This window comes from Melospiza melodia, chromosome 5 (genome assembly GCF_035770615.1).
Source record: "Melospiza melodia melodia isolate bMelMel2 chromosome 5, bMelMel2.pri, whole genome shotgun sequence".
Lineage (NCBI taxonomy): Eukaryota > Metazoa > Chordata > Aves > Passeriformes > Passerellidae > Melospiza > Melospiza melodia.
Window position 1 is genome coordinate 32,985,031 of NC_086198.1, and position 282,844 is coordinate 33,267,874.

General features: G+C 47.6%; 12 protein-coding genes and 1 long non-coding RNA gene across 30 annotated transcripts in view; 7 read left to right on the forward strand and 6 right to left on the reverse strand.

Moving 5' to 3' along the window:
* Positions 1–2,882: 2,882 nt before the first annotated feature.
* Positions 2,883–5,091, forward strand: NPFFR2 (neuropeptide FF receptor 2). The gene is given in 3 exon segments (XM_063156918.1): positions 2,883–3,255; positions 3,516–3,615; positions 3,973–5,091. Coding segments are annotated over 3 exon segments (1,245 nt in total). The 3' UTR covers positions 4,745–5,091.
* A 701-nt stretch (positions 5,092–5,792) lies between these two features.
* LOC134419124 (ras association domain-containing protein 6-like) lies at positions 5,793–9,455 on the forward strand. The gene is made up of 6 exons (XM_063158087.1): positions 5,793–5,862; positions 7,120–7,304; positions 7,408–7,509; positions 8,563–8,614; positions 9,127–9,245; positions 9,332–9,455. Exons 1-6 carry the CDS (start codon positions 5,793–5,795, stop codon positions 9,431–9,433), a joined length of 630 nt encoding a protein of 209 aa, XP_063014157.1. The 3' UTR covers positions 9,434–9,455.
* A 1,338-nt stretch (positions 9,456–10,793) lies between these two features.
* On the forward strand, positions 10,794–20,625 carry LOC134419126 (uncharacterized). Its single transcript, XM_063158088.1, has 7 exons — positions 10,794–10,899; positions 12,192–12,367; positions 15,535–15,657; positions 16,927–17,043; positions 17,649–17,915; positions 18,256–18,409; positions 19,499–20,625. The coding sequence occupies exons 1-6, from the start codon at positions 10,794–10,796 to the stop codon at positions 18,292–18,294; spliced, it is 828 nt and encodes a 275-aa protein (XP_063014158.1). The 3' UTR covers positions 18,295–18,409; positions 19,499–20,625.
* Positions 20,626–23,735: 3,110 nt separating this feature from the next.
* On the reverse strand, positions 23,736–171,494 carry SLC4A4 (solute carrier family 4 member 4). 7 transcript variants are annotated; one of them, XM_063156924.1, is made up of 27 exons: positions 171,084–171,494; positions 164,956–165,082; positions 122,177–122,250; positions 109,753–109,932; positions 77,415–77,550; positions 73,562–73,722; positions 70,922–71,101; positions 64,115–64,191; positions 58,430–58,587; positions 53,928–54,015; positions 52,637–52,791; positions 52,255–52,368; positions 50,699–50,873; positions 48,831–48,964; positions 45,554–45,825; positions 43,366–43,436; positions 42,849–43,037; positions 41,729–41,842; positions 41,205–41,366; positions 39,262–39,440; positions 38,574–38,646; positions 35,135–35,203; positions 33,721–33,894; positions 31,671–31,832; positions 29,127–29,223; positions 27,211–27,290; positions 23,736–26,476 (listed from the first exon to the last, which is right to left on the reverse strand). In XM_063156924.1, the coding sequence occupies exons 2-26, from the start codon at positions 164,964–164,966 to the stop codon at positions 27,247–27,249; spliced, it is 3,249 nt and encodes a 1,082-aa protein (XP_063012994.1). In that variant the 5' UTR covers positions 164,967–165,082; positions 171,084–171,494; the 3' UTR covers positions 23,736–26,476; positions 27,211–27,246. The 7 variants fall into 7 exon arrangements, with proteins under 7 accessions (XP_063012994.1, XP_063012993.1, XP_063012989.1 ...); XM_063156923.1 differs by lacking the exon at positions 171,084–171,494 and adding an exon at positions 169,281–169,401; XM_063156919.1 differs by lacking the exons at positions 164,956–165,082; positions 171,084–171,494 and adding an exon at positions 150,801–150,961.
* A 4,579-nt stretch (positions 171,495–176,073) lies between these two features.
* DCK (deoxycytidine kinase) lies at positions 176,074–183,004 on the reverse strand. The gene is made up of 7 exons (XM_063158017.1): positions 182,935–183,004; positions 182,134–182,252; positions 181,533–181,726; positions 180,753–180,900; positions 179,760–179,875; positions 179,197–179,296; positions 176,074–177,548 (listed from the first exon to the last, which is right to left on the reverse strand). Exons 1-7 carry the CDS (start codon positions 183,002–183,004, stop codon positions 177,522–177,524), a joined length of 774 nt encoding a protein of 257 aa, XP_063014087.1. The 3' UTR covers positions 176,074–177,521.
* Positions 183,005–187,997: 4,993 nt separating this feature from the next.
* Positions 187,998–207,667, reverse strand: MOB1B (MOB kinase activator 1B). Its single transcript, XM_063156927.1, has 6 exons — positions 207,583–207,667; positions 193,407–193,573; positions 190,861–190,954; positions 189,693–189,826; positions 188,429–188,592; positions 187,998–188,153 (listed from the first exon to the last, which is right to left on the reverse strand). The coding sequence occupies exons 1-6, from the start codon at positions 207,594–207,596 to the stop codon at positions 188,076–188,078; spliced, it is 651 nt and encodes a 216-aa protein (XP_063012997.1). The 5' UTR covers positions 207,597–207,667; the 3' UTR covers positions 187,998–188,075.
* Positions 207,668–211,924: 4,257 nt separating this feature from the next.
* GRSF1 (G-rich RNA sequence binding factor 1) lies at positions 211,925–218,291 on the forward strand. Of its 2 annotated transcripts, none has more exons than XM_063156939.1 (10): positions 211,925–212,089; positions 212,182–212,326; positions 212,981–213,136; positions 213,438–213,578; positions 214,150–214,279; positions 215,983–216,143; positions 216,269–216,396; positions 216,954–217,089; positions 217,304–217,381; positions 218,059–218,291. In XM_063156939.1, exons 1-9 carry the CDS (start codon positions 211,925–211,927, stop codon positions 217,360–217,362), a joined length of 1,221 nt encoding a protein of 406 aa, XP_063013009.1. In that variant the 3' UTR covers positions 217,363–217,381; positions 218,059–218,291. The 2 variants fall into 2 exon arrangements, with proteins under 2 accessions (XP_063013009.1, XP_063013010.1); XM_063156940.1 differs by having other exon boundaries at positions 217,304–217,376.
* Positions 218,292–218,412: 121 nt separating this feature from the next.
* RUFY3 (RUN and FYVE domain containing 3) lies at positions 218,413–249,121 on the reverse strand. 10 transcript variants are annotated; one of them, XM_063156937.1, is made up of 19 exons: positions 248,879–249,121; positions 236,136–236,189; positions 232,556–232,729; positions 231,736–231,853; positions 230,150–230,251; positions 229,920–230,043; positions 229,656–229,717; positions 229,505–229,570; positions 229,332–229,401; positions 228,323–228,415; positions 227,806–227,886; positions 227,243–227,410; positions 226,423–226,520; positions 223,715–223,834; positions 222,561–222,663; positions 221,812–221,888; positions 220,874–220,901; positions 220,539–220,613; positions 218,413–220,232 (listed from the first exon to the last, which is right to left on the reverse strand). In XM_063156937.1, exons 1-19 carry the CDS (start codon positions 249,090–249,092, stop codon positions 220,089–220,091), a joined length of 1,971 nt encoding a protein of 656 aa, XP_063013007.1. In that variant the 5' UTR covers positions 249,093–249,121; the 3' UTR covers positions 218,413–220,088. The 10 variants fall into 10 exon arrangements, 9 of the variants coding, with proteins under 9 accessions (XP_063013007.1, XP_063012999.1, XP_063013000.1 ...); XM_063156929.1 differs by having other exon boundaries at positions 220,496–220,613; XM_063156930.1 differs by lacking the exon at positions 248,879–249,121 and adding an exon at positions 243,162–243,950 and having other exon boundaries at positions 220,496–220,613.
* Positions 249,122–250,321: 1,200 nt separating this feature from the next.
* LOC134418523 (uncharacterized) lies at positions 250,322–256,324 on the reverse strand. The gene is made up of 3 exons (XR_010027798.1): positions 256,211–256,324; positions 255,296–255,489; positions 250,322–250,391 (listed from the first exon to the last, which is right to left on the reverse strand). It is a non-coding gene; the product is annotated as an uncharacterized LOC134418523 (long non-coding RNA).
* Positions 252,590–254,278, reverse strand: UTP3 (UTP3 small subunit processome component). Its single transcript, XM_063156928.1, has one exon. It carries the CDS (start codon positions 254,276–254,278, stop codon positions 252,653–252,655), a length of 1,626 nt encoding a protein of 541 aa, XP_063012998.1. The 3' UTR covers positions 252,590–252,652.
* A 1,778-nt stretch (positions 256,325–258,102) lies between the features above and the next one.
* Positions 258,103–263,389, forward strand: JCHAIN (joining chain of multimeric IgA and IgM). Its single transcript, XM_063158018.1, has 4 exons — positions 258,103–258,254; positions 260,676–260,811; positions 261,994–262,074; positions 262,287–263,389. The coding sequence occupies exons 1-4, from the start codon at positions 258,191–258,193 to the stop codon at positions 262,486–262,488; spliced, it is 483 nt and encodes a 160-aa protein (XP_063014088.1). The 5' UTR covers positions 258,103–258,190; the 3' UTR covers positions 262,489–263,389.
* Positions 263,390–267,221: 3,832 nt separating this feature from the next.
* On the forward strand, positions 267,222–279,857 carry SDAD1 (SDA1 domain containing 1). Its single transcript, XM_063156942.1, has 22 exons — positions 267,222–267,380; positions 267,471–267,575; positions 267,726–267,824; positions 267,934–268,044; positions 268,565–268,636; positions 268,726–268,826; positions 269,097–269,154; positions 270,018–270,092; positions 270,465–270,566; positions 270,798–270,867; positions 271,263–271,366; positions 272,022–272,079; positions 272,610–272,668; positions 272,980–273,056; positions 273,371–273,468; positions 273,867–273,943; positions 274,302–274,434; positions 275,317–275,414; positions 275,880–276,076; positions 276,579–276,663; positions 277,075–277,236; positions 278,756–279,857. Exons 1-22 carry the CDS (start codon positions 267,291–267,293, stop codon positions 278,804–278,806), a joined length of 2,082 nt encoding a protein of 693 aa, XP_063013012.1. The 5' UTR covers positions 267,222–267,290; the 3' UTR covers positions 278,807–279,857.
* A 770-nt stretch (positions 279,858–280,627) lies between these two features.
* Positions 280,628–282,844, forward strand: part of NAAA (N-acylethanolamine acid amidase) — an 8,888-nt gene continuing 6,671 nt past the window's right edge. For both annotated transcript variants that reach the window (XR_010027799.1, XM_063156946.1), the window contains exons 1-3: positions 280,628–280,829; positions 280,964–281,128; positions 282,570–282,696. Coding sequence is in view for 1 of the 2 variants with exons in the window: in XM_063156946.1 (XP_063013016.1) it covers positions 280,660–280,829; positions 280,964–281,128; positions 282,570–282,696 (462 nt within the window). In the remaining variant the exon portion in view is untranslated. The remainder of the gene's footprint in view (positions 280,830–280,963; positions 281,129–282,569; positions 282,697–282,844) is intronic.

Here is a 282,844-nt window from a genome sequence, read left to right on the forward strand (position 1 = left end):
GAAGCCAAGAGGAGCCCAGAATCCCATGGGCTGTGCACAGGGTCCCTGTGGAACAGCATTTCAGGTTTTTAGTCAGTGGCCCCCTTCCTGGTTCCCTATGGCAGAGGATGATCCATGAATTTCTCAGACACTCACAGACCAATGTCCTGTTCTTTTTGCCATCCTTCAGGGGCTGTGTTTTGCCCCTGGGAATTTCTCACTTTTCAGCAGACCAGGGATCATTTTCCAAAGTGGGAAACCTTGGGAACTGGGAGCCCTGGGAAGTCTCTGTTCTTGTGCCATTACTAAGCTCAGGACAAGGGAAGAACAGATTTTTTAGCACTTACCACACTGAATGTTCTTCATGGACAGCTACACACTCCTGCTGTTCCTCCCATCTCTGAAGTGTCCTAATTTTTGTTTCAGCCTCAGAGGATCCTGTGAGGGTATTTCACACATAAAAATGAAGACATCAGGATGACAAACCCAGCAGGTTGTGCACAGGGGTGAGGCAGTGGTGGCTGCTCCAGGGGATTTCTTCCACGTGCCCAACATGAAAATAATGGCATCACTTCATAATGGCTTGGAACTGCTGCTCTAACGAGGGAAAACTGAATTTCTCTACTCAGAGGTACACAGTTGTCCTGGTCAGGCTGTAAGATGTTACATTGTGGATTTGTCCATGGAGGCTGTGTCTGAGATTCCAGCAGGGAATGAGCCTCCTGTGCTTGGGAACCCACTGTGGGTTGGGGCAGTTTTCACTCTGGGAGCCTCCCTCCCACTTTATTCCTTTGCAGATTATCTCTGGTGTATTAAATGAAGGAGGGAGGCCTTGCTCTTATCAAGTTACCACGTGGAAGCAGATTACTGTTATTCATCCTCTTATACCAATTAGGTATTGCATAATTTTTTCTCTTTCCTTAGATGATTTATATTTCTGTCCTCTGTGCCTCTCTCGATTATTTATCACTGCTTGTTTTAGCAGGCAAGGCCCCTGTGAAAACACAAGTCACTGTCTTAATTTCTCCTTCCAGCCAATCCTTCTCCCCCTCAGCTTCAGGATAATAGAAATCCATGGAGCTTTTCCATTTCCTGTCATCTGCAGTGTTTGCAGAGCCACTTCCCTATGCCTGCACAGCCAAAATTTCATTAGTGCAACTGGGATGAGACTCAGATCCAGTTTTGCCTCGAGGCTGTTTACAACTTCTTGTTTACCAGCTATGGACAGAAACTATTCCAGAGATCATTACTGAAGTGATTAGAAGCTGCTGCCTCACAGCACAGTGTCAGAAACCGAGAGAAAACACAAAATATGTATCCAAAATAACCATTATTCCTCCTGCTTTTAGTGTGATAAGGGACAGCCCTGTCATGGAGTGACCAAGAACTTCTGCCTCAGATCATCAGAGACCCCTGGAAAAGCCAAACTCCCGCAGGTAAGGAAGGAAAGGCACCTCTGGGGACAGCCCAGGGACAGCTGGGCATGGGGACTGGGAATGTGGTGGGAGCCAAAAGCCACCTTCTCCTGGCCGCAGTGTCTCCCTAAAGCAGCTCCTCTGGGAAGCAAAAGATTATGGCAGAAAATTAGTGGGTAATAGTAATAATAATAGTAATGTGGTGAAGAGCAGCAAAGGGAGCAACAGGAATGCTGCTTTTTAATGGAGAGACCATCTCCTGGGATTTATAAAGCCCATCTCCAAGTCTGGGATTAAAGGAGCAGTGTAAACTCATGTTGTCAAACATCTGTGTTGGCATTCTGTCAGAGTTCCCCACCTTGAACCCAGGTTGGGGTGCAAGAGCACCAGTGCTGCTTCCTTGAGGGATCAGGAAAATGGGCATTAAAGCTCTTCTCACAAGGCTGACTCTGAGCTCTGTCTGGGGAAAGCATTTGGCACATCAGACGTCTCAATAAGATCACCTCCAATGATTTTGAAAGCATGTTGAGTAAAAACTAATCAAGATAAATAAGCCTTGGTCTGTAAGGACAGCCCCACAGAATGTACAACTATCCCTACACTTGTTCAAACCAACAAGCAGGTGGTTTTTGGTGAGGGACTCCAGATTTTTGTCTTCCTGCCTGGCTGTGCAGGCATTTAATAAGTCTGTAAAATACAGACCCATTAAGACACTGCACTGCTGCTGATTTCTGAACAGACATAAGAGAGCAGAACATGATGGGTTTTCACTGCTCTGCTTGTTCCAAACCTGAGGCACAGCAGAATAAATACTTTTTTTTTACTGCACTTAATTCTTGAGAGTAAAGCACTTGCAGAGGCTTTGCTGAGCTTTCATACAAGCTCATCAGGATTCAGATAACTTGTGCCTAAATTTAAATCCCATTTCTATTAAGAAATTTGGAGCATCTTGAAAGCACCTGCGCTCACACTTTAATTTCATTCCTGCTGCCACCAATTAATTTTGCCCCCTGCTTCTTTAGGCATCCTCATCTGGGAGACAAAATATATGTGGAAAAGAGTTTGGAATGCTGCCTCCAAGTCAAGTTAGCTGCTTGGAAATGAACCCAGCTCTCTTGTAGCTCAGCATGTTTCAGACACAATGTGGTCCTTCTTGATTGCAGCCTTGGAGTTAGGTAGCTTGACTAGCAGGGAGCAGGGAATTAAATCACCCAGCTGCACACAAAACCATGTCCATGACATGGGGCTGGATTTGAATACTTGCAGTCAGAAGGCTTGTGCCACTTGAGAAAGCTTTAATCCCTGTTTTTCAGTGCTGGAGTTAGTGACTTTTTAGTGATTATTGCTCAGCCACCTCACTGCTGCCAGGGTGCAAGTGAATTTCATGCTTATTTCAGCACACAGTGGACCCAAAACAGAAAACAATGCGATAATAATACTGATAATAATATTATCACATTGCTTCAGATCAATTGCAAGCAGACTAAAATGGCCTCTTTACAAATATCTTTTAGGGCACATTAGAACACAAGGAGGAGAATGGACTCAAACTCCTCGTTGGATTGGCCTCACTTGGATTTGCTGAATTACAACAAGATGTACAAGTACCTTTACCTGGAAGGAAATGTCTCCTACGTGGACTTCTACCTCCACCAGCCTTGGGTGGCTGCTGTCTTCATCACCTCCTACCTGCTCATCCTCCTCCTGTGCATGGTGGGCAACGAGGGGGTTTGTTTCATCGTGCTGTGGAGCAGGCACATGCGCACGGTCACCAACTTGTTCATCCTGAACCTGGCTGTCAGTGACTTGCTGGTGGGGTTCTTCTGCATGCCCACCACCCTCCTGGACAACATCATTGCAGGTGGGCTGGCTGCCCATGGGGTGGGGAGAGCTAGGGGCGTGTGTCTAGGGAGCTCTGTGGGCATTCTGAGTCAGTGGAAGGTGTCCCTGCCCATGGCACGATGTTCCTGGCCATGGCTGGAACTCCATGATCTTGCCTTCCATCCAAACCACCCCAGGAGTCTACAGTTCTACTCAGGAAATGGAAGATGAGAGCGAATGATTTTAAGCAGAGTCCTGCAGTGAGATGTCAGCAATTCCAAAATGCCTGTTTCCTTGCAGGGTGGCCCTTTGGGAGCCTGGTGTGCAAGATGAGCAGGATGGTCCAAGGCATCTCTGTTTCTGCCTCTGTCTTCACTCTGGTTGCTATTGCCATGGACAGGTAAGATGCTGCAGAGTCTGTAACCACCAGTGTCGTCTCCCCTGGCCCCCTGACCACTCTGAGCCCAGTCACTAACCCTCCCAACACCACAACAAATCTGATGCATTTTGCTCCTTAGCAAAATAAAATCTGTGCAGGTCTAAAGAGTAATCTACTCCTCCACCGGTGTCCCTTAAAGAGAGTGGAACTGGGCTATCCCAGCCTGCCTGCAATTGGTTTGTTTCTCAGCCATGTAGCTGGATTGCACAGGCAGCAACTGCCAGGGAGGATGAAAGACAGGCAGTTCAAAATGTGTGTGCATCCCTGCCCGGGATAGGAGGCGTTCCTCACACGGCTTCTCCGGTGCCTGTGCTGCAGGTTCCGGAGCATCGTGCACCCCTTCAAGCCGAAGCTGACCGTCCCCGCCGCCACCATCGCGGTGATCTGGGCACTGGCCGTGGCCATCATGTGTCCCTCGGCGGCAGGAGAAGCGCTTCCAGCTGCTCCTGGGCATGGGCAACGCCACCCACCCGTGTTCTGGTGCCGGGAGGAGTGGCCCGAGCCGGCCATGAGGAAGGCCTACACCACGGTGCTCTTTGCCAACACCTACCTGGCTCCGGTGGTGCTCATTGCGCTCGTGTACGCCAGGATCGGCGTTTCCCTGTGCCACGCCGCCATGCCTGGGCCGGGGAAGCACGGCCGGGAGCAGCGGCGCGGAGCGTGGAGGAGGAAGCGGAAAGCCATCCACATGCTCGTCCTTGTCACCCTGCTTTTCGCCCTGTCCTGGCTTCCCCTGTGGAGCCTGATGCTGCTGTCGGACTACGGCAGCCTGTCGGACGTGCAGCTGCGGCTGATCAATGTGTACTTCTATCCCCTGGCTCACTGGCTGGCCTTCTCCAACAGCAGTGTCAACCCCATCATCTACGGCTTCCGCAATCGGAGTTTCCGCCGCGGCTTCCAGGCCGTGCTCCAGCTCCAGCTCTGCTCCAGGCCCGCCTCGGCCCAGCCAGCCCCAGGCCAGGCCGCCCTGCCCGCTGCCCCCTGCCCGCCGGCCCAGGATCCCCCTCCCCACACAACCAAGGGAGGAAACCGGGTCAATAAGCAGCAGGCTTTGCTCATGGAGGAGCTTGAAGAGAATGGGATGGAGTGAAAGGCACTGTGCTTCTGGAAATCTCTCTGTTCCCCATGGAACAGGGCTGCTTGAACCCTGATTTTGGTCATATTTCATTCCTGTGAGAAATCCCTCATCCTGTGACTCTCATGGACTGAAATACTGCAGACCCAGTCTGGCACTCAGCCACCCCTGGATTATCTCATAGTTGTGCTTCTTCCTGGACATTGTGAATGCTGGGTCCTGCTCAAATGACAAAATTTAGCATTTTCCATCACATTCCATTTATTCCCCTTGGTTGCTGTTATTTCTATCACGTCCATTATTATTGCAGCTAGTGACACAAGTGGAAATGGAAATTTGAGAAATAAAGGATAAAAACTTGGTTTGGTGGTGTGTTTTTTGGGGAACTCGATTTGATGTTGCAGGGGGATAGAAGTCACCAAAATAGACTGAAATTTAAATACGAGCAGGAGAGAAAACACTTGAGAGCCCAGGACAAACCTCAGCAGGGACAAGAGTGATACTGGAAGAATAGTGAGGAATGGCATTTGTGCAAGGAGCAGCACAGGATCACAGAGCACCAAGGCTTATTCTGTAAGGCCCTACAGGAGCCAAACCCCAGGTAAAGCCATTCCCTAGGGCAGTCCTCCCTCAGATAAATAGGAGTGACTTTCACATTATGACATTCCCTGCTGCTCACTGTCTCAAAATGATCATTCTCTTCCCTACACATTACCTAAATTTTATCCTCAAACCTTTACCTGGCCGTGCCTCAGTTTACCTCTAAATGTTCATTTTGTGCACTACAGCCTACCTCAGATTTGCTCCAAAAATTTTTCCCTGTCTGTCCCCTGCTTGTTAACTCATTTTCTCCTCACAATGTTCATTTGCCCTTGAGAACAACTCAGATTTATGGAGGAGCATTTCTCCCTCATTTTAGGAGGAACATTTCTCCCACAAGCACACAATTTCTTTCACTCCATATCCAGTTGAGGAAACACCAAATCAGTGCTTGGCTCTGACATAAAAGATTGGAAAAGGACATTTTGCTGGGATTTGGGACAGAGGGTCTTTCCCCCCTCACATGATCCCCGAGTTTGGCCACAGGAGGCGGGAACGGGAGAGGATGAGGCAAGAGCGAGGTTATGGCAAGGGTGAGAATCTCTGATCTCTGAGTTCGCCTTGGCATCCCAGAGCCTCTCTCCGTGCAGATTATGAGGGGAACATTTTCTGAATTGGTTGGTACTGATCTTTTTCATGTTGAATTAATGCATTTTGATCATTTTGTGTCATTTAAGCTTTAGGTGGCATTTTTTAGGTGGCATTTCCTGTGGGGTTGCTGGTGTGCTGAAGGTGGCTGTTGATGCTGGGAAAGGCAATTTCCCTGCAAAGCTTTTCTATAAAACATAACTATATGAAATAATGGAGTTTCTATGATAAGAACAGGACTTAGGCTCCCAACAGAGAACTGGGGTGTGCTGGGCAGGCACTGGGAAGCATGCAATTATTTCTGTGATAATTTCTCCAAACATTGATTTCTGTCTGTTTGCTTCAAAACTTCAAAACTTGTTTGTAACTTCAAAAACTAGAGCTGCATCACAGACGATATCTAAGCTCTTCTTTAGGACAGAGAGCAGAACCCGGGTTCAAGTATATTGAAACAATGCCAGGAAAACATAAATCTCTCAGAAAATAGCAGAAAATAATGCATTATAAATGTCTTTATTTCAGCCAAGTGCCTGCCACTAGAGTGGGTGAATATTCAGCTGTACTTACTGAGATAACACACAGGTGATGCACTGGCTCTCCTGGATTAATGTGAATTGCTGCCAGCTGTTTTCCAGTAGGTTCAGTTGCAGTGCTGGAGCTGTACTGACAAGCTGGAGCCCTGAAGCACAAGAATCTGTGCTGTCCATAGTGAGTGTTGTCTAGTGCGTGTCCTGAGGTCCCTGAGCTAGTGCTGTTCTGTCACTGAGTCAGCTCATTCTCGTTTAAACTCTCTTGAAAAGTGCTTGAAGTGCACATGGGAGTACAAAAAACATGTGGGAAAGCTTTAGGGGTGTGCAGCTTCCCTGCCAGCAAAGGGAAATCTCTTTACTGTGTGTCACATGCCCTGCAAGCTGGGGAAACACCCACCTAGGGCTGCTTAGGGCTGTGCAGGTGACTTGGTGAACAGCCAGTGGCAATGAGCTGTGCTTTCATCCAAGAAATCATTCCCAAGGGAGCAAATCCGCAAACTGCAACCCTTGCAAGCAGCCTGTTCTTCATCGTATGCCTCTGCCTTGTTCCTTTCCTGCTCCACCCCCCCAAAAACAATAAATAGTAAACAGTAAATGAAGCCCTTCATTGAGAGCCTCCCTCCTCTGGGGGTGCTGGCAGCTGCACAGGACGCGTGGTTCTCTTCTGTCCAGGTTATCCATGCTATGAAAGTCACACTCTCAGGTCCAGGAGGGAGCAGGAGCTCGACTGTGCCACCCTGCCCCGCACCAGCAGCGATGCCACGGCCGTGCGCAGGAGGACCAAGCTCCCCACCATCACCAGGACAGAAGTAGAAACTCACAGGTTCTCTATCAATGGCCACTTCTACAACCACGAGGTAGGAAATTTTAGGCTTGGCTTTGTCACCTGAGGGACAGGGAGCCCTGCCCAGTGAGGTGTGCCTCAGGCTCAGGCCGTGGTGTGGCTGCTTTTGTTCCCAGACATCCGTTTTCACTCCGGCTTTTGGGTCAGAAACCAAAATAAGAATCAACAGCCAGATGAGAACCAGACAAGTGATAGAGCAGTTGCTTCGGAAGTTTAAGGTAAGTCTGCTGGCAGGAGGAAGCGTGGCCGTGTTCTGGAAGCGTTCATTCCCATGTGCACTCCCTCCAGCACTGCGGGAAAGATGTGGAATAGCTGGGCGAGGACAGTGCATGGAGCGGAGTGTAAAAAAACCCAGATGGACAATTTGAACCCTGGCGGGGCTGCCCTCCCGCGGACAGCCCCGGAACTGCGGCTCGCCTGAAACAGCAGCGATTATCCCAGCGCCGGTCTGGGACGGGCTTTCCCTGGGAGCCGGGCTTGCGGGAAGATGGGAAGGTTACAGCTGCAAATACTGCTCGAGGCCAGTGCCATGCTGCCTGAAACTACTTTTTTTTTTTTTTTAAATTTCCTTGGAACCATCTCCCACCAACAATGTCGTATGTGGTCAGAAGTAGCTTTGCCCTTACTGCTGCATATTTCTCAAATATCTTGATTTTCCATGGCTGCTTAGTGTTTAATTTATACTTTAATGGTCTTAAGCTTCCCATTTAACTTGTCTGGAGACTTCACTATTGCAGAATTACTTTGTGTGGTTAGTAAGACTTGTGAGTGTCTTGGAAGGAAAACAACTTCTAGGAGTAGCAAGGAAGGGAATTACAGAGCAGGGAGTAGAGTTGTAGGGAATACATTGCAAAGAAAGTGTTCAAAAGCTGTGCTTTTCTCTGAATGTGGCTGTCAGGCACGAGGGTAGGTCACAGAGGTTTACCTTGATGGCAGCACAAACAGCAGATCTACGTGTGAGGGGAGAATAAGCTCTAGGAAGCAGTTAAGGATGCTGCAAGGAAAGCAGGCAGGACAGATCTGGGTTTGCAGTGTGTTTCTGGTTTGGGCACATGGGAACACGAGGGTTAGGGCTGGCCCAGGGACAGTGAACGTGGTAGCACAGCTTTCTGCCTTATGCAGATCCACTATCTTTAGCTCTTGTACAGACAGGATCCCTGTCTCAGGCTTTGATCCAAATCTCTGAGCTGAGACACACAGGGAAAATGTGCTGAGAGGGAAGTGCTGGGAAGGTCTGTGAGTCTGAAAGGAATTTCTTTTTTTTTTCACAGATAGAAAACAGCCCCCATGAATTTGCACTTTACGTTATCCATGCATCTGGAGGTAAGCCAGCCACTGAGCCTGAGCACTTCAGCTCTGATCATTCTGTGTGTGTGTGGAATGTGTCCCTTGGAGTAACAGGACTTGTGCCAGGCCTCTGTCCTTGTTTGTGCACTCTGTGTGTGCTGTGGCATTTTGCCTTCTCGGGGACCCTTCAGAGATGTCTCCTCTGGAGAGGAAAAGCTGAATAATTGTGTGTATTTCAGCTGACAGTTTGCATTGCATATGCTGAGTTCAAAGTATTCACTGGTCAGTGGAAAAATACTTCCATAGCAGTTTACTTTTCCGGGAAAAGGGAGATTTGATCTTTATTAAAGGGAACACCTGAGAGAATAGGAGGGAACTGGGGGAGAAGGTATTTTAAATGGCACAACATCAGGGACCTGTTGGGTATCTGGTCATTGCACTCGAGTCAGCATGGGATCCTCGTCAGGTAAAAAGGCTCGTGACTGCAGGTGGTAGATGGAGCCCCTGTGGTTGGTTCTGTGTTTTGTGACACTGCTTATACATTCCAGAAAAGAAGCAGCTGAGGAGTAGAGATGTTCCCTTGCTGCACAGGCTGCTGCAGGGGCCCTCTGAGAAGGTTGCCAAGTTCTTTCTCATGGATAGGGACGTGGAAGAGATCAGCAGTGATGTATGTATATCCTCACTTCTCATAGCTCGTGGAGTTTTCCTCGGTGACCACAGTCAGCAGTGCCTTTCTTGTCTTCTCCTTGGTAGGTGGCTCAGTACATTTCATTCCATCTTCCCTTCTTGGAATCCATTCTGCCCAGAATAAATGAAGAGGAGAAGCAGGAAATTCAACAGACAACTGCTAGGTAAACAGACACAGAATGAGGTGTCACAGAGTCCAGGGCAATCTGTACAATTGGCTCATGAGGAGAAGATATGAATGTAGCAGAGTGCAGGTGGAACACTGTGTTGGGAAGGCTGAAGGGATTGGGAGGGTTTGTAATCCTTTCCCTATCCTGCTGCTCTTAAAGATTCCATAATTAACATTGACTACACACAGAGTAGGGTCTTCAGAAAATTTGGACCCTCAGGTAACTTCTCTTTATTTTGATTGCTGTTTGCTTTCTGGGCTTTCGACTGTCTCGGTCGGTACTTGCTGCTGTTCCCTTGGAAAGGGTAAATGCAGTACCACACGTGGTACCATTTTGGGAGAAGTGTCCCCTCACCATTAACCCCTGCAGCGCTGGGGTGCGGGCTGCAAGCACCCACGGAGATGCACATTGCCCAAATTGCAGATGCTGGCTCTGACTTGGAACTTGGGCAAAAACTCCCCTGAAAAGCCCAAGGCTTTAAATCCTGCTGACGTGTGACCTGGCGCCAAGAGGCTGGCATAGAAAATTGCTGCAATAACCAATGTGCTGATAGAAAATGTGCAAATTAGGAATATGGTATGGTTATCCCTCTGTTAAAGAAATGTTGTGTTATATCAGCAGAAAGCTTTTCAGTAGAGCCAAGTGGCAGAAGATATTTATGTATTTAAGACTGCAGGTAGGATTTCCATTTAAGTTATAACACATCCATGCAAGATGCCTGAAATCCACGGGCTTCAGGCTGGTGGATGCTGAAACTGCTTAAGCTTTGAGCTGCTGTTAGAAAAACATAACTGGAAACCCTCCCACTGAGGAGCTGCTGAGCTCTTAGCAATGACAGGGAATTTATTGCTGAAATACCTCGTGCACTGCAAAGTAAGAACTGACTGAACACTGTGGGGTCCTGAAAGGCACCTCAGTGGTTTCTGTAGTTGGAATTGCTGATTGTGTTCCTTCCTGAGTGTTCTGTTTGACAGGGAATGGAGATGCTCAGTGAGAGGCCGCGTGTCACAGCCAGGGAGGGCTGGGCCCACAGCTGCCCCAGGGATGCAGTTTGGCTCCAGCCCAGCCCCACGCAGGGCACTGCAGCCCCTGCCAGGTCCTTCCTGGCTGAGCTGTGCTCCATCTTAGAGCTCCAGTTACAGAGATGTAAATAAAATAAAGCTGTGCACAGCTCCTTGTCCTCCTGCACTACCTGGTTGTCTTTACCTGGTGTCTGTGCCTTACCTCACTGCCTTTGTCTCGTGCAGGTAGCAAATGCTTGTGAGGGAGGAAAGGGATGTGCAGAATATGTGGCCTCAAAATTGTATGGAGTAAATCAAATTGTAAAACTTTACACTGCCCAAAATCCTGTTACTGCGATGGGAATTCAGAAAGTGAAGGTCAAGGTGCTGATATTGAAGCTCCTCAGGTTGCAGCAAGTGTGTTATTTCAAAGTACAGTTTATAATCCTGCCCAGGAGAATGGGTAGGGACAAGGGAGCACAAAGGGCAGAAATAACAATAACTCATGGTTAAGAGGTAGGAATTAAATAGGTCGTTTTTGTCACCATCTGATGTTCAAGACTTGAATCCTTTTCAATTCTCTTGTCTTGCTGAATTGGGACTGAAAACTTTGGGCAGACAGAAGTGTGGGGATAGGACACAGAGCTGGTGCTGTTGGCCAGGATTTCAGGGTGAGGGCAATGGTGCTGTGACTCCTGCGGGGCTGGTTCTTTGTGAGTGCTGTGCTGTCTAAATGAACCATTTCTGACAAAAGCAGGCAGGAGCAGGGGAAGAATCTCTTCCAAGGTATTCTGGGACACTCAAGGAAACACAGCAAGGACACTCAGGTGACAGAGGAGAGGGAGGTCACTCAGGTTCGAACATGAGCCATTAACCACAGAAACAGTGATTACAGTCCATATCTTACCTGAATTTGTGCATTTGATCTCATTTGCACTTACACTTCATAAGCTTAGGATTTAAAATGCCTCTCTTTATCTTGTTCTGTGACTATTTGGGATAAGATGATAACATTTCATACCACAGCCAAATCCTGAATTTCCATCACTTAGCTTATTGTTTCAGTGGATTTCCTTATGGGGATTCAGCCTCTCTCTGACCTAAAGGTGGCTTTTTGTCACTTGGTTTGCTTTAAATGCTCCCTGTGCCCTTGTGTCACTTGTCCAGCGAGGACCTTCCCAATAACTGTGCAGCTCCTTATGCTGACAGCATTTTCTCACTCCTTTGGGTGAGTTCTGGACCCTGGAAAAAGGAAAATCCCTGGGAGCATCAGTGTCAGGAGGGTGGCTGGTGTGTCTGTGACACGTTCAGTGCTCATTAGGCTGAGGCTGCACTCGCGCTAATTAATGGGCACGAGAGCAGCAGGCCGGGTTCGGTCGAGCTCGGCTCGGTTCGGCTGAACTCGGAGCCGCTCGCTGCATTCGGAGCTCAGCTCGGTTCGGTTCGACCGACCCCGTAATGTTCAGGTTGGTTCGGCTGATCTCGCCTTGGTTCGGCTTATCTAGTTCGGTTCGGCTTATCTAGCTCGGTTCGGCTGAACGCGGTTCCGTCCCGTTCCGTCCAGTTCACCTCAGCTAAACTGGGATCGATTCGGCAAATCGCGGCCAGAGTCGGCCCTTCGGCTCCGCTCGGCTCTTCTCGGCCGCACTCGGCTGTTGTCGGCTCCACTCGGCCGCGCTCGGCTCTTCGGCCGTCCCTGACTCTGCTCCGCGGTGCAATGGCGGCCCGTGGCGGGGCGCCGCTCCCCGGCCTGAGCCCGTGAGGGGACAGAGCGCTGGCACAGCCGCCTCAGCCCGGGTCACCCTGGCCCTGCCCGGGCCCGCGTCCCCCGGAGCGCGCCCTGCAGCGCAGAACGCGGCCTCGGAGCCAGGAGCGGGGCCAATGCCCTCGGCTCGGCAGCGGCGCCGGGAGGCGGCGGGCGGTGCCCTCAGGTGAGCGGCCGGAGCGGAGGGAGCGGGGCCGGGGGCACCGGGGCCGGGCACCCACAGCGGGACGGGGCTGCTTCGGGCGCTGCTGCTGCGGGGGACCCGCTGTGGGTGGGACGGGGCTGTCCCGGCCCTGCGGCTCTCTGGGATCGCGTTCCGTGGAATAAAGCTGGGGCTCGTCCCGGCTGCGGGGGCAGCGCTTTGTTGTGTGAGAAACAAAGTTCACTCTTTAGAATTTTTACACGTTTGTTAAGGGATAAAAGGCAGCGCTGGGGTGCTGGGCTGTTTGCCAGGAGCACCCGGTCACCTTAAACCGTGTTCTCTAGGTTCTGTTCCATTGCAGTGGTGTGTGCATATTCATTAGAGTTTATACAAGTTCAAACAGTCCTTGGAGTTTAGATGTTCTTTTGCTTGGTTTTAACCTCCGTGCCATCTTGTGGATTAAACCAATATACTTTATTTCTTCCTGTGGTGCCATCCTGTTTTATTTTCACTCCCTCGTTATTTGATAACGAGGATCAATAATATTTTCCTTTTTTCTCGGTGCTCTGGTTTCTGTTTCTGTTATCTTGTGTTTCAGATAAGATTGTCCCCAAATGTGGGAAATCACCTAATTACCTTACACCATTTTCTGAGTTCTTTACATGTAAAAGCATTTTAACATTTCACAGTCTCTATTATGCTACAGTCTAAAATAGTATCTCTTACACTGCTATTTACAAAAGCTCTGCAGTGCATACACGAACTGACAGATGATACTTTATCAGGAGCAGTAGTTACAGATTGTATTCTCTCAGGAGTTCTGTGGTCAATAACACTGTGCCACAGCTAATACAGGAATGGCAGAGGCAATAACTGCATTTGTTATGTTTCATTGTGGGCTGGGCTGGGCTCTGTGTCCCGGGAAGCAGTGGGATGGGGGTCCCTGTGCCCACCCTGGGTCCCAGAGAGAAGCTGCTCCTGTGGCTGCAGCTGAGGGGCAGTGGGAACCCTGAGCAGTCCTGGTGGAAACCGATGGCAAACCAGGTTTTGTTGGGTTTGGGACTTGCCATTTCCCCTGCTCCGTGTGTTTTGCCTTAGGAAACAGGAGCTGGGCACCGAGACATTTTGTTACCCTAGAAGGGACGAGTTTATTTGTATTTATTTCCTGAGGCACTGGAACGATTTGGGTCTCAGCTGGCGCCTGAGAGCCTCCTCCTGTGTCCTGGGTGGGGTGGTGGCGATCAAAGGGGTGAAAGCTGGGGCAGGAGGGTGGGCAGAGAGGAGAGCAGTGGCTCTTTGAGTATTGCATCTGGAAAGGGCCCTCAGGTTCCTGCTGGGAGTCCTGGGAACAGAGCTGAGAGTGGCTGAGCAGCGAGGATGGTGCAGCCGGAGTGCTGAGAGTGCAGAGGCTGCAGTGGGTGTTGTCTGCTGCTCTCCTGGTGTCCCATAACCAGTGCTGGGCTGGCACCCTCGGGGCAGGGGTGGCTTTTAAATGTTTAAATGCTGCAGCACTCCCTCAGATTGGATGGGTGTGAGGATATCCAGCTCTTCCTTAGGGCTGGGAGCGTGGCAAGGGTGTAGAGCTCATGGTCAGTCTTGTTTAAACACTTGGAATAGCAAAATACATTAAAACAGAGACTTTGAGGAAATAACATAGGCGAGTCTGTTGCAAGGATAGGTACAAGCTGTCTTTGTTACAGATCCACACTGCTGGATGTTTTGTCAAACCCCTCTGGGGACAGACGTGTCCCCAAAGGTTCCTGAACCCCTTGTTCCCTGCTGCAGGGCAGGGTGTGAGCCCGGTCTCGGGGCTGCGTGGCTCCTCCTGCCTGGAGCAGGGACAGCCTGAGCTGGGCACAGAGGTTCAGTTGTTGGAGCAGCTGGGGACCTCTCTGTGCCTGGGAATTGTTGTTGCTGCGTTGCTGTCACAGCTGCAGGGCTCCCTCAGAGCCTGGGCCTGCAGCAGCACTTGGAGCTGCTGTGCTGGGCAGGGAGAAGCAGCTCTGGGCTGGGGCTCTCAGTGCCATCAGTGCCCATGGAAATGCAGCGTTGGTTTCACTTCCAGCAGCCTCTGTGCTGTGCCACCCTGGGTGCCAGGGCACAGAGCTGTGGGAAGGCTCCGTCCCATCTGTGCCAGGGGCTGCCAGCGCTTCCAGCAGCAGTGCTGGGGCACCAGGGGCTGCCTTTGGAGCCTGGCTTTCACACAGGGTCACACACTCTGCCCTGCAGCATCCAGCTGGATCCTACAGCTGCACAGTTCAGCCAGCAGGGATTGGAGTCAGCTCTGGGGCCCAGAGCAGGTTTGTCCCACAGAGAGGGACTGAGCTCCCTGGGACAGCTCAGAGATGGGCACTGCCTTTGGGGCTGATGGTGAGTGCTGCCAGGTGATTGTGGTAAGGGGGAACTGAAGCTTTCTTAGAAAAGCCATCAGCTGTGAGGAGAATCTGTGGAAAACAGGTGCTTGGTGCACTGGCTGGTAGCAGGTCCTGGGCTTTTCTTCTTCTTTCCTTTAACCTGTTCTTAAGAGGACCCCAAAACTGCAAAATCTAAAGGAAGGGGGATGTGGGGTGAAAGTTGCTTTTCATTTTTTAAGTGTTGCTGTGGATTTTGGTGTGTCAAGTGGCACTACCAAAACAGCACTGGAATAACCAAACTTCAGGACTCTGCACTTCATTCCTTTAATGTGTTTGTGTGGGTGCAGGAAATGCCAAATCCCAGAGCAATTCCATGTCTGTAACTTCAAGTGCAACATCTTTAAAACCAAGTGCTCAGTGTGGGCTTTGCACGTGGATGCAAATGGTCAAAGGCCTTTCTTGTGTCCCAAAAGCAAAAACCCTTTCTCTGTGAGGTTTTGGAGGGGATTCTCTTTGGGATTTCTTGTGATGCAGCATCCCAGGTGTCCCTGCCTTTGTGCCAAGTCCAGTGGTAAAGGATGGAATGGCTGACACGTGGGGTCTGGGATAAAAATGGTTCTGTTCAAATTAGGCAGAGAATGCAATATGGAAAATGAGCATCCTTTTATTGTCTGAAATAGTCAGGAATAAAAATGCTGGGAAAGGACACGTTGATGTTTGAATTGGTGTCACCTCTCATGATAAAACCCCATAGGGAGCAATCAGAGCAGAAGTCTGAGAGCTGGGATCCTTTGACTTCCACAGTGGACTTAATTTTCTTTTTCTCCTCTCTTTCAGGGCAGGAAAAATCATCAAACTCCTCCCATCTTTGCCAAAAGCTTTGGTGTTTGGGCAGCCAAAGGCAAGAGGCCTCAGCACCAGGGCTCTGCTGGAGGGCTCTGGTCCTGCCCACGCTGTGGGGTAAGTCAGAGGGACACAGGGCTCCTCTTTTCCTCTCTGCTGGGACTGACTGCCATGGGAATGCCATTCCTGCCAGCCCAGCCCCAGCTGTGTCTGCTGGACAAGGGCAGAGGTGAAGGGACAAATGCCAGAGTTCCCTGGGGCTGAGGGAGCAGTGGTGTTGGCTGTGCCCTGAGGGGCAGCTTGGGCACTGCCTGTGCCCCCAGGACTGCTCTGGGGTCAGGAGCTCTCGGTGCATTCCCAGCCCTGCCAGGGGGGGCAGCTGCTGCAGGGCTGGGTGACAGCCTCTGCTGGGGCTGGGGCAGGGCCTGGCACAGGGGCAGGGCTGGGAGGGTTTGGGAGCACTGGGAGGAGAATGAGGGATGGTGTGGGCACAGAGCTCAGCCTGTGCTCTGTCAGCACAGCCCTGCAGGGCACTGGGATCTGGGAACAGCTCCAGCTCTCCTGGTGCCAGGGATGGGCTCTGAGGGACTGGGCTCACCTGTGGCCTCCCAGGTCAGCAGGGACAAGGGGAATGTGGTGCCAGAGCTGGGCCCATCAGGCTCTGTTTCCCTCTGGGAAAGCACAACAGTCTCTGGGCTCAGGTGAGTTTCCTGCAAGTGCTTAGAAGAGCAATCCAGGGAAAAGGGAGTTCAGGAATTGCATCTGCTGCTGGGAACAATGCCTCAGGCTTGTTAGTTTGTGTCTGTGAGAAGTGGGCTTTGGGCTGGAGACTGAGTGGGAGGGAAGGGGAGTATTTAGAAATGATATCAGCATTTCTCCCAGAACTGGGGTGCAGCAGTGATGGGGGTGGTTGGGTTTGCTCTGGGCCTTGTTATTCCTTGTGCAGTTTTTCAGTTCTGTTGCATGATTTACTGTCCAGTATCTTTCTACCAAAAACTGACAGGAATTTAGGTTCAGGGTTAGAACTTAGCTCCATTCACTGCAAATCTTGCCAAGGCTGGGGGACTGGGGTGATGGCTGCTCTCAGCAAAGGTTATTTATAATGCTGTGTCAGATTTCCCTCAGTGCTGGGCAGGAAAGGTGAGGGTTTGGAGCAGGAATTCTGCAAACAGGGCCTGGGTGATGGTTGATTTGTTTTGTTTTTCAGTGAGCCAGGGCTGGCACAGGGAATGGTGCAGGTGCTGGTGTGGCAGTGGAGCTGCTGCCCTTTGGAGCCATTTTAAAGGTGTGATCATGGAACATTTTGGGGGCTGTTTTCAGCAATCTGGGTTTAGAGCTCCTGTCCCCAGCCCATTGCTAACCCTGACACATCTGCTCTGGTTTCAGGCTGTCCTTGCTGGAGCACCCTGGTCCCTGCCATCCCCTGGGACACAGAGGGAGCCCTGTCCCAAGTGGCTTTGGCACCTTGGCAGGAATGTGGCAGCAGTCCCAGAGCAGCTGGAGGTGAGAGCTGGGTGTGTGAAACCGAGCAGGGCTTACCTGGGGCTGGGGGAAGGGGAGGAGTTTCCATCCCCCCTGGAGCTTTCCTGCTGGGATGGGGCAGCACAGGGAGCAGAATTCATTGTGCCCCTCCCTGGGCACTGCTGCCCTTGGTGTCTCTGCTGTGCCATCAGACCGTGGCACTTTGCTGCTGTCACTGCCACTGCCACCCCACCGGGGCTGTGCCCTCCTGCCAGCCCCACCCAGGAGCTCCAGGGGGGCTCTGTGCTCTGTTGGGAGCGTTGGCTGGGAATGTGCCTCATCCCTGGCAGGGTCCCTTTGTCCCTGGGCTGCCAGCCAGAGCTTTGGGCTGCTCGGGCTCAGGGCTGGATTGCCCAGGGCACTGAGAGGGAGCAGCACAGGGAGGGTGACAGAGAGGGGCTGGCAGAGCCCAGCTGGCAGCCTGTGCTGGTGCTGCAGGTGGGCTGGGGGCACTGCAGGGAGTGAATGTCCCTTCCCTAAGCAGCCCTGCAGATCCCAAGGGCTCCTGGAGCAGGATTTTATTCCTTACTTCCCTTTGTGCAGATTGAGTCTCCAAAGTGCCATGAGCAATTCTTTGATTTCTCTAGGAGAAAACCTCCCAGCAGAGACAGATTGCAACGGAGGCCAGAGTTGTGTTTGGAGCAGGGAGTGCTGAGAGCTGCATCTGCCTGTGCTGCCACAGCCTGAGCACAGCCTGGGAACAGCCTGGGAACGGGACTGGGGCAATTTCTGATGCCCCAGTGAGAAGAACACAAACTCAGCCATTCAGCCTGACAGGCCCCTCCACCCAGAGCTCAGCACACATCCTCAGAGCTAAGTCCAGCATCCAAAGGGAAAAAACCCAGAAGAAAAAGGTGATTTATTTTGATTTAAAGTTATTTCAAGTTCTTAAAGCCCAATCAACATTTGCTCTTGATTTTGGTTGGGTGAATAACGAGCAGTGGGCACAGATGATGCCATTCATGTAGCTGAAAACCTGGTGTAACCTAGAGGGGATACAAGAACTGTTTGTGTAGGAAAATGCAATGTGAGGGGATGTCAGGGGGAGTGAGGTGGCATTTGTGAGGGAATTGCTGAGGTCATTGAAGGGAGCCCAGCAGACAATTCCCCTGGGAAATCCGAGGGCCCACAGCCAGGACTCTCCAGGGCTGAGGGGGCAGCCCTGGGACTCACTGTGTCCTCCTTCCTTGGCAGCACCAGCAGGGAAGGGACAAGAGGATCCCTGTGGGATGAGGCTGGAGAGAGCGAGCAGAGGAGCAGCCTCGGGCTGGAGAAGGGCAAAGGGACCAACATGGTGTCACCAGGGCACCTGTGAGGAGCAGAATGGACACCTGGAGGCCACATGGAAGTGAGGAGTTGATGGTTTGGGGCAAAGTCTGAGTTAATCTACAGGGAAATAAGTAGGGGATATTTAGGAGGGAAAAGCTGAGGTGAGGAGTTCACCCACCCTGGCACAAGGTGTGTTTGCACAGGCTGGGGCCAGAAGTGAAGGTCAATCCAAAGCGAGCCCTGCTCAACCTCTAAATCCCAGGATAACTTGTACAGGCTGCCCACTGAGGGATTAAAACTACATAAAAATGAAACCAAGAGCATTAATGAGGTTCCTGGGAATCCCATTAGCTTGCTGTCAGAACTCCTACCACAGTTTTGAGCTTTGATGACAAGAATGCATTTCTTTATTTGGATTATCACTGTGTGGGATATGGGGTTTATTTGGATTTTAAAGCCCTCATGGTGGCCCTGACACTGCTCAGGAGCTGGTAGGAAAAGCAGTCAGAGCTCCTGGCAGGCACAGGGTGTTTTCCCCCATAGTGGATTGTGGAGGAATTGTCTAGGACCTGGATTGTCCCTCTGGGTGATGCCACTTGCTGTGATTTGTATAATTCCATACATTTAATTCCCAAAACTTCCCAGCCCAGGGGGTTGAGCTGACAGGGCAGGACAAAGATTGTTCTCTGTGTGGTGCCCAGATTTGGGGTTCCCTGTCAGCTGTGCTGGTTCTGATGAATTATACCCAGAGCCCCAAATTCCCTGCTCCATTCCCACTGCAGTAACCTCCCAGTGCCCCATGGAGTGTGGGCATTCCCATGCAGAGCTGCTGCCTTGGACAGCAGCTGTGTCAGGAGCCAGCAGAGCTTCCAAGGAAGCTCAGCAGCAGCACAGGGACAAGGACAGGGTTACATTCCATAGAACTGGCTGTTTATAACCCTCACCCCAATGGTGTCCCTGGGGTCACTGGACAGAGCTGCCTGGAACTGAGCTGGTTTCAGCCCCTGAGCTCCAGGATGGAGAACATCCAGTTGGTGTTTAAAGCAGGAGAAGGCAGTGGCCAGATGTGCTCCCAGCCTGTGCTGGGGCAGCCCCTGCATCTCTCCCTGCAGAAGCTCAGCTCCTTTCAGAGCCTCAGCAGTGGCCTCTACAGATTCTTTTCCCTCAGGAAAGGGATGCACATCTCTGTCTTCAGCACACCTCCAGTGGGACCTACCTGTGAAAGCTTTCCACCACTTGTGCACTTGCAGCTGGATCCTGAAAAACCCTAAACTCCATCCCACTGATTTTCAGCTATCTCTGAGGGCTACTGCCTGGGATTTAATGTCTGTGGGGGAAGATTGCCTTGGCTTCAGTGCTGCTGATGGATGGTGGCCTCAGGCTGGGCAGGAGGGAAGGGATTAGGGGTGGCTGGGACATAGCTGGCAGCTGTGGGGGAGCTCTGAACCGGGAATTGCTGCGTGAGCCCCTGTGCAAACGGGCCGTGCCTCCATTCCCAGGTAATGCCAGCTGCTCCTTGGGCTCCTCCTGGGCTCTTGGTGCTCTGTGTGGGCTGGAGCATTTCCACGTGCCTGCTCAGAGCAGCCCCTGGCCCAGGAGCCACGGTGCAGGCACAGCTCCTCCTGCAGATCCCACGGACACGAGGGGCTGCGGCCTTCAGGAGCTTCTGGCTCCTCCTGCCCTGCGCTCCCAGCCCGCTGGGACACCCTGAGGGAACACCAAGGAGCACGGCTGGCAGCGAGCAGGAGACACCGAGGCCTCTGGGCCCAGAAACAGCCCCGGCCCCAGCAGCCACCGTCACTTTGAGCTGGCAACGCTCACCTGCAGGAAACGCCCCCTGCCACTCTCCAGAGGAACTTCCCCACGGAGCAGGGTAACCCTCAGGACTTGTCTTGTTCGCTTCTTCCTGGGGAAACAACGGGACATTGTGTGAGCACATTTACAGCTGCTGGGTAAGTCCTGGAAAGGGCAGAAGAATCAGGGTCATGGGGAAGAGTTTGGTGCTGACAGGTGAGTGCCAGCCAGTTCTGCCCTACAGCCATTGCAGGGGCTGGTGTGTAAAGCAGCATTAGCAGAAGGGAAGGAGCTGCATTTGTAGAGGAGGTCTCTTACTGGCAGCAGTCATTCCCATCCCACACAGGACCTTTGGAACAACCCTGGGATTGGCTCAGGTGATTGGAGCAGGGTGCTGAGAAGACCAAAATTCTGTGTTCGATGTGCAGCTGGGCTGGTCACTTCTCAGCATTTGACTCGGTGATCCTCACGGCTCTGGAAATAAAGAACAAACAATTGGCACTGGTTTTTTAACACTGGGGTTTTTTTCCCTCGCGTTTCCCTGGGGCTCCAGTCCCACACCAGGCACAACGGGAGTGGGAGCAGCAACGCCCCGGCCCCAGCGGCCGTCCCAGAGCGGCTGCTCCCGGCCGGGGCGCTGCAGCCCCGGGGGTGCGGGCACGGAGAAGGGGCTGCGGGCGCTGTGGCTCGCAGGGGAGCGCGGTGCTCGTGGGGTTACCGGGCCGGGGGGGGCTCGGTGTCCCCCGGGGTTACCGGGCCGGGGGCGCTGCGGGGCGGCGCCGTGTCCGCCAGGGGGCGCCCCGCGGGGCGGGCGGCGATACCGATGGGGTCCCGGGGCCGGTACGGGCGGTGTCCGCGTCCTTCCCGCTTCCAGCCGCGATCCAGAGGCTGCTCCCAGCAAGCGTCGTCCTCCTGGCGGGCATGGCACTGGCACAGCACCGGTTCCTTGCTGCCGCAGCCGGAGCATGCCTGGAGCCCCGGCGGGACCCAGCCCTGCGCCGGCCGCAGCCGGAGCGGCAGCGCCTGTCCCGGAGTGGCTTTTGCCGCCCGCGGCGATGCCGGCCCCGATCCCAGCCCCAAGCCCACCTTGATCCTCCAGCCCCAGCACCTGCACCCTGCCCGCCGAGGAAGAAGTGGCTCGGCCCAGCTCCCACAGGAAATACCGGCAGGATCAGGACCTGAGTCCCCGGGCCCAGATCCTGGTCCTACCCGAGCACTTTGGACCCCGCACAGCAGCAGCAGCACCAGCCCCGGATCCGGCTCTCTGCACAGCGCTCCGACCGACGCTCCCGCCGCATCCCAAGCTGAGCATCCCCCGCAGAAAGTTGGATAGGCGCGGATGTGAGGGACCGGGGGGAGGGAGGGGGGGCGCGTGGGGGCGGTGCCAAGGCCCGAGGGGACGCTCGTGTGTCTGGCAATTTTTTTTTTAATGTGTGTTCACGCTGCAGAGTGACGGGCCCCGCCTCAGCTTCGCCACCACCCCACCCGCTCCCCTCCCTCTCCCCGGGCCCGGTACGGAGGAGGGGGTCCCCAGGAGGGGGCCGGGGCGGGACCCCGTCCGGAGGAGGGGTCCGGGTGAGGGGACGGAGTCTGGAGGGGAGCTCCGCCTTCAGGCCCTGCCCCCCCCCCCCCCCCCGGGACCCCCTCCTAACGAGGGGGCCCCTATAACTCGGACCCCCCAGTGTGATGTAGGGACAGCCGGAGCCCCGGCGCTGTGGGGCGCTGTGTTGCACTGCAATGGGGGGACCCCAGCGAGGGCGGGGGCGCCGGGCTCCGGCCCTGAGGGCTTTATTATTGCCCGGCACCCCGAGCCCCGCGGCTGCGAGGGAAGGGGGAGAGGGGAGGACGGGGAGACAGGAGAGATGGGTGTGGTGAGTGAGGACGGGGAGGGAGAGGGGTCGGAGTGAGGAGGGAAGCGGGAGAGGAAGGGAAAGGCCGAGGGGGGCAGAAGAGCGACGGTGGAGAGAGGAGGAATAGGAGGGAGTAGCGGGGAAGGGACAGGACGGGAAGGAGTGGGGGGGTCGGGTTTGGGAGGAGAGGAAAGGAGCGTTTCAGGGGGAGAGGGAAGGGGGAGAAAGAAAGGGAATACGCGGAGAAGGAAGCAGGGGTAGAGAGGGACAGAAGGGGAGGCCGAAGCCTCGGCGCCTTACCTGCGGAGCCCGCACAGGGAGCTCCCGTCCGCACCGCATTCTGAGTGAGCAAATGGCGGCCGAGGTGATTTCCGGGGTCTAAATCACCTCGGCCCCGCCCCGCGCAGCCGCCCTGGGGCCCCGCGCACCTGAGCTGGGCCCGCCCTGCACACCTGAGCTGGGCCCGCCCCGGTATTGCCAGGCCCCGCCCCCTGCACCACCCGCCCCCGCCCCTGGCCCCGCCCTCTTCCCATCACACCTGTGTCGGCCCCGCCCCCCGCACCGCTGTCCCCCGGCCACGCGGGGGCGCCGCGCTCGCACCGCGCTCCGTGTCCGCCAGAGGGCGCCCTGCGGGGTCCCGGCCCCACACGGCGGCTCCGCGCCCGCACCGGGGAACGGCCGCGATCCCGCAGCCGGCAGCGCCCCGTGCCCGCGGCCATCCCGGGCCCGAAACCGATTCCCGGCCCGGTGCCGCTTGGATCCGCCCGACGGGGGAGAGGCGGCATCGCCCGGGACCCCCCGGCAGACCCCAGCAGTGCTCTGCCGTCGCGGCCCCGCCGCAGCATCCCGTGCACGGTGGGGTCCCCTCGGTAAGGCCCCGATAGGGCAGCCCCCTCCCCCCCAAGAGAGCACCGGGCCGCCGGGGCAGAGCGTCGCCCGGCTCTCCCTCCCTTCCCCGGGGCCGCAGCCCCGTGGGGCTCTCGCCCGTCGCGCGCGCCCCTGTGGAACCAGCGGGGCTGGATGGCCGTGAGCGACCGGGACCTTCCTCTCCTCGGTGCCCAGCTGCTGCATTTTGCCCATGCCCATTGCCTGCTTCTTCAAATAGGTGAGACCTGTCCTACCGCTGGGCTCATCTACGTACCCGGTACCCAGGGAGCTGCCCACTCTGCCCAGTACTTGCTCCAAAGCTTCCAGAGGCACCAGAACTGACCAAGGAGCTGAGTGGCAAGGAGGTGGCTCTCCCTGCCACCAGGCGAGTGGTACTGCCTTTGGGCAGGTTACAATCCCAAAATAAAACCATTTGGATTGGAAAAGACCCCTGAGATTGATCCCGGTCAGTTCCTGACCCTTCCTTCTCCCCTTGGTTTGGTGATTGAGGAGATGGTCCCTCAGTTCCCTCTGGGGTGCAATCCCAGGGAATCCCAAATTTCACCACAGCCCAGCCCTTCCACGAGGTGCCTTCACCTCCAAGTGCTGCCCTGTGTGCCGGCCCCGTCTGAGCTCAGAGCTGGGGGAGCCCCGGGGGCAAGCAGGGATCCAGGGGCCCGGAGGGCAGTGCCCAGTGGGGGCCCAGCAGACCCAGACCTTCTGGCAACTCTCCACATCCAACCGCTCCCCCAGGTATCCCAAAATATGCTTCAGTGGGTCCAGCACTAGGGTGTCAGGGAGCCCCTTTTATCATCACCAAACTGATTCTGGGATCTTGGTTCCATCAGACAAGACTTGGCACATAATGAGGGAAAACAGACATGAACTCTCCTATGAATGCATAAAGTTACTTTATTTTCAGTATACATTTATTTAATTTTGAAAAATATAAATGCTAAAATATCTCATCATCTTCATCTTTTGATTCCATAAAAGTCACAATAGAAAGCTTCATAAAACTGTAAAATACTATAACGTTATAAGGAATTTCATTTTTTATATTACTGGAAAAAAATCACTTTAATATGTTTGAAATGTTTTCTGCTTTTTTTCCTTTTAGTTCCACCATCTGATCCACTTCATTTCATCCTAAGTCCTTGTTCCCTCCTCCAAAGAAAGCACGGACTTAGGAGAATTAAGAACAAGAATAAAAGTATCTCAAAGTGCGACTCGATTCCAACAGAGATACAAGGGTGCGGCAGCCCCGGGAGGGGGCAGCGCAGGCCGGCTCCCCGCGGGCTGGGGGCTGGCATTTGCTGGGGGAAGGTCATCTGATCTTGGAGGGCTTTGGGTCAGTCTCCACACTTACTCCCTGAAGCGCCCACCCAGGCTTTTCCAACAAAACACCTAATTTGGATCGAAAGGACGTTCTGGTTACTCTCCAAGGCCTGCAGAAAACCTTTGCTGCCAGAGGGCGGCGCTTCTCATGCAGAGCCTTTGTCCTGTCGGCAGCGCTGCCCTCAGCGCAACACAAAAAAACACAACACAGAGAGAGAGAAAGACCTAGAACAGCAGTCAGGACACACGGTTCAGAAGAGAAGACCTCATTTTTGGGGAGACAGGTCACCAGGCAGCAGCAGCTGGAAGCTGTGCCCATGGAACCGAGCGGGACAGCCCCTGTGACCCAGCTGATGGCACCTCTCCTGTGGGATTGCTGCACATGCACGGTCTGGGCAGGATGTGCAGCGATCCCCACGCAGCTCCTGTGCTCCACAGGCTGTGCTCCAGCCTGTGTCCCCACCGGGTGCCAGCACTGGTGTCCACCAAGGGATGGAGAGCATTGGCTAAGCTGGCATCACAGTTCTCAAGTCACCTGTCCTCCAGCAGCAGGAGGGATCCCAGAGCTGCTCCTCTTCAGGCCTTTCCCAAGTTTCCCCAGCATTTTCAGAGCAGGTGTCAGCTGGGTTCCTAAGATACCCAATACAGATTTCATGGAAACTGAAGGGGAGACCCCTCAAGGGCGAGCAGGGGCTATACAGAGGTGGTGGCTCCTGTGTGGGAGCAGATGCTAAAATTTGGCATTTAAGGTCTCAGCACCATCAGAAATTCCTCTTGACTTCACCAACCCAGACTTTGGTTTCACAAGGACCAAGTGGCAGCATGTGCCCATCCTCTGTGATGGGATTGTCTCCATCAGGAAATTCACCTCGAGAGCTGGGGTACTTTTGCTTCTTGTTCTGTTTCTTATTTTTGGACGAAGCTTTTTGTGTGTTCCCCATGTCCTGGTGAAGCCCAGTTTCCCAAAGATGCCTTTAGATGCACATACCAGTATGAACATGCTGCAGAGAGGAAAACCTCTCTCCTGATGTGATGTCCACTTGCTTGGTTGCACCCCAAAATCCTGGGATGCCCATGCCTGGCCTGCTGAGTCCTGCTGCATTGCTGGTGTGGGGCAGAGCAGCCAAGGTGTGGGGTCAATTCTGCAGATGGTGGAACACAGGGCTGGGATGCAGGAGGATCTTTGTGAATCTGAGTGTCAGGATGAACATCCCAGCAGGCCACCTTCATCTTCCTCCTCGCGCACACCTTGGCTCTTCTCACTGCACATACAGACACACTGGTGTTCCAAGAAAACCAAGAGCCATCCCAGGTCAGAAATCAACAACAGGGATAGAACCAGCAGCTGTCCATTCAGGCTCTTCTAAGATCACAAGAGATTTAAGTCTCTTTCACAGCAGGGATCGCTCATTACAAAAAACTCCAAGAACCAACTTAACCCTAAGAAAAACAGATGCTTCGGAGCACAAGGTGTTAATTGAACTGATCCAGCCCTATGCCACATCCTGGAGATTGCAGTGTGATGTCGTGGGTTTGTTTCTTGTAAAAATCACATTATATATGGTACAATACATTTTTTACAGAAAGCCTGGCATCTAGAAATAAGAGGTAGAACTACTCATAACTATATGTTTCCTGCTGCAGGAAAAAAATTCATTTTTCTTTACAGTAATTAAAAAAAGGTTAAAAAAATTGTCAAAAAAAAAGAAGTCATAGGTTAGGCCCCCATAATTTAAACAAAATAATCTAGGAAAATAACACTCTTCCATGTACCTGACGGATTAAGTCCATTAAAGTGTTTCTTTAAAAAAAATTGCATAGGAAAGGGACGTTTCCAAACATGCTACAGCGATGGCAATGGTCTGTCTGTGCTGGGAGTGAAGTACCTTCTCTTTTACCTACACGAGGGTTAGCAGCACGTTCCAGCAGTGGGAGCAGACACGGAATGAGCCTGGAGGTCAGCTGGGCTCTGCAGACAGACAGACAGCGGCTCCCGGCGTTCCCGCGGGGCTCAGGCGGGCCCGGAGCGCTGCTGCCCCCGCAGCCAGGCAGGAGGAGTCCGGGAAACACCGAGGACGTGGGCAGGGAGGGGCAGGCCGGGCTCCGTTACCTTCGCCGCTGGGAGCAGGGAGCTTCTCAACATTTGGCTAGTGACAAAATGAATTGGTAAAAGATCGGACAGACAGACAAATTACAAAGTAGTTTCTGTTCCCTTGCTCCTCCAGAAATAACCATTGTCTTCAGGATCAAGTTCTATTCTAATTTGAGGCACAACTTTTACTGGAGTTCGTGGAGGGCTGCAAAGAAGAAGACAGACAAAGTCAGAGCAGCACAAATGCTGGGCTTTGGGAACGAACAGCCAGATTTCAGGTAAGGCCTACACACAGATAACGTGAATGAGCTGCTCTGAACACTGCTTGGACGCTTCCAGGGATGGGGCATCTTGATGCTCCACCCCAGGCTGTGACAACATCCCTCAGCTGCCACTGAAATAATCCAGGCATCGCTGCTGGGATGAATTTCAGTGCCTGTCTAACAGCTGTAAGCACAGACACATCTTTGGCATTTCAGAGGAATAAACTTGCCTTGCTCCACATCACAGTCCTGCTGCTGGGAGGCCCAAGCTGGCCACAAGGGACTGGACTCTGAGCAATTATTACTTGCTGCAGTTTAAGGTTATTCTTTACTCTGTTTTCTACCACAATATGGAAAAATGGATTATTTCCCCTTGGCTACAGCTCTCTGGGTTACCCCAGTAGCTCCACATCTTTCTCCTGGTCTGATTCCCAAACCTGTTCTCAGTGCAGCAGCCAGGAGGCCAGGGAAGCTGCCAGGTCTCTCCCAGGTTCTCCACTCCCCATCCCCAGCCCTGCCAGGAGCTGGAGTAACTATGGAATCAACTTGTTCGTGATCACCTTGGGAGGCAGCAACCCAGTGCAGGGAATGTTCTCCAAGTGTTTTATTTTAAGAGTCCCCTGGAGGAAATCTGCTGTGTTCTGAGGGGGGCAGAGGTGCATTTTGGGGTGCTTACCTTGGCATGGCATGTGATTGAAGGAAGGGAATTGTATCAGCACGATGTGTGGCGTTCAAGGAATGTTGGTGATTTTTCTCCTGGGGGAAGAAAGCCTGGGTGTCACTGCTGCACACCCACTGTGCAGTGCCTCCAGCCCTGCCTCAGCTCCCCCAAATCTATGGGCCAAGCTCTTTTCCTGCTAGCTGCCAGATGGATTTACAGCTTGGTGAGGAAGCTCTGCATTCCCTTCTCTCCTCTGAGGTAACACCCCTGCGGTGCCAGCAGCCCCATCCCCAGGAGTTCCCCCTGTTTGGGGCCTGACACTTACCTGGGACCTGTCCCCCTGGGCTACCCCCCTCTGTCACACCCACGTCCTTGGGGGACACAGGGTGGCTTCCCTCTGCTGACCCTGTGGGAGCCACGTTCTCTGGGAATGACAGTCCTGTTCCTGCTCTTGCTGCAGGAAAGCTGCTGTCAGTGGTACTGCCAGGAATATGCCCTGGATCACAGTTACACTCAAGCACAATCCCACAGTGGTGCTGCATTCCAGTTGGTTTTTTTTGGTATTCCAGTGGCCTGATATGTTTTAATTTTTATTTTACATTGCTTTTAATTAGAAAGCAGCAAATAAAATACTGGACTATAAAAATGTATAAATACACAAACCAACTACAGTTCAGCCCATGGCTGATTTTATCTGTTCCATCTCCAAGGGCATCCCAAGAACTAGGCTGATGCCACAACTAACTTTTCCTAACTATTTTAGCCCTTAAGATGTTGGAAAAAAGGCATCTAATCCTGAAATCCTGAGTAACAATATTTAGGATGCAGTTTGTTTTTAGTATCAGGAATGCACTAAATAGATGGAATGAGGAGGATATGAGGTTGCCTGTGGCTGATTTTGGATGATGTGCTGACATCAGCAAAACATTGAGGATATCCAAATAGCCAAGAAAATGCTTCCTTTCCAATGCTTTTATTTTATATCCCAAACTCTGAGTGTCTCTGTATATAAAAGCCACAGGGTAAGGCTTACCATTCCCTGAGGGCTCTATATGCTACCAAAAGGAAAGGAACCTGGCTCCCAGTTCCTAAGATCCATGGATAATTTAAGGATCTAAAGATCAGAGGGGTTAGATCCTGCTCCTAGGAAGCACTAGCCAGGCAGTAGCACTAATTTATTTAGTTTGTACTTCTCCCCTCCCACCTCAGAGGAAAAGGGCGTTTGACACCCTTAGTATGTTACAAAGTCATCCCAAAGGCAAAACCACCAAGGTCAGCTGTGATTCCTCACTTAAAAGAGGAAAATGTAAAGTGGGAATGACTGAAAATAAAGATTAAATTCAACAATTAGAGCTATTAACATCAGAAATGAAATCCTAAAAGAAGAGCACAAACCACCTAAGAAGGGAAATATGTTAATGGCCAACTGATCTCTGCCTGTGCAGCTTAATGACACAAATAAATAATTACTCTGTTAAATGTTGATTTTTGCAACTGCTTGGCACCTAGGGGAACAAACAGTGACAGGACAGCGCTGCAAATCCAGAACACAAAGCTCAGTGGAAAAAAAAAAATAAATCCCACCATCAGCAGGTTAACACCAAGGGGGAGAGGGAGAGGAGAGGAAGAGAGAGTGGGGTGGCCAGGAGACCTGTCAGGAGCTGGAGAAAAGCACTTAAACTGGAGGCACCAGAAGGAATAACATTGATTTTGTAACCAGCAAAGAAAATAAAAGCTCACAAAAGCAAAATCTGTCATAAAGCAGGGGCCTGGAAATTAAAAACGAGAGGGAAAAAAAAAAAGAACAAGAGAATACTTCTGAAGTAAAAGGAAAGATTAAAAATTATTTTAAAATCACTAAATAGACACAGATATAGTTTTGTAGTGCAAGTGAGAGTCAAGCAGGCATGCAAGAGCTTAGTTCTACTCACTGTCAGCAGGTTTGCTATCACTTAGGAAAGGTTCCTGCTCCATGATGTCCATTGGTATTTTAATACTTGGGACTTTTTCTGAGTAGGGGCAGTCAGACTGTGAAAGAAACGTGTAAAAGGTCTTAGAATATTCCCACTGCTCTCTCCCTCATCGTCTCCCACACATTAAAATTATCCTTCACACAGATCTGTAGGAACAGGTAAAAGAAAAGAAGGGAAAAGAGAAAAGCATCCTCCAGCATAGCTGCCTGATGGATTCCACTGGTTCCCCACTGCATCCCACTTCCCTTGATTACCCTCATACTCCAAAAATAAAACAGAAAAGAATCATCCTGTGGGATTGTAAATTGTAATACATCTCCTTTCCCACCCCACCGTCATAAAAGACACCATCCCCTTCTGCCTGGAGTCAGCTGCAGGAAATAGAGATGGAAAATGCATTTGTGGGCAGACACAGCAGGCTGCTGGAAAAGCTCCTCCAAACCCTTCATCCTGCTGGGATTCTTGTAAAAGCCCTTGCTTGTTCCCAATTGCTCCACAGGGCCCAGATATGACAGAGGCTCCTTACATCAGACTGGCTCAGCTCCCTCTTTAATGCAAGTGGAGTCAACCCCAGTCTCAGTTACACCTCTGGTTCACCAATTCCAGAGCCCTCGGAAGAATTTTGCAACCCTGGCCCAGCCAGAGAAACAGCAACCAGCTCAGGATGGGGCACAGGGAAAAGCTGGAGTCCCCCAGAGTTGGGGCACCAGCAGGATTTCACCCCCGCTGCCTTCTATCACCACCTGCTTCTGCTCAACAGGAGTGATTGGAATAGTTTGGCTTTTTTAAAAATAAAGGGAACTCCTCAAAGCCAAGGAAAGGCTGTTACTGCCTAAGTTGGCAAAGGCAGGAAGGTGGGATTTGCCAGAAATGTTGGGACATCTTTGTTTCTGAAAAGAACCAGACCCACAACACCAGGGTAGAGGGAGGAGACCTTCCAGTCAGGGCAGGAAAACACTACGGAGGCCAGAGACTGGCTCTCCCTGGATTATTATTCTTATTTTTAATTTATTTTTTAACATAACTGATATCCAGTGCCTTATTTCATACTCCAACATCAAGATGTTTCCTCAGGACTATTTTTATGAGGTTGAGGGACAAGCAGAACTCAAAGAAAGCACAACTGACACCCAGCAACTTCCCTGGCTGAACTCAGATCCATGCATTGCTCCCCAGATCCCACAGGATTGACTGGATTGACTCTGGGGGTAGATATTTCTGGAAGGGAAAGGGTGAAAATAATCCAACCAGTAAGTGCCCAGTGCTGTATGTTCAGGAAGCTAGGAAAAGCAAGTGCTGAAAAAAACCAGCAAGAGTTAAGGACCAATATTTTGCATAAAATATCTTACCCATTAGATTAATTACTGTACCTGGAATTCAGGGAAAGCCTGGGAAGAGAGGAAATACCTTAAAACAGACAGGAGAGAGGGAAGCCATGGCTGGGCATACACTGCCGGATTCACACCAGTCAGGAGGAGGGGATGGAGCCAAACCATTGCTGATTCCTCAGCAGAGCCCCTTTTACTCTCATCTGGGTTTGCTCAAGGGTGCTAAAGAAAACCCTGGGAGCTGGAGCAATGATGGGACAGGGCAGCTTGCTGTCTCAACTAAAAGCCAGTCCTCCCAGCTGTTTTTCCTGCTGTGCTAAAAGGGGATTCTTTCCCAGCTTCAGGTGACCTTACCTCTCCCTACCGCCCAGGAAAGGCCCTTCTTCATGGACATGAGCAGAAGAAGTGACACCATGCTTAGAACTCACCACGGAGTGTGTTTAGCACTTCAACATAAATTTAAAGCATTTGAGTTAGACCTGAGCAGGAGAACATTTAAAGGCACCAAGACCACATTTCTTCTTCTAACATATACAGGAGGAAAGAGAACAGTCAAAGGCACATGAGTGTGGCCTAGCCAGGTCACTTTTCACTATTTAGGGCATGCTGCCACCTGAGGTAGGACCAGAGTGCACTGCAGAGGGCACAGATGCTCAGGAAACATGGAGGTGATGAGTTTTACCAACACCAAGCAGCTTTTCCTGCAATATGACAAATCACACCTATTTTGTGCTTTCCAAAAGAGCCATTACAAAAATACTTGAAAAATAAAAAAGAAAACCAGTAGGACCAGAGCTGCTGGTGAAAAGCATTCTCCTCCTAAAATGTAAGAGACAACAAAGGGGAGAAAGGTGTAGGAGGGAAGCTGGAGGAGGCAGGGTGATGAGAGGCATTCTAGCAAGGGGCATGAAACCTCAGCAGGTACCTGGTGCTCTTGGAAAGTGTAACCTCACCCCTAGCAATGCACAAATCACCCACCACAGGCTGGAAAAGGGAAGGCTGTGTAGGAATTAAGTTTTCTTTAGGACTCATTAGCTGCAGCAGTGGCAGACCGAGCTGTCAGCTCCACAAGTGGCTGGCAAATGTCCAGCCTCAGCACTGGGCAGGGCATGGAATGTGCAGGGGGTTAGCTACCTAGGGAGGAGCAATGTGACAAGAGCAGGAAGCTCCTTACATCATCATTGTCACTGTCCATACTGCCCTTCTTCTTTTTCTTCTTCTTCTCATCCTCTTTCTTCTTCTTGTCCTTTTCTGGAATGACGTCGTCAAGAAAGCTTAAGTCATGCTGGGAAAAGAGGTAGTCCATGGCTTTTCTGACTGCCACCAGGGCCAAGATCTGCAAAGGCAGAGAGGGATTCCCAGTCACATTTTACCTTTCACTTGGCACACTGCATTCCTCTCAGTTCTGCTTCTAAGCCCACACTCTTGAATTCTGGCTGTAAATGAACATACAAAGAAGGTGGTGAACACCCGGGACATCTCTGTCAGCTTAAGAGGTTGTGCTGTCACTGCCTCATGTCAGAAAAAATCAGAAGCAGTGGAATACTCCTGTATTTAACACTCTTGTATTAGGAAATAAAGAGCAAACAAACGAGCATTTTCATTTACTTTTGGAGGCAGGTTCACAGGACAGCCTGAGTAATAAAACCTTGACTTATTTCTCACCACTTGCCCAGCTGAACTTTTAAGAAATCAGACAAGGGCCAATTCACGCTCCCAGAGATTGCAGAATAAAGTTTACTGGGATTGAGGCAGCAGGAAACTGGAGTAAAAGCTTGTTCTGTGCAAGACTGCAACAAAAGCACTGGGAAAGAAGGAAGGGACTGAAATGGGTGCTTACATGGACACTGGGCCTGACAGCCCCAGCAGAGGCCACTGAGATCCCACACAGGCTTTGCAGAGGGTACAGCAATGGGCTGGGAGCTGTAACCTATTCCCAAGAAGCTGCCTTTAAGGACAGCTTTGTGCCAGGCCATCCTGATGCACAGCACAAACAATTCCCAGGAGAAGATCTCAGGCTCTGACTTGCATAACCTGAGGGGCGATTACGGATGTGAGGAATTACTCAGGGGAGAAAGATAGCACACAGACACTGTGGCCATCCCACTGTGGATTACTGTGCTGAAAATGCCTTTCCTCCAAATAAACAGGGACTTGGCCACTGGCTGAATCCTCACAAACTGAAGTTTGTGCTTTTTTGCTCGTGAGTGCAGAAAATGGAGCTTTTTGCCATATCCAGCTCCATCGAAGCTGTGGCTGTGCCTTCCCTGAGTCTGCACCATTCTAACAAACTTGGTCAGTCTTGGGTTGCAATCAGATTCTAGCATGGGCAAAGAAATTTTACATTCAGCTTCCAACATCAGTGCAACACAGCCATGGAGTTGCGATGGAATGCCACATCAGTGGGAATTACTGATTTTTTACATCTTTCACAGGAGCATGTGTCTCAGCAGGAATATTTGGAGGATTTTTTTAACTGGCATAATCTTCTCATTTCACCATCTTGTTCTTCTCCTGGCTTTTGCCCTCCCTCCCTCTCTCCCTTACATAAGCACTGCAGCTCCTACCAGCCCCCACAACTCAGATTTTACATGTCCATGAACCTGAAATTAGCTGACTTGGGACCAAGAGTTATTCAGGACTTTCATAAAACTTTGCCTTTTGCACAAGTCAGACCCATCTCCAAGCCAGAGTGCCTAGCTGTGTCTATAATTCCAGTAATAATATGAATAGTCACCCACAGAGGGTAAACAACATTAGTGTCTTTTTACTGGAGTCCAAGGAAAAGAGACATTCCCTTTCCCTCCCTGTGACACCTCTCTTAGCACTGAGTCTCCTTCTTGGTTCTGTCAATTTGTGCTATTTAAAAGCCAGGGAGACATTTTGCATATGGTAGCTAGTGTGGGCTAAGCCAGAAACTCTGCACCTCTCCTCGGTTCATGCAGCTCAAGGAGAAACCACAGCAAATCTAACCTTGGCAGTCAGGACTGGTCAACACTAACTACACCTTCCTGGGAAAAAATTAACTTTCCAGGCTCATTTTCCTCCAGAGGATTAATGGAAAGGCAGCCACAGTCACACTGAGCCCCCTGAGTGCCACGAGTGGAGCTGTGAGGCACAGACTCGCTAGGGAGAGGCTGGATTTACACATGTACAGGAGTGTCCAAGGGGGAAAGGAGCAGGCTGTGAGGAAAGGGAGGGTTGGAAAGGACAGCAACACCTACCATGACAGGGAATATGATGGCAGCCACGGTGGATTTGAGGATCCAGAGGAGGGCCAGGCACACCACCTGCAGGAAGGTGAAGAGGTGCACCCTGCGCAGCGGGACGTGGCGCAGGTAGATGAAGTCAGGCTGGTGTTTTAGAGGCATCAAGAGCAGCTTCAGCCGATCCATGAACTGGAAATGAAAAGGAGGAGATGTTGAAATGAAACACAGGATGCACAAAAAAAAAGAGAGAAAACAAAATGAATGCCCAAACCAGGGTCAGCATCACACTCTGGGGATTTTTTGCTGTCCTCCCTTTCCCTGCTCCTGCCAAGGAAAGATATTCAGCCTTTAGAAGCTGTGCTTTTGTTATCCCCAAATAAATCAGGAGCAGAGGTCAACAGAGGCGAGGGCAGACATTGCCTTGCCAGAAAACAGAACAGCACCTCACCAAAGAGCGAGGAAGATGGGCAGCTTTCCCAGCAGTGTCCCTGTGCCCTGTGCTGGACCGGATGGACTTGGAGCTAAACCAAAATGGGGATTTCTCAGTGAGTACAAAACACTGTTGATCCCAGCCCCCCCACCACCTGGGTCGGGAGCAGGGGAAATCCCCTGCAGGAGAGCCGGCCCCGGGGCAGCGGGACAATCCCCTCGTTGTCCCCTGCCGGAGCGCGGGCTCACTGCCCACTGCCGGGACCAGACGGAACCGCGGCACTGAATGGAAGCTGGAGCTGTTTTATAGAACGCCTGAGGGAATTCTGGGGCTCACAGGACAGGCAGTCCCTTCCCCTCAGGGCACAACCCGGCACGAAAAAGAAAGGCCTCAATTAACAGGGTGCCAGAAAGCAACAAAACCACTTCCAGCCTCCTTGGGCCAGCTACAGGCGCTGGGCATGAGAGTGGTTCCTTATGTAAGATTTCCATAACGACAAAGAGAGGGGAATGGCTTCCCCTCCCTGGAGAACAATGTCCCTGCTCCTCAGCATTGAGGAACAACCCCACTGCCATAAATCATCCTCCTTCCTTGCCTTCAGTCTGTGGCACAGGACCCAAACTACCCTGGGAGTGAGCCTGAGCTGGGGCAGAAGCCTGTAGAATCCTGGAATGGTTTGTGTTGGAGGGGATCCTAAGGGGATCCTCTTGTTCCACCCCTCTGCCATAGGCAAGGACACCTTCCACCAGACCAGGCTACCCCAAGCCCCATCCTGGTTGCCAAAGATGGACCCAGGTCTTCACAAAGCACCCCTGGCACTGCCAGTGCCCACTTGGCCACTGGCCCTTGGTCTGCCATTTCAGGACACCCGGGCTTGTGGCTAAGTTTGCCAGCAGCTGCCACCCTTCATGGGCTTCTTGGGAAGGAGGAGGAGGCAGTGAAGGAGAAGGGTGAAGCTGGAGGGCTGTGGGAGAAGCCCTGTGCTGGCTAATGACTCACCTGCACGCCATTGAGGGATGCAACTCCCATGTAGAGGAAGACACCATAGAGCACGGGCATGGGAATGAACTGTGGGACAAGAAGAGCAGGAGAGCCCAGGTGAGAACCTCCCTGTACACCACACACCATTAACACGTGGTGGGACAACATTCCCAGCCTGTCAGCCATCCAAACTGCACCCATGGGGGGATGACAGAGAGGAATGAAGCCATGGAAGTAATAAAGCTGAAGAAACAATATGTAAATATGTAATTCATAAAATGAAGCTGAATAAACAATAAATCCTCCTGCTGTGTTCTGAGAGACACAAGGACATTTGTGCAATCACACTCTCCCAGTTCACCAGGACTTGGACATCTTGTCCAGAGGGCACGATTCCAGTCACTCAGCAAGTCAAGGAACAGGTGGGCAGATGTGTTCCAGTGAGCTTCAAACTGCCTTTCACCTCTGATTTGTGGTGTGACTAGAAACAGAAGGCAGAGAAGAAGGAAAGGCAGAACAATCCTGTAGTTTGTGGTACACCGTGTTTTCCCAGGTAACTCAAGTTGTGCCAGGGGAGGTTTAGGTAGGATATTAGGAAAACACATTCACAGAAAGGGTTGTCAAGCCCTGGCACAGGGTTTCCAGGGCAGTGCTGGAGTTGCCATCTCTGGAGGAATTTAAAGGCAGCTCCTGGGGACATGGTTTAGTGGTGACTTTGGCAGTGCTGGTGGAACTGGGTGATCTTAGAGAGCTTTTCCAATTAAAACAATCCTGTGATTCCATGTCCAGTCCAGCTCAGTAAACCATGCAAATCCATGCAGAAAGGATGTTCTTTGGAGTCCCACCTGAGCAACAACAGTCGTGCCAACCTAATCTCTTCCTGCTCTGTCTCTCACACACATTAATCCAGAATTACTCCCAAATACAGGACTGACTTCCTTTCTTTGTTGCCAGGATATGTTCTTTCAAACATCACTTTCTGCTCCCTCAAAGTGCCAAGTGCTGCCCATACCTCCACATGGGGCACACCTCCCTTTGGGAGTGAGGAAGGTGCAGGGGAGCAGCAGACAGGCTGCCTGGAATGAGTCTCTATCCCTCACCAGAGGAGTGGGCAGCCTGCCTGGCATGACAGGAACAGGGATGCCTGGAACAAACCACAGGCAGGAGCTGAGTACCAGCCTCTGTGGGATTTACTGGTGCCCAGGGAGGATGGAATGAACTCCAAAGGACAGTCCCTAGTGCAGTGCCAGGGGACTACCACTGAATGGCAGCCACAGCCAGGCCATGGCACCCACTGCTCCAAGCAGTCCTGTGCTGGGAATCCTCCCCTTCCAACCCCTGCACTGAGCTCATCAGAGAGGCAAACAACACTGCAGCTATGCAGTGTTTTAGCATATTCCCCACCACCTTGCTCATTGCTTCCAGCAGGCATTTCCCTGGGGCCACATGAGCACCAAAGTCACCCAGCCCTATGCTGTCCAGAGCCTCCCTGCCTGCATTTCTCCTTCCTTCCTGAGTCTCACTGCCTGTCCCCTCCTGCGAGCTTCTGAACTGCTACCTCATCCTTCTCTTGGGTTTATTTGCTCCCTCGAGTGAGCCACACTGCTGTTTCCCATCTGAAGGTAAAGGTTTTTTCTGCAGCTTTTTCTGGGCTCTGTCAACAGCTCTGCTGTGAGAGGGACAGGGACCTGGCAGGGGCTTCACAAAGCTGTGGGTGATCATGGGATTCAAAGCATTCACTGGATCTCAGGGATGACACACAACACAATACAGTAAGCAAGAGCTGAGCTTGCCAGCTCATTTTCACTGCTCTCCTCTCCTGCCCTTCTATTTATTTCCATGGGTTTTTTTAAAAGTAAGAACAATTTCAGCATTCCATCACGATTAATCCTGTACATTATCCTGAGGTGAAACCTCAGTACCTGAGCCTGCAGAGCGGCAAGTGGTGCTGTCATTTTGGAAGACTTTCTCTTGGCAAAGCATTCCCTAACGATGGGGGTGCTGGCTTTGGCCCCCAAACAAAGCTGCTGCAGGCCAACAGGACTAAAACTGTATTTATAGGAAAGTGCCTGTCACCCTCCCAGCAGGGCCAAGGATCTGCCTGGGCTGAGCAGAAACACCAGCACCATCCAAAACCAGCACAACCACCGCAAAGACCTCAGCAAACAAAGCTGGGATTATTCCGTGGATTGCCTGGTTTATTAAATTTGGGATTGTCAACGTTCAATTTGCCGCTGGCAGGAGAAGACTGAAATGTTCTGCAATGCATTTAGCAGTGCAGCTCTCTCCAGCAGGACCCTGCCACTGGAATTTGCTAAAGGTCCTGAAATCCTGCCATGTCCTTCCCTCTGGCACATGGGCCAGCAGCATGCTGACTTATCCTCAGGCGTCCTCCAGCGAGGATCTTCCTCACACATTGTCTTAGGGAAAGCACAGACAAAGAATGAATGACTGAAGCAATAACAGGGGAAGTAACAGACCCCAGTGGGATAGAGGAAGAGGGATCTTGCAGGGAAAGGTCACATAAACTAACAAGCAGGATTATCACAATCAGGCATTAAATTAAAGGCATGGAAATGCCTGATCATGTGGAGGTGGAAACTGTTGCCTGAGACACCAAAATTCGAGCTGTACAAACAGCCTTAGAAATTAAGAACAGGAACACACTGGCATGGAAAGCTACTGTCTCCACTCCCTCCACAGGCAGAGTCACTGCTCCCTGCCTGCCTCTTCCCCTCAGGCTCACATCACACTGTGCCTCTCTGGCCCTGCAGCCTCCAAAATCTTCTGTGCAGCCTCCACAAATGCTCTCCCAGACACCCATCTGCTCGGTGCTGTGGCTACAATGCACAGTGCTGCTGCTCTGACATCTTCTGCTCCTACCATAGGCCTATGGATCCATGGATAAGGGCTCCTGCAGCTGACACCTCCTGCTGGACAGTATGTCCATGCTTGGCACCACTTCCATCACTATCCCCAGAGAAGGCAGCATCCTCCACAAGACAGGTTCTCCAGTTTCCTTCTACAATCTGATGATCCACTAAGGATGCATTTCTCCATGGCTACATGCACCAAATCTCTGGTCTTGGAAAACAACAACCTACCTAAATGCAATGGTCCATCAGCAGCACATCTATCCAGAGCTTTGGCTAAACTTACAGGAAAAAACCGGTTCAAAGACTAAGAAATGCCATTTAATTGGACTGCTTCCTCCAGAAACATGTTTTCCATAGTCTGAGCTTTATCCAGAATATGTTTTCCATAAAACAAAGAGTGGAGGTATAAAAGAAAAGGGAGCTTAATTTCATGCAAACATGGAGAAATAACCTTAAAATGAAAAAGACCACAGTGCCCAAGAACCCCAGCCCTGAATTTGGTGACTGTTCTACAACCATGTTGGTGTTTCCTTCCAAAAGGTTTGGATTCAAGCCTTCAAAGAACTGTGAACAGTCCTTACCTTCAGGATGGGAGCCATGAAGACAGACACCCCGGTCAGGATGAAAACAATCACACCAGTGACTCTCTGCTCCCTGAAACAACATCACTGAGTCAGGACCCCAAGTACTGAACACCAACAGGAATCCCCAAAACTCATTTCTGCAGCCACATTTTTCATCCAACAGCCTCAGGCAGGTGGCTGGATCCTGAGCCAGACCTCTGTTTTAAACCTCAGACAGTTTTGTTCCACCATTGGCCCTCCACACCCAAAAACACCTCAGCCAGTAATATTTCAGAATGCTGAAAGACATGCCATAAAATTTCCATCTAGTTACCTAAATAAGCTGCCTGATTTCCAGGAGTAATCCCACTGGAAGCACTTCAGACCACTTAATTAAAGCACCCAAACACATGAAAAAGATGCTTCATTAAGTAAAGCTGCTTGTACTAGGTATGATAGGTTTGTATGTTTGACCATTACGTTTGCTAAGGAATTTGCTTCATTTCCCTGGATAGAGAAGCCTGCAGGAAATTTATTTCCTTTAACACAGGAACACTGCACCTGATGTGGCCAAGTAAACTTCCGAGGAGCCACAGGGGGGCTCGCCCAAGGACCTGGCTTTGGAAATAGGGAAAAGGCAGCACAAAATTCTTTGTGCAAAAGGATTTTGCAAACAAGGTAATTGAGACTTCCTGGTGGGACATACCTCACTCCCAAAAACTTGGGCTGCTCTCCAGGGGCTGAAGTCTCCGTCTCCATCTTCAGGCTGTCGATGTGAGCGATGGAGATGACGGTAGCAGCCACGTACCAGGGCAGCCCCATAAAGGAGCAGACAATCATCAGAATGGCCACCCAGAACAAATCCAGATGATATCCAGCACCTTTCTGTAGAGGGAGACAAACAACCTTCAGCTTAATTATTCCAAATGCCTCTGGAGCAGGGCAGAGGAATGCTGGACAGGCAGCATTTCCTTCTTCAGCATCCTGGCCAACAGAGCCAAACACCAGAAATACATTGGATCCTGTGAGCAGCATAAGGAAGCATCTCCCTCACGACACAATGCTATGCTCCTTCAGGAGTGCAACAGGAACAGCTGAAGCCTCATTCCCTACCCAGAGGAGAAAGCTGCCCTTGTTCTTGACTCCTTTTCAAACACCTCTGATCCTCTATTTTCAAAATTCTGTAATGAAATAAAACAGGAATTCCAGCAGTCACAAATGCCAAGAGAAGAAACAAAAGAGCCACCAAGAAAAGGGATCTTCAGAAAAACAGTGGACAAACCTCTAAGGTTTGCTATTTTAAAACAGATTAACCTTTTTAAAATCCCATTCAGCTTGATTTTATTGGAAAAAACAAAATGATCCAGGCCTAGGATGACCCAGGAGGGAGGGCAATCCAGCTTCTCTTGAATAGTCCTCACTGTTTTCCTGACACGTGCACTGCTTACCTTGGCTGGCTGGTGGCACCGGGATGAGCACCCAGCAGTACCGTGCCAACACTTCAGCAAGGGATGAGCAGAAAAAACCATCTTTTTCCTACAGCAGATCTTGTGTATAGAAGTGTTATTTGGTGTGGAACAACAAGATGGGGCTTGTGAACCCTCAATTCCACAAAATACCATATTCACACCATAAACAAAGGAAGCAGGGAATACATTTTTTACATCAAACAGTACTTTGGAGTACTGGAGTGTTTATAACTTCGTTGCTAAAAAAGTACAGCCAGTGCTGACAGCAAAACCACATTCAGCGGTTCATAAGCTGCAGAGATGAGGGGCCTCTTCCTCATGAGGGAAGAACAGTGAGTATTTTCTTACAGTGTTGAAGAAAATGCTATGTCTGCTTGGTTAGGTGCAAGAGACAGACCTAAAACTGCTTAGCCATCTCTGAGGAACATGAGGGCCCAATATTGAGTTTATCTGCTCAGATCCAGGTAGCAAACAAGGATGTTCTGAGGGGTTTTTTAAATCATCAGCCAGCAGTCATCACTGTGCATAAGAAGCCATTCCCATTCCCTGGTACTTCAACTCTCTCCTCCAGGTTGGGCTCAGGATGGTCTTAAATTACACATTACTTGTCTAACATTTACAGTGACCACATGAATTGAAACATCCTCCTCTTTTCCAAGCAGAAGCTTCCTTCCCATTTCCAACAGCTCTCCTGATAACTGATAAAGCAGGTATCTAAATAATGACCCACCCCTGCCTGTGTTTTGAGGGAGCCATTACTCCTACAGGTCAGACCACTTGAAACATGCCCTGTGAGCAGGAAGAGACAATCTTCTTTCACAGGAATTTAATATTTTCCAATAGAACTGACCATGCAGGAGAACAGAAAAAAACCCTTCAGGCATGAAAAACTGCATACCACTGGTCTGGAAAGTTTGTTTTAAAAACATGACTACATTTTAGGCTGTTACATATCAGTTCTTCTTTAAATAACATCCAGCTGAGGCTATGCCCTTGATATGTCCCAAATCTCTCCAGCTTATTGCTGGTATTTGACAGCACCGTGCAGCTTTGGCCACAAAGCCACTTTTCCTGCTTAGAAACAGCAGCCAGTGTGCCAGGGAATAGGCTCGTGTCCATGGGGAGGAAGGTGGCAGGGGGAAAAGCCCCTGCCCATGCTCCAGGCACAAGGCACACCCACCTTGAGCTTGTGCTCCTTCCTGTTGACGATGACGGCGGTGATCTGCTGGTCCATGAAGATGAGGATGGTCACCAGCAGGGCAGGGATGGCTGCTGCCAGGTACACCCACCACGGGTTCCCTCCAAAAGGTGGGATAAACCAACCCCTCTCGGGACTGGTTGGCTTTGAAGGGCAAGGAAAAGAAAGCTTGTGTTAGAGGCACAGTACAGGGGTGATGAAATCCCAAAGCCAGGTCTGCTTCCAGCAATGGAGCTCCAGGGAGACACTTCAGGTTTGTGGCAATTTCATCCCATCCATTAACACCAGTCAAAGGCTCCAAGTATGGAGGCAGAATTTAGGAGATAAACCAGCCAATTAAAATGATGCTAACAAAAAGCCTCCTAACCCTAAGCCTCTGAGTAAACAGGCCCTTTCCAGACTGCTGACTACATTCCCATTCTGAGGGCAAGTCGCTCCACACAGGGCAGGTGCAAGGGAAAAGGAACCTCTTCCAAAAGCCAGCAAACAAGCTGACAACAACATACCTTGAATTCACTTGGCACAATTAGTTTTGGTGTGTCCACACCAACCAGGGCATCAATTCCACAGAAGATCAAAATGGACAGGATAATGGCAAAGTCACTAATGAGCTTCCGGGCCTGAAAGAGACGTGGTACCATAACCACAAGAGTTAGCACCACAGAACAGCATTTCACCCATACTTTAGTGCCCACATGGCAAACACTGGCAGGACAAGCTCATAATTTCTTCCCCCACAAATATGGCCACTATCATGTCCAGTGTCATTTGCCACACATGCCTTGGTACTTTACTGTGCTCTCTGAAAGCCTAAATGGAGGCATAGAAACAGCACAAACTTCCACAAATGAGATACTCTGAAGGACTGGCAGAGATTACACTCTTTGCTGTTCAAGTAATAAGTCAAACTAAGCAGACAAGAAAACAAACCAGGCTTCCCAGCTAAATCCCTAAGACTGCAGCTCTCCTGAAGTCACTGGAATACAACAACTTAGAGCTGCCAGTGATCAGACCCTAGAATTTAACCACACAGGAGGCACTGTGCTAGCCTGGAACTATGTGAGCTCTCCAGAGCTGCTGTTCCTTCCAGGTGTCTTGGGTTTGCATGGTTACAGATAAATTGAGCTGCATTCCAGCCTGGATGGAATTTGTTTCCTTTGTATTAAAAATAAGAGAGGTTCAATTGTAACACAGTGGAACAGTAAACATCCATGCAGGATAAATCCCTGTGTGTCAGGATGCCAGAAAAGGGGCAGTCTCAGAGAGAAATGGCTTTGGTTCACACGCCTGTAGCCTGGGAGCCTCACCAAGGGACAAAACAGGCAGATGCACCTGAGACGTGCCTGAAAGCTTGGAAGGGTTGCCTTCAGCACCTTTAAGACCCCTGCCACATTACCCAAGCAGGTTACAGCTCCTCTTGGCTCTTCTGTTGCCTTACCTGTGTTCTCCAGATGCACTGGGAGCAATCCCAGACATCCCTCTGATAACCAGATCCAGCAACCAGCTGCACTTTTATCCCGACTGCTTCCCTGCAGAGCATCCCTCCCTGTGTGCAGGACAGCAGCTCCAAAAGGAAGGCTGAGCTGTGCCCTCACAAAGACTGATAGAGTGACAGGAGATACTTACAGTGGTGGGAAAGTAGCGACTGGTCTTGAATTTCTTCAGGGCCATGGAGCAGGTGTAAGTGCCAAAGAAGAGGATGAAAGACATGAGGGTGATGTCAGGGACATAGTCACAGTTGTTGCCCACAAGCTGACCCCCATACTTCAAGCAGTCCTTGGCTGTCAGAGCTGCCCAGTCAATGGTGCTGTTGGCCTGCAGGAAAAAAGGGAATGTTTCCATAAGGATGTGGATACTTGGCCCATGGTGGGACAGGAATGGTGACAGAGTATCTGAGAGGAACAGGGAGGCAGCATGCAGAAGTTAAAATCACTGAAGCACAGAACGGTTTGGGTGAGACTATTTTCCTGCTGGTGTTTGACTAAAAGAGGTTGTTATTCTGTGCCTCAACTTCCTTCCCCCACACAGGGATGTGATCCAGCAAGCTCCACTTCTTTCTCCTTGCTATCCAGAGCTTGCCAGCAGAGTGGCACCACAAGACTCTGCAGGCCATGTGATCCCTGCCTTCCCAAGGGGAACTCACCAGCTCAGAGGAGGGAGAGACCAGCTCATAGTCTGACAGCACCACGGTCCTGTTAAGTAATGAGCTATTAACTGCAAGAGAAAAGAAAACAGGCAATAAGGTGAGCAGGATGCAGGAAACCGTTGGGAAGGAGAGACAATTCCAATTATTAAATAATTTCTCTGTCAAGCTGTTTGCCACCTCTTTGCTCCAGAAAAGTTAGGCACAAGTGTTTCAGAGAGACTCAAAAGCCTCAATCATCAATCACTCACAAAACAGAAAAAAAAAAGGTTAATTGAAACATAACCCAAAACCAACGGGGATTATATTTTGAGTTGATGGTAAAAAAAAAAAACCACAAAAAACCAGACAGACAATATAATATCCCATAGCTTTCCAATATTTTCCTAATGATTTCTGGATTAAATTAAATACCCACAGAGTATTCCTAATGATTGATTTCAAATGCAAGCACAACGCCAAAGATACCCAGAAAAGCAAAATGTGATTCAGTGTCCAGCATAAACACAGTTTTGAATTAAAAGAAAGAAAAAAGAGAGCAAGAAATTGAAATCAACAGGATGGAGATAATTTCTTTGAAAGAAGGAGCAGCATTCCCTGTGGCTTCTGAAGCATTAGGAATCATGAATTTGAAATTTCATTTAGAAATGCAATCCTTCCTGTAAATGGGCTCATGGCTGATTGAGGTTTTGCATAAATAAACTTTTTTCACTTGGATGTCTGGAGAGCCACAAATGCTTCAATGGGAAGTGGAGACTTCCAATTTGGCATTGACCATTCCCATCGTCCTAGTTTCAAGAAGGAATTCACTCTGCCATTCCAGCAGAGGCAGAACCAGATTGTGCTCACCAAGGTCCTGTGTTAATAGGGAAGGCAGGCACCCAGCCCCAGGGAACGGGCTCTCAACACCTGCAAGGAGCAGCCAGCAGCTTTTCCTGTTGGACAGGTGTGCCAACATAACCTGCAGTTTGCTCTGGGCACAGATCAAGTTTCTTACTCACTCCCCATTGTTTGTGGGATTCTAGGAGTGGTCCTACTTCCCCAATGGTACAGCCAGCCTCTCTCAATTTGGATTTGGGTTTTGTAACCCTTTGTTCCCAGAGCCATAGGTACACTGGCTCTATCTGCCATGCAGCCCACACTCCAGAGATAGGCTGCCCTGGGGATACACTTCCCTTCTTGGAAGGGAGGGAATTGTTTGTGCTTTCCCTCTCATCCGCCAGGAGCCAGGAGGTGGGAACCACCCACGTTTGGGTAACGCCTTGAATAAATCCAGCTCCTGAAACAGGAGTGGCCTGAGCTCCATGGCAGTGACCCCAGCTGCACAGCAGTGACCTGGCCACCACTGCTGCCCCTTCATGGCATTTGGAATACCATTTGGAATGGGGATGCAAGGAGACAGGGGTGCAGAAACAGCTTCTCCACTGGTCATGATGCTCTCTGGAGGAGTTCCAGCAAGGCCAGCTGTAATGTGACATGTAGGTGTAGAAGAAGGGATTACAGGTGACTGTGCCCCTGTCACAGTTGCACTAATTACCAAAGAAGAGGAACAGTCTTATGACCCTCAATGGGTCATAGTAACTAATAAAGATAAGTGTGACAAAAGGGATGGGTTGGCTGCTCAGGGGTGGACCTTGAAGAGGAGGACCTGGGTGACCCCTGAGGAAGAAGGAACAACCAGGAAAAACTAGAGGATGGACAAAATAAGGCAGAGAGTTGCTGCTGAACAAGATCTGTGGTGAGGTTTGCAAGGGGCCTGCTGCTGGAGCCTGCAGTCATATTCCAGCAGGAACAGCCCGCAGACTCTGCAAACTAACACATGCAGTCACAGTCAAGCAGGAATTAGCTGCAGTCAGTCCACCAGGGAAGCCAATAGTAGGAGCTTGCTGTAGTCACAATCAGGATGGCTCAGTTGTAGAGAAGAATAAACTGGGAGCCTTTACACATCGTTGAACAAGAGTCCGTGTCGTGGCTCACTTCTACCCGCAATGAGAGGTCTGCTGCAACACTGACATTCCACTTGGGATGAAATGTACCTCTCAGCTTCTAAGAGACTAAAACAGGATATCTGAAAGCAACTGATAAAGAAGGAATAATCTACCTATTATCTGGGCTGCAGCACAAGGGAAAAGGAGAGCAAAGGCCACCTCCTGTCTACAAACTGGAGAGGTAATGAACACTCCCTTACCTGGATCTAGTGGTTTACAGGCACAAGAGTAATGAGTGATATAGTCCACCTTGAACTGGGAGTTGATGGGATAATGATCTGCCAGCTTGATCATCTTCTTGAAAGCATCATAAATGAAGATGAAGCTGATGAGGGAGGAAAACCCTTCCTCGGTGAAGCGGGTGAAGTACTTGACCAGGAAGCTGGCGTCGGTGGCCACGAGAATGAGACACTGGAAGGCTGACCAGAGGCCGATCCAGAGGCGGAACTCCAGGTAGTCAAAGTCATTGTCCCTGCAACAAGACAAGGGGGGCAAAAAAGGAAAACGTTGGGTTAGATAAGATCAGGAAGTAGAAAGCAGATGTTACATGGAACAAAGCTGAGTCAGGGGATGTTGAATCACAGAATGACCAGGTTGTAAGAGACCTTCAAGATCATTGAGTCCAACCCAGCCCCAACACCTCAGCTAGACCATGGCACCCAGTGCCACATCCAGTCTTGTTTTAAACACATCCAGGGATGGTGACTCCACCAGCTTCCTGGACAGACCATTCCAATACTTTATCATCCTTTCCGTAAAAAACTTTTTCCTAATATCCAGCCTATACTTCCCTTGGTGCAGCTTGAGACTGTGTCCTTTGGTTCTGTCAGTGCTGTCTGGAGAAAGAGACCAACCCCACCTGACTGCAGCCACCTTTCAGGGAGTTGTAGAGAGTGATAAGGTCACCTCTGAGTCTCCTTTTCTCCAGGCTAGACAACTCCAGCTCCCTCAGTTGTTTCTCACAGGGTTTGTGTTCCCAGCCCCTCTCCACCCTACTGCCCTCTCTGGATGGGCTGAAGGGTCTCAAGGTCCTTCCCAAACTGAGGGGCCCAGAACTGGACACAGTGCTCAAGGTGGGACCTCACCAGGGCGGAGTACAAGGGAGATTGACCTCCCTGCTCCTGCTGGCCACACTGTTCCTGATCCAGGCCAGGAGCCATTGGCCTTCTTGGCCACCAGAGCACACTGCTGGCTCATGTTCAGACAGCTTTTGACCAGTACCCCCAGGTCCCTTTCTGCCTGGGCACTGTCCAGCCACACCATCCTCAGCCCATAGCATTGCAGGGGGTATTGTGGCCAAAATGCAGGACTGGGCACTTGGATTTATTCAACTTGATCTTACTGGAGTCTGCCCATCCATCCAACCACTCCGTGTCTCTCTGCAGAGCTCTCCTACCTTCCTAGAGATTGACTGAGACTGGACATAGAGTAAATACCTTCTCCCAGAGGGTGGCTGGACACTGGAACAGTGTTGCCAGGAAGCAGTCATGGCACCTAACCTGATGGAGTTCAAGGAGCATCTGGACAGTGTTCTTGGTCATATGGTTTAGTTTTAGGTAGTCTTGCCAGGTGCACAGAGTTGGACTTGCTCATCCTTATGGGTCCTTTCCAACCTGGGATATTCTATGACAAACCCTGGTGGTGGGAATGGCAGGGGATGGAGAGCCATGCACCCAGCTGCATCATTCCTTTCTGGGGACAATGCCCCGCATTGTTTGCTGCTTGAGGCTGAGGTGCTGTGCCAGCACAGAGTCCAAAGGTGGGCTTTTAGGAATGAAGAAGTGCCTCAAGGGAACACTGGAGCAGATGAGGACCTGCCAGGAAGGCCACAGCCTGTTCTGGAGAAGGAAGCAAGAGCGTGTGGGACTGGCAGGCTCAGGCAGCTGCAATTCTCTGGAAGCCAGAAGCCCTGACTGGGAAGAGGGTAAGGAGCAAGTAAGAAGCAAAATTATTTAGAAAAAGAGAAAGGAAAAAATAAAAATACAAGACCCAAGTGACAACTCTGAAGTATCCAGAGTCAGTGCCTGAGGGGGCAGGAGATCCCATCCATCTGAAGGCAGCTGGCAGAAACCCAGCTACACTGACTCCACACCATTCAAGAACTTCAAAAATGTTAAACTATATTATTTTAGCATTTACTTCTCAAATTCCTGCAGCACTTCTGAGGCTGACAGAGCAGGTGGAAAAGCACTGTGTCCTGCAGGATTGCTCCTAGCAGGGAACAGCGTGTTGTGAAAATGAACAACCATAAATGCATTACTGAAAAATCAAAGCACTCAGTTCCAATTTCCTTGTAAGAAAGGCCTCCTTTGAAACGGCCTTCCTTTCTGCTCTGGCAGGTTGTTAGGACAATGGCTTTTACAGCTGCCACCTCCTCCTCAGGTTAACAGTAACCACCTTCTTCCTTCCAAAACAGTACAAAGTGCTTTTCCATCTCGCTTTTTTCCTGCTGCCTGCTGCACCTGGGCTTTGTCATGCTTGTCAGGTGCCAACAGGTGCAGTGTGTCCATTCCTGACTCTATTCATTGATTCCAGATGAGGGAAGAAAAGAAAGGTGCCCACCTCTTGCTCCACTGTGCAACTCACCCTTTGGTAGTTTCCAGTTTCCCTCCCTAGGATAATCTAACTTTCCAGCCATTTTTTCTAGCCCCCATCCCTCCCTACATGTAGGAACACAAGTCCTGCACAACCTGCCATGCTGAGAACACAGACTACAAGGGATTTGGGGTGTATTCTGTGTAACCTAAAATGATCTCCTTGCAAAACACCACCCAAAGGGTCATCAGCCCCATGGGTGAAATCATCCATGACACTGCTGATTCCTTTGGGGATTCCAGTGTATCTTCCTGATATTGCAGATGTGGGAATGGTAAATGATCACCCCTAACAAAATGGGCTCCCTTTAGCTCTGGGTGTCAGCTGTCAACAAAGTGGAGAAAGCAGAACTTCTTTATACCAGTTAAATGGAAAAAATGCAGGAAATTTCCTTTAAAAGCAGAAAAGCTCCCCCATGGAATTCTGGGGGCTGTTTCTACCAGAGACACTTTTGCTTTCATAAATAATAGTAACTATTTCAAATGGCCACTGGACAAATTCTTGGCAACCTTGAGACCCACGGGATTTTGTTAGTGAAGAGCAGGATTCATTTCCCTGTTCCTATGGGAGACAGAGAAGCAGTGATGGGGAGAAGCAGCACACTGCACCGAGAGCAAATTCCTCACCAAGGACTGAAGTGGCCAAGGCTGTTTTTGTTTCAGGAGGCCCCACAGAGACAGGCAGGCACACACTGGGCAGCGCCCTGGGACATGCATGCCGGGACAATCCCTGATGTGATTGCACTGGGTCTCAGCAAGGAACAAGACCTTTCATTCTGTGCACTAAATCCCCTCCTTCCCCAGCAGCAAGCAGCTCATTCCCTGGCTGGATTTCCTTCATGTGGGACATTCCTGTCCCCACCCTCTGCCACCACATACTCACTTGCTGAAATTGAAGAGGAGCCTCTCAAAGACCAGGACAGGTCCTGTGCTGCTCAGAATGGTGAGGGGCTGGCCAGCCAGGAGGCAGAACACGGCACCGGTGACAGCGGTGCCCAGGAAGCTCTCCAACACGCCCTGCAGGGACACAGCACAGGAGTCACCCTCTCTGAAGGAGCACTTCTGTTGTGGCTGCATGTCCCTGTGCCTGTGACCAAGGGGACAGCATCCTCTGCCCCCCCCTGCAGCTGTCACCAAGATGTTGGTGCCACACAAGCCACAGTTACTCGGGACAACCCACATTAATGTGCTGAGCAGCCATTAACAGCACAGGCCAATCCCTCCCTTCCGCCCAGGCAGCAGGGATGTGGCTGCAAGCTCTCCTGACTTGTCAAGGGTACTGCAAGAATTGCAATCCAGTTTTGTGTCTCTCTTCCTTTAGAAGACATGAGTTAGTGTTTTCACTGAGGAAAGCAACAGGCTAGCTGCCTTTGGGGGACTTGTAAGGCTGAGCCCAGTAATCCCAGGGCAAGGAGCAGCCTTCACACAGCTGATCCCCTCCACTCCTCTTGTATTATTCATGGAGTGGGCCCTTGCGGCCAGAGCATCTGGAATCTCTTTTCCCTGCGTTCTTCCACTTGTCTGTAGCTAAGAATAGCATGTTTTCTCAGAAACAGAAAACTCAAGAGCAAGCTGTGAGGACAGTGCTGGCTGGGGCAGCTCCCAGGACAGGGAGCAGGGATGGGCCACACTCAGTGCCTGCCCCAGCAACAGTCACATCACTGTTTACAACAGACAAGACACAGACACACAAACTGTGATGTAGTCACCCCAAAAATACTGCTCGCTGAGGGTTTTTTTTGCTACTTGATAGTAAGCTTGAGACTTCTGGACACAATGAAGTGTTTCTCAATTTGAACTAGATTTGGAATCAGGTAACATTTCCCCTTCCTCCTGTAATTTAAAGACTGCACCTTGTGCAGAGCAGACAGGCTTTGCTATGCTACCCCATGACAGTCCAGTGTTGCTCACTGGTGGGACCTGGAGACCTCTCCATTCCTGACTTCCCTGGAAAAGGCAAACTGTTTGTACAGAAGAGAGGGGAGCTGGGCACTGCACAGGCTGCTGGATCTTACTCTAGCCTGTAATTCATCACAGGGAAGTGCAGGGTTCCAGATATGTGCCCTCATTTCCTATGTTTGACTTAATTAAACCTGCATAAATTAATAATTCAGTCATTATCATTATGAGCTTGATTATTGCTAGGAGATTTGAACTGGACTGGCTAAACCGAATATATCTAAATATAACCTCCTACTTTTCCTATTATTCCACTAACACACAGGACCTCCAGCACTGTTAACAGAGAATCCCTTCTCTTTAGCCTGAGCTAAGCCATTGATCCAGCCTGTCCATGGATATGTGCCTGGTTCTCAGCTTGTGTCCTCCCACTACTACAAAATTCATCTTTCTAAAGACCTGACATTTCTCTCCTGTGTTACTCATTTTCCTAATAATTTTGGCATTTGCTTTTCACCAGAGAGGCCAAAGCCCAGGTACTGTAGGAATCAGGCAGAGGATTCAGAGTTAGCAAATTGAATTGGACTAAAATGGTACAACTGAGAGCAGATCAGAGGAGCTTCTCGGTACAGAAGGAGCAAAGACCTCCTCTGTTTCTTGGGCCTGCTTTTATTCACCATTTAAGGAACTGCTGTACAAGCTGTCAAAGAACAGCACAGCAGCAGAGAAAGCAGTGAAAGCACAGAACACCTCCATTATTGTACCAAGAATTCCAGCTTTGCCAGTGCCCAAGCACTGCTCTGACTGGACAGCAAAAGGCTGGATTTGCTGGTTCTGAAAGCTGTTGCCCACCTGCATGTTCTCCGTAGCATCCCCAAGCAATCCCCCAAAAGTGATGGCATTGGTGACAGTGGCCAGGTAGATGAAGAGGATGGCTGAGAGGGCCTGGATGTTCAAAGCGTCGTAGAAGTCACTGGCGAAGAACGGTGCTTTCCTCTTGATGTCTTTGATCAAGCCCCCGCAGAATCTGCAGGGACAAGCAAGAGGAGACTCAGGCAAGATGTCTCACAGTGAAACTCAACACCCTAACCCTGCAGAGACACTGCCAGCAATGAAGTATGATCTCTAAGGAGTGAGATCAGCACGATGCAAACAGCCTTATCATAGCTGTGGTGGTCCAGGGATCTCAGAGAGAATCCTGTAAGGAGAGATAATATCTCAAACTTGTGATGCAGCTGGAAAGGGACAAATTGCAGGACTACAAGCCACGCTTCTGCTGAAACAGACCACTACCGTTTGTATTTCAGGAAGCTCATCTGTTGGTTTTTTTCCCCCAAATATATTAGTTGATGTAATAAAACAGATTAACTCTGGTCTAAGTCCCTGCCTGAATTTCTCCACATAGCAGACACCATGGCTGGGTGAGCCAAACAATGTGCTACATGGAAAAATGATTCAAATTAATAACCAGCAAAAGAACTAGAAGCAAAAACATAAGGGAAACACTCTCGGATGACAAAAGAACTTTCTTGCAGATATCCCTTTTTGTATGATCACAGACAAGACAGTACTTAAGTCTTACAAACTCCACATGGCACTGACACTGCCGGCATGAAAAATGTTTGTTTAGCCTCTTGTTCCCCTGCTCACAGCTCCCCACCTCTGCCAGGACTGCACAGACACTGTGGCAGACAGGTACACACCACCTTCTGACCCCAAATCAGGACACTCCACTGCCTTGTACAAACCAAGGCAGTGTGAAGACTTTCAGACTTTCCCTCTAGAATTTAGACTAGAACTAGAACTGAAAAAGACGATTCAGAGTGGGAAGGAAGGCACAAAGCCACCATGAAGCCCTGTGCACTGATCTTGAAATGCTGAACCCGCTGTTTCATGACCACCTGAGCTGTATTCCCACTCCAGTGGACTTTAACATGGCACAAAGCAGAGTAATAAAGCAGAGAGTAGGGCCTGGGGCACTGTTACCCTCTCTCTTTCTATCCAATAAAAGCCTTTAGCTGTGCAATCCAATTGCAAGACTAATGTCCAGAAAAGGGAACATGTCTGCTTTTGGCTAAGGCACCCCTTCATCAATCCAAATGGATTAACTGAGGTTTGGACCAGCCATGTTTATGTTCCCTACAGCTCATCTGACTTCCCAGGCTCCCAACAGGCAGCACCTACCTGGGCCTTCTGTCCTTTTTAATGGCTCTTTATCATTTACTGAGCATCTGATCCATGACTTTCTGCCATCTGCTGAAGCCAGATGTTCTGAACCCTTCACACAGCCTCACTCTGGGCAGGAAAGGCCCCCAGGACACATTCTGGGGTCACACCTGAGCCTGTACAGACAGCCCACTGGGCTGGGGATGCTTTGGCAAGGGAGGCATTGCAGGGGTGTCACCGACCTGCCCGTGCGCTGCAGCTCCTCGCAGTCGCCGTGGCCGCCGCCGCCGTGGCCGCCATCATGGGGCGTGTCGCCGTTCATCTGCACGTTCTCCCCACCCGAGTACATGTTCTTCCTAGGCCAGGACACAGCATGTCAGAGCACCAAGAGGAACCTCAAAGAGCCCAGCAAACTACCAGCTGTGTTACTGTGTGCCTACATCATCATCTCAAAAGGTACAGACTTCCAGGAACATCCTCCCTCCCTGAAAATATCTCCAGGCCTTTCTAAATAGTGACAGCCAGGTGCAGGTCACTCCATACACCTGGCACAACCAGAACACTGCCTCTTCCCATCCCCTCATGCCCACTGTCCCTGGCCAGCAGCCCCTCTCCTGCTATTACCTCTTATCTGAAGAAGGGAGAGACTTGGGGGGCTCTATCCTAATGGCTGGATCCCATTCCCCAGGGGGGAGCACAATGACTTCATCCAGAAATTCATCGATGCCTGCAATCAGGTCCTGACGGTCCTTGGCTTTATAGGCAATGTCATGGAATACCTGCAAGGAAAAGAGACTCCCCGTGGGAAAGGTTTGCATTTCTGTGGCCCTGGCTCCTTTGCTGAGTTCTACAAAATCAACTTAACTCCTTCTCAGAAACCTCTGAGAAAGTATCAGGACATGCGCCACAAGGAGGTGTGACCCTCAGAAAGCCTCTTCCTTTGGCTGGATAACCACAGAGATTCTTTCCTTTTAGGCATATATCTAATTTTAAGAAAACCATTTATTTCTAACCTTTGAAAATGTTAGTAAAGCAATTATCTATATCATTAGTGCAAAAAAGTTTTCTTCTACATAAGGACTTTCAATTACACTTGCAGAAGACACTTTGACAAAGTCACCTACTTCAGTCTATCAAACCCAGATTCATCTTCACCCCTGTGACACAGAACTGATAACAATATTTACTCAAAAACAATATCATAAGCTGGTTTTAGTGAAAGGCCTGGTATTAATAATGAAGAACAAATGAGAAAAGGTGGGGGAAGGAAAGCATTAATGCTGAATTTTATAGGAATCTTCTGGACTGTGTGGAGAGGAGGTGGATCAGTGCATGTGACAGACGAGTTGGTGGCAGGAAGGGACTCTGTGAGAAGCAGCCCAGTGAGTGACAGACAGCTGGAGAGCTGGGAGCAACTGAGCTGTGATGAAGAAGCTGTAGGGAAGAAAGGAGCTGTAAATGAATCCTGAAAGGCTGTCCATGGCAGCAAGGAGGGGCCAGCTGCTCCTGGCTACACATGAACACTGCCAGTGCTTGGGACACAGTGCCACACGCAGCACCACATGGGGGAAACGGTGCTGTGGGCATCACCTGCATATCCCTGGCTGTGGGATTCTGGGATGGCAGAATAGGACACAAGGTGCAGACCACAACAGAATAAATTCAACAATTAATTCACAGTTGATATGAAAGAGTGATCACTAGCAGGACAATACACATGGCACACAAACCTCTCCTAGAGTCCCACTTTTAACAAACACAAAGTCAGAGGCAGTAATTTTGTCAACAGATGGAATTAGGAGGTAACATGGGTATTTCAGCTGTATGTGAATGCTCCTTCCTGTTGACCAGGCTGGAGGGAAGGACACTGTTACTTGGGAAAACCATTTCCCACTGGAGATGCCAAGATACCTACCTCATCTGACATCAGCGTGGCAATGGCTCGGCCGATCTCATGATAGGACTTGGCTTTGCCCTTTGGTCCCAGCAGAATGAAGAGAAATCTGACAAAACCAAGAGATTGTTCCCACTTAGGATGGCAAAATCAACTGCTTATTACCTATACAATACCTAGACAGAAATCTGGCCTGAAATTTGTGGTCCTTGTTAGAGATCTGGAGGCTGCCAGTGGCCTCAAGCTATCTTTGGACCAGAGGTTACTCCTTGTGGCCCACCATGATCTGTGCACTATGAAAGCCTGTCCACCTCCATGGGGATTTGTTTCATGGAATCACAGAACAGTGTGTGTTGGAAAGGATCCTAAAGGCTATCTACCCCCTCTACTAGCCAGGTTCCTCCAAACCCTGTCCAACCTTGGACACTTCATTTTCCACATGATCTCTTTGGGCAGCAACTACATCCAAGTCAGAGCTGAAGAGTTTAAAAAACACCATGGTATGAAATCTTTGGAAGTGCAAACATACAGATGAAATAACCTCACCAGAAGCACCTATCCCCTTCCAACAGCTGGATTAAATATTATTTTATCTCCTAACTCATATATGATGAGGTACTAAGTTGAATGGCTTATGAGGAGTAATATATCCAAACAAGCACTTTCTGTTCAAGAGAATCTAGAGTCCTAAAAGAAAAAAGGCAGCAAGTTAGTAGGACACGATCCATAAATACCTACTGATTGGCATTACTACACAACACCTCTTAACTGAGTCCTTCATGAGGTGTTTGAGTGTTTTACTGGAGGTTCACAGGGAGGTGAGTAAGCCACACACACCCAGGTCATGTCCTCTGCTCTCCTCCCACCTCCTGGAACTTTCCCTGCTTTACCAGTTCTTACAAAATAACACTCAAGAAAAACTGTTCCTCAGCCAACTCTTTCCAAACTCCAGGATGCAAATTAGCCAAACATATTAATATACTAAAAAAAGGAGGTTCATAACTTCAGGAGCTGCTGCTTGGCATTCTCCTGGTTTTCCAGGAGAACCAGGCACTTCCATAACCCTCTTGGGCAATAACCCCAACCAGCTGGCTCTTTTCCAGCACAGTGCAGCAGCACCTGAATGCTCCTGCACTAATAAAACACTCCCGAAAACAAGGAGACTGTGGCATTTTCCAAATTCTTTGTCCTAATTCAGCTCAGATCTGCCTTCAGTGGGTAGAACAAGATCCTTTCACGGGCCAGACATTACAAACACAAAAACACTAATGCATTTTAGTGGCTGTAGCATTAATAGGCAGACAGGACTGTTTCTTCATGCAGAAAACAGCAATCTTAATTGTATAGGCTATACTGTATAGGATTACCAGAAGACACTGTGTCAGATTTTATTGGTGGACAATACATTCACACTTAGTTTATTGGTTAGTACATGGTATTTTGCATGTCTATCAAACTTCTGTATTTATGGTTAGTTTACATATTTTTTCTACTGATTTCCATGAGACAGATCTTATTGTTTATGCAGGTGCTAGTTGTTTTTCACCTAAGAATAAGTTGTGTTAACAAACCTTTCATACCTAAGATTGTTTTTGGATGGGAACTTGCAAATTACTCAGCTGCACTTAGAAGAAATGACAGGCTAGCTATAAATTTAACAGAGCAGGCCTGATTTGATGAGGCCTTTCTTCTATAATTCTTTTACCTGTCTACAACAAGTGGCCTGAACTACAGTATGTGTGCATAGATTTATTATCATTTAGTTATGAACATTTCCAGCCACAAAAGCCCTCACTCCATGCTGTGCCATACTCCTCCTCTTCCTCTGCTGAAGGCCACTCAAGAATTCCTCCCTGCTTCACACAATACATGCTGAGTTATCCAATGCCCATTTCTGACACCTAACATTGCTAATAATGCTGCAAGGCAGGGAATGGGAGGTTCCACTAAGCTCAAAGCCTCTCAGAAGTATTAATAAAATGCAATGTTTTTCTCAATGCACTGCTAGAACAGCAACTCCATGAGGGCTGAAGGCACCTATCAAAAGAATCTCAGCCAAGTCCTGGAGGAAAAGTGCCTTTGCAGTGAAAAGCCTCCACTGGGAGGACCAGATCTGCCCCTCGCTCTCCAAATACCTTGGACAAGTTACCTCACTTCATTTGAGACCTGCAGACACCAGCCTTTCCCAACTCTGCACACCAGACTGTGCAAGTCTGTGCAGCTTATCTCCAAAAAACATCATCTCCTGGTTCATTCCTCATCTTTCTTGCCATCTTCACCGCATTAAACAGCAGCCTTGAACACACGATTGTGCGTTGCTCTGATGAAAATACAAAGCCATTCCCAAGCCATGTTGCCAGCTCAGGGCTTCCCCAAATGAGGAGTTCCCCAAATGAGGAATCCCAAGCACTGTGGGATTAAATTTGACACAAGAAAACCAAAGGCCTTAAAGGTTTTTTCAATGTGACCAGTAAAAAGAAAACTCAGGAAAGGCTGGGATATCTCTGTTCCAACTGCATATCCCTGATGTTTCTATTCTAGCCCCTGTGCTCTGGAACCAGGCTGGGAGAGCTGGGGGTGATCAGCCTGGAGAAGAGAAGGCCCCAGTGAAACCTCAGAGCTCCTTCCAATGCCTAAAAGGGCTACAGGAGAGCTGGAGAGGGACTTGGGACAAGGACCTGGAGTGACAGGACAAGGGGGAATGGCTTCCCACTGACACAGAGCAGGGTTAGATGGGATATTGGGAAGAAATTCTTTATGCGAGGGTGGTGAGGCCCCAGCATAGACTGACCAGAGAAGCAGTGGCTGCCCCTGGATCCCTGGAAGTGTCCAAGGCCTGGTTGGACAGGGCCTGGAGTAACCTGGGCTGGTGGAAGGTGTCCCTGCTCGTGGCAGTGAGTTGAAACAAGATGGGCTTTGAGTACCCTTCCCTTCCAACCCAAACCATTCCCTGCTTCTCTATCTGCAGTTGCTGAAGAGCAGGAAATGTTCACCTAACACAGCACCCCAGACAGAGGGACTGGAGACAAAACCTGAGTGTTTAGCCCCCTCCTGCCCTACATAAAACCAAGGAGAGAAGCACACAGGTCACACTGGCAGTACTGAGAGAGCCGGTCCAGTTCCAGAGGCTGAGCAGCATCCAGCTGGCACCCGCACTTTTACCAGGGAATCAACAGCTGAACCAAATAAAAGGAGAGGCCCCACAGGACAGAAGGCTGGGTATGCCAGAGGCTCCAGCATCCTGCAGTCTGCAGGCTGTAAGTGCAGGCCCACGGCAGGAATACCGCGGCACTGGCACCGGAGATGTTCCATCACAGCTCCTCCTGGCCCTGAGGGGATTTCCTTGATTGAATTTCCTAGGATGCAGCCATGGCAAATGGCTCTTCATCACTCATGAAAGCCACCTAATGAGCCTTACTGCTTTGATTAGGGCCAGTATTTGCTTTGGAGAACACCAAATGGATAATACTATTTCCTGGGAAAAGTGCTGGCAGGGAAGGACATACTGCCTTTATTATTGCTACGGAGTAATGAGGCTGCCCAGCAATCCTGGATCTAACTTCCTGGCTCCCACCACCACAGCAAGCAATACCTCATCTTACAACTGCTGAAAAGAATTTGGAGATATGTTTAAAAAATAGTCAGTGGGATTAGAGTGGGAAGTTGAAACACTGAAGCACACAGAGGCCAGGAACACTGGGGAATGAATAACCTGCTACAGAATGAAGCCACATCTGGGTCCCCACACTTCTACCTGAATACCCAGAGTGTACAGACAGCTGTGGATGTGGCTGTAAGAAACCACTTGATGAAACTGCAAGAAATACAACACTGCTACTACCACTAAAGAGCAAAGCTAGATGCTCTTTTCCCTTTGTTTGGTACACAGAAAGAGGCTAGGATTCCAGCAGCCATCTAACTTCCAGGGCAGCTTAGACAGGCAGGCATACTCAAGCAGTGACTTCAAATATTTAAGAACACAAGATATATTGCTATTTGTGAGACTGAGATTAATTTGCAACATGAGTCATAATAAATAAAATATTTCTCTGACATTTTTCCTTGAGCCATTATGTATTATAAAGCAACAAGCCCCAGTAGAATTGTATGTCCAAGTTCACCTGACTTTTTTTTGCCCCAGGAGGGCCAGAATTGAATTTTCCATCTCTTCTGAGCTGAAGAGGAATAATACGTACAGCAAAAATGCGCAGAGGGAATCTGGGATCCGTACAGAAGGGGCAGGAAAAAAGCCTCAGGACTTCAATTCAACACTGACAGCTCTTAACAACGGCTGAGTTGTTAAGGCAGTGTGTTTGTGTAATGGTTTACTCATAACCAAACTCAGGAGCTGAAAATGATGAAGCAGCTTCAGTGAGTTTTGTTACTTTGCACCACCAATGCTGATAGTTCTGCATGTCACAGCATGGAAGGCATGGAGAACACCTCCTGGCCTGCTGTTTTACCTTGGCCAGGTGGAAATGCAGGTGCCTGGGTGGTGCCTGCCCGGGGCTGGCTGTCCTTACCGTGTGGGGACAGGGACCTCGGTGAGCGCTCCCAGCATGACCGCCTGCTGCAGCCGCACGAAGGCAATGAAGGGGCTCTCCAGGAAATCCACCTCCCCCACCAGCACGTTGGAGGCCTCAGCGTCACGAGGCAGCTTCTTCATGAATTTGTTCTTCAGCTGCAGCAGTGCAAGAGGAGGGAAAAGAAAATTAAGTTGTGCTGGGCATGTTCTTCTCATCTCTGCGCCTCTGTGCAGTAACTGTGCACACTCATGGACCCTGCAGTGCACCCTTGGTCTGGATCCAGCCACGGAGAAATGTCCAGGCTCCAGGGAGACCTCAGCTCAAAGTCTCCAGGGAAGGGGAAAACACCACAGCAGCAGCAGGAGCCCCTGGGTTCTAAAACTCAGCCTTTGTTTGAATTTCAGCAACGACAGAATTAATTTGAATGGAAGGCTTTTTGAAAAGCCTGCCCTCAGCTGGTTCCCAATCTGCCCCCTCTCCCTGGGTGATCTCTGGAGATGTTCTGTGTGTGCCTGGCAAAGGGTGAATGGAGAGGGAGGATGTACTGCCAGGAGCACCAGCAAGAGGGGGGCACTGAACTGGGCTATGAATCCCTAATGAGTTGCATGAGGTGACTCAGGAAGGAGGAAAATGGAAAAAGTCTCCAGAAAATACATGAATTGACTGAACAGGAAGAAAACTGCTGGAACTATCCTACCCCTGCACACTTCAGTCAGGATTACCACCAGAAGAAACAGTAAATAAGCATCAAGGAGCATCGTGGAGGAAGTCTGGAAAAGCCCTACCAGTTTTTCCACAGACAGTGTTTGGAAACACAGTGGTGGTAAAAGAATAATGGGAAGATGGCAAATCCACAACAAACATTTTATTTACCTCACCAGGCTGGCTGTGTGGCTGAACAAAGACCATTCAGCAACACCAGGGCTGGTTTGGACACCTGACCCAAACCCAGGTGATTCTCTGAGGCAGAACTGATCTGCAGCATCTCCTGTGCCCGCTCAGCTCCTGAGGCCAAAGGCTCCAGCCCTTTCCTCTTGCCCAGCACAGCAAACCACTGTCACTAATTTTGAAGAGCTGCCATTATAGTGGGGTTTTTAATCTCCAAATGAGTTTTGCAGCACCACTCACCACTTTCTTAAATCATTTATGAGACAGGTAATGAGTGCAATCAGCACTTAAAATCCATTCTGAACCATTCCCCAAAGAAGCTTTGGAAAGATCTGACTCCTCAGCAGCATCCAGGAACATGGGAGGGATGAGGAAACTTCACTTTCCCCTGCCAAACTGAAGATCATTCCACCCCAACCACTAATGTTATGTTAAAAGCCACAGGTCTCCAGCACTGTACTTGCAAAAAGGCACATCAGCCTCAGAATCCCAATTTCCTTAAATGTACTGGAGCACTGGGATCATCAACACCACTCTGGATTGACTGGTAATGAAAGCAGCTCCTGAGTACACACTCCAAAGTAGCACTTAGGGAAGGTTAATTCCCCTGGAGCTTGAACCTGTCTCTGTCTCTCTGTTTTTCTGTATCTGCTCACACAGAGGTTTAAGATCACCTGATCACCTTCCCACAACTTATCCCTTGAACACGTGCCTCCAGGGTCACCTTCCAGGTTCCAGGCTGCTCTGTCACGCAAGGATGCTTTAGAGGGCCACTGTGGATATGGGGAGAAACCAGGCAGGCAAAACTGCCCTCTGCATCAAGAAAAACAGCCAAAGTAAAGGAAATTCCAGTTAACTAAACTTTCTAGAAGCTTCTCCTTTCCTCCAGAAGGGTGGCATTGATTGTACTGGAAGACAATCATTTTCACAGGAGCTTTGTGGAGTGAAAGTACATCACCCAGGCTGACAGACCTCAAAATTGGGAATGTCTGCTTGCAAGTGTGGAGATGAGAAGATGTTCCAGCAGGAAAAGCAGCAATCACTCCCACAATCAATCCCAATGCATTCCCAAGAATGGGATCCAGCCAGTGCTTTCCTGTCCACAGGTCCCCAGGAAAGGCAGGAGGGCTTCTCTAAACAAGGCCAATTTATTTTTTAACTCCAGCACTGGCTTTGGCACAGATGCCCTGTTGACATGGAAACACTGGGTTGAATACACAGTGTCTACACCACAACAAATAAGAAGGGTTTTGTGCCTCCCTCTGACTGACCACATTCATTCAGAGCCAGGCTCGTCCCACATCCAAGCCCTCTGGAAACACAGATAACACCAGGTCAGGAAACTCCCCTTATATCAACATACATTCCCTTGCTTTATGCTGTTGCATCAGCTCAGGAATAGCAGGTCCCTGGGAAAACAGATTTCCTTTCGTGTCCCCTTTATTCTACATGTTGAGCCCTGAAGGAGTCCTGGTGGTGCAGCCACTTGGAGCTGCCAAGGACATTCTAATAGAGCACAGCCAAGGGCTTCTTGCAGGGGGGGGGGACTGGAGTGGGAAGAGCAGTAGGAACTTCTCCAGCTTCCTGTGCTCTGCTGGCACTGCAGCACCAGAGGGGCTAAGAAAGCACCTACTTGACTTTTTTCAGTCACTCTCCTTCACACATAAGCTGGAAAAAAGAGTTTACAACGTTTTTTAGATATTAAGATGTGGCTGCCCCATCCCTGGAAGTGTCCAAGGCCAGGCTGGACAGGGGTTGGAGCAGCCTGGTCTAGTGGAAGGTGGCCCTGCCCATGGCAGGGGGTGGAATAGGATGATATTTAAGATCCCAATCCATTCTGAGATTATGGGATTCTATGAATACGTTGCTAGTGAAAAATTTGATCCAACAACTTGATATTCAGGAGCTGGAGGAATTCTCCAGCTGTGAGAGGCCCTGGGTTTATGGACATAGCTCCAGCATCACTGGTGTATCTAGCAACAGAGAGCTGGGAGCCCAGGAGGGGGTAGGAAGTCTAGATGCTCATTTATTAACTGCTATATAGAAAAGAAGAATAAATTGTCCCAAAATGCCACTGCTTGTCTCTCCAGCTGCAAATGCCCAGGGCATTAACTGCAGCCAACAACTCCTAAAATACGACAAATGAAGGCAAGTCCCTTCTCTGTGCTGCCACCTCAGGAGCAGTGCTCTGCCAAAGCAAACACAATGAAAGGGAATACAACTCCTCTTCCCTAATTACCTTGCTAAAATGCCAAGCAAGCTCACAGCACAGAACATGACAAAAGAGCAAACCCCCAGTCTGCGGGCCCTTACTGAAGCTGTTTCTCATCAAAGTGGTTTGGGTCAGGGCTTCTGCAGGATCCTGAGCCAGCCTCTTTGCCATCCCAGTGGATCCAGCCACCACTCCCATGGTAGAGAGAGCTGGCTGGTGCAAACTGCCTGATTCAGCAGGCATAAGGAGCATCCTGAGCCAGGCGGAGCTGTCTGGGTCCTGGCAGCAGGGATGAATGCGGGAGGATTCTCTGACAGATCACATCTCTGACATGCACGTGAAACCTGAACCTTTCAACATCCAGAGAAAAGGAGCAGGAATGCTGCAGATTAGAGGAGTATGCTGGCTATGAGCTCCCTAGATTATTAGTTGCACCATTCCAAATTGCACTAAAGGTTGCAGAACAGAATATTAAAGATGTAGGAAGACAGGAAAATCACTGAAGGTACAAAGAAGTTTGGTCAAAGCCTTTTTTCCTCTGAAACATGGGCATGCAATCCTCTACCTGTGTAAAACCAGAGATTGATTAAGGATGCAGGAAGGATGCAGGAAGGCAGTCCTGCTCCACACAGCTGCTATAGACTGACCTCACCCCTCACATTTCTTACAGGCACACAAATAAATAAAAACTGGGATGTTCTGTGTCTCCAGCACTCCCCTCTGCCTGTATGGCCTCACTGACTGTCCAGCTTCCAGATGGGATGCCCAAATAACAACAGCCAGTCTCCCTGCTGCCAAGGCAAGTGAACCTGCTTCCTTTGCAGCTCCTGCTGTGCTAACATGATGGATTATTGCTGTGCCTGTGTATGGCACACTGAGTCCTGCTCAAGGAAGCTGCCAGGCACCACCACAATGCCACAAATTCAATCAAGGCAGGACTTTGAGTCGATCAGCCATGAAAACTGAGCTCTAAGGTGATGTCTCAAGGTGCAGGAGGACAAGGCTCCCACTTTGCACAGAGTTCATCAGCAGGACATGGGCTAATTAACTAAGAGGATTTTTGGAACTCTACACTTAGCAAGAAATAGTTCTCACCATCAAGAGCCAGGCATTATGTACACTGGAAGTTAAGAACTTTGGAGCCTGCTCCCAGCTGCATCTATTAACAGATTTCCCTATCAGTGCTACCAAAACCATCTATTTTTATACCTATTCTTCACAAAAGTCCATTATCTGAATTTCCTGAGAGAGAAGGGGCAGTGGAGACTGTCTGCACTGCTGAGAGCTGCAAAGCTGCAGCAATGCTCAGCCCCAGCTTTAGGCTGGTCTAGCATTAAAACCACAAGTACAATGGGATTAAAAATGTCACACAGCAGTCCAATGCTGTTTTTTGTCCAATGACAAAAAACTATTTAACAATCCTCCTTCTTCCCCAGGTGTGGCTGTGTGTACTAAAGGAAACAGGTATTTTGGAAACACAACCAGTACAGGTGATACTAGAACATACTATGACATTGCATGACTCTGAGATCAGTGCAAAACACACTGCTCCCCTTCTCTTTCCATGGAAAGTGTATTTCTTTAGGCAAATATCAATTTCTTTTTAAAATGTTTAATTAGCCTGAACTCACTATTGTACCTCAATTATGTTGTTGTGTCCCTTTCAGGATTTACAGAATACTGTGACCAGCCATTGTTGAAGGATGGGAGCCATCCCCAACTGGCCAGCAAGGCTGTGCTACCCAAACAGGTTTCCAAAGTGACTCTCATTTGCATTCAGAATCACCATGAGACTAGGGAATGCTGGAAGATGCAGACCAAAAAAGAGATTCTCCGAAAGAAACAGCCAGGCTTTGAGAGTAACCCACTTTTTGAACCCAGACAAAGGTTTTTTGAAACTTGCACAGAGACCTCATTCAGACACCAGTTTTTCTAAGAGTGGGAATAAACTCACTCTCACCCCTCAGAGGCAGCAGCCTGGGGGAAGGATGGAAGCACACACAAAGGCAGCCCGTATGCCATACCACAAACATTTCCCTGGGCTAGCAAAGAGGTCAAGGCATGGACATTTGTCACTGGAGGCCAATTTTAACTCTATTACTGACTGCATTTTGGAGCTGCTCTCCCACATCACCTGTGAGCACAGCCACCTTCCCACTAGGATGTGCAAGGGGAGGTGGCACCTTTGTTCCACCAGTTGCTGCAGCTGGGATACATTGCCCTGAGTACTCCTGCTCTACCCCATACTTCCTGTGAACATTCAGCCCAGGGTGCTCCTCTGCAGACCCTTGTAATCCCTCAGCAGGGAGAGGATCCAAAATCCATCACTCCCAGAGTATTTTACCTCCTTTCTCATGGGGATCAGCAAGATGCCATCTACGTGGTGTCACTTGATTCGGACCTTGTAAGAGATGAACCTGCTGTTTGCACGAGTTGGTGCTAAAAGAGTCCAGGAACTAATCACAGGACTCAAAAATACTCACTCCTCTTGTTTCCGGGGCTAAGGTACAGAGGAGCCTTTTGCCCAACATCCAGCTCCTCTCCAAACTCATCCCCAAGAAAAGGCTGGGCCCGGAGCTTACCTGGTCCTTCTCAGGCTTGTCTGAGATGTCGTTGAGGCTGGTGGAGGTCAGGTTTCGGTGAGCCATGGCTGGGCTGCCTGGAGGAACAACACCAACAGCAGTTAAAGCACCTGCTTGGATCCAGTCAGAACACAGAGGCTCAGGCTACAGCATCACCTTTCCTTGGGAGGCTGATGTGGGGAATTCCAGACCCTGACAAGCTGCTTTCTGTCACTTCATGTGGCACAGGGGGGGTTTAAGACACTAACACTTTGTTACCTCTGACCCTCCTAGCAGTCCAGTGACTCCAAGGACAGCAAAAGAGTCCAAGAATTTCCATAATTCCTGCCTGTGGGAGATAAGCAACACAGCACCACGCTGCTGGCCAGCTCACCCAGGACCCCACCACAAACTCATCCCTCCACAGAGCTGGGACCTTCCACAGTGTACAGCCCTGGCCTCAGCCCCTCTCAGCATCCCACGCACTGCACACAGCACAGGCAGAGAGGGGGAGCAGCTCCTGCTCCTTTGAGACAGCCCCTAATGAATGCCTCCCTCGGTCTAAGCAAGCTCATTAACTGAGCTCAGGAGCATCTCACTGATTAAAACAACGTGTGTGCCACACCGACGGGCCAGGAGTCAACAATTCCTGACACCATATTCTCCAGAGAGGTGAAGAAACTCTCCAGAGACACAGCACAATAATTACATTTAAACCAACCCAAACAAACAACAAACTAATAGTAAACAAAGGCTTCTGGGACGGATACAGGATCAGAAATCACAGTGGTCATTATGAACAGTAAAAATTATCCTGAAATGTTCCCATCCCTTCTCATCACATTTGCAGGAACCTGAAACACAGCACCAGGAGCTTTTATCCCAGAGCTTCTGACCACGAACTTCATTGGAAAGGGAGGAAATATAAAGGAAGAAAAAATGGCAAGGAAGCATCTCCCAATTGAGGCTGTGTTTTGAGACCAAATTTATTTTATATTATTATAAGGAATGTCCAAGTTCTCAGTGTTCATCAGCTCCCAGCACAAACAATCTCAATAATAAATCAGCATCAGGAGCTGGGAATAAAAAGGACCAGGAATAAAAAACTCTGGACTCTCCAGAGCTGGGTTTTCTTTACAACATATGTGGGTATAGATTCAAAGTAGCTGTATCTGCTGTGTGTTACTACCACGTCCAGCAACACCAGCACAGCCAAAGCTGTTTGGACAAATTAGACAAATCACATGCCACAAAGGGAGATCCCCAGCTCCAATTCTTCCTGCTGTTATTTAAGACCCCATTTAACTGCTATTTTTTCCAGATTACATCACTTGTTTGCTTTGTTTATTGGATTCCAAGCTGACTGTTCCCTGGGATATAATGACCCTTCTCCCCAGAGGAGGAGGCTTTGTGCCTTTCTCTCCCCTTGCCAGCAGCCTCTCCTTCTCCTGGAGAGGTCAACATAGCCACACAAACTCAGAGCAGCTCCAAACAAATCTTCTCCTAATGGTCTCCACATAGCCGCACAAACACAGAGCAGCTCCAAATAAACATGCGGAGTACAAAGTTTTGGCTGCTGAGACCCCTGTGGAGGACTTCTGGCCCATGACATTCACCCTTATGGTGCTTGCTAACAAAGGATCATTTCCTGATCCAGGCCCAATTCCCATTCCTGTCTCTCTGGCAAAGGTGACCTGAGCCTGTCCATGGCTGTGCTCAGCCAAGGACTCATGAGGGAAGTACAGCAGGCAGTCCAAACCCCTCCATGCCATTACCTATGAATCAGCTCCACAGTCATCTGGCAAGGGGAATACCCTGGAATTCAGACTTCAGTCACTTGTCATGGTCACCACAGAACACTTCCATAAGCTGCCAACACTGCCATAAGCTGTGCCCTCCTGGAAGGAGCAGTGCACTCCTCTGGGATCAGCAAGGCTCCCTGACACAGGGAATCAGACAGGAGCAGTGCCAGAGACCTGTCCAGCTCACCCCAGAGAGATCAAGCTGGCAGACTATTTCTGAGGATAATTTATACAAAAATTACAATATTTAAGGCCCTTTAACAGGCAAAGGATACTTCAAGAGACAAAAAAAAAGTGCCAGCAGTCATCCTAGACTGCCCTTGGAAGGGGAGAATGGCCTGACCTACCTGCTTCATCCCAGATGAAGGAAAGAAGGCAAACAGAATGAAACAGAGCGATAACAGGAACAGCCAGAGCAGCACACTCCCCACAGAAGGCACCCACGCTCTCCCCACTGTTAGGTTAACGCACCAGCAAGCATTAGAGCCTGGCTGTGGCACTGCCTGTCCCCCCTGCCCTGCTGGCCCAGCCCCCCTGGCACTGCCCACACTTACTGAGCCATCCCACGCTGGGGCTGCGCGGCACTCCCAGCTCATCGTCCAGCGTGCGCGTGGCCAGGCAGGGCACCGAGCTCTCCAGCGGGCTGCGCGCTGGTGCCGGCCACGCGGGACACGGCAGCGGCAGCAAGGAGCAGCAAGAGAGCAAAGGGGAAAAGTTAAAAGAAAAAGAAAAGAAAAGAAAATTATGGCAGAAAGAAAGGCTCAAGCAGTGGTACAGCGAAGCCAGGCAGGACAGAAGGTTGGAGCTGCACAGTGCGGTCACCGAAGCCCACTCATTTAGATCCTGACTTCTCCTCCGCAGCTCCACCTCGCAGCCTTCACTCGGCAGGGCTGGACACAGATTTCCATCCCTGGTGTCTCAAATTCAGGCATCTTTGAAGCAGATCTCATGGAGGTGAGTGGGCAGCTGCAGTGCTGGTGGCACTGAGCAGTTTCAGGCTGCAGCACCATCAGTAACAATAGGTTTTTGAAAATAAAGATCAGGTCGTGTCCCAGGAGCCAACTTTGAGCATCCTGCTCCCATCTGTACACACTCAGGCACACCAACCCAGACTTGGAAATGCTCACCTTAGTCTGCCATGCTTCCAATGATGCCAGCATACACATTGATAGGGATTTTCCAAGCATTCTCAGACACCACCTCATTTCTGGTATTGTTCAGCTGATGCCACTGTTCAGCTACAAAGGCACTGAGGTCCCAGTTCATGTGAAAAGCACTGAACTGATTAATACTGAACCAGAGGAGCCATGGCTGCCTCATCCCTGAAAGTGTCCAAGTGACAGGGCTTGGAGTAACCTGGGCAAGTGGAAGGTGTCCCTTCCAGTGGCAGGGGGCTGGAACAAGATGGTCTTTCAGCTCCCTTCCAACCCAGAGTCCTCTAGGATTCTAAAGTGGGATAAAACCTCTCTCCCTGCCCCAGCCAGGTATCCTCCAGTCTGTGCCTCAGCTGACAGCCTGCTATTCCCACTCAACTGTTTCCAAACCATGCTGCCAGCACAGTGTGAACAAACAGTGCTCAGGAGGTGTTTAAGCAGCACCCACGCAGTGATGGGACCATGCCATTATTTATGGTGGTTAAACACACACACTTAAACACATCACAGTTTTCTACAGTCTCTGCCAGCTTGGGTTTAGCAGCATTTCATCATTTCTCACTTGCCAAAGGCTCCCACAGGTGTTAAATTATACAAAACGCTGGCAGGCACAAAGCTCTGAAAGAAAAATCTCAAAATGGAAAGCAAATGTCATCACAGAAGGCTGGTAAATATATTGCTCAGTCCTCCAGTCAGGCACCTGCAGAAGGGATGGGCACCACAGATCCCATGTTATAGCATGGCAAAGCTCAAGGTGTGCCAGCTGGAGAGCTGCTAGCCCAGGTATCATGTACTGCTCCAGGGGTGTAGGACAAGGGCTGTGCCAGGAAGGAATACAAACAACTCTTCAAAAGCCACTCAACAAAATGAGACACACACAAAAGCCTGGCAAAAACCCCTGCAGGAGTCTCATCAATATGTAACATGGAAATATCCTTGCTGAACACTTCATACAGTTCACCCTTCTACCAATGGAAGCAAGCAAAAGGGCTGTGTCTTCACAAGGTAACATGGAGGAATTGCTTAGTCCAGCTTTGTACACCCAGAATTTTGGCAATCATCTTTTTCCCAGACAACAGACAGCAATGGAGTGCTGTGATTTATCCTCTTCCATCCATGGCACACAGGGAACTACCCTCTTTGCCCAATTCCTTTCCCAGAGCAAAGGGATTCCTGATAAAACATCCTGCCAGAGCAGGTGTCAGAGCACACCTTGGCCATGTCTCTGCCCATTTGATCACTACCTTGCCTTCAAACAGAGCAGTGACATCAAAGATGGGGGCTGAGGATGACCCACCCAGGTACCACAGAGCCACCCCCATCCCTAGGGAGGGTTGGGAAAGGATAGAGATGCTCCAGGATCAGTTATGGCAAGGAGATGGGCAGAGACATCTCTCTTTCTTAGGTTCCTGAATTTCTAGAGGCATCTGGGATAACTGCATGGGGCTCATTCATCTCAGAAGTCAAAAGTAAGAATATTTTGGAGGCCCTAAGACTTCCGTTAATTAAGCACTCTGAACCAAATGAGATAGAGGCACCACAGGATTTTTTTGAGCCATGGCCCAGGGTGTATTTCCAAATTTCTAGATCTAACAAACAGATCCCACCCCTGGAAATGTTCAAGGGCAGGTTGGCTGGCTGCAGAGGGTGTTCCTGCTGAGCCAGTGAAGCAGGGGGCAGCTGCACCAGGCTGTAAAGCTGTTGTGCAGAAGGCAGGCGGATGCTCAGACCTATTGGATGGAAGTGTCACTGACACTGAGATGAAAACAAACACCTACCTGGAAAGAAACTCAAGGGGAATTTAGGAGTGCCTGGGGCTGGTGGCACAGTCATTAGGGTGATTAGCTATGCTAAGAGACAGCTGCATTCCTGTTGGCCTCATAAAATTTTTATCTGTCTAAAGGACACATGAGACACTCACTGAATCCAAGGTATAACCTGATCAAATACATTCTGTAGTTACTTCTCCATTAAAGTGTAAATAATAAATAACAGTAACGACTACACATCAGGTTTTTCCCCCATATGTCAGTCTTGCCCTCCTGAAGTCTCAATGCATTTGTACTGTCACGGAACAGAGTGTGTTACACATCCTCAGAGCACATCAATATCCCAGGAGGAAGAACAGAGACAGAACACCATAACACGAGTGCCTGAAGACCAGACCAGAAAAGAATTCCTGGAGAATCAGTCCAACTGAGCCAGGACCTGCACAGCCCATTCAAACAAGAACAAGAAATGAATGATATTGAAATCACTTAAAATCCAAGCAAAGAAGGCCTTTAGCCATGAAAAATGAGCAGGGGCTGAGTGAGACTGTGAGGAATGTCCTTTGTCAGCATCACTCTTCCTGGGATAAGCTCTGCCTATGTGCAGGAAAAGGGGTTTGCAGCCGAGAACTGAGGGCATCCCCTACAAGAGGTGACTGAAACACTTGAGCACCAAGGCATGTCTGTCTGGGGTTCAGCCTCCCACACACTGTGGCCACAGGCCAGGGTTCTGCTCCCCACAGCAAAGCCGACCATCACAGGCCCAGAAAGGACTTGGGTCATGGAGGTGGTACCAGAAAGCAGCTGCCTTCCATCCAAACCATGGGGAGCATACCATGGGAAGGCATCCAGAAGGCCAGGCTGGCTGGGGCTTGTAGCAATGTGCTCCAGCAGAAGGAGTCCCTGCCCATGGCTCCTCCAGCTGTAGCACTCATCTGGCCATGCTGTCCCTAAAGCTGTCATTTCCTCCCAGTGCTCTCCCCAGAGCCCAGTCCCTCTCTGTTCCATTGGCCTCCTGCAGGGATGCTCACTGTGAAAACTCCTTTGGTTCACGTTACTGCACCTTGCCTTACTCCCTCACTCACCACCTTATCAAGGCACAGACATGACAGGAGGTATCACCCAGAGCAAGGAACAGTCTCCACACACATACACACTCCTGCTGCAAAACCAAAGGATGATCCAAGGTAGGAAATATTAATGAAGTGTGAGAATAGGTTAGGGAGGAATGTTAGGGTGAGTTTTAGAAGCCAAACACAGCAAGCTAAGAGGCCTTTGGTAGTGCAAGAAGAAAATAATTTTCTTCATTTGCTCTTATTTCTGGGTATTTTAAAATGGCAACTTTTAACCCAATTTCCAGACTGTCACAGGAGACAGTCGAGAGAACTCCAAGGCATGACAAGAGGCATAAAACTCCTCTTTTCTTTATTACCATGAGCAAGAAGATCCCAAATCTCCACCCAGGGGCAAGCACTGAGTCAGTGTCCAGGCCTCCATAGCTGTCTGCATACACACACACACACACATTTAGGGACACCACTACCAACATGGCACTACCTATTACACCTTTTTTAGAGAGAACAGGACACATATTCACAACACACACCACAAAATTATTTTAGGAGGAATAAAGCAGGATGGAAATCAGCTTTACCCCACTGGACAATGATTTTATTGCAATAAAATGCAAGCTAGGTGTTACTGCCAGGTCATTTTTGATTCACAGTGCTACTGACACTGTTACAGACACAGAATGTGCGTGGAAGCTTTGTCTCTGCCCAAATAATTCAGATGACCAGCCTTTTAGGGTTCAGGCCCCACCAAAGTTTTTGGCAAATCTCTCTTTCCTATCGCTGCTCCTAAACCACCTCCTAGACGCCAGCTGTGAGAGCACCCCCTGCCTTCCAGCCTGCCCCTGGATCCCTGCCAGTCCAGTGAAGGTGTGCTTAGAGTGCTGTGCCAGGGCCAAGCAGCTGCAGAGCCCCCACTGATGCGCCATCAGCACGGCCTTGCTGCTCCTGGGGTTAGGAAGCGGGGTCAGGGCCACGCAGTTAGTTCTGGGCGGGTGGGCTGCTGTGACAGAGAAGGCAGCCTCTGCATTACCATTATCGGGGTTGGAAAACATCCTACTTGCACTGGAGACGGTCTTTCCAATGTCAGCCAGCGAGCGCAGGTTGGATTTCTTGGTCTGGTGCCGGTGCTTCCTGAGCAGCGTGTAGGTAACCTTGTCCTTCAGGTCGGGTTTCAGCAGCCCCGTCTCGATCTGATTGTCAACGATCATCTCTGTGGCCACACGGGAAGGGGGAGGGAGGGGAGAGCAAAATTAACCACAGAGCTCAAAACCACTTCCAGGGAGAGCAGAGAGAGAGGGCTTGGAGGCATTTTCACCCTGCCTTTTTGAAGACTTTCTCACCATCTCAAAGCCAGCTTTTGTTTCTATGAAAATCTCTTTTAGACATTCCTCTTGAAACAGGACATAAGCACTTCCATCCAGCATGAGCCACTAACACACAGCTATTGCACTGAGATTCCCTTCTGCTATTTCCTACATGCCATGGAGCCTATTTCAAAGACCAGGGTAAGCCAATTCTTAGCTCAGAAATGGAATCCCCTCTCAGCCTGGACTTTCTTAGAGATACTACTACTCTATGGCAAGTTCCATGATGCCCCCATAAAGCACACAGAAAATCTTCTATCAGCTTCAACAAGGCCTGAGTTCACCTTGCAGGCCCCCAGTAAAACTTAATCTAAAGATAGGAAGAAATCCTGGAGATGAGCCACTAATTAAATCATTCACTTGCAGGACTGAAGTGATGGCAACTACAAGCGGCAGAACTTGCTCCAGTTACCACGGGATGTATTATATGGCTTTACTTTTCATGGAGTCACCAGGAGAAAAGGCCCCCAGCACCCTCAATCCCTGCTCACTTCCCATCAATTCCCTCCTTTCTCCTCCCTTATCCCAGAGGAAAAAGGCAGAAAGGTGGCCAGACTTATGAAGAATGTCCCCTGTGAAGTAAGTCTGGCATGAAGTTGTTCCCTTGGTAACTTGAGTTCACATGCTGTCCCCTGAGGGCAAGTGGCAGCTCATATTTGTCTGCTGGTAACTTTTATTTGTGCTAATAATAAAAGTTATGGCAAGGGGGAGGCAGGACATGCATCACATTTGCTAACTCAGTGAGTCAGAAAGTCATCCTCTACGTGCTGCTCAGAATTAAAGCCTCTTCAATTCCCCAAGGAAGCACCTAGCTCTTCCTCTCAAATTAAGACAGGGTGGGCAGAAGCACGTAGGTACCCTTACACAACATGCCTGGCAAAAGGCTGACCTTTGCTAAGTGTTACTTTAATACAAGCTTTTCTGGCTCGTGGTTTTGGTTAGTGAATTTTGGAGTATTTCCTTCAGAACCTACATTCAAGTTTTATCCTTCTCTATCTGGCACTTCCCTTCCCTGTTGCAGACAAAACACAAACAACAGAGAGTTTTTCTTTGGAGTTTTCCTTTCCTGTGTGTCACTACCAGACACAAGCCAAGTGATCATGATTAAATCATCCTGGAAATCCAGTCCTGTATATCCCTACCTGTCTGATTAAGGGTCTGGACCAGCAAAAACACCCCGCTCAGGACAGTGTCACAGTGTCACAGCAACAGCAACCACCAATGTGTAATTTAATCTCCTAGGAATTAGATTTAATTTGGGGGTTGAAGAAGGAGATTGAAGGTGACATCTCGAAGGGACTTCAAAAGAAAATTTAATGTTTGAGGGTTTAAGGTTTTGGACCATGAACACCAGCTTCTGAACCAGGTTAACATTCAGCAGAAAACTTGAGAACTTCTTGGGAGGTTTATTTTGTTAAAACTTTGCAAAGCTGTGCATTTGGATACACAGACACAAAAGCAAAGGAAGATACATGTCACCATAAGCACATGCAAAACTAAGTTCAAAACTCTGTATTTAACACCAGAAACACCAGTAATTCCAAGTCTGAAGATCCAGTGTATGGGAGAATTCAATGCCATGATAATTTTGACCTTACTTCCTGAGATGATCATTCAAAGCACTGAGTTTTGGCAGAGAAAGTACTTAATTTTTCTCTTTTAGATCCCCTCATGTAATGGCTCTTAAACTCAGCATTTTGGTTAAATGTCCCTCCACTGGATGGCTCACTTGGAAAATTTATTTTCCCTAAGTTCTCACACACCATGGGCAACATGATCTGGCTCTCAGCATGTCACCAAGCGTCACCCTGGGCCACAGCTGATTTGACCATACAAAACCTGCCCTCCCACTCTGCAGAGCAGAGCACCAGCTGGTGCTGGGGTGCTCTCCCCTCTCCCTTGTTTGGGATGGGGAATATCCCATCCTAAACACAGCCCCATATGCCCTTAGTGGGCATCTGAACACCTCAGCCAAGAGCAGCTCCTAGCCCAAGTTGTTCTGCATAAACAGTACCTGATGGGTGTCTCTGCTCCAGACACATGGCCCTTCCATGTTCACCTTTTCCATAGTGGACATAAATTAAATGGATGTCTTTTTCCTGCACTGAGAAGGACTCTTTTAATCTATCTGTTATCTCTTTCCAGGTACTTTCTAGTTATTCCCTCTTATTCCTTTTTCTTTCATTTTTTCCTCTTTTATGGGAAAAGCAGCGCTTTTTCATTAAAACCACCCATAAAGCCAGACCAGAGTTAATAAAAATTTGTGGGGAAGTGGTGAGAGAAAGAACCAAGGCAGGTGTACTTACCCACCACCTGTGGGAGGGAAGAAGCCTCCATATCCAGCATGATGGAGCCCTTCTCTATGCACGTCCTCAGCTCGAACAAGCTGTGCAGGGACAAGGTGGCCACGTGCGGTTTGCTCCATCGCTCCCCACCTTGCTCTACCTTCTCCTCAAACTTGATCCACCTGCAACAGGGCAGAGCAATGACATGGGGTTAAGGCTGTTGCTTCCTTGCAGGGAAATAAATCAGCATTTCTGGAAATAAGGCAACTTGTCCTTCATTATCTGGGCAGTTCTGGTTTAATGGTTGGACTCTATCGTCCTGGAGGGCTGTCCAAATGGAATGATTCTGTGATTCAATTTCAGGCAATAAAATATGGAATCAGCCACTGCCAAGATGGAGGCAGCGTGGAATACTGCTGTCCCATGCCCACAGGCTGACAAAGATGGGAAGAGAGGAGCACAAGCTAGTCATGTCTGAAGGTGCTTTTAGAGGACAAATGAGCCACCAAAGGAGAAGGCACAAATTAAGGAGCTCATTCTTTCCCTCCAGCTGCTGTTTAATGATTTAACCAAGCAGGTTTGAAAAACCCAGAAAACTTATCTCTAATGGAAGGTGAGAGCAAAGGGTGAATCCTGGTTGTGCAAAACATTCTTTATACCCCTAAAACTACATCCCAAGAGCAGAGAAGCAGGAGGCTCCCTGTCCCTGGCAGGCAGCCCATTCCCAGTTCCTCCTGTAGCCTTGACCCTGCCCTTGGCCCTGCTGTGCCCAGCCCAACAGCGTGCAGGGATGGGCAGTGGGGATGGAGTACAGGGCTCCTGTGGGCCTGGGGGATCTCAGCTGGCCCATACCTTCTTCCTCACCACAGCATCCAGCAACAGTTCTGCTGTAAACTGGGGGTGCAGGAAAACGTGGTCCAGTATGCCCTAATGGCAAAGCAGAAATGCTTTTTAATCCCCTCTTGAGACACCATTTTAATATATGTGGAAAATGAAAATTCCAGTGACTAATATAAAGACATTATTAAGAAAAAGGTAAGGAATAAGGTAAGGAAGCTCATAAATTTGTTCAAAAGAATATTATTAACAGCAAGGGAAATTATCTTTAATCCTGAAAAATGTATTACTTGAGGATTAATCAATTACGCTTCACAACTGCAATAATCTCTTTCTGAGACTTTGTTTTTTTAAAGCTGCTTTTTAACTCAAGATAAAAGACTGATTTTCATCTCCAATTAATAAGGTCCTTTTAGTTCACAAAAAATAAGTGTTTCCTAGGACACCTGAGGGATCTGGGTGGATGCAAGTCTGTGCACTTGAGGGGCTTTGTGTGGAGCCACATTTACCCTGTAACAGCAGGAAGGCTGCAAATTACCAGTGTTTGTCCTTCCAGGGAAAGTGATTACTCACAACTATCAATATTTGGTTTCTGTTTACTTTTCTCACTGCAACCCACAGTCCCAACACAATACACCAAACATTAACTTGCAAACCTGGGTGAACAAATGCCTGCTGGATTCACACCACCAGAGAGTGGTGTGGGTTGGGAGGGACCTCACAGCTCCCCTAGTTCCAAACTGCTGCCATGGGCAGGGGCACCTTCACTAAGCAGGGAATGCCTGCATTCCAGAGGTGCTCACAGGATGCCGAGTGAGGCACAAAAAGGAGAAGACCTGCAGCAGCTGGAGAGCCCCAGCCTGTTGTGAGGAGCACTGAAGTATCTTTGGGGACCAAGACATGCCCAGCATAGCGTGGGGATATTCTCTCTAAAAGGCAGAGAGATGGCAGGAAGGTGATGGGATTACAGAGAAAAGGAATGACAGTGCTAGACTGTTGGATGGTGGATATGGGTTTTTTGAACTTCTGTTATAATCATTTTTGTTCTATAAGCTGTGCCAGGAATTACATTTCTATCCTTCACAATTTTACACCTGATAATACCACCACAGCTTTCACGGGCTGCTGGGAGCGAGGTGCAGCAGACAGAAGGAATGTGTAGGTGTCAGAACAGAGCAGGAAGGAGATGAGGAAGGTAATTTGATTGTTTGCTCTCTCAAATATGAGTGCAGCCTTTAGCCCTGCAACAGCCTGAAGACAGCATTGCTTTCCCCAGCTGGGAGCTGTGCAGTTCTACACTGGGCCAGGGGAAGCATAGACCCTACAAGGTCTCTTCTGTCCTCTCCTCTCTCCTCCACCCACACAGCCCTGCACTTGCTCCTGTGATCAGTAGCTGCTCCTGCAACTTCCCAGCTGTGGGAGCTGTTCTGTACCAGCAGATGTGAAACAACCCCAAAACAGCTGGCAGACCCTGTGCCCACTGAAGCACAGCACCAGCCAGCTCTGGATGCACTGGGAGATGCTCAGGTGCTCTCAGGAGGATCTATGGTACAAGATTAAGTAATTTCAGCAATGTACTGAAAAATCCCGAGCAATCAGACACTTTGTAAGATCACTATCCACAAAGGCAGGAGGTTGGGTGAATTTAGAAACTTAACAGCACTTCAACAGGGTGCTTTGTTACATTCTGTGTCATTTATACAAAGAATCATGGATCCATTCAGGTTGGCAAAGTCCTCTACGATCATCCAATCCAAACATTAATCCAGCAAAGCCAAGGCCACCACCAACCCATGTGCCTAAGCATCACATCCACACATTTGTTAAACCCCACAGGAGATGAGGACTCCACCACTATCCTGCACAGACAACCCTATGGGTGAAGAAAGTTTTCCTAATATCCAACCTAAACCTCCCCTGGCACACCTTGAGGCTGTTTCCTCTTGTCCTGTGGTTTGCTGCTTGGGAGAAGAACCCTGCAGAGAACCACCCACACAGCTCCATGCTGCACTCCTACCAAAGATGTGTAACAACAGCTACATCAGGAAGTGCTGAATTCATGGTAAGAGGAAAGGAGAGCAATAAAAGGAGAAAAAGGATGAGCAACAAGTCAGAAGTTAGAGAGTAAAAGGTGAAAAGTCATTAAGTAAGTTTCCCAAGCAACTGAGAAGCAAAAATAAATTAAGATAAGAGGTAAAGGGGTAGGTGGTGGAGCAGCTCATTAAATCACAGGTAAAGAAGATTAGGGTGACCAAACGGGGGCTAACTTTAAACAGACAGTGCCCTTAAGAGGGGAAGGTGGGGAAAGAGCTTAGCCCAGCCACCATAAAGAAAAGGAAAAAAAACCCCAGGCTCAGTGAGGGCAATTGGGAATAGGCCAGTGGTGTTCAGATATAAACTACATGTAACTTGTAGCAGCCAGACCCCAAAAACATCCCAGCTTTTTTCTCATGGCTTTTTGACCAAACTAACAGCAGCACCGAAGAACCCAACCAAGGAACTCAAAGCAAAGTAACCCCATGCAGCACTTAACATGCACCTTGAATAATTTCTTCACAAGAAAACAACTTTAAGCTTTTTTTCCTATTTAAAATTAATTCCATCAGTAATTCAGGAGGACAGGGACAGCCTGTCCCTGTGAGGTGGGACCAGGCTCAAAAGCCACTTTGGGGCAATAGTACTGAAGCGCTTTTGACTCAGCCAAATTAGAATTGGCAACTTCTGCCAATTCCGGCTGAGATGTGTCCCCCTTTGCAAAGCACTACTGAGCCCATACTTTTCTCTCCACAGGCAAACTATTGCAATCCATCTGGCACTCTCTTGTTCCCCTGGCTTTTCTTTTGGAATACCTAAACAAACCCTAAAATTCTCTCATTTACCAAAGAATGGCAATTTGAACTTCGCAGGCTCCTTTCTGCAGCTTCCCCATGCGATCCTGCAGCACAGCTATTCCCCAGTGGAATGCTAAACCAGGAATCTCCCGTGGAAAGCACTGCTGGCTGCCCTTCCCTTTGGGGATAAAGGAAAACCAACCCACCTTGCAGTCTCCTTCCACTCCATCTCCTGTCCATCGACAGCCAGAAGCTCGTCCAGCTCGGTGAAGAGCTGCGGGGGCGCGGGGCTGTCATCTTCCTCTCCGAGGATGAAGCGGATGCGCTCGGCGGCGGGGGAGACTGCAGAGGTGAAAATACTGCGGTTAACGGCCTGTGAGATGACCAGGGATGTGCGGCTCCTCTCCTTGCCCTGCTCCCCAAGGCCGTTCAGCTGCTTCTCCAGGCTGCCTCTGCCATCTGACATCCTCGGCGCTGCGGACACGGGCCGGGAGCGAGGTTGCCTCTATCTCCCTCTCTCCCCTTCCTTGCCTCTCACTGAACTTCTTACAAGTTCAAGCTGGGAGTAAAGTTCAGGAAAACTTGTCTCTTCCTACAGACCTTGACTATGTTACAGCAATTTGCAGTCCTTGTGAAAAAAAAAGCACTATGGTGCTCTGTGGCGCTGCCCGAGGACCGGCCGCTCTCTGAGCAGCCTGGATCCTTCACCCCCTTTTTTATATGACCTAAAACCAGTTCCAGCCAAACCAATTGGGGGCTTGCTGGCACAGCATCCCACTGCTGGCTTTCCCCTCCCTCCCTGCCAGCCAGGTTTGGGCTGCCATTGGCTTGCAAGGGAGGCTGGAACCTCCCCAGCCCACCATTGGAAAACACAGGAATACTTAACAGAAGGATTGTCCTCCTCTATACATGAAGAATGCAACCCCATGCATTTAGTCAGGCACCAATGCACTGAAAAAAACCAACTGGTCTGGGTTGGAAAAGGCTGCCTGTTTAGGCAAAAGAGCTACTATGTTCAAACACACAGCACAAGCAAAGCCTGTTTGTTTTATAAGCTCAAGAAAAAGGACAGAAACCCTTTCTTGGCTAAGGGTTCAAAATTCAAACCTGAGAACATCACTGTACCCATCATCCCAAGGCCCAAGGGCATCTCCTAAAGGTAAGTGGAGCCCACACCACCAGAGTCACCTTGCTGGAGGCCTCCTTGGGGTCTACAGCCTTTTTCTCAGCATATCACCTTAAAATAAAGGTGTGACCATGTGAAATTTTAAGACAGACATCCTTTCTGCTGGATGTTTATCAGCATTAGAGATACACAGCAGACTATGAACTTTGAACAGTTCCACTAAAAACTCCTTTCTTTTCAAAAGATCAGCTGGCTCTCTCTTGCAAAATAATTAATTACATCAGGTGTCCAACCACATTGATTTTTCCAGGGAAAACAGACTCTCAATTTGCAATTGGGAAAAAAGAAACCAGTAAAAATCATGCCCTTTATTCCTTTTTCTTTTCCTTAAATAAACTTTGATAGCTTTCTTCCTAAGTTACTCAGAGTGATGATGCTTCAGTGATATAGATTTCCTTTTGACTGAAAGTATATCGGTAATCATAAATGCCCTTGGAATCTCCTGGGAGCCAAGGACCTTGCCCTGCTGCTACAGCAGCCTCCCCAGCATGAGGCATTCAGCTTCCTGCAGGCTTCAGGAGAGCTGGGGAGAGACTTCTGACAAGGGCCTGGAGTTACAGAAAAAGGGGGAAGGGCTTCCCACTGACACAGGACAGGCTTAGATGGGATATTGGGAAGAAATTCTTGCCTGCGAGGGTGGTGAGGCCCTGGCTCATGTTGCCCAGAGAAGCTGTGGCTGCCCCATCCCTGGAAGTGTCCAAGACCAGGTTGAACGGGGCTCGGGGCAACCTGGGGTAGTGGAAGGTGTCCCTGCCCATGGCAGGGGGCTGGAGATGCCACACACATGCGTGTTCAATCGTCCTCTCCCTTCACCTACACTAATGAATCTCAATAGCCTTTCATATTTAAATGGAATTCAAATATCACAGCTAGAAAACAAATAAAATACATGCCCATCTTATTGCTTCAAAAAGCAAGATGGACCACAGAAGTGGCTGCTGCTTGGAAGAGGCTGTAAGAGAAGGGACTGCAAAGCTCCTTGAGCTGTTGAAGGCATCCACTGGAGCCAATGGGAAAAGTCTCTCTTGAGTCACTCTGAAGTGGCTTCACTATATGAAGTGTTACTCTAATACTGCCAGCCATAACTCGATCACTTCACAATATTTTGCACACTGAACCTGGGTGCACATCGTCAGTCACCCCCTCTCTCTTGGCTGCCTCCTCTCTGTGTTGCTGATTACCCATTACCTGCACTTAGGGCTGATGATAAGGTTCACAGCCCCATTAGGGCCCTTGCTGGGTCACAGGTCCCGATGCTGGCCTGACCACATGTTCCTGATTGCCATTCTGTGGGTTAATGGGCCGTTTATGGGCTGTTTATGTGCTCTCTTGAGCAAGGAGAACATATTTCCATTCTCATCTCCAGGCGAACACCGTGTGCTCGGCGTGGGCAGCTGGCTGAGCCCCGGACTTAGGGGCTGGGGAGTCATTAACCCGGGGGTGACCCCTCAGCCCCCTGCCTGCCCGACCTCTGAGCACCACCGGGCCAGCCTGGCCCGGCCTTGGCCACCACCTTTGCTCCCAGCCCGGCCATCCAGCTCGGGAGCTGCTCAAACCAGCATCCCTGACGCCAGGAGCAGCTCAATGCTGCTTTCCTTACTGTCTTCAAGAGAACAGCCTGATGGTCAGCAGACATTTGCAGCAGAAAAAAGGCTCATCCACAAATTTAGATGGCTGAGGTTATATATTAATTGCAGAGGGTTGAATGTTCCTACACAACATGGATACAGAGGCAATGCCATCCATGGGGGATGTCTCTCACTTGCCTCTCTTCCCTTTCCTGTTCCATTCAGTCTGTGAGGTAGCTTATAAAATGATAACTTGCACAAGAGCAAACACATCAGCAGTTTCTCCAAGTTCAGCTCAGGCCAGTTCTGAGCACAATACATACCCTTGGGTTCCCAAAGGCAAAAATCAATCTCCATCAAGAGAGAGGAATCTCAGGGAATTCGGAAATAGGGAGAGACACGTTCTGGCACAACGTCAAATGGGACATGCCTGAGCTTCCCAGCCCTGCTCCAGCAATGGCTTTGGTGGCAGCCATCGCTCACTGCCTGGTGCAATGGCACAGCCACACACAGAAATGCCAGAGGGCTTGGTGGCACTGGCCCCCTATCCTAAAGTCACCTCCTGCTTTGGCGCTGAGGGCCTGGCTGGTGGTGGGTGGAAGGCAGCTACAGCCTGGGCTCTCCGGGTGTATAGGGCTGCCTCAGGATGGAGAACAGGGGGTACCTGTGTTGATGCACAAGTTAAACAGCCTGTTCTCCACTCAGCCAACATGCTTTCCCTCCTGCTTTTCCAGCTGGCTGCTATCAGGGACACTTCTGAAGACATGAAAAACTTAGTTCCTTATCAGGAAAATGTTGTTGAACAGGTTTGTCTTTGAAATCAGGATTTCTTTGTTTGTGCTTGCTTCAAGAATCAGAACTATTCAATCAGAACTCTTCTTGTGTTTCTACTTTGGTACAGATTTTCAAAGGTATTTTAAAGCCTTAAAAGATAACATTAACTAAATTTAAGATAAACCAAAATTACCCTCTTCACACAGCTATAAAGGACTGAAAATTCACACAGATGAAGTAAGTCACTGGAGAAAGATGGAAGAAAACCTTTTATTGTTTTAAATGGACAGAAGACAGCCACATTTCCTTCAGCAGGGTTTCCCTTTACAAGGAGAAGTTATGTTGTTATGTTTTGAACATGTTAACGGCATGGCTAGCTGCATAACAAACCCATCCTATCTCCTCCCTGCAATCCTGTAGCAGTCTGACATTGACTCCAGTGAGAACAGGATTAAGCTGCAATACATTTTTCAAAGAGAGAGCCTTCTGAGATATTTTGTTGCCAGAACCACTGCTGATTTTCCTATCTGGCTGAAAATAAATGTAAAATAATTGCAGAGAGTTTTGCTGAGTGACTAGTTAGTAAAAACTTACTCCTATCTTGCCCTTCAATTCAACCCACACTTCTTGAAAAGACTATTCTCTCTGCCTGTTCCCACTTGCTTATGTCTTCAGTACTTTATTACACTGAGGACCTGCACCTCAGTCAACTGCTTCCTCAATCTGAGGCCTATCTGAGGGGCCTATCTGCCTCAATCTGAGGGACCATCAGATACAAAGGTGTCTGTTACTTCTAAGTGAGTTGGCAGCTACAGAAATCCCTGAGAGACCTGGTGCAAATCCCTCCCCAGAGCCTGTGGAACCAGTACCAAGGAAAGTGGTTTGTCAAATGTGCATTCCAGGCAGGCTTATTAAAATAGGACATGATCACACTCCCCTTCCTTTCTGGGGCTGCCCTCCCTCTGCCAAAGCCCAGGTCAAACCCATCCACAGTCAGAGCAGTGACACACTTGTGCGGACACCTGTTACAGACTTAAACTTGTTTCCTTTCCAGTTAAGCTAAGTTCCCTTCCAAAATTCTCTGTTACCAAAACCAATTTTAATTGTGTGTCACTGTCAACACAAGACACCAGCTAAAGGCATGTGGGGAGGCTTTGGTGGCCCACAGTCCCACCAGCTTCCTTTAAAGACAAACCTGAATAGAATTCCACTTAAAACCAGGAGATGAGAAAACAATCACCTGGGACACCTACTTCTGGAAAGACTGCTCTGAGTTTTTGGGAGCACTGCTCCGAGGCTGCACCCTGGCCTTTCCCAGGGTCCCACAGAAGCAGCCCTGGGTGATCTGCTCCCCAGCTAATCACTCTAAGCAAGCGTGAGAATTTCTCCTTGCTTGTTTTGCGTCTCTGCTTGTGAAAGATCACTTTTTGACCCCATGCCGGGGCAGGCTGGCTGTGAGGCAGATTAGACTTTCCACAGGCAACACTTGGCAGCTGGGAACGCTCTCCACAGTACCTGAATCCCTCCCCAGGCCACTTCTTGCACGATTGTGGGGTGCAGAGAATGCTATTTGAGGTGCTTGCTCTATTTTGGAGCAAATCTACCCTATATTTTCAGTGTCCCTTACCAGACATAATGAACAGCACTGACTGTCTCTGGAATAATCAATTTTTTGCTGGACTTTTGGACTGCATGATAGTACATGTTTTGCTGTAAATTCCTCTGCAGCACGTGGCATATATTAAATGTCTGATCTGCAAAAAATCTTCAGTGTTGAACAAATTCTTACTAATAGTGTGTTCTGTCAAGTGCCAGAAGAATGGCAGTATTTACATAATCCCTTGCTGGGCATTCCCAGCTCCCTTGGTCTTTGGTGCTGTGCCTACAGACACTTTGTTAAAACATTCCTTGGAGATGCAGGGAGAGAAAAAGAACCCTTCTTCCAAAAATGTTTCACATCAACTCGTCATTGGATGCAATATGGACAATCAGTCTGGGAACCTTCTAAATAAACCCAGCACCATCTCATGAAAATGTTGTGAGCCTTATCCTAAAAGGCAGTTCCTATAAAAGAAGGCAGCCTGCCAATCCCATCCACATGGCTGTGATGGAGAGACCACCACATGCTATATCCCAAGTCCCATGATGAGCTTTTTCCAGCACTGCTCCACTCTAGGGAGACTCTGCCTTCAAAGACTGTTTTTCCCAGCTGCAGCCAAACCCAGTAATGTCTACACAACCTGCCAGAAGCACAGGCAGCTGCAGAATCCCAAGGAAATGGGACACACAGACACACAATGAGCCATTTGAGCCAAACTAAGCATTTTACCTATTATCAATGTGAGGCTCTGCCTGCTCACATCAATGCCAGGCTCCCCTGATTCCAAGGGTGCTGAATTGGGCATACATGGACCATGCAATTCTCCATGGGTATGCCACAGCTAGATGCTAATCAACCGTGACTGGCTCCCAAATGGATAGAAAAACAGGAAATTTGTCTTTTTACACCACATTTAAAATTTTTTCAGAGTGCCATTCTTAATTGCATTAAAGGCAGCAATGCCTATGACACTTCCTTTTACAAACCAGCTACTCCACAGTGACAAACCATACTGGTTATAAATCCTGATATAAAACATACCACAAGCAATTCACTGCAAAATATGGATAACAAAGGTATTTTTGGACCAGTCCTGGAGGTCAGCCATTGTACCTCCAGTTGTGTCAGACTGCTACAGCAGCACATTTTAAAGGAGCAATTCCCAAGCAGTTGCCAAGAAGACTTTAATAAAGAAAGAGCAGCACCTAGGGAAAGCCTGGCTTTCTCCAGAGCTCTGGAACATTTCCTGTTGTCACACAGACACAGGATGCTGTCTGGCATCACACCTCCATTGGATCTGAGCAACAGTCAAGTCCCCAGTGAAACAGCAGAGCAGTGGCTGCCACACAGAACTGAGTTCAAAAATCACTCCCTCCTTCTCATTATTTTCCTTCTTTGGCTTTTCTTGGTTTCCCTTTTCAAAGCAGTGTGGCTTTCACAGTCTCCTTCCTGGTGCTGTCCACCTCTCTGGGATTCTGCTGGGTCCTGCTCTGGTACCTTAAACACTGTAAGCACACTATGATCACACACAGCCCTTCCACACCTCCATCAGTATCACTGCACTATGTGCCCACAAAGCAACTGCTCATCATAAGCACAAGGGAAAACTCCTGCTCCTCTGGTGAACCAAAAAAAAAAAAAAAATCCTTTTCTTCTTCAGCACTGAAATGTTGCTCCCCAAAGATGGTTTTAAAGAAGTTCTGAGGAGCTGCAGTCCCTGTAAGCAGCATTGTTTCCTTGCACCAGCCACAAGCCCTCCTGCCAAACTCTAACTCAGTCTATCACTGCTCATTTACCTCGTTTAGGTAACAGGGAGGGTACAGGGACACTTCTAACGACACAGCCATAACAACTCTGGGCTCTCCTCTTGGGTTTAAGCTTCCACACAATGACAAGAGGAAACTTTCTCTCTGCCTCCCAACCAGCCCTCCAGCTGCAATAGCCAATTTTCTGCCTATTAAGCTCTTCTCACAAGCAGGGTTTCATCACTGTCTATTTGTCTCGTTCAATCAATCTCCACAGCTGACTGTTTCAGCACTTCTGGAAGCCTCCTTCAGCAGGGGCTCAGCAGGACAGAGCTCACTCACAGAGGGAGGAAACTGCACACGTGTGGGTGAGGATTTTCCATAGTTATTCCCACAGTTTCCGAGCACACCGAGCCCTTTGCCCCGTGTCTCCGGCTGCAGCAGAGCCCACCTCTGTTGCCAGGCAGTTTTTCAAGGAGTACTGAATGTTTCTGGCATCCACACTTTTTGCTTTCAGCTCTTTTCATTCTGTCCCCTCTGTTTTCCATGTTGCCAAACACCTCATCCATTCTGGGCACAGAGGGAGCCGTGCTTTATTATTCCTCACCATCCCTGGAGAGACCAACTGGTGCATGAGAGCTAAAGGCACAGGCTGGGGGGTTCTGCAGGTTGTTATTCCTTCCTCATCACCTGTCCTGCTCCAAACTCCACATAGGAGAGGGAAGCCACGGTGTAAATATGTATTTTATGGAATCCCACACTGGTTTAGGTTGGAAGGGACTTAAAGATCATCTTATTCCAACCTGCTGCCACAGGCAGGGACACCTTCCACTTAGCCCAGGTTGCCCCAAGCCCCATTCAACCTGGTCTTGGACACTTCCAGGGATGGGGCAGTCACAGCTTCTCTGGGCAACCTGAGCCAGGGCCTCACTGCCCTAACAGACAAGAATTTCTTCCTGATATCCCATCTAAACCTGTCCTGTGTCAATGGGGAGGCATCCCCCCTTGTCCTACACATACTCCACACTAAAAGCACTATCACAGAATTACAGAACTGTAGGACACCTGGTTGGAGAGACCTCAAGGATCATCTGCTCCAACTAGCTCAGAAGCCAGAGCTCAGGAGGCCACTTCACCTTGACTCACAGCAAGGTGAGGAAGGTGGCACCCTCCTCTGAGATGCTTTGGAAAAGGCTTCTTTATTTTCCCACCAGCTTCTGAACAGCTCTGCTCAGTGACAAACTGCCCTTTTGGCTCACAACAGTTCACAGCCGCTTATATAAAAAGCTGCAAAGCCAGCCTGAAAATCCAGAGGATGCTTCCATTGACCAGGAGAGCACCAGGATTTGGCCTGACAGGGTGCTTACAAAACCAGCTGGTTTCACATCTGGGTGCTGGTTTTCCTCACATTTCCCTGCTGCTGCAAAGAAGCTCCATCGGGTGGATCCACGCCTACAGACCTGCCTCTTTGGGTGCCTGCATTTACTCTGTATGTTAAATCCTGACCAACACCACTTTCCTCCCTTGGCATCCCTGGAGATGGTAGCACCATCCTGATGAAACTGTCCCACCAGTTAGCAGCGTGGCTAAGCAAAGCTCTGGGTAAATCACCTCTCTGAAGGCATTTTCTTTTTCTCTCTGGGTCGAGTCAAGGGAACTCGGAAAAGGGCTCTTGCAATGGCATTTGGGAGCAGAAAGACCCTATTGAGACAAAGCCACAATGAGCAGTTTCGGGCCTGCCTTTAAAAATTAACCACCATTAACTCCGGGCTTGGCAGGGCTCCAGGCTGCCAGCAGCACACTCCTTCCAAGCAGCTTCCCAGAAACTCCCAATTCAGCTCCTTCTCAAAAGCCTGCTGACATTTGGGCAGCTCTTGCTCTGCACTGGTTTCCCCTTGCAACAGCAAGTGAAGTTCAAGCTTCTGCCTCCTTTTAACCCTGAGCTTCACAGACTCACCCCCACCTCCTACACAAGCTCCAAATCTGCAGGGAACACGACTATGGTGGAAAAAAACAGTGGATTTGCTGGGGTCTCATCCATGCTGAAAGGTAGCTTTACAGCTTTAAGCAAATTTCTGTAATTCAATCAAGGAAACATAAGTATAAAATATTTCCATTTTCAGGAAAGGAACATGACCAGGATCTACACTAGTAAAACTGTGTACAAGAAAAATAAAAGACCATTATCCAATGGATTTATCCAGGAAAATTAAGCATGGGTTGGCTTTCAGTAAGTGAATGCACTGTAACGAAGATCAATGCACTCCAGAAAAGGCTACTGCCAAAACTGAAGAAGGAGGAAAGCAAGGTCAAACAAACCCAACTTGTTTTTTCACTGAAAAACGAGAAATCTGGTATCTAGAGACACATTTGGTGACTCCTTATGGAATGCAACACGAGCCACGCAGAGAGATACTTTTACCAAAACAACAAAGAGGCTCTAAAGCAGCAGTGAAGCACAAATACACAGAATAAGGAAGCAAAGCCAAACTTCACTGCACCATTTAGGAACATCTGGGTCTGACACAAGCCCAGGTGAAAGGAAAACTACCAGAAATGAAAGATTCCACTAAACACTGGAGGATAAGTGCGTGAGGCATACAAGGAAAATGAATTATTTAAGACCATTAGCAGCAGGAGCTTGAGAAGCAGTGGGTGACCTGGACCACCTTGGAGTGAGACACCAATTAAAGGGATTAAAATGTGCAGGAAAGCAAAGCAGCCTCTTCGTGTGAAACCCCAGCACACAGGTGGGTGCACAGGCACTCAGCCTTTCCCAAAGGGTAATGTGGGACGACGCAGGTGTCTGCAGAACAAAGAGGAGAGGATGGAAGTAAACCCAAGGAGGTCACAATGAGTGGCCAGGCCCTCTGTGCTCCCATCTCACCAGACCCGTCCAGAGCCAAGGTTTTAGTCAGGTCCGAAATGTTTCACACAGCCTGAATCTGAAGAAAACAATCATCAATCCCCAGAATTACCTGGCACTTCTATCCAACAGGATACCATCTACCATATTTTTACAATTTCTTTCTAGACTCCAGGCTGGGCCCTTTGGAGATTTTCCTTGCAGTTTCCAAAGGTGCACAAGGTGACTATGCCTTTATTTTTCTTACCCAACTAAAACCACATGGGATCTAAACTGCCCCAGCCTGCTGGGACTTACCCAGACCTGAGGGCTGCAGTTAAAAACAAATCCATTAGCAGAGTTCTCCAAAGTGCTCCTTAAGCAGTTTTTTTTTTCTTTCTTTTAAGCTCCTAAATGCAACTTTAGCAATTATTGGTTTATGTAATTGCCTAACATCTAATGTTTACAGCAACATTTTACAACTAATTTACATGCAGTTCACTAAATGCTTTAGGGTTAATTGGTCTTTTGCTGTGCATTAAGCAGCTTGCTAATGATTAGACAGTTGGGAAGAAAACATAGTAGGAGGTCAGTTTGGGGATGGCTTGGACCAGGGGAATGGCTGGGGGGCATTTTTGCAGAAGTATTGACCTTCCTAATGGTCAGGTCCCAGCCTCACCCCCAAGTGGCAGAGATAGTGTCTTTTATAGGGTCACATCGTTCCCTTTGTGCTACCTGTGAGGAGGAGGAGGATACCACAGCAAAGGAGAGAGAGAAGATGCAATTCCTTGCACTTGGCAAGAATAATGTTGTACTGGCTGTTCTTAATGGGAGCCCCAGGAGACCCAAGTATTCCCTGTCCTGAGCATCCAAAGGTATGAGGATGCTTCCAGGAGTAGGAAAAGTTACAGTGTGCCTCCCTGGGGCCCTGTGTCACTGCACTGCCATCTAAGGACAGAGTGCTCCAGACATGATACCACAACTGAGAAAGCCAAGTTAATAACTTAATTACCAAGCTGGCCCTGCTTTGAGCAGAGGTTGAGACCCGCTGATGGCACCTTCCAGCCTCATTGATTCCATTTTATTAGCAACCTTCCCAGATAGATGATCTCCACTCCAGCTACCTCATCTGCTGCCCAAACATGAACACTTTTGCCACGGCTTCAGGGAAAGTTCAGTAATGAAGAGAGACTGGAAACCCCACGCTGGGTTTAATGATCTGCTTGGCATCCTGGCCTGGAGAACGGGAATAGAAAGGAAAGTAACAAAACACCAACTCTGCATCAGAAGATACTGGCAGACTCTTTGGAAACAGCAAGGGCTGCACCAGCCCAACCAAGACCAAACAGGAAAACAGCAAAACAAAGTTGAACTGCTTCCTTTGCATTCAGGGAATCAACTGTGACCAACCCAACAGGTAGTCAAACTCTACTTTTTAAATCCTTCCCCAAGCACAAAAAACTGGCAGTGGGATCAAAAGCACTGAGCAGCCAGCTGGTCTTAAACATTGTCCAGGACTTAGGAAAAAAAATTAAGAAAAAAATAAGAGGGGAACAAATCAGCCAGGTACTACTGGTAATCTTTTAAACAACTTATAATGGAAAGAGCAAAGCAGAATTGAGCAGTTCACCTCCAATGTGAATCTCTTCACAAGCACAGATCTCCTTAAAGTCATTAATTGCCATCTTTATTTCTTTTTAACTGGTCCCACTGCATTTTAAATTGCCTTTTAAAAGTACAGCTGGAGCATATAAACATGATGTGTTGAAACATAGAACTGTTAAAATACAGGAAATAAATTTGAAAAGTTTGTGGTTTTACTGGTACTCAAATTTCATTACCCAGAAATAAGGAATGTACTAATTTTAAAACAAAAAATATTTGACTATTAAGAAAATCTCAGTGTCTGGCAAGTTCTGGCAGATGATTAATTATTGCAACTCAGCAAGGGGTGCTGCTGCTTTCCTTCTGACCCTGCACACTCTCCAGGTGGGTTGAAGAATAGCAACAGCACACATCACCTTTCCCCACTTTTATTGTCTTCCTGCTCCCACCCCTTCACAGCCTCCTGTTCCCCCTTCCCTGCTGGGATCAGGACTCTGGGGTTGCACTATAGCAAAATCTGTTTTGCTGATTCAGCTTAGTGCACGGCCACAAAATCAGCTAGATGGCCCTTAAACCTGTCAGATGGACATGATTTTTTTTACAAAGAGGGTGGAAAATCATTGGCACACAGCAGTGAGGGATGCCCCATCCCTGGAAACATTCAGGGCAGGTTGGATGGAGCTCTGAGCAATGCAGTCTAGAGGATGGTATCCCTGTCCATGGCAGGGGCTGGAACAAGATGACTCTGAAAGTTCCTTCCAACCCAAGCCATTCTATGACCATTTTTATGATTCCATGAGATGGAATCATGAGATGGCTACAAAACCAGTTAGGTGGCCACAACAGCAAGAGGAGGGAGGAACAAAGGAGCTGGGGTGAGGTGGGAACCTCACCCAGGAGATCTGCCCTGACAAAAAGCTGAAGTTAGGGATAACCCCTCCATGGAGCTGCCCAGATTCCCAGCCCAGCAGCTGGGCCAGGCTCAGCTAACGCCGAGGATATTCAAAGGGCCCTGTCACCGTGCCAAGCACGCAGCTCCTGTGACAAGGGTCGCTTTGTGTTGTGTCCCCTCCGCCTCCCAGCACATGGGAAACTTCAGAAATTCCCTTGCTGAGGAGAACAACTAAGCTGAGTAACTTGGAATTACAGGCTTTTAAGGTTAGTTTGCTGCTGGAGCCAAGACATATTTCCAGAGCTTCTCAGGACTGAAAACAACCTCCTACTTTTAATGACTTGCCTTTTATCTTTAATAAGGGATTAGGAGCTATTTTTCCAGCTAAGACCTTAAAATCCAGATAATCATAAAAGCAATCAGTAATACCCAATATATGTTAATTACTCATTTTCTTCTCGTCTTTGGTTGCCCTGCTGTCACTCAGGGCCATTAATGTGTCTATAACAAGGCTGCAAATCAAAACCAACAAAAGGCTTCAGGTCCTGTGGGGAGTCACAGGTTCGGACTTGGGGGATTAACCACAGATTATATCTGCAACAACAGCAAGGAAAACAATATTATGGCCAAAGAGGTGCTGAACTATCCCACCAGCCATTTACCTACGCCTGGACCTGCTTATTCCCACAGCAGTCAAGCAAAGCAAAAAACTGATTTAAAATCAGTTAACAAGCCACTGAACAAACTTGACAGCACTAAGGGGAGCCAAAGCTGCACTCACCAAGTCATTCCCAGTGAAATGTGACTAAAATAATTTTACTTTCTCCACACGAAGCTACACTGGCCTTTCCAAAGGGAATTTAAAGGAATAGCAGGTGTAGAAGCTTTACATTCAAGATCTGGTGCTGGAATAATGCTGCTGATCAGCACATTGCTCAGACAGGTAATACCTATGACTGCTCACAGAAGAGGGATTCACAGTTCCTCGAATGCCATGAATTTGAAGGATGCCTTGGATTTACCAGAATATTATTAAGGTGATACGGAAAAACTGAAGCAGGAGCAAAAATGGATGTACCTACTTGGAATTCCATCCAGCATTTATGCTCTGCCCTCCCTGCACAGCCATTTCTCCCATTTCTGAGTCCTGAAGAGCTCTGCAGGGCCCTGAAAGGAGTTTAATCCCTCGTGCCTCAAATCCAAACTCTCCATCACATCCATTACTGCACCTCTGGGTTTCAGGACGATCTATTGGCAGTCCCAGCCCCCTTGCAAACACGCACGTCCCACACAGGTGATTCCTGACACCCCAAACACCTTCCCCTAATCTCCAAAGCCACAGTCACGTAACACCAGCCATTAGCTGCTTCTCAGCTCTATTAATAGAGCCCAGGCTGCAGCCAGCCTGGTGGCCAGGGCTGCTCCTGGCTCACGTAACACAGTCTGTGGCTCCTCTGTCCCAGGAGCACACACGAGATGTCAGCACCCACCAGTGCCCCACAGCCAGCGACCAAGGCTCTCACTGGAATACAGCTTTCCATCCCTGCTTCCCATCCCTGCAAGTGTCCTAAGCCAGGCTGCACCAGCTCAGAGCTGCCTTCTCTAGAGGAGGGTGTCCCTGTCCATGGCAGGATGGAACTGGATGGGCTCTAAGTTCCCTTCCTGCCCAGGCCATTCTGTGATGATTCTATGAACAGAGAGCACAAAGTATGTGTTTGATTCTGAAGACCTGAGCAGATCAAATTGCTTCATCCAAACGAGAATCAAAAGCTAGTAATTTCAGCCAAGACTACACAAATGTGCTAATCCAGTTTTTCCCAGTGGCATCTTCTACAGAGCAGAGGGAATACTACTGTCAGTTTACATTAATTAAATTATTCAGTTCATTAAAGAAATTAATTAATTCAGTTCATTAAAGAAATTAATTAAATATCATGTGACAACAGGAGAGGTTGTTCATTTTTTCAGAATTCTCAGCTACAAGAAGGGGTGGGAAGATGAGATCTAAGGAGAAGAGGGAATTTGGCTGGCTCATTAGTTCAGATAATGCTCCCTTAATCCCTAAAAGGACTTCAACTGGGGAAAAAACCCAAACACCAAGTAACTGCACCATTACCAAAAAAGACAGCCTTCCCCTTGGATATTTTTAATGGAATTTCAATCTCCATCCACATGGAATTTGAAAAAGATGATCCAAAAGGAAGTCCTCCCCATCTCCAGGTGGATACCAGCATGAACATCTGGTCATCCAATGTACAAAACTCAGGATGCTGGACGCCTGCACATCACAATGTCAATTTACACCAGGTATTATAGAGTGTGACTTGGTTACCAAAAGGGAACAGCAGATTCAGGGTGAAAGAAATCCTAACAGCAAATGAAGGAAATAATGACAATGATATCACCAGATTAAATCCATTATTTAAAATAAAGTTCCTCACTTGCTGATTCAAATGAAGCATGATGTCTTGTACACTATTTTTTTTTAAGGCAAACATGAAGAGCTGATGAAGTGTCCCATGCATTACTTCACCCACTGAACTAAACTCTCCATAGTGAGGTGCACATTTTCATGGCTCCAGGGAAAGGAGAACCATGACCCCAGTGAAGAAGGTACACAGCAATCTGGAAGTGCAAGGCAGCACTGAATCACAGAATCCCCTAGGCTGGAAAAGACCTTTAAGAACTGGAAGCTGCAGTGAAGCTGCATTATGGAAAGAAATTCCCCAAGAATGTGTAAAGCACAAGCCAAGGCACACATGGATCCTGCTCAGCCATTCTGATTGCTGAATTGTAACTGATTTATTTGTGTACACATACCAAGAAGGGATTTTTGTATTTCTTCTCAAAGACCTGGCTTAAAGCCTCCTGAAACTGGGGAAAAAAGTGACAGGAATACCATGTTAAGAAATACACAGGTGATTTTCAGGGAAATTAAATTCCTCAACTTCTGCCTCCCTGTTCCAAGTATTCTTTTAAAGCCCTAAGTTAAACCAAGGTGCTGAACAGAGAGATCCATCTCCTCCTTCCCCAGTCCTCCACCACAGAGCACTAGGTACACTTTGGTGGGATGCAGTTGTGAGCAACAGGAACACACGCTCCGAGAATCCCTTTTCCAGCAGCCATCGATCGTGCCCTGCTCTGTCACTACAGTGAGCAAGTTCTGAACAAGGAAAATGAACTTGTCAGGGGGCTCCATCTATTTCAGAGTAAGAAACTCCATCATGTGGAATAGTAACCCCAGAAGAACCAGGCAATGACTGTTTGCTATATACTTCCATTAAATGCATGAAAGAAAAGAAGATGTAGAAACAAAGATTGGTTTTCCAGGTGTTCCTCAACTTTGTGGCACTGGAGAAGCTACGGAATAGAGAACAGCTCTTTCATATACAGCTGATCCCTCAACTACCACCAAAGGTCTTCTGCTTAATTTTGAGATGAAGTCAAACCTCTGCCTACAAAATCACATTGCAGATGAGAACAGTACAATGCACTGATTTAGATAAAATAGCTTTCCTTCAAAACACTTTTGTTTTTATCCCCCAAAGAAACAGGAAATTGTGAGCAATAAACCTCAAGGATGTCTTTTCCAAGATTTGAAAGCTGTTCTCCAGTGGAGATTCCCATTTTAAGCACATGCTTTGCATAACTGAAAGAAAATACATGACCTTGATAGTAAGCAAAATATTCCTTGCAAAACATTTACTCTTTTTCTTGCTGTGCGAAATCTGTCTGCTCTTCCCAAATGAAGGACACCAAACCCACATTTCTCAGAAAAACATCACACCAGATTTAACTGGAGGAAGGTGTTTTTACAAGTTCAGCACTGACCTTATGTTTCTGAAGCTGTTAGCTTCCAAGCAAAGAGCATTTTCCCTTCTGCAACATGTACTGCCTCGGCTGTGAGGGCTTTTCCAGAGCCACAAGGATGTTCTTCACCTCCACATCAAGTGCATCTGATGGAGCCCCAAATACCACCTGACATTGTCCCCATCCCTAATAACATCTCAAAAACTCAAAAAGTATATCCAGGGTCTGTCCTCTTACTACCTTAAGCTACAGGAAGAGCAGTGTCCCCATCATAGAAGCCCAAAATGGTTTGGGTTGGAAAGAACCGCAAAATTTATCTCATTCCAATCCTTGGCCATGTGCAGGGACAGCTTCCACTATCCCAGGCTGCTCCAAGCCCTGTCCAACCTGGCCTTGGACAGTTCCAGGGATGGGGCAGACACAGCTTCTCTGGGTAACCTGTACCAGGGCCTCACTGCCCTGCCAGGGAAGGGGCTTTTCCTGCTGCACCATCCAAGCCTGCCCTGTCAGTCTGAAGCCATGATGAGCCACCGTGCAGGAACGACTCACCAGTGGCAGTGGCTCCTACACACTCTGTGTCCATGTAGAACTGACCTGGCAAAATCCTGCCTGCCTCTGCATTTCCCACAGGCACTGAGTTCAAACACCTGGGAACACCTCACAGCAGCAGTGCTGCTTCCAGACACGTCAGACAAGCAGAGGCAGCAAGAGGAACTGTTCACAATGAATCCTAGGTGCCTGACCCACAGAGATCAAAAAGATGTAAAATTCCAGCAGATTTCCCAGGCCAGATCACAGATGCCACAGCCTTAGACAGTTGCCACTTCCAAAACTTTCCCGTTGCAACCCCTTTTCCAGACAAAACCTCAGAGGAAATCCAAATCCTTATTTCCAAAAGGTGCTAAACACCAGCAGGCTGCAGCCAAACAGGAGATCAACTTTTCAAGTCTCCAAAACTCAGAGTAAATACTGTACTTCTTCATTTCAAGAAAATGAGTGAAAAGAAATACAAATGCTTTTCTAGTCAGTCAGCCCCACAATGCCAAAGTTATTGTAACACAGTCGTTCCCAAGGGGCTGAAAATAAAGAGCCACTATCAGCGTGTATCAATGGAAGTACCACACTGCATTCCTGCCATCCATGAACACGTAACCTCTCTTCCCTCCCAGCCAGCAATCTTCCCTGTAGCTCCTTACATCTGCATATTAATATTATTCTGCCTTTTCTGTCTATCTTCAAAGGCTTCCAAAGCAGCCACAATCCCTTTTGACAACAGGAATTAACAGGTTCTCCCCCAGAGCATCACACCTTCCATTTCTTTGCCCTGCTCACGCCTGTCCCAAATTCCTTGGCAAAAACAGCTATAAACATGGGAACTTTGATCAATAGTGTTTTTTAGCACACTTATTAGAAGTGTGCAATAACCACTGTGGAGGAATGAGGCAAATGTCCTGGTATCTTTCCATTTTTAGAAAAGCCCATAATTACATTAACAAACAACAAAACTATGAGATTAGTCACAGCACTGCAGCAAAAAGAGCCAAGTCACCAACCCTGCATTATCTGGAGATGTAATGAAGGCAAACTAAATATTTTCCCAACCCCAAAATAATGTTCAATTAAACTTGAAGGTGATCTGTGGTCTTCCAAAGCATTTGGAATCCTCCACAGAGAGAGAATTAATTGCCTAAAAAAGGTCTGCTTTTAGCACAGAACAGCAGGTTTGGGAAATCTAAGGAAAGGATGCACCAGACAATTTCTGACTGCAAACAATCTATCTCCTCTTGTGCAGAAGGGCAAAGAAAAGTCCCTTTTGTTGTTCACAGGTATTATATCCACTTTGGGAAAGAAAGGAAAGAAGACATCCCCAGCCTCCTAAATGCTACCAAGTCTCAGTTACTTGCCTACAGCTCCACTGCTGTGAAATATGGGATGTCCTGAAAGCCAACCCTTTCCAAGGCTGGTACCAGCTGAGAGCTGTAACAGGATGCAAGTCATCTGCAGGGCTTAGTTTATCCATAAAGAATTCACAAGGATAAGGTTTGCTAAAACCTATTCTGCTCTAATGACTGAGGAAGGGCATCAGGCAGAAGCTGGGGAACAAGATCTTCATTCACAAACCTTACACAGCTGCCATGTTTTTCAGCTTCTTAATATTGAACTGTCCTATAATTAAGAAGCACCATAAGCATGAAAAACACTGTATTCCACAGGCACAGGTTTTTGGACAAAAATCCACATGTGTTACCACTCTCACACAGAAAAGTAAGGTATTTTAAGACTGGAAATGAAACCTGAATGCAAAGAAAATGTTTCCTGGAGCAGGACAGACACAGCTGTCCAAGGCAGCTCCAGGAAAAAAAAGGTGAGCAGGTTGCTGTGACCACCAGCAGCAGCTCTTGACTGACATTTTCCACAGAGGATACATGTCAGTGCCTGACCTCCCACAACAGGTGGGAAGTCTGTCTCAGTTGTAACTCAAGGAGAAGGTCTGCAACTGAATCACTGCCAAAGGGGGAGTAGCTCCAAGGGGAAAACCAAAGGGAGCTGCTCATCTCCCTAACTCTGACTAAAGAAAGATCCCAACCCAAGAGAATGATCCCTTTTTTATGAGCCCATTTTTACAACAGTTGAGAGAAACTACAAACACACCTGGCAATTCATTTAGTGACAGCTGAGCTGGCATTAAGGCAAGTAAAAATAATTGGGAAAATGACAATGTTCCTCCTAAGTACTGCTGGGGGAAGAAAGCTTTTTTATGTTACTCCACTTCCAAAGGGACAGCAGGACAAGCCATAGAGAGCATGCTGGCTGCTTTCCCAAGAAGACTCATCCTCCTGGGATCAGTTTACAGTAAAGCTCAGCAAGGGGACAGCTCTGAGCAGAGCCACACTTTGGGAAAGCCGCACAACCCCCGGCTCAGCCCGGAGAGTGGGCAAGGAACTGCCAGTCCAGCTCTAGTCCCCTGTGCTCCGATTCTCCCACTGGTGACAAAGAGAACAGATACCAGGGATGGTCATCCCAGCCCAGCAAGCAGCTGAGAGCACTCCCTGAATCCTTGCCCACTGCCAGGTTTCCCCACGTAGCCAGAGCAGCTCCAGAGCGGGTAACTATTTATATCAGCAATCCGCCCGGCACTTCAGCAGATGCTCAGCCTTAAATATGGCTTTAAATCTTCTTGCAAGCAGCCAGGCTAAATATATGCCTTGGGTTAAATTTGTTCCTGGTGCTGTCCTGGGTCACAGCTCTCGCTCTGCCTGCACTGTTCCTATAGATAGGGGCTGGCACAAGGTGTCCTGGCAGCCTGTCCCTGTCCCACCGAGGTCCCTCCCAGCCTTATGCCAAAGCAGGACCAAACCTGCGGACAAGGTGATGCTGGAACATCCAACCATCAAAAATTGCTCACACTTAACCCCAAATGTGGTTTTGTCTGCAGCTGGAAGCTTCTTATTTATTGCCAAAGCCCTAAAGGAACCCACAAGACAAAGAGCACTCTCATTCCAAAGGCAAACAATTCATTACAAAATACTGCCTGTTTTGCATATACACGCATATGTATTTTAAGCAGACGAGGCAAAAGATTTGGAAATCTTCCCTCTTCACCACCGAATTAAAGTCACATTGACACAGCTGGAACAAAAACCAGACTGAGCTCAGTACAAAGCCCCCAGCACCATTTTTCTGGGCAGATCCCAAGGCATGCTGCCCATCCCTAGACCTTCATCAGTTTCCTGTTTCCCCTTCCCATACCCACACATGATATGCATCATTGGGAACTGCAACATGCTGTGAAACCCTTAGGCCAGGCCAAAGGAAAATCTAAATGACTCCAGGATTAGTCTAAATTGGGAATTTAGAGTGCAAGTTTGATATCTGAACTGCACAACAGATGAAATTTAACTCTAAAATAGCCCATGTGAGTAACTGTAATCACCATGGTCTGTGGTTCCTGAGCTGCTTCCTTTGCTTCCAACCAGCAAATAGGATTCTAGAAGCTGTGACAGTCACTTTATCTAAAACAGTCCATCCTCAAATAATCCCCATTTCTTGCAGTAGACATGAAACAACTGGATGACACTATTTTCCTGTCACTAGGAATGCAGAGCATGTTTCAAGCCCAGTTTTAATGTTAAGCCTAGACTAATCCACCCCAAGAGCTTTAGGTAGGCTTTGCCAAAGGAGCAATTGCTGCCACTAAATGCATTTATACTGTTTGATGGTGAGCAGTTTATTCTGTACAGTGAGCTTCCATTCCCATGATGAAACCCATGCTGGAATGAAATCACTTGAGTGAACTATTTTTGCTATAGACTCATCCTTCTGAAGTTTCCCATCCTTGGCAATTTACCTTGGAACAGGCTAGGACAAGAAAACCATGATATACAAAGTAGGCAGAACAAGTCCCACCCAGATAAAGGGAAACCCAAATAAGAGCAAGTCCAACAAAATGGGGTCAGGCATGTTCTCTAGGAATACCCAAAGCACAAGGAAGAGCCTGTGCTCAGCTGAGCAGCCAAGTCAGTACTCTGCCTGGGAGCAAGGAGCAGGCAGCAGCCTTCTCTTCAGGAGGCTGACAGCTTTGCAAGATGGCCCAGAAAGCTTTGTGAGGCCCAGGACAAAACATCACACACTGAAATTCTCCCACATCATGCAACTCTTTTCTAGCCTCAAAGCTTCTATTGCTTTCATGGACTTGAAACCAAGCAGTTTCAGGTGACTTCTGTAAGCACATTTCTTCAGGAGCCCCTTTATCTACCCCATCCCACCAAAATGCCCCCAAATAACTCCAAAACTTTGTGGATCCATCACTTGCCATGTCCCCAGTTTGCTGTTTCCACACAGCCTGCTCCACAGGCAGCATGGAGTGTTTGACTCTGAAATACAAGCCACAGGACATGGTTACCACCCTCCTACTGGGACGGTACTGGCACACCACAATCCAGCCCAGGGAGTGTGAATGAAGGTGCAACGTCTCCACAAGGGGTTTCAGTATGGCCAATCTGGAGCTCTCAGAGAAGGAATACACAGGACCTAGTCTATCTTGCAGAGAGACTCACTCATCTGGACCCCAGCCCATGGAATACTTTCCTTTACCTCCTCCCAGTCTGAGTGACACCCATCTCTGCCCAGATTTGGTGCAGGACACTTGCTAAGAGCCTTGATATCTAAATCTTATGGTTATCTAACTGTTATGGTTTCAGAAAAACTTCCCTGCCCTCTCTGCACTGAGCACATCAAGTTTCACCACCTCCAGCTAGCTCTTTCTGCTGCTTTTGCCTGTGAGTGGTGCTCTTCAGTCGTGTCCTTTTCTCCTGACTCACATCCTAGGAGCTCCTTACGTGTCTGAAAGCCACCCCCAGTAGTCCCCCAGTGCCATCAGCACTCCCTGGCCAAGAACCTGTGGTCACAGCCCTGCCAGCTGCTGTCCCCACTCCCTGTACCGTGCACACAAAGCTGATCCATCCTCAGTGCCATCCATCCCCTGTCAAATCCCACGTGCTGGCTCCCAGGGGCAGGCACTGTGAGCAGACTCTTGTGAGTGGGTTTCCAAGGAGGAATGTCCAGGTGGCCCAGGGGGAGCCAGCAGGGGTCAAATCAATCGAAAGGGATTTGACACCTAGGCTGTCTGCCTCCTTCAGCCTCCCAGCTCCCCTCCACTCAGTGCTGCTTGCAAGCAGGAAAATTTGGTTCCAAGGAAGGAAAGCATGGATTTGATCTCCTGCATCACTTCAACACAGAGGAGCTGGGTTATTAATGACAGCCTGAAGGCCAAGCCTGTTGCAGAACTGCCCTCAGAGCAGGAATACAGAGGGGAACTGCTGGAGGTCTCCACAAGTCAGGATGCTCAGAACACCCCTCCTTTCCTGCCAGCCATGCAATTCCCAGGGTATTACACACCCTCAGCTCAGAGCTCAACCAAACACCCCTGCTCCATCAGATGAACTCAGTTCCCATTACTGTATTTAAATATCAAGGTCTCCACTTGGAAGCAAGACTTGAACACATCCCAGTACCACATTCAGGCTGGGACTAGTCCATTCCTAGGCTTCCTTACAAAGAGCAGGAAAGGCTCTGCTGATTTATGCATACTTTTATTTCCATGTAACTGCTGAGGCCTACAATGCCCTTCCAGGGGTATCCAAAGAGAAGGAAAAGGCGCCACAAGGGCTCTGCCTTTTCTGAGACATAAATCCATCCATGCAAGTACAAACACATCTATGCAAACCACTTACATCTCAGCTAACATCTGCTTTCCTCTTTAGCTTGCAGATGACCAAGTTCTTCCTACACGTAATTCTGATGTGCTTAATACCATTAAAGTTCACTCAGTGGGTAAGAAATCAGCAAATAAATCCAAGCAAAGACTCTCCCCTGCTTGAACAGATGTCAGATCAGGATTCAAAGCTGAGCAGAACAGCCCACAGCTCTCAAGGATTTTGTTTCAGATATCACACAGATTTGTTTTAACAAACACACAATTTTTCTAGGAAATGGCTGACACTAACAAAGAGAAAAGCAAATTATTTTAAATGATCAGGTACTAGAGCTGAGGCTTCTCTGCCCTATCTTGTTTACTCTTCAGGTTTTTGACATGGAAATCTCAATTTCCATTTCCTTTCACGGTGGCCCTTTGGCTGCCAGTCCTTCACTCACAGCTAAAAGAGCCAATTTTGGCTCATCAGGAAGTCAAAGAGATAGAAGTCAGAAGAGATAGAAGGGCACCTCATGCCTCTCCATAAGTTGCTGTTTCTTCAAGGCATAAACACATCCACAACACAGCATCTGCTCCAAACTTCAAAGCAAGATTACTACCATCATTTCCCCAGAAAGAGAAACCCCAGAGTGGGTCCCTGGAAGGAACAGCCTGAACACAGGCCTTGCCTCAAGAGCATTTGCAAGGGCACACTGAGGTTTAGTGTTCCTGAACCATGACAAATGTATTTATTTCAGGGTTCACTCTTACACAAAATCCATGCTGGAGCCATGTCCATAGGGGAGCAGGGAGAGCCCTTTGCTATCAGCTCAGTAATCTGTATGAACTGATTGATTTTTCTTTTTGAACACTCCCTTGTGGTCATTCTAGCCTGCTGGCACTAGAGTACAGCAGGTTTTTGGCCTCAAGATCTCTGGTTCCCCCTCCAAATGTTTCTTAATCATCTAATTCCCCAACAGCTTCCCTGTGCAATCAAAGTCATCCGCATTGTCATTGTGCCAGCTCGAACTGGAGAAGAAGATAAACTGGGGGAGCCAAGTGAAAAGGGGAAGGGCTCAGAAAGTCATTGTGTCTGGGAGAAGGGAGCAGCCCTACACTCCCACAGACACCCTGCACTGCTCTCCACCAATCTGCTGAAACCTCAGTGGCTCCACTCATTAGATCAGCATCTGCTGCCATCCCAGCACTGCCATCTGTGCACTCATTTCCCAAAGCCACAATCCCAACTGGAGGTTAGTAGGTCATGGACATAATTCTCTGTCCCTCCTGGGATGAGAGGAGACTTGGTTCCAAGCTGCAGGAAGCACTGAGAGCCCCCCTGTTACCCATCCTGACCCTCTGAGGCCTCTCCTGCCCCTTTCTGAGGGCGGAAGCAAGAAGTGACCAGCACACCTACCCCAGCTCTGCTGATGGGTGACTTACTGGTGAAAGAATAATAATAAAAAATAGACACCACCTTCAAGAACAGCTAGACCAAGGATCAGCATCTGAAATGGTACCAACAGGAGAAATTCAATGAGGTTCACAAGAGGCAACTGAAAACATAAAGAAAGGAGGGTTCAGAGACAAAAATCCAGGTATTGGTTATACTGGCAGTAAAAGATAAACCCCTGTTCACATATTCAGAGAAATGCAGAGCTTTAGGATGGCTTGTTCCCATACTATCCAACAGATTTGCATGGAGTGTAATCCAAAAAGGGCAGCTTTGCAGGGCCAACCATCACATCCCCAACTCAGCCCTTCTCAGCTGGAGAAACAGCTCTGGCTTCAAATCAAAATGTTTCTAAAGGAGATTTTTTTTCCCACATGGTAAATTCCTTGGACTTTTCTGCCCCTTAGCAGTTTCACGTGAACACAGGGAACAGAATTAGGGAAAGCATTAAGGTGGCTTAAGTAATTATAGTGGCACATGCTATCATCAGTTCAAGACACAAGATTAACACAGCAAGCTCCAGTTAAAGCAGGTCTTCCCCACACTAGGAAAAGAACCAGCCTCTCTTTTGCTCTAAAACATAAACAGCCTATCCTGATAAAGTGGGAATAAAGACCCCATAAAATCTTCCCAAAGGCATCTCTCCTGGTATCTGTGCTGAAACACAGAGGAAGTTTCAAGCTGAAGCTGAAGAGCCACTTTCAATCCACCAAGTAGTTACACACCCTGTGGCTTAAAATACCATGTCAAGGTTATATTGAATTATTTTCTTCTACATCTACATGACTAATTGTGTCCCCTTGGGCCAAGGGAGATTTCTAAGAGAATTTCCTGGTCAGGAAAAAAAACAGTGAAGACCATTCTCAATTAAGGAAGGCTTAGTCATAGATCTAAGAAAACATGCAGTTAATTGAGGCAGAAGTGACCAGTAAATTAAAATACTGTGTCACATAGACCTACCCCAAAACCAAAGGATTCTGAGACTAAAGCTGCCTTAGAGGACAATTCCTCTGTTTTGCCCAGACCCAATTTTTCATATAACTCTTGCTATTTTACCTCAAACTTTGCCACGATTAATTTAGTATTAACTAGCTGGGGTTTAGGAATTTAACTCCTCTCCCAAGAACAGGTTACAGCTATAGAAGAATCTTAACTTTGACTCACCCCAAAATTATTTCTATCAGTTCTTGAAATTGTAGAGGAGACTTAGATGTGTGGCAAGAGGGCGGCAGCATTCGGGTGTGAGATCCAAAAGGGCAGCAAGAAGTGTTTGTACTTCTTATTCAAATTCATTTTTTCACTTCAGAGCTGTGGATCTTGATCACTTCAAGTTGACAACAACCTAAGTGGAATTGCTCAACAGCCCTGCTGTCTGCATTGGTGTCACTGTCACGGCAACTGATGTGGCTGTTTTTTAAAGATGGAAGGAGTGGAGGCAGGTTTTAAAAGCTCTCTGAAGAGCTGGCACTGTGCCTTTAAACGCATTGCCCCCAGGAATAATCCTTACCAAAAGCCCATTATCATTTTATCATTTCTCCATTTCATTCCCCCTTCCTCCCCCAGGGGCTGCTCCTTTCAGACACATCCAGACATCCCTGAAGAATTCAGACCTGAACAATTTCATCCTGCTCTCTGCACAGGTGGAAAAATACTCCCCTCTACAGCCACAATATTCCATGTCCAGGCTCTTGGGACAGTTTCACATGGCACATGACAGCAGACTCCTTTTCACTCCCCAGCACCACTCTGACATCATCACAGCCCAGGAACACTGAAATCCTAGGAATACAAGACTCCTGATAGATCTCCATGACACCTGAGGCACCCAGCAGCCTGGTTGCAGCTGGAGGGGACTGACAAACACTGAGTGACCCAAGCACTACTGGAGACACAGTGCACAAGGAACAAGTCAAGCTGGAATTCCAGGGAATTTCAGCCTGCACTACTGATTTCTTTTGAGGAACCATGCACAATGGCAAACATAGGCCTGGGCTGGTATATGTGGCTGAACAGTCCCTTCCAAAGGGCATCTGGTGGCACTTCAGAGCCTGGGGAAGGACAGAAAGACAGAGAGCGCGGGGAACAGTGCTGCATTAGGGTGAGATGCATTTTCACCGCCACGAGGCCCCTGACATAGCTGTCCCTCTGAAGACCTCCAAGAGCAGGTCCCAGGAGCAGCCAAAGGGCAGCTGGTGGCAGGGGAAGCGCAGATGCCACATGCCACCTCCGAGCACATCCGCACATGAGGGCTTCTGTCACAGCATACGTCACAGCTGAGACTACCACAATACGGAGTGCCACCACCCCTTAACAGAGCTTCAGCCCATACAGAGCAACACCTCACCACATCAGAGGGCTGCAAGCATCGGTCCATCTTGTTCTTTAGCCCAACCTTATACATCCCTCATGGTTCATGCACTGCACCGGTGTGCCCTCTGCTCCCTGTGGTGATTGGTCAGTGCCCCTGGACACTCCATGGCTGTTACCTTCAACAAGGTTCACCTGCTGCTCACAGCTGGAGCCCATTGGGGATGAGGCTCAGCAGCCCCACTCCCAATTCCACAAACCGTGTGCCTACAGGCTTTCTACAGGTACCTGAGCCATGCCCATGGGTTTAGTGATTTAATCAGTAAGTGCACATAACTCATCCAGGGACAACTGCTTCTGCTCTCCTACCTCACTCTGAAAAACAACTTCAAAAAAATCCCAACTCCCAGACTTTTCTGGGCTGGAAAAGAATAAATCCCTGTACCTGAGACACTCAGCATTTGTCTTAACAACAAGATTACTTGCTGGTTTTGTGTTGGGAGCCTCAGGACACACCTAAGGCAGGAGGAAGTTTAGCTCTACCTTTTAGGACGCCCACCAGAAATCTGGAATTTGCAAGCAAATAAAAAAATCCAAACTTGACCTCCTTTCCAAGCTGTCATGAGCAAGGAATGAAAGCTCCATGCTCTATGTTCTGCATTTACCTAAAGGAGATGGACAGTCAGTGTAAGGGAAGTGCAAAGGGTTTTACACAAACAGAAGTGCTTGTAACAAGTCCTGATATGACTGGCACATGCACAAATCAAAGTAAAAAAGAAAAAAAACTCACAAGTTTAGGCAAGGGTTGTTGCAAAAAGAGCATTTTTTTAAAATTAGCTGTCCGAGTGAAAGCCTGTACTCTTGCCAAGAAGAAAAGGAAAGCCTTTGCCTAGGGTGATGGATCACATCTAGACCAAACCTCATATCAGCATGTCCCTTCATCCTGCCCAAGTGCCTCAGTGGGAGGTGGGGCTTTGCAGTGAGGCCACAGGAACAAGAAAAATGCCATCCTGACCCTCCCCCAGAAAAAGAGCTGGAGTAAGCAAGTGGTGAAGGTAACCAGGTTTAGCTGCTGCTGAAGCACCCCCTCCAGCATGAGCCTCTTCTCTGTCACTCCCACACCTCAACAAGTCCTAACTGCCACCACCGGCACCCTCAGGGCTTCACACCGCCACAGGGCAGGGTTAGATTAGATACCAGGGAGAAACTCTTGCCTGTGAGGGTGGGGAGGCCCTGGCACAGGGTGCCCAGGGACACTGCAGACACCCAATCCCTGGAAGTGGTCCAAGGCCAGGTGGGACAGGGCTTGGAGCAACCTGGCTAGTGGAAGGTGTCCCTGCTCACGGCAGGGGCTCGCAGGAGGTGGGTTTGAGGTCTCTTCCTGGCCAAACCCCTCTGAGCATGTGGCTCTCAGGTCCCTGCCCACCATGGAAGCAGGATGGGCAGGCAGCAATCCCACCAGTGCGAGGATCAGCGTCGCTGTGTGTTACGCAAGCCCTCCTCGGCAGGGTGGGAATGGCTGCACCGAGGGCTGTGTCAGCACCTCCTCAGCTGCCCTGCCCCAGCCTGCCTGCCCCAAGCACCTTCCCATGGCCTTTCCCATGGACACTGCCAGCTGCACCCTGCCAGTGCCCCAGCGGGCCCCAGCTACACAGAGGGCAGTCTGCAAGGCAAGCAGTAATTAGCTCTGTGCTTAACTCACCTCTGCACTTGCACTACAGTGGACCCAAGCACTACTGGAGGGGCAGAACAAGGCCTGTTCCAACTGACCCCAGCACCTGGGACCAGTCCAGAGCCTGTCGTGCAGTTCTCAAAGACCAAACCAGCAAAATTCCTTCCTACTCACAGCAAATTTCCCTCCTACTCACAGCAAATTCTCCCTGACCACTTTCCCTATGCAAAATGCCAATACAAAAACAATGAAGCTTTGGCCATCCTACCTGGTTTTTGTCAGCTACTGTCAGTGCTCTCACTGAGGTGAGCTGAGGCTAAAAGCTTTTGGAAAATCCTACCCCATGTCTTGAAAAGTCAGGAAAGAAATTGGATGGCTGAAAAATCCAGTAACACGAACAGAAAGAGAACTCTTGGCACAGTCCTGACTGTGCTGCATCTGCTCTGCTAAGTAGGTTCATTTATTTCCATCCTGTAGCTCTCTCCTGCTATTTATAGCATCTGCCTTAATGAACTTTCAAAGTAGACACCCAACTTGAGCATTCCTAAAGAGATGTCTAAATATCCTTGTTGAATTAATTTGATCTTTTTATGAATGGACCCTTCCAGTCAGACTGGCATTCCTCACTGGGAATCACAGAATGGTTAAGGAACCTTAAAGATCTGCTCATTCAACCCCGTGCCATGGGCAGGGACACCCTCTACTACCCCAAGTTGCTCCAAGCCCTGTCCAGCCTGGCCCTGAACACTTCCAGGGATGAGGAATCCATCACTTCTTTGGGCCACCTATGAAATGGGACATTGTCCACAATAAACTCTTCCAGCAAAGCAGGCACTCCAAGATGGGAAGCAGGACCAGGAATTTACCTGCTTCCAGTGCAAATCTGATCCATCCAGCCAAAACCTCACCTTCACTGGGAGAGATGCACTCCATGTGGAATGGCAGCACAAGCCTCCAACAGCACCTTCTCCCTGCAAACAGGAGAAGTGCTCCTCCAAACCCACATCTGAGGGCTCGAGAGGATTTTTACTAAAACCTTTAAGAACTATTGCTGCTGGGTGCAAGAGGAATTCTCTGAGCCAACTAGAAACCTTTAAAAAGCTCTCATATTCATCCTTCCACTCTCTCTTTATATGGGTCCTCTTACTTCTGATTTTAGGTATTCCAAAATTTAGATTCTGCAGTTATATTTATCAACATGGCAACATTCTGACACCTGACAAAAATCAGGTTTTGCTCTCTTCAGGGCTGCAAGCACTAAGAGAATTCTACTCCTTGGAAGTAAGAATTTCTCAGAACCACAAGGGGTTTTAAAAAGTCAGTAAAGTATTGCAGCACCTGGGTTTGGGCCAGGGAGGTGAGCCAAAGGGACTTGGAGGGCAACCAGACAATGAGAAAAAACTCCTTCCCAGATCAAGTGGAGATGCATTTCCTCATGGGAAAATCTCTGCACACCAGTAGTACAGAACGAGGAAGAGGGAAATGGACTCAGAGAAACTTCATCTGCCCTCCTTGTTCCTCCCTTGTGTCATCCCTTGCAAGTAGCAGCAAACTGCACCATCCTCTTTGTGCTGACACAAGCACCAGCTGATCCATGAGGCAGAGCCTAAAAAGCCTTTGCTCCTGACTGGCCCTAAATGGAAACCAAAGCTAGGGGGTTAAAGGAGGTGCTTTTAGACCAGAGGTGCTGGGATGTTTCACCTGGAAGAGGATTTGTCATCGTCTGCAGTCCTGCCTGAGAAGCAGGGCGTGAATGCCAAAGTTCCCTGAGAGCAGAGACAGCCCCGCAGGCCTGGAATGTCCTGAAAGGGCTCTGCAGAGGGAACATTGCCTTCCTGCCTCCTCCTCAGTCTGTCAGAATATCCCTGTCTGGATTTGTGAAGGAGGCATGGTTCCCAAGCACTCATTTCCCTAGGATAAAACGGATCTATACATGTTCCACCTGCCCAGCTCTCTCCAGATGGGAGAGCTGAAGGTTGTCTAGAACTACCAGAGTTTGGCTCAGATGGACACAGGTTAAAAAAAATATAAAGGGCTGACATTTCCAGACTGCACCAATTCCCAAACACAGAGGCACAGATAGACTGGTTTGGGACTGGAACAAAACTTTCCTAGGGAAGATTTACATTTCTGGACCTGTTTATTCTCTTGCTGGTACCAATGGACATGTTCTGTCAGGTTCAGCTGCTGCGAGCAGCTTGACCCAGTGAGTCAAACCCAGACTTGGTCTAAGTCTAATTGCAGAGTTTTCATCCAAGAAGCTGAGAAATCATTTTCAGGTAAGATATTGAAGCTTAGGCTCATGGTCCTTAGGGAGAGATCAAGAATTCCAAGTGATGTACCAAATCACAACTGGCTTAAGCTTTCTACTCAGGAAAAACAAAGGTCTCAATATATAGGACAATAAAGTTGTTCCCTGAACTTCTACAGATTATTTTAACAACTACATTAATAAAGATTTTGTAAATCAAGCTCTATATACTTGTCCTTGTATTAGAAGAGACACTAAATCACCAGTTGTATACCCAAGCTGAACTGACAAGTGTCTAATACTGGCCAAGGTGATAACTGCAAAATCAACAAAGAGAAGGAGCTCTTTGTATAAATTAAGGATTTCTTAAAATGAGATATGTTGGACCAAAACTCACAGTGCTTGAGATTTCTTCATGTCAGACCAGATTTTGCTTGTTTTAAACCACACAGCCCTCACACCTATTTCAGCATCTGATAGTCCACACTCTCTACTGACTGCCTTACATATACGTAGTACAGCTCATATCAGCTTTCTTCCAATTCCATTAAAATTGCTCTGCAATATTCCCCAGCTCTTAGTTTCTAAAATTCTTTTGAAACTGAATTTGAGCCACCCATCCCTCAATCAATGCCTATTATGGGATGAAGATTAAAACCCCAGGGTTGTAACTGAGGTTTCTTGCCAGGACTGCCAGCACTGGACACCAGCCTGAACTGGTACATGCTGCCCAGAGAGAAATGGGCTTCTGTCAGACACACTTGTGTGACACAGCTGGTGGGGAGAAAAGAAAGGCATCTCAGAAAGCAAAAGAAAGGGTGTGAAACACAAAATTCAGGTCAGCTCTGAAGACAGGAGTTTCAGAGGAGGAAAAAGCCCAGGGATATGAGGTAACTTGTAATTCAAGACAGTAATCTGAACTACTCCTCTCCTTTACAGAGCTCCAAGATAACTGAGCCAGCTCGTAAAAAGATCTGGCCACCAGCATGAAACAGCAGGTCCCTGCAAGGACCTGGAAAAGTATCCAGATACCTGAGCTGCTGAACAACGGAGAAAAGGGCACAGGGATGGGGTATGAATGCTACTGCATGGGACACCTGGAATATTTATGCAATTCCACTCCAAAAATCTGCAGTGCAAAGAGGTCAGGGTGGAAGAGCCTATGGGAGAACTGCAGATGGAAAGTGATGGGAAGACTGCATTTTCTTACTTGCAGTAATATGTTCTTATCTGCACTTACACCTGCATAGAAAAAACAGAAGAGAAAAAACACCACAAACCCCTCCTCAAATGTCACAGACACAATGATGGGCAAAATGAAAACCTGATGGGACATGAAAATCTGATGGAAGAAATAGGTTTTCAAACACAGGCACACTTAGCCCATGGAAACAATTCCCCTAGGATATGATACATTCAGAAGCAAAAAAGAAATTTCTACAGGCCTGGTAACCTGCATGCTAAAGAACAGAGGTGTAAAAATAAACATTTTATGTTTAAAGTTTAAAACATTTGAGTTCTTGAAGTAATTATGTCTTTTGGTGTTAAACCAACTCCTGGTATCTGAGCACTGACAAAAAACTTTCTTTGGGACAACCAGGGAACAAGAGCTGGGAAGAGCAAATGGAATCTGTGACTTGCCTTCCTTTCTAGATGCTGTTCTCTGAAGATGGTAACCAGGCTAAAGACATGACTGATCTGCCTGCCCCATGTTACTGTCTCTATCTACAGCAACTACCTAGCAACGTGACTTCAAAATGAGAAATGAATGTATTTCTTCAATCCAAGATGCAGTTGTATGGATCTCTCACACAGGAAGCATTTTTCCACTTAGAAATGAAGCTCCAGCCATCTGGAATTAGCCTGAATATTCTAAGCTATATCACATCCTGGCCCGGCCTGCTATACACAACCCCATCAGCCTTCCCATCTCCCCCCTGCTCCTACCAAAGCAGCCATCTCCCAGATTTCAGGACAAGTTTGTGGCCAACAGAGAATACAGCAAGGGGAATGCAACCCTGTGACTCTGCACAATGATGGCACCAGCTAAAGGTCACTGTCCTCTGCATAACAATTCTGGTGGGAATAGAGGCACAGGGGATCCAAAACAGATCTCACCTGCCTGTCAATATTTAGACATTCAATCTCTAAAGATATTCAAACATACAGCAAAGCTCCACTTGAGTCTCCATTTTGTTTTCAAAACCTAAAACTGGTTAATTACCAAAGGGAAAGAAGCTGTTAGCACTGCAAGTTAGTGATACACGAGGCTGAAACCATGGGGGGGTGCTGGAATTCCAGAGCATGTGCACGTCCCAGAGCCAGGGCAGAAGCTGCAATAGATCCACCTAGGCACTGCTCAGTCTTTGCCCTTGCTTGCTATCTCTTTACACACAGTGTCAAATTGCTTTTCAAACATTCAGCCTGTTCCTGCCTGGCATCCCTCAGGGGCCAACTCAGGTGATACAGAGGGATGAAATGTCTGCTCTGGGCTGTGCCTTTTCCAAGCACAGCAGCTGGGTAAGACCACTCCAACCCTGCAACGTGAGATCATTGTTTTTGTGGCTCGAGTTCCATCCTCCGTGAGCAGACCCCCTAGAGAACAGAACATTGTAAGGACTGACAAGTGGAAGCAGTACTCACTGAGTGGTTTAAGGATGCTGCTGCTTGTCTCGTCAGTGTTTTCTACGTCTGATTTGTCCGAGTAGTTCTCCGAGATTTTCTCCTTTTCTTTCTTTTCTTTGTGCCCAGCTCTTCTTCTGTGACGCCTCCTCCGCCGGTAGCTCTTCGGCACATGGACCCCGATGTAAATGGTGTGGTGACCTGGGGAACACAAGCACACCAACATTAACTTCAGCTCTGTGCAGTCTGGGCACCACGGGCCAGCACAGTTCACACTGCATTTCTGTCAATCCCACAATGGTTTGGGTTGGAAGGGACCTTGAAGCTCACCTCATTCCAAAACCCTGCCATGGGCAGGGACACCTTCCACTAGCCCAGGTTGCCCCAGGCCTCATCCAACCTGGCCTTGGACACTTTTAGGGATGGGGCAGCCACAGTTTCTCTGGGCAGCCTGTGCCAGGGCCTCACCACCCTCACAGGAAGGATTTCTTCCATATGTCTAACCTAAACTTCCCCTCTTTTGGTCTAAACTCATTACTCTTTGTCCTATCCCTGTTTCACTCCAGAAGGCAAGTGAGATATCTCTGTTAGCTGGCCTAACGTTAATTAGTCCTGTTTTTCTTGTCTCCAGATGTGAGCTTGGAGCTCTGTAGCTACCGTTTGGAGAAGTATTTTTATCCTATCATTTCTGAGAGCACATGCCAGTGCAGACTCTGATAACTGTTGTCCTTGTGACTCATTTAAATACAAAAATAAACCCCACAGAAGGCCATCATACTCATTCTGTAATATTGAACAGAGTGCTTTTCAAACACATTCTACACTAATTTTTCCATTTGTTTTACCAAATACACTGGCTGAACTTAACAACTACCTCATGCCAAGTGATTCAGTTTAATTGAAGAGCTTAGACCAACAAAATCTACATCACTTGACTGTGCAGTCCACTGTATAACAAGTGCTAAAGTACCATTAGGTACCTTACACAGGTGCCACTATAGAGGTCCATGCTCTAAGTACCATTAGGGTGTTGTTATAACACAGCAGAGGAGGAAGGACTACTTACACAAGCTCCTATAAACTCCTACTTGACACTTTCTAAAATAAAAATTAACAAGTAACAGAAGAAGTGCCAAATCTCATATGTTGGCTGTAAATCCCAAGGATGCCCTTGCACTGAGACTGGGATTTCAAACCAAAGCACTTCAACTACATTTGCTAATGGTTGTGTCTATTTGTGTCTGATAGAAATGTTTTCTTTTCAGGGCTTTCTGCACTTCTGCCAGCTCGGGATGAATATCCTGTGCTTACAGAAAGCACTCAGATGTTGTCTTCTCTGCCCAGATCATTGAGACATCTCACTGCAAGCTGTAAAAGCAGCTCTTACAAAAGTAACTCCTGAGAAATGAGAGCTGGATTCTGTACTTGGGACCAAGTTTGATTTCCCCATTTCAATCCCAGAGTGGCCGAATGGAGAGTTTCAGATGAACAGACTGAGTAAACAAATTCATCTGAATCAATGACCCACAAACTGAACATGTGTCTCTAATTCCTCTTTATGATAAATCCAGTCTTGGCAACTGAACAACTGAAAATTCAGGCACAAAATACTCAATTTCTGTAACTAACTGATTTGCCAATGAAAAACAACCCTGATTTGCCATTTCAAATTCCACACACTCCTGAGACCAGCTGTGAGGCCTTTATTTTGCATGTTTGCTCATCTTGTTCCAGCCCCTGCCATGCGCAGGGACACCTTCCACTACACCAGCTTGCTCCAAGCCCCATCCAGCCTGGCCTTGGACACTTCCAGAGATGAGAGAGAGAGGATTCTGGAGCTGAGCAGGGTTCAAACTCAGGCAGTGAAATAGTGACATAACAGGGTCCTGTGTCTGCTGCCTCTTGTCAGAATGGCCATCTCCAAGGAATGGGATCACAGTGCAGAGGGAAAGGGCAGAGCCACAGAGACATCTGCAGCAAGACCTCCCAGACAGACACGTGAAGATCCAGTTTAGCTCTTGCGTGCCAAAGGAAACCCAGAAAGCTCTTCCAGCAACTGGAAACATCAGCTTTAACGTGGCAGATGGTCTGAGTACAGGGACAGGGAAGGGGAGATCTTATCTGAGCACAAGCAGGAGTTGGAGGGTGGGGGTGACCCCAGACAGACAGGGCAGTGGTAGCCCTTCCCAAGGGATTCTCACACCCAAAACTCCATCCAAAAGCCTGATGCAAAAGGCATCTGTATTAAACAACATTCCCCTTTGAATCACTTGAATTCTGTGGTCAGCTCGATAATAGAAACACATCATAGTGAGCCTGCAGTCTTAATACTTTAATATGCTGCCAACAGAACTGGACAATCTCTTTAATCTTTGGACCACGTGTGCACAGCACAGATTTTGGTAATATGAAACTCACTTGTATATACGCAGGCAAACATCTGCATTACTTTGCTGCTTTCCTCTAGTCTGAAGGCAGACACTTATTTAATGTTCCTTGCTGTGCCCCCACCCCCCAACCGTTCAGGGTGGCCAACCAAAACATTTTCCTTCTCCATGTACTTGAAGTGTTTGGCATCTGTTTATATTGTTCCAAATGCTGAGATAATCTCCAAGGCTCCCTTCTCAAAGCGCCTGGGAGGAAACAATTGACACATACTCTCAATGCTCTGGGCTCCTGGGAGATTTCCGACTCACCGGGGGAAGCCAGCCTTTCCCATGAGAACCAGTGCCTGAAAACACAACGTGACACACAGGCACTGCAAGGATCCTGCAGCTGGGGAGGACGGGAAGCACGGAGTGCTAAACTTCAGGTAACCCAACCCTGCCCTCTTGCACACCCAGCACAGCTCCTCCTGGCCCTCCCCAGGACACCCACACCCTCTGTGTGCACTGCTGTGTTACACCAGTGTCTGTGTCACAACACTCACACCCCACCTGTACCAGGCACATGCAGAGCTGCAGGTCCCAGCGGCACCTGCTCTCTTCTCAGTGACAGTGGGCTGGGTCTCTTTGGACTTACACGGACTGTAGCTGAAGTCTTTGACTTTTGTGACCACAGAGAATGTTTACTGTGCCCCAAGCTCACAACAAAATCATTTCATCTGATTATTAACAAAACAAAAAGCAGTCATCATCAGGGAGGTTCCCCTGGAAAAACTCAGTTAAAACAGCATCTTTTGCTTTACTAAGAGCTACTGAATAAGTTCACGACTGAGCATCCAGATGGAGTTTGGGCATGGGAGACTCCCTGAATCAGCTCTACTGATGAAAACCCCCTTGTGTATCACCCGGCTGAGGTTCTGTGAAATGCAGTACTCCCTCCCTGCCTGCAGGAATATCTGCTCATCATCATCATCAAGGCCAGCTTGGATGGGGCTTGGAGCACTCCGGTCTAATGGGAAGTGTCCCTGCCCATGGCAGAGGGGTGGAAGGCCCCTTCCAACCACAACCATTCTGAGACACCACTTGATTATGATCCTCTCCATTTTTAAGCACTAGCTCTTTTTTTAAAAGGGTACTAGGGAATGGTTTTTGCTCAGCAAAACCAAAACTCAGTCACTTGGAGACAGGAGCTGAAAGTTATGGAATCAAAGGACAAAGTCTGCCTGCTGCATCTCAGAAGGAATCCTTTCCACATGACTGGATTCTTGAGACTCAGAGCGTGGTAAGACCAGCCCATAAAGAATCTCACACTGGCACCTTAGAAGAAAACAAGATCAAAATCTAATATTAAAAGAAGTATAAAGGACTGAAAATAAGCTGAGCGTTAGCAGTTTTCTCCCAGCACTCGTTTATCCCTTTAAAGACTCCTTTGCAAAGAACAGGGAGAGTCACATTAAACCTGATCAGACTGCAACAGGCCCATGTGGTTACTGATGGCCACAAAGCCAAAATCTTCCCCACCAACTCTGGCCAGATATTTTGGGCCACCTGAAAAATGGACTCTGCTCAGGATGCCCCAGCCATGTCACTTAGAGGCTTATGGCATGGGGTTGGAATGAGATGACCTTGAAGGTCTCTTCCAACCCAAACCACTCTGTGATTCCATGAAAGGTGGGACCTTTTCAGCCCATTTTCACAGCCCAGCCATCAGTCTTATTCCCAGATGGAATGGAAAGCCCGAGGTGCCGCCCCCCCCCACATGTAACATCTAGAGATCTGCTCTGCAGTCACACCAGAGGGGCCACATGCTTCGTCAGCAGAAGATGGCACAGTTTTGTGCCCAAGGAGGTGCCAGCACACAGCCAAGCCCACAGAGAGAGCTGGCACCAGCCAGGACATGGCCAGGATCACAGCCAGGTCAGTGTGCTTTAGAGCAGCTGCTTTTCCAACCTGGGGTTCGTGCAAAAGGTGCTTCTCATTTTGTGTGAGAATCAAAGAAAATTAACAATACAAAAAAAAGCCCACAGCTCAGAAGGACAAATAAATCAGGGGGATGATCCATTTTAAAGGGGAGATACTAAAAGTAGCGCTAACGAGGTCCCAAACTAAGCCCTGCTTAGTTTCAAATCAGCTCAAGAAATAAGAACAAAAGGCCAGGCCGTCACGTGCTGGGTGCCCTTAGCTCTACCTGGCTGTAGAGGGCTTTATAGGTGCTGGCAGCAGCAGAGGGGCAGCACCTGCACCCCACCCAGCTGCACCTTCCAGGCCACAAGCTGCTCTGCGCTCCCAGGATGGGATGCACAGCCAGCAGGACACCCCACGCTGGAGAGCTGTTCACACCTTGGCAGAAACAGGGAACACAAGGACCTCCCCCAGCACTGTGCAAGAGCCATGTCCTATTCCCATTCATGCACATGGACAGAGACACTGAGTCTCCAGGGAAAACCAAACCTCTAGACAGGCTGCCCAAGCACAGTTCCCCCAGGCTCACCCACCAGTCCCCACAGGGTTTTCAAAACATGCTGGTATTCCAGTGACCAATTTTCCATGCAAGAAAAATCCACCAGTCAGGGAAAATGCAGAAGGATTCACTGAGCACTTTGTGGAAATCTGAACAAAACTGAATGCACTAGTTGGAGACAGATCAAATCCAAATCCCATCTCCTATAAAGAACAGTAGTATGCAATTAACCAATTCTTCTGTGTTGTGGCAGTTTGCCAAGGAGAAGGGTCAGCATGAATCCATCAAGCGATGGGAACAACAACCATAAGGCTGAGCTGCAGGTTCACAGACCTGTGATAAATGTCTCCTGATAAATGCCATCAGGAGATGAGCCTGCCATGAGGGAGAGACAGAAAAGGGCAAAACATAAAACAGAGGCTTCATGAGAGACAATCCTGAGCTACTATGCCACAGAAAAAGGAAAGAAGACATAACAAGATTAGAAACATCAGGGATCTCTTCCAGTCTACCAGCTCCAACAGAAGAACCCCAAATTCATGGCTTAGATTCAAGCGAGGATCACCATCAGCAAGGAACAGGCAGTTCCTTAACCAAAGAGGGAACTTGTGCAAAGATCATTTCATATATTTGCATTACTGCCCTTTCATCTCTTAACCAGTAGTCCTTGACTGAAATGCCTATGAGGGGAGGGAATGAGCTGTGCAGGGGAACACAGCGGGGAAAATTGGAGACCTTTTTCTCTTTTTCTGTAACACCAGGCTTCTAGCACTTCAGTATCTTCAAAAAGGATTTAAAGCATTAGCATGTAACAAAGCTATAGTTAGACAGAAGGGAAGTCTACCTAGCCATTTGCCTAAAGCTTGCACTTCTCTGTTCCAAACAGATGATCCATGACCCAGACTGGACCTGCCAGATTCCTAACAAGATTCAGACGCCACTCCAGCAAAGATGAGTTAGATCTGAGCAACAGGATGGCTCTAAAAGATAAAGCTCACATAAATTCAAGTAAAAAATATCTAAACAGGAAAATAAAATAAAATTAGGTCTTCCATTTTCTTCCTGAAGATCCTGGAAACCCTGCTTGTGCAGATGGAACAAAGTCATTCGGGGGGGGGGGGGGGGGGGTGGCGATGAACAAAGGGGTGGGCATTGTTCAGCCAGAACAAAGAACATGTGGTGGGGGTATTCTCCCTGAGCTTTACATAAGCCACTGCGAGACTCTTACCCACAGCCCTGTAAGCTGCTTTTCTTTCTCTCTTCTTTGGAGCTGTGAGAGGTTATAAAAGCCACTGAACCTGTCCTGCTGTGATCTGATCTAATCTGGCCAGAACTACTTGACTTCAATGGAAAGAAGAGTTGAAGAAAACTTGAAGAACAGAGGGCTCCGAGGAAAAGGGCAGAGAAGGGGATCTGTGCCGGACTGTCAGATTTAGCTCTTGGGAAGCACAGTACCTTTGGATTTTCTGGAATCCTTTAAAATCATGTTCCCTTCCAAAATGCTCCAAATGACCACTCAAGAGAATTGATCTTGGCTGAAAATCTTTTCCTATTTCCATCTCATTAATTACCAAGACTGAATGAATTGAGTACCAAGCTGTACTCGACACTCTCAGGCTCACAGGTAGAGGCAGGATTCAGACCCCGCTCCAACAGAAGTAAGAGCTGTGGTATGATGACTAAGGCATCCCAAGCTGCCTCCATTCTCTGGCAAAAGCCTCAAACCAGCCCTCTGCAACTGACCCTCGATTCCAAGGCTGCAGTTTAATTGGAACAGGTGTCTGATGGAAGGCCTTGCTGCAAACAGAACAGGGCTCACACAGAGGTGCCCACACAGAGGCACCCCACACCTTCCCAGCAGCACACGTTTCCTTCAGGCACTGCAGGAGCTCCCTGTGCCCCTTCTCAGTCTCTCTTTCAGTCTGGTGTTCTGCTACCAGAGCAGGAACATCACCAGAAGGAAAGGAGAGGACAGGCCTCCAGGAAGGCTGGGAGGATGCTCAAACCAGCAAGCTACAGCCCCAGCACTAGTTTCCAGGTTAAGCCCAGCTTTGGCAGTTCTGGTATGAGAAGCACAGGTGGGAGAGGGAACAACACTCCTGATGTTACCTAGCCCCAGCCCAGGCAACATGACCAACATGTTTTAGGTTACCTTTTCATTTTAAATGTCCTGGAAAAATCGAGAAAGGCTCACAAGCATATCTGAGACTCACATCTGGCAAATGAGCAGAGGCTGTATCTGATTTGCCATCTCCATGCTGAACTGTTATATCCAGTGTTATTGTACCTTAAAAAAGAGCTGTTGGGCAGAGGAAGATGAGAGCAGACAGTCAAACAAGCCTAGACTTGAATCCTGACTGAAATGAGAGCAGTTGCTCCCATCCAAGGCTGCAAGGTGCCATGTGAGGGCCACCTTTCTAGCTGGCATGGGCCCCAACAAAACTAGTTTCACTGCCAGGTCAGAGAACTGATGATAGTTTCCAATCAGTTGGACTTGATGATCTTAAAGCTCTGTTCCAAGTTCAATGATTCTGTGATTCTAAACTGACTGGAGATGGGAAAAACGAGTCACTGCCAGAATAGTATGGAAACCCACTCCTTCACCTCGTGCTCAGCACATGCTGGCACAAAACTTACCACCACTGCAGAGCAACCACCACCTTTCCCTAACCATGGGCAGACCATGCCAGCTATTGACTCAGCTGCTTTTAGAATGCTTTCTCCACTTCTCGTGCTGGCACAGCCAGCTTATTGCTGCCTTACATCAAGTCATTTACCAGCCTCTGAACCCAGACTGCAGCTTTTCTCACTAAGCATGGAGAGGGTGGCCATCAAAAACCTCCTCAGCCTACCCAGCACCCTCAGAGCTAATGCTGATTGCTGACAGCAGAGCAGGGACAGCGACATGACCAGAACAATATTCCATGCAATGACCTGCTGGATGCTGCCAAGAGTAAGCACTCTCCTGAAAAGTGAGATTCCATGGGGAATTAAAGCTGGAAAGGAAAGAATATGAAGACCTGAAATCTTTCATCAGGGTGTTTCAAAGCTGGGAAGATTTAAACCACCTTTCTTGTTTTTACTTAATTGTGTGGAGCAGCCCTGCGTTCCAAACTCCACCTGCCATTCCCAAGTTCATAGAATCACAGAATGGTCAGGGGCAGAAGGGACCTTAAATCTCATCTAGTTCCAGCCCCTGCCATGTGCAAGGACACCTTCCACTATCCCAGGTTGCTCCAGGCCCCATCCAACCTGGCCTTGGACACTTCCAGGGATGGGGCAGCCACAGTTTCTCATGGCAACCTGTGCCAGGGCCTCACCATCCTCACAGGGAAATTGTGCCAGATGCTGGTTGCAAAGAGAGCAGAAAGGCACTGCCTGAGTCCTCTGAGTTTGGCTTTTGCAGGAGTAAAGCCCAGTTCAGTTTTACTGAAGCAAAACACAGCCTGGTTTGCTTCTACATATAAATTAAGGGTACCAAAGAACATTAATGAGCACATTCTGTGATCAGATTTTACCTGATTAATTTTTTAATCACATTTCTTTCAGAAGCAATTAAAGACTTTGATATGAAACAGGTCATCTGGTTACTTCTGAAAAGGAAGGAGGGTCTGCCTACAGTCACGGATCAGAAACAGAGGGCAGGGATGAGAGGAGAAAAAGAAATGCATGTATATGGGCAAATACAGCTCATTTCTCCCACTGTCAGCCTGTTGTTAATACAGGTAAAGATGTTCACAGTTAGCTCTGCCCTTTTAGCCTCTCTCCTCATTGATCCAACCACCAAGGACTAATCTTGGGCTTATGGCATCACACAGCTTTCTACCAGCAAAATGCAATGACACAACCGGGTCGAGAATAGAAAGCAAGGAGGAGGAAAGTGCTAAAATGGAACAAGCAGTTATGGAACATTGTTACAAAATCCCTGGGTTAGCCACTCTGCAGAGCACAACAGTAAATGACACAACCATAACAGGACCCAGGAAAAGTTTCCCCTAACAGCATATTTTCCTGAATTCACTCCCATAGCAGTGCTGAGAGGTGCTATGGAAGCCTTTACTTTGCTATCATTTGAAGGCAGGACAGGTATGCTGCTCCCCATTTCCTAACACGTGGAGCTGGGGTGCTCCTCAGGCTTTGCAGTGGAGTCATCAGACTTCAAATCCAGCATCCTCCACCCCACCACAGAGCCAGGGTGGCAGCAAGCCCAGGGGAAGTTCCACTCAGAGAGCCAAGAATACCTTATCTCGCAGGATAAGGTGGGGCTTTACTTTTCCCCTCTTGCAAAATCAGTTATTAAGTAATGTGTTTATGTCACACATACCAGCACTCCTCACAGGGGCATTACAGCAGCACAGCAGTGTTACCTTCAAGGAAAGGAACGTGCAGTGCTCTAAATGAATGGGAAGGGTCCTCTCTCATGGCTCAGGGCAGTGCCTCTTCCTGATTTCCCCCAGCAAAGCCAACTGGTACTTGCTTTCCTTCATACTCTGCCCTAGACCCAGGCAAATCCCCTGGCTCGCCAGGTCACGTTTCTGGGCACTTCTAGCCAAGCAACTCCTCCTAACATGCACTGAATCCACCTCCAAGCCCTCTCATGGATCCAGGCAGCAGGGAGGAGCTGAAGTGGGAGTAATTTCCAAATGTCAACACCTGATATCACAGCAACACATTCCAGTGTAGGACCAGGGTGAGGTGCCACCTGAGGGACGGACTAAACACTCCCTGGAAGCAGGCCCAAGGGACATAGTTCTGTCAGGTATGAACAGTTTCTGTTAACACTACATTTACTCAGTGAGGGCACAAGGGACAATTTTCTCACCCTGAAAATGTCTCAATGGCTTCCCAAGTAGAAATGCCCTTTTTTATCCCTCCTTAAAAAGCCAAGTCCTTCCCTCTCCCCCGCACCACTACATAATCAAATTGGTGGGTGATGAGGTTGGAGTTGCTATCTCCATCCCACAGACATAACCTGTGGGCATCACTGACAAAGTGAGCCATGCTCCTCTCTTTTCCCAAGGAACACACCAAAGAGGGATGCTCAAAGCGACACCTTCAAAATTCTGTCTTCGCCTCTTTGAACTCAAAGCAACTTAAAAACAGCAAAAGCAGCCTGGTTCCAAGGCATATTTTAATGATCTGCTGGAGAGTCTTTCCATTCTCTCCTGCTAACTCCTGCTGCCCTGTCTCTTCTGATAAAGGTTACAGCTCCCCTTCCCCTCATGGAAGGAAAAGAAACAATCTCCTCTCTGCTCACTTTCAGTGAAATTAAGTCTCTTGACAGACACTCTCCTTCCTTAAAACACCCCACTGTAAGTGCAGGAATCTAACAAGGACTTAAAACATCTGCACCAAGTGCCAGCCAAAGGTCTGCAGTCTGATATCTTCGCCCTTCCACTGGATCTTACACTAACAGAAGGCAGGGTGAGATTAGATTAGATACTGGGAGGAAATTCTTCCCTGTGAGGGTGGGGAGGCCCTGGCACAGGGTGCCTAGAAAAGCTGTGGCTGCCCCATTCCTGGAACTGTTAGACAGGCCTTGGACCAACCAAGTAGAAGGTGTCCCTGCCCATGGCAAGGGGCTGGAATTGGAGATCAGTTCCAACCACAACTACTCTGTGAGTGTCAGCTGATCCCACACATGCAGACCATGACTTCACCCAGGGTGCACATTGGATACACACATGGATCTCTGCAGAGAGACAGATGTAGCCGAGGACACACAGAGAACTGCAGAAACAGTGAGGCTGGAAACATGGAGACAAATAAGATCTCTCCAAAGTGCCAAAGCCTTTAATGCCTACAGGCACTTCTGCAGTGCCCCAGATTGCCAGGCACGCCAAGAATTCCAGGCTGTCCCACTCAGCACAGAGCAGAGCGGCTGAGCAGTGGCTCCCTGGCTGACCCACCCATGCACCACACGTGCCCTGTGACCCTGACAGATGCCTCAGCCTTGCATCCTTGGGAAATTTAGCTAGGCTGCTCCCAGGAGCCTGGCAGGAATCACGGGCTGCCTTCAGCACCCCCGAGGGAATGAGCTGGCTGCACAGCCCCAGGGCTCTGCGGAGGCTCAGCCCAGCAGCTCCAGCTCCCTGTCGAGTACAATTAGAAGCGCTTGTTTCACCTCCGCTCCTCATTCCCCCAGCTGGTCTGTTAGTCCAGCTAAACCAAATGAGGATATCCACATTGCAACAAAGGATATGAACACACCACAGCCACAAATACTACTTCAGGCGGTAACCACATCCCCTGCAGACAGTCAGAAGGACCCTCCTGCGCTCATCACCAACCACCACTTGTATTTTACTCCTGGAACATCACACGTGGCCCTCGCGCCTCAAAACAACACGTAGCAACATTCAAGACAGTAAAACATTAAAAAATATCCTCTCTCTCCCTCCTCAAATGTTTCCGCTGTGCCAAAGTGTCAATTATTCCACAAGCAAAAGGCTAATACAAACCTGACCCTGCAGACAGCAAACAGCCTCATTAAACCCAATACAATGATTTATAGTGGCTGAGCACAGATTACTTCATTCCAGACAGGAAGAAAACACAGGCTTTTTGGTGGAAACAACTGGCTTGGTTTGCTGGAAGTGCTCTAACTCCTCTTTATAGAGACTATTTCCTCTCCTACTGCTGGATCCTTTCCTGTCCATTACTGGTGACAATGACATGGCTGTAACTCTACACCTTTCAACACATTTTCAATTGAAAAGCCACAGGCATTTGTTTGCAAATAAAGAAGTTAGAATAAAAGAAAACCCTGAAATCAGGAGGGGAAGGATAGTTCTGCAAGGTGAAATCCTCTCCTTTCTAGGTTAAGTCCTATCCTATCCTGTTCTCCTCCTTCCCCCTTACTAGTTCATCAAGACAACAGACAATAAATCCTCAGAAAATGAGAAAAAGAGAATTTGCTGCCATTAACTCAGTCCTATCAGCTTCATCATTTTCCAGGAAGAAACTTGAAATAAACTCCTTTAAATTCTTTTTACCTTTGGGATTTCACAACATTTTTAGTTAGAGAAAAAGCAAAAACACGTCCAAGGGAGTCTACTCTTTCCCTATAAAGTGAGGAAATTGTTATCTCTGTTAAAAAGTTCTCCTTCAAGGGAAAATCATTCTCTTTATGCCTCCCAAGCATAAAAAATAACCCAGGCAAATGCTCACTTCCTGCCTTAAGAGCACCCTGACACTTGGTACAAATTCTGCTGGATTTCCCACTTGGCTTCTCCAGCTGCCTCCACATTTCCAAGCTCACAACTGCAGTGCTGATAGGCAAGCACTGCCAAATAGTTCTATTCACAGAGGAAAGCAAAGCAAACAGCTCTGGTGCTTCCCAGCCATTATGCAGGGCACAGCAACCAGTACTTTGGGGGAAGAGGAAGCGTGTGCCAGCAGCACACAGCAATGTTCGCTCCCCAAATGGAACTGAGGATTTCTCTAAAAAGTCACCTCCACCCTGACCAAGCCTACCCGTGTTTCAGTCAATTTTAGGATGAAGTACTGGGCAAACCAAAGGCACCCCGGGTCTCTGCCCTCCTACATACAAACACCAAAGCAAAGGCACCCTTCCTCCCCAGCAGTCCAAGTCTCTTACCTTCCACTTCTTCTTCATCACATACATGTTTAAGGAAGGAAGCCCCTCTATCCAGTACTGCCTCGTCCTCCATCCTATAGTAATAGAAAAGAAAAAAGGAATGCTCAGACTTCTCCTGGAGCGAGCTGTTTGAACCAGCCCAAGTCCTGGGCAGGTTAACTTGCAAGCTGTTGCTCATGTTCCTGTGGGCACTCCAGTCCTCCTTCCAGTGCCTGCTGTTCCTTCATAGAGCTCCTTTCACATGGCGTTCGCTTTAAGCTGGCCTCACGTAGCTCCGATTCTGACCTTGAGAGGACATCAGTGGTGACAGGTGTGAACAAGGTAATCCCAGCTACAAGTCTTTGGGGGCTTTCCTGTTTCTTGTGTCTGGCTTTTGCCCCCCCTCCTCTTTTCTCCAAAAGGTACAGCCGCACAGGCAGGCTTGGGGCTGTCTATGCAAGAGCCAAGAGTTGGTGGGATGGCAGTTTGCCTCTGATGCTGCCCCAGCGGCACAGGGAAGGGAGCAGGCACACCCCCCAGGGCCACACGTTCCAAGCACAGCCCCTAATAGCAGCAGCACAGCACACTTGTCTGCTGGGAGCCCAGCTTGTGTCACATGCTGGCCTTACAGAAATCTGACATATGAGGATTATCCCAAGACCGAGCTACAGTAAGTCAGATCATCACAGCAGTCATTTATGTGTGTCACCCATTCATTCATCCATTTGGGGAAGGGTTTTAGTGGTTGCCCTCCTTCCCCTCCCCTTTTCTCTCCACCTCTGATCTGCCTCTGTGGACAGCAGAGACTCCTAATTCCACGCTTCTGCCATCGCCATGCTTCTGCAGAGCTGCCTACAACTCCTGCTGCTGTGGCTCACCCACAAAACCAAACCCTGCCTGCGTTCCAAGAGTACATCTGCAAATCCACTCTTGACAAGCAAATGCAAAAATAATAAAATAATAATAAACAAAATTGGAACTGTGTTAAATAATCTCCTTAGAGGCTAAGTACACATTTGCTGTTCACTACTGGGCAGTTGCCATGGGAGCTTTCCATCCTAATACAGCTGAGACCAAGCTGGTCACTTGTTTTCATAGCAAAAATCAGCCATAAAACAACACCTTTTTCTTATATTTCCTCAGGGGAATAGAGACAAACTCAGTACAGAGTGAGAGAAGGCCTTCAAAAATTCTTCCCATCCATATGCTTCCATTCAAGATCCTCTGAGAGCTGTAGCAGCAGATTTTCTTAATGGGATATTCAAATTCAGGAGGGTATAAATGCTGAACAGATGAATCCAAGAGTCCAGAATGCCTTAGGGTGTCTACCTTGCATGCGCAATGCCTGGCTACCTAACTAGAAAATAAAAAATAAGACTCAGCCACAAAAGGAAGAACCAGAGTCCCATTTCACGAAAGCAGTACCTCAGTAGCCACTCTCCCACCTCTGTCAAGTTTTCCTTCACCGCTTTAGCCAGCTCCTCCTTCACACAGGCTGTTTCTGACTGAACTCCAGGAGCCAGAGGATTTGAAGCAGAAATTTCCCTGAGCTAGGAAAGGTGCCATTCCCCAAGCAGCTGCTGCTGGGTGCAAAGGGGTGGGACGTGCTCCCTGCCAGCACAGTATACCAAGCCAGCACTCAGGCACACACCAGCCTCCCCTGAAAGCTCCAGCTCTTCATTAAATTATTTAAGGCTGTTTACACATCTTTTCTAATGCAACAAAAGGGAACATATCCCCTGGATACCCTTGCCTGTTTGCAATGATTGTACAGGAACAACCCCGCATTTTTTAAATTATTTTTTTCTACAAAGCAGCACAGTAGCTCCTTGCTAGATACTCAACTGGAAACATCTGGAATAGATGGGACTGGATTTCCAGACCAAACACAAACTACAGGACTAGTTTATTCCTCTGTAAAGTCTGTACTTATCCTGGCATTCAGCTCCATTCCCTGGGCACCCACACACGTGCAGGTGTGTAACACACCTGTGTGTCCCACAGCTCTGCCTAAACCCTGTGTGTCCCAAGGCCAGCTCCTCCAGCCTAGGCAGCATCAGCCCAGCCATGGAGCAACTGAGAAGGAGCAATGTGGTAGAGCAGAGAAAGGCAAAGGAAGGAAGTAATTTCCACTGCAAGGGATACAGGGCTGAGAATTCACCAGTTGCCATCTCCCTGGCAAATGTCTCCTCATCCTTCCCATGACAGCAGAGCATCCTCTCAAGCATCACTATAGCAGTGGGAATGTCCCCCACCTTCCCAGAACATCACTGTGCCAGCCTGGAATGGGTTTATCACATTTAACAGCCATGCTTTTTTAGCTCCAGAGGGCTAGAAAACTGCTCAGCAAGGCTGATGCTTTCCCTGAAACATGTATCCAAAGGAGCTGGGGGGTTTAAAGGGTCAGGAATAGAGCTTGGGTCGCCTTGGCACAGTGCCCCGGCTCTAATCCACAGGAGTTTAGTGATTAGACTCCAAGCACCACCTCCCTTGACTTGGTCTTTTCTGCCCTTCTCAGATTATCACAGGATTTCTGTGGGCCAAAATCTAGCAAGAAAACATCCTTTACTGATTTGCATGGGGAAATTATTTCAGTCTCCTGGAATTTTTCAAATACCGTGAAATGGGAGTTGCAAATGAAGAAAGAGAAAAAAAAATAGTGATGTGGAACAACAAATAAAGGTTCTCTTGAATCTTCAGGGGGAAGTGGCAGGCAGACTCCTGTTCGTGAAGCACTGCAGCAAGACCACTATCCCATGGAAGACACACATGGACTGGAGAGAAGAAAGCATGGAAAAAATTTTAGGGCCTCTGAAAAGAAATGTGCCTTCGGTTAAGCCTGGTTTACCAACTCCTTGTTGGAAGGTAAAGGAGTTTCCAGGCATTTCTTGTCTAGATCCACATCCTCGTGACTGCTGCTGCAACATTTTGGAAACAAACCTAAAAACAAATTTAAAAATATTGGGCTTCTATTTTCAGGGTCTGACAGAATATGCTCCAGTGAAAAAACACGAACTTGAGTAACTGGCCTCTCTGGGCCGATGATTAGATCAGTGCCAAACATTTTTAGAAATGATGTTATGTGTCAATAGCATTTGAACAAGAGTCACACACGGCCAGCAGCAACTCTGCTCTGCCTGAAAAGCGCCGGCAGATCCAGCTCACGGAAATATTCTGCCCAGCTACTCAGCAAGAGCAAGACCAATTTAGTACTAGCAGAGATCCTGGACTTGCTAATGGATGCGCTCATCTGCCAGCATCTGTTCTGCTCATCACAACATGAATTCTTCGCGCGGGTCTCTGGCTGCAGCACCAAACACTCTCACCGCATCTCCCAGGCAGCGCAAAGCAGCGCGTAACCTCGGAGTTAGCGCTCTCCGCGCTACTCCCGGCAGCGGCCGGCCGCCAGCTCCCCCGGGAGATGGAGTGCTGCCACCGCCCGGCTGCTCAGCTCCACAGCTGCCAGACTCGGAAGGCTGAGGGCAGGAGAGAGGGAAAGTGGTGTTTGGCGTAAATAAAAAAGACTGATGTGGCAACACGAAATGTAGCGCGGAGTCACAACTCGCCGGCGTGAATCAATGCCTGACGGAGCTGTGGAGCCAGAGGGGAGAGTTACTGCTCACTGATAAGCTTTTACGATTCTGCCCATTTCCAACGGCTTTTGCAATCAGGAAGAAACCCCAGCAAACTCTGAACTGCACAAGGAAAAAGAAATGGAGCCAGTTCCGTAACTGGAGCAGCGTAACACAGAGCCGTGAGAAAGTCACATTAGAGAGCAGCCCAGCGAGCTGGGGCGTGGAGGGGATCAAGGGGCTGAGGGAGGAGGGAGAGCTCCAGGTCCCAGAGCAACAGCACGGGCAGCAGGGCTCCCGGCGGATCGGTGGGAGCTGCCAGCCCACAGGGGGCCTGCCCAGCACAGCACCCACTGTACCACAGCTCTGCCAGGCAGGTGTGGGGAAGCTCTCCACTCTCCCGGGAAAGGCAAGGGAAGAAAGATCTTCCTGAGCGTGCAGAGTCCACCACCCTGTCTGTTTCACAGAGCACAGCACCAGTGACCTGTCAAGACTGACTGTTTTCCTCAGAAAACTACCACAACCAAAGCGGAGTGGGAAGGCATGGATTGGGATGCTGCGGGAGAAAAGATAAACCCAAGCGGATGGTGCATGGGGCATCGTGGGCTGAGCTGTTTAGCAGGCCCCAAATCCCACAAGGTTTACCCTCAGATCTATCACATACTGCTCCCCCACACCACATACCCCCAAACACAAAAGGAGAGATCTGCTCTGGTAGGAAACATTCACAGCCCCACACTGCTCCCCTCAGGTGTAACCAACACAACTTGTGACAACAAGCATCATCCAACCTTCAACCACAGATGGATCAGCCAGACCTGAAGGCTCCCATGGACAGGACCTGGACCTGAGCAGAGAGAAGAGCCACCAAAGGCTTCCCTGCGAGTGACACCCAGTGCCGTCACCAAGCCACCCGGGTTAGATGCCAAGTGCAGGAATGAGTCAGCAAGCCAAACAGGCTGCTTCTGTCAGCTGGCTGGGGGGAGACAGAGATAACATTATTCCTTCTCTCTGCAACCTGTGAAGCATTCAGACACTGCAATTGTAGTGGCCAAGTAAACAGGAAACCAGGAAGGAGACCGGGTCCCAGCTGATGCTCTCACAGCCCATACGCAAATGTGTGAATAAACAGACCTAATGTGACCGATTCCTTTTAAGGGCCCTGATGTGTTCTGGTTTTCTCACATACCTGCATATGGGCTTTATCACACAGAAAAAAAGAGCTTCTGCCTACACTCAGCACAGCCTGGTGGATGCACTTTTGGAGCATGTTGCCAAATTTATCCTGGATGCATTTTCCCCTGTCAGCTCTAAAGCTGCATTTATTTACAAGCTTTCTCAGCAAAAGGCTGTACTCACCCGGAGCAAAGCAGGACAGAACCCTCTGCTTTGCACATAAAGAACTTGCACCCTAATATTCATAAACCAAATAAATTCCCAATTAAGTCATCTCATTAGGTGAAATGTTTCCCTTTATGGAGGTGTCCTCAGGGATTGAAATTAAGTCCCATGACAGGATTTAAATAGGAGTCTCAGTTCTTGATCAAACCTTGTTTTCAAAAACTCTTACAGACTGGAACGTCAGGAACTCTAAATGTTTTATCTCAACTCACAGGTGAAGTCTGTGAGAGCACCTTCCTGAAACCAAGATAAGAACCATTTTAATTCATGATGGCAAAATAAGTTCCATCATTTGTATTTCAATTTTGATCTCCGACAATTTCAGAAGAACTCCTGAAGCTGGCTATGTTCCAAAAATTAAGTAACTCCTAGGAAAAGCAATTAGGAGTGAATGAAGTTACAGCTTTCTTCTGCACAAGTAATAAAGTAACACTATCAAAACATAGAGGAATACAAGAGGAACTGTCACTGAATGCAGGGCAGGTGTAACAGTTGAAGCCTTTGTTTCATTGTGATTACATGACTTACCATAAAATGACATGACTATTTAAACTGGTGAAGTCAGCTGCCTCTTCAGCTGACTTCTGCAAGAACAAGGCTGCCTTGCACTCCAGCTTCATTTGAGAACTGCAGGATCTCAGTGCAAGCCCCTCTCCAGGACAGGGTGAGCCTCTGCTATCAAGCAACTGGCTCCTGACACATCCATCTGCTGTGTTTCATGGAGCTACAGCCAGGAAAAGGTACAGAGACAGCCTGTAAGGAATTCGAGCTTGCTCTTTGGCAGGAGCTTTGGGAGATGGAATCAAATGAGATGAATCCACAGGAAGAAGTGATTCTGGACTGCAAATATTATGAATGTATCTGTTTGAGGATAACATAAACCATACATTTTTGCAGCTTTGTTTTCTGGAAATAGAAATCACCAAAAAAAGATTTCTCTAGAGGCAGAGAGACATCAGGTTTTAAACCTAAAAGCAGTAGTGGATTTTTCCTAAAAAATATTATTTCAAGCCAGCCTGTGGCATCTGAACTATTTTTGGCTATTTATTACCGTGACAATGTCATGTCCTGCAATATTTTTGTTGCAGTTTTATGCCTGAGAGGCAACTTCTTACTTGACTGTGCATCTATCTGAAACCAGTGCTGGTTTGTACAGTAGCTGCTCCTTGTTCCAGGCTCCTGTAAGAGCTCTTTTTGAGGAATCTGTGACTAAGTGTCCTGTGTCACACACAGGAGCAAGTACCATGGGCTAAGAAGCAGAGCAATGTTTCAAGTGTGTATTTTACATCAGCTCAGCACACAGCTTTCAAAGTATAGGAGGTCTGGATACACCTATAGAGAAACCTGGACAAAGAAACAGCAACTGCAGGAAACTTCCAGCATCTGCTGCATATTGCTCACCTGGAACCTCCAAAAGCAAGGCATGGGAAGCCTGATCCTGAGGCAAATTCCCAGCTATAAATGAGGATGTTAGAGTGGGCAGCCTGGTCCTGTGACTAAAAGCAAAGAGTTATCTGGGCTGGGTGGTGCTGGGTTTAAGTCCATTTCCCACTGAGCAAAGGAACAGGCAGTGTGTACAATGAGGGGTGGGGCAGCACACACTGGCACCACTCACCCAGAGCTGCTTTTCTCCAGGGAAATCAACCCAGCACACTCAATCCTGGCTTCCCGGCAAGCACCTAGCTCCTGCACTTGTCCTCTCCTGTGACTGCTCTGGGGGGGAAAAGTTCTCCATAGCAATCACACCACACAAAAGGTGTGAGACCAGCCCATAGCTTAATCTCTGGAATTACAGTCTGAAGCTTTTCCCTTCCCTCAGGCTTCAGACTGTCAAGTGCACAACTTCTGGAGTTGCATATTGTCCCGCAAACCACTTCCAAGATGATGAAACCCCTCTAAAAGCATCACAAATCTCTGGACCACTGATGGTAACATGGGTACAGAGCATGTGCTGGCTTCCTGCTGCAAGGAGGACAGGCAAGACCTGATCCAGCACAATCCAGACTTGAGCTCTGGCTGGCAGAGGCAGAAAGCCTGGTTGTATAAAACATTTTGGACACATCTGAAGCAGCCAAGGGAGCTAATGCACTCTCAGCACTTCCCAGAGTGCAGGCACAGCGTTTCTGATCCAGTTCTTGGCATTCTGAAGCGATATGTGGATTCACAATATGCTGGTTTCAAAAACATAATTCAGCATCAAGGATATTTTTAACATGGATCATTTTGGGAATCTGCTTAACCACTCGCATGGTGTTACACAAGCAGGAACTCCTCAAAGTGCACTTATCCCAAATTATGCAAACTTTACCTGGTTACTAGATGATGGTCTCTATTAAAACTGCAATTCTTCCACCTTGGAGCAGTTGCTCCAAAGTAAGAAGGGATGTGATACCACTTGAGTTCACCTCCAAAGGAGTGTGGACAGAGCACACAGCTGTAAAATTTAAACAGAAGGGCAAAGCCATCCAAACCAAATGTCAGCACACACACAAGATTCAGGCAGAAGACAGGACTCCAAAAATATTAGACAAGGAAAAAACCGGTGGGCTTTGGACCTCATCCTCACTTGAGAGCCAACTGCTCATCCAGAAGATTTCATAGTGACCATTCCCAGGGGTGATGAGACAAAATCTCTGCTGAGGAAGGTCACTGGCATTGGTCCTGGTGTATGCATCAAATCCTAATTCAATAATAGTCACTCAAAACTAATGCAGACCTGAGAGCCAGAAACACAAACAGCCAGATTTCAAACTAAATGCCCTTCTTGCCTTCACTGGCTGCACTGGGAAGGAAAAAAAAAAAAAAAAAAAAAAAAAAAACACCACACAAAACCAACCTAAACCCAAAGGAAAAAAAGCCAAACCCAACCAAAACACAAAAAAAACCACAAAACCACCCCAAAAAACACAAGCCAATGGAAGCTTACTGAAGATAAAGAAATGTTTCCTGACAGAAAAGGAGAGAGGGAAGTGAACTGCAAAACCAAGTTATTTTATAACTTGAGGCTGAACTGAAAAAAAGAATTTCACCACTTCCACCAATTTAAGGTCCAGTCAGAAGAGAGTCAGTCACAGCCCAGAGCAGCACAGACCCAGGTGGTCATTCTATCTCTCAAGAATGCCAAATGCTCAAGAAAACACTGATTACACCAGCACAAGCCACACAGCCAGGAGGATACAGGTCCTTCACAAGATACCCACAAGGATCACAAGCAGAAACACAACTTCAAGTGACAATTCCCTTCCACATGGCCAGAGATGGTGCTCCTGCTCCCGGGAGAGCATCTGCTGTTGGATCAACAATATGTGTGGCGCCGGGCTATCACTAACCAGTGACATTACATATTTTACCTACATGCAGGAAAACTTCCCCTCCTCCAAATTTCACGTGGTACCAGAGGGGCAGGTTGGTAGGAAACAGCTGTTCCAGAGCACCAGCATCCACTGGGATATGACAAAGTCTAGGGGAACCTCACTGCCATGGCCACTAGCCCACAGAGAGTTCATCCACACAGCCACACACTTGAGACTGCCTGCAGAGACAGCAAAGGGGAATTTTGTACACTTCTAAGGGAACAGGTCACCGGAGCATGGAGCACAGCATCACCTTGGGGTGGCCCTTGGCCCTGGGTGCACGCAGCCCGTGAGAGCAGGGCGTCGTGCTGACCCACCCGGCACCTGAGCTGGGGCGCGTGACGGCAGCGAGGAGCAGCCAGCCTGTGATCCCTACACCCAGCCCTGCAGACAAATTAGCGATTAATAAGAGCCTGGCCCAGAGCAGGCAGGGCACATGATTGCGTTCTCATGGCGTTAGTCAGTAGCGCAGCGACACGGGCTCCTTCAGCAGGACACCGGCTCCAGCAGCACGAACATGATGCAGCATAAAAACACGCTGCTATGAGCAGACAATGCATGATTCTGCATAAGGCAATCCATTTAGCAATGTTCAACCCACCTCACCAGCAAAATGTGTTTGCTTCTGGACCGGCATTTTGCTCCATGGGACAGTCAGGTTCTTAATTTGGTTCTCAGTGCCCTAAAGATGGGTTTACTGTATCCTCCAACCACAGCCAAGAGCGCAGAACCCAACTGCTGAGCAGGCAACTCCCAAGTTTTAACAAGACTGTCCTCTACATGACATCCATTTAAGGGCAGCTCAAAATAGACTTATTCATTTCAGCCTAAAACAAGACTGTGAAGAAAACAACAACCCGAGAGCTGAAAAGTCATCTCCTGCCAGAAAGTACTCACAGCTACTTCTTCTGAACCCCTTCCTTGTGACCCATCAATGTTGTCTGGAAGAAAAACTTGTGGGACAGAACTGGTAGGAGCACAGCAATGCTGATAAGCAGCGCTGCTGCAGGACGTCCTGTGGTTTCCAAAGTAACCTAACCATCAGTATAAAGGCTACTGAGCTTGGACAAAAAACCAAGCAGACTTCTGCAAGGGAAGAGAAAATGAGACTTCAGCATCAGTCTTTCTTTCAGGGTCTGGAAAACTTCATCTGTCCTAAGGATGGATTATGAAAAAAATCCTTCTCTGGACACTTGCAATTAAGAACACTTGCATCTTCCTTTACCAAAGGAAGGCTGCTCAGCCTCCTCTACTGCCACTTACACAAGTTTGTCACTGCAATGAGCTGCTCTCCCTGCATGGCAGCTGGCTCCTTCTGACTCCAGATCATTAGTCCATAAACATGAACTTCCCAGGCATTCCTCAAATGTTCTCTTCAGATTTCCCATGTGCCTGTACAATTCAGCCCTTTACCCATTAGGGTTTCAAGCAATAGTGCTTTGACATGAGTAAGTGCTATAAAAAATATTTTATAGGTCCCACATTCTCTCTCCTCTTCCTCCAGAACTCTGTATAAAGCAAGAGTTGCTACTTCTGTTTCAGGAACTATAAACTCAAAGGCATCCTCAAGAACCACAGCGAATGTAACGTTCTGTGCTGCTCTGCCTGGGGTGCAGCTCATTTTCTTCTCAATATCTAGTAGGGGGCTATGGTTTGGATTTGTGCTGGAAACACACAATTCACAAATGGCAGTTGACCAGTGTTATTGTACCTGTTGTGGGAGCAAGCAAGCAGCGGTACAGCTGGGGTTAAATCAGGACACTTCTTTTTGGTGTCCAGTACAGGGCACAAAGGGTTCAAAATAACGGCAGATTTGACTGGAATGTGCTAGGTGGAATTCACAGCTGTCATAGCTGTATGGATACTGATCAGGAGGCTCCTGCCTTGCCATGGGCACGCTTGTCTGGCTGCATGGGGTGCCTAGAGGTTGTCAGGGGCAGCTTTTGCTTTCAGTGCTCCCGTGGTGCTTATCAGGCTGCTCTGCTAGGCCTGGGAATGCTCTGATAACAGCAGTGACGACAGCGTGCCTGGGCTGACGGGGCACAGCTCAGGGCTACTCTGCTGCTGTCCTGGGGAGGCTGCAGCTCCAGTGGGAGCTTGGGCCAATGGGCTGTGACCTGTGGGAACACCCCAAAGGATAACTCCCGGCTGGAGAAGGTACGTCTCAAAGGATCTGGCCAGGCCCACGCTGCAGCAGGTACACCTCAAAGCATCAGTGGCTGTGCATGAGGACATGCTGGAGTCCCTCACAGCTCATGTTGATCACCCACCATCTGCTTTCATCCTCTTTTCCACATGCACCTAACGCACTGCAGGAAGTCATTCTTTCAGAAAAAGTCTCTTTCTGTAACAGGCCTGAAATAGTTTGCTTTGGTAATAGATATTCATAAAAGCACAAGCAGCTTTTCCACTCCTTTTTTAAGCTGTCAGGGTGACCACGGCTGAACCCAGACACGGTCATCAGTCACACATTTCCTGGAGACACCTGTTAACAAAGAAGGGCTTTATGCCCAGCACCTAATTGCAACATGGCTGTTTAAAGGTAAACGGGAAATGGGCGACAGTAATATTAAATCCCAGTTATCTGCATCCATTATCTTGCATTTTTTTATTGCTAAGCCGAATGACTGGTCTGGGAACAGAGCCAGAAGAGTTGGGCTGATACTACAGATCAAGACTTCATAGATATTTCTGAGAAGGGCCACAAGTTAAGGGCCACATCCAGAACTGAACAGACTGCTCCACAAAAGCCCACAGGTACCTTGACTGAATCACAAGTCAAGCCTTTCCAGGAAAACAGAGCTGTTGGCAACCCAAGGCATTACTAGACCAGGAATACGTAATGCAAAGGTGTCCTACTCACGACTTAGAATTAAAAAGGCAGAAACAGGTTCGTTCAAGAAGCATTGCCCCATTCATAGAAAAGTTATTACAGAAACTTTTAGAGTTCACAGCAATCTCTACACTCCCACATTTGTGAAGATTCAGGGAACATCCAGGTTACTTGCTGGGAGAGACATTGAGCTTACATTGTTTTTTCAATGCTTTTTAACAAATTAAGTTGCATAGCTAATGTTCAGTGAACTCGGCTCCTTTAGCTTGATCTTTAATTTGAGTAATTATTTTAAAAGCTGGAGACACCATCTCCCTTTACTCAGTCTCTGGAGAGGATTCTTACACTGGAACACACAGTTGGGCTTTTTTCACAGGGCTGTTTTGCAGCATATTCCCTTTCAACAAAATTTATACTCTGTATTCCTGGCAAAGGGAAGAGAGCTGTGATCCAAGCAAAACTTGGGAAATACAGAGGTCTTCCTTCTGCAGCAATTCCTGCCATTGCACTGTTTTGTTCACAGGTCCAGAGTGTCCATCCCAGGTTAAATTACAGCCCAAGGATGGCAGCTACATGCCTACTCCTTCAAGTTCTACTGCAAACAGGAGCAAGCCATGAGACTGAGCACTGAGAGCATCCTGTCTGGAGCTCTGTGCCCACAGCAGCCGAGCAAGGACGCCTGGGCTTGCCTTGCCGACAAAGCACGAGCCTAAGCCCAGGCTCGAGCCCAGGCTTGCTCACATTCCTTCCATGCTAGCAGGCTCTCAGGCTCAACTTCAGAGCCCTGCCGAGGTGGCAACACAGAGCCCAGAGACCCAAAGGTCAGCAAGGTGCCTCGTACAAGCCAGAACCCAGCAGAGTCCCATGGCTGGAACCTCACACCTGCCTCGTCAGGCACAGTGCAAAAGCTCTTCCCCAGGCACGGGAAAGCCCAATGGGCACAGAAGGCCTTCTCCAAGCTTGTATGACATGGGAGTTGTACATCATGGGAGACAGCCTGCCTTTGCTTCTAAAGCCCAGCTTCGGTATAAAAATTGATCATTCACCAGTGATTAAAAGGGAGAAACATACTCCTTTATCCCGAGTAAGAAGCACTCACATAGTTACAGAGAATCATTGCATCTATCACGTTCTGGTAGGAGCAGTTCTTGCTCTTGGGCAGCAATAATCTCCTTTCTATGCACATTCCAGTGATATGCCAATAACACGACAGAGATACAAAAGCACTCTGAAATGGAGAGCATTTCAATATCCATTCAAGGCATCTTTTGCAAAAGTTCACTGATGTCATCCGACTGGTGAACTGGAACTGAAAAGATAAGCTAGGCAGGTGGACAAATGACAGCTCTAATTTCATTCCAACACTACCCTAAATCAATACTCTATTCTACAGCTTCTCTCTAACATAACCCTCCAAGTGCCTATCAAAGATGCACTCAAGACTTTGCACTGGTCTTTCACTGATTTCCAACCCCACCCTGCAAGTAGCTCATGGCTGCAATCCAGACTTTGTCCCTGCACCCCTCTGGCCCCACTTGATGAATTCTCCCCATACACTGTCCTATCTCAGCACACATTTCTTCCGTTCATGCCACTGGAACTACTCATGCAGGACTCACCCCAGCACAGCACTTCAGCATGGCCTCAAAGGCCAATGAGTTGAATTGCCTCAAGGCCAGAAGTCACCTGCACTGAAGATTTTTGTGGGACTAAGGCAACAGCTCCACATTTCCAAACATTCTCGCTGCACTGATAGAGGTGTTACTGCACTGACACTCCATCACCAGCACTACTGCTCCCATGAAACCCCGCACTGACACATCTACTGGGACGGTACTGCTCAAACCCCATCCCTGCTCACCTAAGAGATATGAGATGTCAAACAATGGATGTGGAACACTCCCATGGCACCACAGGCTGGCTCGCTGTGCCATCGAGGCTCTGGAACGGAGCTTTGCTGGGGACACAAGAGAACAAAGACCCATCTATTTTCCCCTGGGGATGGTTGTTCCTGCCCAGAAGAACACACAGGCAGCTCTATTGAGGAGGGCTGCTGGTCTTGAGCCGTGCTGTGTATCTGCTGAATGCACCAAGTGTCAGCCAGGGAACTGAGCTCAGACTAGACAAATTTAACAAGAATTTAGGTAACATCTGCTTCAAGATGACCACAATTGCTAACTCTGAGATCTCAGCAAAATGTGCACCTCCAATTCCTGTGTGTAAGAAATACACTTCAATCCCAGTGCAATAGACAGGTTTGATGTGCTCAAATGCCACTTTTCATTAAGCTAGTGAGCAACTATTTCCCAGCTTCATTCTTATTAACCTCATATTTAGCAGCCTTGATGAAAAGACCTTTACGCTTACATTGAAGGGTTGACAATGTGTCTGAAGTGTTATACAGCCACTACAGGTACAATAAAAGCAATTAACTTTTGCAACCTTCTGTTCAAGGTTAAGAGTTTAAATGAGCTCAGTAAACCTTCAAGATGTGATTAAAATGAAGTAAAAACTTATTAAAAAAACTTAGGAGGAAAACACCATAATATTCAAGTTGCACACACCATTGAAAAAGAGACACAAGTTCTGTTTCTGCATCTACTGTACAAAATAGAGAAAACTGAAAAATTTTAGTAAAGATGAGTAGTTGGCACGCAAGACTTCAGTTGTCGTCTTTGCCATCAGATTACACATCTGCACAGTCATCAAAATCCAAGTGTTCGCATGTTTCGCTCAGAAAAAGTGGCAGAAAAAGAGAACACACCACAGGAAAAACTCCTATGTGAAAAAAGCCAAAAATTAGTTGGACATGCAAACCACCAGGACTTCTTGCATAATACCAGCTCATTGTAATAACTTTCAAAAGAAAGTAAAATTCAATCTCCCCTGGGGAACAATCACATCAAATATCAGCAACTTCACAGATGAGCAGCAGTCACCTCGCAGAGGTCAAGAACAGAGGTACCATAGCTCTGTATTGTTTATAGATTATATGTAATTTTATTATTAATAACATTATATTACTAACTATATTTTGAATAATATGAAATAGCTTTTATAGTCACCATTAATAATAGAATGAAGTGATTTGAGTAATCCTCAGTCTTAAAAGAAGTCATGGAACAATTCCCACCACCAAGTTCTTAACTCACTTTGGGATACCAGAAGTATGGATCAATACTTATGAAAGGAAAATTAAGGCTTCTTTCAAGACAGAATTAATACAGAGTATTTAGCAAGTATTTATTATATGCTAGCAAAACAGGAATATGATCCTGTTCCCCTATAAAGGCAGTTATATAATACAGCTAGAATTTGAAACACTTGGAAAATTCTCTTCCCCCACTAAAAGAATTTCCTTTGGAGTAGAAAATATATAGATCAGCCATATTCTCTCTCTCCATACGTATTTATATATATAAATAATAAAGCTATTTTAAATCCACCCCTCAGTCTCTGTTTTACTTTGGCAGCAGAATGAACTTTCCTAATAGCACACATTTCTGGAATGCAGAGGCTCAAAGTTCATTTGCGCTGCAGATTCAAAGAATTCTGATATTGATGACATGGAATCAACTCTTCTGGTTTTTCTGGTGAGAAATTCAGATAAAAATTCAGGGCTGTCTGCAACCTCCTCTGCTGTGCTCAGAAGGCTCAGCCATACTCCAACAGCATGGCTCTACATGCCTACTGAATTTGGACAGAAATCCACTGTTCCAAATCAAACTGAACGCCAAGAACTGAGATGGAGCTTTCTCTGATTTTCAAATTTCTCATAAATCTCCATGCAGCCTTACTGCACGTGCCAGTCCCTATGGCAAGTTCAAATATGTTCCTTATGTGAAAGACTCATAATTGTGTATGTAATTCAATGACATTTTATCTCTTCAGTTAATGTAATTAAGCCATTGAAAAGCAAGAGCTCTGCAGCTTTTTACTTATGCTATGCATTGTTTTATCACCCAATTATGGGTGCAGTCATTGTCTTTGACACTGTCCAACAGCAATAAAAATCATTCCTGCCACAAACTGCGCACAATCCTGAGCAAACTCAGGAGAAACGTGATGCTACAGCGACTCAAAGTTCAAGGGCAGGGAGGCAGAAACCTTGCTTTGAGTGGTTGTGGGAATCCACTGCAACCTCGACCATTTTATAGCTGTATCTCCATTTCAAGCCCGGCAGTGTGAGCTAAGAGAAAGACCTCTGCCTCCCCATCCAAGCCCTTATGTTTTGAGGGAGCACAAAAGAGGAGCTTTCCTTCCACCAGATGCAGCACAATGACACAGACATGCACTCCTTTATCAATATTAACCATAAACTGCTATTACTGGGTTTTCAAAGAGCACTCCCCGCTCTTGTGAGCCTTCTAAGTGGATTTGAAGCCGGAAGCAGCTAATTGACTTGGAACAAGGAGGAGTTACCAGTACCCTTTTAATTTGCTCAAAGCAAGAGTTCAAATTCTGAACCTAATGCACACGGCAGATATGTGGGAGGTGGCTCTCTGGAGCGTGACAAGGATGCTCTCGCAGTGGGACCATGAAGGCATCTCAGCGGGACCCAGCGGCGCCACCGCTGGCAGCAAAGCACCCCCAAACCCTCCCTTCCAAGCCCTCTGCTTCTCCCAGCCCAGGGGAGGAACTGGGGGGCACACCAGTAAAAGCCATGCTATTTTGATACGGACGTGTATAACAACGTCACGGCATAAAATCCACAAAATTAAATTAAAGAAGAGAAACTGGTTTACTAGCAAACCTGCACTGACGGATGGCATGTACACACACAGGAGCACCACTTGCTGAACCCACAAGGCCCATTTTTGGGCACCCACCTCCCAAAACAGCACATTTCCCCCAGATTTTCCTTTCTCAAAGCAACACCTTTCCCTTTATGACTGTATCTTTCTGGCAAGGCAGCACCTCCGACTGCAAATAGCTGTTCGCACACTTACTGGCAGAAAAATAAGAACAGGTTTTTTTCTTTAGCCTCTCACGCAGCAATTTTCCTTCCCAACCTTGCCCAAAACCCCTTCCAGCTTATTAATTACAGCTGTCCAGGGTGGCAGCATTAGAAAACCTTCAGCCAAAGACACACTCAGCTCCTCCACCCTGTCTGATAAGCAGGTAGATCTGAAAACAAAAGGAGTTACAGATTTTTCCTTCTCACAGGGATGTTTTTCTTTGAATTGCACTTTGTGCATAAATTCAACCTTTTCTTATCAGCTTAAGACATCGGTAACCGAAGCATTTACCTTACACTCAACACATTTTAAAAGCTCCTCTTAAAAACCTGCTGCAAGTGATACCACAAGACAGCACCAGTATATGAGGCTGTTTTCTGGCTGCAGAGAAGTTTCAAGATCTAAAATTGTAACATGGAAGTTAAAGGGAAAAACCTGCACAGTTCCGAGCTGCAGAAAATCCTGCCAGACCTTGCTGGGAGCAAACCGGATGAGTGCAGGGTGTTACCTGGCCAGGAATGCCCTGTGCACATAAATGAAAGCTTCATCTCTCCTCCCCACAGCTGGAAAACGAAAGAAAAGGAGAAAAAAAAATCCATAATTCCTTCTCACCCCACCACCATACCTTGGCTCCCTACTCATCTGAGGTCAGCAGTCTACAGTTGCCAGTCCCTTGAAATCTCGGGAATGCAGGTCCCTTAAGTCCAGCAGCTGCTTTTAAAAATGCAAAATTAACTTACCCTGAGCTCAGCAAAAGCAAAGGGTAAGTTACAAACAAATCCTCCTAGTTTTTTTGGAACTTCAAAGTCTGTGTTTCCTTCCTAAGAAGCTGAAGAAGCATCCCTGCAGATTGCACTTGCATTTGCCCTTCCAATCCCACTGACCCTCAGCAGCAGGTGAAGTTGATGAGAGCTAAAATCACCAGCTGAAACCAGGCTTTGCAAAATTAACTCTTCCATCACCTAATCCCGGTGTCACCAGAAAAACTCTCTGAGCCTGGAATGGCAGTTCAGGAAAGGACTAGGACAGATCAGCTTATGTACCATGCTCTGAGCAAGCACAGATGCAAACAGTCCCGTTTAATTACTTGGCACAGGACTGGAGATTGTGAGAAGAAAATGAAGTCTCTCATTCAATAGTTGCTGGGGTTTCGGAGCCTGAAGGTTGCTTTGGTCACGGGGCCTCTGTACAATTTCCTACTGATCTCAACCAGGATAAGAACTAGGTGTATTCCTGCAGTCTATCACACCAACACTTAGCAACATATTCTGTCCCACACACAATATATACAGCTTGGCACACTTTGTTAAATCCAACTTGTGAAGCTTTTGTCGTTCGGTTTTTGGGTGGGTTTTTTTTGGTTGGTTGGGTGGGTTTTTATGTTGTTTTTGTTTTTTTAAACAGAAAGTATGTACATTATGGGAACAACCAGAACAAAGTCCCTAAGCAGCTGGGAGCACACGCACAGAGTCAAGTTCAGATGCACCTCTGACACAAAAGGAGCAAGTACCTATATATAGCACATGGAGCAGTTCCCCAGGGGAGCTGCTACTGCTCGGATCTGCCCCAAGGCCCGACCTTGCTCCTTACGCGCCCAACTTTACTAACAGGAGCAGCTTTGCGGAACGACTCCACGGAGCTGCCGCCATGCACCCCGCGCCCCGCTCTCCTGGGAGAGCACGGCGCCTTTTTCCATCATGTCGTGGGAGCTCCCTGCACATCCGAGTGTTCCTCCTGAACTCGAGGGCTAAAAGGATGTACTCGGAAGAGAAGAAAAATCTGTTAGTAACTAACGCCGTACAGAAAAAAGGAACAAGCCTCAAGATGGTTATATCCTCATTTCCTCGTGTGCTCTCGCTATGGATGGCAGCGCTTCACAGGAAGCACAGAAAGGGCAAACAAACAGGTCTTGGATAATAAAACACTCCATACAACCATACACCAGGTGGATAACTGGAAACCCGGGAAAGACGAGGCTGCCTATTCAGTGGCTGCTAACAACTCACTGAAGATGAACTGTAACGGTAAAGAAAGTTTTCAAACACCATGAAGCGTTTTAAAAGTTGGCTCCAGCAGAGCTAGGCACCGAAAAAGACACCGAGGACGGAGAAACGCAGCCCGGCGTTTCCACCCCCGCTCCCGCTCACTCACCTCCGGGGCTCGGGTTTGCGGCGTTCCTCCAGCTTGGCGGCGGGCGGCGGCTGCGGGGCAGCCGGGGTGACGGGCGGGCGCTGCGGACGGGCTGCGGGCGGGCTCAATGGGGCATGGCGGGGGCCCTACACCTGCCCCTCCGTGTCTGTGCCCGTGTCCGTGTCGCTGAGCGCCCGCGGCAGTCCGAGCGAGCGGCGCGGCTGTGCTGGCGGCACCGGCCCGGGCCCGCATTTAAAGCCGCCGGCGGGCTCGGCCGTCCCCTCACCCGCTCCCATCCCGGCCCGTCCCGTCCCATCCCCGGCCGCCGCTCGGCGTCACGGGGCCCGGGGCGGGGAGCCCGGAGGAGGAGTCTGAGGGCCGGGGCTGCTCTTCCCCGCCCCGAGCCGCGCCGGGGCAGGTGCGCGCTTCCACGGCTGGAAGCGGAGGGCAGGGGCGGCAGCGGGAACCCCCGCCGGCTGCGAGTGGGGCTGGCAGTGGGCACCCTGTGCCTCAGGCCGGGAGATGCCAGGCCCTCGAGCAGGGGGATGCTCTCCCTGGGGGCACAGCCGCGATACTGCCGCGGGCTGCCCACGGCTTCTGTCGCACGCCCAGGGCAGGTTCCCTGCCGCTGGAAACGCACGACCCACGGCGCTTCCGGGCCAAAAGCACGTAGCACTGGAAAAAACCCAAGCAAACAGAATCCAACCAAACAAAAACCACAAAAACATTAAAACCCAACAAGAACAACAACCAACCCAGGAAAAATATAGAAACCATAATTTAGTCAGTTCATTTTAATTTTCCACAGAAATAGTACCTTATGTGTTGCTTCTCCTTAACTTGGAGCATCGCAAGGTTCACCTTGCTTGCCAGCCCAGTCCTACTTCCTCCTCTCTCTCCTACACAGACACTTCCATGGACACTCATCACCCTTTCATGGGTTCCCTCCAGACTGCTGTTGGACAAGAGAAGCAGTGCCAATATCCCTCATCTTGTTCAGTCAGCTGTAGCTCCTGCACTCAGCTTGACTGTCCAGGCCAAGGTGATGAGATCCATAAAATATTTTTAAACCATGGAGCTCTGCAAAAGGCTCACAAAGAACATGGCAGAACAGCAATCCATCATGGGAAGTACACGGACTCCCAGGGGAACAAAGGAGGCTATTGTAGCTCCATAGGGGGAAAACTCCCCTTCTTCAGCAAGGTTTATGATTACCACACAGCAACTGCCCCTTCAGCTGCTCCTCAGCTATCAAGCTCCACCTTTGTCACCCATCCAAACTCTGTACTAGGGAATAATACGCAATCCATTGGCTGGGCAAAAAAAGCAGCAGCAACAGAAACCACAGCACTTGCAGAGCAGAGGGAGAGCGCTGCAGAAGGATCTCGCTGCCAAATTCCTCCTCTCCTTTCTGCTGCTGCCACCCCTGTGCTGTCCCCAGACACTGAGAACAGAAGATTGGCTTTAAGTCACTGTCCCCTCATTCTGTTCCATGTTTTCCTGGAAGATCTCAGAGCCACAGTCTGCACATGAATGGGTCAGGGCTTGGGCTCCTCTGTTCGCTTTAATAAAGCCAGCTTTTTAAGAACCAGTTTTTCAACAGCCAGTGAGTTTCCAATGGGAACAATGGTGCCTTCCATCACTTACAACTGTATTTCATTTCAGTTAATGACAGTTCCTGTGTTAACAGAAGCAGAGCACCACATCAGTTGAGAAGTTTTGCGTGCTCAAGTCCTAACCCAAATAACTGTACATCTTCCCTCTTCCAAAGGCTCCAAAGCAAGACTGCTGTCTCCATGACCTAAATCCCTAACGATGCGCCAGTTAGTCTGTACCTTCACTTCACTTCCTTTTTAAATAAACTAGGGAGCTCCTGAAGAAAAGACACATTAGCTACTAGAGAAAATTGCTGTTGTTTTTTGCCACTTAGATAACTCATGGGGGTTTTGGGATCCCTCCAAGCATCATGATCCCTCAATGAAAGCACCTCATGGATGCTTCTCAGCAGCTGCCTCTTAGCTCGCTGTTTCAGAAACAAACCTAATTAACTGTACCAATTCCAGTTCCTGACAATTCACTCTAACTTCAAATACTGTCATTTTAAACCTGTGCATTCAATTTTCTGGCTAAAAAAAAAGGTTTTTTATCAGGATGCCTGATTCCAAGTCAGTCTTTAAATATCACACTGCTTCATTTAATCATCTAAAACGCTAGGGGATCCATTTCCAGAAGTCCGTAAATCAAGAGCCAGGCAGTTGTCTTGACCAAGTTTAAAAAGGAGTACGTTCTCTGAGCAGAGAAACACCCATAAAGTGCACTAATAACCCTGTCTGTCATGGTGACTGACACAGTAAATCCCGCTGGCTAGAGTGGGCTTGTGCGGCGCCTGTATGTGTGTACATTCTGGCACTGCCCTCAGCCCTTGGCTCTCACGTCCCCTTGCCAAACCTCCTCAGTCATCTCCAGGATTTTTCTCTGCTCCATTTCATAACCAGAGAGGAGCTCATCACTCAGCACAGCAGCCTGCTAGCGCTGCCCTCCCTGCACAGGCCACAGAGAAGCAGCTGGATTTGGGAAGACTTTGGCTGACTGTTTGAACCTGCCTTCTGAGCCCACTGGCTTCAGTCCCACTCACAAAGCTTTGGTGAGGAAAAGCTCTGCTGACAGCCTTTGCCGACGTCCTGGCCAAGGCAATGCCTCAACAGGGCATGGGACAGGACAGCACCTTCACCCAAATGCCTGCTGCTCTACAGCAATTTCTGATCTGCCTTCTCATCCAGCACACACACATTTTCCTCCCTCAGCTAACTCAGGAACTCGTTTTCCAGGGAGGTCACACAAGGTATCACTGTCATTGACAGTGTGTGACATGTGTATGGATAATGAGAACAGGCAAAGTTCTGATGGTAAAGATTAGAGAACATATACGTGCGCATGCTCGGTGGAACTGCTAGGGTAAAACTTTCCCTGTGGGCAGGTTATTCCATAAATACATCTTGCAGCATTTCTGGTAGATTCCTCGGAAGCCGCTCATGCTGACCACAGCATTGTCAGTCAGAGGTGATGCTGAATGAGATGGAAACTGGCAGCTCCTGCACTTCCAGGGGTTTGTGCACACTACCCAGTGATAAAATATTTGCATTGGATTAAGTCACAAGTAATTCAACCTAAGTCAGGAAGTTTCAGAGGATAAAGATTGCAATGGAAGGATCTAGGTGCAGAGAGACCGCAGCCACACTTATCACAGAGGCTCTCAGCATTTTTCCTTGGCTGACAAACGTCAGTGCCAAGTCATCATGACAAGAGGGGCTCACCCTGAACACACCTGTGCACGCAGCAAATCCTATGTACACCAACAAAATCCGTCACACACGTTTTCAGGACTCAATCCTCCATCACAGCTATTCCTTGTGACCTTGAGGTTTCAGGGGTTTTTTGGTCTGTTTTACATAGACATGGGTACTACAGCCTTTTAGCTGCTGAACTCAACAAATTCCTGCACTGCATTCCTTAGTATTACAGCTGAATTAGCACTGATTTCCAAGGGAACCACAAAAAGCAACTCTGTAGCTCCCATATTTGCATTCGAGTCACCAAGAAGCAGGACTTGTCTGTCCTTTCCATCCACTTCCCAAGAAATCTAGACAGAACATGGCATCTCAGCAAGCACTCCCTGATATCTGACTAGTAAAGGTCTAAGGTGAGCAAACCCATTGCTTTTGGAAGCTTTTCTAACAGTGCTGCCTCAGTTAGCAGTGAAAACAACATGCACTGGGGTGCTGGCTCTCTAAGAGTACCTGCTCAGCCCTGCCTGCCCATTCCCTGGGAAACCACTGCAGGGCCCTTGGAAGAAAATCTGCCAAATTCCCACTGACTTCCCTGCCCTGGCTCACTCATTTAGAAGAGGCAGAAACAGGAGGTGCTGAAAAACATTAAACTGCGGTAAGACCGAGCAGAACACCAGAGGGTTAAGGGGGTTTTTGTGAAGTGCTTGATGTGCGTTTCATTAATAATGCACCATGTCTGCTTGAGAGCAATGAGCCATCCTGAAGCACTTGGAGACCCACCCAGGTCACAGCACTTCCTTCATTCAGGGCACAAGAGCCTGGAGATTTCATCAGCTGGGGCTATTGCTTCTGGTGCCTTGCAATACTTCTGCTAGCTCCTGAAAGCATGGTATGTTCACCTCAAGGGCTTAGAAAACACAAGTTGTGTTCCACTCCTCTGGGAAGCAACACAGGTTTGGGCTTTGCAGCCCTGTGAGCAAGCCTTGCCAGTCTCCTACCAACTTCCAGGACTGCACTCTCGAAAAAAACACCCCTTATCTTTCCAGCAAGAGCAACTCCTCCGAGAGCACACTGAACTGCCATACTTTGTGCATCCCTCTCTACCAGGAGCCCCGGAGCTGCTGGGGCCAGGAGAGGGAGCCGGCAGTGCTGCTCGAGGGCCCTCTGCTGGGAAGCACCCCTGCTTCCCGTGCCCCCCAGGTCCGCAGGCAGCCCCAGGCGCAGACCCCCCGAGGGGCGAGCTGCCGGTGTCCCCTCAGCAGTGATCATAGGGGCAGCTCAACGCCCTGGCCCCAGGGAGAAAGCAGATTTCATTTGCCTCGAGTTGAGTCCTGCTCTGTGCAACAGGGAACGAGGCCAAAGCAGCCTTTGGTCAGGGTCAAAAACACAGGGCTTTGTTAAAATAAAGCGAGTTTGTTCCTACACCCACAATACCCACTGGAGGGTAGGGCCCGAAACACACACTTCCACCACTTCCAGCTGTTGGGACACTGGGACAACAAATACTCCCCCTTCTCTGGAAGAGAGGGCTTAGGAAGCAGCCCAGCTGACTGAAGCTCTTCTGGGCTCTCAAATACATCACCTGCTCTCTGCTTCAGAGCAAAAGCAAGTCAGAAGGGACACAGATCCTTTCACTTCTCAGGCTAGGAGGGAAATCCAAGGCTGAAGTCACACCCCTTGAGCACAAGGCTCATTGTATCCACATAAAAATGGGGTACAGACCTGACAGGGGTGATATGGATGAGCTGCAGTGGGACGAGCAGTATTTACATCAGAAGGATTTCCTCTTCTCCCAGTTTGTCCCCAGCTGTCATTTTGATGAGTTTCTTTCTCTTCCTGATTCCTCAGCTATTGGCATCCTGTGCCAAAAAAAAGCCACCAGGAAAGCTCAGAGGGATGGGCCAACAAGCCCTTCAGCCCTTTGCAGAGCACCTGTACTGTGACCCAGACCAATTCTTCTGAGCACCGAATCCTTACAGTGCAACTAACCGGTGTCTTCACCAAGATCCTCCTCACCTCCTGAGCACCAGCTCAGGAAGGCTTCTAATATTTAATCACTGACTGGAAGGATGAGGAGGAATCTCACCCACTCTCAGTCGAAGGTCAAGTCCAACAACATGACTAGTACAGACAAAAATTACAACCTGGAGTCCCCCAGTCAGCCTTCTTACCCTCTGGTTGGAGATAACATCCCACAAGCAGATGGTGACAGGCACCAGGACTAGAAATGCTTTCCCTGATGTACACTACTTCTTGCCTGCTTCTCTAAAATTGAAACCTTGCCTCTACAACACAGACCATCTGCTCTTGAGCACCTAATATCCTGAAGGAAAAAGCAACTTGAATAGCAGGTCACTGTGATCCTCTGAATTCAAGACTACATCTTTTCCTGATGCTAAGAAATGCCATGTGCGACACCTCCACAGGGCTTTGCATAAGCCAAATGTTAACTGCAGGAAATCTGAAAAACACCATCAGTAACACCACAGATAAATCACCGATGTTTCTACCTCATCCAGACATATATACACCTGAGCAGTCTTCTCAGATAATGCCTTACAATGGATACTTGGGAAATGAGCTATCAAACTACCACCACAGGAAAGTACACAGTAAATCCATGGACATTTATATTGCTCTGCTCCAGACAACCTACCATCAATTGATTTAGAGTGTCATTTAGGTTACTGTTCTTGGAACACTATTTTCCCCTCACTGTGCCAATTTAAACAACAGATACTCCTCTCAATGTTTCTTCTTTTTCTCACTTCATCTCAGCTCTTTGCATTTAACCATTTTCCTGTTGTGATAATACAGACTATATTCCCAGTGAAAAATGTGTTTCCACTGGTTAACTTTTCATGTCTTCCCTCTGCTGGCTCTCTTTTGATATGGAGAAAAAGGCTACCCAGGAACAGCTGATACTTATAATACATTGTATTTTCCCTTCTGTCATTTCATTTCTCAACTCCTAATAATTTTTCAGGACACAATTTGTGATGCCACACAAAGTTTGACTTTTGTTGTTTTGGGTTTGTTTTTTCCTTTGCCTAGGGCTTCAGTTTATTATACCATTATCTATCCTGGGTCATCAGAAACGTTTTCTTTTCAAATAATTAAACAGCAGCATCATTCACAGCTTTGGATTTTCACATCTCTTGTTCTGTCTCTCATCTTTTATATCAACATTTCCTAAACAAAATATCGAAAACCAAACACTGGCAGGTCACATTTAGCCAGAAATTTGTACTCTATAAATAAAGCTTTGAGGACTTAACGACTTTTAAATTATTTGTTAGGTAATTCCAGCAGAAACAGTCTAGTTTAGAGCAAACAACAGTTCCCTGAGAGCACGTGTAACTCCAAAAGGGCTTTGCCACTTAAGGGCTGTTTGAAGAGCAAAGTATTCTAGGAAAAAAAAAATCTGAGTGAAAGTGAAACCAGAGAAATGTGTTGTCCAAGCCAAAACAAGGCCAAAAAAATAAGGCAAAAGCACCCCTGAGAGCTGGCTGCTCTTTCAATGCTCTTTCCAGCTCTGCAGCCTTCTGCTGCAGAAGCTCCTGGAAGTGCAGGTAGATGAGGAATACCCCCTGCATATAGCCCCAGATCTTTGGGATTCTTCCCAAAGAAAGGGACAAGCAAGCGGAGGTGAAACCTTCCAGAAGCCACACACTCCACTGGAAAACCTTTGGATAGATACCCTGTAGGTATGAAAACCTTGCCTGTATCACTGAGCTGTGCATTTTATGTGAGGCAGCACCAGGAAGTTAAGATGAGAAACCTGCCCACAAGACCTGTTGCTGAAACCACCTATTTAAATACCTCTTGTGGTTACCTCCAGCAGCAGTCCCTAGCAAAGGCTGCAGCCAACCACCCACATCCAAGCTCCTCTCTACAGGAAGGAAGCAATTTGTTGAGCAGGAGTTGAAGGGCAAGGAGTGCCTGCTGCTCTGGAAGCACTGGGAAGGGCAGGCAGTAGAACTTCAGGAGCACTGACCTGTAAGAACAGCCACAAGGTCCAAACTGCTACATACAAGAGATGAAATGTCCAACTGGCCTCAGCCTCTCTGGCCTTCCAGCAAGCAAAATAAATCCGAGGCATATCAGCTTAAGACTAATAGAAATTAAGGCACTGTATGAAATAAAAATGTGCAGAAACAATATCTTCTGCCTTGAAAACTAATAAAGTCAGGCTTCACTTCAACATTTGTGTAGCAACAGGAGATGACTGCTCTGAGACAACATCCCACTCTGTGTGCTTTAGGGCTCAGGCCTGCCGGAGTATCCACAGATATTTGGGACAGCATGTTCTGGTGGAGCGCTTTAACAAAATACGAGTGCTGTCAAAGGGCAGGCTTTCATTTTATGCTTGTTCAACTCAAGAATAAAATATTGCCTTTGGAGAATCTCACATATCGTTTGATTAATACAAGCACATCAGGACTATCTCCATTTGTCAAAGCCTTGACCTTTTGGCTGTTTTCCCCCACATGCGTGGTCCCACCTCAAAGCTCCCATCCATCCTCATCAAGGGAGGGGACATCCTCAAGGCCCCTACCAGCTCATCCTCTGAGGCCAGAGCATTCTCTTACCAAGCTGCATTGGAGCAGGCAAGAGCTGCTCTCTAGGGCATGATGTCTTCATGTACAGCCTTGCTTGTGGTGGAAAACGCAGCCTGGGGCACTGACATCCTTTGTTTCTCCCCTGATGCAGAGGCAGCATAATTCATGTTCAAGCCCTGGTGGTATCCCTAGGCTGAATGTGTAACTATTCCAGGTGCCCTACCCATGATAGGGACAGAGGCAGTGAGGATACCAAGGCAGCAGAAGCTGAGGGACACTTTATTCCCATCCCTCAAGACAATGTCTTCTGGCCTTTTCTTTCTCCTTTCTTACCTATCTTTGTGAGGTTACATTCCAAGACTCCTCACTGAGTTGCTGGGGATATTCCAAGGGATATTAATTGCTGCTTGAAATTACTTCAAAGGATCTTTTCTCCATCTTGTATTAATAGCCAGAATGAGGAAATTGGTTTGGATTTCATACCTACATCTGCTCCCCAAGTCTCTGCACATTTCAAAACCCCATCTTAACCCAAATCTCCTGCTATTAAGGGCTCCTACTCCATGCAGGCACTCACACCCATCCCCTTCCACTTCCCCACTGATCTACAGCCCTGCATTCCAATTGGCAGCCAGAGGTACCAGAAATAACCACAAGAAAGGCTGCCATGAAACCTCCAGCCAAGTTCTGAAAATCCAGGCCCTTGACACAAGCCTCCATGCTTAGAGGGCTTCAGCTGAAAGCAACCTGAACTCAGACTCAAAAGGTTTGTGTAGCAGGGATCAAATATCAAAAAAATGTAAATGCAATTACCTTTTCTTTCCCCCATAAAAGCATGCAGGATAACAGTTGTTCTACAAGGCTGTTAGTGCATACTTGTAACAGTCTGCTGCTGCTCCTGCCCCTCCGGTACTAGCTAATGGCTGGTTTTCATTCCTAAGTGGTTCCCCCAGCCCCCCCACCAAAGTCTATGCTACAGTGATTTTGGAAACTGGGTCAAAATGCAATTACTGCATTCCCATGCTTTGGGGTGGGGAAAGAAAATAAAAGGAGGAAGAATGGCAAGAAGCCATGGCATTGGCAGCGAGCCAGTGCTGTGCTCCCCACCCTGTCACCTGTGCTGCAGCCCCAAGCGCTCCCACAGCCGCTCTTGTCTCCCAGCATGGGCATCAGGGAAGTCCCAAGGCAGGGTCTCCTGGAGAGACGCTGGTCATCCCTGCCCTCATGGCTATGCTGGAGGTTGGGAGCAGGTGGAAGATGCAGCTGGGGATAGGGAAAAGACCCTGAACCAGGCAGCAACCCCTGCAGATGACAAGCAGTGTCTGCCTTGCAATTCTTGGGGAAAGCTGTAGCACCCAGATCAACTCTCCAAAGCTCTCCCTCAGGATGCCATTCCTGCCTTTTCCCTTACTATGGCATAAGCAATATATCCCAGCACTTTGGTTCTCCTGCTCCACTGCAAACATTGTCCACGGGAGAAGGAAAATAGTGTGTTTAGACATGCCCTTACTATTGTCACACTTAGAGCACAATCTATCATACCTTATCAAATTGCACATCTTCAGCATGCACATGGTTTGCGACAACACATTTACGAGGCTTTTCAGTACGGAAAAGGAATCACTCAAAGACTTATTTATGCCACGTCTTCCCAAGTAGGTCTTTCTGAGAAACACAGAGCCCATTATACACATCCCTGCCTTCCTCTGTCCCTCATTGTTCCTTGTACACACAGTTATCACAAACCAATTGCCTTTGCTGCTCCTCTCCTTGGCTTTGTTTTGCACAGTTCTCAGAATATCAGCTCCAGCTCTGCAGCATTTGCTGGCTCTCCTCCCAATTAATAACTGCAGGTTAGAGTTGGGTCGTTATGGCTGCAGACTAATGCAGAAAAACATTCAACAGCTTCTGAGAGATACAGAAAGACACACAACCTTTCTCTTCCTGACACGGAATGTGGTTTATCTTGCTATCCCAGTGTTCCAGGGAGATGTTATACCACTTGTCTGAATGATTTAAACAGATCAAAAAGTTGGCTCCACATGAGCATCTGCTGCTGACAACAAGCCACAAGGCTGATGTTATCCGAGAGGTAACTGTATATGCTAGCACAGGCTAGACAGATCGCATGTGGGATAAAAAAAATAAATTTTCATGAAATCACTGTCTTCATCCACATACCAGCAATTAAACAAGCAGGAACACAAGGCAAAGTGACAGGTTTCCACTGGATACCTGAATTCTTTCAGACTTGTTGCAAGGCACAGGATTGTGAAAACCTCAGAGCTGGCTTTCTGAGGACTCTCCAGTTCCTAATTTCTCTGGAAAGCTCTCCTATTACAATAACAGAACTGGTGCAAAAGACCTTGCCCCTGAGAAGAGTCTTATGCAGGTCATGACCCATATCAACAGGAGAAACTTGGTGAAATACCAAGTCTGGCACAGAGAGAAAAGGCGGAGTTATGATTTCAGACTGGAGATCATTGTACCCTCTCCTGATCAACTCTGGCTCTCAGCGTCCCGCCCCAAACCAGGCTGCCCAGACCTACCTCCAGTCCCTCCACAGATCCAGCTGTCCCATGGGCTCCTTGAGCAGGAGAACCAAGGGCTCGCAGCAGCTCGCCTTCCACATTTGCTCCAGTTCTGAGAGGCAGAGCCCAGCAAACGCTGTCCCACTCGAACGGACACTCCAGCTCCAGGCCTGTATGACATTTACTAGAACCCACTTCTTCCCGCCCCGCTGCCCCCCCAGAGAAAGGGATCAAAATAGTTTCCCCCCCGTGACATTTTGCTTCATTGCCCAGCAGGCTGTGGGAGCGTCTCCATTAAAGCCTCTGCAAGCCAAGCAAGAGCAGCAATGCCTGCCACCCCAAAGTGGGGGACACCCCAGGAACACCCAACCTTCCTGCTGCAGGCACAGAGGGCATGGGGTCCAGGACAAACTGCAGTATGCCTCTGCTACAATTTGCTCTGCAGATGCCACAGGTGAAAGGCGAGCTCTTAGCCCAGTGACTCTGTAAGTAATACGTGTTGGCTGCCTGTCTGTGGGACAGACTGCCCATCTTGGGGCTGAACCTGAGCACCTGACCCTTCAGCCGGCTCACCTCGGCCCATCCCTCCCCTCATGTGTTTTTCCTGGAAACATTGTGCCTCCACAAGGCAGCCCCACGTCCTGCTGTGTGCCCTCCCCACACTGCTGCTGTGGGACCCCAGCTCAGGGCAGCATGCACGGACGTGAGGACACGGCATAACCGCGATCTCGTGTTTCAGCTCCAGGCTGCCAACAAGCAGAAGCAACAATGAGAAGGGAAAGCTGCATCCAGTTCCAGATGAAGGCCAGATAACATCTGCCACCAAAAGGGAGAGCTGGCACTGGGAGCCAGGATGTACATTTTGTTGATGTACAGAAGCACTGAAGACATTGGAGACCTGTGGTTCAGCAGTGGACTCCAGTGTTCCTCTCTTGTGTCACTTGGGTTACTCTTCACTGCACTTACACTTGCCCTCATCCTGGTTCTCAACCCAAAAGCAAAGGCTTGACTACCCATTCAAAAGGCAAAATATGCCTCCACAAAACCCTTATCTCAGACACTAAGATGGGTAAAATTTTCTATTTCTATTAATTGTCCACAGCCAACTCTCTTGGAGCATAGAGTACACCTTCCTTCCAGTCGTACCTAAACCCATCACATTCCTTACTCCGCAGTTACAAGCAAACAGAGCTATGTGCCTCCCTTTTCAGGGCAAGCATATGAGATAAAACACCAAACCCAAAGGAAATCCCTTTTCCCTCCATCTCAGACAGTGCCAGTCTCTGAAAAGGCATGACCTGGCAGTGTGAATGAGCTCGGGTCACGTATGGCTGAAGCAGAGTTTCTGCTCTCTCTTTGAAGTCCTGCAGCAGGCGTAGCTGTGGTAACGCCGGCTCGGCCGCGCTGTTTGGCTGCTCCTGTGCAGCACTGCCAGCACCCTGCTTTGCCCCAGAGCCTGCTGAGCTGCACCAAGGGGCTCACAGCCTCTGCTCCCAAATGCTTGGGATGGAAGCAGACCAGCCACACGGGGAGGTGCTCTCACCTGCCACAGACACGTACAAAGAGGAATGCACTTATTCATCTGCCATCTCCAGCATGGAAAAAACAAACCAGTTTAACCCCACTCTAGTGCCTTTCCCATTTCCTTCTCATTCCAATGCACCTCCAGGCAATGGAAACTCATTATTAGCCTCCAGTTAAGCCTCAGAAGAGATTTTCCTTTTGTAATTAACTCTGCACTACACTCACTTTTTCCTGCTACCTTTTTGCTAGGACTTCTGGGAAACAACTCTGAAAACATTTTAAAACACAATTGATTGAAGGAATGGTACTGAGTGATAGAAATGAGCATGGAAATAAATTCTAGAAATAAGATTCAGACCAGCATATTAATTGTGCAGTGCAGAAAACTTAGCCAGGTTTTTGCCCCCTGAGTTATCCAAGGACAGTGTCCACAGGAAGATGTATTCTGATGCATACTGGTTTAGGAAGCAGAAACATGGCAGTGTTTTCTAAATGAAGTCAGTAGTGCTAAGTTACCTGGGAACATCCAAGTCTGGTACACCTGAACAGGTAATCACAGCCTGACAACCAGCCTGTCAGGTTATTCTGTTTTGGGGTCTTTTTTCCCCTTTGGAAAGCTGGATTGTCACCCCCTTACATTAAATTGTATTTAGGAACAAAGTCAAAGCAATACTGCCCCTGCTCCAAGAACACCTAATGAAGAACTGAATCCTGTTCAATTCAAAGGCACAAGGTAGAAGAAAAAGAATGAAAAGACAGAAAAAGAAGAAAGTAGAGTATCCAGCAGTTATTTCTCTTTTAAATCTTAAGGATTTCAGTACATTGGGAAGAACTTACTGTTGATGTCATTAAAACTCTGTTTGGAAGGGGCAATGTTCCGAATTCAGGGTGCAGCCATTGTAGAAACCAGGAGAATTTTAAATTCTTCAGCTCCATGGAAATTAATACCAGGTAGGGGAGGGTGATTTATAACAAACCAAGCTATTTTTAACTGCCTCTTAAAATGTACATTTCTGGCTTCTACAGCTAGCAGAGGTGTCAGACAAGTAATGGGTCATACTAAAACACACTGCAGTACTGAACACTCCAGATGTGCCCTTAAAGACAAGTTGCAGAAGGACAAGTGAAAGCCAATTCTTTCTCTGGAGAGCCTGCTTCCAGCACAGGCCATACAAAACCTGCCTCTGCTCAGCAGGGCACACACCAGGGAGCCAGTGCAGAGCTGTGACAGGAATACACTCCAGAGGGGGCAGCTGATCACCAGGACCCTAAAAAGGAGCAATGCCAGACTCTACTTCTTGCTCCTTGTCCCATTCCTCCTTTATCTAAGGCCTTCTTTGGAAAGAGAAGCCTGGCCCCATCCTCTTGAATCCATCCTTCAGACACTTGTATGCACTAATTAGGTTCCCTCTCAGTTTGCACCACCCCATCCTGACAAGTCTCTGGACATCCTACCAGAGAAGTCTGGATCTCTTTCACAGGAATGATGGGCAAGTCACATGAATGACAAGTCACATCCCTGCTCAGGCCAGCTCAATTCCTAGCTTTCACCACTTGTCTGTAAGGTCCTCTAAATCTCTACTGAAAACATGAAGAAGCACAAGATGCTCTTGGAAAATACACAGTTCAGTCTCAAACATGTTTGTTTAGAAGTGTTTCAGAAAGAAAAATACATGTCTTTTATCTGTTGAGTTTTTGAGGCAGCATTGCAAACATCTTTAAAATACACTATTCCATCCATTTGTTAGAAAATTAGTAGTTTATATGGATCCTGTCCACAAGTCTGACTACTTGTACTGTGCCCTTGCTGAACATCTTACTTTCATCTGATTTTTGGCCAGTATTGAGGGAAAGCTCAAGGGAAAGAGGACATGTTACCACTTCAGATCTCTCTCTCTTGGGGTTCTGAGGTTTAGCAATTCTGTATCTAACACTTACTTACTGTTACTTTCTGGCTGTGCTGATCCTCTCCTTAGGAAACCGATTTTTTTCACTTGTATTGCTTCCTTATTGGTGGAAAGGTATTGGTTAAATCTGCACAGAGCCTGTCTTAAACCAAGACTGTCATGAAAAGACAGAAGAATTATAAAAGAAAGAACTCATCAAATCAGGCCTGCTCTGTTAAATTTATCGCTAGCCTGTCATTTCTTCTAAGTGCAGCTGAGTAATTTACAAGTTCCCATCCAAAAACAATCTTAATATGAAAGCTTGTTAACATAACAACTTATTCTTAGGTGAAAAACAACTAGCACCTGCATAAACAATAAGATCTGTCTCATGCAAATCAGTAGAAAAAATATGTAAACTAACTATAAATACAGAAGTTTGATACACATGCACAATACCATGTACTAACCAATAAACTAAGTGTAAATATACTGTCCACCAATAAGATCTGACACAGTGCCTTCTGATAATGCTATTAAATATGACCTATACAATAAAATTCAGCATTTCTATATGAAGAAACTGAATCCCATCTATATATTAATGCAACACGAGACAAGCCCCAAAATAAACACTGGTGAGGAAAGAAGGGGGGAAAAAAAATTCAGAGAACAGTTTTGCTGCTGTCTGTAGAATGAAGATCCTAAAATCCTCTTTGAAGATATTTTAAAAACCAAAGAAGAAAGGAATTAACTTCTTTCTCTTATTAACTTCCCTCTTGGTTGATTTGCCAGTGGGACCAGTGTTAAAGACTCTGACTTGAATTTCAGAAAACACCACTGACTCACCCAGAACCCTGCTCAGGTTTCTTAAACTTCTCCATGCTTTGATCTCCACAAACAAGAAGCCAGGAGAGCTTCCTTCTCAGGGAGCTTGAAAAGTGACAAGCACAACAAGTCCTTGAAGTGAAGGGAGAGCACTCACAGCCCTGCATTTCACCCATTCCAGAGGGAGTGCTGAGCTTAAAGGTCCAAGTTTATTTCCTGGAAAACTTGGCTCAATTGATCCATTTACAAGTTCAAGGCTTTCAAAATGAGGGCTCATTTTAATTTTGAGAATTTTCCTGTTAACAACAAGTCATCTGGTTCTTCAGTTACAAAATTATTTCTTTTAGCACTTCCTTGGTGACAGAGGAAATCACAGGAAGAAGGGACATGGGAGACTTACAGCTAACCACATGTCCATACATCCTGTCCAACACCTGCCTTACAGGAATAACACCATTCACTCCTGTTGCTAGTACTACAGGAGGCACGGAATGGACACATTGTTTAAGCAGGTAATTTTGGGAGACCTTTTATATAACAGTTTCCTAAGAACGATTTCACATTCAGGATACAGAGTGGATATTTGAAATGGTTCCCACCCTTGTGTGAACAGGAGTTTAATAAAAAATTCCTGCTTTGTTAGCTGCCTCACCAAGCTCCCACATCAGCAGAACACTTACAGGTCCATGTATTCCAACACTTCTTTGTGCTTTATGGTTTGGGGCCATACCTACATGCTTCACAGAGACATGTCCCTGCCCATGGTAGGGGCTTGGAACCAGATGCGTTTTAAGGTCCCCTCCAACTCAAACCATTCCAGGATTCTATGGGTTTGGCTGCAAAGCAGCACTCATCTCACAGAGTGTGTGCATCGCTCACTTAAAATTTCTTGCAGGGGTTGCTGCAGGATCTAATTAAAAGCGATTATAATTAGCTCTGTAGTATTTCCCCTCACACTTTTGCATGAGTAATCAGCTGAAGACGCCAAAACTCAAAACACAAGGGGATTTATCTGGGATGCAAAGACAAGGAAAAGGCTCCTTCCTCTCGGAGCATATTCCTGACAACGGAACTGACACCCCGTTGTCACATTTGTAGAACTGCCACCAGAAGCCTGTAAAATGTTACGTGCCATGAATGTCACAGGCTGAAGTAGCCCAGCCTCAGAAAATAAGGTTCATTTGTCTGAAGTCAGGGAACTTGACCACTGCTTCTTTCTGTCCTGCTGTGCATTATTAAAAGGTCACCAGAAACAAAAGCTCTGAAATGGTCTCTGCAGTTCTTTTTAACAGGATCTTTCTCCTCCTTCCTGTATTGAAGACAAGGAAGTTTTTACCTCAATTTAGTAAACATTATCTCCAAGTCAGAGTTGGCACCCAGTGAAATCAGTGGAAGAATCCATTTCTCTTGAAATCACTTGAAATTCTTTGCTAACTCAGACAAACACCAAGTTGAAAAATCTGCCAAAGCTTTTTCTTACTCATCAACCAAAGAGTTGACATTACTCCATCCTCTTTCCCTTTGAGTGGTCGGACATTTTCCACGGCCATTTAACAAATAGCTTGCTGGAAAATCCCCCCACTTCTGCCAACCTGCCAAGTTCTCTCTCTGATGACCCTGAGAGCACAGAGCAAAGTTAAACTTTTTACCAGAGCCCTTTTCCTGGGTGGGATGGAGTAATGTGCCTCTAGAAAAAGAAGAATAGGCAGTTGGCCAACGCAGGAATGCTGCCGCAGGCGTGAGTGGTTTACCTTCTGTTTGATCCCTTCTGCTAAGGGATGACAAGAATGGACTTAATAAATCTGCATAAACACATGAAAGAAGCACGAGTCTGGAGTGATTTGGTAAGCCAAGACAACTCTATGATGTCAGCCTGGATACTCTGGCATGGTGGAATATTCATGTTATAAAAAACATCATTACAAAGACAGCAGTTATTCTTTTAGGATGAAGAAGCTCCTAACTAAGCAACAAGATGGAACAAAGTAAGAAAAATTATTCAAATTTTTAAATATTTCCCATGACTTTTTTGGTAGAAATATTTTCTGATTCCTTGGCATGGAAAGAAGAAGAAATCCTTCTAAGATACCACAAGATCAGACTGAAGTACCAGGCATGGAGCTTCCTACAAGAACTTTCACTGCTGTTTTAACTAGGATCTCTGTTCCTTCCTGCCTATGTGGCTTCAATGCTGTTTCCAGCCTCAGCTTTCTATCCCTCCCCAAGTCTCTACTAGTGCCACAATTACTTCCATCCCTTATCTCTACACCTTACTTGATCTCTTTGATGAGTTATGCAATGTTTATCCACCATTTGATCTTCTCAGATTGTTTCATAGCAACAGACAACAGTGTATGGTGGATATTGTGTGAAAACACTCCAGCAGAACGTGCCCATGAGTCCTGCTGGTTTCTTGGAAAACTTTATGGTCTCTGGAACAATGCTGGCTAACAAGTTATCTTAATTTTACGCTAAAATTAGAGCAGTTGAACATTATTTATTTTGAGTCCACTGGTTTTAGTGAATACCAGGAAGCAATGAGAATGTGCCCCATGCACTGCAACCCACACAACCTCAACCATGACACTCATGCAGTGGCACTTGAAAATCGGAGCAGAAAACACTGCATGGCAACTACACCAAAGAAAACTTCAATGTGCCCACCACATTCCTTGGACTGAATACCTTTAGTAAAAGGGAAACCCAAAACCTTGGGACTTGGATTCAAAAGAGCTTCTCAAAGTCATAAAGAAAACCACATTCAAAGACCCCCAAGGTAGTATGGGAAAACACAAAACCAAATTCCTCCAGCTAAGTCCCCAAGTGTTGCAGTTTTGGCAGCTGCTGCCTAAACTCCCTCCTGTGCCCCAGAACAGGAAGCAAGCAGAGCAATTCAGGCATTTCTTACCATACCATGCAGGTAGGTAAAAGGCTAAAGTAATGTTTAGCACCCGCATTTATTCTGTGACCAAGCATTCCTGAAATGCCTGTCTTTGGTTTTACACTGAGAAGTGCCTAAAAGTACAAAAGTGTCCTGACTTGGCAGTTTTGTAACCTTTCCTGGTAAAGTCCCATCAACTGCTAAACAGCGTATTCCCTCTCCCTTGGCAACTGAACCATGTCCTTCACAATCCCCGCACAAGCCTCTGCTTACAGAAGGGTCCCTGAGTCTTTCCTGTGGGCTCTAGGAGAGATCCTGAACTTTGACTTTGTAAACCAGTGCCTTTGTCCCTCACTCTGTAAGGACTTGCCTAAAGTCTGGCCTCTACTTATGATGCCTATTCCCTAAAATCTTTTCCAATTTACACATCATCAGTCATTTTCTCATGTCCAACAAGAGAAGTGAAGGTTTTGCAATATAAGACTTCACCAGTATATTCAGATTTCCTGCTGCGATTTAATTTGACTTGTTTGAATAGGTCATTGACTTCTATATTTATATTGTTTGTATTACAAATGAAAATGCAGTGTTCTCAATTAATTTTCAAATTAGCTGCTAAGATTTTAAAACAGAAAGGCTCAAATATACAAAATAACCAGGCACACACACGTTCACCCATTTAGTTTTTCAAAGCACACTTGGTTCACAGGGTAAGGCCACCCATGAGATTCCTAATTTACTTTCTTCAATATGGATCGGCACACAAAGTAAAAAATGCACTCCTGATCACCCTACAAATAATCTGACAGATTTCTATGTCCACTACATCATTGTCATACTATATAATATGGAATAGCCCCCCAAAATTAGATTTCACACCACCAATATTTACAATTTAATTCTTGCTAAGAAACAAAGGGTGAAACCATTCTTTCTGGCAACAGTATAATCTCAGATAAGGAATATCCCACTCCCCTTCCATCTTCCATTCTAAGATCTTATGCCATCAGCACACAAAGGGGAAGGAAAGGTACGAACTGTTCAGATACATAAACTCCTTCTTACGGGAGAAGCCCTGGAGCTTCCGAACATGTAAATAAACACCTGACTATTAGAGAAGAGCAAGGACCAGAAACAGGTTCTCTGACACATTTCAAAAATAAACACGGCTGTTCCATCCCCATTATCAGATGTACCTGATCTGAGCCTCAGCAGGGGCCACTTGTCTGAGCAAGCAACATCACAGCTCAGGATGGCAGAGCTCTCATGACCTTTATTGTTATTACTGTTATCAAGGACATCACAAAACACTCTTCCTTGGAAGTGCAGTTTGGCTCTGATTTTCTGCTGGAGGAAGGATTCCATTTTTCCTTTTAATTGTTTATTGTTGTAGGAATCAATGCTTTTAAGGTGTTTCATGCTACAATTTTTCCCACAGAAATAGATACTGACTCACTGGAAGAAAACAAAAGCTGAGGAATCTGAAAACAGGGTTCTTGGTGTTCCTAGCTACATTCTCCACCACCACAGCCTACAGATGTGGAATTCTAAGGCCTGGAAGGACTTGGTTCTCATGTTAGGAAACCCTTGCTTTCCACTTAACAGTTACTCTGACCACATTCAGCCCTTCAAACCAATAAATACCGGGAAACAAGGGGAACTTCCTTCTCCACTGGAAAGAGCAGACTTAGTTCCAGTGCTAAGGAACTGTTGGCTGCATTTTCCCTCCTGTTAGAAAGCTTCACTTTAAACTCTCAAAAAAACACTGAAGAGACACATTCTCTAAACAAGAAAGCAATTTTTACAAGTGACAAGACAAGGCAAATGGCTTCAGATGGACTCAGGGAAGGGTTAGATATTATAAAGAAGCTGTTCCCTGTGAGGCTGGTGAGGCCCTGGCTGCCCAGAGAAGCTGTGGCTGCTCCGTCCTTGGAAGTGTGGAAGTGTCCAAAGCCAGGTTGGATGGGGCTTGAAGCAAACTGGGCTAGTGGAAGGTGTCCCTTGCTCTGAGGGACTGTGAACCATGAAACCAGAGACAGGCCAGGCTGTGTGAGGGAGGGTATGTGGCCTCCCAGGTCCCCCCAATCTGGGGAGCTGCCCTCCTCTGCCATTCAGCAAGACTACTGCCTTGAGCCCCAGCTCAAGTCCCAGGTCTGGGTCAGGTCAGGTGTTTCTGTGTGAAGCATGTGCTGACAAACCCAACCCTGCAGGGAGCACCAAGATGTCTGCATTGCCTTAAAACCTTATTTCCATTTTCCACAAGCAACAGTGTGTCACAGATTCATTTTAAGCTGTTTTCCTAGATCTCATCCAGGTTATTTCCCATTAAATGATACTAAAGGAGGTGTTAAAGGTAGGATGTGATGTAATACACCTTAAATATTTATGGCCTTTGTATTTATTACAGACCTCAGGCCTCCTATACAATATGTGACAGCATCTCCATTCAATGCCAAACATTATCAACATTCCAACAGGAAGAGTTTATACCTACCTCAAGTTAATAAATCAAAATTACCACATTAGCCTATAGATTTCTGTCTAGTTTAAAGGGGCTTTAGAACACTGTGCAAGGAAGAGAAAGTTCCTATTGCTAAGCTGGGGAGTTTATCTACTGAAATAGAGTCAGTAAATAGTTCATTAGAGAGAGGCCATTCTGGAATGCAGTTGGCCAGAAATGAAACACCACAATTAGCAGGAAATTCTAATGGTTTGGTGAGAGTGCTCTGCATCACACTTGCAGAAATAGACCTCAGCTTGCATTTAAATGCCAGCCTGATTCTCAAAACCAGGCAGTGCTGATGTCCTCATCATGTAAGTAGATTCAAAGCTAATTCTGAGCAGAGTTAAAAACAGAAAGCAAAAAAATTGGCCATTAGCATGGAAAGTCACTTTCACTGCTGTATTTTTATATTCTGTCTCTACATTTTTGGGCTGCAACTTCATATTAGAAGATATCAGCTGCTGAAAATCAAACTTCAGCACAGCACTCTGTCCTTCCTAAGCCCGTCCTGCTGCTCATTCCCTGGAGAGCTCTCTCATGCACTCTCTTCACTCTTCTTGCAGTCAAAGCTCAGCAAGCAAGCAGGAATTTGGGCAGAAGAATTTTCCTGCAGCTTACACAGCAGAAAGCCCCACGTTAACCTTCCCCATGACCTTCCCACACACCTAGGCAGGGCACAGTTAGACTCTCAGCTATGTGACTTCTATTCACGCTTTGCCCAAGTGTTGGCTAATTTGGGAGCACGAGGCCAGCAGTGGCAGAAGGAGAGGAACTGTTCTGGGGAGCCAGCAGGTCTGCAGACACCTGCCAGGCAGAAATCCCTGTCCCGCATGGCTGGCATCATTCCCCTTTTCCGACTTGGGATTAGTGTGTCATTTGCATGCATCAGCTCTTCCCACCCAGCATCTCCAGCAGCTGTCAGAGGCTCTTCCCAGCCCACCAGGCAGATGGCTCTGTGGCTGGGATGCCTATCCAGTGCTAGGCACTGGCACTTGGCAAGTGTCTGGAATCCCTCAGCAGGACTATAATAAGCACAGGGCATGACTAAACCTGAAGTGCTGTTTACTTTTCCAGAGGCATCGTGCCATAACGCATATGCTACAAAGAACTTGAAAAAAAAATGCGACCCACATCCTCTTTCAATTCCTTACCCCTCTCCCAGCAGCATCTCATCATCCACAGCCAGCAACCCAAGCCCTGGGGAGCTGTTTGGGAGGCAGTTCCTGCTGGGACAGGGAGGCCAGTGTGTGGCCCACGACCAGCACACAACAGGGAGCTCAGCCTCGTTCTGTTCAAATAGCACGAAGCAGGTAGAACTGCTGGGAGCACACTCTAAAAGCCTCAATAGAGTGACACCTTGCACCATGTCACTGTCTACTTTCAGCTGTGCTGTCAGCCCTCTGGCTACCATTGACTCCCAATAGTTGTCCTAATAATCCTTGCACAGACATGAATAAGGAAGGCTTTGAATGGTCAGTCAGGAATTTTTAACAAGGACTACCAGGACTGTGAGTTGGAAGGGCAGGGTTAGCTCTCCTCTGAATGACAGGGGCCAAACCGGCCACTTGTGACATCCTTGCACTTTTTGCAGTTGTAAGGATCTATTTTTCCTCTTCTTTTTTGCAAGCAAAGGAAACAAATTGCTGGATGCATAACTGCACCTGAAATGGTACATCTCAGTCAACCCTGAGCCACTCTCAAATTTCTGCAGTAAAAACCTCATTTTCTTTGGAAACAAGTCATTTGCAAATATTATCCCAAACTGGTGAACAAAAATAAACAAAGGAGGCAAGTCACAGTCCTAAAAGCAAGGTACTCTGACAGGTGATTTTAGAATCCAGAGATCCCACTAGCAGTATCCTAAACCTGTGCCCAAAGTGCTGATGCAACACACACATGTACATGTGTAGGCACATACACACACATCCAAACTCTTTTTATGAGAAGAGCAACCAAGTGAAAAGAAAGGAATTTTTCCTTTCTGAACTCACACACTTTATTAAAACTGGATTTTGGAAGCATTCCAATTCTAATTCCTTCCTCTGAAAGAACTCTGTGTCTTAAAAATACACAGTATGTCATAAGCACTATTTCACTTGTACTTTTAACTCCTAACCAGGCAGGCAACTACCAAAGGCCCTGTTTTAAATGCATGGAAAAAGGCAGATAAAATGGTCTGTTTCAGTTTAAGAAAGCCCAACAGTCAAGTCAAACAATACACGATCTTTCTTTTTAAAAAAGCCTTCAGTAGTGAAGGTTTTCAGTAAGTTTTGAAGAGGTGTTCTCCTCTTTTTCACTTATAGAAAGAAGAAAAGGTCAACCCTTAAAGCTACTTCTGACTGTGTGCCTGTAAGCACTAATCATATTAAAATCCCCTCTTGACCAACATCTTTGTCACAAAACAAGGGCAAACACCATTTGGAAATCTTTCTGCTAAAAGCACTTCCCTTCAGGACACAGCTTCAAACCATCACCTACAGCCAAACACAATGACATGACCTTCTCTGACCCCTCACTCCCTGCAATCCCCACTCCCAACAGAGTCAGCCTCAGCAATCCTGAGACTTGAACCTTGCAAATCTGCTCCTTCCAGCCAACAACTGGATTGAAGTTGGACCACCCATCTCCATGGGAGGACAGGATCATGTTTCTCTGAAATGCTTCAGTTTTGATGTCAGTAACTACATGAGCTGCACATACGTGTAGCTTTCTTTCTGGATTTATTACCCCCTTACATCTGCAAAACTGCTGATTTTGGTGAGCAGCTTATTTGCAACCACAAGCATTTGGCTCTGAAAGCTCAGAGCCACCAGTTTAGACCAAATCTTCACCTGGCACCTTCCAGACTTGGGTTTTTCCCAGATTGGTGGTGGCCATACCTGTTTGTCCACCTTGATGAATGTGGTCTCCCATATTTTCACAGCTAACCACACTGCTTGAGTTTTCCCTTCTTTACCAGGAGGTGTGGGTTTCTCATAAAGCAACACAGCATTATCACAGGTCACCACCGTGATATCAGACTGGAATCCCAGCCCCTTACCTTGTTCAAGGAGTGGATTTCTAGCGGAGCTCCTCACCGGTACAGGTCAAGCCTCTCAGGTAACCAGTGGTGGCCAACCACAGGACGAGAGCTCCATCCAGTGGCCCCTTCTCCAGCCAACACTTACCAGAGCCGTGAATTCATTTTGTATGTGCCCCTTTGGAGACTCTCAGAAACTCCAAGGTGCTTCAGCTCCCCCAGTTTCCATCATGCAGATAATTTCCCATTAGAAATTGGGCTTTTGTATCAAAGGGGATACACCCCAACATGGACAGCCAAAACCAATGGTAATTTCTGAAATGTTACAGGTCTCCTGCTTTCAGACAACACCAAGATTGCTTCCCACAGATACCCACCCCATGTGTATTCTCCTGAGCCCTTCAAGCCATTACTTAATACAGATCATTCCAAGCAAAATTGCTGATGTCTTAGAGCCAGCACGCTTCCTCAGCAGCTCCAGAAACCAGAGTGAGAAAGGACATGTTAAACAGCAGTGTGACTTTCGGAGCTATCATTGTTTCTACCTCACTGTTTCTGGGACTGTTTTGTTCCAAAGCCTGGAGCAGTGGGACACCTCCTCCCTCCAGAAGGCAAGTCTGCTCTGAGGTCAGCCAGACCTCTCCCTAGTGTATCCTCACAGTGTTTCTGAGAAGGAGTAATGCCAGCTTGCTTCTGCTGTTCCACTTGCTCTAATTTACCTGGGACAAAGGGTTATCTCTCTGATCTTTCTGTGGATGATGTAACAACATGTTGAAGGAAGACAGCGTTAGACTGAATTCCTCCTGGGTGCCTTATAATTAGAAGGCACAGTCAGAACACTGTGGCAATAAGAGAGGTTGGCTTTAAGTAGCTGAGCCAAAAGACAATTTTAAAAAATGGCAGTTGTATAAAAGGCAGAAATAAATACTGTACACTTGTTGTGGAAAGAACTGGCATGACCTCATCTCTAAAGGGATTTAGGTGCTAAATTGCCTCTGCAACCAATTCAAACATTAAAAATTCCTGAGCTTGTGAAGGTAAGTACAGATTTAATAATAAATGTTCTTTATCTAAAAAAAGACTGTTTTAAAAGTCATCTGTAATTAATTGCTGACAGGACTCCAAGTTAAACCCTTTGTAACAGCAGCAGTGCCCTGTTGTTAACACCACATCTCACAGTTGGCAGGGACCAGTTTTCCCTTTCTTCTGTGGCATTACTCAGGCATGGAACAACCTGAGAGTCTAATCCCACTTTCCCTTAGCTTTGCAGGACCTCAGAGGTTCTTCCCACAAGATATTTTCCCACCAGCCCAGGGCACACTTGCTCAGTCCCATTCCAAAAACACTGGACAATGTCTGTTTACTTTGACACCAGAGAACCAGTTGATATTTTTCCTCTCTTCCAGTCATAGAACCATAAGCTACAAGTGCCCAACTAAAATATTAAGTCACGTGTCCTGCTGAAACACACACTGGGTGTGGCTCAGGCAGAAAGAAGCACTACAGCTGTAGCCATGGGCTCCCCCCCTTACCTCTGATGCATTTCTGCTCCTTCCTTGTGCTTCAGGAGAAAGTCCCTTTTCAGCTTCACAGCAATGCACGATGGAGGACTGGTAGAGTCTCAGATACTGCCAGCCATACCAGGAGCTGCAGGGGTGCCTAGAACAAACAAAAGAGATTATTTGTTCTGTGCCCAGATGCCTCTGAAAAGGCCAGGGCCACGCTGCAACAAGAAGAGGACTGTTAGTTGCTGGGTGAAACAGTCAGCAGTGGGGCTGAGCCAGGCTGGACCAGGCTCCAGCTTCCAACATCTCAATTAGCTGTGCAGGCCCTGAGGCTCTGCTGCAGGTGCATTCCCACCAGGACACCAAGACCAGCTTGTTAGCACAGAGCAACAAGGGTTTTTTTCTCTCTGTAGCCAAGGCAGGCAACTGTGGGACTTGAAGAAGGCACTTAGTTGGTTATTGTGTCACAAGCTTTCAGCCTTCTGCTCCTGTCCAGCCTTGCTTATCCAGCAAACACCTCTGTCCGCTAATGAGTGGAAAAGGGAGGAAGGACTCTCTAGGAGGTAGATAAAATCAGGTGGTTTGACCACTGAGGCTAAGGCTATTTTGGCCATCATTAAAGCATCAGATTAGCGAGTCCATTTCTAAACCACACTCAGGGGAGAAAGGCAAAAGTCAAAGACAAGGCTGCAGTAGGCAGTGAGAACAAGCAAACTTCCCCACAACACACAAACACATCCCCAGAACTGTTAACTTGTGGGCAAGGCTGGGAAATCCTGAAGCTGAGCACCACAGACAATTCTCAGAAGGACCAGTGTATCAGTACAGGAATGATTTCCAGGAGCTGGCAATGACCTGGGTACAGAGCCAGGCTTTTGCCACTACACTGGGTACTGTAAGGACCCCCCTTCCAAATCTACACAGTAATACTGGCCTTACATGGGCACTCTGACACCCGCTGGCCCTCAGCCACCTGGGCTGGGCAGGCCAGCCTGTTAGACAGAAAACTCTCAGATAATCTTCCCAAAGAAGAAAGGCAAAACCCAGATCCCGGGTGCTAAGAGATTACAGGAACAACAACCATGAGACAGCAAAACCCAAAGCCATAACGAGCTGCAGGGATTGCTGAGCAGTAACTGTGCTGTGTGTGTTACAAAGCAATACTGTTTGGAATCACTGTGACTGCACACTCTGGCTAGATACTGTGGGCACTTTTTTCCCTAGACACTATTAAACCTTGAAGCTGCTCCTAAAACCTATGCAGGATGTGGCAAAATCTGTCAGGAGTTTAGAAGCCCTGCTCCTTTACAAATCCAAGCATAACTGAGAAAACAGAGTGACAGTTTACAGAGTGAGGTGTCGGGAGAGTGAGGTGAGATCTCCTGATGACAGCAGGACATGGGATTAAGCCCCATCACACACAGCCCTCTAGTGAGAGTCAAGAATGGTCCTGGGCTGCACCAGGTTACATTGAGTCAGAGGGAGAAATTAAATGAAGCATGTCAACACAGGCTGCATTTTCCTTCTAGGGCAGATAAGGAGAGTGCTGGAGGGCTCTCAGCAGGGAAAGAGCATAGTTGGCTTCAAAAAGTTGTGAAATCTTTGCCTATTTCTAATCAGTGCCTCAGTGATGGGAAAGAATGAGCAATCATTCCTGGACTGGGAGGAAAAAACAATTAGCTTTCCCAAATCATTATGGAAAATAAACCCAACAGTAAGTCATACGAAACCACCATCTGCCCAGCAAACCTCAAATGACACAGTAAATTTGGTGAGAATCTCATGAAAGGAAGCTCCTTTTGCTCCTTTCCAGCTAGTACCCAAAGAGCTGGTGGAGTTACTGGTGAGTCACCCAAATCCCTATAACCTATAAATATAAGGAAGAAAAATCTGTTGTGAGGAAGGGTTCAGTGAATCTCTTGGCAGATTCCACACTTGGGACCATCACACCATCGTTATTTAGATAGAGCCCCTTCACTCCCAGAAGCCAAACTCAATGAACAAGTCAAGCAAAGCCACCAAGTCATGGAAAATAAGGAAAATACTGGCAGTGGGTAGGTTTAGAAGAGGTATCAGGAAGGAATATATTCTCTGTGGGACTGGGGAGGCACAGGCTGCCCAGATATGCTATGGCTGCCCCATCCCTGGAAGTGTTCAAGGCCAGGCTGGACAAGGCTTGGAACAATCTGGGATAATGGAAGGTGTCACTACCCAGGGCAGGGGCTGAAAGAAGATGATCTATAAGGTCCCTTCCAATTCACACCATTCCTTGACTCCATGATTCAGGAGGATGGAGATGCAGAAGAAGATTACAAAGGATGCAGGCTCCCTTTGCAGCAAAAAAGACAAGGAAATTTTAAATTTCTTAGCAAATACAATTGCATATAAATAATAAATTCTGTGCCACTAATGTGTGGGAAACTCATTCACTCGAGCCAATCTGTGATCAGCCCCTAGCTCTACTAGAGACTGTTTTGATGTGGCCTGTTCTATCAAAAGAATTACAGTGTTCAGCAAAGCTACTTTGAAGTTCTTAAATAACCTTTTAATGACTCTCTACTGCCTCCTAACTTCTTCCAGCCACTCAAAAGTCATGTATCACACATTCAGCTTTAAAAAAACAAATAGATGAACACTGATGCCCAATTTAATCAGAACATTGCTGCAAATCCCTGGAGATGAGGTTGTGCAACACGCTGCCAGGGGCAAGGAGCACACTGCTGTGGTAAGCAATTTGTAACAGCAGTCAGGACAAGTGAAGAAATCAGCAGTGGGACTGGGGTGGGGATTTTCACCAGCCTCCAGAAACACTCCTTGCTCTACATGAATTATAACCAAATGCCTTCCTCATAAGGAAGTCATAACACCGTTTCCTTTTCTTAGGTAATATCTAAACATGCCCAGTTTCTTACCGACAGCAGATAAGCAAAGAGCTCTGGGGGGAAATGGATCCTCTAAATACTACAGCAATGCCAGCTTCACAGAGGCTGTTTCTCTCCATGTTATTTATATTTGCAGTATATTTTTCATCTTACTATCCCAACAATACTGGTGTTACATTTCTAGTTCTTTTCTTCCAAAGCAGTAAAAGTCTCCTTGATGCCCCTTCCTGCCAAAGCAGAACCTGCCTGTGGGGTGAAATCAACTTTCTCACAGAAAAGAACTTTAGACACACACTTTTTTGAGCAGCTGAATGGTACGTTAAACATCTCCTGTCTCCATCTCCCATCAGTGACTTGTAAAAACTGAATGCACTTGGGCTCCAAGCCTGCAGAATTCAGTTACCAAGAAGGGAAAAAGGAAGAGAAAAACCACACAACTTGTATCCAAAGGAAAATGCAAGTATTTCAAATTTACGAGTGTCAGAGGAAACTACCACCCTAACTCCTTTCATTAAACATTGACAGAGTGCTCATCTGCATATCTTAATCTCAAGCAAACAAACCCAAGTTTGGAGTCAGGTGTGTTTAGCTGGATTAGAGATCACTTTCCCTCTCACCTCACCACATTTAGGGCATGAAACAGAGATGAGAGCCTCAAAAACACCATCAGGTTTGGGACTGATGGCTCTCTCCCAAGTCCTTTCTCAGCATGTTTTCCTGACTGGGAGATGCTATTAAGAAAACAAACATAAAACCCATAGGCTAACTTGGTGGGTTCCTCTTTGACAATACACTGTGTGCCAGGGGGAAAAGAAAACAACAAACCTTCATTCTCTTACAACATGTGCTTAGCTAAGCCCCAGTTCAAACAGTTGTGCCCAGACCTTGCTCTGGGGGCAAGCCTGCGCCATGAGCTCAGCACACCTCCACCTTGCCTGATGCCAGCAAAGGGCTTGTAGGGTGAGCGCAGCCTTTCCTGTTGAAAACTAACTCTTGCTGCAAGAAATTATTCCAGCTTTTCCAGGCAAAACCTGCACTGACAGAAAGAGCTTTTTAACCAAAGCAGCCGGGCCAACAGAAGACAAAAGAAGCTGCCAAGTTTGTAATGGCCTTATTTACTCGTTAACCTGTTTACTTGGCAGAGAAAAACCATCAGTAGGTCCCCTTCAAAGCAGTTCTTATTCACTGGCTCTGTGGGGATGTAAAGACCTGATCCCACAAGCACCAGGGGAGCTTTTCCTACACACACGATCCTCGAGTAGCAGCACTGCCCTGGATCTAGACAGGGAGCTGATGTGGCAGAGCATGACTGAATTCATCAGCACAGTAGGCTCACAGTAAGCCTCCTCAGCCCCATCAGCCGTCATCTCTGCAGACCAAAACACCAAACACCTCCCTTGGGAGGTGGCTGGGACATCCAGACCCTCTAGAGAGAAAAGCAACAACATTAAAATTCCTTGAGGGACTTACCCTTGCCTTTGTTCTGCCACTGTTGCTCCCTTACAAGTCCAGCAAGCAGGAGCAAGCACAGAGGTTTTGCTGTGTCACTGGCAAGGCCGGAACTCAGCACCCACCTGCTCTCTGAGTGCTGAAGCTTTGGCAATCACTCAAGGTAACAGGTTAGCAGCACGGAACATTCCTAACCTCCACTCTGTCCCTCTTCCCTTCCATCAGATACGGCTGGGAAACTCCACACACTGCAACAGCTCTTCAGGCATGTCTTCAGACAACATTTCCCACCTCTCAGTATAATTGTCAGCTACAGAAAAGCAGGTCTGTTTTTATCCTTCCCTCCTTTAGAAACAACAAAAACCCCTTACTGCTGAGCAGACCTTTCAGCATTGTACTTCCAAACCTGGAAGTAAAATTCCATCAATCAATTCACTCCTAAAGTCTATAAACCTGCTTGGTCCAGTCCCTGCTCACCTCATTCCCTCAGCACATTATGTGACGTACTCTGCTGTATTCAGGTCACTGCCTGCTCCCACCCCTCACTAGGGCATTCCAGTGAGAGACACACTGCAGTTCAAAGCAAGAGTTCCATCTAAGCTAACTTCAAGGGTCAAAGGATTTGCAAAAGCTAACAGAGAAAGCTCTCAGAAAGCTGACATCAGTTCCATAAAATCATCTCACTCCCGTAAAAGTGCTCTAGTGCAACACTAAGAACTAGTAGCCCACAAGTTTCAAATTTGACAGTTAACCTGGGCCTCTAAAAAAAGCTGAGAACCCTCATTTTGACCACTGAGGGACCAAAAAACCCCATGCTGTGGATGGGAGTCTCCTGTGGTCACTGTGCAAAGCAGAGGCACTGAGGCAATGCTGCTGTTGGATGACAGCAATGGGCCCAGCACACACTGCTGCAGGAGCAGAACCAGTGTTTGTGACCCTGCTGGAGCACAGCCCTGCCAGCCCCAGCCCATGTGTCCAAGCCACCCCAGCCTTCTTTCCCAAGTGGATTGTGCACAACAGATCTTCATGGATTCTATTTAGAAAGAGCCTACCTCAAAGCCACCCTGCAAGTACCTCAGCCTCACCCCAGATTAGAGCTGCACTGCTTCCTGTAAGGACTCAAAGCTCCCCCATCTCTATGATCTGTTTTATTGGTTTGATTTCTGTGGAACTACTTTGAAAATGAAGCTTCAGTAATGAACACGAGCCAAAGATCCAGTCCAAGGCATCTCATTCTCATATCCTGCCAGATGAGTAAAACTGTATGAGCCATATCAGAAGAGAATCAGCTCTACCATATGAGCATCTCCCCGTCCAACATCTGTCTCATTGAGAAGTCTATTTCCCTTAACATCTATCTCAACCTCTGCTCTTTAATAAACAGCAACTGACAATTTCTCTCTAGCTCCTGCCATCCTCCCCAGCCACTTCCACAGCAGCTAAAAGGTTAAAAATACAGCCCAGCTCTCAAGGCACACTTTGCTATCAGCAGTACAGGTGCTGCTGTGACTCATGGTCACAACAACAACATGTCCAAGACCTCACACTGTCAGGCAGTCACCACTAGAACCAAGGACTCACAATTACTGACAGTTTGGGTATTATTTCAGATTAAAGTTCATTTTTACAAACAGACCACAGTCCCCTTAAAAGTAAACCCCCAGTAATAACAAAAACTTAAGCCAAACCACATACTGTAATTTTTTAACCAGATCACACAGGACACTGAAAGGTTTTGGGTGTTGTACTGCTAAAAAAAACAAACAAAAGTCCCCAAACAAAACATCCTGAAACCAAGGAGCAGAAGCGGAAATCAGTACTTACATGAAGAGGCTGAGAATTCTAGGGTCTACATTGAATTTCAAGACTTAAAGTGCTTCCTACTGAAAGAAAAGATCATTCAAGGAACATCCTAATCCAGCCAGCAGGAAATGTCGTAGGACAGATCTAATCCCCTACACAAATGTCTTCCAGGACCTGAAGCAACTACAGTTACCCAAGACAAGGATCAGAATGGGAACGGCCAGTACTTGGCTAAATATCCAGGCTCAGAGATGGGAAGGTGAAATGACAGAACGGTGCAGGTATCCCCATCCAACACAGGTGCCAGTGTATGGAAATGAAATGCAAAGGCTCAGTCCGTGGGCAGCGGCTGATAGACCAGGAAGGAGAACTGCCTTATATTCCAGCACCAGAGACAAGCAGAGGAGATGAGAAAAACAAAAACACCTCAAAGGCAGCACAGAAAATGCGGAGACAGAAAATTCATGACAAAAGTGGCTAAAGGGAGGGTTCCACAGAAGGGCTTTGAAAGATCCAGAGATCTTCAGCCCCTGCTGCACAACAAGCAAACACAATTGCAACATTTCCAGCAGTGCTTTCTGACCTCCTGCCAACATGATCCCAGCTGGATTGTACCGGCGATCCCAGAAGCAATGCTAACAGTAGTCTTTAAAGCCAACAGTGCAACCACATGCTGGAGGTGTCCTCATCTGAGGGCAACTGGCAAGTGCAGACCATCAACAAAACATAAAATGCAGATGGCATTATCACTTTGAGTGTATCATGGGTGAGCAACCTTGGGCCAAAAGGAAATTTTCAGACAGGAAGAGCTAGTGATTCATCTCCGGCATGGACAAATTCCATCAGTCCCACTGCAGGCACAGGCTAAGTCTAAGTCACTAAGAGATCTCAACAAAGGCCATTATTTACATACCTAAGTAACAGCAAGCGTGTATCACAGGAGTTAAAGCATGCAGGACAGCCGTGACACTTGGCAAACACACTAAGAATTCCTTCTGAGAGTGTACTGTGCCATAGCATCCCCAAAGCTCAGTGCCACCTATCCTAAAATGCTGAACAGGCTGGGAAGCCACCAGCAGAGGAAAAACTGCTGTCACACTGTCCTTCCAGGAAAAGGCTCATCCTGTGCACAAGCCATGGTTATGTCAAAGGGGAAGAGTAAACCTCAGCAGGAAAGAGCTGAACTGTGAGATGAATCTGTTCTCCACGGCTGAAGGTCTAAGAATAGCAGGGGCGCTCATTAGCCATAAAAACCTGAGTGTAAGTGCATGTACAACAGCACGAGGAATGCTGACAATGGAGTGCCTGATGGCTCCCAGCCTCAGGGAAGCTCCCTTCACTCTTTAACAGCTCAGACTGCTCAGTTCCACAGAACAGAGCTATATTCCTGAACCAGACTGGTTAAAGCAGCACGAGCTGCACCAAAACCCCCACTGGAAAAAGCTCTTCAGTCAGTTGACATGAGCCCACTCTCTAGACAACACACAGCAGAGACAGCAAAGAAACTTTGGCAAGGACAAGCACACCTGGAAAACCTACACAACTACACTGGACGATTGCAGGAAACGCTCGGGAAAGCAGCACCACTGCAGATCAGCGATGAGACCTAAAAAGCCACGTCCTGCTCTTTGTGACTGCAGGCGCTCTCCTCACGAGGCACAGCACAGGCAGGACACAGGTGACTGACCAACAAGGCAGTCAATGACCTGAGGCCACTGTGCTGGGCTGAGGGCTCGGGGTAAAGGCCATGAGTCGCAGCGAGGACAACACCAAAGGTGCAGTGGAGGCTCAGCAGAGAACAGCTATGGCTTCAGCAAAGCAGTGGAGGCAAAGCTGAAGGGAATGATGAGAAAAGAGGTCACAGTCAGCACACATCCATAGCTGGTGCTGAAACCAGGAGGAGGTAGGAAAAGCCCCGGCAAGCAGATGGGTTAACTCAGCAGAATTACTCAGAGAAGAGGACTAGAAGACCCAAGACAGCCAAGAGAAGCAGGGCAGAAGCCACACGCTCAAGAAGGCTGTCAGAGTCAAACACTGCAACACTGGCTTTAACTTGTCTGTTACAGCTTGTATGAGATCATGTTTCTAGCAGTTATTAAAAGACAAGTCACAACAACTTAGAAGGAAATTGGAAAGAAAAGCACAAAATACAGGACAGGAGAAAGCACAGGATGTCCTCTGAAAAGAGCTGCAGTGGCAATATTTTGTAAATAACTCCCAGAAACCAACAGCTTTTTTCCAAGCCAGGCAGTACGAGCCAACAAACATCCATGGTGCAAGCTGGACAACCTTGACTTCCTGGAAATCATATATGGCATGTCCAGCCTGCCCAGGACATTGTGAAGAGCAGACAGCAGAAATCCAAGAAGTGAGCAACAGCCTGCAATCTCATTCAGCCTCAATCTTATCTACGCTGCTCTCATATTCTCTATTCCCATGGACTGAAACTCAGACCCAAGAAGAAAAGTCACCTGCACACAGGAGCCTCCAGTTTGGGCTCTGAGCATTCCATTATACCCACCTAAGTTAAAATAAATCCCTGCAGCGCTTACTCCCAGTGTGGAGTCCACACTCCTTGTCACCGCTGGATTTCAATTGGCATTCTGGAGAGGCACCCCCAGTTCAGGTTGCTTTGGCACAGTAAGCACTGTGCATAGGCTCAGAGCTGCTAGGTGTTTTACTTGGCAGCAGGCTGCCAGCATCAGCCCTGCTGGAGGCTGAGTGCGGGTGAGAGCTCAGCCCTGAGGGCTGCCATGGCTCAGACCCAGCGTTATCCATGTGCTAATGTTCACTCCCAGCACATCAACAGCTGGTGGCTGCACAGAAGGCCTTCTGGTGACCAAATCCCTGCCATTAGCTCAGCCTTTTCTAGTCATTCACTTAATCCAGCAGGGTTTGCTCTACTCCGCTCCCTCCTGCCAGAGAGCAAGATTGATCTCACTCCGTGCACTATTTATCCTCAGGCCGAGTGAGGGACGGTGACCTCTTCCTTCTTCACCTTTTCCACAGCCATTCACTGTTAAAGCCCAATGCTCCTCTTGCAGCCAGCCCAGGGACTGAGACACAATGACCTCCAGTGGCAGATTCCTGCATGGATTTCTCCCCTTTATCACTAGCCTACAGGGACTGCAGCACACTTTTGCCATCAGTTTGTATTTCAAAATCAAACTTCTCCTAAGTTTCCTTTTCTCACGAACAATTACAGCTTTCATTTTCCTAGGTGAACTAACACAGCTAATATTGCACCGATGGCTTTTAATATCTTTTAAAGCAAATAAATAACTTCCATTGGCCATGAATCTGGGCCAATGGCATCAGAACATCACAGAGCAAAACCTAAAACTAGGCCTGCCTTCCATTATTTAATAGCACACTTCAGACCTACAAAACAGCACATACATTTTAACAAATGCCTTCTCCCGGGCTCCTGAAGGCATGGGGAGATATCAGTATTTTAAAGACAAAAAGAGTGAAGCTAAGAGTGATTTGTTTACTCACAGTCACGCAGAGAGTCTAAACAGGAGCTGGAAAAACCACCTGGTAGCCCATATGCTTGGTGATGCTGAAACCTCTTGGCAAGAGCACTTGCACACTGTGTTTTCCTAAGATACACCTCATTACTGCTGCAAACACACAGACTTCTCTGGGCTAGGCATAACAGGTCAGTCAGTTTCTCCTGGGTCATTTTTATTTCACAAAGATTCCTGAGGATCTAATTATTAGAAAAAGAGCAAAACCAATTCAATACTTGCCACATTTATACACAATTCATTATGAAGTCTGCTTAAATAAACAGAAAACAGTACTAATAAGTAACTGGGACCAAATTATAGAAAATTAGGTTCTACCTACAAAACTGGTAGCTGTTTTAAGAAGCACCTAGAGATGACAATATGAACTTAAGTAAACTTAGAAGAGAACTTAAAGTCCACTATATAGAAAACAGCCACAAGGACTGAGAATAAAATGAGGCAGTATTCAGACAATTACTCACACAGGTACTTGCATCACAATTAAAACTCTACTAATCAACTAATACTTCAATTTGTTTTTGAACTGGAAAAAAAACAGCATCCCAATTTTTTTCTTGATCTTGATTAAAACAAGCAAACATTCCTAGGCAATTCCATCAGAGTATCTCTTATCCAAGGGAAGAGAAAGGGACACAAAACCCAAAGGCTGAAAAACAATCCTCACCAAACAGCGGACACCAGTTCAGAAACTTTTCGCATCTCTAAGAGGCAAAAGCCAACACAACAATCCTGGTTTGTGGTAGCCTGGGAATAGATGCAAGCAAAGGAAATACTGACAGGTTCTGAAGGCTGAGGCACTGCTGGAGCTGAGGTCTAAGCCGAGGCACAGGCAGACCAGTCTCAGGCCATCTCTGCTGCTGTCTGTCCTACATACAAATAACTGCAGCTTCGTGTGCTTCAGGCCAGCCACTTGCAGATCCCCCAGGAGCTGGGGGGCCAGTGGGGCGTGTGTTTGGGGTTTGGTATTGTTTTTTCTCCGCAGCAATTAAAAACATTCTTATAATTGGTCATGACTTTGCTCCTTCCAACCCAAACTTGGCAGGCAGAGATTTTGCAAAGCTTTCTGGAACGGGCTGCAGATAACCTGCCACAGAATTTCTGTGTGCTCTCTGTGATGGGTTTCAAAAGAAGTCTTTATTAGAACTCAGACATGTTTACTTCCTTGCAACAAGCACTGTCATTCCAATTCCTGTAATTAAATCCATAATTTTGACAGCTGAAACTGTAGAAATAATTGCACTGTTAGTCAAAATAAGTTGTTACTGTTCAGACTCTTGCCAAGAATGCTTTAAAAGCTTGTACTATGTGTGTCAAGTAAATCTGAACTGAATCTTCATCCATTCCACCTCACTTCCTTTCTGGAGCAAAGATCTCAAAATCTTTCCTTTTACTGTGCAACCTTCAAGCCCTGCACAAGATTTTCTGCCAGACTACTGCTAGTTTCCATACAACATAAATATTACACAACACTCTTGTACTGAGCACCGTCACACACACGATGCACTTTTATGTAATGCTGTGTCTCTGTCCCATGAGTTCATTTCCCACACGTGAAAAAAAAAGTGAAGTCAGTTTCGCAGAAATCTGAGAGAACTTTTTTACAACAAATACACCTATTGTACCAGTATTACAAACAAGCAATCCACAGTATTACTTCTTTTATGAGACAAGAAGCCAACGTTATTAAGCAATAAAAAAAGTCTTTCCAATCACTTTTATTTTTCAGCCAATGGTTAGGGAATACCAGCACAACTCCAGCCATAAAGGAACAAATCTCATCTCCAGCAAGCAGGTAGCAGAAGCACCACAGTAGACAATGAAAAGCTTTACAATAAAATTTTGCCTTCAAAAGCTGAATGTGCACTCAGGAGTGTTCAAAGCAGAACAAGGCAGCTCACAAAACCCAGCACTTGAGATGGGCAACCTGAAGTTTGTTTTCTGCACCTGGAACAAGAGGCTCAGGCAGCAGCTACTCCACACAGGTCTCCACGCCTTCCTCCAAGCAGGTGAGACTGAAAAACCTACTTCCAACAGTGCAGGATCTGGGATAAGCACCCAGAAGGCTCAGTGAACACATGGAGCAGCTGGAACAAAGGCAGGAAGCCACCTCTCACATCCCTAATGCGATTATGGGATGGTTCAGCAACACGTCATTTACAGATGGAGGCCATTTGCAAAATGCCCTTCGGCCCAGTGCAGTGCCTAGCAAGCAAACATATTCCTCTCCAGGAGAAAAGGACTGACCAGCAACACACACAGCACTCTTTTTGGAAAAGCTAATAAAAATTGGTAAAACAAAAAGCCTCAAATATCCTAGTTTGCAGTGCAGAAGTAGGTATAAAAATTCATTTGCTATATAGGGAATTTCAGTCACATTTGGCTTTAATTCAGTGTATTCTACAAAGAACTTCTTCTATGAAAAGATCAGGAAACATTTTTGTGTACCTTAAACCATAAAATTCTAGGTTATCATAAAATGCCCTCAGCAGCAAAAATGGTTTTTACCTTTCACTTCCTGGGAACAAGAAAACATCCATTACAAATCCATGCGGCTAAAAAAACAATGAAGAGATCTAAAAACCAGCTACCTTCTTCAAAATTAAACAGTAGTTGGGCACAAAATAAATTAAAAACACCTACAAAATACTCTACAACTCATTGGTCTGATCAAAAACTGGCATAGCATTTGGCAATGCTTAGAATCCCGGTCTCTTCAGAATCTGTGCATGTCACTTCACATAATACTGAACAGACGTACCCATTTATTTAATAATTCCCCTATTCCCAAAGTTTATTTGTTCCTCACGACCAAATCACCAGGACTGAGTCTTGCCTCTCCAGAGGCCTCCTATAAAAGAAGGAAGAAGCTGCACTTGGAATCACACAGAAGTTTGGAATGGTTTGACTGTCTGCACTTCAAAGAGGATTACAACGTGCTCAAAAATTCCTTGACCTGCAAAGAGAAACAAATATTGTCAATCACACTAAGTGTTTATCAACAGAAATAGGTAGCAAGTGTATTTACCTCTCCTCTGTTTTATGTTTTGCTACAACCTAAAGAAACAGGGAAAAAGCAGCTCTGGCTCAGCCATGCCATTACCTGTCCACTAAGACCATTTCCAGACATGGTCCCTGTAATTTAGCAGATGCAGGATGATGCTCACCCCTCCTGCAGTCCTGAACTAGAGCCCTCTGTCCCAAAGGACTGCATTACAAGCAGGTGTCACCCAGACAGGAGGAGGATAATGGCCACCTCAAAAGAGCTGTCATTTGGAAACCATGGAGTCACACCCACTGCCTGCACACCAGCTGGATTTGACAGTGCTGAACAACCATGGCCACCTATCCAGGATGTCCCCTGGAACCTGAGTCTGGCAAAGAAATAATAATGAAGCAATACCTACCTAAACCATGCTGCTCGGAGAAAATCCAATACTGGAGATCAATGCCAAGCTCACAACTCCTGCCTTTAAGTTTCAGGAGCATCCCAGGAACTAGGCTGTGATCCAGCCTGAAATGGGAGCATTTTCCTCTGCCCACTCAAGCCAGGCTACTCCACAAAAGGAATTCTTTTCTAGAGGACATGATGCTATTCTTTTGGCAAAGGCTCTCCTACACAAAGCCCGTCTGTAAATATTCTGTCCAAATTCTTGATGTGAAATGGAAACAGATCTTGGATCACACTCTCCGACTGTGACCCTTCCCTTCCCAAGTCAGGGCTCAAAGAGGTGGGGAAAAAAAGAAGAGGTCAAATCCCTTCCTGTACAGAAGGGAACACGTAACTGTGCCAAGACTAACTTGAAAGGCACCACAAGAAAGCCAAGCTCTGCTTCAGAGAGTAGCACCAGTAATCCTGCATGAAAAACCCCGTCAGGATTTACACACCAGGCACAGTTTCAGGATGAGCATCACAACAGAGGGAAGAAGAAGGAACACAGGGGTGTCCCCACACAGCACACACCAAAGCCCGATGTACCCAGCCTCATCAAGTGTACCTCTTCCCTGGCTCCATTTAGGAAATGCCAAAAAACAGGACCAACACAGGGCATAGGCTGTTGCCAGATAACCTGATGGCTACCCCAGAGAAAACTCCTGCAAAATCCATACTAAGTTGCCTGAGCTGGGCCTTATCTTATCTTGTGCAGATGGGAAGCAGGCTCCCTCCACAGCTGCCATCTCCGGTCATTCCATCGATTAACAAGCTCAACCAGGAAGACTGGTTTTAATCAGGTGAACACTTCCACTCCTGGGTGGATCAATGGAGATCAAAGGACAAAGCTGCTTTTCTTGTGAAGGAACACATAATTTCTGAAGAATGGAAAAACATGTGCAAACCACTGCTGAGGTCTGTAAGCCATTGCAACTACCCAGATCAAAGTCAAGTTGTCCTTGCTTGACTCCCACTAGGATTCAAGTATCGAACACCTGAGCAGTTAAATGATAAAGGTTTGTCCTAGCTTTAAAATATGCATTGCCATAGGCTGTTAAGCTCTTCCTTACCTGAGTGGAACGCTGTGACTTAGATATTTTAGCAGGATAAGTGTAAAGTGTATTTCTAGAGCAATGTGAATCATCAGTTTGTGCTGCCTGTGAAATTTTACCTTTTCGATCATGTCATCATATTCGTCCTTTTTGCCTTTGAAGTCTTTGTTAACATCGAGCGTTAAAATGGGAATTTCCTGTAGATAGTCAAAATCTGTTCTGTATTGGGAGAGGAACAAAGCAAATATTAACAGCTGGAGATAAAGCAGAGAGCAGTCAAATCCCTGTCAGCATTTCCATTATTAAGAATCCCCCAAGAAGAACTGCAATGATAAATTGCAGCCAGGAATTCTGAATTTACAGCATGGCTCCTGGGATACAGCAGTGATTCACAGACATTGTGCTCCCCCAGCACCGAATGGAATAACAGCACTCTGTGTGTTACAGCCAGCTCAGCTGAAGCCTCTGCTGCTCAGAGCTCTGCGTGAAGAGAACTTGGAGCATGCTGCAATTATGAACGTGCTGGAAAGACACTACTCCTAAGGAAACACTGATAGAAATGTGCCTGCAGTTCAGATTTTCACATCATAAGAGAAGCAGAAGTTTCACTGGTGGAAAAAGCCCCACAGAACACCCTTACAAAGATTTACCCATCCTCAAGGAACCACTCAGCAAAACCTACCGCAGTGTCCTGTGCTGGAGCCAACTTTCATGCTTGTAGTGAAGCTTCTCCAGATATTCAATGGGGATTTCTTGTTCTTCATCTCTTCCACGCAAGTAAATCCTATTCAAGCATTTCTAAAGGCAAAAGACAGTAAATAAAAATAAATAAATTGCTGTATTGCATGCAAAGAGCACAGAAATATTCAAATTAAAAATAATCAAAAGTTTAAAATCATTTGTTCCCATCCTGAGTGCACCTAAAGCCTCAACAAGCCAAAACTGTTTAAGTGTTGTACTTTGTTGTTTAAATATAAATTCTTTTCTTAAATACAAAACCAAAAAGCCCTCAGAGTTACTCCCGTGTGTTACATTCCAGTTTTTTCCAACCATAACAAAACTGAAGGCATGGAAGCTGGAAGCAAGGAAATATCAAAGTGATCTGTAAGCTCATTAGAGCTCTTTTAATCTCATGTTTTTCTCTTGTTCAAGCTAATTTCACACTCAAAGGAGGTATTTTGTTCTCTCCTTTTAAACAAATAGTGGATGGCCCAAGATCAAAGCAGGGTCATAAGGCCTCGCACACAGGGTGTGCTTTGACCTGGCTTAGCTCCAGCTCCCCAGGTGTAGGGGCGTCAGAGAGCATCCTCACATCAGCTCTACCATCACTGGAAACTATTGTATCCATTCCCTGTACAGCTATAATCCCAATGTAACAGCTATTCCTACAGGGATTTTGTACTTTCCTGCAGCCGCTTGCTTTATTCCAGCAGTATTTTCTGGTTTACTGTTCTCATGTATCCTGGTTTTAAAATGAGAAGATCATTACCATCACAGCTGACTTTAATACACACAGTCTACATTCGAAAGAACCTTTAAGTACTTCCAGACCTAGTCACAGCTCAAGCACTGCAGCCTCCAGGGGCAAATCACAGCCTGAGCTGAGCTCTACCCATGAGGGGCAAGGCCAGGAACACAGAGTTGGTTTTGGTGCTGTCACATTCATACCCCTCACCTCAGGAGTGGCTCGGAGATAAATGATCCCATCCAGCGCCAGCCTTGAGCCAAACTGTTTGTTCATCCAGTCGTGCCAGTCCTGGTAAATTGTCCACTCAGTCTCATTCATGCAGTCAGACTCGTACAAATTAGCAGCAAAGATGTACCTGTGGACATTGAAGAGATGGAAACAAAATTTCCTCAGACACAGGAATCCCCTGGCTTGCCTCGAATACAGTAACTGGAGAAGAAGCTGAGTAGTGACACTGCAGCATCTCTGAGGATTCCCTGGAGTGGAATAAACAGCTGATATTGTCCTCCTGGAGCTGTGTGCATGAAGACCACCAACGTTTGCAGGAATAACCCACAGAACACAGCTGGCTTGTACACCGGGTGATTTATTTACAATAAATTAAAACACACTAATTTTTGCAATATATTACAACAGGGGGAGCACCTGAGGACTATGGGATGGGATACAGTTATCAGGTTTCACCTTCTGAATCCAGAAACACAGGATGGGGCATTTATTTAAACATTTTCCTGCTCGCCATAAACTAAAGCATGAGGAGTTCCACCTCAACACGAGGAACGAGGGTAGCCAAGCAGCAGCACAGCTGCTTAGGGAGATCACCGAGTCTCCCTCTGGAAGCATTTCAATCACATGGATGCGCTCCTCTGCCAACTGCTCAGGGAGACCCTTCCTTGGTTGGGGGTTTGGACTGCAGAGCTCCCTTCCAACCTTGGGAAGGGATTTGACTTGGGAGAATTTCCCCTGGAGGGCTGCAGCCCCACGTACCTGTCGCTGTAGACGGAGCGCTCGAAGAACACCACGGGGTTCTGGGCGCTGCCAGGCTTGCGGTCCAGGGCGCCGAGCTGCGCCCGGATCCTGCTGAGGCACGCGTACGTCTGGAAGGTGAAGGCCCAGCGCTCCGGCTTCTCGTACATCATGCGCAGCACATTCCCGCCACTCCGCTGCGACGTGCTCAGCTCCTGGGCCCAGGGGAAAACAAACACATTGCTGCCTGATCCCGGGAAACGAGCCGAGGAGAAGGCAGCAGCAACGTGTGCCCGGTCAGTTTCACACCGAGCTCACCAAAATGCACCCTGCTCTTTGCCACGTCTAACAAAGATCTCCGGTCCCTCAAAAGCCACCTGCACGGGAAGCCATGGCTGGATTGCCAATGGAATTACAGTAAAAAAAATAATAAAAATCCCACCTTAACACCAAGTGAGCAGCAGCTACTACTTTCAGATATTACATCCAAGAGGAACTCAGACCTTGTAAAAGCAATCAGCAAAAGTGTTGCTATCACACAGAGTCTGAAAAACACCCACTCCGTTGGACACGCCAGTGTGCTGACATCAGAGATTCGTTTGACTTCTTTTTCCCCTCTTACCTCACAGTCATCTCCCGAGCTTTGCTGGACATTGCACCATCTAGCTACAGGCTCGGGAACCACTTCCCACTCCTCATTGGCTTGTTTCAGAATGTTCACAAAGGTGGATTTCCCTGCAGCTGTAGGAGAAGTATCCAGGAACAACTTCAGTGAGAAACCACCCACAGCAGTGTTATTTAAGTAGTGTTCAACTCTGCCTTGCACCTCCGTAAACCACTCTCCCACACCCACCGTGAGGCAGACCAGTTAATGGTGCAACAGGGTTTTTCTTTATCTGAATTTAAACAGGTTTGACAAGAGGCACCTGGTGATACTTTGAGGTGTGCGGTGCAAGGCCAGGAACGGGATTCAGAGATCCTTATGGAACCCTCCCAGCTCGGGAAATTCCGTGATTCTGGGTGCTTTACACCACAAACGGGAAAGACGTGGGGAAAACCTTACCAGTTAAAAAACTCTAATAGAAAGCTTTTTTTTTTTCCCTGTTGCCCCGCTCTGCCGTAGTGGAAGCCCTCAGACAAGGGAAAGGGGGGAAAGGGGGAGAAAAAAGGGGGGGGGGGTAAAGTGGGAAAAGGGCAAAGAGGGGAATGAGGGATGGAAGGGAAGAGGTAAGGAAGAAGCGGAAGGGAGGAAAGAAAACAGACAGGAAGAAGGCAGGCAGGGGTGAAGAGTCCTCAGAGCTGAGCCTCTCCCGGACACGGCCGAAAGCACCGAGCGCCGCGGAAGCCGCCTCTCCCTCCAGCCCTCGCCAACTCCCTGTTCCCCATATCCCTTTCCCCGCGCAGGCGGGAGGCGCCGACTCACCGATGTTGCCCTCCACGGCGATCTTCTTGATGCGGCCGTCGGGCCTGCCGCGCTTGGGCGGGGTGGCCATGGCGGCCTCAGGGGGCGCCTCAGGGGGCGCGAGAGCCGGACCCGGACCCGCGCGCGCCGCCTTCAAATTTGGCGCGCGCCGCCTTTAAATTTGGCCGGGGCTGCCGCTGACGTCATCGGCTCGCGCCCTCAGCGGAGCGCGTCGGTGGCGCCAGGAGCTGCTCGCGCTGCCAGCGCGCGGGGACGAAGGGAACCGGAAAGGGGGACAAAGGCACCCGCCGGCCACCGAATGCCTTGAAAACCCCTCCGGGAATGGCCTGGCACTGGCACGAGAGCTGGCTCTAAGGACATCGCCGGCACTTGAACTTAGAGGGCTGTTACTGAAAATCATTGGGAAGACATAGCCAACTTCCGGAAGGAGATCTTTGCTTCAGGCTGGAATTCTTCAGGAAGGCAGGCCCTGGCACAGGGTGCCTAGAGCAGCTGTGGCTGCCCCTTGATCCCTGGAAGTGCCCAAGGCCAGTCTGGACAGGGCCTGGAGCAGCCTGGGATAGTGGGAGCTGTCCCCTTGTTGTCATTATATTGCAAGAGTTCTATTGCCATTACACTGCAAGGGTTCCACATTGCTAGAGTTTGGTACCTCCTTGATGTTTCTGGTAGGCAGCTCCTCTCAGTACTGACTCTTCCTTCTTCTTACAGCAACCAACTGACTCCAGGTCCCCTCAACCAACCCACTCTTTTATAACACTCTTCTTATTATTGGCTACAGCTGTGGCCTGTTAAAGTCAGGCCTGCTCCTCATCTGTAATAATTAACCCGGCTGCAACTCTTTAGGGGATAAGATTACTTTCTATACTACCTTTATTTACTTATATTCTATCCCCCTACATCCCTGCACATGGTAGATAGAGGCTGGAATGGGATGGGCTGTAAGGTCCCTTCCAAACCAAACCAAACCAATGTGGGATTCTATCAAAGCCTAAAACCTCCCAAACAGACACCGAACCCAAAGAGAACCGAGGTAAATGGGGAAAAAACCCTGAGCCAAAGGGATGGGTGCCAGCAGCAAGGCAGTTATGGCCCTGTGCTGCTGGACAGGGCCAAAAGTGGAGTCTGCTGCACCTCCTGTGGCACCAACCAGCCAACAGCACCATTGGGTGTGTCCTGGTCACACGTGTCCAATGCAGAGGGGAGGGGAAAAACCTATTTCCAAGGAGGAGACCACCGAGGAGAAGGAAATAAAGACAGTCATGGTCAAACATAGCTATTTATTTTCTCTTATAAACAGCCTTCAGTTTCTTATTGAAAAAAAAAAAAAACCCTAGGATTTAAATATTTTGCCCCATCACATACAACCATCTGTATACATTATTTACAACTCTCAAATAAACACGGTGCGGGTTTTCAGACATTCAACTTATTCTTTTTGAATCAGAAGCTGTTTTCGTTCAGAACTGAAATCTCCATCAGTGACTACAAACTGAAGCGGTATTGGCACAGTTAGCTCACAGTAAGGGTTCTCTCCTTGCATTTTACACATTACACTGAGTTTTGTCCCACATGTTTCAGGATTCTCAAGGAGGAGGAAAGGTTAGTGTCGCTTTCAGAATTAATTTCTCTTTTTTTACCTTCAAAAGTGGCCTTTTACTGAAGCCTCGTTCATTTTTACTCAAACCTCGTTGGTTTTCATGGAAATCTTTTTATTGCATCCTTCTCTCTCTCCCAGGGCATGTGCCCCTGCACCACACAAGCACAGCACTCCCAACAGCCATGACAACAAACGTCCCCTCCGCGACACGGCTCGGAAAAATTGTCCCCAAGTTGCAAACGTACAAAAATAATGAGTATAGTTCAGTGGCTATAAAAAATTAATCTCCCCTAAAAATACAATATTCTATGAACAATCTGGGGAATCGGTTCTCCCGACAAAATAAGGTAACTGGGTATTTTCCTAGGCTGCAAACTGAACCTGGCAAGAGGAAACTGTAAGGAAAGCGGGGGAAGAAGGAGGTTTAACACTGAAAATCACCTAAGTTAGTCTCGTGTTAAAAGAGAAAATATCCAGGAAAAAAGGATGGGCATCCATAAAACTGCCAGTGGTTTCAGGAGTGAAGGACTGGAAAAGAGACAACTGCTACCAGCAGTGAAGGAAACGAGATCTGGTACAGAAGGGAATACTTGAGTGGGGAAAAAAAAAAATCAAGGAATCTCTGCTGGTGCTGCAGCTCCTCAGCTAATCCAACCTAAAGGGGAGTTATGTACAGGAACAGCACTCTGGCAGGCAGGAGAGGAGGAGGAGAGGGCAGCAAGGAAAAACACAGCTGTCCATAAGGATGTATTTATAGCAGAACTGTGTCCGGTGACCCAGGAGAAAGGAAGAGGGATGAGAAACAGAAAGGAACAATCTGAAAGGTAAGTTGAGTCCATAGCAGCAAATAGGTGTCCTTACCTGGTTACTGAGGGTCAGGGACACTGGGAGAGGGCTCAGTTCCCAAGGACTGAGTAAGGGCACTGCTCCTCTCCATCTCCACAGAAAAGCAGAAGTTCAAAGCTCTACATTGCATAGTAAGCAGGAAAAGAAACTGGATACTTGCAGATGGGCTGCCTGCCCCTCAGAACCTCTTTTGTCCCCTCAGCCACCTGCAGCAGCAGAAGGCAGTGGCTTGGTTCCTCTTTGCTGGAGTAACTTGTATCCCTGACTGGGACTGGAAAGACTCGGACACACATCCCATATCCATCCACCCCTGGGCTCGGCCCTTCGCAATGCCCAGCTCCAGGGAGGAGCCACCACCCAAAGGCCTGACAAGATGCAACGTGCTGGGAGCAGCAGAGCACCACAAAGCACAGGAACTGGGGACCCCACCAGACTGGAGGGCCTGAGGCAGCACTGGAAGCACAGCCTGGTTCAACCCTGCCGGCACTTTCTGCTCCCCGTGACCAAAGCTGGGAGGTTTGTGCCCGAGCGCTCCTCACCCCTCAAAGTCCAAAGTGGAGGCCCGGAGCAGAGCAGGGTTGGCCTCTCTGGGGTTTATTTGGAGGGGCAGGGGGTGGCCCCTCCTTTTCCTCCCCTAAATGCACTATTTTATAAACACATTCACTCGATCCAGGTTCCTTTGAGTGGCATTTCCATGTGCCCTTACTCCAAGGGTGTAAACACACATCAACTTCTGGTCCCACAGCTTTCAGAAGCAAAACAACAATGAAAAGCTGCAAAAAGAAACAGCACGGGGACCTAAATCCCCACCACTGCAAACACATCCTCAGTGATGTTCTTTTCAAGTGTTGTGGAATTAAACAATGTGTTCATACAGCTGTCAGGCAAATCATGATCTCCAAGCTTTTATTACGTGCCTAGAAACTATTTGGTCAAAGACTTTCTACTGCCAGATATTGAATTAAAAAAACACACTATCCACCTAGGACTCATTTTGATACATTCCAATTCTTATGAGCTGAACTGCAGCAAATGCCTCTGGATTTCTAGAACTGGCTGTTCAAAAGAAAAAAAACTGCAACAACAACAACAACAAGAACTAAGCCCTCCTAGGGCACAAGTGTGCCAGGAACATGAAACCCTGCACTGCCAAGTCAACACAAACCCTCATTTCTACACCTTCATCCTTTCTGCTGCTTGCTGGCACAGGACAGCAAACCAAGGAGCCACCCTGAAATGGGAGGCATCCCCTGTTTAGCACCTGGGAGCTCCTGCCTTGCTTGCTCTGTGTCCAAATGGAGCAGTTTGGATTTGGGAGACGGGTGGCTCTGACGCTGTTGTGCAAATGGTGGCACAGGAAAAGCCAGAAGATCAGGATCCCTCACTGGAGCCCAGCAGCTCCCAAGTGAGTCACTTCTGTGCTCAGCTGTTCCCTGCTGCCCATGCCAATGGCCACTCACCTCTCCTGCAGGCTCCTGCACGCCAGCTCCATCTTTACTCAGCGTTTTTGGTCAAGCCAAGGTGTGCAAAACAGAAGCTCAACCTCCCTGCCATGTGCTTACCTTGGCCTCCCTCCCCTGCTCCTGCTGCTTTTCCCAACAGATAGAGCTCCCTCAAGATGGGCAGTGGTTTTAAACAGGGGAGAACACCATCACAGTAACAGCAGCCCCAGGAATTATCTCCCCTCCAAGACACATTTCCTCCAACAGCAAACACTGGCCACCAGAGCCCCTCCTCAGAGCCAGGCTTTGCATTCCTAACTTAAAAACACCTTTCCAGCAGTTATTTTTCAAGCCAGGTTTTCCTTATTATTATTACTACTATCCCAGTGCAATTTTTTCTAGGGAATATTTTCCCTAATTGTATTTGTGCAAACTACCTGTTCATTTGGCAACTGCTAAGGGAACTTAACAAGCTGGCTGACCCAACTGATGCTCTCCTGCTAAGAAAATAAAAGCAGCTGTGCCAAGTGCCATGGCACAGGCATGGAACTGCTTGCTAAGCACAAGGCCTGTGTAATTTTGACACCACCTTCACTATTTCACTTTAGCGAGCACTTTGCTTTTCTTCCTAAGAAGTAATCTAGCTTTGAAAAATTCTATATTCATCTCTAAAAAAATAAGACAAGTATTTGTATTAAAAGCTGGAGATCATTGATTTCAGCAAGTTATGGCTTTTTTTTTTTCCCTAGTGTAAGCATAGATATATATTTTTAAAACAAATTTCAGTAAGTGTCTGGGTGTTAGTACATGTTTTCTGTTTCCAGCAATGTTCAGTATTGTATGTGCTTTGCACCTCAGAAGTGAGTCTGCCAAGGCACTTAGAGAATGTAAGCAAGTCTTCCAGGGACTTCATGAGAATGGGCTACCACTGACACAACACAAGAACCCATCCACCAGCAGAGTCAATCCCCCAACCAAGCACGTTTCCTTAATAAACACTCAGCACCTGCTAGAAATTCCACAATGAATAACAACAGTAAAATAATATTAATTAAAAAAAAAGCTATTTACCACATATCACTAACAGAGAAAAGATTTCCCCTAATAAAAGCACAGAAAAGTAGATCTCAGCTGTCACTGGTAACAGCACAGGGGGGTTGTTTTGTTGTTTTTTAAAAAAAAAAAAACAATTAACAAAAAACAAATACCACACGCTCGCTTAAAGAAACAAGTGACTCCAAGAAGTCCTCTTCCTTTTATCTGTCCTTGGAGGTGAGTTTTTCAATCAGTTCTTGAAGTGGTGCAAGTTCTCTTCTATCAATAAGGTTGAATTCCTGGAACAGGGATGAGGAGAAAAACACAGAGAGTTCTGTGGGTACAGCTGAGGTGAGAAGCCTCATTAGCCAGAGTTCATCTGGCACTCAGCCGTCCAAGCCCAGGCTTGGCCACTGCATGCTCCCCTGCCCATCTGCCACTCGCTGACCCCAAGTATTCCACTGCCCGAAGCTTCTTAAAGGAAGGGAACCTAAGAAGATGCCGATTTTTTTTTGCACAAGGGAAGGGGGATAATGTAGCTTGGAAGGGAGAACACCATTTGCCATGTCCTTACCTGAACAAAGAATATAAAGTGCTTGAAAGAAGTGTTAAGGTGTGCCTCCTCCTGCAGCTGGATCACCGGGTCGAAGTGCTGGTGGTAGATGTGGGCGTAAACTCTGAACAGACGCTTGAGAATTGTCTTGGCCACTGACATGAAGTTCTTTGGGAATGGTACGCCTGGGGAGAATGAAACAGAGGGCTTATTCTCCAACTGCCAGGCATGTTTGTCTGCTGTGAAAGCCACTACAGGCCAGGGCAGATGGAATCAGTTCCAACAGCAGACCTTTGTCACTGCACAGGTTTTACTGCAACCGGCTGTAAAATGGCAGGTGGCTGCTGGGAGCCATGAACTCTTCAGTTCCGCAGGCTAAAAAAAGATCTGTATCAACCCTCTGAAAAGAGGAAACTTGCCTAGCTCCTCCTCACCTACCAGTCTCCCCAGTCAGCTTAGCTCTCCTGCAGTCTGTCCCCAAGTCCTGCCTGAAGGCCAGAGGCTCTGGATGCTCTGGGGCCAGTCAGGACCTCCCCAGAGCTTGCAGGTCCCACCATCAATGTTCTCATGCTCCTGCTGCAGCCTGCCCTGCACACATGCACATGGCATTTCCTCCTCTGCCTGCTGCAGCACACGGGAAGTTCATACTTAGCTGCTTATTTTGCAGCCTCTGAATCTCTCCCTGAAGGCAGGGTTTTGTCTAAAGAAGCTTAATGAAAACGTGTCTAAAGCCTCAGAAACTATTTGCAAAGTTAAGGCAACTAAAAGATCCCCCCCACCCTGTTATCTTTCCCAAACTGTTGGTTGGTCATTATTTCCCTCCTGCTTTTCAGAAGAAAGCCTCTTTAAAACATCTATTTTTTATCTTCACTTCAAGAAAACCAAGCAAAAATAAATCAACTTAAGATCAAACCTGCAATTCAGCTTCTTTGGAGATAAGGCCTGAAAGTTTGTCATGACAACCAGATATCCCTTCTGTGACAAAAAGCTGCCAGTTACTGGTTAGAAGGGTCTGAGACCCTCTGATGTTATTTCTAAACAAAATGAATATAACACCAGATATACTTCTGCACCCAGAACTGTGACAGGTGTTTATTAGGAGCACTAACAGATGGGTCAGAGTTCATGCATTATAACACACCTTTAAAGATAAGTGTGTGCAGACAGATAATGTAACCTCCCAAACCTGCTCCACACATCAAGCACTGATAAGACCTTTCACCCCTGGAGTGTCCCTGTGCAGGTGTAACCCGAGTGCCCTGCTCAGCTGCAGTTACCCCCTCACCTATTTTGGAAGGAAAGAGCGTTTCATCATCCAGCTGGTCCTGGACCCAGGTCATCAGGTAATCGATGTACTTGGGTGCGGAGCACTTGATGGGCTTCTTGATGTTGGTGCCATCTGCCCAGTGGTACTCGTACCTGGGGTGAGACAAGGTGGCCTTGAGCACCAGGGAGCCACTCCTGATGGGCCTGCACATGGTGCATCACCTTGGAAAGATGGTGCTAAAAACCCCAGCACACCCAACACGGGGAGTGTGACAACACCAGCTCCCGGGTGAACCACAGGGTTTGTATGCTACAGATCATACATGAGGTTTTATGCAAGCTTAGCTGATAAATCTGTCCTCTCAATTTGTTTAGCAAATTTGGTTTTGTCAGAACAACTGCTGGGAGAATATATTCACCATAAACAAATTTGATGACGGATTATGAAGGTGCTGCTCACAACGGGACAAAAAACCCCACATTTTTCTAACAGCAACAAATCACAGGGTCTGAAAGCATTTTAAAACTGTATGCAAGAAAACATGCAAACATCCCAGACACATCAAATGGACCATTTGTCTGGATTTATGAAAAAGCAGGATTTCTCACTACCTAGTAATGCTCCAATACCAAGATTTAAGTGGTATTCATGTAGGAAAAAGATCAACACTTAGCTGAAATGCCAGGATTTTGCTCTGGTGCCAGAGCAAAACAACAAACTGAATGAGAGTAGGAAAAAGCAGAAACACTGGATGTCTCAACAAAAGCATAAGCAAAAATCCAAGAAGGGCACAGGGATTCTTATTCAGGCATCTACTATTTCTACAATACCTACGAGGAACATTTTGGTAAGCCCCAATGGAATGCCTGCATATAAAACCTTTAAATCTTCATTTAAGAAGCTCTCATTAATGTTTCAGAAAAATAAAAACGGGGAAAAATAATTTTGATAATTAATTTACTTCCCAGGTTAAAGGAAAAAAACAAACACCAAACAAATATGAACACAGACCAAAAAATATCAACTTGCTATTTCCCACCCACTTAATAGACATTCAAATCCTTCTTCTCTTTCACACCCTTGCCACCCAACCCTGGCACTCCTCTCAGCTGGTCTCAAGCTTTTACATGAAAAATCATCTCAACAAGTGCCCCCAGTCACCAGTGTGTGAGAAAAACATTCTTACTTGGGGCCAGCAGACATGACAGGGCAGCTTTCCTCTGTGCAGAAGTCCGTGATGGTTCCATAGAGCATGTTGATCTGGTTGAAGAAGTCAACAGCTGGAAAGCATGGAAACCACCTGTTAGCACTCTGCAGCACAAGATTCCTACAGCCCAGGCGGTAAAGCACAGCTTCTGGAATGGTTTTTGGGAAAAAACTCCGTTGTTGTGGCTTTTTTAAGATCCATTATAAAAGAGATGCAGAATGCAACCACTGACTTTCTGGAATAGCATCCAGCAAGAACTATTTAATTGTTCACTGCAGCAAAATCTTCAGTTGGAAGACAAAAAATAAAGGAGAAAACCTTGTCATTTCCTTTCCTGAAAGTTTGGTGTATTTTATTACAATCCCAAATTCTACTGGCAAGTGTGGAATCCATGAAAGATTTCCAGCATAAGCTTTCCAACTAGAGAGAGCAGGTACTCATTAGGTGACAGTGCCTTCCCTCAGGCTTTGTATTCCCAAGGCCCAGCTTTCCCAAAAACATCTCATACAACCCCAGACTACTTCGGGTGGGAAGGCAATTTAAGGACCATCCAGTTCCACCCCTGCCGTGGGCAGGGACACCTCCTGCTATCTCAGATGGCTCCAAGCCCTGTCCAACCTGGCCTTGGACACTTCCAGGGATAGGGCAGCCACAGCTTCTCTGGACAACCTGTGCCAGGGCCTCTCCACCCTCACACGGAAGGATTTCTTCCTAATAGCCCATCTAACCCTGCAGTTATAGTTACTCTTTCAGTTAATTACTCCAAACTCTTAGAGAAGAAAGTTCTTTTTCATCCTGTCACAAGGAACTGTGATCACTGCAATCAGCTTCTAAAACCCACTTTATCTACAGGTATTTTCCAGAGGATAAACAGCCAAGATTAGGCAAATGTCACTGGAGCAAGTCACAGCTACTGCTCAGCAGATGCAGGACATCAGCCCTGGCTTTTCCAGTGCCCACAGGAACTGTTAATTAAGTTTCTATTCCCTGCTCCCAGCAGAAACCACAGCCCACTGCATGCTTTGAGGCAAGCATGTTCAGAAAACCCACACAGGCTCCCACAGAATGCCTGATTATGGCAAATCCTACATGTGGAAGTCTCAAAATCCACATGCCCATCAAGTCATTCCCTAAGACACCAGTCAGGTTGAGAGCAGAGCAAGAAGCAGCAGCAGGGCAGAGCATGTTTGTTTTTGGCTCTCGGGGTCAAGAAGGGCAAAAGCAATGACTTGAAGTGACACATTTTTTCTCCTGATGAGACCCCTCTGTGAGCAGATGGAGCTCACAGCTACTGCTGGAGCCTGGCATGGTGCAGGGATGCTGAGGGAAGGGAGCCCCTCACCAGCTCACTAATTACACTAATTGCACTCCAGCTAGTTCAGCAGTTAAGTCACTCGGGAAGGGAGGAAACTGCTGCCATGCAGGAAAGCAGACACACAGAGTGCAGGAACCACCAAAAGGGAAGGATGCCAGCAATACATGAGGCATCTTGAGCAATGCTTACTCACACAAGTGGGCTGGCTTTTTTCTCTAGTCTAGTTTTGCAATGCAGTGTGAATTAAGTTTTGCAAAGGATGGTATCAGCAATTCCAGCCTGCCCTGGAAGCAGTGGCAAGTGGAGCACCAGAGCACTGCATGATGGGCTGGGAACAGGAAGGTGAGAGTCAGTGGAACAGTTTCACTTCCCAAACATCTCAAAGAGCAAGAAGAAAAAAGGCAGAACCACAGAAACAATTGGAGAACATTTAAATCAAGCAATAATTTCTACTGCAGTGCACAATCAATCCTGTACCACCACTGGAGCACATCAAGCCTGAGAGGCAAAAGATGAGCAAACACCCACACAGGGCCCAGAGCTTGTGGCAGCCAAAAGTGCACAGTGCAAAGGGATACTCCATTCTTTAGGAGCAGAGGGCAAAATCTATGCAGCAGGGAGAGGGAAGAGGAGGAGAAAACAAGGTCAAGCAATCAGAAAACACTAATTTAGGCATCATTGTTTGGCCTGAAAGCACAGAGTTTGGACAAACAGCTTTAGAGGAAGTTAAAAGAATGACATCAGAGACTTACCAGAGCAAAGGCTCAAAACTTGGTAGGAACTAAAGGAACTACCTTCAGGAAAATTACAGACCCCATCAGAACCACAGACCCACTCAGGCTGGAAAAAGACCTCTGAGATCATCAAGTCCAAGCTGTGGCTGATCCTCACCTTCTGACAGCCATGTCTAGCTGTTCCCTGGACATCTCCAGGGATGGGGACTCCAACTCCTCCAACGCTTGACAATGTTTTCCATGAAGAAATTCTTCTGGACATCCAACCTGAACCTTGAGGCTGTTTCCAGTCACCTTGCCCCTGTTCCCTGGGAGCAAAGCCCCACCTGGCTGCACCCTCCTGTCAGGAAGTTGTAGAAAGCAAGGCCCCCCAACTCCCCTTTTCTCCAGGAACAGACAGGGACACACAGCTGTCCTGCCCCAAGTGTCAGCCCACTTCCAACAGCCCTGTGATGAAGAGAAGGCCAGTGACTCACTGTTAACTGCCACCCACTCATTGAGGTCCTCCCCCTCTGGAAGCATCACGGCCATGCGCAGGTTGCCGCTCCCCAGCGTGGCCTCGGCATGTTTGAGCAGCTCGTACTGGTGGGACCCCTCAGGAATATTCTTCTTTGGTTTGAAGGTCTTGGAAGAGCGACTGCCACTGCAAGAGAGAGGGGAAATCTTTAGAGACCTTTTGGAACAGGAAGCAAAAAGGAAACAAGCACACTAGTCCCAGGTAAGGACAGGATTAACATGAAATACTTTACCCACTCACGTATTTTCACGTTGCAACAGGGTATTTACCAACAACTGGGATGCTCACCTAGCAGGGATTCTGACTTGTTTGAAACCATTTTCTGACCTAATCACTTCCTTACCTAAAATTTTGTTTGGAAGAACATGGACTGGCTTAGGAAAAAGGTTTAGACGTTTGAATTTTAAACCATGGCAGTGAGCCTGGATGGCACACAAGCCCCTAACATGTCAGAAATACAACATGTAGAATTAAATATTTGCAGGGAAGTGTCAAATGAGTCAGTATTTCTGAGTATTTTCATGTATGAGCTGAGAGAAGAGTTCTGTCAGAATGGGCAAACTGAGCTCTGAATTCCAATGCAAGTGGAAAGCTGCGAAACCCACACAGCAGAATTCTCATCACAAACACTATCCAGATCTCATTCCTTGATATAAAAACTTGGCCAATGTTTCACCATCTCTCTAAGGACCAAACAGAATTTTTTACTGGTGGGGTGCAAGGGCTGTCTCTCTTCATTTGAGGTCCCGGCACAGGATGCCCAGAGAAGCTTTGCCTGCCCCTGGATCCCTGGAAGTGTCCAAGGCTAGGCTGGAGGGGGTTTGGAGCCACCTGGGCTAGGGGAAGGTCCCTGGGCCTGGCAGGGATTTGGAACAAGATGGGCTTTGAGGTCACTCTTAACACAAACCATCCTGGGATTCTGTTCCATGGTCCCAGAGCTGCTCTGACTCTCTGGGCTCCAAAGGAACAGCAGCATCGTCCCCTTCCCACAGGCCTCTGAAGAAATCCTGGCTCCTGGGGGCTGTGAAGAAGGGCTTGGCTGGAATTCCAGGGATCCTGGGATGGTAGAGCTGCACAGTCATGAGCATTGCCATGGACACCCCAGCAACAGCAGCACAGCCTGCAGCTAAATGCAACCAGGAGCCAGAAGGACAAGGAGGGAACGTCCTGCTCCCGTCTGTTCTGTTACAGGACACTTCTGGCTGCTCCCAGGCATCTGCACCTCACCCTAAGCCAGGATACCAGACACAAATCCCGAATTAAATAATTGCCTCCCAGTGGGAGTGAGAAGCTTCTGTGGCTCAGGGAGTTGCTGTCACCTCTCACCCCTCCAGCCATCTGCATGTGGTGCCAGAACAGACTCAAACCAGCTCTGAACAAAGAAGAAACTAACAAAAACCCAAGGAACAAAAACCCCAAATCTCTTGACTGACTACTTTACTTAAACCCAATTACTGTCTTTTCAGGAACAAAGTCACTTCAGAGGTACTTGGCCAACATGAGGAGTGAAAATACAACCTAAAACATCTGGAGAGCAGAAAAGACTGGGATCACTGTCTTTCCATGTGTCAGCATAAGCAGAAGGAACCCAGCACGAGCTAAATACAACCTGGAAAAGGTTATGAAATAACTAACCCAAGCAATTATTGTTTGTATTTTAGCACTAAGAGTAAGCCCAACAAAGGAACGAGGGTTTGGGAGTAGGGCACAAAGAAAGCATGGTGAAGGAATTCCCTAGGCAAGTAGTTTGTTCAGACATTCTGGGTAGGAATTCACTGTACCCACCCCAGCCTGTGAGTCTGCCAGCCAACAAACCAAGTCACTGCAGATCTGCTGAACACCCTGCACAGATCCACAATCAAGGAAGTAGAAAATTCAACATGTTGGAAAAAGCTTCAGGTAGCATTTAATCCCTGCTCCCCCTTCCCAGATACAGGGGGATTCTTCCCATAAGCTGCCAAAGGCTGTAGCAACAGAAAGAAGTACTGCTCTAAGGGAGTCCTTCCATCTTTGCCTCCAACACCTTTCTGATCCCTGCTTCTCCAATGCAGCACAGGCACCCTAAGCCAGCAGGAAATGGTCTCACAGTCAAGGCAGGCAGGCATCCAAAAGGAAAAGCCATTAGGGTAACTGCAGGCTGGTAGTTGTCACGTGCTATGGAAATACCTGCAATTTTGGCAATAAATTATCAGAATTTCATACATTTATGTAGTTCACCCAAGCCAGTTAACACACTCCCTTAGACACAACTCAGGGACACCCTAATGCAGCCTCCATCTTGACAGGATGTGGTTTTTCTTGGAAAGTTTGGTTAAAAATATTGCATTACTAAACAGTACTCCAATTACCTTATTAGTCCAGAAGCTCTCCTACTATTTAACAAGAAAAAAATTACTTTTTCTTATTATGCCGATCTGTTTGACGTGGCAGATTGAGAAAGTTGTCTTGACTCAGGTCTATTTCCTCAACCTCTTGAGCAATTGGTGAAAAAAGTTTAAAATTAAAGAGTTCTGCCTGTTGGCCAACAACACACACACATCATCCACGCCTGGGTCACATGTGACATTCTATTTTCAGCCACATTCCATCATGGAATCAGCCAGCTCTGTAGGGGTTTTCAAATGCTTTAGGACAGTAGGCAGCACCTGCCTTTTCTTGTTAAGAGTCTCTGAGCTCTCCTTCATCTTAACACAGAAGTGAGAGGGGACAGAGAAACTGGTGAGGATGCCATTTTCCTTGGACATAAGGAGGCTATGAAACATGGAGCAGGTTGCACCATCCCCACAACGTGCCACAACCAATATGCAGCCTCTCAAGAAGGGACTCCTCAAGGTATTCCAAGGGCGCTTTGCTCCCTTCCCTGCCACATGGACTGCTCCTAACAAGTGATTTCTCCCTTCTATTCCTGCAGGGATCTGCAGCCCCAGCAGTGCCAGCTGCAGCTGGGCCCGGCACTGAATGACGAGCTGTGGCTGAGGCTGTGTGCAGGGCTGGCAAGCCCTTCCCACCAGCAGGAGCCCACGCAGCCACGTCACCAGCGAGAGCACCACATTTCCTCCAAAGCTGCAACTTGAGCCACTCATCTGCTGGCAGGGGGTGGGTGGGCTTTGTGATGCACCTTCTGCAGGCTCTCTGTCTCAGCATGGTAAGAGGATGTTTCCAGAAGAAAGGCAAAATGTGAGGTGTTCTGCTCACCCCACACTGCCTCAAACAGCTCATCTCAGCTTCAAAGGCAGCACTGGCAGACGTTCTGTGCTCAAAGCACCTTCAATACCCAGCCTCAGCTACGATAAACTTGCCAGAACTGCTCCCAGGAGAAGCCCTTGGGCTGGCCTAGCTTAAACCTCCTCACTCCCAACCATTTGTCCACAGACTCCTTCAGCAGGGATTTTTAACCATTTCCACCAAGTCTGCCGCAGATTTGGGGAAACCTGAATTAAACCAGGTAAGTTTAGGCAACACACTGCCACAGGCTAACCAGTGAGTTTATCAGAGAAGCCCCCAAGTTTTAGCTGTGCACTTCTTTGTCTCCATTCTCCCGCCATGCCTCTTTTTAAACACAGAAACACTCCAAGACAAGACCCAAATTCCAGAAAACCAAACATTTCCAGCCTTTAAACAATAATACAGGCCTTCAAATGATAACATCCTGCTAAGAATAGAAACATTGGAGTGAGAGCGGTTTGTTTCCACCAGCCAACACATCTACATAGAAACTAAAAGCTCGAGCTACTTTTTGACAATGCAATCAATAGGTGCAGCCTTCAAACACCTTTTCCCTATGAGAACCACAGCATCAGAAGGACAGCAGGTAAAATTAAGCTGAACACATTCAAAATCTGCACTGATGAGACTGAACTTGAGCACTGTTATCTATAAAACTGAATAGTCACAACATTTCTGTTCTGAAGAGAGACAGTGCGAGGGCAAAGCGTTGCTTCCTTCAGTTCTTACAGCACCAAAAAGTCAACTTTTTCCAATCCAATTGTCATTCACTGCAGGAAGCCTAAGTCCAGCCACTTGAATCTGCAGGTAACAAAAGCAAGGCAAGAATTCAGCATGCATTCCATGCAGCAGCTCTGGGAAGCAGCTAGGAGCTGCCAACTCCTTACACAACACAGTTGCTCTCCCAGAGTGTCAGGCAATGGTTTGAAAGCAATTCCAGGCCTAGAGCTTTTGTTTTGGTTTAAGGAGGAATCATTGGCACCAAACTGAAAAACTTCCCCAGACACATAGTCATTCCTATAGGAACAGAACACATGGGGCTCATTGTTTATTAGCTACACCACAGAGTAACTGTAATTTTCTGGAGGTTTTTGAACCTGAAGATGCTTCTCAAAAGGGGTGTGGTATTTCCTCCTTCCACCGGAGTACTGACAGGGAAATCAGTGTTTCCATGAAATTTTTCATTCTCTACACATCAAGGTGGGGACTGAAATCTGGCCTCCCCTTCTAGGGAAAAAAGCTGTCTTCAAAGACTGGACATCCCTACAGGATGGCAGATGGAAAAGGCTCAAGCTCATGAACAGCTCTTAAAAAGCACAGGTCCCACTATACACAAGACCTGACACATTAAAAGAGCAGCTGTTTATCAGATGATTCACATGCAGGAATGAGAAAGTTATTTAAGGTAGCCCTAAGGAACAGTTTTTGCTTTTGCTTGCCCCAGCCACCACCCCTCAGTGTCAAAGCCAACATAACCCTTACACATCCACATTCTTAAAATGCTTTTTTTCTGCTGTACACACACAGTTTAAAGCCACACACACACACACAGTGACTTCGAGCCAACGTGGGATTGGTCCAGCACAACTTTTACATGCACCAGAACACCCCTGAAGGGAAACCTCTGCTGGCTGAGCTGGGAGCAGGGGACAAGCTCAGCGTGTTTGGAGGGCGGTGGTTCTGCTGCGCCCTGTGCCCTCACTCCCCCTGCAGCTGCACATTGTGCCAAACCCACAAGGATGTTAGGTGGCCACAGCCTGTTTTCCAGCCCAGCCAGGTACCTACACTTCCCCTGCCTCTCTTTTCTGTCTGCAGGCTGACAAAGTGCCTGTAAACAAGGGGGAGGTGTTGTGCTACAGCACTGGTGAGTGCTACAACTCCACCCAATGGCGTTCCTGCTATTTACCCACTTGGATGCAGCCCTTCTCCCAAGCAACCACAATTCCCAGTGCAAGGAACAAGCGAGCATCCAGAACCCCATCCCATGACCGGGAAATCATCATCAGTTTGCTATGCTTACAACCAAAATAAATTCCCTTGTTTCATTTACAACACATTCATTTAATACACTTTCATCTCCTGGAAAACCCTCAAAATAAACAAAGCAAGACACAGTTGCCCTCCCTGGATACTACCAGAGCCCTGTCTGTGCACTCCAAACACAATTAAATTACTCCCAAGGCAGCCAATGGCTGCGGAAGTGACTCAACCTCTCCTGCCCTGTTCCCTGCAGCACTAACACAGAGGGGCAGGCCAGAGCCAAGAACAGCAGTGTCCATCACAGAAAAGCCTGCATCCAGGTTCTCCAGGCAGTCGTGCCCTCCTGACTTGCAGGGATAGGCAAGCAAACAGGGGGACAGCACAAGAACTGGAACATTTCCGTGGCACTAAAGCTGCAGCCTCCCCAAACTGTGGATGCCACTGCACTGCCACTCCCTAATCTCCCACAGACTTTTCCCCAGAGCTTTAAGACCACCAAATTTGAAACACATTTTCACCCCAACTAGCAACAAAGAAGCTTGCAGCAGAGACCCAACTACCTGTGCACATTCTCCTCCTCCTGACAGCCATTTGAAATCCTGTGGCATCAGAGGAATCAAGATTATCCCAAATATTTTGTTGCACACTCCCAGGAATCCAGTGACTATACTGAGGCAAACACAACACTGTTTTCACCCACAAAACTTCAAGCTTACTACAAACAGACTTGATCTTCTTAAGAAAGGTGAGCACTAGTCTTTGCTGTTCTGTTGGGTCCTTTCAATCAGACTGAGGTTCCTCATATATTTCAATATTAACATTTACTGTGTACATACACACACACCTCGTGGCAGTGTAAGGAACAATCCAAACTAGATATATTTCTTCTAGTATCCTAATATTCACGTAGTACTTGCTTAATAGCATGGGCTGCTGGAGCTTTGAAGAAGGCAAACATGAAGTACTTCTCCAACTCTTGTTTTATCCTACGAGATGGAGTTCACTATTTTGGACATTTCAGCCCCTGATTAAGCTCCCTGCAAGCTAAACAGCACAATTTCCCCACTAATGTTCCCCTCCTTTCTCAGGGATCCCTTATTTCTGTAAATTAGCATCAGCTCACTCAAAAGGGAGGGCACAGCATGAACTCCAGCTTAAGTCAGAACTTCACCCAGTAACATTCCCAAGTTTAGTTTCCACAAAGGTTCAATCCTCTTTACTGCAGGAATCTACCTAATATAGCTTTCAGTGGGCACAACCACTTTTTTCTTTTTTAAATCTACCCTTCCCTGTGTACAAAACTGAGCAACTCATCAAAGAACCATAAGGAAATATGTGTGATACCCGTGATTCCCTTACTCCAGCACTTCTTCCATGTGATGAGCAGGGAGCAGCATCCCACACCAAAGGTGTCTGCTGCTCCCCACAGCCAGCTGCTGCTCCTGCCTGGCAGATTTCCTGAGGTTCAGCTGAATTATCTGTCTGCCCATGACTAACACAACACCCTCTGCGTCCCAAGCTGCTGCTAACAGTCACACCCTGTAAATACATTTACAAGTAGGAAGCAGAGCTTTGCAGAAAGCCATCCACAACCCGCTGAGGGTGATAAATTGCAGTAATAAAAGCTTGGCTCTAGCATCAAATTAGATGATGTAGATCCTTACTTGTGCACCAAATATAGTGCTTGGAGAACATGCCTCAGAACATGGATGGCTTCCCAAAATGCTGATCAGTGCTTTTGGAAACCGATGCTTAATGAATGACAAAGCAAATCCAGTCATACAACCTAAGAAATCCCATCAGGGCATTTCTAAAGGAACAAAAAAAAAAAAAAAAAAAAAAAAAAAGCTTCACTCAAGAGATTAAGACAGTCTTCAATCCCTTTAAACACAATAAAAAGAACCATCTCTTAATGTGCTTAGGGAATAGGCAGTTAAAGGAGAAATTTAACTAAATTTCATGGAGAAAGAGTCAGTTTAACAGTTTGCAAAAGGCTGCCCTTTACTGTAACCCCCAGGCAAAACAGGCTGAGGACAGGAGCGCGGCAAAGGACAAATACTCGGCAACTTCCCAACAGAAAATCTCCAGCAGAGATAGAAGGTTACACTGACACTTGGATTTATGGGCAAAATGGGGTCTGCATCCAGGAACTAACACTCACTAGAGGCAAGAAATAACACAGAGAACAACAGGAAGACGGAATGGGCAGGAGGCAGCAGTGAATAATCTAAGAGCTTTCCAAAAATACACTGCATTATCTCACCCCCAAGTATTTCTTACACAACCCTCACATTTAATAAAATCCTGTATGTGCCATGGGTAACTATCTTCAGGAAAATTTGCTTATCTCTTCCAAAGTATCTTATCAGGAAAATCCCCCGGTCTGAAGCATCTGAGAGGGAATGACTGCTCCTACATAGACAGGACCACATTTCTTTTGAAGTTATTTAAGCTTAAGCATTTGACAGTTGAGCCCAAAGTAAGCTGAACTGTGCTATGAATTTAAATATTCAGACTTTTCCTCTTTTATTTTTTGCACTCCCATTGCAGCAAGGAATTTTAAGAAGAGCTGTCAACCACAAAAGTTAGCAATGAGACATTAGAGATGCTGTTTTTCCTAAAAGGTACACCTCAGCATTTGAAAAAGCAGTATTTTATGGCCATAAAATAAAAGAATAACGCCATTCTGATTCCTGGATCCAGTGTCCCTAAAACAATTAATCCATTCAAGCAAAACCAGGCCTGTGCTACTGAAGGTGGGAAAAACACAAAGTACCAGCTACTGAAACAAAATACAGGTTATTTCATTAAGCTCAAAATAGAGAACCCACTCAATCATTACTTGGGTTGAAATGATTTCCATATCAAAACTCAGTTGTCTCCATTTCCAGCAAAAGAGGAATTTACCAAAGCTTACCTAAGCTCATTTGTTCCCTTTGTCATAAAGAAAGGAATTAGACTTGTGATAAAGACAACAAATCCAGGCATTATGAGCCCTTATCTGCAAGATGTTCTCCTTCAGGTGGGGAAGGGATTAAGATTCTGTACGTCAGCATCTCAAGGACACAAGCAATTAACTCCACAGGCAAGTGACCACACTGAAAGATGAAGTGGTGCAAGGACAGACGACAACAAAAAAACCCAAGCAAACCTCAACTAAAACTCAAGTGGAACATCATGAGCTGGATCTCTTCAGGTACTTAAGAGCACAAAACGGAATGGATTCCTGCCAAAGATCAGCTGTGAACTGGACAAGGAAGAGAAGAGAGGGTGAGCAAGGCACAAGTGTCCTCACACACCAGAAAAAAAAAGCCAGAAGCAAAGTTGGAACAAGCAGCTAAGGTCACAGTTGGATTTCGGGGGGACAAAAAAGACACAAGAAGAGTGAGTGAATTCGTTTTCACGGGCTGCTTTTAGAAGCACCAAAGTACATTTGCAAGGCAAAAACTACTGTTAACCTTGATGAATTCTCAGGGTGGGACTGACACACAAAATTACCATCTCCTCTCCATGCACTGACTGACTGCTGACTCAGGCTATAGATTTGAAATGGGAAGCCAAGCCCTGAAGCAAACAGAGATGCACCACGCTTTGTACCTAAGCTCACTAAGAAATTACAAGTTATTTCAAACTTATTTTCCAGGAACCAATTGAAGCTGCATGGATACATGCAAATCCTCAGATCTCGTTCCCTTCTTTCACATCCCCTCCCCAAAACATCTATTCAAGCAGCAGTGCCCTGGGAAAGCATTTGGGAGGGATCTGTGTACATAGATGACAAAGCAAAGCACTGGATCCTCAGAATACCACGTCATGACATGTGAAGGCTGGAGGAATTTTTCCAAGTCTGTGAAAAGAAATTGTTATACTTCAAATAGATAAAAAAGCAGCTGAATTTATGACCCACAGGCTCCCTGTGTATTTAAAAGGAGTAGAAAAACCCAAAAACAGAGCAAAAGCCAAGCAGCCAGTTCATTGTAGCTCGGCTCCAATAGGAAGTGGCTTAGTTTACAAATGCTAAAAGCATCACAAAGTACATCCTGCAGTTTATTTAGGCTGATTTGTGGGTCACAGGCTTATTGATAGCTCTGGCAGCAAGATCTGCCTTACTGCTTATGAGGGAAGAATTAAAGTGGCCAAATTTAATGCAGTTATTTACTTCTCCAAGAAAAACAAGCAGCTTCACTCTGTCAGCCTCTTGCAACCCTCCAGCCACCCACTGCCTGGCAGACAAATGCTTCCAATATTTTATCCTTTTTCAAACAAGATAAAAAAGACTATGTATGTGTCAGGTGGAACTGTGGCCACAAAGAGGCCCAAAATCCAAAGCCGTGTCTGCAAAGTACAAAGTGACAAAGGCGTTTGATAAAGATGAAAATGCCAGTCACTCTCCAGCACATCAATCACCCCCAAAACCTCGTTGCACCGCTCCTCCCTGCAAACAGCTAATGGCATTGGCTCACTTACACACAGAGGGAAGGACAAACAAGGGAAAACAATCGTGGCATAAAAGCAAACAATTAGGAAGCAATTAAGACCGGACATCTCTGCGCTGTAGTAAACACAACTTTCACACTGAACAATGCCTTTCTTCCTAAGCTATTTTTTCCATTACAAACGAATCTTTCTATCTGAGAAGGAGCTATCTAACAACATTTAGAAGAGACTATCACTCACTTCACCTACTACGCGTTCGCAAAACACAGCAGCAGGGCCAAACGGTGTTTTTCCAAGTGCCAGGCCAAGTGCAGACATCTCCCAGCCCGAACTGGTCTGCACACTCTGTGACTCCGAGGCAGACTCAGTCTTGCAGAAATAAAAGCCAGGCAGCAGCTTCCTCGCTCTCTGCCGCCGAGCTCACTGATAAGGCAGCAGCACTCCATTATGTGACACCCTAAACCCCACGTTTTACTTGGCTGTAAGCTGATTGTCACAGCTGATTCCGTTTAAAACCCACCGCTACGGAATACTTCTGCTTTCCTCGAAACTCAAAATTACTGCTACCAAGGCTTTAAACAAAAATACTTGGGAAGCTGGCAATAGCTTTACAGCTCTCTCTCCAATTTATTTGTGGGAAAACTCGAGAGACTTCTGAATCCTGGTACTTGAAAAAACAAAACAAACAATAAACAACAACAAACAAACAAAAAAAAAACTGAAAAACCCCACCAGGAACTGGACACAGCAGTAAGGGCAGCAGTCAAGCAGCTGATTTTATGTTAACGCATCCCTGTGTGGAGAGCTTCTGTCCTGATCCCACTGTAGCCTTACACTCCTCACGACAAAACTGAAGTAAACAAATACATTGAAACACAGCGGGGGAAATACCTGGATGTCCCCTGTATTTCCCATTTCTAACAGTCTGCAAATGCCTACACGCTGATTTTTCCATGAGCAAATTTCAGTTCAGGAGTGCCTACCGGTCCTCTGGGCGAGTCCTTGATGGAGAGGAGATAAACACCTCTCCCAAAGCACAGAAGGAGCACTCAGGAAGGAGCACTCACAGAGCACTCAGATGCTACACTGCCCACGCTGGACAAGAAGCAGCTACCTGGCACCTCGGGAAGCTGAGGAAGGGACAAAAACAAACAGCCCTAATGTTCTCCAAGAGCAGCAGCAGCCTGAGGAATTGGGAAGGCCCCACTATCTCAAAACAAACCCAACAGCTCTGATTTTGGTATTTATCTCCAAGAGATGTCAGGGGGAAAAAAAGGTATTACCTCACTACACCTTCTACACATATATTTACACAGCAAGTATGGTTTCAATTAAAATAAAAACAACAACAAAACAACAAACCATGTGGAGCATCAGAAGCAGCTGCCAGGCTCCACGGTGCTGTAGAACAAGGCAGTGAAGGAAGAGCACATCTTGCCCCGGTCTGGTTTACAAGTTAACTTGGCCTTCACTCACCAAAATACGTGCCCCCAACAACAGCCACTCACTCCCACTCACCTCCAGCAGCTCCTCGTCCTTCCAAGGCTGATCAGGCAACAACTACTTAAATCAATCTCTTGATTAAAAAACCCTGTGCTGGAAACCTCAGGGAGGGATTCACTAATCCAAAGATGGGGGCTCTGTGGGGTTTTTTTAAAGAAAAGACAATTTCAGAACTTCAATAATAAATCTGAATCTTTTCCTTTTATAAATAAATGGTTTTCATCTAGCTTCCTTTTTTATGTAAGTCTTGCCACCAGAAGATAACACAAGCATGTTACCATATGGCACGCCCACCAGAACTATCTTTAATTTTTTTTTCCTTGGAGATGTAAGCTACCTGCAACTATGCTGTAATTTCCTTTTAGAGAGAACTCACCAAGCAGAGGTTTTTTGGAACTGGATATATTTTCTAGTCCAAGTCCCATTTTTAATTTATTTTTAAAGACTCGGGATAACTTATTCAGCTGCTGGAGAGGTTTACAAAGTCTTTTCAGAAAGGAAGAAACAGATCAGACAGAGAAAACCGCGGCTCTGAAAATAACAATTGCTGTCAAACCCCAGTTGTATTAATTCAGTGACTCGCCTCACAAGACAGTCTTTTTATAGTGTTCCCCATAAGCAGAGAAAACAATGGCTCCCCTTGATTTTATTCTTCCCCCCCCATGTAGCTTTATATATCACTGGCCCTAGCAACAGGGAAGAATAGGCAGGGATTTGTCAGCGGACAAGGGGGGCCCCACGCACGCTGCGTTATCCCAGCACAATCCCCCTGTTCTTGGACAGCGGGGAAGCCTGCGGGAGAGCGCAGCTTTGTCACCGTGCTGGCTGTCACACTGACAGGCTGCAGCCCCGAGCCGAACGAGAAACCTGTGCCACAGGTTCGCTGCCACACAGGAAACCTCGCTGCTGCACAAGGACAATCCAACCCTCACAGCCAGCCCCAAACTGTGATCAGCCCGCTGAAGGACAGCAGTGCCACCGAGGCAGGGAACAAACACTGCTGGCACCTCCTCGCCAGTGACAACGGGGTGAAAAAGTACTGAGAAAGACTATGCTACAAGTATCGTGCATATGTGGGGGGGGGGGGGGGGTTGCAACTCAAAATGCAAGCTGGCATTATCAATAAAGCTGCAGACATCCACGCGCTATCTTGGAGTAACTCTTATCAAGCCAAAACTCCAGTCTGACAAAAGGTCATGCTAACTTTCTGGATCCCTAAAAAAAAAAAGCCAACCAATGAAAAAAAACCCCACCAAAACTTCATGTCAGCATCACAAAGTTTCCCTGGTCACCTCGAGGCCTAGCAGGCATATTTTCAACTTTTTTTTTTTTTTTAACCCATTTCTAGATTGCAAATGAGCAAATTAGGTGCAATCTACAGCAGTCTGCCAACAACAGCTGAGGCAAATTTGCCAACATTTCTAGCTTTGCCACGCACTAACTCCAGTCTCCATTTCTATGTTTCATCCACAAGGATAACTTGGAACAATGGAGGAGGGGATAAAGGTTTGCTATCCTAGGTTTCAGAAAAAAAGGTCTGAAAAAAGAAGAAACCATCTCATTATTGCCTGTGACAGAGGGTGGAGGGTTTCATGCTTTTCCATTCTCAGTTAGCCAAATGCCACGGAGAGAGAGGCTCTCTAATTTGCAAACCAGACTCCCAGGACACTCGAAATCCTGTCCCCCTTTCTCCATCCACCGTGGCAGCTGAGAATTACGAAGGAGAGGGACAGCTGGGCTCCTCATTAGGAGCACGGCGCCTCCATGCACGGACAATCATCTGCACCCACCTCCCGTCGGTGGCTCCCGGAATCCCTCCGGGAGCACGACAGGCCAGCGGGATGGGGACGGCAGAGTTGAAAGATAAACACAAGGCAGGGACTGAGGAGGAAGCCAGCGCCAGGGCTATTTGTTTCCATGAGAACACAACTTACTAGGGCACTCCAGCTCTGAGATAAAGTCTCTTCTAGATAAAGTCTCTTCTCTAAGCCCAGGCCACGTTTACATCTGCTGGTTATCAATGTAAGCCTCTAAGAACAGGCAAATATTCCGGCAGCAGTCCCAGGGAAGCCGGAGTGTGCGGGAACACTCAGCGGAGACAAGGCCCTAATGGAGCTTAGCTCTTCCGGGGTGCCTTTTTCGGCCGCCTCGATCGCCCTTCTTTCCCTAGAGCGCATCTTCGCCTTAATTAATAGGTCACTGAACCGGTTTATGTTAATTGTCACAAGTACCTCGTCTTTGTTTCCAAGGGGAGGGACCAAAGTTCATTCGGTTCTTGCCCACGAAGCAAGATTTCAAGAAGTGGGGCTCTGCTCGCACCTGTGTCGCCCCCGACTCCCGAGGGAGCTTTTTGCCTTTTTCCTGCCGCAGTAAAGCCCGGCCAGGTCCCGACCGGGGCTCCCCCAGCCCGGGAGCCCGGGCCGCCCCATCACCTGCACCGGGGCTCACTTCCACACGCCAGCTCCTGACCCAGCTGCGCCACACCACGCTACGGCACCATCCTCTGCCCGCCAGAAACGAGAAACCCGCATAAAAATATCATAAAACCTCCGGGAGACCGCTGGGGTGGGTGTTTGGCCCTAAGCCCGCTCTCGCCTACCCAGCGACACCCCTCCGCCGGGGAGGTGCCCGGGGCTGGTGATCCGTGGCTGTTTTCAAACTCGTATCCGTAAGGGGAAGCCGCACGGGAAGGGGAAGCCCGGCTCGCTCGCTCGCCCGCCCTCCAAACGCCCTCACGGCGCGGCGGCGGCGGCCCCGCCGCTCCCTGCCTGCTACTCCCGGGGCCGCCGGGGGGCCGGGGCACAAAGGGAGAGAGCGGGGAGCGGACAGAGTGGGCGCCAGGCCGGCGGGGAGCGGCGGGCAGCGGAGCGAGCGGGAGGGCGGGCGGCGGCCGCGGCCGCTCGGCGGGCTGTGCTGCCCTGCCCTATCCTGCCCGACGAGACCGCGCAGAGCAAGAGGAAAGGACCCCCCCACACGCCGCGGCTACTCACAACAAGAAGCTCATGGCGATGGCGGAAGAGCGGGACCGGCGGCTGCCTGGGCTCGGCTCGGCGCGGCTCGGCTCCCAATGGCAGCAGCGGCGGCGGAGGGCGGGCGGGTGCGGGGAGAGCGCCGCGGGGCGGGGACACGGCCCGCCCGGCCGCCATCGCCCCCAGCGGCCCCCGCGCCGCTTCCTCCCTCGCAGCTGCGGGGCTCCGGCATGGACGCGCTCCTCTCGGAGCCGTGGGGCTCCTCCTCAGGAGTCCTTTCGTGGCCCCAGGCACGGGCGTCCCCTCGCAGCCGTCCCGCCGTGCCGGCCCCTCAGAGGAGCCCGTGTGAGTGCCCCCAGACACCTCCATGGAAACGAGCACCCCCTGCCCCTCCAGAGCCCCCCTTCTCCCCTCAGGACAAAGGGGGCTAGGTACCAGCCCACAGGTCACCACCACCACTACCAGAAAAAGAACAAAAAAGTATTAACGGCGTTTCTGCCCTCCTCATCGAACTGTCTTTTAGCAAAACGTGACAAAAGGTACTGTAATATTTCTTAATATTTGTTAGCAATTTCTAACTGGGCTGGTGAGGGTAAGCGGTGGGCAAAGGAGGGATACCCCTCAAGTGACACTATGGGCGGCTGAGGTAAAAAAAAATAAACCGAGGCAAAAAAACTGCTTTTTTTTAAGAAACCCTTGGCAGGCAGATACAGTCACATCCCAGTACTCTTTATGGCAGAAATTGCAATCCCAGGGTATAACTTTCACACAAAAATCTGGCTCTGTTTAGGTCAGTAAAAAGCCAGATTTTGGAGAGGGTGCAAGACAGGCAGCATAACCTCCAGGGATTCCCTTCTGCTGCAAGAGGAATTTGCCATCCCAAAAACCTTGCACTGCTGCAGGTAGGCCAGAAAAAAGTCTGATGACTTTCAGATCTATCACGAAAATTCAACACATAAAACAGGCTACAATCCTACACAACACTAACTTTCCATCCGGCACGTCAGGGGTTTCAGCTGTAAGGCCTTAGGTGGCCACACTTGACAGTCATTTGCTTCCCTCACCTCACATTTTTAAATGCTGAAACTGCATTTTCCACTCTGTCCTTCAGACTAAGTCAAAATGCCAGGTCAGTGCATTTCTAAGTAAATTAAAATGGCACTATTTTTTTTAGGACACGTTTAAAAGCCAGTGTTTTAGTGGGCAGCAGCGGTGTAATTAAAAAGCATTTCACAACGTTTGCAATCCTCCTTTTGCCTGCATTAGCCAAAGCGTTCAATGGGTCTTGGAGCACTTTGTCACAGATGCTCAGACTTAAGTTGGCCACGTAAATCAAACAGAAATACATCACTGATCTTTCTGGCACATTCCTGCTGGCACACGCATAACCTCCGTTCCCACCGCTACACTTCCTCCTGCCCACAGAACGTTTCATTTTTTAAGCGGCAAGTTAAAATTAAACCTCGGTTGCTGCAGTAGGAAACACTTGGCCAGGAGAGACGCTTATGTAACGTGCAGGCTTTATGTCTCACATGAATATTGGGCTGCTGGGGATGGCTGAGGGTCACATGAAGGGCTCTCCTCGGCCCCAGGGGCTGGCAGGGAGCTGCAGCCTTACGTAAGGGGGAGGCACGGCCCTGGCCTCGCCTCTGTCATCTCCCTTTATCCAGAGCGCTGCAGAGCCTCAAGAATTCCTCTGGAAGGGCCCTCGGGCTGGCAAAGTGCTTCGGTCCTGGGCTGAAGTTCTTGGCTTTTCAGCACAGCTTGGTAAACACAGAGCACTGCAGCTGAAAGCGGTGCAAAAAAAAGATCACAAAACTGAGTATGGATCAGGAATACAAAAAAAGGGAAACGGTGTTTTGTTTTTAAAAATAACACAGCGTATAAATAATTTTGGAAAACATTGCAAGAGAACAGAAGGTCGATTTTTCTTGACAGCAGATTACACAGAGGGATAAGGAATGTTTCCCAGTATAAGCACTTGTCTTAACATCACATCTGATGATTTTCTGATCAGACTAAAGAATACCTGGAATCGATTGTTCTTAACAACAACAACCTGTTTAACATTCTTTAAGAAAAAGGCATCCTGCCAGGTAGATAAATTCTCCAAGGCAGATACATTCTTGGTCCACAGCAGTATGGAGGTATCTCCTGAGATTTCCTAGTTTTGCAGAGGCAGATTCCCTCTCCTAAGGCGACTTCATTCCACAGCAGCTCAGTCAAGTGAATAAATGCAAATTCTCTTGTCCTAGGGTGACCTTTATAGTCTCCCATAGGTGCAGAGACTCTGTTCCGACATGTAACTAGGGAAGCTCTGAGATTCCATGGAAACCTCAGTGCCAGCAGTTGCCCAACAACACGGTGCCCTCTAAAGGTAACTCTCACAAACCTGACAAGCTGCCAGACAAGCAAGCAGCAGTGGGTGCTTCTTCCTGTACTTGGGAACCAAGCAAATCAAAGGAAAAATGGGTGCAAGATGTGCATCCCTTCACGAGATTTTTTCTTGCAGCCTGCTTGGCTCATAGGAGAAGAATGCCCATAACATTACCTCGGTCCCTAAGATTTAGGGATCTGCTTATTCAGGAAAACTGAAAGCACAAAAGCCAATCTAGATAGAGATAAGTGCTCAAGATGAATTCCTATGGTTATCTTAATTTTTTTTTTCTCCTATAACATTTGCCTGCTTATTTAAAGAAGGTTTTGAAGAGAAACCTGGCAAGTAGGCCATGAAAGACTGGAATGTGAACCACTTGGGCACCAAGGTAAACATTCCTCTGAAAATGTGCATAAAGCATGATTTACCTTGAAAACCCAGAAGGGTTGAGAGTGCTGCTGTCAAGAGGCTGTGCTGTTCTCAGGGCTGGAGTCTGTCATATGAAAGGCTGTCACAAGGAACAGTTTACAAAAGCATCAGCCAGCAGCAAGAGGGTGACATAGAGTAGCTTGTTTGCATTTTCAAACTGGTGATAAGAAATGTTCAAGGCTTCTGATAAATGAGTGTGTTGGCAACACAGCAAGATGAAAGACTTGTGCTGGAAAACCCAGGATTGTATTTTGGGTTTGATGGTCTGCAGTTGAAATTGCAGCTCTTACTTGGTGACCCTCAGGCTACAGCTGGAAAAGAGAGGAGCATGCTGGCTTTCATGGCTCTCATGGTCTTCCTGATCCAGCTGGGGTCCTGCTGGGCCTGGCCCATCCTCCTTCTGGATGCCTGCCTGAATACCCTGGATCTGAGCCTCCACATTCCCTCCCTAGGTTCCTCCACCGTTGGGATTTGGGATTCCAGCTTGCCTTTTCCTACTCATTTTGCTTCATCCTAAAAAAATTTTTTCTGGGTTCAGCAGGACCTACTTTCCCCACATGTGCACTTAGAAAGCCAGTGCCAGCTCTTTCCCCCTTATCCCTCTTGGATGCAGCAATGACAGCAGGACTGTCTTCCCAGACCACCTGGAAGGTTCTGCCTGTGGAGACCTTCAAGCAGGGATGGGAGTGAGGGGCAGAAAATCATCTCTCCTGGAAAATCAGTCTCCCGGGAAGGGGTGTAAAAGGCTTGTCCATGATGAAGCCCAACCTAAAACTTTTTTATTGCAAGAATCCATGTGTGCCTTGGGCTCATCCCCACAGCGTGGACAGCAGGGGAGGGGGGGATTCCTCCCCTCTGCCCTGCTCAGGTGAGACCCCACCTGGAATGCTGCATCCAGCCCTGGGGTCCTCAGCACTGACAGGATATTGACCAGTTGGCACAAGTCCAGAGGGGGCCACCAAGGTTAGCAGAGGGAGGGAGCACCTCTGCTGAGAGGAAAAGCTGGGGAAATTAGGATGTTTCCAGCCTGGAAAAGCTGCAGGGTGACCCACTGGTGGCCTTGCAGTGCCTGAAGGGAGCCTGCAAGAAAGATGGACACTGCTTACAGGGGCCTGGAGTGACAGCACAAGGGGGAATTCCCAGTGACAGAAGAGAAAGTTAGATGGGATATTGGGAAGAAATTCATCCCTGTGAGGCCCTGGCCCAGGTTGCCCAGATAAACTGTGGCTGCCCGATCCCTGAAGTGTTCATGTCCAGGATGGACGGGGGGCCTGGAGCAACCTGGTCTAGCGGTACTTGTCCCTGCCCATGGCAAGGGTGGAACGGGATGATCTTTAAGTTCCGTTCCAAGCCAAGCCGTTCTAAGCCAAGCTCTGTGACAGGAAAAGCCCGCGGTGACACCCGCCCGGCCCGGCCCTGGGCACTGGGCACAGCGGCGGGCACCCCCCAGCCCCGGGGGCAGCCGGCGGTGCCCGGGAAGCGCTTCCCGTGCAGCGCCTGCCGGGAAGGAAGGAAGGGAGGAGGAAAGGTCGTAGGGGCGGAGCTGCGATCCCCGGCATGGCCGTGGCCGCCGCCGCCCGCCGCGCTCTGTGCGCGCTGCTGCTGGGCCGGGGCCCGGCGCTGCCGCCCGCGCTGCGCCTGCCCCGGCCCGCCCCGGCCCTGCTCTCGGCCCCGGCCCCGGCCCCGGCCCCGTTCCGCGCCGCCCTCCGCGCATACAGCCAGGTACGGCCGCGCGAAAATGGCGGGCACCGACCCCTGCGGGAAACCGCGGCCTCCCTCCCTCACCCGGAGCTCTTCTCGTGTGTCCGCGCCAGGTCACGGATGCTCCGTCCCACGAAGGTCGCCTGTCAGAGGAGAAGCCCGCCTCACCCAAGGCGGAGAGCGACACTGTCTACCTCATCAGGGCAGAAGGATTCCCGTTCTCGTGCACCGAGGAAGATGTCCTTACCTTCTTTGATAGTATGGGTGTTCACTTTCCTGGCTAACTGTTCTGCATGCTGGTATTAGCCCATTAGCTCATGCCTGCTTAACAGAGGGAAAATATAGAGATCGTTACCAGAGAAAGATGAGGTCTTATTATTGCTGCAAATTTATTCACAACTGACACATATACAGGGAATAATAATCAACATCCAAACTGCTGGACACTGACTAGAAGCTCATCCTTGTGGTCTCTTAAATTTATTTGCACAAGTCTTTCTCTTCTTAATCAGTGTCTCCAGAGCAAAGGCAATCCAAATCAAAGTGATGCTCTTACAGGCCATTATGGCTGACTCAAACTCCTCTCTTTTTAAGAAACTGTAGGGTTTTACTAATTAGTTCAAACTGCAGTGTTGTTTTCTGATCCTGATTCATAGCTTCTACATACCTTTGTGGGGCTGATCCTCTCTACTGTCAACAGTGCTGCATCCTCCCAGGGGCCAGATGCAAGTTTTTAAATTACTTGCTAGCCTGCCAAACTAAAGCAAGTCAGTGTGACGTTAGACTTCATGTTAGAAATGCAAGTGTGCTGCCCTTTGTTCTGCAGTGCTGAGGGGACGAGCCTCCAGCCCTGCAGTCAGGACACAGAGATCCCCGTGTCTGATGCAGTGCTGTGTGTCCCTTGGTTTGCAGGCTGTAGAATTCGGAATGGCGAGAACGGGATACACTTCCTCTTAAACAGGGATGGGAGGCGCAGGGGGGATGCCTTGATCGAGCTGGAGTCCAAAGCAGACGTGCAGAGAGCCCTGGAGAAGCACCTGAGGTACATGGGCCCACGCTACGTGAAAGGTGGGTTTGGAGCAGCAGGAGTTAACATTGCAGTGGAATTTCCCAGGGAGTGAATGAGAGCTCCTTGGGTAGTGCAGAGGCACAGCCGGGGAGCAGAGCAGCGGATCAGCCACCATTGGGCCAAAATGTCCTGGGCTGGCCGGGGAAAGCAGAGGGGCAGGAGCACGGAGCATGGGCTGGGGGAGGAACCAGCATGGAGCTTTGCAGGGGTAAGGCTGCCTTAGGAGAGGGAGGGAATGCCTGCAGAGCGCTGCCTTGCAGTGCCCTGTGGGACAACCCTTCATGGTTGCATTCCTTGCAGTGTTTGAGGTGCACGACAGCGACGTGGAGGGCTTGCTGTGCAGCCTGCGCAACGAGTCGCAGGCCATGAGTGACGGAGTGGTGCTGCTCCGAGGCCTCCCCTTCACCTCCACCGAGGAGGACATTGCAGATTTCTTCTCAGGTAACTCAGCCTGGGCCATGCCCTTCCTTTACCAGGCATTCACTTCCTTAAGTAGATGCCGTTGTTCCTCACGGGACAAGGCAAAACATGTGCAGCCTCAAACACCTTAAACACCCCAAGGAGTTGCTGTTCCCCAAAAGTCACACAGGCTTTCTGAGCACCTTGGAGAGTTTCCCTGCCCCTCTGACCTTGTCCAGGTCTAGCCAGGATCAGTACTTTCAGCACTCTGATTTGGGGCCAGGAGGAATTAAGGAAAAAAACTACCATAATCAGACAAAATTTCAAGACCATTTGTGCTCTGGATCTACTTGTCCAGAAGCTGGATTCACTTACTTGAAACCTGAGATTGATTCCTTTTTTAATTAGTCTTCTATTAAAACTGCCTTAAAGCAAAAAAATGGAGTTTATAAAAGCTACGTAGATCATCATGAGCAGTTGTTTCAGAACTATTTAGCTACCTAATTAGCTTGTCAAAAAAACAGAAAAATAAGAAGGAAAAAAAAAAAAAAGACTGAGCTGTAGCACAGATTTCTGCCACAGTCAATGCTTTTTTCTCCCCTGCCATCTCTAGGTCTGAAAATCACAGACATCGCTTTCATTTACCGGGGAGACAGAAGGACAGGAGAAGCTTTCGTGCAGTTTGCCACTCCGGAAATGGCAGCTAAGGCCCTGCTGCGGCACAGGGAATATATGGGAAGCAGGTAGGTGCTTCCCTGGACTTCAGGGGCCAGGAGAATGTGGTGTGAGGCACCTGTGGGACTTGGAGCTTCCTGCTGGGTGAAACAGCTCATCTCACACTCACAGTGTGATTCAGGGGGGCCTCCTAGAAAGTCTCCAGATTTTCAGGTATTCCTGAAGGCATTCTCATCCCAATGAAAAGGGCAGACAGACTCCAGAGTGGGGAACACTAGATAGACACAGTCTGCCCAGGCCTCAGTGCACAGGGATCCTGTGCCTCCTTCAGACACGTGATCCTGCCAGATTTGCAGCAGGTTCCTCCATGCTTTGGGCAGTTTTGGCAGCCGCCCTCCTGCCCTTCAGCCCAGTGCCCAGCACAGCCAGTGCTTCCTCTCAAGGAATGTCTGTTTGAAGCACCTGCCTGGAGTCCATTCCCAGCAGGGACTGCTGGCCAGCACTGCACCATCTCCCACCTCTTGGGTGGCCACATCCCCTTGGGAACTACACCATTTTATTCAGCTGAGCCCTGTGCCACACACTTGCCTCACAAGAGCCTCTTTCCTCTCAAACAGAAGCACAAGGCCACCTTTTCCCAGAGTCATAATATAACTTAGGTTAAAAAACCTTTAAGATCATTGTGTTCAGCTATTAACCTAAACACTGCCCTGCCCAGCCCCAAACCCTGACTGTAAGCACCACATCCACACAGCTTTTAAATTAGCTGTGCTCAGAAAAGAAAACCCAAACAACCAAGGCTGCATTTCCCTGCTGAGTTTTGTGACTTCAATAATCTATAAAACTTTATCAGTACCCCACATATTAAAAGAGTTTTCCAAACCTTACCTCTCCCCCTGCACACCAACTTCCTTTTATTTCCTTGCTTCCTGTTTCCAAACTGCATTTCTTTGTGTTTGTCAATCTCCCTGCTCATACTAAAAGCAAACAGCTGCTCCACAGACAGAATTTGACTGATTAATTATTTAATTGATTTAATAGGACTTGCCTTCTCTTGAGTAGAGCCTAATTCCAAATCTACTGTTAATTTTTTTTCTGTCAGAACAAGAGCTAACCTGACTCATCCATCTGACTCACACACCTCAATTTCCATGTGATTAGCCAAGAAATTGAGGGGTTTTCAAGTTTGCTGGCACCTGGCTCCCATCCATTATTCCTGGCTTTATCCAGAGCTGGCCTCCAGCAGCATCCAGTGCTGAGTAGGGACTCGGAGGTGCTGAGCTGTCAGCCTGTACCCGGGGTTACTTCCCTTACTCTGGCTGCTCCCTTCAGGAAGGGTGGAAGGCCCCCTCCCTTGGATGTCCGTATTTCCTTTTCATCACACTGTTCCTTTAGTGCTCTGGAAACTGCCTAATTTAACACTGCTGGTGAAATCCCATCCATTTCATAGGTATATAGAAAATTTAAGGGCTCCACTGAAGTGTTCCCTGTGACTGTATGCATCTTGTGGCTCTGCCTGTTCTGAGGCCTGTTTTGGGGCTGGGTAGGGTGATTTGGGGTTTGTAGGAATCAGTGCAGTTTGCAGAAATGCAGCAAGGGAAAAGCAGCCTCAAAGAGAACAGTGCCAGTGAAATGAGTTAATTCTTCGGTGCCTTGGCAGGGCTGTCACCCCCAGTACCTGAGCAGGGCCAAGGCAGGACACAGCTGGAAGGTGCTTTCTCCAAGGCCTGAGTGCCAGGTGTGCCATGCGCTCTCTCCCTTTGGGCTGCAGGTACATAGAGGTGTACGTGAGCAGAAAGCACCAGATGCAAAGGCACATGCCCTACAACAGGCAGCTGACAGCCTATTCCAGGGCCAGAAGAGAGTATGAGTCCATCTCTGAAGACAGGGGCTGGAGAGACACTGGAGGCTCCCATGCCGAAGGAGAAATCAGTGAGTCTCTCCCTGTTGTGAGTGCTCCTTGAGGGCCCTTTGTGTCACCCCACATGCCCACGGCTTTCACATGAGGGAGGGGGGCACTGCAGGCACTAGTGATGGCTTTTCTCTCCATTCCACAGAATTGAGCAGGGAAGGAACAGAAAGCTCCAGGAACGTTTCAGAGTCTGAGATTGCCTCATCACCACCACAGCATTTTGTCCACGTGAGGGGTTTTCCTTCCCAAGCTAGTGCCCAGGACATAATAAATGTGAGTAACAGGCTCACATTTGGATGGAGTGTGTCTCTGTCATTACCCGTGCAAACCCTCAGGGATTGCAGGCTCTTAATTAATTGGTGTCTGCTAGTCCTCAGTGCCATGTGGCTTTGGACAGCTGTGGCCTTGGGCACAACACGGATCTGCTCCTCTCCATGAAAAAGAAAGAATTAGGGCTGGCTGGGATGTCTCAATATCCGTCACTGGGCTTGAGGAGCCCTTGAGAATCTAAAGCAAATTTCAGAGTAGCTGACTGCAGAGAAATGTTAACAGTGTACACAGAGCTGCACTGGTGTGTACAGAACACGGGTGCAGTGTAAGGACTTCTGTTCCTGGCGGGAGTTCCTATGCCAGGAGCTCACAGGGGGTGGGACAGGTGGCTGGGGAGTGCCTCATCTTCACCTAGATGGATCAGGGAGCCTTTTGCTGCTCAGGAGCTCAGACCTCCCCTCCATGAGTTGGTGGGTTTTGGGAGTAAAAGCATTGAGTTTCTGGGGAATAGGGTGCATTATTATTGTTTATTTCTCACCAAACTCTTTTCTGCTTTTCAGTTTTTTGCTCCGCTGAGGCCCACAAGGATCTTGGTGGAATATAACTCCCATGGGGATGCCACAGGAGAGGCAGATGTGCATTTTGAGAGCCACGAGGACGCAGTCACGGCGATGGCCAAGGAGGGGTCACAGATGGGTAAGTCAGAAGAAGAGGGGGGGTCCTACAGTACTGGGATGGAGACCTCAGGGGGCTTGGCACAGCTGGTCCAGCTGCCGTTGTACACTGTGCAGAGGGATCACTTGAGTGTGGCTTTCCAAGTTGTGATGTGCCATGGGCATTGCAGAGAAAAAAAATCCAGTGTAACACATGCAAGTGTCTGACCTCAGCCCACCTCTCTTCCCTTGCCCAGAGTGCAGTGCCATTGAATTGTTCCTGAACAAACATCCCAAGGGACAGGAGAACTGCTAGTGACAGCAGCACAGGTTTGGTGAGCACATCCCTCTCTGTCCTTCGTGCTCTCTTTGTAGCAATGCATGCCCCAGGCTCACAACCCAAAGGGTGAAACATGGAGGGGGCTGAAGGGAACCACCCCTGGCCTGACAGCCAGGTGTCCAGTCTGATACCACAGCCTGCACCTCCAGATTCCACAGGTGCCAGTCCTGCAGCAGGAAAAGCAATTGGTCTTTTGGATGGGATGGGGTTTGATATCACCATCAGAGAGGGTGGACAGCTTGTTCCATGAATTCCCCTCAGAAAGTGGGAATTGGGGGGTGGTGGTCGGTGCTCCCCAGGTCCTGGTCCCTGCAGCAGGGAGGGCAGCCCACCCATCCTGGGTTTGTAATCCAGGACAAGGACAAGCCCTTGGGGCAGGTTCAGGATGTGCAGTCCGACCTCTCTCCTGCATCCCACGCTTCTTTGGCAGCTCCGTCCTGTTGATGCTTGTGCTGGGGGAATTAAACACCCCCACCCCGTGCGCCTGTGCTGCAGCCCCACCTGAGCACGTCCTACCTGGAGTCTGGGGTATTTTACTATTGCCAAACTGCTCTATTTCATTCTAATAGAGGATTAACTGGGAATAAAATGCAGTGGGCATTGGAGAAAAAAAAGGAAAACATGCACACTGAGAGAGTGAATGATATCATTTTTCCTCTCCCTTGTTTTCAGGCCAGGCGAACACATTCCGTGGATATGAGCGTGAAGATCAGGTCCAAGTGTCACCAGTCAGCGAGGAGAACAAGCTAAGATTAGATCAGCCTTATATAAGAGCTTGTAATAAACGTGATGGCTGTGGGGAGCTGCACCAGCTGCAGTGGGAATGGCCAAGGCTCCAGCGTGGAGCAATCCGGGGCTCCAGGTGCATCAGACTGCATTAATAAAACACCAGGATTGCCAATTAACAGCTGAGTGATCTAAGACCTCACACAGGTGCACACTCTTGCTCTGAATCCTCTCATACCTAGAGCCCAAGAGGAATGGGATGGAAAGATGGGATGGAAAGACCACTCAGGAGGCAGGATATGAATGATCAAGGTGTTTTTGGTTTTTTTTTTTTTTTTGTGCAGAACAAAATTAACATCAGAAAACCTGTCCCCCCCTCATTCCCGAGGTCCAGGTATGAGCCCACCCTGCCATCACACAGAATACCTGAGCACAAAGGGAGCTGGCAGCCAGCAGAGTCCTGCTCCCACCTTCCAGAAGGCCAGGCCTATGGCAGCCACCAGTGCTGGAGGGGCTCAGCCACCTCCCTGCTTCATGGAGTTTAACCCTCTATTTCCAGTTTAATGCTTCCTCTGCATTGCCTGGGTCTTATTTTGTCCTCTGAGTCACACTGGGGTTGGGTGCAGGAGTTCACACTGCTGGATGAGTACAGTAAGTACTCAAAAGTATTGACACTAAATTCAGTGTTTTCTCCATCCACTACCTGTGTCTCACCCCTTCTGAGAACCCAGGAATTCACTTGAATTCCAGGCTTTTGGTATTTCGGCACTGTTTAGAACTCCTGCCATACTTTAGGGGATATCAGCAAGGAAATGGGTCAGGAAGCTGCCGTGGGGGGCAGAAGAGTGGAAGTCGGGTGGCTGAACATGCCAAGTGCTAAAAAGATGGAGGAGAGATGTTTCCTGGTAGAAAACAGTACCAACCATGTCAGTACCTTGGCTCCAAGAGGCTTTTTAATGTGGTTCCAGCCAATCTAATGACTAAGGAATTAGTCATTAGTAAGGAATTAACCACTGCAATGCATGTCTTTTCTATGAGCTACAGGACATTCTGTGGTCTCAGGGACTGCAGGAGGTGCCAGTAGGAAAAGGAGTAAACACTCCTGTGACACCAGAAAGCCACCACCGCTTTTTGGACTAGCAAAATCCCTTGAGGGAACAAAGTAACAAAGAATGATGTGGCACAAACCACAAAACCTCTCTGAACTGTATGTGCAATTAAAAATTCCAACAGGTGAAAACTGTCCCCACTTGGTTTTGATCCAACAGAAAGTGAAATGCCAAGTTTATTGTAACAGTATTTCCATGTGCGCAAGGCAGAGAGGTGGATCCAAGTGGCCCTAAACCTCTGTGTGATGGGGATTGGGCCCAGCCCCTAAAGCCCAGAGGGGGAACAGAACATTCACAGCTTGGTTTGGGGTGTCCCTATGCAGACTAAGCCCCTGGTCAGAGCCCTGAGCCAAGGAAAGGCAGGGAGGACGCGTTCATTGGTTGCCCACCTGCCCTGCTCGTCACCCAGGGTTCCCAGGATGAGCCAGCCTGTCCAGGGCAAACGGGAAAGGAAAAAACGGGATTTCAAGTGCAGCCAGATGTGAGGAATACCCACTCCTGTTGGGTTTTGGGGAGCCTTTGCTCAGCAGCAGCAGACACCCACACCACACACGTGAGGGTGAGAACACTCCCGACTTTTGCATGCAGACAACAGCTCTGGTTTGGGCAGGGGCTCCCAGAGTCCTGAGACTGCTCAGGCATACCTTGGGGCTGCCCCGTGTGACATTCCCAATGGAATTCTCCACAGCACAGGCTGATTTAAGGGCTCAGATTGCTGTTTTAGTAACAGGAGATTCTAAACACCAAGAAGCTGCTTCCCATCCGACCTCCAAAGCACATGGGCAAAGGTCTTCACATTCCCCCTGAGCAGCTCCAGAAACACCATCAGGCACAGCCGCTGTTTGTCACCTCTGTGCCACCTGTTCCCTACAAGGGGCTGCTGGAATACTGCTGGATGAGTCGCTGGTGGCAGGGGTTGCAGACACGCTCAGGATTGATGCTGGACGGAAGGGGCAGCTCGTGCACTGAGCAGGCTTCACAGAAGGTGCCCCCACAGTTCTTGCAGATGTTCTGGAATGCAGGAAAAGGACAGAGCAAGAGTCAAGGAGGGCTCCAGGTCTTGGCATATCAACTCAGGGAAGAGCAAACACTGAGCTAAAGAAGGGAAGAAGCTGCTACGGGGGAGGAAAACGAAAACCACTGAACAGGGAACCATCACCTCATCAGCATTTAACAAAATTCTGTTAAGGGCAGAGGGGCCTGCAAGGGCTCATTTCTTAGGACACCTCACCAGCAGGAATCTGATTCCATAACAAAAAGCAGAGGGAACTCACAGTCACTGGGTGTGGGAGATGGCAGGTCAAGCCCAGGACTTGCCTTTCTTTGGCTCTGGCTGCCCTCCTCCTGGCAGAGCTGGCAGATCTCGGCGTGTCCAGGCCCCGACAGCTGCTCCTACAGCCCAAGCCAAAACCAAGAGATTCTGCTTTATACAGCTCCTGTGGCAGAGCTCGGCAGCAGCAAGGGGGGAGCTAAACATTGGGAACAAGCTGGCAGCAGTAGAAATTCCCAGTGGACAAGACAGCACAAGGCATCCCAGTGGCTCTCTGGGGGTTTGGCTGTGCTTTGCCAGGCACATGGAGGAGAAGGAGAGGATTTTGGTCCAGCTGATTTACAGAAAAAGAGCAAAACCACCAAGAAGGAGAATCACTCACCTGCTCTTCCTGTGTGCCACTGGGTGACCTACAAAGGAACAACAGCATCACTTGGAGCAGGCCTTCCCTCACCAGAGCCTTTAAATAAAACAGCTGTGCTATCAGGGAATTCACTCATCCCGTTTTTAAAACCCTCCCCAGATTTTTGAGTAACAAAAATTGAACCTGGTTCAATGGCAAAAGCTGAAGAAGAAATTGCAAAATGCATTCAGGAGAGCAGGAAGACAGGGATCATGAACACAGGAAAGACTGTTGAGGTGCTACAGCACAACAGTTTGGCTTTAAACACGGGCCTGCAGGTTTGATCCCTACCCCTGCTGTGAAATGCAGTAATAAAGCACCACAAGGCCTGTAAACCATCAACCTGACCCTCACTTGCTTAAACACTCCAGGTAAAACAGAGGTAAAAACAATCTCAGGCCTGGAAGGTTTTTAATATCTGGCAAAGCAGATTTGAACTGCTTTATGCTATTTTAAGAGGATATTTTCCTGATTAACTGAATGGAGAGTGTCTCAAGGGCACAGCAGAGCCCTGACAGTCAGAGCACTTCCAATGGGCTGTTCCATCCTGAGCCAAAGCCTCAGCACTGAGCTGTGCCCAGGGGCTTGGAGAACACCTTTTATCTCCTAAAACCAAAGGATTCTTGAGTTAGAAAAATTAGTAAACAGCAGGTTTAGATGGAAAAGAATTCAAAGGTAAATGGGAGAGACACAAAGCTTTTCCCATCTGAAAGCACTGATGGCAAACAACAGAACCTGCTCCTTCCCTTTTGAGAGCTATGGAAAAGCAGCAGAGAAAACCAAGGGCATGAGGTTGGAAATCCTTCTTAAAAAGGGAAGTTGGACTATTCCCAACTCCCTGTTGGCACAGAAATTGGAGAGGGAGAAGCAGGACTTGGGAAAGGAGAGGCAGAGATGAGATTTGTTTCCTTCCTTACCTGTGTGGCAGGACACTGTTCTCTCTCAGCGGCTGCTTCAGTTTAGCATTTTCTTCCTGGACTTTGAGCTTCCCATCCTGCCAAAAGGAAACACTCACCCATCAGCTGCACTAGAGGAGAACTCCAGCTCCAGTCCTGTCACACTGCAAGGGGAGAACTGGCACTGCTATTTTGGGATACTGCTCTGCCCCTCCTTGGCACAGAGGGGTATCTGGGTCCCAGTTTCCCCTGGGAGCAGCTCTCAGGGCTCTCTCTCTCTGTGCCTCTCAGAGGTGGGCAGGTGTCCCATGACCTCCTGTTGCCAGGAGCCACAGCCACCAGTTCTTATTTGCACAGCAGAGGCTGAGAACGAACATGGGCTTAAGAAGTTTTGTAAAAGCTGACCAGAGACAAACTTTCCCATCCAGCAAAGAAAAGAATCCTCTTCTTGTCCCCAGCTGGGTCACAGCTGAGCCATGAGCTGTAGAGCACTTCACGGAGATTGTGTAATACTGGTCAAAAAAGACAAAATGATCTGCACCATTCAAGCAGACCAGAGAGAAGCAAGGAACTGCAGAAGCCATCTCTGTTACTGCACAATTCTCACTGCAATTCAAACTGCCTGTCCAGAGTGTATAAAAATCTTCCCAAAGCTGCTCTGGTTGTGGCACATGAACAACAACCATTTACTGCCTGAGAAAGCTCAGTAAAAGCAAAAAAGCCCAGGGAAAGTATACCTCAAACCCGAGCCAAAACCCAAGTCACATTACCTGTCTGAGCCAATTCTTTGGGCCTTTTTTGCTTTCTTGGCTGCGCTGGTGACTCTGAGACCATCTGTCTCTTTCCCGCCTTAGCTCCAGTTCTAGGTGGCTCCTGGAATGCCAGGTGGAATTGTGAATAAAGGACAGTCTGGGGACACTTGGCATTTGACAACTGATGAGCTGTTTGACCCTTTGTTCACACCCCTAACTCAAGAGCTAAAACTGCCACTTGGAACCCAAGGCTGCCTCGCAGTGTGTTTAGCCATAATGTGTCAGGATGAAAAAACCTCAAAGTCCTTCATCTAATTCTGGCACCATTCAGCATCCAACTGATGCAAAACCAGACCCATGTGCCCTTGTCCTCCTGAGCTCATCCATGCACACTCAGGACCTCGCACCAATTGCTGACCAAAGCCACTTTGTGCTTGGCAGAGCGGCTTTTGGAAAAAAGAAATAAAAAGGAGGGAAGAAGGGACAAAAACCTCCATGCATCCAGCAATGCTCCCACAGAGTTCATCCCAGTGACCTTGCAACAAGCCACAGATGGCTCAAGGCTGAAGGAATGCTCTTCTCTTTTAAGGAAAGAGATTTGTCTGTGTCCCTGTCACTGCTCAAGTGATGAGGCTGCAGGGAAGAGGTGATGGCTTTTGACAAGGTCTCTGTTTGAGTTCCAGCAAAACTAAGAGCAGTTCCAACAGGGAAAAAAATCTGTGTTGAAGTACTGTGTGTCAGATAAGACAACCAAAATCACTGTCCTTGCTCCAGCACCTTCAGTGTTTGCTCCAGGCAGAGACTTGGCTGCTCAATCCCTGCCCAGGAGCAGCAAATTGTTAATGTTACCTTTGATTTCCCAAATATCACAGAATCACAGAAGGTTTGAGTTGCCAAGCACCTTACAGACTATCTTGTTCCACCCTGTGCCATGGGCAGGGACACCTTCCACTGCATCAGATTGCTCCCAAGCCCTGTCCAACCTGGCCTTGACCACTTCCAGAGATGTTACCAAGGACTTCCCTCCCTGGAGTTACACCTCGTGCCATCTAACACACAACTTGCTTCATTCCCTTCTCCATCCCCTGCTGCCCTCTGCCACCATGCCCCCTGCTCTCCCCTGGCCACAGCACTACCAGCCCAGAAAAGAGGTTGGAAAAGGGTCTCTTCACCGCTGCCTGGAGAGCTCTTCCACTTCCAGCTGGAGGCTGTTGATTTTGTCCCCAAACTCCTGCTTGAAGAGCCGGTTGTCCTGCAGGGCCTGCTGCCGCTCCTTCTCCGCCTGTCGCAATCTGGATTTGAGCCACATGAACTTGTGATAAAAAACAAAAGCCATGGTGGGGAGGAAGACTGAGTTTAACCAACAAATAAAAAACCCAGTGAAAAGGTAAAGCCAAAAAAAAGAGAATGGTAAAAACAATGGAAAGAAGGAAAAAATGTTCAAAGCAAAGCAAAATGTAGGTGAACCAGGCAGAAGCTCTCATTTTCAATAGTTTTTATTCTATCACTACAGTTTACAGCCATTAGATGAGAAACAGAAAACATCACTTTTATCCAGATTCGAAGCAAACCTCAAGTACACAGAATTTTAAGTCCAATTGGAGTTTAATGTACGTTACATTTTGGCTTTGCACAGGTAACTGGAACTTGGAACATAGGTAGTAGCTACTCTATTGAGAATTAGTGCATATTCTTGGTCTCTCCCATGGATGGACACTTGGGCTCAAGGCCCAAGCATCAGTACACCACCACATTGCCACTTGGGGCCTGACATCAGAAGCAGCCAGATCCTTAAATCTGTCTGACTGCAGCACAGATCTCACCATCCAACTCCCTGTTCCTACAGCAGAAGTGTGCCAAGGGGCAGGGGCTTCCCACCCTAACCAGCTGTTCACACTCCTTGATCAAAGCTTCCACCTTTCCCTTAGGATTACTTGTTCTGCAGGGAGTTAGGATGAGTTTCTAGTAGCAGGTTACTGAGGGGTGAGTTTATAGGTTCAAGCATGCAGCTTGGGCATAGCAGGGAAGTTCTCAGCAGGGCTGTGCTGGGAGCCTGGAGAACAAGGCCCACAGTGGCCCACGCTCACTTCCATGGGGTCCAGGCTGAGCCCCCTGGAATTTTGAAACATGAGGTGTTCCCTCCTGGGCTTGTCACATTTGCCAGCCACAGCCCCAAGGAGCACTGTCCCACAGGTCAAACGGAGGACTGGCACCAAAGAACCACTACAGGCATCTCACCACAGCAAAAAACCCTTACTCGACACAGAAACTCCCCAAATCCAACCTTCCAAAAGAGAAAATACCTTGAGGAGCACTTACAAACCTAAAACCTGCCAGAGGCCAGCACAGGAACTTCAGTGATCAGAGAATGTTAGTTTATAATAGTTCAAGCTACAGTTACTTCAGATTTTGCACCTGGGTTTTAAACTGACAATTATTTTTCCTATTAAGAGGCATTTCTAAGCTTTAGCTCTTGTTCCATTAGCAAATTCCATTTGTTTTGAGCAAAGCAAACTCACAAGAAAATGCAACAAGTGTAAAAGGCAACTCTTTTCAGCCACCAACTACTTGGACAAGTAAACTGCAAGGACCAAATTTCCATCTCCACTCCCCACTGCTGCACACTGGGTTCCTTCTCCTTTTTTTGAATGTGTTTTTGCTTCCTTTAAACAAAGATTAGATTATTTTTTATAAAACTGGTAACTTCCCTTTCTGGGAAGGGGAGAGACCTCCCAAAACACCTCTCCTCCACTTCCTTGGGTCAGGAAGGACTACAGGGTTCGTCTGGAGGGATTCCTGGCAGAGGTAGAAGCAATGCAAAGAGAAGGAGGTTTCCACTGAACTTACCACTCTATCGTGTTACTCTAAGACACCTATAGCTACTAATTCTGGACACATGAAGTTTAAAGGAATAAGGATAAGTCCCCACCCTCCCCCCAGGTCCCTAAGGCAGAATCCAGGCAGGCTGGTTACGGGAGGGCCGGTGTTCCCGGTGCCGGGCCAGCGTCGCGCCTGCTCGGCTCGGACTCGGGGCTGGACCCACGGAACAGAAGAGAACAAGGAATGGCTTGGGGCACGCACACAACTACTGTCAACAACTTCCAGGGATGCATTTCTCGTCTACTTCACAAAAGGGCAATACAGAGAAGGAGCTGACTGTCCCGAGCTGGCCACGGCCCCGTGCTGCCACAGGCGGTGACGGCAGCGGCCGGGCACGGCCACCTCGGCCACTCCTGGGGCACTCTCGGGCCAGCTCCTTGCTACTGGTAAATGGCAGGGTTGGGGATCCTTACACCTGACTACATCTTGGCAGAAAAACTCACTGATTTTAAAAACTCAGCAAATTCCAAATCAACTTTGGGTGACAATTAACATTTGAACAGTTGCTTTTAGCAATTCTCAAGTTCTCTCCTCATAAATGAGTTCTGATGTCAGAGCTGTGAGGTGGCCAGACATAAAAATGTCTAATGATGCTTCTGGATCAGTTTGTTTGCTGCACTATTTAAGGTTTTTGCCTGTTTCACCAAATCCTTTTCACTGTATAAGTAAGTCAGAATGAGGATGATGAGAAAACAGAAAAAATAAGAACAGCAAGAGAAAAAGAACACATGAATTAGCTGAGTAGGTATCAGGAAACATTTTCAAACACAAACTTGCTTTAAAGAAAATCACCCTGTCTACAGAAACCCTAAAATGAGAGCACCCAATGGAGTGCAATGCACTGCTCATTAACCAGGTCCCAGAGGTGCTACTCCCACTGCTCCCCTCAGGCAGCTCTGTCTAACAGAGCACTGGGACTCTCCCCTGGCCCATTCTGGATCCATGGGACAATACATTAAAGGACAAACCAGTGGATCCTGGCTCAAGTTTCCTGTCTTACCTTTGTTCCAGCTGTTTGATGGTGGCAGCCATCTGATTTGTTTTTTCTTCCAAGCGGCTGTTTAATTCACTCTTCTGTTTCACTCCCATGTCTGAACTCTGGGAAAAGGAGCAGTGGGGGTTGGTGTAAGGAGTTGTAAATCCCAGATAAACCCCCATAAATCATTTGGAACACAAAACAACAGGGCAAAAGGTAAAGAGGCAGTAAAAAGTGCTGGAAAAGCAAATGCCAGGTCAGTATTGCAAGGACAAATGTCTTGCCGTAGAGGTGCAGGCTCCATCTGGACCCTGCAACAGGGCAATGCCACCATCCATAAAGCTTCCTGCATATGGAAAATGCATGATGCAGTGCCTGCCAATACCCAGTATCTTAATATAATTCAGCTGCTTTGAACAAAGCCATTGGCTCAAGGAGAGCAAAGCAGCTCTTTCCAGCTGGCAAGTTGATTTTGGGATCTATTCTGAGCATTGGGTTGCTGTTTGGAGTCTGCTTGTCACCCCACGTAAGTCACACCAGGGGCCCTGCACAGCAGACTCTGCTGGAACACAAGCTCCCACGGCTCTATTCACACCACAAAACCACCCAAAATGCTTTCCCTGTCTCTCACACAAATTTCTGGACCATGATGGATTTTTGTTCAGAAGAAATTGTCTTCACCTTTACCCTCCATCATGTTCCCATGTTCTCACAGAAAAGATAGGAGTGCACTGCACAGCCTGTGACCCTTACACACCCAGTACCTCTCCAACAGGCAGGAGGAATAAATACACAGCAGTTCTCACTTCCATCTGGAGTTCCCTGCACTTCCATAGCTCCCTACCTGCAGCTTGAAAGACAGTTCATGCTTTAGAGCCCTGAGATCGTCCAGCTGCTGCCTGAGTGCCACCAGCGCATCCTGCTTTTCACAGACATCCTTCTCCAGCATCTTCATGGCCAGCTCCATCTCCTGCCGCATCCCGATCTGTGCCTCCAGCTCCTTCTCCACATCCTGGAACACAAGGAGCCCTCAGCATCTCCAGGAGCTGCCCTCATGACTCAGGGGTATCCACCCTTCCCTTCTGCCTACGCAGTCCCTACCCACAAGCGTGCTGCTGCCACAGCTTCAGAGTCACACGTGCCTTAAGGAGAACAACTCCCCAGTTTTCAGTCCAGTATTACAGCCAGGTGTGCAGCATGGCTAGCAGAGAGTCAGGGAATTCTGCATGGGCCTGTCTTTGGGATGGAGGGGTCTAAGGAAAGATTTTATTTCCCAAAGCAGAAATTATTTCCTTAATACCTTGAGGCCAGGCATTTTTCTCCCCACGCATGTATCGAACAAGAGCTCAGCAGGGCCGTGACCCTCCACAGCCCTGTGGGGAGAGCCCCGAGCCCCACAGTCCTCACCAGGCGCAGCTGAGTCTCCTCCTTGAGCTGCTTCCGTGCCTCAGTCAGTGCCTGCCCGTCAGCACTTCTGTCCTTGGTGGCCTGAGGTAACAGACACAGTTCACTTGGCATTGGGTACTGCCAGCCCTCACTTGACCTCATTACTGGCTTTTCCCCAACACTTGGAATTCTGCAATAATTCAGGACAAACCAGTACAACTCATCCTGATTTGCCTGTTCCCCCACACAGTAAGTCTCCCTCCCTCCCCTGAACGCCTTGCCCAGTGAGCTGTAAGCTGTGGGAGCTCCCAGCTCCACGCACGCTCCCTGCTCCATCCCTATCGGCAGGCAGGACTCCCTGTGGCAGGGCCCATCTGTTCCCTCTGCACAGGGCCCACCTGCCATTCCCCTAATCCCCTGGGGGGTTTGTCTGAGACAGGCAAGGAAATGAACTCTGTTCCAAACCAGGCATTCAGGCTGGGTCTGCCCCAGGGCTCAGCCATCACACACAAACACACAGCCACACACGCACACCAACCTTCCGGCTGGACTCCAGGATGTAGGAGCTTTCCTCCTTAACCCGCTCCATCTCTTCCTGCAGTGTAATGATCCTGTTGTTGGCAACTGCAAGCTGGGAACAGAACACAATAGTTAACGCACCAAAAACACACTTGGCTTGTTTTTTTTCTCTCCTGACCCCAGCAGATGAGGAAGATTTGGCTGGAAACAGAGGATGAGCAGCACAGAGCATCCTTAGGGACGAGACACCTGGCCCAGAGGAATTCCCAGGGATGACAGCACTGCAGAGCAACAGATTAATGTAAGTGTTTGGTCAAAGGCAAAAGGAACTTCAGAAACCCCTTCTGGCTTTGTAACTCACACACAGGAGAAGCTCAGAGACATTCCAAGGCATCAGCCATACTGTCCTGTGACAAACCCAAACACAACTTCTGGATGGGAGTGTGAGTCCCTGGCAGAGCTCAGACCCAATACACAGGGCTGTGATGTGTGACACAGGCAGGCACTGTCACCATAGCCTGCTCTGCACATGCTGCAACTTCTCTTGGCAGCTTCATTACCAAACTCCAAAACCACTGCAGGCACCACTGCAATTCACCTCCTGGTACCACACCAAAAGGCACTCACTGTGCCAGGTAAGACCTCCTGCCACTCATATGCCAGGGAACTCACCCCAAAACATTTAAATGAACATTTATGCCATCAGTAATGAGCTGCAGATCCATGTTAAAACACAGACTGCACCTATGCCTCATGTACCCGCTGTTTCTCATGCTCACCCTGGACACCTCACTTATAATGACATTTTTTTCCTTTACTTTTTGCAAATTTACATAAACATACAGTTGATTTTCCAGCTTGTGCTCAGTAATGACAGCCAGTGAAATTCGTGGGCAGGTCAGCTATTCCAGTTCCATCGTTTAACACTCCTCATTCTGTACACCAGACATCTGAAAGGAATCCCTCCTCCCTGGTTAATCTCTAACTCCCAAAGGCCAAAGCACTTGGTGGTTTTTCATGACACTTACCTCCTCTGTCAGCTTTGTGTTGGATTTCTCCAAGGCATCCACCTTGGCCTGCAGGTTGTTTACTGTAGCACTGTTGAAGATAAAAAATCCTACAGTAATTCCTTCATTTTTAAAAATGCTGTTTTGTCTTTTGTTCTACAAAGATAATAAAGAGCCAAGAAAAAATGTGTTACCTTAGATGTCTGTTGAGCTCTTCAACATAGTTCTTCTGGTCCAAAATAGCAGTTATCTGACCATCTCTGGAAAAAAGAAACAGGGCAGCCTGGAACACCTGAACACACATTCCCAAGAGGGGAGCATGAAGACAACTGTGTGCGCACCTACCCTTCGCTGCCTTTTGTGCTGTTCCCATCTTTCAAATACATGGAGAAATCAATAACTCCGACCTGGAGAAGGAAAATTTGCATTTTGCGTTAAACACTTGGTTTCTAAAGCCAACGCACTGTTGCCAGGTGTGGAAGTTCAGAGTTACAACATCAGCACCTGCTGTACTTCAGCAAGGGCTCATTACATCAGTAAGCTATGCAAAATCGATGATTTTTTCATTTTAAATTAGCAGAACAAGCCCATTAAGTGAACACACAGTACCTGGGAGTCCAGGTCCTCTCCCTTCATGCAGAAGTTGGCATCGATGACATTCAGCCCTACGAGGAGGCCAGCAATGATTGCACCTTCCTCCTCCATCATCAGTGCATTGGGCTCATAAAATTCACTGTGGGATGTAGGGAAGGAGATACACAGCAGTGAGATGAGAAAGATGATCCAGATCTTACAGGAGAGCAGAAGTGAACCTAACTGAGAAAAAGTCCAGCACTCACCTGAGAAGATCCTTTCTGTTAATCAAAGCTTTCATGTACTCTGAAAGTTTCTTCTGCATCAGAGCCAGGCGAAGCCAAGCTCTTCCTCTGCCCACAGGTGTCCTGCAAAGGCCAGACACAAACCCTTCCAGACACCCTGCAAGGCACAGTCACCAACAGCTCTCACAGCCCCACCCTACCTCAAGTTCCTGCACTTCCAAGACAGAGCTGGCACTGGTGCAGAGAAATACAGGGTATGTAAACACAAATAGGTGCAGACCAATTAGGCTGTCACTGTCTCTTAACTCATGATGTTTTTCTTGCCATACTAAAAAGACTTCCCTGGCTTTATCCCTGCTGGATGCTGCCAGACAGATCAGCTGCTTCAGCTCATCACCTTCTGAGTCACAACCAGTTCTGTCCTAGTGACAGGAACATGCACAGACCAGCACAGCTGCCCAACACCACTCCTTGGGGTGGGTGGAGCTGGATGGGAATGTGGCCAGGCAGCTCAGAAACACCAACTCAGTTCTGTTCTCCTCAGGTGCTTTGCCCCTGAATGCCCTCACAGGATGCCATGGGCTCGAGTGCCAGTCCTTGCCCTCTTTTCTCCCAGCCACAGGAAGCACATGGCTCTAACAGGCTGACCTGGATGTCTGAGCTCACCTGGCACAAGCAGCAGCAGCCCAAGGAAGCCACGGCCAGCACTGCCCACCCCTGACTCGCTAACAGGACCTGGCACTTCCCGAGGGTCACTGTGAGCACAAGATTTAGAAATGCACCCTAAAACTGTTCTTTGCTTCCATTCATTTCCTATTGCAACGCTCTACAACAGGAAGAGGTACCAGGAGCTCTGGCACTTCACTGGTCCTGTCAGCTGCTGCAGGAGTCCTGCACACGCCTCCAGGAAAAGCACCTGTCTGTATGAACATGACTAAATACTAACCCAAAGTAATTTTTTGAATTTATCCAACTATTCTTTCAGCAAAGATGACTCCATCCTTAGTCCTGATCTTCATACAAAAGCTTCCTTACCCATTTTTTTCTATTCCAGGCTAAAAGCTTCTTACAGTTTCTCTTACCATGAAATAGGCAAGCCTGAATGTGATGTCTGAAATTCCTATGAAACTTTTACAAGTAATATATGCTTGCTGTGGCTTCTTGCTTCCCCTCTTGAATACAAACTACAATCCTCCTGCTTGGTGCCTAAGCTTTCCTCTCACATACACTATACCTGAAGTTATTTATAAGAAGAATTGCTTACATCAGCCTCAAAACTATTTAAACTGTTATAACCTTTCTGTTAATTCCCCTCCTCTTGAGTCTGACTTCATAAATGCTCAATAAAGGCTGTTCCCATGCCTGAGGCGCAAGCAGTAAATGCACTGCTGCCCATAAGTTGCCACGCTCCTAAGAGAGCAAGAATATATCCTGTGCTCTCCTGCTGCAGATCCTTGATGGAGAGTAAGAGAGCAATGATCCATTTTTACCTGCAGAAGGTGGCAGATGCATTCCTGAAGGTTCTGTTTGCCCTTCCTTCTCTTTTTCAGGATCCCTCTCACAATAAACGCATATTACGTACTCGTGCAATAAAGGAGTGTACTTACTTGAGCCCTGGAAGATCCTTAACACTTGCTGTAATCTCTGCAGCCTCAGGAACAAGTTTTTCTACTAATTCTAGAGGTCCCCAAAATGACTTATTTTGCCCAAGAAAAGTCTTTTTGGCTAAAAACAAAAAGAAACAAAAAATGATCCAGTTAGACCTGTGCTGATAGAACACATTTTCAAACAAGTGAACAAATCAGCCAAATCTTGCCAGAATGGTTCCTCTGGGGCTGCTGCTGGACAGGCACTTGGTATCCTGGAATCTCAGGATGGTTTGGATGGGAAGGACCCACCATTTCCCACACCCTTCAGCTTCCCATCTCCAGCTACAAGGACACAAGGACAGCACCTGAAGGCCAGTCCATACTTGGCCACTTGAGCTGTGACTTCGGATTTCAGAGTCAAGCACATGCTCTGCTTTAAAATCAGCTTCAGCCATGAGCTGCACACAGCCGAAACCCTCTGTTTAGAGAGGGCTGTTGAGAAAGGAGCTCTGGGGTTGCAGTTCCTCTTCCAGCAAGGGGATGCACTGCTAGAGCACAAGGAAGCGCAGGAAAGGGAGTCACAATCTTGCCAAAAGCCAGTTGAGTCCCTGATCACTGACTTACACGTGGGACAACTGAACTGCTGTTTTCAACACGGCAAGCACCTGCCACAGCTCAGCCTCCCCTCCAGCAGGTTCTGTGCCTCGCTCTGGCCTGCCCAGTGCACTGTGGTGACAGCAGTGACCCTGCCAGCCTACCCTGTGTCCCGTGCACGCTGCAGAGCCCTGTTGTTCACCCACTCTGCTGCTCCCCAGGGCGGGCTGTGCCCAGGCTGTACCTTTGAGGCCGTGCTTGAGGCAGTGCTCCATGACCACGAAGAACTGCTGCAGGGGGGCGTAGTCCGAGTCCAGCGTGCGGCCCAGGTTCAGTGCGGACTCGATCAGCCCCTTGATGCTCAGCTTGGCCATGTTCATCAGGTTCATGCGCTCGTTGGCCATGAGGTAATTGGGGTCTGCAACAAAGCAGGGAAACTGCTGCTGAGCAACAACAGCTGCCTTTATTACACTCAACACCCCACCTTGCTCTTGCTTTTCCTCAGCTTTGAAGGCATTTTTGGGGCAGTGAGTTTCCCAGGAGGCACTCTACAGGCCTTTTGTGGAGAAAAATCAACACCAACTAGCAGTTTAGGGCCAAAGCCACAGTGGCATGGCAATAGACAATGTATCATACTGAAGGAGACTTAATACTTCAAATAACTACAGCAGCTCCCTGCTTTCACAAAAGACACATTTGGAGCCTGGTGTTCATCCTGTGCTTGGCACCTTGACAACGTGTCTCTGACCATCACTTGTTCCAACTCACATCCCCAGCTACAAACCAGTAACAATCCTCCACCTGTGCTTTGCTCTTCCATCTAAGGATCACACTGGACCCTCTCACACTTAATCCAGCAACATGTTTCTCTATCCCAACTTGTATCTCTCTTCCTCAAGACTATTTTTTTAAGCTTAGATGTAACGTGGAGCCAATTCCCACTTTCCTCTCTTGGTTTTAACACTGCCACTGGTTTTCACCAGTGAGGAGCTGATCTTCATGGCTCCTGATGGGTCACACTAAACCCCCAAATTCACAGATGTCCCAGGATTATATTCTTCCTCTTCCACATTATAAACATCCAGACCTTTAGGCCTGCTACTCACACCCAAGTTTTGAGCTCCAGTTCTCAGGTACAGGCAGTTTCATCCCTGTAAATCCCCTGCTTATCCAGGGCTGCTGCCAACAGCCAGGGACCCTTGAACCAAGCTGCCACCTCGAGTTAATTAACTACTCCTGGCAGCAGAGACCTGACCTGAGGACACCTCAGACTACAGATCTACACAAGAGGCACCTGTCAGCATCCACCAGCCAGAGAGAGAGCCAAGAGCCCAGCTAACACACCCACACCCGAGTGCACCTCACTGTGGGCTGGGAAAACCCAGCATAGGCAGGGGGAAGAGCCAGGGCAGTGCCAGCATCCAAACCTAAGAGCACAGCTCATTTGTTCAGCCCTCCAAAAGCAGCTCAGGACAGCACCTCTCTCATTCCCCTTCTTCTTCAGAGGGAAGCAGCACCACATTTAAAGAAGTCTCCTTCTCTAAATTTATTTCGATAGTTTAGAGAACTTCCAAGGACTCATTTAGGAGTGGAACACTCAGAGCAGCACTGGACTGCAGAAAGACTGAACTTTGTGAGGTGTTTTCACTGCCTGTCAGGACTATTGCTGCCTGAAGGTGATGGCTCTGGCTGCCCTGGAGGTACCCTGAGCTCGTGAGCTGCTCTGGATTTCCAATCCTTTTTCTGCCCTGCAGTGTAGCTAAGAGTCACCATCACTGGGAATGGAGACCCAGGAATGAGTCAGGCACAGGACTGCCAACACAGACACCTCCTCCTCATCCTCTCTCATTGCATTTCCTCACTGGCCAAGGCTGCTGCTCTGCTGGGTAGCAAGTTATCCACAGTGACTCTGCTTGGGAGGGAAAGCCATCCCTAACACAGAATTAGAGGAACTGTACAAGAGAGCACCAAAGAAAATGCTCCTTTGGCCGTGGTTATTGGCTAATTTCAATTGAAAAGTATTTTCACCATATCACACTAATCCAAGGTTTCTGCTTCCTTAGTCTGCTCTGAGCAATTGTGCTCTGCACATGCAGTTTATCCAAAATTCCCGTCTTGAAAACCAGTTAGCTCATATAGTGTGAAACTGGATAAAATCCCTAAGGTTTGTTCCAAGAATTAAATGCTAAGTAACTGACACTCTTGCTCTATGTACTGCCCCACGCACAGCTTTAAAGAAGGCGGGGTAGGCAGGCAAGACTGACTTGTACGTGGTAAAACTGTCAGGCTGCCTTTAAGCTGGGACAAGTGCAATCCTGGTGTGCTCCATCTGAGCTGGTACCTTCTCCAACTTCCTTCTGCCTCTAACTGCAAAACTTTGCCTGGCCTTTCCTACACAGCCCACATCATAAACCTTAAAGTAAATCCCCAGCCCCTGAGCTTGGCTTTCCACAGGGTTTGGGTTTCAAACAAAGGAATGTCCTCTTAGGACATTTTGTTATTTAAATATTGCAGCTTCTACAGAACAGACATCTTTTCTAACCAGCTGCTTCCATGAAGATGTTTCCAAAAGCATTCGAGAATCCTGTAATTTGTTTAAATGGTACAATCTGAACCCAGGAACCTGAAAGTCAAGAAAGAGTCAATGCAATACAGGATCTCAAAGGGTTAAGCTGTGACTGGTCTTGGTACTTCTCATTTGGTGACAATAAACTTTATCACTCCTCATACTCTAAAAGAAGGAAGAAGCAACTAAAATGAAGCTAAAACTTGGATCAATGGCAGGGAACGATGAGACACTGGAGAAGTGAACAAAGCCACAGCAAGCAATGCCAATTCACTGGCATTTCATCACTGTTCTCCATCTTACATCAGGAACAACAACTTAAAGTAAATTTAACACGGCTGCTTCCGTGTGGCAAACACCTCTCACCCAACAAAATAAATGCAAAACAACTTGTACTATATTTTGTGAAAAAAAAGAAGTCTCAAGCCCCTCTTTTTTCCTAAAAGCCTACCTTGGAAAATGCCCTTCTCTGGGAAGCAGCACAGGCTGCTGTGCCAGGAGAGGAGGACACTGCCTGTGGCTGAGGAGGCTGTGGGCAGCACCGGGCACAGAATCAGCATAGCAGTTAAAGGCACCATGGTGGAAGATGACAGCAAGGACCAGTGTGCTCAGTGCATGACAACATCAGCCTTTTGTGCTGCAAACACCTGAAACCCTTGCAGGAGCAGCTATATTTAATCATCAAAGTATCAATCTGATTAACCACTTGCTACATTGGGAATTCAACTATTTCATATTTGCACAGTTTCTTAAAAACCAAGGAAAAAGTGCTATAAATAAGTTTGTCGTTTAGTACTTTACAAGTTTTAAAAAAACTAGCAATGCAAGTTTTAGAATAATTTTTGCCAAGCCTTGGCAAATACTGCCAGAAAATCTGAAGAATCTAGACAGAAATACTGCAGAAAACCTAAAGCTTCAGAGTGATTTCTGAAATATTTTTTTTAAATTCAGCTTCCATATGTTGCTGCAACCTTTTAAGCCGTGCTTCTGCCAGGCTCAGGAAGTTACTGCCTCTGAAAGCATTTAGGAGAAGGCAAACAGCCCTTGTTGATCTACTTCTTCTACCTCCACTTCAGGTCAAAATAGCAAAAAAACCCGCACACATTTATTTAAGCAACACCAAGGTAATGCAGGAAAGCCACAGCTACTGGCACTGGAAAGGGAAGCTAACTGCATTTTGCACTCAGGCTCAAAATAATAGTGCAGAAGCCAAGGATTAGCACAAACAAGAGCTGTGAGATGTGGGTGTGGAACGCACCTTCGGAATCATCGCGCAATTGCTCCACCACATCTGTCAAATCCTCCCAAGAGTCTTTGCAAACAGCAAAAGGAAAGGAAAAGAAAGAAAAACGTCATGCAAGCCGTGATCTAAAGGAAAGATTCAAAATCAAGGTGTAAGAAAAGCATAACTGAAAGGGAGATTTGCATCATACAAGACTTAATTCATAGTGGCAAGAGATCTGCAAGTCAAAAAGGTTCATTAGTCTGCACAAAGCAATAGAGCAAAGCATTTTTCTCCCAGAGTCAGACCAGGGCAGGCTTCAGAGAAGCTGCAGAAGTTTTGTTTCTGCATTAACACAAGCAAAATTTTTGTAAAGCACATCCTAAAAAGAAAAGCAACAAAAGCATTACTTTATTTATAAGATAAAAGCACTAAACTTGTGATACTTATGCAATGTCAGCTTTTCCTTCAATTTCCTCACATCCAGCCGCAAGAGGAGCTGCTGGCAGGGACACAGCCACACGTGGGAAGCAGGCACGTTCAGGGAAAACACACACTGAGGTCATTTTAGAGGTTCAGCAGAGCCTAAACTCTGTTATGACCCTCACCCCAAATGACAGATCCCGCAGAAGTGACCCAGCCGAGCCCTACATAGGTCCCAGGCTGATGACGATCCCTAAGGCCTCAGTCAGGGGAGCACCTCTCTCCTTGGCGGGGCCAGGGAGGTATCCTGGGAGAGGAGCAGGCAGGACAAGGAGAACTGGTTTCAGCACGCCCACCAAGTCCCTGCTCCAAACTCAGCGAGCCGAGCCAGACAAAGCCCCGGACCCTGGACACTGTTGGCTCCCTACTTACGCACCCGCGCTCCCCAGCGCTAACCCGCCATCGGCACAACGTCCAAAGCCCGGCAGAACTCCGGCCCCTTCCCCAGCCAACTGTGCCGACGATCTGAGCGAAGTCCGGAGGCTGCCCGGCCCTCCTCCCTCCCACACAGCGCCCGCCTCCTGCCCCGGGAGCGCAGCAAGAGCCGGGAGCCAGCGCGGAGCTGAGCCCAGAGCTGAGCCCCGGGCGCTGCACGGCGCTGCCCGGCGGGCCCCGCAGCCTCGCACTGCGCTACGGAGACCGAGCCCCAGCGCTGCCCTGGGGATGAGCGCTGCTGCGGAGCAACAAGCACCGTCCCTGCAGCAAACCCCTGGTGTCTAAAGCCAAAGCCCGGGTGCTGCTCTCCCCCACGTGCCACAGTGATGGCTTCTGGTCTCTCATGACAGGTGCTGCAGCTTCCCAAGGGCCAGGAGACTGAATCTCACTGCAGTGCACCAGTCCCTGACGCTTCCAGGGACCCCGGCACTCAGATCCAGATGTTGATCATCCCGGAATCCCTCCCTGCACCCAGTAAGGAAAGCCACACACCACCACTGCAAGGTCTTTTATCTAAAATTGGGAGGTTGGATTTTTTTCTTAACCCAAAGCAGGGAAGAACATACAATCATACAATAGGGAAGTCTTCTACAGGGAAGAACATACAATCAAAACCAGATTTATCAGTACCTGGGTAACAGGCACTGAGACAACTGACAGGCTTAATTTCATCTTTCTCATTTATTTTTAACCCTTAGCAAGTAACCCACATAAAGCTCCCAGAGAAATATCCAGAGGAGTCACAAATATTTTCTTCTCTTCTATCTCTACAAGCCATAAACCTGTCTTCCTCCTAGCAGGAACTGCATGAATTTAAACTGGTACTATGGCATTTGCATAGGTTTAGAGGCAAAAGCACACACTTAATTAGCACTTTCTTTCCTATTTTCATTCATTCTACATGCATCTAGCTGCACTTTGCATAGAGTTCATCTCTTTCACCTTGTGTATTTTCCCACTTGTCTGGAAATTCCACCAAGCAACAGTGGGGGAGGAAAAACATCTTCCCACAGAACAACAAAGACCTGAAATTCTATAGTTTCCATGGTCTTTTGGGGGTGTGAAAAACTCAATACTTTTGATTATGATGGAAAGTATTTAATTCACTATGTAGGAAGTTTAGATAACAGGATAATCAAGGCTTTTAAGTCTCCATAACACAATTAACTCATTCCAACCAGATTCCCAGGAAGATTAGTATTATGGAACTGAATATCCCATTGGAATGAACACTCAAGCCAGTTCTTCAGGAAGGGACTGGAGAACTTGTCTCTAATACATTAATCACAAAAATCCCATCTGTTATTTGGACAACAGAGGGGTTTGCAGTCACTCTCTTGGCTGACACAGCAGCAGTATCTCACTAAAGGAGAGGCAATACTTTCCCAAGCCAAAGAAAGCTTTTACCAGTAAATCCTGGGAGAATGGAACAGCATCAAAATTATTTCACAATGCTGCTCAACATTTACTTGGTTTTTAAGGGTTGAAGTTATTGGGCTAAAATAAAGCTGGGAGTCTAAGCCTTTCTGAACTAATGAACATCATCTCACACACAGCCTCTGGATATCAAGTTCCTCCAAAGACAGATTAAATAAAATTACAGAATCACAAACTGCCTTAGGTTGGAAGGGACTTTGACATTCATCCCATTCAACGCCCTCTGCCTCTGTCCCCTGCATGGACAGGGACACCTTCCCCTATTCCAGGTTGCTCTAAGCCCCAACCTGGCCTTGGACGCTTCCTGGGATGAGGCAGCCACAGCTTCTCTGGGAAACCTGTGCCAGGGCCTTACCACCCTCACAGGGAAGCATTTGTTCCATCAGGAAAAAAAGGTCACACATTTTTCAATAGGCAGGACTTCTAAAATTATTTTTAAGTACAGAAATTTTAAACAAACTCATGGGGAGAGACTGAGCCATCAGTAAAATAACCTAAAAAAACCCAAGGCATCAGTTTTGGGAAATGAAAACTGAACTTGATACAGAAAGTCCTGAGTGATGCTGCCCAGTCAGCCCTGCTGCTGGGAAAGCCTTGGCCCAAATCTGGAGAAATATTCCTTTATTATGAAAGGGGCACCTCTGGTAGCATTACTACACTTGAATTGCATTCTGATATTCTTTACCTTAGGAATATGTTGAATAGCAAATAAAGAGGCCAAGGGAGAAAATTAGGTAGATGCTGTTCATGTTATGGGAGGTACACAACTAATTCTTTCAGGTTAGGTTTGCCAACATGATGGATCACTAATTGTTAACAAAGAAAAGGGATCTGCAAAGGGTTTCAGCATCATACTCTTAACACCCTGCAAGCCCAAAATCGGGGAAGTCACCGGCTGTCTGCAGCCTGGAATGCCAGGAACCATCTACTCAGGACAAAAAAACCATTTCTTTTAAAACCCCCTGCATAAACATTCCATCTCTAAATAAACACATATACACAGAAAGCCTTGCCTACAGAAGAGAAGAGCAGTCTAAGATCTGCCAGAAATCAGAAGGAAATAAAGAAGTACAGACAATTTGGAAATTCCCAGCCCACTCTCCATTACACCTATGGGACAAACAAACAGCCATGTGCATCACATGAAGTCACAGCTTAATCCCACCCTGAGTCTTACTCCCATCCCCACATGATTGCCATCAAATAATCACCTGATTTCTCTACATTGCTGCTGTGTGCAGCTGTATGGAATGTTTCTGCACAACCAGCCTGTTTTCAGAGGGAAACACATGACTAACTGCTACGGGAAATTTCTCACCCTATGTTAGTCCTTGACAGTTTACACCAAGAAAATAAAAGCCCAAACCCCTTGGGGTTTTTTCCCCATCTTTCACTTCCCAGTTCAGCTGACACCCAAGTGGTTTCCCTGCAGCACTTGTGACTCACCACCTCTGAGGGACAGAATCCTGCCCCAAGCTCCCCGGCTCTGACTTCAGTTAGACTGACACAGCTTAAAAGAGCAAAGAAAATAACTCTTAAGAGTAATTTCTGCATTGAAGTCTGGATTACATGACCTAACTGCTATTCCCAAGATTTATAACCACAAACACACTGTAATTCATCTAACTTGCATTTACTGACTTCACATTTCTTCTGTTAAATCACGTCTCCAGCTTCTTCAAACTTCTCATCTATTTAGGGGTTTCTATCACCAGATGCGTTTTAAGAGGCTTTTTGCAAATACAGTCATCTCATGTGGGTTTTTGTCCACATCTGAAAGGACCTTGCCACTCCCAGTACAATTGAGATTTATTTTCTAATGGGAAAGGCCCAAGGGACAGAAAAATCCCACCTCTCCCATGACTTTACTGTTCCTATTCCACACTACTGGAGAAACCCTAAACCCAGGTTAACTGTTGCCAGTTAGCACAACAAAAGCATTATCAGTAAGGTTATGCTGCTTCCCTACATCATTTTGAGGTACGAAAAACACTTGGATAGAAAATGGAGAAAAAAGGTAAAATCTGACTGATGATTCAGTAATCAGTGCAACAGATTAATGGGCAGGAGGTTTTAAGAAGAACATTTGCTTTTCCTGAAGATGTCTGTAACTCCTTGTCAGGGCATTCTACACAAGCACATGCCAGAAACTAAAACTTTTAAAGTACTGGTCAAAAAAGAAGAAAAAAATCTGACGTTAGCTTCTGCCCTATAGAAAAGATAATTTCATCTTCACATATTATAAATTCTAATTCCAATTGCTGCTCGTAGTGCAAATCGAGGAGGATTAATAAAGAGAGGAATACTGTAATTCCTCAAAGTTCTCTCAAGTTAGCACATGTATTCCTTCTGGATGCTACTACAAGGTGATCTCATGAGGACAAAAATTTCCACAACCCTTATTGTGAAGCTCCTCATGATTATTCAAGATAGAAATTTAACATCCAGTTAAACAGCCTAAAAAAAGGCCATTTTGTGGAACTTCTCCCCACAGCTGAGAGCAGTGTTCAATGCCATCCATACACACACTCTGTTCAACATTAAACAGAATTACAGTCCAGGTGGTTTTTACCTCCATCCCTAAAGCTGCCTCCAAGACCGTCACACGCACTGCAAGCAAACAAAGTTAACAACCACCAATGTCACATTTAATTCTGAGGGGCCTGCAGAGGACAGTAAGGTTCTGAGAGTCTTGTTAAGAATACAGCCTGTTTAAAAAAAATGAGTTCTTTCTCTAATCCAAGCAGCTTTACAGTAAGCAGCAGAATCTGCTTATTTTCATATACACACAGAATTGTTTCAACCAACTGAAAAAGCGTATTAATTGCTTTTATTGTTAAATTGAGTGGCCATGCTACAGGTTATATGGAACATACCCAGTTGCAAGCAACTCAGTACCTGCTGCTTGTTTTTAATTTGAAGAAAAGTTTTGCTTAGCTGTTCTCAAGCTCCAGCTCTGTGCAGACTGGAATTGTTGTGACTGAAGGCAGGATGGTTGCTCGAGGGCTGGGGGCACAGCAGATCACAGGGTGAAGAGAGGCCAGGGACAAAACTCTCCAGAAGCAGCAAGAGCTGAGGGACAGCAAATGGAAGGCTTCAAATCTTAATCCAACAAGCTATTTGATTTGGTACTTAGTGCAACATATATTTTACATCTCTTGATTTCTAAGGAGAAAACTGTCCCTCTTTGTTATGCCTTTGGAAGAATTCCACAGCTTGTTTTTTCCTTCTTCATAATGCCTACCTTTGCACATCAGTTTTGTTTTTGGAGACACTCCCAGGGACACAAGCCCACGCTCCTGTCCCCCTGACCTGTGCACACCCTGCAGACACAGCAGCAGTGCTGATGCAGGAGCACCAGACCAAACACCAGGATACAGCTGTGTCAGCTTTCCTATTGTCAACACTCTTCCTGACCTTCTCTGTTCAAAATACAGCTTGGAACCAAATACACTCCCAAACAGCTAACCAGCAACCTTCATTTACCAGGAAGGTTGTTACAGTGCTGCTCTTTTGCATTTATTTTTGATACTTGACTGTAATTACACCTTGAAAAACACAGGAGTGAGACCAAGGAAGGTCTCAGTGTAACACACAAGAACATGGGAATTGGAAGACAACTGAATTCCTGCTCACCCAGTACTCACCTCCCTGAAGCCCTGGGATATGCTTCAGAGGGAATGCTAAATTTCTCCCTTTGAAACTTCTGTCTCGTATCCCACTGCGTGACTAAGTGCTTGGCAAGCCAAATCCAAACCCAAGGGCTACTGTCACTGAAAGCAGCTGTCAAATGGAAATGAAATTATCCCTTGGAAATTTATTTTAAAGCTTAAATCCCCACCACAATTTCACTTGCCTTATTCAGCAAGACAATATAAAACACTGCTGACTTAACTAGGCAGCATCAAACGGACCAAGCCAGACTGCTTGGTGGAGTGGCATTTCAGGAGTTACTGGAAAAGGGTCAGGCATGAGAAGCTGGGGCCTCCTTGCTCTAAAACCAAAAGGTGCATACAGCAAGGGCACTCAGAACCTCAGCATCTGCAGAAACTCATCACCTCTCCTTCTTCCCCAATTTTTATTGGCAGAGCAATGCACAGATATCCTGTCAGGCTTTTAGTCCTCAGTGCATTCAATCCTTGTCCTCCTATTAAACCGTTTATCAACCCAAAATCCTTTTTCCAGGGGAAAGCAAGATGTGCTACATCCCCACGTTTCAGGCTTCCAAGCCATTACAAACAGCAGCACGCTCATCAGAGGCGAGCTGGGGCACTGTGATGGCATCGTCACCTGACAATGGGCACCGCTGCGTAATCGCTGGGGCTTTCCAAAAACTCCCCACGACCGGGCACACGCTGCGGTCCCCCGGTACCAGCCGGCTGCTCACTAACACAGCTATCAGCCCCGGGTTAAGGGCAAAATCATGATTAAACGGTCTCACCGAGCACACACCACGGTTTTCTTCCTTCCTGAGATACACAAACTCGATACAGCTAAAAAGAGAATGCATCACCAATCTGCCTTAAAGGGCTGGGTTACAAATTCGGAGGGCAATCTGAAGCAGCAGCCTGGCTCTCTGCTGTGCCCACGGCTGTCCAGGCTCCGCAGGCAGGACACGAGCGTGCGGTCCCGGAGACGCCCCCTCCCAAGCGGTGCAGCGCCGGAACAAAGCCGGCCCGGGGCTCCCGGGGCACAGCCGGACCGTACCTTCGTGGGTAGGCTCGGGGTCGGGTGTCAGCGAGATGTCATCCAGCTCGCGCAAGCACAGCCACTCTCCATCCATGGACACGCGGAATTTGCAAAGATAGATGGTCTCCATGGCAGCCTGAGTGATCTTGTCTGTGGTGGGGGTTGGCATGTCGCTTTGAGGCGTCAGAGCAGACATGATGACTCAGCTGGTACAACAACAACGGGGGCAAAATAAGGACTAAAAACAAAACCTTTCTGAAGAAGAAAATCAGAAATACCTTGCGATTAAAGGACAGATTGCTCAGGATCACAGAGGCTGCTCTGGCCTTTTCATAGATCAAGCAAGGTAAAAACGCTGCTCCTTCCCGCTTAGCTCTGCCTCCCTCCTTTCCACCGACTGCCGTCGTCTCCAGCTATTGCTAGAGGCTATTGATCCTCAGCATCCACAAAAACCTGGCTTCTCCACCAGAGGCAGCAGGGAAATACAAGTAAAAAATAAAAAGAAAAAAAATAAAGAGGCAGCAGAATCAAAAAACAGTGTCTTCCTCTGGTGATGACCCCAGAAAAAAAAACAAAGGACGAGCGGAGAGGCAGTGTCCCGGTGGCCGAGCGGCGAGCGCTGCTCCCGTCTCCCGGCGCAGCCCGGCAGCGAGTGCCGCCGGGATTGGCTGTGCGCAGGGAGCAGGGTGGCGACCAAAATGGCTGACTAATGAACAGAGCTGGAAATCCAGGCTCATGTGATCGCCTGCGATTCCCAGGATGCTGCCGAGACGCTGCTGATGCGGGGCCGGCAGTCAGGCGCTCCTGGGCACAGCAGCTCCCGGCCGGGCTCTGCCAGCCCGCTGGGGAGCGAGCGCAGCACCGCCGCACCCCCACCCATCGCCCCCGGAATACAAAGGAGCAGCGCCAGCAATACAAAGGCACATTTGTATTCCGCTCACATCCCTGCATGCCACTACAGGAATTCAATCGGCATCTTTGTTTTCACGGGAGGTGTGCAAGGCGCAGTTTGGTTTTTATTCGCGGTGCCATCTTCTCGGGGGCACCTTGGAGCTAGAATTTCCCACATACAAAAAAATGTTAGGATGGATTTATTGTCTCAGGGTAACAGGAAGGAAAAAATGATCTGTCTCTAAGCGCTCCAGTGACTGAGGATGAAGCTCTTTTAAGCAGGGCATGTGCACATGGGAGGACAATAAAGGAGAACACCACCAACACCATGACCCAATCTTATACTTTAAAAATCTCCCCTGAAAATTGTGCTGCTCAGCTGAGGCTGACAAAGAAATATTATTACTCAGCAGGAAGAGAAACAGGCTTCCAGGCTCTCAACAATAATATAATGATAGTATTTTATAATAACACCACCACATTCCCTGTCCCTTCCTGACTGGCTGAACCTCACCTGCATCCCCAACCCACAGGGTCCTGGTGCTGGGGGACAGGAGGGTTCCCAAAGTCGCTAGTGTCACCACCCACTTCAACAACTCTATCAGGCACTAATAAATGAGCTTATCCGACTTCATTCCTGTGTGGCTCCAATGTATTTGGGGAGAGCAGATATGTAACACCTATCTGAAATGGACAGACAGTCAGCCTTGGAGAAGGCTGGCACCAGAACAATATATTGATAACACATGCCCAATGTATGGGACCTTGATTACTCTCCCTGCTTTTTGTTCCCCTAACAAATACTCAGATGGAAGCACATGTTTCTTGGGGATGTGAAATGCCAAAACAGAATGGTGGATACAGAATTCAGCATGCCAATGCAGACAGCTGTCAGGAGAAAATGGCACCATCATGTACATAAAACTGGGCAAGAGGATTAAGTGCTGCTATTTTTGACTGGCAAGAGGAAGCAGTTACTTTTGGTGAAAACTTCCCGCTCAGTGCAGCGCATTTTGACTCAGCAGCTCTTTCCCCATTAGGCCAAACCCAAGCAAGCACCAGGCAGCCTGTTCTGCCAGCGACGCAAAGGGCAATTATCTCACAGAAAACAAGAATTACTATTGTTTCTTCTCCCCAACAGAACAGAGTTCATAAAGCGTGCTGACAGCATCTTAACTCCTATATTTATATACCCTTTCAGCAGTCACAGCCTCTAGCTGCAGCACCCACATCGCACCACCCCAAATTCTCAACACAGTGACAGGGCCATGTACCAACTGCTACAGAACAGCTGCTGGCCCTGGCTAACCCTTGGACAGGGTCTAAACAAACAGCACATGCTCAAAACAAGCCCTTTAGAATCAACAAAGCACCATAAGCTATTGCTCACGTTATTGTCCAACACATCTCACTACAGAGAGTTTAATTTCTTTGTTTTCAAAGCAATTAGAAATACCAAAGCAGTGGGTGTAGCTCCCATTTCACAACACGGGTGTTCAGCTGAACTCAGCACAGGCAAGTGCCCTGCACATCAGGATCACAGGGAAGGTCTGCTAAAAAATCAGGAACCATTCAACTTCCACTGGTTTGCTTTTAACACGCTGAAAGAACAGAAGCCAGTAATTGCCTTCCAGCTGAAGGGAAGTTCTATTTTCAGGCTCCTTTATGCAATGATCCTGCTGCAAGTACTCCACAGAGATATTTAAAGTACTAAGAAAATGTTCCTAAACTTTGACTTATTTCCAAAGACCAAAAAAAAACCCAAAAAAAACCCAAACAGGAGGCGTTTAACTTATGACTTTTTATCTTATTATCACCACCTGAAAACCATAAGACAAGCTTTTCCCTATCCCCATCCTGTGCCCTAAAGTGATTAAAAGCAACAAACCATCTCATGAAGAAGCAAAAGAAAGGTATCAAATGTAATGTTCCCATAAAACCTTTCATAAAACTACCAGGCAACTCAAGGGCACCTGATAAAGCTCCATCAGGGTTCCAGGATGGTCATGGACCAGGAAAACCCCAATCACAGATAAATGCAGAGGAGGTTCTTCAGGATGAACCACTTTCTCCATCTCAAACCAGTCAGGCAGCCTTGACTGGTCCCACAAACCCTCCTGTGAGCTACACTTTGGCACAAGCCCTTAAAGGCTTTGGCTAGATTGCAAAACACAGCAGGGGGCTGCCAAAACATTTTTAAGATTAAATAATCACACACTGACAGCACTGGAATTTTCAGACCAATTACCTGAACACCAAGCACTCCCTCAGCCACCAGTATTTGGGAGGTCAGCTGTACTGCAAAGTACTTGGAGTTTCAAAGCTGAATGAATTAGAATAATCTACACAAAGAAACCCAAACAAATTGCTAAAGCACCCTCAGGACTCCAGGGAGCATCTCTGGGTGCATTTCTATTTTCAGGGCCTGCACAGGAGCAACCCGTGCTTCCATCATTAGGATAAAGATTTCCCCCTCACTGCATAGAGATTGCAAAGCAAGAAGGAGAAAGCCATCTCTGACATGGAATGTAATCTAAAAAGATAAAATTAGCAACACAGCATCTACACAGCAAAGTCTGCTTCTGACTCTTTTGCCAGGACAGATATGCACATTAGCTCAAATACCAGCTACTCCCAACCCTACAAGCTCAAACAGGAATGGGCAAAAGGAGGTTTAACAATCCAAAAACCAGTAACAATTTCTTAATTAAGAAGTGACAAATTTTTATTTACCTACTGTGAAACACGGAGATATTATTTAGGGATTAAAGTAACTCTCATAATTGAAGAAAATGGAAGGAAAAGTCTACTTCAAGTATCATGTTATTGAGTAGGCTTTCAGTGAGAACAAGCAAAGGTCTGGGGTTTGGTTTAAGGTTTTTTTAAGGACTGCCTAATCTAGTTGCTTTTATTCTGTTCTAAGGTTTTGCTGCAGGTCACCATGTTTAAGTACATCACCTTGTTCCTTCTGTCTGGAGCCACCTGTAACAAGTAAGCAGGTGCTGCTGCCATGAAGAGCTTTTGCAGTCTCCTTCCATAAGCAGCTCTGGCCTTCTCCTGATGTTTGGAATCAGGTGAGAATACAACAGAATAGTTTAAGGATTGAGTTGTAACAGGGAAAAAAAAGACTTGAAACAAACCTCCAAAATATTGTGAAATACTTTTTGGTGTAGTGGCCACTGCCTCCCTGTAACACTTTGCAGCAGAACTGCTCCTGCTGCTCTGTGGGAACAAATGAAAGATGCTCTTAGAAATGTGAGAACTGGAAAAAAAAAAAAAAAAAAAAAAAAAAAAAAAACCACAGCAAGAAAAAAAGAAATGGTGGGAAAAAGTGATTTACTGAATTTACTGACAGAGTTTGCCCCAGAAGACAGAGTTCAAGACACCATGCAAATACATGCTGATTCCTGCTGCCTCCAGACACTGCATCAGTCAGCCCCTGAGCAAGCTGTGACACTGGATACTGCACAGGCAGCTCCACCTCCATGGCTCACAAAAACAAGGGAACTTTTATATGCATCTTGTAAAGGTTTCTCACAAAGCTTACCTGAACAATCACTGCAGAATAAGGCTGACACAAGATAAAGCATTTCTCAAGCACTGAGCTTCTCCACCAAGTCCCTGCACACAAATGTGCTCATCTCAATGCTTCAGTTTCCCCAACGTCCAGATAAGAGCTCCTCACAAAGTTTGAACAGCTACAATTAAATATTTTTCTCTAAGTCTTCTTTTCTATCAGAAGTAGCTCAAGCCCTTGCATGCATATCACAGGGTTTACTATGGGTAAAGACCTCCTGATTAGGGAAAAATTACAAGTAAAACTGAAGGCTTTGAAAGGGGCCTGTCATTCCAAATAACAATTTTACATAGAGGGACTTTGGACATAAGTTGGCAGTCACAGACAGTCCTTCATAGAGCTCAGAGCAAAGTCACGGCATTTCACCTCCTCTTGGCATTACAGACATGGACTTCTTACCTCACTGGTTCTAGCTCTGCTGAGTAATGCCTTCAAGCACATCAGCTTCCAAAGGAGAAAAAACTAGATACGCGCTCCAAACAAATCAGCTCCTGAGTGAGCGAATGCTCACCTGGGACAGGAGGTGACAAAGCAAAGGCCAAAAGCTCAGTCACACACACTCTGGCAGCAGCCCAGAGGATGAAGCTGCTGGTTATTTTTAGGATGGATGGAAAAGAGAAGATCTCTTCTGTATGCACCCATGTGTGTATTTCTTATTTGATTTTAAAATACACCCAAGTACTTCAGAGTACTCCAGCTTCCACAAATACACCACAAGAACATCATAAAGAATCTTACAAAGGAGAACGCTATTTGTCACCCAACACGCCCCACACAGCGATGCACTTCAGCCTCTTCAGGGTCTCCAGCGCGCAGTGCCCTCGCTACGGATTTATCTTCCGCACCAACACCAGGAGGAAACCCGAGAGGGTGTTCCCCAGTCCCTAAACTACACCCCGCGTGTCCAGGAAGGATTGGATTGTTGAATTTCCAAGGGCGGCACCGATGCTCCTCAAAGGGCTCTCTGTGGGGCTGGTTTTGCTGAGCTGCTGGGCCAGCACGGCTCACATGCCGCCCCCCCAACCGCGTCCTTCCGAGCCCCCCGCCCTTCCCACCGCCGGGAGCAGCCGCGTCCCCCCCGCAGCCCCGGGGTCAGGGGCAGCTTTGGGGCGGCTGCCCCGAGCCCGGGCGCGCCCGTAGCTGCGAGCACCGCACCGCTCGGGGCAGCGGCGCTCCGGGAGGGCAGCGGCGCCCAGGGACCCCCGGCCCGCCGCCCACCCCGCCTCGATGGACGCTCCCGGCCCGGGAGCAGCCCCGTGGTACTCACGGGCTCCGTCCGGTCCCGGGTAGCTCAGCACCAGCACGGGCAGCTCGGCCCCGCCGCGGGGCGCCGGGGGTCTCCACAGCCCGGGCGGCGCGGCCGCGGCGCCGCCTCCATGGCCGGGGTAGAGGAGGAAGAACGGCGGCGAGGCAGGGCGCGCCTCCTCCTCCTCCTCCTCCGCCGCTGCCGCCGCCTCCCCGGGCTCGGGCCGCTGCTCCATGCCGGGGGGCAGCTCCGCTTCGGCCCCGTCCCGGGAACTTTCCGCCGGCGGCGCTGCCCGCTCCGCCTCCGCCATCGCCGCCCCAGCCCCCGCCCCGCCCCGGCCGAGAAGCGCCGCGGCCGCCCCAGCCCCCGCCCCCGGGGGCTCCCCCCGCACCGCCGGTGACAGCCGCCACCCTCCGATGGTGCAGGGGCTCTTACCCGTGAAACGAAGCTGGGGCACCATCTCCTGCCTCCCCTTGGCTTTCCCCGGCGTGAGAACTCATGGACAGCTGCGTTTTGAGATCCTGGGACAAAAGGGGACAAAGTCCAAGTATATTCTTTAGTATTACAACTGCCAAATACAGCGTGCTACTGGGAATTTCACTTGGGACAGTCTTTCAGAAGACAAGGCAATTAATGTGGATTGTGGTGCTGTCAGCAGGCAGGAAGCACAGAAGTCTGCCAGTTTTTAAAGATCACCCAGCCTTCTGTGCACTTGGGTTAAACTGAAACACATTGCTGGTTTCTTTTTAAATCTCACATTAAAATTGCAAAAGCAAAGCTGTAAAGGCTACTGATTCATGGAGACTGATTTTTCAGCCCTGCCCCAAGGCATGCAACATGTTGCAAGTAATTGAACAGATGCTTTAAGCCACTTCACAAATTGCACAGCTGAATGTTTGAATTTCTACGTGCTAACAAGAGTAAAACAATACCCAGACTGTGTGTGATGGAATACTATCGACCACAGCTAGGAAAACCCACACAGCTAAGAAGAAACCTTGACAAAATCTAAGGCAGCAGCAAATGTATTTCCATGTGAGTTTCTCAATATATTTTCATTGCCCTGTATAAACAGAAATTTCAGGTGGTGATGCAGAAAGCATTGTCCCCCACTCTGCCACTGTACTTTTCTGCTCTGCTGCTTCCAAAGGCAGCCAGGCTTACTCTGGATGCTCATCATCCCTCAAGGATTATGTCTTCCAGGTGCAGAAAAACAATAGCTCATACCTTGGAGCTTTTTACACTTTGCCTGTGTCAGTTTAAATATGAATCATTCATGTGCAGGTGTGGCAGGACTGACTGTCCTTTGCATTACTGTGCTCCAAGTGAGCCGGTGGAAAGGACCCAGGGCAGGTTCTTCCATTGCTGCGAGGGTGATGGAGGTGAGACAAAGCTGTTACCTGAGGTGAGTCCAACCTGCTTTAGGTGCTGCTGAGGCTGCCAGTCCTCTCCAAGCAGGGCCCTGGCAAGGACAAGTGCCATTTCATGGCTGAAGCATTTCTTGGCAGTATCAGCACCTTCCCCAGAAGCAGTACTGGCAAAGGGAAAAGGCAGCATTAACCAAGACTTTGATCCACTCCTTGCTTCTTTTCCTGATCACCTGTGGTCCTTGCCTGTTTGCATATGTCCATTTTCTCAGGAATTTTCAAAACCTATTCACCACCAGGCATTTCCCTTCAGCACAAAACATTACTCCAAGTATTTCCTAGTGACACGCTACAGTGTCCCCCCTCCCACAGCATTAATAATCACAGCATTCCCATTATCAGCCATACAAAAAAGCAAATGGGAATTATGTTTATGGCTTTGTCCAGTCTCTCAACTAATCAAGTGGACATAATGCCTGGTTAATCTTCATTAGCCCAGGAGCTGCCATCTGCCGGCAGGCAGGGCTGGGCCGCTGACACGCAGCATTCTCTCCAGCCTAACCCCAGGGGGATTAGGAACGTGTCTGTAATGGCACACCAATTTGTTGTTCCCCTTATTTACTGCTCAGGTAGAAGTCACCACAATTGTGCTTGCCAGCTGCTAGGAGCTTTCCAAGGAAGCACAAAGCAGAAGGACCGTTAGCCCTTCATTTTTGCATCAAGGGTGAAATGTGCACAAGGAGGTTCTGTGGTAATGAGATCAGGGAGCATCTCTCCTGGCTATTTTCCGCACCTCGTGTGATGCCTGTTACACAATACCATCCCTCCCCAAAAAAAGCACCTAAGCTGCTTTTTCTGCCCAGCATCTTACCCCTTACTGACCTCTTGGCAGAGCCACCAGGGCAGAGCTCAGCATTATCAGTAGCAGTCTCCAACCATTATGGCAGTGGGGAGTTAAAGGTGGGCAAATTCTGCTTCCCTCCTCAGCAAGGCTGAGCAGCAAAGCTACTCCTTCTCCCTGGGAAGAAGGAGCAGCTGACACTGTTGCTCATAGTAAGGGCAGGTGAGTAAGCACAGATCTAAGGAGACCTGTTCAGTGCACCTGAGACAGGACTGTTCCCATCTGTCCAGCTTAAGTACTGAGTTTCTACCTTTCCCTTCAACAAGCAGCCTGGAAAATGACCAAAATATTCTCCAGTGAACAGTATGTTCCTGGGAGAAACAGGGCTGGGTTGTTAAGGTTTACACAAGAACCCCAAAAAAGCACGTTTCACTTTCAGAGCACAAGCAGAGCACCTACATGCTTGTATTACCTGGCCTATCACTGGATCAAGAGCACACACTCATCTCCTGGCTTCCCCCAGGCCCATCACAGACACAAAACACCCCCATAAGATGCAACTGCATTACTAAATAAAGCAATTATTGTCCTGAAATAATTCCATACAGAAAACTAATACCTTTCAGATGGTATGGTACACAAACCAAGGCATGGGCTCCCTGAAACCTGTCCCAGACACAGGTCCAGGTTCTACCTGAGACAGTTTCTGTTAAACTTCAGAAAAATTATCACTCACTTTCCCTTCACAGCCCAGATTGGAACTGAACTGACTACTCACAGTCAGCTCCTGGCAAGCACTTCAGTGTGGGGTTAAAATGTATTCACCAAAAGGCATGGCAGTAATCAAAACACCCCTGAAGTTTACCTGCCCACTGAAGACATAACACCTTAGCCATCTGTAAGGTGGTCCTGCAGCAATGCTAAGTCCTGTAGCAGCAGACAACATTTAACATTTATAATAGGGGAAGTTAATATGGTTATCACATATATGGTTATAAAATCCAGACAAGTCCTTGCTTTGCTTCTCACTAAATTTAGGAAGGGAAACAGTACTTCAGACTATGTGGAACTAAGTAATTTAAAAGAAGTGCCCATACTTTAGGTGTTTAAGAGCTAACAAAGGTGTTAATCAGAACAAAAATTAACTACTATTAACCATGTCTCTGCAGCTCAACACAGGAAGAGGATGGACCAGAACTAGACAGCAAAACAGAGCAGGCCAGTGACACCTGCTGAGCCCCTTTCCCAACCCATCTTCAAGAGGTTCATCTAATCCCATCTCCTCACCAGTCCCGCACAGCCCATTTAATTCCCTTTTCCTGATATATTCCTTGCAAGTTCTCAAGGTTTCCTGTTGAGGGAAATTCAACAGTATGACAAGAGAGGAAAATACCTTCAGACATGGGTGAGGTGTGGAAAGGGCCCTGTGCCACTTGGAGACAGCACCTTCTAGAAAGCCTCCTCTGAAAAAGAAAAACCAAATACCACCCCATCCCCAGTTTCCCTAAGAATAAACCCACAACATGGTGTATAAAATTTTTATTGGATGCAGTACTGCTACTTGCAGCTCTGACAAAAAGATGACCATCACTTGAGCTTCCTGCTCTTTTTAACCCCGGCCCGAATGCCAGATAGTTCCCCGGCGTATCTGTGCAGCTCCCTGCGCACCTCGCGGACCTGGCCCTTGCGGCGGATTTTGGCTCGCCGGAATTTCTCCCGATGCTTCACCCGGGGGTTGCGGTCGATCTTCCTCCTCTTGGGTGTGAGGCCTTTGTTCTTGATCATCTGGTAGGTCACCCCTCTCTTCTTACTGGGATCCTCTCCTTCTGACACCGCTGCTTCTTCAGGCACGTCCTCGTCTCTACTTCTCTTCCTCTTGAGTGCCAGCTTCTCCTCCATCATCTTGTAGTACTTTAGGGCAGCCTCCTCATCCAGCTCTGACTCATCCGACGACTCAGCAGCAGCAGCAGCCTTGCCATTAACAGGCGCAGAGGCACGTTTTGGTTTGGTTTTGTTGCCATTCATGGTGAGAAACACTGAAAACTTGTTTCCCTTCCGTAGCTTCTCTTCCTTCTTGTCATAGTAGTTCCTCAGCAGCATACGGACCTGTGGGGAAAGCTTCTGGTCTATAACAGCGAGGTCGTTTATGATATTCCTGTACTCCACCAACCGCTCGATGACCGGGTGGCTGTGAACCGGCATCCTCTTGGACTTGAGAACCAGATAGAAACTGATATTGGCACAGTAGTTCAGGTAGAGATGATACTTGGTCTGCAAATAGCGGCTGCCCTTCCCCTGGGGGATGGTGCCGTCTCTGACCATTTGCAGCAGCGGGTGCAACTCATCCTTGATCTCCATGAGCTTCACCTCAAAGTCCTCCATCAGCTGCAGGAGCTCTGGGGACTCCTGCTTCAGCAGCTTCAGCTGCTCCTTCTTGGAAAGGGCCTGCAGATCCTTATCAATTTTCTGCCCCTTGCTATCGTGGGTTTTCTGCTGCTTAGCCAGGTAGCCCTGGATCATGTCCAGACCATAATCATCCTCCCCCAGATCCCGCACCAACCGTCTCTGGATGACTTGAGCCTCCTGCTCCTCTTCCTCCTCCTCAGCATCGATTTCTTGCTGGGTCCGCTTGCCTTTGGCCTGGGCATCACTCCCATAGTCCGTGTCATAGTAGAGCTGCTTGCGCTGGCCCCAGGAGAGCTCATGAGGGAGCTTGGCTTCGGGATGACGCTCTTCCAAGTCGCTTTCCATGGACAGGTCCCCCTCTTCATCCTCAACATCATTTTCATCTTCCTCACCTCCTTCCTCTTCTCCGTCCTCAACATTTTCATCTTCCTCGCCTTCTTCCTCTTCTCCGTCCTCAACATTTTCATCTTCCTCACCTTCTTCCTCTTCTCCATCTTCATCCTCCTCTGCGCTGTACTCCACAAAAGGATTCCGATCCTGAATCTCATCCTCCTCATCCTCCTCCTCGCTGTCCTCGGGCAGCTGCAGACCCAGCACCTCCTCCTCCTCCTCTTCCTCGCTGTCCCCGGCCTCGTCGCCGCTGTCCAGGGCGTCCATCACGGCGCGGAACTGTTCCTCGTGGAAGCGCTCCACATCGTCCGCCAGCTCCTCGGGGCCGGCGCGGCCGCCGGGCACCTCGGCGGGGTCATCGTCGGGCTCGGCGGGCTCGGCCCGCGGCCGCAGGACGGTGCCGCGCCGGGTCCGCATGGCTCCTGATGCCCCCGCCGCGCTTCCCCTTCCGCTGCGTCCCTTCCGCTCGCTCCGAGCCCTTCCTGTTCCAGGGCCGCAGCGTGGGCACGCCCCCGGGAAAGCGGGGGATGCCCGCGGGGAGGTGGCGTTCCAGCCATGGCAGCGCTCAGCAAGCAATGATGCCACGTGGGGAAAAAAAAAAAAAAAAAAAAAAGAAAACAAGAAAAAGCCTTTTGTTTCCTCCTCAGAGTTTTTTCTTCCTCTAGAAGTCCAGCCAGTACAGCTGCTGTCTGTGCGGTCATCTTACGGCGAGGGAAAAAACAGATGGAGAACACACCTTACACCTGCGCCCTTGTAACCAAAACTTGATACTCCGTTCCCTAAGACCCGATCAAACTCTGAGAGAAGCAGAAGTATTTGCAAACCTCTCCGGACACCTCCGAGGTTTGGACATGACCTGTCCCGTCAACGAATCGCACTTCTGCTTCAGGCTGCACAGCTCGGCAGCTGCTGCTTGATCACCTCTGCACTCCTTGAATCTATCCCATTATGCCAAGAGATCCTTGCGACCCCGAAGCGGAGTAATTCTGATTTTTCAACACGTGGGGATCCCTCCCTAAGAGAGCTTAATGCAGTCTGTACTTGCTCACCTCTGCATTGTCATCATGTGTTTTTGTGTCTGTCAGCCACAGCAGAGCACCAGCCTAGCCTCCCACCCTTCCCAAGGGAAAATGACATTAATACTGACCCGCAGGGAAACAATCTGCTTTTATGAGCTGCAGGGAACCCTGCCATAAGAAGAGAGTAATGAGACACAGGAATTAGTGTAGGCCAAGCTGAGAAACTCAGAGCTGATAAATCAGGCATGCACACCTCCCAGCAAGAGCAGTTCTGCGTACGAGTGCAGGGGCTTTTTTCTCACCACAGAACAGGTGCAGGTGCATTTATAAATGCTCCTGCCCACCTTTTTGTAGAAAAAAACCTGGTCAAACAGATATTCAAATTAGCTGAAACACAGTAGGGAGCTTTACTCACTTTTTGGTGATTCATTTGGATCCTGATCCATCTGTTGGCAAACAGGTCTCAGTTTTATCTTTCTGACACACTCAGCCTCTTCACATGGTCATCTCTGGATCAAAACTTTCTTGCACAAACACAGCTTTTGCCTCAGACCAATTTTCCAAATCTGTCCCTGCCAGTTTTCAGCCATCACCCTCCTGGATACAGGCCTGTAAGAAGAAAGAGCAACAAGAGTAACCTCAGTCTGGAGACACAGCATTCACTACATTTGTTGGCCATACCTCGATGGAAATCTTCACTTGGTACTTGGACATGTGCAGCCAGATCCTGCCAGGCTAAAATTCCAGCTAACTTTTGCGGCTGTGACTTAGAGAAACCCAGGCCTTGCTCATGTCCCTGACCTTGAGAGTTTCCATCTTAAGTGTCCTAATTTTTTTCAAGTCTGCCCTTTCAAAAATCTGCATACTAACTTCCACTTGGACCACTTGGACTCTCTAGGATTTAAATGGTACTGACATGTCCGCCAACACAAAGTTAATTTCCAAGAGCAGGAAACAATCCGTGTCTACTCAAACCTTTGCCAGGACTTAGTGAAAACATGAGTCCCTTCTGGTGAAGCTGGAGATGATCTCCAGCATGAGTTAGTTGATCCAGTCAACCAGGAGCTGCTCAAGCCAAACCAGTTTGCTCTAGGCAGTGTGGGATCACTGCTACCAAGACAACAATCAGGGGCTGCTGCTGGTCTGTTTATGCACCATTCTGTTGGCTTCCAAGTGAGAAAGGAGGGGCAAACAGAAGCCCAGGGCAGACTGCTTGTGGATGGTGTTTTATGTGGAGAGAGAGGCCCTGAACCTTGGTGCTGTCCAACTCCCCCTGTGCAGCAACAACAATTTCAACCCACTTCACTTAGGCACCTGCCCATCTTCTTACCTGGAAAATCCTAGTTCAGCACATCCAAGGGCACCTGGAAACACAGGACATGTGAACAGAGACTGAAACCACAGGGCTGGTTCCAAATTCTTTTCCAATTCCAAATTATTCCACCTCTAGCTTCTGTCCTGCAGAGAGGTTGGGAGTCCAGTTCGCCATGCAGCCCATTGCCAAACACCTGCTCACCCAGATAAAATTCCAGACGACATCCAGTAAAACAGGGGTAATCCATGCAAATAACAGTCTAGAACATAAGCCTTACTCTCAAGATCTAGCTAGAAATCCCCAGAGACATGCAGGTGGCTGAAGGGGCTGAAAATAGCTCTCCAGTCATCATATCCAGACCAAGGGGCTGTACACACAGGTGTACATTTAGCAACCGAAATCCAGATGTGCTGAGTGCCGGCAGCCAGGAAAAACCACCAAAGTTAACAGAAAAACACAGATAGAATTCTGCTCAGTCTCTGCCTTGACATTTGAAAATACTCTCCTTGCATGTTCACAGTGCCATATTTTTGTTCTTGCAGCTAGGCAAACAGATCAGCACCAGCCTCCCTTGCATGTTGTTTTTTCTGGTGCTGGCATCCTCCCTTCTTGTATAATCCTAGCAGAATTCTTGCAAAAAAGAGTGACTGAAACAAACAGTACTTTAGACAGATATCCCTACCAAAACTGGTGAGCTAGGTTTATTTAAAAATGGGGCACAGGGAACACCTTGCTCCTGTCTCAGAGAGAGGGCTGCATAAAACTGTTAGCAATGCTTTCTGAGATGGGGAAGGGAAACAACCCCACATCTTTTCTCTGCTACAGACAGCTTCCTAAGGCAAACACAAGGTTTGTAAAGAACTGTGGAAGAGCCCAATGCCCTGCGAGGGGTTGGCTGTGATCCATCTTTCCCCCCTCCCCCAGTCCCACGCTCTCCTTGCCCGAGCACTGCTGATGTAACCTGAAAGCTCATTGCGTCATGCAGCTGCAGGGTGAGGGGTTTGTGCTTGGGGAAAAAGCTCAGGGCACACAACCAGGGACTTGGAACAGTTCTGGCCTTATGGACCCAGCCAGCAGGGTCTGGAAAAAGGGAGACATCCTGTAAGGTGACAGGAACTAGGATGCTTGGCAGCATTGCCAGAAGAGCTCAGCCTCTTGAAGAAGCCTGGCAAGAACAACCAGGCCCTTGCTAAGCTTGGGTTTCCCTTAAAAAGTGGCTTTTTCTGTACAAGACACATGCAAATGCTACAGAGACAGCTCTGGCCATTATAGGCTACATTTGCTCTTCAGAAGTTACACAAATGATCCCAAATCTGGGACCAAAAAAAAAAAAAAAAAATCCCAGGCCCTCTCCAGTACCAGCCTCCTTCAGGAAAAGTCTGCATGCTCATTACTCCAGGGTTTTCCTGGCACCTGACTCAGGACCACTTGTAAACCACAAATCCCATGGAGTCCCTTGTCCAATCACAAGAAGATAAACTCCTCAATGCAGTGGGCAGAGCTGCAGTGGCTGTACCTCTTTCAGCCTTGCCCTGTCACCTTTCTTGCTTTGACTGAAGGCTCTCTGGGGGCAGGTCCAGCCCTTAATTCAGGTTTGCACACAGCTGGTCTAAACACAACTGTGATTATGAAGCCTGAAGTGTTTTTTTAATAGGACTCAAGGGATTTTTAATCTGATGTCTCAAAATTAGGAACCAGAGCTGTGACTCTTGGACTTTCTTACCTTCCATTAGCCCTGATGGCAAGATGTCCTTGTACTCAGCAGCTCTGTTGCCTGCTGGTGAAAAACCGAAAAAAGCACAATAAAAGTGCAACCCCATGCACCCTTCCTCTCCGAAAGCCAGAGGTCTTAGTGCATTAACACACCTGCTTTCAGTTCCCAGCCACATTTTCCAGTGTTGGCCAGGCTGTTTATTTTAGGAAACCCATTTGCACACGCCCTTATAGGCAGAGTCAGGCTCTCCACTGCTATTCTTCAAAAGAAGGGAAGGCAAGATGAAGAGCACTTGGTCGCTGTGTGTTGCCTTGGCTGTCTCCTTGGGGATCATCCTTGTGGCAGGTAGGTGAACAATGAAAAAATGGAAAACTGGGATTAAGACATCAATGGCAGGTTTTGTGTCATTTACCCTGAATTATTCTAACAGTCAGGAGTCAAATCTCAAAACCCACTCAAGCAGCTGTGCTTCAGTGGTGCTTGGACTGCTCAGGATGTTTCTGCATCAGAGCAGTGGGATTTTAATTGCTGCCTGGAGGATAACTTGATGACTAGCTCCAAATTTAAGACTTGATAATTAGGCATTTTTCTCTCAGGTTCCTGAAGCAATAAACTGCAAATGTGCATGCTTGTTTTTCTGCAGTCCTAGGGAGCTTAGCTGCTAGATCTAAAGGCTTCCAAAATCTTCCTAGTAATCCTGCCATACAGCTACAGCCAACTTATTCTGATTAAACTGTAGCTTATCATGTGACTCCACTGAATTTCTTGGAAACCCTTGATTTCAACTGAGTTCAGCCTGTCCTTCCAGCACACTGCTCAGTGTGGCTCTCAGGTCTCTGGAGAGTGTGAATCCATCATGCTGCACATGGTGGATCTGGCCTGCAGGATGGAGTCAATGTTCAGGGATAATCATCCCAACAGCACAGACAGCTGCATCCCTGCATTTCCTGCAGCTTTTGCAAGAGGGCATCTTGCTGCTTACCCCAGGCAGTTCTGTTGGGCTTCACAATGTATCAAAGGACAAAGCAATAGTGGATGCTGAGAAATTTTGTCCAAAACGCAGTCACATAAGTATTGAGGAGGGAGGGAACAGCTCAGTGCAGTAACTCAGGCACCAGGAAATCCAACCTGAGGACATTTAGAACAGCATTAGCAAATCTTGCATTTAAATACCTTCTCCCCAAGAGACTTCACTGGGTGACACATGGAGATACTGCAGGTAAAATCACTTTTTTTAGCATTGTAATCTTAAATAAAAAATTGATGGAGCACCAGTAACTTTAACAGTGAAGCCAAGAGCATAACACAAGGAATTAAATCAGGGCAGTATTTTTAGAGCAGTCAGCAAGATCTGCATATGCATAAGATTGTGCTAATCTAATTTTAGAATTAAAGCCTGCTCTGAGAGGTTTTGGGACAACCCAAAAGCCAATAGGATCTGACTTGAACATTGGCTTTGGATGAAGGGTTGGGAAAGAACTGCACACGATGTTAAGTGGAATGCAGCACAGACAGCAGAGGAAGAGCTGTGTGATGGACAAAAAGCCAGAGACTTCCCTTGAGCCAAAAGAGAGGCCAAGACAAGGAGCCAAGGACTAGAGAGGCTTTTCTGGGAGGCTTCTGCATCAGAGCAAAGAGCTCATGTGGAATGATGAGTTGGCAGAGAAGAAGCTTGGAGAACAAGTTAGGAAAGTGATTTCCTTCCCAAGCTAAGAAGTCCATAGAGAATCATATCCAGCAGGTCTACTGCTGCCCAAGGCCACAGAAGCAGCAGTTGTAACCAGCAGGTGAACTCTAGGGTCACTGAGACATAATTTTACACAGTATTGGAACCTTTTTCACAGTTAGGGTGCCTGTAAAAATCTCAGAAACCCTGGAATGGAAGCAGATGAGACCAGGATATTACAGGGGAAGGAAGGACCAAGGCTTTTAAGTCCAAGTAACTCCAAAATCCTTTATAGACATGATTAACCCAGGTTTTTTCAGCCTATTTCTTCTTTCTCTCTCTGATTAAACCAAGAGACAAGCAGAGCAGGCAAGAACTGAGATCCATTTGAGTCCAAAACAAACTGTTCTCATATGACGAAAATCACTGGGTCTGGTACTTGTAAGCAGGCTGAAGGTGCTGTAGCAAGAATGATGCAACATCAGAAACATGCCAAAAGCCTCTGAGTGACACCTGGCATGTTTCAGCTTGCTTTGACTGAGTTTCATATCGAGTAGCATGCTAGAAGAAGCAGTTTGGAGGGGTAAATCAGGACTGGAGTTTTCCCTGCAAACCACAAGCATCATCAGGGCCACCTGCTCTTCCCTGCCACGTCAGGGGACTGCCTTCTTTCTGGGTCCTCCTGCTTTTTGGCAGCTGTTCCCCCAGGAACCTGAAGGACAGGATACCACACAAGGAAAACTGACACATCAGCCACATTGGCAAGGTCAGGGACATTTGTTTAGCAATCAGATCCAAACTGGGGTTTGGACTGCTCAAGCAGTTCTGGTGCATGACAGAGGAATCACATAACCAGTTCCTAGTAAATGAGCCCTTCAGTCACCAGTCCCACCACCTGTACACACAGCAGCACACTGAGCTGAGCAGGAAGACAGCTGAACACATCTTTGTTAAGAGACTCACTTGTACCTGCTGCAACCTCAACTTAAACCAATCCAGGTGCTGTAATGGTGCATTGCTGGCATTTTCATCCCTTGGCTATCTTCTAGAGCAGCTTTCAAGGATTTTGCTATTGATTCTGGGATTGCCTATCCTTGCAGGTTATCCAGTTGGTCCCAGCGATGAGGAGTACGTGCTGGTCAATAATAAGTGTCAGTGTGTAACAGTGACCTCAAAGTTTGTCCCCTCTCAAGAAAATCCTCAGGAAGAAGTCCTGGAGAGAAACATCCGCATCATGTAAGTGGCAGGTATTTCACAGAGATGGTGAGCAGGAGATGCAGTGTTATACCAGTTTTCTTTGCATTGTTTCTGATGTCCCAGCCCTGGTGAAGTGAATAGCTTTTCATGTGGGCTGCTTTCTTTGGTATCCTGAGTATTTCACTTTGCTAGGTGCTTTTCTGCCTCACATGAACCTCTCTGGTGTTTGTCACTTCAGATACAAAAAAAATCTCCATGTTTTACGCAGACCAGTAGTAACTTCACAAAATAGGCTGGGGAAGTAGATAATGACCTGTCAGAAGTTGATCTAACCTGAAACCAGATTGAGCCCATGACACTGGATTTACCTTCTGACCTGACAGAAAGCCTGGGAAAATAGTTAATGCCTAAACTGATCAACTATCAGTTAATGCCTAAACTGTCTCCCATGAGATAGAGCTCAGTTCAAGAGCAGGACTTAGTTCTGTCCTCTCCTATAGTACTTACAAGGCAACCCCAAGCAGGAAGAATGATGCATCTGACTCCACAGTATCAGAAGGCTAAATAATTACTTTATTATACCATAACTATTTTATACTGCATTACACTAACAAGAACTATACTAAACTCAAGAACTCGTGACTGTCTGATGACCAGTCAACACAGCTTGGACCTGCTAGGCTAATTAACATAAACAATGTCCACCACAATCCAATCAAGCAATCACCTTCAGGTAAATCATCTTCCAACACATTCCACATGTTCAAAAACACAGGAGGAGCAAATGAGACAAGAATTGTTTTGGTCATTCATCTCTTTGACTCTCTCTGTTCAGAGGGCATGTGAATACCACACTCTCCACTCACACAAACCTAACAGAAATGTGTGTATCTCTGGGAAACAGCTGCAGGAGTGCTGTAGAGCTCACAACAGGAGAACCACTAATTAAACATCCCTGTCCATCAGCCTCAAGCATCTGCTAGCACAGAGTTTAACAAAAATTAACCTTCTCAGCCCTGTCACTTGCAAGTAGCACTTATTATCAATTGCTGCAGTCCTGTTGGGGAGGGTTGTTGCCTTTGAGGGTGCAGAGGACCAAGATTTGGAGAAGGGTCAGAATGTAAATAACCTGAAGAAGATGAAAGTTTAGATTTGCTCAAAAGAGGGCAGACTGTTTAAAAAGCAGCTTTCATGCGAGTGACTCTCTCCCCACCTTTGCAGAGTCCCCCTGAAGGCTCGGGAGAACATCTCGGACCCCTTGTCCCCACTCAGGACCACTTTTGTCTACCGCCTGAGTGAACTGTAAGTAGTTTTAGTTCCTAACTTCACTTGCCAAGACTTAACCCTCAGCAGCTCTAAAAGATGTCAGAGGGCCAGATGTTCCCCTGGAACACCTACAAATGGCACAGCACTCTCCTGGCTCTACATGCAGATGAGCAAGAAAGATTGGGGGTTCAGCAGGGGCATATTTTCACCTAACTCCTCACACTTGTTCCATTTTCCATCTCTTCCAGATGCAAAAATTGTGAACCCATAGAAATTGATCTGGGCGGGGCCATCCACCAGGCCCAGCAGGGCAACTCCTGTGAAGAACCTCAGACATGCTACACCTATGACAGGAATGAGTGCTACAGCTCCCCTGTGCCCCTGCTGTACCACGGGGAGGTGATGCAGGTGCCAGCAGCTCTGACCCCAGACTCCTGCTTCGCCCAGTAGCTCGGCCCTCTGCTGTGCCAGAGCCTCAGAGCACCCCTGTTCCTATCCCTAATGTATGTAGAGCACCACAGCACCTGGATGGCAGCACCCCAAATGCTGGCCCCTGCAGTAACCCAACTTGTCTCTTCCCATTTCCAACCTCAGCCTCGTGCCATCTCCCAAGAGCAGCTCCTGGCTTTCAGTCTCCCTGGCATGCTGCAATGCCATGCTGTGTCTCACACCACACAGACGAGACCCCCAGCAGATATAAGGCATTCCCCTGATGTCAAGGGAATTACACTGATTTACAGCTCTGGGGAAGCTGTCCTTTTCAGGCTCCTGCGTGCCTCCCCCAGACATCAGCAGGAGTGTCTGTGCCCTTCCCTCCTTGAGCAATCTGAAGTGACCTTCACACAAGGCCTTTGATGACACTAGCAGCATTTATGCCCTTAGAAGACAGTTGTAAAACCATAGTTGAGAGAAAAGATGAGGGACCCTTCTAGCACTTGGACATCTGCAAGCTTCCAGTTCTCCCAGATTCAGAGAAGATCAAAAGATGCAGCTACCCTGAAGTGTTTTGCAAAGTTGCCAAGCCCTCAGCTGTGCCAGGAATACTCAACTCTTCTGGGAGATGTTGGGCATTTTACTTTCCCCGCTGCTTTACTGTTACTGCTGCCTTCTTCCACCCCTGCTCCTGGTTCAAGTGGTGAAAGGAAAAAAAATCAAGTAGGCTCAAATTTATTTACTTCTTCCTTCCTCATCTTGCATTTAAATCCTCAAAAAATTCTATAAACGCAACACAAATTGCTAGAGCAGGACCCTCGTCCAGGGTTCAGAATTGGAGTGATGAAACAGCAAAACCTTATCCCCACAACTGTAGGTTTGTTAGTCAAACATTCAATAAACTTTTTTCTGCAATCAAGCTGTGTGTTGTATTCAATTCAATAAGAAGGCATAAAAGGAAGCCAAACCTATAATAATATTCTTTTCTCTTTCACAATTAATCAAACTCTCCCTAAATAACTATTTATATTTACAAGCAAAGTCTCCCAAAATACCAGAATAGAAATATTTCCATGCACTTGCAGAACCTGTGACAGATTGAGGCTGAACTGGTTTATCATTTTACGATCAGATCTGCATCACTGAGCTGCTTTGATTCCCAATCAGTGCAGGATCTGAGTCTCAAAATCCAAACATCACCTAAATTAACTCTTGAAAGTACAATCCACGGATCAGAAGTTTTCACCACTCCTGAATAGAGTACTTTTAAGACAGGTAATCTGGAGGATATTCATTCATGTGCGAGGTGTCTGTCCTAAAGAAATAAAATCATGTGGGGCCAAATTTTGAAGAGCAAAGATATAAAGAAGGATTGACACAAATTATTCTGATGTTATATCACAGTTATGAAAAACAAACTTGCAAAAACACCATTTCCCCCTCTCCTTCATGCAAAAATAAGCCAATCCAAAGAAACACCAGGAGCAAAGGGCCTCTTGGCAGCCTAAGTATTGCAGTGGGTATGTATAACCCACCAAAATATGTCTCAAAGACATTTTCATTTTCAAAACCATTCCCCAGTCTCAGAATGCTGTGATGTTACAAGCTATTAGATCACAGCTATGAAGGAACATCTCAGAGGGAGAAATTAAAGGTCTTTTCCGTGCCACCTCTTTACTCCTCCTAAGACATGAAAAGACATTAAAAGGTTTTCATTCAAAACTAATAGTTTGGGGGTACTCAAGCAACGCTTAGGAAACCAGTCTGTCTTTTCAAACAAACCTCTGCTATTCAGTTACTGCTATACACGTGCTGGGTTCGACCTTTGAATAATGATGTGCAAACAATTCCTCCCCTCAAAGAAAGAAACATTTGTGCTGCAGGCAAAGAGATGCCACAGCAAGCAAAGGTGAGGCTGAAAAGCCTCTGGTTCCACACAAATACCTCATATCAGGACCATCACACCATCAGCTGGACTGTTCTTCTCCCCCTGGAGCTGCAAGTGACTGTGCATTTCTCAAGCCATTACAGGAACATCCATCCCCCCGATCCCTTGAACAGAACGACACAGCTCCTATGTCTCAAATCTGCAAATAATTTATGAGCCATGACCCAGAAATAAAGATTTCTGTTGGACTTAAAGATTTGATTTTTTTAAATTTCGAGCTTTTTTTAAGGAAAAGAGCATTGACCCTGTTCTCAATTACAGAATTACAAATATTAACTCCAGGAAGACAAATTCCCTACAGCCATTAAGGGCCAGGAACTGACATGGAGCTTAAATGAAATGCTGGCAATCAAATACATTAAACATGTTCAAATAAAGCCTCCCAAACATTATAAAAACTCCAGCTCTACAGTTCTTAATGGGATAAAAAGCTGGGGCTGATTACATCAAAAGCAAAAGCTGCCCATCTCCAAACTCCCAGGCTACCATCACGTGCAATTCTACTCCATCCATGAACTGTGCAGGTCCAACTACTGCTTAACTGATCGACAAAAAATAGAAATACAGAGCAGAGAAACACCTTAGTGCCCTAATAGCAACTTCAGTAACACCTTGCCCTTTTTTTCACTAAGAGAGCCTAATTTACCTTAAGAACAAAACCCATTCTTTTAAGTTTGAGTGTGTTGGCTCTCTGTTTTGCTTCTTTTAGAGCATGCTTAACCCATGTATCAACTGGGCAACAAAAGGAAAACCTTCTAATACACTCTCACAGAAAAAGTCCCTACAAAAGGCAATAACTCCATACTGGAAAACAATTAGTAATGAAAATCAGCCCAGTGTGCCAGAGATAACAGGCTTGGGGCTCACACCAGGGCCCCCATTTTTTCACTTAGGAGCAATAAAGGTGGTGGTGAGTTAACTTTTGGTATTTTTGTTTAATAGGAATTGTTTGTTTGCTATTGGGTGGTTAGAAGCCAAAGATGCTGGCTAGAAGCCATATTAATTATGAAGTCTAGTTTTATAAATTGATTTTATATAAGAATTGTATGTTAATATTTATAGGTATTTGAGTTTTGTGACTTCGTAAGTAAAAAAACTTTTATTAAAAGCCCATAAAATTGGGATTTTATTTTCATTAAAAGCACTACAGAGAATAATCTCTTATTTGCTGTTTGTTTAATAATGCATCTTTTAATATTAAAAGAGTAAAAATTGTTTAGGAAGATGATTTTTATTTGTGCTCTATTTGTATGTAATGAGACTGAATTAATTTGTTTGTCTAACCTTGTTAATTGCCTTCGTAGAAATCCAAGCAATAGCCTTGCTCCTGTAGGGATAATGAGTATTTATTGTTTTGCTTTGGAGTGTGGATAAGGCTATTTTGCTCCCTGCCTTTCTTAAGTAGTGTGGCTGTTCCTCACTTTAACTGCAAATGTGTTGTAGTCAGTCCGTGACATAACTGTGTTGGAGCAGTGGAGTGTGAAGCTGAGCACTCTTTCTGCTCTTTAGGTGGAATTAAGCCTATGTAGTGGTGTTTAGGTTTTGCAAAACTTTGAGCTGTGGGTGCTGAAATAGGGATGGCCCATGGAGGTTATAGGCTCAAGCGGGTTCCTTGGCTGGGTCATTTAAGGGCTGTGCTGGAGGGCTCAGTAAAGTAAAGCTGCCTCAAAGTAGAGGCTAAAGCAAATGAACCAAATGAATAGCTGGCAATGTAAATGTATTAAATGTTAATTTAACTCTTTTGGTGATGGAGGGCTTGCTGTTGTTCCATGCATGTGGTAACAGGTTTTTCTCTTACATTTGCAGTCATTTTGCTCTCTAGGTGATGCTAAAAGGAGGGCTTGTTGTTCTATGCATGTGGTAACAGGCTTTTCTCTTACATTTGCAGTCATTTTGCTCTCTAGGTGATGCTAAACGGTTTTGTTGTTGTTGTTGTTTTTTTGTTTGTTTTTTTGTTTTTTTTTTTTTTTTTTTTTTTTTTTTTTGTGGGCTGTGTAGGTATGTTGAAGGGGATGTGCTTTACTTGCTTTAAAAGGTACGGGAAAGCCCAAACTCACCTGAGCTGCTCCACAGTAGCTGACGTGCTTAGGTGGCTGCAGCTGGCTCTGAGATTCTGGCCAACAAGGTGAAAAGCTTGCCAGTGAGAGAAGTGCTGGAGACTTAAATGGGCAGTTGTGTCCATGGTTTTATACTGTACCCCATTTATGCCTTAGTGCTACTCTGGTAGATGTTGTCTGGCTGAACCTAAGAGCATTTATTGAACCAAATTTATTTACTACTGTTTGCTAAGTAAACTGTATCGAGGAATGACAATTATTCTGTGTAAATCACAATTATGCAGTGTAAGTAAGTAGGTGTCTAAAGAAAGTATAAGCTATGCAAATGAAGAGGTCTGCTTTCTATTCTCTTGATCAAAAGCTAAACTTAAAAAAGACTAAACACGGATTAACCCTTTCTTCTCAATGAGAATTACTTTCTAATGCTGCTTCTTTAGTGACCATTTGAGACGTACTGAGAAGCGTTTTCCCTCCAAGTAGCTGAGAGGGGAGGAGAGCCAGCGCTGCGCTGGAGCAGTAAGACCGGGGTGCTGCGGCTAACTGCCCGGGGAGGCTGCAGCGGGGGCAGCTGCGGTCCGGGCCGGGCCCCGCTCCGTGGTTAACCCCTCAGGGCTGCCCAGGCTCCGGTCTGAGGGAAGCGGGGCCGCCCAGGAGCCGCTTCTCCCCTCTGACCGCTCTGCCGCCAGGGAGCGCTTTGACGGAGCGCGCCTCCCGCACAGGTTTGTCCCTCGGCGGCGGCCGTCGAGGGCGGGATAAGATGGCGGCGGCCTGCTGAGCCCTCGTGTGCTACGCTCCCTGTGCCCGTGCCCGCAGCCATGTCGGGCCGTCAGGGCAACAAGCTGCCCAGCAACCTGCCCCAGCTGCAGAACCTCATCAAGCGCGACCCCACCTCCTACACCGAGGAGGTGCGGACAAGGGAGTGGCTGGGGCGGGCTGCGGGACGGGCACGGGGTACGGGCGGGTGTTGCTCAGCTGCCTCTGTTCTGTGTGTGCAGTTCCTGCAGCAGTACCACCACTACCAGTCCCATGTGGAGATCTTCACCTTCCAGCCGGACAAGCCCAGTAAGGAGCTGGCCGAGCTGCTGATGTTCCTGGCGCAGGTGAGCCCCGGGCCCTAGCCCCGCAATAGGCGCTGTGGCAGCCTGTGCTTGGTGAAATACAATTAAATGTACAGCTTGCGTGCCCCTTGCCAGCCCTGTGAGGGAAGCGCAGGTGTGCTGTAGAGCTTTCTCTTGCCCTGTCCCTTGCAGGTTGCCCACTGCTACCCTGAGCACATGGCCAGCTTCCCGCAGCAGCTGAAGGAGCTACTCTCCTACCACCACACGGTCCTGGACCCCGACCTGCGCATGGTGAGACCGACTTGGGCTCGCCCTGCTCTTGGTGTGAGCTGAGAGCTTGGGGTTTGTTTGTCAATGAAGAGAAGCTGGAGAGGGATGTGAAATTTGGTTTCTCTTGCAGACTTTCTGTAAGGCTCTGATCTTGTTGAGAAACAAGAATCTAATAAATCCCACGAGTCTGCTGGAGCTCTTCTTCCAATTGCTGCGGTGCCACGATAAACTGCTACGGAAGGTAAGGTGTGCTGACAAAAACCTGCATCTCCAGTGGGTTTTGACCAACTTGTGGGGTAATGGCAGAATAGGCAGTTCTTCTCTGCTTGGTTGGGAAAGTCAAGTTTAAAATAGCTCAGCTGTTGGAGCAGTCAGTGCTGGAGGCAGGGCTCCACCTCTGTGTTGGAGTAATAACAGTTTTGCTGCTGTAAACACCTTGCTGTTGTAGGTTGTAGGTTCATCCTGTTTGGGATTGAGCAGTTTGGTTGTGTCTGCAGCTGGAAAACCTGGCTGTCAGAACAGGCTTGAATGAGGCAGGGGCAGGATTTGAAGCAGTATTTGATGCTGTTCATTGTCCTGCCTTGCTGTACTGTGAATTCAGTATGATTTTGAAATCCACGAGTCTCCACAGGATGCCTTCCTGTGCGTTTTCCTGTTGTAAGCCAGTGATGTGCTCAGAGGTGATCAGCTGGGTTATGTCAGTGCTTGGGCACAGGGTGTGTGTTCGTGTGTGTTACTCCCTGTCATCTCTCCACTTGCAGACCTTGTACACTCACATTGTGACAGACATCAAGAATGTCAACGCCAAACACAAGAACAATAAAGTGAACACAGTAGGTGCCTTGGCTTTCTTGTATACTTTGAACTGAGCTGCTGCTGTTGTGGAAGACCTCTAAAGACATGTTTTCAACTTGTTCTGTAGGCACTGCAGAACTTCATGTACACCATGTTGAGAGACAGCAATCCCACTGCTGCCAAGATATCTCTGGATGTGATGATAGAGCTTTACAGAAGGAATATTTGGTGGGTCTGGCAGGCTTGTGTCCATTTGCCACTTACTGTGGGGCACATGGGTGTCCTTTGTGGCACATAGCACAACACAATGCAAGTCACAGTGACTTAAACAGGTTTCCTACTTGTACCCCAGTGGAGTTGTAACTTGTACCAAAGAATTTAGCTGAGAAGAAATAATGTCTTGTGTGAAATGAGTTACTTAAATATTTGCTGAGAACTAATTTTCTGAGAAGATAAAATTGCCAGACTTGAAATAAGATATGGCTTGTTTTTTTCCAGGAATGATGCCAAAACAGTCAATGTAATCACAACTGCCTGCTTTTCCAAAGTGACCAAGGTGAGGACAGAAATCACTCATACACTGGATGTTACTTTGGCTACCTTCTTCATGTGAATGTAACTCAATATGCTGTTATAGCAAACAAACTTAATTGATTTGTCTGTTGCTTGTTTAGTTCTCAAAATAACCCTCATAGGAGGAGGTGGAGCTTGGCAGCTTATCTTGTAACAAGTGTAGCCTGGTGCAGGTAGTGTGGATGTTCTTTTCACTGCTCTTCAGAACAGACTATCAGGATATCACCTCCTTAATATGAGCACTGTGAGCCTCTGGTTAACTGAGGAGAGTAGCTGACCTGATTGAATATTGGGCCTTCTGCATTGGCTCTGGAGGCCTTAAAAACTTGTCCTATGGCTGGAGACAAGTTTTTAAAGTTTTTAAACCACTTTTGAACCTGTGAAGGTCCAAAAGTGGTTCCATTCAATAACAGTCAGCCAACCAAGACTAAAAACCTAACCAGCAAAATTACCTGAATTAATGCAGGATGAGAGCTCTGAGCATCACCTTGGCTCTTGCCTGTGTAGGGCCTCCTGACAGTGTTGACATGGAGCAACTGCATTGAAATGATTTTGCAGGATGATAAGACAATTGGCAGCTTTGAATTTTGCCTTGTGGCAACTCAGGTGCTCTTTGGTTCTGATTGCCTCTGAGCAGTGATGGGCAGCTCAGGTTGTCTGGGTTTATAAGACGCTTGTGGCTCTCAGGCTGTAACTTGGTTTATTTTCTGATCTTTATTTTCAGATCTATGCCTATTAAAAAAAACTGGTTAAGTCTTTGCATGGCTTAAGGTGTGGATGTTGGGTGGTTATAAATTCTGATCATGTGGGTTGGCTTGTCCCACATGATCTCATTTTACTTTTCAGGTGTTAGTTGCTAGTTTGAAGTTCTTCCTTGGGAAAGATGAGGATGAGAAACAGGGCAGCGAGTCGGAGTCTGAGGTGGGTGTTGTGACCAAATATTTCCCTTCTCTGATTTTCAGACCTGTTATTGGTTCTGTTGTCTTGGTGACTCTGGCTTTGCCAATCTGTCTGCCTTGCTGCTACTCACTGTCCTGTCTAGCTGTCACCAGATGTTTCTGTGATTGACAAACAATTTCAGTGTCTGACATCTGGCCCCAGGATGTCTGTCTGTCTCTCTGTTAAAAGAGAAACACTAAGCTCTTTTTTTTTTAGATGCTGGTACCTATGTGTTCTGAAGCTTAGTAAGGGGGATAGTTTTCAGAGTATGTGGTACTGAAAAATATTTGTAGTTTGCTTCTGTGCTTGCCATTTGGAGCCTGGGTCACCTGAGTGTTGTGTTCCTTCCCCAAGGATGATGGCCCCACGGCCAGGGATCTGATGATGCGCTATGCCACCAACAAGAAAACCACCAAGCGCAAGAAGAAACTGGAGAAAGCCATGAAGGTCCTCAAGGTGAGGAGAGGGCTGTCTGACTTCCCATCACCTTGGATTAATCCTTCTAGTATGGAAGTCCTGTTGTTGCCCTGCTTGTTTAGCTGCAGATGGCAGATAGTGCTTATGGTTGAAAATAGGGATAGTTTTTAAAATCTTCTTCAAGAGGCAACAGTCTTTTGACAGCAACCTTGAAACTTTAGGACTTCACTCACAAAAAGAGAAATGTATTTTACTCTTGTTTCCATGCAGAAGCAGAAAAAGAAGAGCAAGCCAGAGGTGTTCAACTTCTCTGCCATTCACTTGATTCATGATCCCCAAGGTGAGTGTGCAGTGAATTCTCTTAGTGCAATTTGGTTAATCTAACAGCACTTGATTTGGTTGTCATCTGTTCCAGTGAACCTCTGGGGATCTCATGTTCTCAGGTCAACCCAAAATGCATCTAAACATTCAGTTTTCAATGCTGACCCAGTGCTTATGGTGTTGGAGAACATCTGCTGGTTCTCTCTGCTGAACCTGTGCACAGCCGGCCTTTTAGGCATATGAGAAGGGAAATAACCTATTGGAATAAGTGCTTTGGTCACCTTGAATTTCTGTGAAAGGGCGCTGGGCCTTGAAAATAAGAACAAATCAAACTGCCTCTTGTGACTGTAATTCCATTTGAGTTGTGAGTTGTGTTCATTCAGTTTTCTGCGAAACCATTTTTGCCTCTTCCAGACTTTGCTGAGAAACTGCTGAAGCAGCTGGAGAACTGCAAGGAGCGATTTGAAGTGAAGATGATGCTCATGGACCTAATATCCAGGCTTGTTGGAATACATGAGGTATGTACTTGGATAATTCTAGGGTGGTCTGTTGGTAGCCAGCCTGGTGTGGTTGTGGCAATGCTCTGGTCTTGTGCCTCTGGAAAGTAAGCTTTAATTTTTCTCTATGTCCAAAAGTGTGTAGGGATGGTCAGGGAATTGCCAGGAGGCATAATGCAATGGTAGTGGTACAGACCTTGTGGGACTAAGTAAGCACTCATAGAAAAAGCTATTGGTCTGGAATAGAGGAGCTGAACCTAAAAAATAGAGGAGAACTTGGTGCTTCAAGACCTTCCGGGGAAGCTGCTCATGCTGACCACGGAGTTTTCAGGTGGTGCTGAACAAGAAGGAAACTGCACTTGGAGGATTCTATGTGGACTACCCAGTAATAAAGTATTAGCGCTGAATTAAGTGAAGAGTAATCCAGTGCAAGTTGGGCATTTAAGGATTTAAGTGATAAGGGCTAGGTGCAAAGGGACTGCAGCTGTATTTACCTTGGTGCAGTTCATTTCCTTGTCCCACAAATATAAACTCAACATAGGAGACAACATTTTGCTCTAAAATCTGAGGCATTTGGGGAGTACACTAGAATGAGATGGTTTTACCATGTATCAGCTTATGAAGGTGATCTCGAGTTCTAAGACAATAAGATAATATGTTGCAATTTGCCTTGCAGCTGTTTCTTTTTAATTTCTACCCCTTTGTTCAGAGGTTCCTCCAGCCCCATCAGAGGGGTAAGTAGCTACTCCAGGTACTGCTGATCCCTTATGTCTCATGTACAGGCAGTTGATAGAAGTGGCAGTGGAAGTGGACAGGTAGCAGTGGTTTGGTGGGAAGCAGGAGTAGTCCAGTGTGGACAAAGGAAGTACAAGTCCCTGACTGCGAGAAGTGCCAAGTGATTTGGACTTCTGTGGAGGCTGTGTGCACTCAGGGCTCCTTACCTGAGGATTTGAGCAAAGGAATAAAAGCAATCTGAGTCCCTAATCCTGACCAGCTAAGTTAAGCATGGTTGCCTTATGCTGCTTCCTTTTACTGGGGTTTGACTGCAGTTCTGGAGCATTTCCTTTTGCTTCAGCTGGCTGTTGTGGAGGCCACAGGAGTTCCTAATGCTTGGTGGGAGAGGAGAAACAACTGTCCCAAAGAAGTCCAGGCTGAATGGTTTTGGGCCTGACTGAGCAGCTTGTTGAGTTTTAAAGGACGTGTTTATTGGCTGGAGCAAGCTGCAGCAATATGTTTTGGTATCTTCTTCCTCCTTTTCTTCCAGAAGTGACAAAGATTCTTCTGTTTGCTGCACAGGCTTCACATCAGCTGGTACCACCTGAGGTGAGTGTTCTCCCTGTGATGGATATTAAATGGGCAGCATGGAAATGCAACTGAGTGTGTGTGTGGGGAGGGGGAAGGGGAATTGCTCAGATTGGTTGGAAAAGCTTAGGGTAATTACAGCAATTTTTGCAAGTTCTAAGGCATTGTTTCATAAAAGGGGGGAGAAAAGTTGATTTTCTGCAAGAAAATTTTAGAAAATACTTGTGGGCTATACTGACACATCCTAATGTCTTTCTATGAAAAAGGACGTGTCTGTTAATAACACCAAAGTGTGTTTTGATTAAATATATGGGTTTTTTTTTTATTTTCAGATTATCCAGTCAGTGTTGATGACCATTGCCAACAACTTTGTCACAGACAAGAATTCTGGAGAGGTCATGACTGTAGGGTGGGTACAGAATTGTATGAGTATGTCAAACTCCAGATGTGATAAAATACATGGGTTTTTTAACCAATTGCTGCTTATTCCTTGTTACTGTGCTATGTTACTTGTGCTATGCTTTCAAGAAGCTACTTGAGTTAAAAGTATGTTAGCTTCAATGTTCTGTTTTTTTTGCTGGGAGTATTTGATGGTTTTCTCCTCTTACACTGTATGTTGTATAAATGCTGTATAAGGTTCTTCAAGTTTCAGGTAATTAATTCTGTAAATGGTGCTTTCTCCTAACTGGTGTTGAGAAAATAACTGATTTTCCTTATTTTTAGGATCAACGCAATAAAAGAAATCACTGCAAGGTGTCCCTTAGCCATGACTGAAGATCTGCTCCAAGACCTTGTTCAGTACAAGACGCATAAAAATAAAAGTAAATATTACATGGATACCACTTTAAACTCTTTCTTTTTTTCTGTCTTATGTGATCTTCAGTTACAGCCTTCATGGAAGTGCTGTCCTAATTGGTTTTTATGGGCTCAGACCACTTTGAGTGGTTGGGGTCCATCTCTCTATTTGGAGTGTGTAGCCATGGGAGACAAAACAGTCCAAGGGTAGAGGAACTAATTGACAAAAATAAAGCAAGGGATTGTTAAGAACAGTTAGCCCTGAGGAAATGCTGTGTTCTATACCAGAGAAATCAGAGGGAACCATAAGTTCAGAGAAGACTTGAGTCAGTTGTAAAATCTCCACACAGCTGGAGATCTGTATGGGCTTTTGGTTTGCTCAGAGTTCTGGTTTTTTTTCCTGACTGTCTCATTTCTTGGGCAGATGTGATGATGTCCGCAAGAACTCTGATACACCTGTTCCGCTCTCTGAATCCAGAGATGCTGCAGAAGAAGTTCAGGGTAAGTGTTTCATGTGTTCTGCACTCAGTAAAAACTGATGTGCTCAAAAATGATGAGAATTGGTCTCAGTATCCTTTTGAGAAGGTGGAGTCAAGTCTGTGTTGTTCCTCTGCCTGCTGCCTTTGGACATGGTGTGCTATCCATGTTTTGTTAGTTCACATCCATCTAACTCATGGTTAGGTCATGCTCCTGAAGTTGAGCTGTTTTCCAAGACACATTGACCTTCAGTTATTAAACTCTGCCACATGGAGTAAGGGAAGGTCTTTGGCGCCACACCCTCCTATTCTTCTAGGTATTTTCATGGATGGATGGATATTACAATAGCAGCCTGCTCAATGTGTGTTTTGTTAATGTACAGGGTAAGCCTACGGAAGCCTCAGTGGAAGCCAGGATTCATGAATATGGAGAACTGGATGCCAAAGACTACATTCCAGGAGCAGAAGTACTAGAGGTGGAGGATCAAAAGGAAAAGGGAGGAACCCAAGAGGAAGGTTGGCCTTTTTTCTTTAAAAATTCTGGTTTGGGCATCACTGTCACTAAGATTTTATGTGGTCATGGAACCTGGTGTTTGTGCATTTCATTTCCTGCTCTGCTTTGTCTTGCACATGTCTGTCCTTGGGTAAGTGCAGTTTGCCAGTGGGGTTTGGTACTATGTTGCTTTTTATGATACACACTGAGATGGGAAGCAGAGGGACAGACAGTACAGCTGTGAACTTTGTGTTCAGCTTCTCCTAAATAAAACCTTCTGAATATTGTAGAACACCAAAACAGTAGTTGGGTATTATATTTGGCTTATTGAGTTCAGTTCCTGTGTAAATGCTTTACACACCCTGGAACCCGTGCCTGAATTGGAAAAGAGATGGAAGAGTCTTTAAAAGCAAAGCAGAGTTTGGTGAATGAAGTCTGAGTGCCTTGAAGATGCTGCAGGGGCTGGAGGAATGTAGGCTGTGTAGTGATCACTGTAACACTGGGCTTGGCTGCTGCAGCTGCGAACTGCAGCACTACAGCTGGCACGGCAGTGAAGAGCCATGCTTTGACTGTCTGAACTAAGCCAGCTATAAACCACAGTACTTCTCTTGGTGGCTAGGAGTGGGGAACACTATTGTTTATGAGGTAATCAGCCTGTTAATTCCTGTGGTGCTTCAGGCTGTCCCAAATGCACCTTGTTTTCAGGATCTTGCCCTGGAGATGACAACTGAGCTTTGCAGAGCATAGTATGATTTTTGTCCCAGGACAAAATGAAGTTGGGAGATAAGTGAAATATATGAAAGGCAATGAGAACAGGCTGATAACTGATGGCAGCATCAATTATTGCCAGTCGGGGTAGTGAAGGTGAATTTGTGTTAACAGCTCTTTACTTGTTCTGTGAGCAGATGGCTGGGAAAGTGCTAGCCTGAGTGAGGAGGAGGACAATGACGATGGAGAATGGATTGATGTGCATCACTCCTCGGATGAGGAGCAGCAACAATTAGTGAGTTCCAAGTGTCTTCTATGTCAAGTACATATGAGTCTTGTTGATTACAGAGCAGATCCTCTTGCTCTTCACCCTCATGGAGCTGCTCTTAAATACCTACCCAGGCCTTCAGAGCAAGCTGTCCTGAAGCAGTGAGGCTGAAGTGCTGTTCAGCAGTGCTGCTGAAGTACACATGCTGTTAAGGGTGGGAGGGGAGAAGGAGGAATTATATCTTAGGGCTCAATGCCTTCAGAGCTGTGATAATCAGCTGAGAGCTTGTACTTCCAAAATCTGGTGTGCATGCACTCCATTCAGACACTAGATGTTGGATATGAGACAAGGAAAAATCCTGACATCTGGTTGTAGCACTTCCCAACAATATTGCCATTGCATGCTCTGTATTTGGGAGGCAAGGCTCATGGATTGTGGCACAGGAGTGGGATGCAAAGCTCTGATTGTTTTGTACCATTTTCTTTTCCAAAGACAGAAAAAGTGAAAAGCATGCCCATAGAGGAACGAAAAGCCAAAGCTGCAGCAGTCAGTACAAGCAGGCTGCTAACTCAGGAAGACTTCAAGAAAATACGTCTTGCCCAGCTTTCCAGAGAACTTAATTCTGCACCTGGCAAAGCTGCAAAGCGGAAATATATTGAAATAGACGATGAAGAGGAGGAGGAAGGCAGGTAGGATATGGGCTGTTGAGTGCTTTTTCTTACTTATCCTCTCCTGATGCAGCTGTTCATTGCAGTAGGGCACAGAGCTCTGCTGCTGATCAGTGTTCCCTGGTAACAGCCAGAGCCTAGAGTGGATCCTGGGCTTGGGCGTTGGCTTATACCTGGGAAAAACATAATGAGGCGCTTGTGGAAGGTCTGAGACTGTTTTGTTTGACTTTTTCACGCCTAGAGGTGTGAGAGGGGGTGTTTTGTAGCAGTAGCTGCCTGGTTATAGCTCCAGTGTTTCTCACACCTGGTGAAAAAAAAGTAGGACTTGAAATATAAGTGGGTGATTTTTGTAATGGATATCCCAAGCATGAGGAGCATCCTGAAGGGAACAAGAAGTGTTTGTGTCTAAACTGATGGTGAGACAGTGGCCTAGGATGGGTGAGAGACAAAGGGTGAAGCGGGCATCTTGTTTTCCTTGCCAGCTGAAGCTTTGTGTGGTGACATTTATTGGATTTGTGTGTAGGGGGGAGTTGCTTTCACTCAGAGATATTGAACATCTGCATAAGAAGCCCAAGTCAGACAAGGAGACCAGATTGGCAACTGCAAAGGTGAGGTACTGGTGTGTCCTGTATCCTGTCCTTCTGGGTCTGGGTTTGTCTTCTGCAGGAGGAAATGCTGAGGCTGCATATCAAAGGTAGGTGCCAAGCTGCCATGTGGGTTTTGAGAGGTGATTTGTTTGGTTCTTTGCTGTTGCATCTTGGCTGTGACAAATACGGTGTCCTGGTGGTCACATGTGACCATGAAAGTGCAAACAGATGCAATTTTCACTGTGACTTAAGAAAGTGAGTATGGGAGCCAGTATGGGAGAAGCCAGTATGGGAGAAGCTATGTATGAACACAGTCATGCGGAACCCAGATTTGTTGTTATTGCCATAGAACCTGTTAGCATCAGGCAGGTGATGTTGATAGTAGGTGAAGGAAAATTACCCCTTGTTACTCTATTGCGCTGTCTATTCTAGGCTGGAAAAACAGACAGAAAAGAATTTGTGAAAAAGAAAACGAAAATTAACCCATTTGCCAGCTCTTCCAATAAAGAAAAGCAGAAGAACAAGAACTTCATGATGATGAGGTACAGCCATAGTGTCCGGACCAAGAACAAGCGTTCCTTTAGGGAGAAACAGGTAATGTTTCGTGATGGATATGGATGGGGCAGTGTGAGCAGTGATTTGTGGTACAGGTGTGGTGTTCCCTACTTTCTGGCCTGAGGTGCTGTTCCTGTAACTCTGAGAAAGCCTGTGGCTTGGCTTGCCCCACTCCTGCCCCAGAGGAAGAGCTGCTTTGCAGATTGTTGTTCACTCTCCATAGTCTGACCTATCACAGACTCATCTGTCCTGGCATAGAGGTCACCTAATAGCTTGTCGTAAATGTTCCTGAGGAATAGAAGAAGATGCTGTTCAGTTAAGCAGTAGTTTGACACTAATGCTGCTCTCAGTGGTGAAGCCCCTGCCAGTCTAGGGTTTTACAAGGTGTTGCTTATTCAGCTCATCCAAATGCGTTCAAGGAACTTTACAATAATCCAGTGGTCCAGTTGTTTTTTCTTCCCAGATGGTGTTTTGTGCAAGTGTTTACATGCAGCTTGAACTTAGAGTTGTTTCCAAGATCATACACTTTATCCAAATGATATTTGTCTGCAGTTTCTTGCCTTAGGAAGGGCAGGGCAGGAACTATTAGTAGACTCAGTAGAGAATATCTGAAGCTTTTCTGTTGATCAGGAACATGTAGTCTAATACTAGTTACATGTCCTCTGTACATGTTTATTTGGCATCATTCTGCCTCACTTCAATTAAGGCTGACAACATTGAAACCAGCTCTCAAAACACACACAATAGGCTGCAAATGAACAATCCAGGCACTTCAAAAACCTGCTGTTTACAGTTATACTTGGCTCAGTTATTCTAAAAAAACATCTTGAAGCATTTTGTCCTCACTGAAGTTTTAAATTCAAATGTAATGCCTAAACAGCATTTATTCATACTTTTTTTTCCCCCATGAAAGTTAGGCTGCAGCACCAGTCTGTTAATCATGAGTGTTTTGGGTGGGTAGGAGGATTTTAGTTGTATGGCACTGCATTCTGCTGTGCTTTTTGGTGCTAAGATAAAATGGCCTGCTTGCTATAGTCCAGAGCTAGCTTCTCTACTAGGAGCTACTACTGCATCACAGTACTACTGTGTTTTAAGTACTACATCACATTACTATATGTTTGAAGCTATTACTTAAAACAATTTGTATGTACAGTAAGATCTCTTTAGGGTGATAATGACACTTGTAAAAATTTCTCCTTCCCCCTTGAAAAGTAATTTTGTAATATTTCACGAAACACCAATTTTACTTAACACGTCAGCTGAACTGTAACTTTCTAGATATCTTTTGCTCAAAGTGAGTTCAGAGTAGTTTGTTCTCATCTTCATTGTGTAGGATCTGGTCATGCCTAGCTCTTTAATTGTGCTGTGGAGTTTAGGTACATAACCCCAGTGTTTCTGCCATTCTAATTGTTAGCATTTGCATTGCTCCCTGTCTGAGCTGATGAGCTCCTAGTGTTTTTATCAGAGGTTAAAGAAATTGAAAAGAGTTCTAATGTGGTAGTGTTGCTTTCTCAGTTATGCTCCTTACCTGAATATTCCCCTCTTGTTTTGTGGTTAGCTGGCTCTTAGAGATGCACTTCTGAAAAAGAGAAAACAGCTGCTAAAATAAATGCTGGAGAGAGCTTCATCACCCTTGGAGAAGTTGCCCTGGAGATGCTGATTTGCACCTACCATCACCCTGGGGGAAAGGAGGACTGTGGTGCCTTATGGATTTAGCTCTGATCTGTTTGGAAATGCAAATGGAACTCCTGCTAGCTGGTGGATGTTGCATCAATAGGACACAGGCCTTAATCCTTGGAGGATTTTAATTTTGTTTTAAAGTGTTCTAGGGAAGAAGGCAATTATATTTTTATTTCATGTAATTTACTTACAGTGGGTTTTGTATGTGTAAGTATTAAAATACACAACGGTAAGGTAAAAATTCTACCTGAGGCAATTACTGACTAAGACACAGAAAGCAAAAATATTCTGGTCAGTCTGTAAAGCATGTGGGTTTAGTGTCTGTGCCTGTCTTAGGGGACTGTCTGTACAGATGGAGTGAGCTGTTGTCTGAGTAGCTGGCTTTGACCAATTTAATAATACCAAGTTCAACTGTGATGCAGCTAAAATTAATTCAAGCATTGTGGGGAAGAACAGTTCATTATAGCTTACTAAGAAAAGAAAAATACAAGTAGTGTATTGGGAGATAAGGGTTTTTTGTTGCTATTTAAATACAAAAAAAATCACATACCAGAGAAAAAAGGAATGTTTTTCTATTGTGGTGTGCCTTCTGGTGGGACTTGCCAGTGACTCTTGGCAAGTACATGCAAAAATCACATTTGTGTCTGAATTCTTTGTCTAAGGTTGAACTTGTGCTTTAGCCATGACCTCTGTTGGGACCATTAATGGATTCTTTGTACCTTCCCCAGCCACCTGTTCTAATGGAGTTGATCAAGTATTTATAACTTGATGGAGTTATTTATACTGTCCTTTTTCCAAGTCTGTTAGAGATTGATTTCTTTGTGATGCAGAAACAGGTGCCACAAGCACAGTACAATAGCAATGCATTTGATGGGATGCTTTTTTCCTGTCTTCTTAGGAAGCCAGATTCATGTTCTTATACCATGTAGGAATTCACTTAACTTAGGTATTGGTTTAATATGTATTTGTAATAACTTTAATTCTTTTGTATGGATTTTGTTTGTTTTGTCACACTGCTTCCTAGAGCAAAAAAACCTTAGAGAAGCTTAAGGGAAAGAAGGACAGAGTAGGGTGGGGTTTTTTGGTGGTTTTTTTTTTTTTTTTTTTTTTTTTACAGCTCTGTTTTATTCCAATTGTACGTTCCTGCTGAGGGAAGGGCAGGGATTGGTACTCAGCAGGAAGCGCAGTGAGCTCTCAGGTGGAGGAGCCACCTGTAGCTGGAAACCAGAGTGCTGTTGGGATGGAGTGTGGAGCAGGGGCTGGAGCCAAAGGTAGCGGGGGGGAGAAGGCAAGTACAATCTGTACACCACAGTTGTACTGCTAGGGGCGTTTTTTCTGGTGAGCAGTTTTTCTTGTGCATGTGTCCAGAAACTAATACTCTCTGACACTGAAAGAGAGTGGTCATTTTTTGCCCCTGCGGTAGAGGACCACGGTCTAGTCTCCTCTTTCCAGGTTTCCCTCTTGTTTACAGCTTTGCTGTGTCAGCCAGCATGCTGACGGCTCTGCCAAGCGTGGGTTTGTCCCCTCTGCCCTCAGTATGGAAACGACAGTGTTGGACCGGCTTTGATCAATGTGGCCCAACAGCAGCAGCAGAGCCGGGTCAATGCACAGGTTACCCTGTACCATGTACCTGCTGCTCGGTCCCGTGTCTCACGGGACGAAGCGGGCTCGCAGGCTGCGGGCGGGCCGTGACGCCTTGGGGCGGGCAGGGCCGGGGCGGGCCCTGCGGCGCGGGGAAGGGTGGGTTGGCCCCGGGGCGCCGCTGCCGCTCCATCCTGCGCCATGGGCTGCGGGCCGTGGGCGCTTCTGGCGCTGCTGTGCGGGGTGGCGGGGGCGGCGGCCCCCCTGCGCTGCAACGTGAGCCTGGACAGCCCGGCCGAGCAGCGCTGGCTGCCCGTGCTGCGGCACTTCGAGCCCGCCTTCCTGCGCGCCGCCGTCCAGCGGATCATCGAGTGCGTGCGGCCGGGCGGGCGGGGAGGGGGGACGAGCGGGGCAGCGCCGGGAGGGCTGGTGGAGCAGCGCAGGGCTGCCAGCTGCGAGCCGCTGGCCCGCTCTCGGCTGAACCCTCCTCGGCTGTGCCTTGCAGCGAGAGCGTACCCAAATGGGTTCACCAGGTCATCCAGCCCATAGCAGCCGAACTGGAGCTTTTCATGCCCCAGCCTTTCGCGGGAGAGATTGCGGGGATGTGCAAAGCACTTGGAATCAAGCTCGGAGATGGAATCCTGCTGAACTTCGCCTACGAATCCACTGCGTAAGTGTTGAGTACTTACATGGTCTCGTACAGGTGAGCAGAGAGCTTCAGTTCAGCGTGGGGGAAGGCACGTGTTGGGTTATTTGCACTCTTGGTTCTGAGACCACTTCATCTGTTCAGCCAGAAGGTTTCCTTCTCTTTTGGCAGATGGAATGCTCAATGGAACGAGAAATGATCATGTTTTCTATTGGGAAGCACAACTCCTATCAGTCGTAGTTTTGTGTATGTACATACATACAAGCATATGTACATATATATAAACGTATTAAAATACAAAGGGGATGTAATGTTCTCTGACACTTAAAAATGGCCAAAAAGGAGGCTAGAGTAATTAGGTACTCTCTCATTAATCTGAGATAAAGTTACTACTAAACTACTTTCTGGATGAAAGGTCACCATGGCTGCATAATCTCACTTCTCGATTTGAACAGTGGAAAATGACTTTAGTATATTTATGGCAGCAAACAAAATCTCAGTGAAAAAATACTGACTTTTTTGTCTCTTTGCCCTAGAAACAGGGTGCAGAAGAATAATCAACACTTGGTGTTGCCTCTGGGGAGCCTAAAATATTTCTCCATATACATTTTAGCCAATATCAAGGCATATGGCTCCTTGTTTGCATTTCGATCATTTTTTTCTTAATGTGTAGTACTCAGTGATAATTTTTTTAATAAGGACTAATATTGAATATGATATCTTTAACTGCTGGCTCTTTTAGTGTTTCACAGAGGATACTTGCCATACTTTGCCCTGGTGAGGCCCCTGGAATTCAGTTTCTTAGCTTGGATACTAGAAAACCCCCATCAACTGGGAATAGCCTACTTATGTGAAGAATTGTTTACCTTTATTTTTGAGAGGCAGTTATGCATCACTGAAATGACCAACTCAAAACTACAGAGAATATAAGCTAATTCCCTGCCAATGCAATATACTTTACCAAAAAAACCCGTTTTAATGAAACTGAACTTGCTACACAAGGAATTAGAGCATTCTTCTTGTTCTAGAGAGTAGTCTGTTATTGAAATGGCTGATACATGTACCAATTTTCTTCACTTTTATTGCTGGGACTTAATTTGAATGTATCTACTCATGATTAAAATTATAGACAGTCCAAATGGAAATGAAATCATCAGAATTAACTGCAGGAAGTGTGACACTTACGGATGCTTTCAGATGTTAGCTTTTCGTTATGGCTTACAGAAGTGAAATGAAATAATGGTTTTTCCCAAGTGGAAGTGCTGCTTTCTGCATGCCCTTTAATTTCTGACCTGCTGTGGACTGTGGAGTGGTATTGGACTCCTCTTTGTATGGTAACATGAATAAAACACTTAGCAGAGCATCAACTCAGTTACTTCTGAAAGGCTGAGCTCCTGCAGCTAGGATATTGCAAGCAGTGCCAGAGCTGTGCCTTCAGTCATTCCTTGTCCTGTTCTGTTTGCAGGTTCTGTACCAGCATTGTGGCTCAGGATGACAAAGGCAACATTTACCATGGTCGGAACCTGGATTACGCTTTTGTCGATATATTGAGCAAGATCACACTGGATGTGCAGTTTATCAAGGGTGGGCAGGTATGGTCTCGGTTGGCATGGCTGGATGGTGTTCTGTGAAGAATGGGACAGCCCCGTATCTGCTTAGATGGGGGGTTTAAAGTAGGAATGGGGTTCTCATCCCAATTCTACTGAATTGTTAAAGCAGCACAGTTATACTCCAGCAGTG

Excerpts from the sequence above, each read along its gene's own strand:
- RUFY3 (XM_063156937.1), bottom strand. The coding sequence starts at position 249,092 with ATGGAGCAGCGGCCCGAGCCCGGGGAGGCGGCGGCAGCGGCGGAGGAG. Across the intron at positions 231,854-232,555 it reads CCTCAAGCACGGCCTCAAAG|CCAAAAAGACTTTTCTTGGG; the intron begins GTACAGCCTGGG and ends TTTTGTTTTTAG. Across the intron at positions 226,521-227,242 it reads AACTGTCTTTCAAGCTGCAG|AGTTCAGACATGGGAGTGAA; the intron begins GTAGGGAGCTAT and ends TCCTTTTCCCAG.
- JCHAIN (XM_063158018.1), top strand. The coding sequence starts at position 258,191 with ATGAAGAGCACTTGGTCGCTGTGTGTTGCCTTGGCTGTCTCCTTGGGG. Across the intron at positions 258,255-260,675 it reads GGGGATCATCCTTGTGGCAG|GTTATCCAGTTGGTCCCAGC; the intron begins GTAGGTGAACAA and ends CTATCCTTGCAG. Across the intron at positions 262,075-262,286 it reads GTCTACCGCCTGAGTGAACT|ATGCAAAAATTGTGAACCCA; the intron begins GTAAGTAGTTTT and ends CATCTCTTCCAG.
- MOB1B (XM_063156927.1), bottom strand. Across the intron at positions 189,827-190,860 it reads GTCATGTCTGCTGGCCCCAA|GTACGAGTACCACTGGGCAG; the intron begins GTAAGAATGTTT and ends GTCTCACCCCAG. Across the intron at positions 188,154-188,428 it reads ACTTTATATTCTTTGTTCAG|GAATTCAACCTTATTGATAG; the intron begins GTAAGGACATGG and ends TCCCTGTTCCAG.
- SDAD1 (XM_063156942.1), top strand. The coding sequence starts at position 267,291 with ATGTCGGGCCGTCAGGGCAACAAGCTGCCCAGCAACCTGCCCCAGCTG. Across the intron at positions 276,664-277,074 it reads CCAGATTGGCAACTGCAAAG|GCTGGAAAAACAGACAGAAA; the intron begins GTGAGGTACTGG and ends TGTCTATTCTAG. Across the intron at positions 277,237-278,755 it reads GTTCCTTTAGGGAGAAACAG|CTGGCTCTTAGAGATGCACT; the intron begins GTAATGTTTCGT and ends TTTTGTGGTTAG.
- UTP3 (XM_063156928.1), bottom strand. The coding sequence starts at position 254,278 with ATGCGGACCCGGCGCGGCACCGTCCTGCGGCCGCGGGCCGAGCCCGCC.
- LOC134419124 (XM_063158087.1), top strand. The coding sequence starts at position 5,793 with ATGATCCCCGAGTTTGGCCACAGGAGGCGGGAACGGGAGAGGATGAGG. Across the intron at positions 5,863-7,119 it reads AGAGCGAGGTTATGGCAAGG|GTTATCCATGCTATGAAAGT; the intron begins GTGAGAATCTCT and ends TCTTCTGTCCAG. Across the intron at positions 7,305-7,407 it reads GCCACTTCTACAACCACGAG|ACATCCGTTTTCACTCCGGC; the intron begins GTAGGAAATTTT and ends TTTTGTTCCCAG.
- GRSF1 (XM_063156939.1), top strand. The coding sequence starts at position 211,925 with ATGGCCGTGGCCGCCGCCGCCCGCCGCGCTCTGTGCGCGCTGCTGCTG. Across the intron at positions 213,137-213,437 it reads GGGCCCACGCTACGTGAAAG|TGTTTGAGGTGCACGACAGC; the intron begins GTGGGTTTGGAG and ends CATTCCTTGCAG. Across the intron at positions 214,280-215,982 it reads AGGGAATATATGGGAAGCAG|GTACATAGAGGTGTACGTGA; the intron begins GTAGGTGCTTCC and ends TTTGGGCTGCAG.
- SLC4A4 (XM_063156919.1), bottom strand. The coding sequence starts at position 150,883 with ATGTGGAAGGCGAGCTGCTGCGAGCCCTTGGTTCTCCTGCTCAAGGAG. Across the intron at positions 50,874-52,254 it reads GAGCTGCAGCGCACGGGCAG|ATTCTGCGGGGGCTTGATCA; the intron begins GTCGGTGACACC and ends TTGTCCCTGCAG. Across the intron at positions 43,437-45,553 it reads CTGTAAACCACTAGATCCAG|TTAATAGCTCATTACTTAAC; the intron begins GTAAGGGAGTGT and ends TTTCTCTTGCAG.
- LOC134419126 (XM_063158088.1), top strand. The coding sequence starts at position 10,794 with ATGGGAATTCAGAAAGTGAAGGTCAAGGTGCTGATATTGAAGCTCCTC. Across the intron at positions 10,900-12,191 it reads AATCCTGCCCAGGAGAATGG|CCCGTGAGGGGACAGAGCGC; the intron begins GTAGGGACAAGG and ends CCCCGGCCTGAG. Across the intron at positions 17,044-17,648 it reads CAGTCCCAGAGCAGCTGGAG|GAGAAAACCTCCCAGCAGAG; the intron begins GTGAGAGCTGGG and ends TGATTTCTCTAG.
- DCK (XM_063158017.1), bottom strand. The coding sequence starts at position 183,004 with ATGGCCACCCCGCCCAAGCGCGGCAGGCCCGACGGCCGCATCAAGAAG. Across the intron at positions 181,727-182,133 it reads GCTCGGGAGATGACTGTGAG|GAGCTGAGCACGTCGCAGCG; the intron begins GTAAGAGGGGAA and ends CCCTGGGCCCAG. Across the intron at positions 177,549-179,196 it reads ATGATGACATGATCGAAAAG|GTCAAGGAATTTTTGAGCAC; the intron begins GTAAAATTTCAC and ends TTCTCTTTGCAG.